Raw genomic sequence first — 259,453 nt, 5'->3', positions numbered from 1 at the left:
ATAACACATCAATTCGTATTTAAAAGAGAGACAGAAAGACTAAGATGTACGGTAGTTATGTGGCAACTAGAGGAACCTTGGGCAATTATCTGTAATTCTGCTGACCTCAATGGAGCAGTATTGATCTTCCATATCTTTAGAGGAAGTGCAAGAACTATTTGGAGACAGAAGAGAGTTTCTCCAGTCTATTTTCTCTTCCCTTGTCTTGCTCCCTCCACCAGCACTATGTGCTACTCCCAACCCCAACCCCATCCAGCACATTGACTAACAAAGGGATGCCATGGGAATGCAATGATGCTGAATGTATGACTTTAGGCCCAGCTTTGAACTGAAGCTGCATCTTTTTACAGCAGGCCTGGAGTTGGTTCCTTGAGTCTGTAATGAACAATGGCCATATGCACATACAGACACCATGGCCATCTGTAGGGATTGAACCTAGAACCTTCAGCACCACAGGCCTCTATAATAGCAGCCAGTAGAGTCAATGCATGCTGACTTCTCCCATCTGATGACATGAGCACCTTTAGCTGTGAGATAGTAAAAGGCCAGGCCCAGGAGCCACGATCACACGCTCCGGACTAATGTAATCCCCACTAGGGTTAGCCATGCCCAATGAACACATTTTTAAACATGATTTTCCTTGTCCACACTAAGGACAAAATTGTGTTTAACATCATGCTAGCTAGTATGTTTTCTAACATGCCTTTTCGCAGCACAGACAAAGGCTAAAGGTCCAGTGCTCTAGACTTTGTGTTAAAAACTGGATAACCCAAATCACCCACCAGAGCACATTGGCAGTGTCAGTCCTTGTAAGGAAATATCTACATCAGCTGCATCCCCAGACAGCAGCAGCCACGTCCTGGAAACCTCAAGAAGTTTTTGTTTAGTTTTTAGAGGGATGGAAAATTCCTCCAAATCTCTGGCAAATTCCAGTACCTGGACTATCCTCCTCATCACCTTTTCAGCAATATAATTCACAGTGGATCAGTTATAATAACAATATTCAGCACTTTTCAACTACAAAATGCCGTAAAATACTAATTACTTAGTCTTCACCCTTATTAAGGTAAGTGTGATTAACTTCATTTTATAGACAGGGAAACCAAAGTGCGGATGGATACCATGTCTTGTCCAAGGCCACTGCAAGAATAACTGTCAGAGCTGGGACGGCTGCTGCTTCAAATGCTGAAGTCTTTTGCCTTCATTTGAGGTCCTCTTGTGCTTTTTACAGTGAGTCCTATATTTTAAATATCATTTCAATCATTTCCATCATGCAGTATTTCTGGAGGACCCAGGGTCTCTCTTGGTAGAGGCCATGCTCCAAATAGGTCATTTATCTCCTTTGATATTATTAATTTGGGGCAATAAAAAGAATAGAGAATTGTAATGTAACTCATCTCTTTGTCTCAGTGCCTCTTAATAGGCATATGCATCACATAACACAATAGCACAGACAGTACAAAAGTCCAGTTATTTGGTGTTGCAAACGAATAATTCAGTTAGAATTTCAGATGACAACATAAAGGCAGTGATTGTCAAGCAAAGCTTTCAATTTAGCATGGTTCTCTGAGGAGGGACAGAACAAGATTGCTCAGTGCTCTCTGATAATGTAGAGGAGAAGTTTTAAATACACTGCGTAAAAAAACCTACCATTTTCCTCCTTCTATAGCTCCTTTCACACGAGGGACTAGATCCTGGGTTGGTAGAAATCGGCATATCTATAAGTCATTAGAGTTATTCTGATTTACACTATCTGGCCCAAAGCACGTCACAAAAAACCTCCAAATCTTTCTCACAATCTAGCACCATACAGAAGTGTTACCATTCAATCTAAATAGGACTGTGTTTAAACACCACACATTGCAACCTGAACATTGCACCATTGCTTTAGTGCACTGGGGCCAGATAGCAGAACTGACCAGAAACAAACTATAGAGAAAAGTGAAATTAATAAATCTCCCTAAGCAGGGCTGCAGGTGTGTGTTCCATTGTGCCCTAGGTTCTCTTGTTATTGATCATGCTCAGGAGGAGTGAAGCCATACAATCCTCATTGGAGGAGTGGACTGTTAGCGGTTCCCCTACAGTGCCCAGGCCCAAGAAGTGCTCCCTGCTAAATTCCACAGGAGGAAATTTTCAGTTTGCTTTAACACCAGCTTATACTGCGAAAGGTGTAATTTCGCCTTTTCGTAACTACACAAATTGTGCTTTTGTAGTGTTATATTCCCTCCTACTGCTTTATCGTCAGTTGTCAAAACAGCCAACGACTGTCCATATAGTATCCATATGCAGCAATGTCATAAACTATTAATTTTTAGCAGATTGGTTAAAAAATAAAACAACAAGCAATTGTAGAAGAGCATGTGTGAAAACATGGCTTGCTGAGGAAATGATTTCAGATGAATTGGAATAGCTGAGGCATGTGTCAATTTACCTGATTAGCAGGAGGCAAAATTTTCCCTCTCACTGTCCAGTAACCTCTTTTGCAATGCTGTAATCTCCAAAGAGAGCTATTTGTTCTAAAACCTTTAGTCCACTGGCCTCTTGTGTACTAAGCCGCCTCCAGACTTTGTCTAGCAGCTGGATTTACAAATTATGGCCCTTATACATTCATATCAGACAAAGTAAGGCTTCTTACACAGCACCTGATTAAGTTCATTTATTGAGGGTTTTGGGCCCCAGTGAATATAGCATTTTGGGAAATCATCCAAAATCCATCACTCCTGTATTCATCTACCTCTGGAGGATTAGCCTAAGAAAGTTTTTTTGCTGAATCATTTGACCCGTTACAACTGACAGCAATAAAACAGAACAGTCCAATTATTTGGATTGACTTCTTCAACCCTCACTGAGAGCCTTTAAAACGCTGCAGATATGCAACAAGTACATAGCAGGTCACGCTCTGCCCTCTGTTACATCCCGTAGCTTATAGAGAGCAGAACTTGATCTATGCTGGGCAGCTGAAGGTGGAGGTTCAGGTTTTGATGGTGCCCAAGTGTATTTTTTTGTTTGTTGGTTTTGTTTTTTATCATCACTCAATTTTTTTTTTAAAAAGTCAGAATCTTTTCTTGTAGAAACAGCTCTCGCCACAGCAATTCACACCTTGGTGGGCTCTACATTGGGTTTCTCTAATGCTCTTTACCTGGGCTACTTTGAAAACCACTCATGGATTGCAAATAATCAAAGAAAGCACAGCTGTGCGAGGGCCTTCTCCCAGGAGAGTCACTGAGGACTGTGCTGTGTGACCTGCACCATCTGCTTATTCTTTAGCAACCCTGCTTGAGGGTTTTGCTTGTAGCATTCAGAGCCTTAAATATCACTTCTGTGTGCTTCTGGGACCACCTGTTTCCTTATTTTCCATCACAGTAGGACTGAAACGGTCAACTTTCCTCCAAGGTATAATCCTGAAAGTTTGGGCAGCAGGGCCTGTGACTGAAATTTTCTTTTCTTTGATCTATTCCAAAGATCAGATGTGGCATCCAGAGAGCAGAATCTCAAGCCTTCCTTTCCTTTTCAAGTGGATGTGGTCTGGTGGGTCTGTATTTATTGCAGGTGGTGGAGGGATGTTGAGGTTTTTTTTTCTTTTCCTATTTGTTCCACTCTGCGGTTTATTTAGTACATGTTGCCCTTTTATAAATATTCAATCAGTTTTATCCCTGGTGAAGTGAACCTGAAATCAATGGAGTTGCACCAGGAATAAAATTGGCTCCATTTCTTGTATGATATATATGAGTGATGATTCTGGCTACCACAATTAAGCATGAAAACTGTTTGCCAGAACATAATTTAAGTGCCCGAATAGGCTCAATAAAGCCATATTGTACTTTGTGAAATGTGTTGTCCTCCCTTCAGTTTTTGTGAGGGACATTGTTTACATATATTTGGATTTAAGTAGGTAAAATTAAGATCAGGATAGTTACATACAGAAAGAGCAAGTGAACAAGCAGTGGTTATTGGGCTCCTTATCTTTACTCGGACCTACATCCTTCTGACACAGGAGGAAAATAAATTTCAGTTGAAAATGATAAATAGGCACTGTAGAGAAGTTCTTATTTTCCAGTGTCATGAACTCTCATAATGGGATAAGTGTTACATAATAATCTAGACATCTAAACATCCTACTGTAGATCATGTAGCAATAACTTGGATGTTTTAGACTCTGCCTGTGTCAACATGGAAAAATAACTCTAATATGGCTGTGGAACAGAAAGTTCTCCTTTTTCTAATATTCTGTTCTTATTTCCATAAGCAAAACTTTTGGCAACACTTTTATAAGATCTGCTTCTTTGCAATATTTGCAATTCAGCCTATGATTTTTGGTTAATTTTTTTTTCCATTGGAGAACCAGCTTACGGAAATTACTTGCACTTGGTTTTCTTGCATAAAGATGTCTAGACCAGGATGTAGTGTTGAGTTTATAAGGAACAGCTGTTGGGGGTTTATGCTCTTGGCTCTATGGACACTCTCTTAAAACTCTTAGGGCAGCGTGCTGGAAGAGGTATGCTGGCTGCAACACGATCTCTTAGGGGAAGCCAGCTGCCTCCTAGTCTCCCCACACAGTCACAGCGCTACTGAGCCCACGTACACACTTTCTGTCAGCTGCAGACATTGTGCTGCTTCGTGCTATGACATGGAATGCGAGAGGCCAGTATGCTTGCATCACCGCTATCTGCTTGCATGTTTTTCTCATTTGGAAAGCAGCATTTATGGAAGCATCCCTCTCCAGATGTACTGGTGTCTGAGTAATTGTGTTATGAGAGCCTCAAAAAATGCAGGCTTGGCTTATTTTGAATAGTTCTATATAACTTCTGTGACCAAACCTTGGCAGAGAGGCCTGCTGTGGTGTCACATGTTTACTGCCAAGGTTAAAAAGCAGGTACCACATAAAACTTTTCTTTCCTAATTTACAAAGCAAATGACTTACAATGCGCACTGGGCACCTAACCCCGTTTTATAAGTTCAATTAGCTTTCAGCTCCTTATGCTAGCTGTACAGCTTTCAGTTTGGACAGAAATCAGACCAGTTTGTGCTGCTCTTGTTTCCAGTCAGTTTAATTTGTCAGGTTTTCAGTTATCTAAGGTCTTTATATGACTTCTGTTACCATAGCATCTGAGTGCCTCACAACATGCCCGCAAGGTGGGGCATACTATTCTCCCCATTTTACAGATGGGGATCTGAGACACAGGGAGACTTTGGTCACACAGGAAGTCTGTGGGAGACCAGGGAATTGAACCCAGGTCTCCCAAGTCACAGCCATATGTCCTAATAGACCACATTGCCTCTCTGAGAGCAGAACCCAGGATTCCTGATTCCCAGGCCAATGTTCTAACCAGGCACACTAGCATAATACTGCACTGTTTATCACTGTCTTTTCAACTTGCTCTTCTCTAATAGCTAACTAGCTAATTCTCTAATTGCTGACACAGCAAGATATATGCTAAACTTTAGGCAGGTGAATATTCCCACTGAAGTCAACAGGAATACTCACCTGCTAAAGTTAATCACATGCTTAAATACTTTGCTGAGCTGGGGCCTTAGAGAGCAAAGATTTAAATTAGGAGGGTTAGATTATTTCCCTCCTTATTTAGTTAATCTCCTTCATATTGGACAAGATGGTTAGGTCGAAGAAACTATTCCAGTTGTACTTATTGGAAAACTGGACTTCAGTTTAATATTACTTACTACTACTAGTTATTCTCACCATTGGTTGCTGCATGCAACAAAAAATGGTGAAAATAACTAGTGGTCTTGCCTTACTGGATTCCTGGGTTGTCTTTTTTCTAACACAAGATTCAATATTGATTGCACATTTTTAATCATTTACTATACAAAGCTGCTTCAGCCTGACACAATGGGTGAAATTAACCTCTGTGTACAGAGCCAGCACAAGGCCCATGCACCACTTAATTCCCTAGGGCTTAAATGGGACTTCAGCGATGCCCAGGCTTTGTCTGGGCCTTCTGCACAGGAATGAATTTCATTGTGTGGGCATAAAAAGCTTCTTAAGTCCCCCTGCAATAAAAATGCAATGTAGGATGTAAATGGCGAATATGCCACCTTCTGGCCACCAAGGGAAGTGCTAAGATTTGATTTGTAACGTCTACACATCAAATCTTAGGCCTGGTCTACACTAGAGAGTTTTGTTGACAAAAGTCAGTTTGTGTCGACAAAACAGTCCTGGTATACACAGTACAATGATCCTTTTGTCGACAAAACTGCCCCGTTTTGTCGACAAAATAAAACCACTTTAACGAGAGGCATAGAGCTTTTTGTGACAAACTTAGCGACGAATCGTCAATGTAGATACTGTTGTATGTTTTTGTCGCAGTAATTGGCCTCCGGAAATGTCCCACAATGCCTATCCGATTCCTGACCACTCTGGACATCTGTCTGCACTCCGCTGCTCTGCAGCCACCCGCCCCTCCCTTTTGACAGTCGCGGTAAGTTTGAAATTGTTATTCCACTTTCTGGTGTCTTTGTGCCACGGGGCCGGGGCCGGGGCCAGCTCCACACAGAGTTGCATGAATGTGGCTTTGCACAGTCGAAAATTCTGTAGCCACTGCTCGTCATCCCAGACCTGCAGAACAATGCGATCCCACCACTCAGTGCTTGCCTCACACGTCCAGAAGCGGCAGTTCACCATGTGCAGATGCTCCGTGAATGACAACAGTAATGCGGGGCTGTTTGTCTTCATGTCACTCAGCAAGTCAGGCTTCTCAGATTCCTGTTCCAATTCAGAGCTCATGATATACTGCGCGACCAGCCGTGATGTGTTCAGAACTCTGAAAGCAACAGTGGAGAGTAGTGCAGGATCCATCTTTTCAGATAGAGACGGCAGGCATACAATAAGGGCGGGGAGCCATTGAAAAAATGGCATGAGTCGCTGCCAGCAACGCAATGAGTGACAGCATGGAAACGCAATGCACCATGGGACATTGAGCCAGCATCCATGCTGCTCCACGCTCCTCTCCCCCATCCCAGAATTCCTAGCTGCAGAAACTGCTGAGTTGCACGGTGGGATAGCTGCCCACGATGCACTGCTCTCACTGTCGATGCTACAGCACCACGTGTGGACACATTTTGGCGACAAAATGAGTGCTGTGTGGATGGGCACGAGTGCTGTAATTATAGTGCTTTTTTATCACCAAGAAATCTACCATCGACAAAACTTTCTAGTGTAGACAAGGACTTAGTGTTTCTCTTAGTTGGTTTTGGGGAGGTTGGGAGGGGACGTGTGTGTGTGTTGGAGGGGCGGGGGTAACTCATGCTTTTCAGTTTATCAGAAGGCATTACCGATTCAGAGATTCATGGAGACCGTGAGATCATCTAGCCTGACCTCTGTCCTATCTATCACAGGCCATTACATTTTATCCAGTTATCCCTGTATTGAGCACAATAACTTGAGTCTGACAAAAGCATAACTTGTGTTTGGCTAAAGCTTGTCTTCCAGAAAGGCATCCAGTCTTGAGTCAAAGAGATCAAAAGAAGAAGAATTCACCATATCCCTGAGTAATTTATTCCAATGACTAATCACCCTCATTGCTAAAAAAATTGTGCCTGATTCCTAGTTTGAATTTGCCTGGCTTCCGCTTCCAGCCATTGGTTCTTGTTACGCCTTTCTCTCCGAGATTAAAGAGCCCTTTGCTACCTGGTATTTTCTCTGCATGAAGATACTTATACACTGTAATCAAGTCACCTCTCAATCTTCTCTTTGATATGCTAAACAGATTGAGCTCTTTAAGTCTCCACGGTAAGACATTTTCCCCAGCCTTCAAATCATTTTTGTGGGACTTTTCTGCACTCTCTCTAATTTTTTTAACATCCTTTTAAAAATGGGGACACCAGAAGTATCCTCAGCATTCCCATATCAGTCTCACCAATGCCATTCTCTGCAGCATGGGGCACGGGGCACTTGCTAGTGGATTCTCTGTACCTTGAAGTCTTTAAATCATTATTTTAGGACTTCAATAACTCAGTCTTAGGTTAGGAGTCTATTACAGGAGAGGTTGGGTGAAGTTCTCTGGCCTGCGTTGTGCAGGAGGTCAGACTAGATGATCATAATGTTCCTTCTGACCTTATAGACTATGGGTCTATAGTCTATGAGTCTATATATCGAGGTAAAATCACCTCTACTCGCTACCCCCCTATTTATATATCCAAGGATTGCATTACCCCTTTTTGCCACCGCAGTGCACTGGAAACATGATTGTGCAGTCTGTTTCTGGAAATGGCTAGATTCCCCTTGCATCATTAACAACATTCTTACAAAATGTATCATAAATGGCTATACATACACAAGAGCTATTGGTTCAGCAAAACTGAACCACAGCGCCACTTTGATTTTCAGAAACATTGATTGCCTTTCTCAGTACTTTACACTTAGTGCTGCTTTTTAGGGCTAGACCGCGCAAGCCTTACTCATGCAATCAATACCTCACAAGCCTGAACTTGAGCTCCATGTAAGGCCTGATCCAAAGCCCACTGAAGTCAGCAGAAGCCCTGTATCATTCCAGAGAGGCAAAGGCCTCGTCCTGTTGCCAAGCATGTGACACAGAGAGTCTAAACCATAACTGGATCTAGAAGTGCTTCTAGAATGGTTTATACACCAATGAGACAAGAGCAACTTCATGGACCACCTGGGAGAGCTCTGAGAATCAACAGTGGTCCGTGTCCCATTGTTTAAGAACCACTTGGCTAAAAGATTGATACCCACTTTAAAAATGAATCCTGTACACATCTTCCCCATCAAACATAAACCCGTGCTTGTTATCTGTAATAAAATACTTAGCTGAACTGATACAATTTCATGCATAAAATATGAAAAGAAATCTAAATATTCTCCAAAATAGAACTCTCTTATGTCTTTTCTCTCAACAGGAAAATCATGCTTACCTTTCAAAAGCAGGCCTTTTCAACAAGCGGAAGAAGCAGATACTTTACAGACACATTTTACAACGACATTTTCCCTTTTTTATTTCCTGTCACACCAATGTGTTATGTGTACTTGCCCCTTCCAATGAATCTGTTTTTAAATTATCAGGCAGTCTGCCAAAAAATTAGAGTGCTTCTTTTCGAAAGAATGGAGATGACTCACCTCCACTTTCCTTTGAGTCATCTCAGAATTGTGTTAAAATCCGAGCCAAATACAATAATTCTGATAAAACAGTAGAACACTTTTGAAATTCCAAAGCCAACACAGTGTCCCTGCTTAGCTAAAGTTCAGAGACTAAGGCCTAGTTTACACTGACCAGGAAATTTGGCTGCAGTCAACAGGAGATATGCAAGGTACATAGAGTAGCTTGCATATTTCCAGTCAACTTCCTAACTTCTACTTACCACAGCGTCTTCATTTCGCTACGCCGATGGGAAATGCGCTCCCGTTGGCGCAGCGTTACTCTTTTTCCAAGGGTGGATTTATTAAATCGATTTCTGGAATGATTGAGCGGATCTTCACTTCTGCTCAATCAATCCCGAAGAATCGATCTGACAGCGGCAAGTCAGTGAAGACATACCCAAAGGAACAGATTTAACAGATAATGTGTCTGGTTTCCCTAGTGCAAACGCCAGATGTGTGAGTTCTGCTAAATTTCTGGAACTCTTCATGAATAAGGTGAGAAAATATTTCAAGTGTTCCTGAGGGACTAACTTAGCATTTACTGCAACACACTGTTAATTAACTTTTTTTTTTTTTTAGACAGTGGAACCCTATTTATCTTATTGGAGCAGGGGTGTTGGATTTATTAGGCAGGCAGGGAAGTTTTTGCACATAGGTGCGGTGTATTGGAAGACACAGCTTGTTCTGATAACTTGGATAAGTGAACTCCTATTGAATAATTTCCATTTCCTGCTAGCACTAGAACACCACGAAGGGTACAAAACCGAGGCTATGCTGTGGAGGCCTGTGCACTCCTTAGATCCATGTCTGTCTTCCTAGCTCACTCCATCCACAACTGCATTTAGGTGGCCTATGAGAATTCAAAATTCACTTCACTGACAGGAAAGGCTGACATGCTAGAGGCCTGCAGAAGGGGATTACATAGTCAGGAAGGAAGAAAGGTCCAGTGGTTTGGGTGCTAGCCTGAGCCATGAGAGGCTCAAATCTAATTCCTGCTCTGCCACAATCCCTGTGTGACCTTGGGCAAGTCACTTTGTTTCCCTGTGCTTCAGTTCCCCATCTGTAAAATGGGGATGATAGCATTGTCCTGCCTCCCAGGGGTGCTATTAAAAGAGTGAGGAGCTCAGGTACTATGGTAATGGGGCCATATAAGTACCTCAGAAAGATAGGGATGCATACCCAAATGTGTGGGTTTCTCAGTACCAAGCCAGGGTCAGTCATCTCCTCTTGCATCTGCCTAGTCAGTACTTCTAAGGGGCTACGGTATGAAGTACATCTAAGGGACTACTGTATGAAGTACATCTGTATGAAGTTGTTGTCTTCCTCACTGTCAGATACCAAAAAAGCTAGTGCTTATCATGTCTGCTTACTTTAAAAATTCAGTGCCGGAGAAAAAAAAATATTTCAGCATCTTTGCTTTGCTTTGCTTGTTGGTTCATTGGTGGCTTTCTTTCCCTTTGAACAGTTGTTCTCAACCCAGGGTATGCATACCCCTGGGGGAACTCATCTAGATCAGTGTTTCTCAACCTATTGGTCTTGAGCCCCAGAGGGGTCGCGGGAAGGGTTTAGGGAGGTCACAAGTGCAGGGCCAGCATTAGAGAGTGGCAAGCAGAGCAATTGCTTGGGGCCCCACACCACAGGGGCCCTGCAAAACTTACATGCCTCATCCCTGGGTGGCAGGACTTGGGCTTCAGACTCCTGAAAAGGGTACAGTAGTCTGGAGAGGTTGAGAACCCCTGCCTTAGGGTACATCTACACTGAAATAAAAGATCCGTGGCATAGCTGCAGCTGGCCTAGGTAAGCTGACTTGGGGTCGCGGGACTTGAACTGCGGGGCTAAAAATTGCAGTGTAGACATTCGGGCTGGGTCTGGAGCCTGGGCTCTGGGACCCTCCCCCTCGCAGGATCCTAGAGCTCTGGTTTGAGCTTTATATTTATAAAATATATCTGTTCATATTCTTTACTACCACCACTAGATGGACCCAAACTCTGCTACAAACTGATGACTTCAGTACATGTGTTTTCACCTTAAAAATTCAGGTCTTCAGGTTTGTTTCATAAAGAACAATATCTCTAGATGGTTTCTAAGGAGAGAGGAGTTTTGTGCTTTAATAGAGACTTGGTAATTCAGACTTCAGAACCATCCCGTGTCTCATTGAAACAATTACAATGTACGTAGCCAAGTTTAATGTGTAGCAACCTCATATGCAACCAGGAGAGAAAAACCTTTATCATCTGACACAGCAGGGAAAACACGGCAAGTTGTTTTATGAAGGAACCTTTTCAAAGAACCAAACATTATAAATACAGGTCATTAATTGAGAAAGGTCATACAGTTTTTAAGCAGGCAATAATTAGCTTTAGGTCTAAAGATATATGGAACTAAATATAAATGGAGCTAATAGTCGTACGATAATCATCTTCTGCTGTAGTGTCAATAGAGAGACAAAGCTATTGTGATGCCAGTGCTTTTGTACAACAGCATTATTTCCATTGTGCAAATTGCATTTCCCTTATTTCTGGAATGACTAGCCAAACAGAAATCTGTTTACTACAGTGCAGTGGAGCGGTAGTTTCCCTTTGAGGCTGTAAACCAATAAACCAAGATTTCCATGTTTGGTTAAAACATATAAACAATATTAGTCCTTGACTTTGGGGGAAAATACTAAAAATCACAGGGGACTCAAGTTTTCCGACAAGTTAAAAACTCAACAAAACAATGGCAGCTAGTTAAAAAAAACAAAACCCAAAGGTGTTCAAGGGGGATAGATCAAGTAGAAAACTCTGTTTAGTGTCATCTAGCCAATATCCAGCTTTAGATAGGGATGGTGGAAAGCAATAACTGATTTTCCAAGATAGGTAGCAATAGGCTAGGAGCAATTGCTATGAATTTGGAGAGGATATGCTGTATTTTTCATACATAACAAAGAGTCTGAATCCCTGCTTTCAGTCTTTTCCTATTGAGCTGTGACCGGTATCTCCGTACTGCATGCCCTGAACTGGAGAGCAGAAATGATCCCTAAACCTGTGTGTTTATAAAGCTAGTGATAAACAGCTATGATACCGGTAAAAAGCTATAAGCAGCCAATCTATTTACAACGTGGGACAATCATTGTCAATAACTCTGCTATAAATGTCAACATCTGACACTGTGTCAATAGCCTTTTATGTGAGGATAATGCACTTTCTTAGGTAAAGGCTACTATAAAGAATAGTTTGCTATCAGGCATTGTGTTGTTACAATTACCTTTTCTTTCCCCCCATCCTATTATATATAGGGTCAATCGTTTTGATGGATGAAGTTACTGTCGTTGAGTGAGATTATTGTACTGTCGCTGAATAGCTGCATTTGGGCTTGTTTAGACCAGTGTTTCCCAGACACTGGGCAGGCTCTGACCTCTAAGGGATGCAGAAGCTAGTCTAGGGAAAATGGGAGGGGGAAAAATTGCTGCTTCTTGCAAATTCATTTATATTGAGGACTCAGCAAAAGAACATTTAATAGATGTTTCTCGCTTTTGATGAGTCTTAAGCAAAGCTGACCCAGCATGAGAGGCTCATCAGCACACTCTGGCCCCTTTTCCAATGGTCTATAAAAATGTACTATATTAAAAAAAAAATCCTTAAGGAAAATACCTTCCCCAGCACCAAAGCCCCAATACGTGGGTCTTAATCAAAGGTATATAAAGCTCTTCCGTTCACCTAAACAAGTTATTCCTCAAAATGCTGATTTATTTTTAAGCAGCAGTGTGCAGCACTTATTCATGAATATAGTAACGGTTGAATCGCTCAAATTCATTTGACAGAAGTTCCGATATAGGATTTTATTTCCATTTATGATTAACCTAAAAGTGGTTAATAAAAATACAATTGCTCCCCAGCCATATGGATTCCAGCTTGTATTAAACATTCCAATGGCAGTGTATGCTTATATTAAAATGAAATGAATAACAAGAGAAGGTTTTAACCACTTCAAACTCATCCACAAAGCTCCCAGTAGGACTGTGCAATTGGAACTCATAAAATGAACTCGCAATAAAATAGGACAGCCTAGGAAAAGATGTGTGTACTTTTTTAATGAGGATATTAACCAAATAAAAGAATTAGAAGTTTGCCAATATCTAAACCAGTTATCATCTGAACCAGTTTTAGAAATCAAAGTGCCACAATCGAGTTTAGCAGGCAATGTGCACATAAATTATTCAGCATTTTAAAATCTAAAAATCAATGCTTTACGCTGGGTAATCCAGTTTAATGCAACAACCAGAAGGCCAATTTATGAGTGATTTCAGATTAAGTTTCCCCACAAAACCACAGAAGTGAAATTACTATATGGAACAAGAATAGTCAGCCTGTGCTTTTTCCATGTTACTCACATTTACACCATTTTCTAGAATACATGTTTGGCTGACGAATTACACTGTGGCTTAAGAAGGCTGGCTACAACATAACCCTCCCTTCTCACACCGTATAATTAATGAGGAGCTCTATATAAAATGCTGACATAAGTCCTTTAAAAGATTCCTACTCACTGAACTAGTAGGACCAGGACTGCTTGAATCCCCACATATCTGGCTATCATTTCTAACTGTTAGTGGCATGAACAGCAAATGGGGGGAGCCTAATATGCAGTGTCTGCTAACTATAACCTCACAGTTTACTGACGGCAGCATCACTGTGCCTATCTGCAACCAATATAAATACTAGTAATAAATAAACAGACAATAATAGATCAGAAACTCATCCGTATTCTCTATAATATTGAGCATCCTATCAGCGCTTAAATAATTAAAACTTTACACTTTACAGAGTGCCATTTGTCCATTGATTTCAAAGCACTTTGTAGGGTGTGGGTATATATTCCAACTGACAGGTAGGGAAACTGCAGCACAGAGAGGTTAACAATGTCCATGGTGACTGAGTTACTGGCAGAATATAGTCCTGGGTTTTATTCCCCTAACTTCTGCTTTAACCACTGACTGGATGCCCGCTTAGTAAAGCTAGCAAGAAGGTAGCATGTTAACACTAACTATATAATCTCCCTTAAAGTATACCATATGTTTGTGATTAGGAAGACGAATGCTCCAGAGGAATCCATGGTAGTACTAGTCGTTACAATGTTCCTTGGTACATCAAGACTGAGATTTTTAATGGAACCTAAGGGAGCTAGACTCGCTCTTCTTGTAGAATTTCAATGGCAGATGGGTCCCGATCTTCCCAGGGCTCCTTTGAAAATCCACACCTAAGTTTCTATGCTGGTTTCCCAATAAAAACCTGGAATTGTGGGTCAGATCCTTGGAGACAGACTGATTCACACCATTTGAAGATCTGGCCCATAGAGCTCATATCTAGAGTGACACCCAAAAATATAAAGCACGCATTAAACCATTTTAGAAATGGAGACTGGCATGTTTTGGAAAAATCATTTTTTGACGTAGCCATTAATCCATGTTCTAATTAGTATTCCAAGGCAAAACAAAATAAGTGGATTTTTAAAAATAGTATACAGCTACAGATCTACATAGATACAAATCTACTTTGCAGTGCTTGGTGCAAGGATCTGAACATGGATTGATTCCTTCTAGCCAGTGGGTGTATGTCAAAAGCACCCATAATCCCCTTAAGGCAGTGATTATGCAGGCTCTGGGCAAGGCCCTGATCTTATACCATTCCCTTCTTTCTAAACTGTCCTTATCTCCAAAGTAATCCCAAAGTACCACCTCTTTATTTTAAAAGCTTCTGATACTCTTCACTGGGTCTGAGAGATGTCCCAAAAGCATCACCACACATTCAACTCCCTTACCCAAGGCTGTCATCTTCGCAAAGACTCAACTGGTCTAAAGCAAGACTCAGCTGGCTTCTATATGAGATACAGCCATGTACTAATAGCTAAACCATCCCTTATAGGGTTACATTTTCAAGACCTTATGGAGGACTGTGTGCATATAAATCCCAGAAGGCAATAACAGTCTGTGTGCAGCGTTCCAGTTAACGTTATCAAATACATCCTAGATGCATATTTCGATTTAGTCTTTGTTGGAGACATTGCAGCTTGTGTCTCATAAAATGGGTAAGTCACAATGGTCTGAGAGCTACTGCCTCATTTGCAGATGTTTTTCTCAAGGGAAATGTTACCTTCTTGGCACAACACTACTTTATCTCAAGGAGCATTTACCTAATGCATTCCCGTGTTTTAACTAGGCTGATGTGCTTTTTAAGATACGACAAAGTAAAGTTTCCTATGGCAATTCTTCAAGAAGAGGAGGGTGTTTTTACAGGAGAAGAGTCTTTTGTTGTCAATCTAAACTGCAAAGAATTGTGTCAGCATCCAACACCAGATATTTTGTCACTCAGACAAACTCAGACAAGAGCAATGGGCACAGAAAAGGAGCCACTTGACATGGCAAAGAAAGAAAACAATTTTTTTTCAGTGTGCAGCTCTTGCACAAAATGAGTCAGTAGGCCTTACAGAACAGAAAACAGAAGTTGCCATAGAAACTTGCATGCCTTACATTAAAGAGAAGGAAAAATGTAGGCCAATATTTCTGCTTAGCTGGCTCCCATTCTTGGCTTGCTCTTCAGCTTGCCTGGATTCTGGAGCAACATGAGGTGCATCTATTTTTTTCCAATACAGAAACACCCTTGCCCCCACCTTCCCAGGAAAACTGCTGCTGCTGCTCTGCACACACATCAGCTGAGCCAGTGCTAAGAAACTGTTGCTGGGTTACTACGAATCAGGAATCAACGTTGTTTCCTGCAGCAGGTTAAGTGCATCTAATGGAACGCTTGGGAATGTATTATTAACAGTAGGGTGATGAGTATGCCACTACATGAGTGGTTTTAAGCCTTCAGCAAACAGCATTCTTTCATATTATTCACAATGAACCGGGAAAAAAGGATTGAAAGAAATAAGCAGAGTTTTGGATTTCAAATGTAATATTTACACTACAGTATTCCAGTCAGCTTCTTATTTAAAATAAACTTTTCCTTTTCTCAGTTTACCTCAGTTTTCTCATCTGTGAAATGAAGACATTACTTAGTTCCCCCTTTAGTGGGATGGTGTGAAGTGTTTGTAAAGCCCTCTGAGATGCTCAGATGGAAAGTACTATACAAAGTATATAAATAGAGACCAATAGCCTGAACCTTTCGTCTTCGCTAAGTCACATATGTTTTTTATTCAAAGATTTGCAGTAGGTAATACTAGAACTTGTAATTACAAGCCTGGCTATGTACTCTGCAACTTCAATGGGTTTGGATCAGGTCTGTAATTCTGAAAGCCTGTGCAATATGTGGTTGAAAACAGGCACAGATCTATCCCTTTACAGTTGCTGATGATTGCCTGGAAAGAAAAAATGCTTTTAACAGTTTAATGTAAATGATGATTGCAGAACTGTTATTTATTTTTGCACTCAAGGAACATGTTATTGTTACTTCTTCCTTTTAATTATGTGGACAGGGCAATCTATTTAATTCCTTTCTTACTGATTCACTTAAGAACTGAGCAAATGCAGAAGAGCCTACTAAATATTCAGTAGGCTGTTTTGTTTTTACTGAATCCTAAGTCAAAACAAGCCAACAAAAGAAGAAACCCCTTTTTTTTCCTGCCATTCCTGCCTGGGCTAGTTTATGTTTTCCTTGTAAGAAAGGAATTCTAGCATAAATATTTGCTCTGAAAATATGTATCCCAGTCTTTATCTAGCTAGTAGAAACCACTGATCTTTCCAAAATACCAAATTCAAAGAAATTCAGTTAGAAATATGCAAAAGTCACTGTTTTTATCTATTTTGAGCATAGAGCACTTTAAAATAACAGGCTGTGCAGTTTTTACCCATCTCACATGATGTATGTTAATGAATAAAATACACTATTTACAGGAGCAGGTCAAGATATCTGACAACTACAGAAGCCAACATTTCCAGAACAAAATCTTGATAAAGCTGATATCTAGAAAATATCATAGAATCATAGAAGCATAGAAGATGAGGGTTGAAAAGGACCTCAGGAGGTCATCTAATCCACCCCTTGCTCAAAGCAGGACCAACCCCAATTAAACCATCCCAGCCAGGGCTTTGTCACACCGAGCCTTAAAAACCTCTAAGGATGGAGATTCCACCACCTCCCTAGGTAACCCATTCCAATGCTTCACCACCCTCCTAGTGAAAAACTTTTTCCTAATATCCAACCTAGACCTCCCTCACTGCAACTTGAGACCATTGCTCCTAGTTCTGTCATCTGCCACCACTGAGAACAGCCTAGCTCCATCCTCTCTGGAACCCCTTTTCAGCTAGTTAAAGGCTGCTATCAACTCCCCCCTCACTCTTCTCTTCTGCAGACTAAATCAGCCCAGTTCCCTGAGCCTCTCCTCATAGGTCATGTGCCCCAGCCCTCTAATCATTTTTGTTGTTCTTCGCTGGACTATTTCCAATTTGTCCACATCCTTTCTGTTGTGGGGGGCCCAAAACTGAACACAGTACTCCAGATGTGGCCTCACTAGTGTCGAATAGAGGGGAAATAATCACTTCCCTCGATCTGCTGGCAAAGCTCCCATTAATGCAGCCCAATATGCCGTTAGTCTTCTTGGCAACAAGGAAACACTGCTGAGTCATATCCAGCTTCTTGTCCACTGTAACCCCCAGGTCCTTTTCTGCAGAACTGCTGCCTAGCCAGTCAGTCCCCAGTCTGTAGCTGTGCATGGGATTCTTCCTGTCTATTTCTGTGTCTCTCTGCTTGTCTCTCCCTACACCTCTATTCAAGCAATACCCAGCAAAGCCCTCCACTCACATCACTCCTGAGTGGCCTTGGGTATGCCTTTGTTTTGAATGGAGACTGCTGTTCTATCATAAAGGAACTTAACTGCTGCAGCTGTCTTAAGTGAAGGGCAGTGGTTATATCCACGTGTTTAACCCAACCTATAAGGACAGCACTCCATGGAAGTATTTCAGTTGGTACTACAGTACCTATGAAGTGGAGTCATTCAAGTCTCACACATAGTGCAACACTGCATATCTTGTAAAATCAGCTATTGCATTCGCCCAGTTTTACATGGTCCATGTATCTAAAAATCAGAGACCCGTTGAGTTAAGACAAACATGTTTAAAGACTAAAGAGCCAGCCGAAGCAAAAGGAACTATACTTCCCCTTTGTGCTACTAGCTCATTGTTGTCCATGACTCTATGCACGCCTGCCTCTCTCTGTCCCTTCTACTTGCTCATGGTAAGGGAATAACTGGCATTTACTACCACTCTCATACCCATGTAGGCACCCAAGATCTGGGGTGCTGTAATGGGAGTCTTATTTCCCTCCTCCCTGCATAGCTCCATAGGGCTAGTCACGATCTACCCCATGTTGAATAACCAACTTTCTCCAAATTCCCTTCAGACATTGTCTCATAAATAAATGCTTTCTTTGGCTAATAATCAATAACAACAACAACAACACTTAGCTCTTACATAGCCACTTTTCATCAGCAGAATTCACAGAGCTTTATAAAAGATGAGCACTTTGGTAACAACATTTAAAAGAAAATGGCCAAAAACAATGTAAAAGGTATAAAGCAAGGGGAAGCATTACTATTTCATAACAGATCATATTGTCCAGCACGGCTCAGTTTAAATGCTTTAATGTGCATGGTAAAAATATTGTTTAACTGAATTCAATAGACTCTTGAAAACATATGATCAACTGCATAATTTAAAAATTTGCATGTCTTTAATTAACTAATCAAGATCTTGACAGTTAGAGATACAGGTTGCTGACAATAACACCTTTCCCTTCAAAAGGTTTTGCAGGGGGAGAGAACATCTTAATCTGTAAATGTTATTTGAGCTATGATATGACTGTTACATTCAATATGATTTTCAAATCCCACTAGTTAAACATAGTTTAATGCAATTATCTGCTGATTGTGAATCAAGAAATATCCATAAAAGACAGTTTCCTGATAGACTTGTACTTCAAAACATTCCTGTGGATTAAGTTATCTTTTTGTTGCTCAATAATCAGAAGCAAAAAAAATAAAAAAAGACAAAACTAGTTCTTTTTTTTTTTTTTTTAAATGCTATCAATCTGTTATGGTACAAGGCCCAGATACTACATTAGAAACTTTTCCTGGTATACTAACGGTGTTTAGAGTATGATTTTTATGACATTTTTTTACTGGCAAAAGCCTTAGTGTAAATGCTGTTATGCTAGCAAAAGAGTGCTTTTGCTGGCATTCTTTATTTTGTTCAGGAACTGGTATACGCTATGGTGGCAAAAGTACTCTTTTACCAGTATAAGGTTTGGCTATACTTAAGAACATAAGAAGGCCATACTGGGTCAGACCAATGGTCCATCTAGTCCCATATCTTGTCTTCTGACAGTGACCAATGCCAGGTGCGTCAGAGGGAATGAACAGAACAGATAATCATCAAGTGTTACTAGGAGAGTTTGCTGGTATAGCTACACAGGTATAGCTACACTAGCAAACCTTTCTCTAGTATAGACAAGGCCTCAGACCTGAGATCAATTCTTGGCTCTGCCGTGTGACCCTGGGCAAGTCACTTCAGACACTTCCCCTCTCTCTGTCTTTGTTTCCCCTGCCACCTTTTGATTTTCTTGTCTATTTAGGTTGTGAGCTCTTCAGGCAGGAACTGTCTCTTGCTACGGATTTGGACGTTGCCCAGAACAATGAGGCCCCAACCTTGGTTGCGGCCTCCAAGTGCTCCTGTAATGCAAGTAATTCACAATAATTGTACTTCAAGCACCTGCTTTTGGGTGGGTGGAGCGAGAGGGGAGGAAAACCAATCACAGTTGCTAGAATTAAAGACATGAAAGGAACCTGTTTGTACCCTCTGTTGAACAGGGTTTAGCAAAAGTAAAATGACACTAAAGAGAAAGTTGCCAGTGCATTCATAGGGGACGCAAGAGTCTAATTCTGTCTGCTATTCTGCTTGATTTGATATGTAGGACACCTCCCTCCGGGAAGGAAAAAGTAATTCAATGAAGAACAACCCCCGCCCCCCCTATTTTAGGATAAAAGGGTCTTAAATCCACAAGAAGATATCCTGGGACCATGTTAAAATCTAGCAGCTGTTTACAGACATTTTTTCAAGCTTGGGGTTTTTTATTCAAATTCAAAAGTCGAAGAACACATTTCTCCCTGTGTGTGTTGTACTATTAAATAATTCTCAAATGGCAAAAAGGTTTTATTAATTAAGCGTAGATGGGGGACCAGCTAAAATGCAGCATAAAATAAGCATGTTACAATGCAACCGTCTTCACAGGCTATAGCACTGCCAATTCCCCTCCCTCCTGTTCTGTGTAATACAGCAGCTATTTCAGCGCCTGAACTCTGTAAATAGGGACAATATGTCACTTGTGTCAAAACTATACCAATTACATCATGTTTTTCTGGTGGTTGTCGTGGCTTTCTGATAGACAAATGCCTATGATTACACTGAGCCTGCTAGTCACACTGCAGTTAAGAGTTTACGTGAATGTAAAGCTATGTTTGTATCTACCTGCATGACAGCTACCACTGAAACAGCTAACATGAATTAGCTAAAGGTCTTTCGACCTAAAAATGTCATATTAAATTAAATGTTAAATGTTATATTAAATGTTAATATTAAGTTAAACGAAATTAAAACAAATAAAACAAAACTACTTTTGTAGGATTGGGCCCGTATTATGCTGAAATGCCCCTTTTCAAAATAAAAATGATATCTTGCATTTTATAAAGTAATGCTACACCTTTAACAATACGAAAATCTTCAGAATTACATGTTAAAAAATCATTAAATCAGATGAGAAGCAAATCATTGTGTATTATCCTAAAAACAAACCCATCGTATGACCTACACCACAGTTCAGCAAGGTGCTTTAACACATGCTTAACTCTAAGCATAGCTAGCTGTCCTTCTGAAGACAGCGGGACCACTTATGTACCTAAAGTTAAGCATGTAGTCACGTGTTCTTACTGGCCTAGTGTACGGGGGGAAGCTGTACATATGTACATCTTCATTTATCAAGGCTTTTGACATAGTCCCACATGACATTCTCAGAGCAAACGAGGGAAATGTGATCTATATGAAATTACTATAAGGTGGGTGTAAAACTGGTTGAAAAACCATACTTAAAGAGTAATTCTCAGTGGTTCGCTGTCAAATTCGGAGGATGTATCTAGCAGGGTCTCCCGAGGGCTCAGCTCTGGGTCCATTACTAGCCAATATTTTCATTAATGACTTGTATAACGGAGTCGAGAATATGCTTATAAAATTTGTGGATGACACCAAGCCGGGAGGGTTTACAAGCACTTTGGAGGACGGTATTATTCTTGAGAAACTGGAGAATTGGTCTTAAATCAACAAGATGAAATTAATAAAGACAAGTGCAAAGTAATACACTTAGGAAGAACAAATCAAAGCACAACAGCAAAATGGGGGATAACTGGCTAGGCAGCACTACTGCAGAAAAGGATCTGGAAGTTATAGAGGATCACAAATTTAATATGAACTATGCAGTTGCGAAAAAGACTCATCCTGAGGTGTGTTAAGAGGAATGTCACATGTAACACGTGAAAGATAACTGTTCTGCTACTCAGCTCTAATAAGACCTCAGCTGGAGTACTGTGTCCAGTTCTGGATGCCATACTTTAAGAAAGATGTGGACAAATTGGAGAGTCCAGAGGAGTGCAACAAAAATGATAACAGGTTTAGAAAATCTGACCTATGACGATTAGTTAAAAAAAACCTGGGCATGTTTAGTTTTGAGAAAAGACGACTGAACGGAGATCTGATAACAGACTTCAAATATGTTAAGGGCTGTCTGAAAGAGGATGGTGAGCACTTATTCTCCATGTCCACTGAAGGCAGGACAAGAAATAATCGGCTTAATCTGCAGCAGTGGAAATTCAGGTTAGATATTAGGAAAACCTTTCTAACTATAAGGATAAGTAAGCACTGGAACAGATATCCAAGGAAGGTTGTGGAATACTGAGGTCCCTTTCAGTTCTACAGTTCTATGATTCTGCAATTCTATGTTTTTCTGGAGCAGGGCTTTATTGCTCTACTTCTTTCCACCATTTTCTCAGAAAGAAATAAAAAAACATCTGAAAACCCAATGGGGAAAATAACTAGCGTTATTCAAGTAAACGTACCAAATTTATGTTCATACCGGGTATAAAGATCCATCCTTCTAACATAAAGACTTAAAATGTTACCCTTTGTACTGGAGCTATGAGAGTTATCTCACTAACAGGAAGAGGGACAATTTGTTAGTGTTCAAAAATTTAGCTCTTAGAATATAGGAATAATGCCAAAGAGAAAGAAAAAAAAAACCATCGGTAGGATGCTAAATGAGAGAAAGAACTGACACTTGTACTTTACACATTTATCCCAATCTTTTGTAAAAATGCCGCGATCTTCTGAGACTTGTAAACTTGTTTTTCAGTAAAGGAACCCTAATGGCAGAAATGTGCATCCTTCATGTTAATGAAGGAAAGATTATTCCAAATGCTATTTTTCTTTTATATCAACTGCCATCTAAAAATATCTTGTTTTAGAAAAGTCTCCAAGTTTGACATGAATAGCTATAATTTTCCTTAAGGCTATTGACTTCAATAGCACTACTCACATGAGTAAAATTATTCACAAACTGAAGTCAATACACGATTGGATTTATAGACCATTTAGGATGAGCAGACACTAATAATCTTTCCACCATCTAATGAATGCTTTCAAAGTTACTAATCTGCTGTGTTAGCAAAGTAGACATTATGGGAACATTACAGATTGATGTTGTGTGGCAGAGTAGAGGGTGACAAGCCCCTCGGTGCCTCTGCCACCCCCAACCCAGCTGCTTGGGCTGGGGCAAAGTGGGCCAGTGGGGCCCTAGATTGCAAAGGAGAAAGCAACAGCTGAGTGCGCTGATTAGAGCAAGCCAGAACCTTGCCTAATGAGGTAAGGGGGAACAGCTGTCTCCCTAGCTGGAGGGGATATATAAACCAGCTAGGGAGGCATCATAGAGAGGCATGGCCAGGCAGGCAGGCACCAACCAACCCACCCACCCACCCTGATACTCAGTTTGCTTCCTGGCCAGAGAGGATGAGCAGCCCAAAGCCTCAGGGCCTGGTGTAAGAGTGGGGATTTTACACATTCACTGTAAATAAATGAGCACGGGTGATTGCCCCAGGTTACGCCTGCGAGTCCTTGTGTTCCGGAGAGACCACCCAGAGGACCCAGAAAGGCAGGCGGCTAAGAGTGGCCACCACAATGGAAGAGACCCTTAAATGGCTCGTAACGACAGTGCAGGAAATGCAGCAGTCCCACCAGGCGGAACGACAGGCACTGATGACCTGGCAGGCCAACCAGCAGTGGAGACTCCAGGATTTCATCAAAGAGCAGGCAGTCGCCTAGCAGCAAATGCTCCAACATATGGCGAGTCTAGCAAGCGGGGATGGTGCCTGAACAGCGGCGGGCTGAGGACTGTGTAAGATGGGCCCGACGGACGATCCCGATGTGTTGTTGGGGACTTTTGAGAGGGTGGCTATGGTGCCTGGCTGGGAGAGGGTGACCTAGGCCCTGCACCTCGCCCCGAATTTGGGACACAAGGCCCAAGCCGCCTATCTGGTATTGGGAGAGGCCCAAGTTAGAGTCTACGAGGTGGTGAAAGCCGCCATACTGGACCGGGTTGGACTCTCCGCGGAGCGGTATCGCCAGAAGTTTTGGATGGCCAGGTGGACTGAGAGCCTGCGGCCCCAGGCATTAGCCCAGAGGTTAATGGACTGGGCCACCCGGTGGTTGAGGCCAGCCACCCAGATGGTGGAAGAAATACTGGACACACTGATCTTGGAACAATTCCTACAAAGCCTGCTGGAAACTGTCTGCTTCTGGGTCCAATAGCGTCAGCCGGGCTGAGTAGCAGAGGCGGTTTGGCTGATGGAGGAATATGTAGAGGCTGAGGCACCCAGGAGGGCAAGTAAGCCTGCCAAGGGTGCAGGATCAGGGGGGAGACCTCTGGAACCCACACCCAAGAAGGGGCCTAAACCGGGGGAAGGCAGAGGCCGGGAACTGACCTCTGTCATAAGAAACAGGACTGCCCCGAGATGGAGTGCGGACTGGCAGACTTCTGTGGGTGGCAGAAGGCGGGGGGGCCAAAAGTACGGCTGTTGGCCACAAATTGAACTCAGTGGGACAAATCAATTGAGACTTTATGCTTGTGCCTAAGTGTTTGTAGGATAGAGGTTTGATGCAAAACCTATTTCTTTGACTTAGCTTTTCCTTAGCATTGCCATTCCACAGCAAGCCATTTGAACACAATAGTCCTTTTGACTTCACTGAAACTTCTCATATGGTACATGCATAAATTCTTCTTCAAGCACATCACCATCTGCACACAAAACAAATAAACCCCTCCCTCCCTCAGAGAAGGGAATCACACTTCTCTGACAGGCTGGAAAGAAGAAAAAAAAAGGGATGGTTATTGTTTTGAACAATCAGAAGGAGCCATATAAGAGCCAGAGACAGAAAGAGAAATATAATGGTTTTCACACTGGAGTCCTTCAGATACCATTATAGGTAACATATACAAACACTATTCTCCAGAAAGGTTGTGGGGGGAGGAAAGAAAAAGTCAAGGAAGATAATATTTAAATATTCCAAAATAAATGTAAGATCCTTGGCATCAGTGCCAGTGATGTTATCCTCTGCTAATACTACAAGTAACTGGGGGGGAGGGAATCCACCATACATCATGGATTTTTTTTTTTTTACAGAAAAAGTTTGTGATACTTACTGTTACCAGAATCTTGATATTGTACAAACAATTTTTTTTCACATTTCTAATATGCAGCCTTCAGATGGCTTCAAGCTTGAAAAACAAAAACACCCCAATCAAGATCATATTTTCAATGAACAATTGTGGAAAGCACCTCTCACTGGAAAGAGCTAACGTATTCAGAACTGCCCATTTTAATCTGCTTGCACAAATGCATTGGTCTCCCACCATGGCTAATTTTACAGTAGCAATAAGGCTAATGAAGATGGTGTGATTAACCTCCAATGATCACACTGGAAGGATTAAATAACTACCTAAATTGAAATAATCATTTTGCAAGGAAGTGATTTATCCCTCACTAGCCACACTGAGTACAAATGCCTAATGCATCACGTGAGGTGAAAGGAAATTGCCAGTGATCCAGAGAGCTGGTTCTTGGCAGAGGCACACAAAAAAGACTAGATGGTCCTGGGTGCACTGTGCAAGGAGGGTGATGGACACCCGCTGGGAAGATGCAGGGACTACCACTGCACAGTGAGTGAGCGTGGAATGTATGCACTGCCCAAACATACAATAGATTGTGTATGTGTGTGATGTGCATACAGACTTATCCATGGGAAGGGGATGAATACAACAGCTAGTAAAAGGTCACATGCGTTGCTCAAGCTCTAAAGGTCAGACTGTATAAAAGAGACTGTGTGGAGATGAGAAGTGGATAATAATCTAAGAACTGTAAGAAAGGACAAAGATGCTCAAGTAGCAACGTTTGAGGGTATAGCCAATCTGGCTAAAGATGACAGTGTAGAACCTGGATCTTAATATAAGGAGAGGAAATGGATTCTTGTGTAGTGCAGGTATGGAAAGTTAATATCCATGTTTAAATAATGGTTCATTTGTGATGAACAACAAAAGCCAGGAACATCTGTGACTTTGCAATATTCTTGGGTCACAGAAGGGGAGCATTGCCTCAGTTAAACCTACGGGCTGGGTTTTTAACGCAGTGCAGAGGATTTAGCTACACATCTTCTATTAAAGTTTTAAAAAAAGTATTAGTCAATTGAGCACGTAGTTCAAAGCAACATACCAAAGAGGCTACGTCTAAAATTATCTACACAAAGTTGCTATGATCAGCCCAGACTAGGCAATCGCTATTATAATTTGTATTACAGTAGCCTTGCAGGCCCCAACTGAGATCAGTCTCTGTGCTAGGCACTGTCCAAACACATTGTAAACTCTTGTTGGCAAGGACTGTCTTTTAATCTTATACAAGACAGACAAAAGAAGTATTATTATTCCAATTTCACAGCTGCACAGAGGGCATAAGAGACATACAGAGATGAAGGAACTTGGCCAAGGTTACCCATGAATCTGAGGAGTCAGGAATTGAACCCATATATTGTGAGTCTTACTCCACTGCCTTAACTGCAAGACCATGTTTTTTCTATGATAAACCACAGCATGCAAAGTACAGACATTGACATTTGCATTTAGTATGTTGGATTTAACTATCATTTTCTAGCAAGCACGACATCCTTATAAATGATAAAAATTAATAGGAAATGTTTCATAATGATATGAAGTGTGCCAGGCTAAAGCTTTTGATGGTTTTAATAACCTTAAATCTGAATTTCCCCCACTTAAATTCTAGGGTTGAAAGCTCAATTAATTTTGAACTACAACTCTGTCTATCATCTCAACAACATGTGGCAGAGAAAGAATCCATGCGAGACAAATGGTTATTTTTTGGTGTCTGCTGCTGCCTACTGACAGGTGTGCTGTCCTAAATAATTAGCTTTCAAAAAGGGATCCCCTTAACCTTTTTTCTGAAACTGGTTAGTGATCTCAGTTTTCCTTCGCTGAGCTCTTGACAGCTCATGTACTCACATCTGTTATTGTTTGGTAGTTTGATTCCAAGAACACAAATCACTTCAAGGATTGGCATCAAATTTATTCAGGCTTGTGATGCAGATCAAAACCCATCTGTTTGCTAATCAAAAGCCATATTTTTAATCACAGTACAATACTGGTGTCAGCAATTTCATCACATAGACTTTCTCTTTCTGCTCTAACCAATAATAGATGGCTCTCTTCATCTGAGCTGCATCTCTCTGAATTATACTTTTATAATGCAGCAAGCACCATGATATCCAGGCACCCATATGTAACCGTTAACCCATTTGTTTGGGTTGCGGTACCCCAGCTGGCGTTTTTCACCTGTAGGCTCTAATCCTGCAATGAGCTTTTTGTTGCCAACGTTTTTTCCACCTGATCAATAACCCTGAACTGATGAATTAACCCACGTTATGAACCATGTAACAATAGCAACTAGAACACAAGGAACTTTTTGATACCTTCAGACTCAGTTATTCCCTCTTTATGCTCAGGATCTAATCAAAATATCCACAATCAAGATGATCAATCCATTGATCTATCTATTACAGGCTGGCAACCCCAGCTTTTATTAAGGTTGTCTGATACTTCCCATTATAGACAGTTAAAGTTTGGCAAGTTGCAAGTGACTGACAACAGGTTCTTATAATGGAAGTGTTGGACAACTTTAATAATAGGCACGGCTGCTTATGATGGTATTTCAGGGTTTTTTTCAGTTTCCTTTTTTAAAAACCTAGGAAATCACACACAAAACCCTACGTTAAGAGAATATTATTGAGGTTGTAAAATCAAGTCCTCAGAAGATAGGAAATGTGAGAATTAAGGCTCAATTCAGCGTCCTTGTGCACAAACATTATGATGCAGTCTTTAATTACATGATCACGTATTTTTTCCACAGGACACTTGCATCACTTAGTAATAAGGGCAATCTGATCTGGGATGAATCAGGGTTGTGCAGTGAAAGACTCTTGTCTGGAGAACTCCTGCTTTGTTCGTTGCAGAAGCTGGAAGATGTGTAGTGAATGAAGGAGGTGACTGTAGGAAGAGAAAGGAGGGTCTCATAGTTAAAGCAGTTGAATCGTTCCATGGGGAATTGGATTTTATCCTACCCATGCCATAGAGTTCCAGTGTGATACTAGGAAAGTCACTGAAATCAAATTTTTCAGACGTAGTCACTACTTTCAGAGGTAGTCACTAATTCTTTTATTGATGCCTGGCTTGAGACCCGAAGGTCTGATATGCAGAAGTGCTGAGCATTCACACCTGCAACTGAAGTTAACAGGAGCTGTGCTTCGAACATATCATGTGCTATATGATACTATGTGCTCTGAGAAATCAGGTCCTAGGCATCTCCATCAGGAATCCAAAATCAGTAATGACTTTTGACCTTAATCTCTCTGTGCCACAATTCCCCATCTGTAAAATGGGAATATAGTACCTCTGTTATCTCACTGGGGCGGTGTGAAAATAAACCCATTAATAATTGTGAAGCACTCAGATACTACAGTGATGAATGCCACAAGAAAGCCCATGAGTAAAGTAATTCTGTCTTTGGAGCAGGTTTTGAATAGTGTGTAATAAGTAAAGAACGGGGCACCTATTGAACAATGAGGAGACAGCAAAATATTGAATAGTTGCTCTTTCCAGGAGCACCATCTATTCTGTGCACTGAATGAGGCAGGGATCCTCTGGGAAAAAATATGTGATCATATAATTAAGACTGTCTCATATTGAATATACACAAGGGGATTGAAATGAAGTTGCACAGGCAACCTTAATGCTGGCATTTCCTAGGTTTTAATTGCTTCACTTTGCAACTGCATCAATGTTTTTTTGTGTAGCTTTTGTGTGTGTGATATTATTTATATTAAAGGTACACATAAGGGACTTGACTGAAAGTTCATTAAAGCCAATGGAAAGACACCCATTGACTTCAGTGACTTTTGGATCAGGCTTCTAAATGCTTCCTTTGCCCAGCCAAAGTGGGTGCGGGGGAGAGAGGAGATCAAGAGTAACCTGGAAAGGATCTGTGTTTTGTGTGTATGTGTTTTCTTTCCACAATCTCCAGTATGCAATCACATATTTTACACCTCAAGATCGAATGATCTAGAATGAGGAATAATATATATATATCATCCAAGGAAAGAGTGGGAACCAAGGTACAATAAGAGGTTGTTTCTAAATCAACAATAGTTCAATAGTTCATGTGTCTAAAGGCTGCATTTGCAGAAGGGACAAATATAGGCCAAATTCTCTGCTAGCGTAATGCGATGGAAGTTACACCAGCAAAGAACTGGGCCCACAGCCTGTGTCTGGCAAAAGTGTACTTATGGGTACTTGCTGGATCAAAGCTTCTCCCCTTTCCATCTAAGAGGATGCACAGGGCCCATTGACACAGGTATTTTATTTTGCAGAGGATAATTAGAGAGCAGAAGGTTATGATCAGCATTATGTTCTATGCTCTTGGTGACCTCTGTACAATATGTTTATGAAAGACATCATCACTGATCACTCAGGACAGCAATGGAGTAAGAAATACTCCCCAAAATGACTTGGAGGTACAGTTTTACCTCTTATGCTTACCACTTGTTCTGGACTGACTCAGCAGCCACATAAATCCTTTCACTTAGAGGAATGTTATCCTCGTATTATTCTACAAGTAAAATACCCAGCAAAATGACCAGCTATTGTAAGAAGATTTTTATTTTTCCTTAAGAGTAAGTCTACACTGCAAACAAAGACCCGTGGCAGTGCGTCTCAGAGCCCAAGGCAGCTGATTCTGGCTCAAGGGATTGTGCTAGAGGGATAAAACTAGCAGTGTAGACATTTGGGCTCAGACTCGACCTCCGCTTCTGAAACCCACCCCACCCCACAAGGGTTCAGAGTCCAGGCTGAGACTCACTGCCATGGGTCTTTCTTTGCAGTGTGGATATACCCATAGATAAGTTTCAGCCCCAGTATTTTAACAAAAGTGCTCCCCTTATATAATAAATATCCAACATATTGGGAAATAACATTGTAACTAGAAAATATGAAACCCTGGTGGAGTCGTAAAGAACTGGACATTTATATGGAAGATAAGGGTATCTAGAGTTATGATAGTAAAGATTATTTTAAAAGAAAATAAAGAGAGATTTGGAAGGGACATAAACTCTCAAGCTTCAGGGCATGAGCCAGCCACTAACTCATGGGGCATTAAGAAGAAAATTTCCCATGGGCAAGTTATTCATAACTACCTTCTGCAGGATTTCCTGCACTTTGCCCTGAAGCACCTGGTACTGGCTGTTGTTAGAGATAGAATACTGGACTAGATGGACCACAGGTCTGATGTATGATCCAGTATGGCAATTCCTATATTCTCAACCACTTCCAATATGATGCTAAAATACCTCAAGAGGCAAAGACAGCCTGATTGAGCAAACTAATAGTTGAAGTTTCCATATGGTTTCTCTGAATGCTCCCCCTGGACTGAACTCCCTCCCGGCCACCATCTTGCCCAACAAGATGATAAAGCTGATCCTGATTTCTGAGAGAGAGCGAGCATTCTTCATTCACTTCACCCTCGGTCTGATGCACAATAAACACTTAATGGAGGAACAACAACTCACTAGGAACTTTGAGCCAGCCCAAGTATGTAGTGATGAAATTATTCCCTTATCTCAAGGAGACCACTGGTTTGGGGAATAACCTCAATTCAACAGCCAAGTTGAAGAAGAAATCTCCTCTGTAAAAGGCTAAGGATGAAGATAAGGTAATTCCAGTACCATATGGCTATTGGTGCATGTAAGTACACTCTTTAAATAGAAAGCGACTTAGAATTTCCTCAGATGATTGCTGGAAACACTGTACTGGTGGCCTCGCACCTAAAAAGCCTTTGACACAAAATCATGGGGTCACATTGGGTCTTGAACAGGATTGCCTTAACAGAACTGTTGGGAACCTCAAAGTAGAGCAAACAATACCTTTACACTTTTCCTGAGGAAGGCGGCAGATGAAATCTATAGAGCATAGATGAAGAATATACAGTGGAAGTATCAGAAAAGTTTGCCAATTAATTGTCTCCTGTAACTGTGAGCTCAGAATCCAGTTCAGGGGAGATGAGAGAGAATTAGAAGTTCCAAGATGCTGAGCCTAGGAAGGACAGATAGAATTTGTGGATTCTGATGGGGGAAGTCAGGGGAGAAACGTGTGGGTTTGAATTTGACACAGGGAGAATGTCTTGCTGTAAGTGCATCCATGACAAGGAATCCAGATGGAATCCCTGGTCTGAGTTTATGGGGTCACACAGTATGAGGTGATTCAGAAGAGCTGCCAAATGAGGGGTAGCAGTCTGCATTGCAAGGACACTCATCAGTGCTAATAGTCAGGTGGGGGGAAAGTACTAATCTTATGACGCTACCACATCAAACTGTGAAACTGGCTGTTGCTTAATCTTGGCAGGGAGAAGCTGCATTGTATCGAGGTCAGACTTGGAAAGGGTATCTAAAAATGTCCCGCTCAGATGGACTACTGCATCCAAGTGGACTAGACTGATGAAGCTTGTTCAAAGGAAATGGGCCCAGAGAGCATGTTAGGAGTCAAAGTTACGCGGGTGAAAGAGCTGTTAGCGCTGCATTCTTTTCCTAGCTACTTGAGAATATGGATGAAAGAAATGGCAGGTGATGTGATGCCAATGGTAGAACTACAGCAGGAATCACTGTGGTTTTAGCTCTTCCACCTTCCCATGCAAACAAGAATAGCAGAGCTGCAGAAGTTACATTGCACAACAGAACACAGACTGGGAATGCAAACAGGAAGAAGAGTCAGTGGGTCTCAGGAATCTGAGGGCAGAAAAGTTTACTTAGTCACTGGTTGTAGCTGTACAACGGAAGGTAAGACAAATTAGCCCACCAGTTTCTTAGATCAACTCTATTTTATCCCCAAAACGGCAAATCCCAGCAAATGTATTCTAGATTTACATTGCCCTGTGTGATGGATTAGTGTATGTCTGTATGTCTCTGCAGCAAACTACAAACTCCATTTTGTTTTGTGAACACCATCTTGACTGCAAAACTGCACTCTCTTGTCACTGTTGTCGTTTTACCTCCACCATGGACTGGGATTCCTGGAGGCATTGGCTGAGGCTGATCAATGCAGAGCAGTCAAGTCCTTAAACCAGGGGGTCTCCCCTATTCAAATGGAAACACTCTGGGACAATGAGTTAGCTAACACCTAAGGAAACCTCTTCTTCCACGTGAGCTGGTAATGGATCACATGACAAGGGACTTGAAGTCAATGAGCATGGTCAGCTGACAAAGGGGACTGCAGCTTTATACAAAGGAGTCTCTCTCCTCAGCCATTTTAGGGAGGCAGAGAGAGGGGAGTAACCCAGAACCAAAAGAAGGCAAGGCTGAGTAGCAGAAGAAGGAGAAGAGGAGAATCCTGGACCTCCTGAACAGACATGGGTGGGGAGGGAAGGGGTGTAAACACTGAGGCAGGGATTTCCATACAGGTCTTTGTTGTCTTCCACAGATCTGTACATCTCTTGTGCTGCCTACGAGCAAAGTGTGCATGAGTTTAGAAATTACTTCACAGAGTCTGTGTGGTTCTATTGTCATGTAGCCCCATAGAGGGAAACAGTAAACCCAGAGGGTCCACCGTCAGGGGAACTCTGAGCATACATCAGCTACTGAGGGAGCTTGAAAGAGCTGGTGCTGGTTTCAGGGCCTTGGCAATCGGTCTTCAGTGTCCCCACTGCCAAGAGGAGGGGTCAGACGTGAGCCTAGAGCTCGAGAGAGAGACACACTCCAGGCTTGGGTCCAGTCCAGCAGCCTGGTGAGTGCCCACTGAGGGGAGCTCACCCAGGATGCTAACACACTGTTCAGTCCAGTCCATTGCTCTCTTTGGGAGCAATACAACACGGTTGCAGCAGATGTTTCTGCAGTGAAACCTTCCCTATGTAAACATATACTAATGGCAAATGTTAAGGGAAAGGTTATGTGTGTGGGATGAGATGAAAGAGGGTCTTGGAAATTCCAAGATAAAGCACAATGAGGTTAGGATTCCTTTGGAAATGCTTGCATTTTTCATATGGTAAATTTTCTGCATAGATATCAAGCTCATGCAATACCCAGCTACACTAAAATAATCTAAATAACATACAAAGGAAGAATTCACCATATGCTGAAAACCATGTTCTTCAAGATTTGTGCCTTATGTTTCTTAAAACTATAAAACGTCAGCTGAGGTACTGCCACATGATCTAGGGTATTTTTTAAAATAAAGATACTGATGATTGTTAGCCTGATGTTTGAAAAAAGCCATTGTTTCATTAATTATATGACAAATGGGTCATGTGTATGACTGGGTAAAAGATTAATGTGCTGCCAATTGGGAGATGCAGTGATGTGATCATTTTTTGCATGGGTGGAAGTGAGGGAGCTTTCTGGAGCAAGCTCATTTGTCCTGTCTGCTTAAAAAACAAAACAACACTACTGTGAACTTTCTTTCTAAAAGAAGAGTTGGTAAAAGCGGCAGGCCAGAAAACTGATGGGAAAGACAGATGTACAGAGTATTTGCTGCAGGAAAATATCTTGGCTTACAAGATTTGACATCTTTCCCCAAATGGATCAGACTAAATATATTCTTCTAACTAAACTCATGTACAGTTGCATAGCAGAGAGTATCATACTTCAGATATGGTTTTCCTAGTGTTTTCCTTGGCTTCTGTTTAAATTCTCTTTGTGGCTTATCACACAAGAGAGTTCGGAACTGAAAAATAATTAAGCAACCAAGAAATCAAACAAGACCCAGCCAATTTGATAAATGCATGTGGAACTGAGAGGCTGGATTAATTGAAGAGTGAACTGATCAAAAAGCAAAGCTAAAATTTGTTGTGATGGTATTCAGATTGTAAGAAATCACAGTCATTCAGATGTTCAAGAGAAAAATCAGTATAAAGAGTAACTGGAGTACTATCTTAATATTCTATACAGTACAAAATGAGAAAGCGGGGAAATGCTGCAGTATACAGACTGGAGAAATAAATTACGTGAATAATATAGTTTTGTTAGAGTATTTTTATGGAGTAAAACCAGAGTTCAAATTCAAAAGTCAAAAACTAACTTCAGAGTATATCAAACCACAATAAAATGTAGCACAATTCTGTATAGTTTACAATCTGTCGTCAGGAAAGATCCAGGATGGGAAATATTTCTAGTCCAGACTGAAGTCTATTTGCTCCATATGGAGGAACTTAGCAGAGGTTAGAACCAGAAATCATGAGGCCATGCAGTCTTTTATGCAGTCTCTCACCCAAATCAACTTATATTTGGGACTGCAAACATTTAATATCGGTAGATGCATATCAGGGTCTCTTAAGGTAGGTCTACACTGCAGCTGGAAGCATGCTTCCTAGCCCAGGCAGACAGATTTGGGCTAGCTCTGCTCAAACTAGCACACGACAAAGCAGTATGGATGCTGCATCACGGGCTAGCCAGCCGCTTGAGCTCAGATCCAGGCGATCAGGCAGGCTTGGACTCTGGTGGCTAGCTCATACCACAACAACCATACTGCTAAAAAGCTAACATGAGGCTGTCTACCCACACCAGAAGGCATGCTCCCTGCTGCCGTGTAGACAAACCTGCAATCAAAAGCATCACTTACAAGCTCTTATGGTGAAAGTGAAGTAGTCTACAACCATCACCCAAATAAATAAGTGGATTAGTAAGTACCATGCTGTATGCTTATGTCAATTCCCCATTACAGGGAAATTTGTTGTTTTTGTCAGAATCCTGACCAATCAGTGTTCTACTCAGTGGATAAGTTAACCCTTAAGAGAACAGTAGGAATTAACCTTTCTAAAAGTGGATCAATTGTAAGTCCAAACTCTTTTTTTCAGGAGAGTACATTAGAAATAGCTAACCGCTACATAGCTTCTGCATCCTTGACATTTATGCCGAATAATATAAAAATTCAATTAAACAAAAGAATTCTTGTAAAACAGTTGGTAGCCAACATTCTGTTGCCAATATAATTTTAGTACAAGAGTATTTGCCAGTGTCCTATTAACTAAAGTACCAAAACACTGGGTATTTCTAAACTACAATCCGAGGTGTGATGGCTGGCAACACACACTAGTCACCTAAGTACAAACCCAGGATCCCAGGTGGGCTTGTACTGGCCCCATGATGTCATGGCATCACTGTTATCTTATTCAAGCTAACTAGATCAAAGCTAGTTTGGGTATGTCTACACATACTGCAGTCACATCGCTGACTGCAGTGCAGACCTACTGATAGACAAAAATAAGTTGAACTGGATATACATTTGTAGAAACTGTGAAGGACTCCAATTTATTTTCATAGCTGTCCGTTACATCAGAGCTATGCTCAATCATGTGCACATGGCAAGCAAGTGACATTTATTTAAGGATTAACTCTATTGACTGAGCCTAAAGAAGAATAAGACTCTGATGTTTCAGAGACAATTTTCAGATTGGAGCGTAACACCAGGCAGCAGCAAGACAATACCACATGCTTACTTTTGTGTCAATTACACACATACAATGTACAAAAAAAAGTATAAACTATAGTTTGAAAAAGCCAAGTACTAAGAACCTACTTCAAGCAGAGATGTGGACAGGAATACGTTGTTTGAAAGTATTTCTTGCTGCATAACTGCCAGTGGGGTATATGAGGTGTGTCAGTTCGGTCCTGATCCTGCAATTTACTGCATGCAGGTGCACTGCTGTGTCTATATGGAGCCTCACTGAAGACAGTACAGCTCCGCAGGAATGCAGTGTATTGCAGGATTGGACCACAGGGTGAATTCTTGTCCCTATTAAACTAAGTGGGAGTTTTGCTATTGACTTCAGTGGGGCCAGGATTTCACCGTAGTTTTCCTTGATTCAACCAATAAAAATCTAGTTTGTTATTTAAACATATATAGAAATGCCTATGAAATGTACAAGCTGGTTAACCTATAATCACCACATTAGGACTGCAAAATAAATGTATTTAATTTGTTCAGTGTTGACAGACTAATAAATTGTTCCATGGCATAATATTCATAGTAACAGATGAACCGTGCTAAAAGGGACATCTTCAAGCACACACAGACCAAAATATAGTGAGTGCATTTTTAACAGTAACTAACAAAAATAATAAAAATACCAATGATTCTATGGATGAAAAGAATAAGTCAACAAAAATATTAGTTTGGATAGATATAGTCCCCAGCAGGGTTACAATTTACAAGCCAAACACTGCAGCATTGTGCTAACTCATAAGAACCAGAAAGTGAAACTGACTAAAAACATAAGTGAAAGGACTCCTTTCAGTTTCACTGCCCAAGATAAAGTGCAAATCAGAAAAGTAAAACAGATTCAGTGGTGCCAACTCCAGCTGTTCAAAAATCATGAGTGAGGATGCAAATAATCATGAGACAAGTTTTAAAAGGATGAAAGCATTTAAAAATAATAAACATGGGGTTCTTTTTATTTGCCTTCTGGTCTTTGAGCCTTCTGGGTCATGTTTTCATGTATTTATCTGCAACCATGAGGGCTGGAAAGTTTTAGATTCTCACATGCCTTCAGGAGCTAAGAAAAATACCAAATATCACAAGACTCAAAATAAAATCATGAGAGTTGGCAATAATTAAATATTTTTAAAGTATTTGAGTTTTGATATAAATAAAGGTCATAGCAGAAACAAACATAAGGAGTTACAGAGTAATGATTTGTCTTGGTACAGAAGCTCATAAAAGCCGAAGATAATAGGGAAAAAGCTTGTTGCTCAAAGAGATCATGTATTATGGTGAAAGTCATGAATTTTCTACCTGGGAACGAGTTAGCTTTAATGTATAATGTTTAGTGTACAGTAGGACAGAAACAACTATGCAACCAAGTAAAAATGACATTTCCTTTCTGAATGTCTCATAAATCTGTAGATATAATAGATTAAGATTTTCTAAAGTGAAGAGTGGATAATTTCAAAATTATTGTAAAGGCAGCTGACTAATGCATGAATGGAAGCATTGCAGCTGTGGGTTGGCCATTTCATACCAATGTGATGCATAGAACCGTAAGGGCTCTTTGTTTTCAGTTTAACAAACAAAACTCATTCAAACGATCAGGCTGAGATTCTTTGGTCTGTTAACCCCACTTAGCTGCAAAAAAAAAAAAAAAAGTCCTTAAATAGCCAGTGGAGAACTCCCCTTGTGCAGTAGATATCCACTGGTGTAAAGTTGGCAGAGATACAGCTGCCTCCCTCATCCCTGGTGTATAGGAAGATGGCATGTTAGGTCATTCTGGGATAGGTGTGGAGCAGGGCTAAATTGTAGTCCACGTGGAGTTCAGAAGCAGTTGAGACACTGCCCCTTAGATCTTAGGCGCCATGGCTTATTTACTAACAAACCCGTTGTATGTCTGTCCAAAATCACTGCTAAAAAAGCCTCAATAATCCACTGTCAAAGTTATTTTTTTTTCTTTTTATGTTAATGAATGTGTCAGGTGGAGCCAGGAATAAGGCCAGTGCCATGAAGAAGTAAAGACAGTCGTTCTGATCAATGAGGCAATAGGTAGTCTTACCATAAATGCATCTGATACATTTTGATTTTAAAAAAAAGAAGCCAATGAATATTTTAAGCAGATAAAGTTGCTCTTGAAAAATAATTCTAGTAGAAAAATAACACTGTGGCATGCATCCTGACTCCTGTCATGGCTTAATTCATAATTCCTCCACGTTGAACAATTACTCATATTTCACCTTTCCTGTCCCTGCGGTTTTTAATTCTCTCCAAAAAGTAATGTTATCTTTTCTGTTCAATTACATTTTAACCACTCTATCAGATCAAACGTATGGACTCTTGTCTGAGTCTCCCTTACTCAGCTTTTACTTCATGAACAGAAGAGCTACATTCCAAGGTCACAAATGATTGATTAATCTTGACCTGTGAACCTTGAAAGTGTTAAGTCTTACTATAAATGTATTACTGTACATAGCAAAGTGAAACATACTATGTACCTAAGAAAAATAATTAACTGCATTTTCCTGACTTGACTCTTTGGTTGCTAATTAAGCACCTAATACAAGATCGGTTCTCTGTGGATATATATTACATGCAAATAAAAATAGCAGAATCATTTGACCCTTCAAGAATATGTGCTGCATATATTTGCTTTCCAGGTTTTGCACAATAGGTGGGTTCCCTTTTAAATCTTCAGGTCCCTCATTGCTCATAACATGCGATGCTCAGGATGCTAAAAGAACAGCCTGGCTTTGTGAAGGGAGCACTGTTTGTGAATGTGACCATTTAAAATATCTGATGATAAATCTGGTGATATTTGATTAAAATTACATCACAGATTAGGATGGGTGTAAGCAGAGTGAAATGAGTTGGGGAGAAAAACGTATAAGTGGAGACTAACAAACGCAAGATAAGTGAGATGGCAAACAACAAGTTAATGTAAAGAAATTAACTAAGAAGAAGGCTTGGGGGAAAAATATTTCCCATTCCCTTCAAATGGTAGTACATGAAGGTTAACTTCTTAAAAGAGAAAATAACTTTTTATTTAGGTCCACTAATCTGGACTGCTGAAACACCCAATACGCTCAAAGAATATCTAGTCCAAAGAGTGGGGTGAAAGTCTGTTGGGAACTTTTTTGTGTGTGGACACAATGTATATTACGGGCATGCTAAAGAAACACACAGTGGTTGGCATGTCAAATTTCTTCAGTGTATTTGTGCAGGGCCCATTACGATAGTTTCATTAGTACAACTCCAATGATTTCAACAGAATTACTCTGGTCTACAGGAAAGGAAAATTGGGCCCATTGTTTCAAAGAAACATTTGAAGAAAGTGTGATAGTAATGTAATTACAATTTGCCAACATACAGTACAATCAACAAAAGGCTGCATTTACAAATACATCATTCTTATTCTGAAATAGAACCCTCAGTTTGCACACAACTTGTACTCTGTACATTTATTAAGTAGCAAGGAAATTTTGCCACAATGCCTGGATTACTCAACCAGGTGTTATAACAGTTAACTTGTTTATTTTTTAAGTTAATCAAACAACAGAAGGCAGTCAAGTTGGAATAAATATGCAAGGTACTTCTTGGAATTAGAACCAGGACTGGAAACATTTTCTACCTGTGACAATGCAATTAGTTATGCCAGTGTTTCTCAATTGGGGTTCCGTGGAACCCTGGGGTTCCATGGGAACACTGTTAGGGTTCCACGAGCAGCTGTTCTCCGCGCCGCCAATCAGCTGTTCGCTGCCGCCGAGAGCAGCTGTTCTCCACGCCGCCGAAAAAGGGAAGATGTCCTGGATTTTCCGGCGGAGGTTATCCAGTGTAAGTGTAATTTAAGTGTAATTTAATTGAGAAATGCTGACCTTTGCTTATTTCGACATTTGAAGACTGTTAAGAGTTTGGGGGGTTCCGCAATCATTTATGGAGTTCAAAAGGGTTCCGTGGCCAAATTTAATTGAGAAACACTGAGTTATGTTATACAGACATTGTGAAACTCTTCTCCATAACATACTGAAATAAACTATGTTCTGACACTAAACACGATATTCCCTGAAGCTCTAGGACCTGGCATGAATAAACACATGAAAAACCTATTTTTAACTGCAAATCATTCATTTCTGAAGTATTGGCGGACACATGAAGTACTACTGTCTAAAATTAGATGTGTTCACATGGGAAGCAACCATTCATTCTATCAGGTTATTTTTGTGTTTGGTATCAGAAGACCGCTTCTGATGGGATACAGTATAGCTTTTGTTCCAGATTTTTTTGAAATAGCTTGTATAGTAGCTGGAACACAATATTACTATTATGCGTATATCTAGGAAGAATTGCTTCTGTAACTATGGGTGGGCCTAATGATAATATAATATTTCCTCACACATACACAGTCAGGTAGGTTCTGTGTATAAGGCATCATTAAGGTTACCTCAAATTTACAGCAGATTGTAGGAAACAACCCTAAAATCATCTCTACAGAGTGGATATAGTGTGGCAACAGGATTCCCTAATAGTTGCTTAAGCCTGATCCTACATCAGCAATTTATAAACAGAATAAACACTACATTACCAGCAAACATGCTACAGACCGCTGTGGTAATCATTGGTTGCAATGATAGCTTTAATTTCAGTCTTATTGCCTGAGGCCAGCCACTTCTATAATAAACAACTATCCTCACCAAGCACATGCTCTCGTCAAACACCATTTCACATATCACAGTGAAATTAACATACATTGTTTTTTGCCCTTTACTTCTCGCCACTATTACGATACTGTCCTGTTACTGCTCCGGGGCGTATTCTTTTGGTATAATTTACTTCTTATTGGGTTTGTTGTATTTTGGTGTGACCTTTTACATTTTAAATCAATTCTTTATTGGCAATTCCCACCATATCTACATCATTCTTGTAGCCCTTAGAGTACCTACATAATTTGCAGGATATAGCAGCTTTCTGGTAATATTCAACTATCTACATTGGGCTTATATAAGAGATACTAGCACCATAGTATCTGGCATGTATACTTTCCCTACCATATCTAGGATTTCACTCTATTTGAACTTAAATAGGCATATTTCTGCAGTAGTTATGGGAATTTAGCTACACCATTTCCATCATGACTGGCATTGCATAGTTTAACATACACTGTCCCCGATACGCTAATTAGAAAATGTAACTAATTCTTAATTCAGTTCTTGACACTTTACTTCATAAATAACTATCCTGAAAACAATCAGGACTCAGAAGATAAATGGGCTAGAACGTAAATTGCTGTAAATTAGTGTAGCACCATTAACTTCAATGGAGCTAGGCTGATTTACACCAGCTGAGCATCTGACCCAACTATATCTATTCCATACCTGCTCTTATAAATTCTGCTTTGAGAGAAATGGTTTCCTGTCATTCCATGGCCCCATCACTTCAGCCTTAGGTAGTTCATTAGTATTCTTCACTTTAGCTAACCACAATGTACATATTTTTAAAAACATTCATTTGTGTGCTCAAAGCCTTTTAAAGTAATATTCAGTATGACCTATCCGTATAGGCAGAGCTGGCTAATTACAAGTTCAGTGGCTACTATACTCTGCTTAGAAGCTATACGAAGTTTTGCATTGTCATGCATTTAAACCACGTGGAAATCTGTAGGCATCTGAGTGAATCAAATTTGCTGCCAAGGAAATCTAAAAGGAAGCAATTGTATGCTGCTGTAAACATCTCCTCCTTTAGTTACTGTGGGAGCAGATCTTAGAATTTCACTCGTATATTTCCAAAGGAATAAATGCAAAGCTGACAACTTTGTACCAGTCACAAAATCTTGCAATGATCATATTATATATTTCAGCACAAACTAAATCTGCTCTACATGACAGGCTTATGCCCTATTCGGATGCTCCAGGTGAAATGACTGCCGCTATTTTAGGGATTAGGCTGATTAGCCACTGGATGTCACTGTTAGTCTAAACACACAAAACCAGAATTGTATTTGTTTGGCATTAGAAAATATTTAAAGATGACAGGATGACTCTGAACCCCACTGCATGCAATGATTAGAAATATGGCTTTCAGATACTGGAAGAACATTGAACATCACATTTTCTGTCTGAACATGTGTTATCTGCTGTGACAAGAAACGCCTACATTAATATTCTTCTTCTTTAAATCTGTTTATTTGTGAATTTGATAGCAGTTTGATTTATAGATTCATAAATTATAAGGTCAGAAGGGACCACTGTGCTCATCTTGTCTAACCTGCTGTATAACACTGGCCACAGGCTAGATATACAATCTGTTTTGTTGATGGTGAGATTAATCTCCTGTGTCATGTGTTGTTCTGGGTGGAACTCAAATTCATGCTCTCCCCCAGATCCTGAACTATACTAGTCATGCAGCAGCTGTGATGATGCTATTTCTAAGTTAGAGACCATAAGTATTTCCGTCCCTTAAGCTGGTGTGGCTCTCTGTCTCCCTCTAGTGGCTGGATCACATAGAAAGGTGTATGAGTTGGGTACAAGGTTGAGATTGGTCTTTTAGCTCAGGCTCATGCTTTTTAGATCTAGATACCAAGGTTTGATCCCCAGTGCTGACCACTCACCTAGAAGCATCACAATATACCAGAATTATAGAAGTACAAGGAAGAAACAAAATGTTGTAAATCAAGAGCTGCAAAGAAACATTGCCCAGTTAAGAGAAAGGGGAAGAAAAGAGTTTAAACAGGCTTTATAGTTTATCTCCAAAGGTCTCAATGTATCCAAAATATCAAAGCAAAGAATGAAAAAAGTGAATAAAACAGTATGCCTCTTTGTAGGGTTATCAGCCAATAGGCCTGGTTTTCCAATGTCTTGCCCCTTTTGCAGTAATTTACGGCTGTGCAAAGTGGCTGCAGAATGCTATCCAATCAGAATGGTAGCCTTTTACCCCTACTTGTGTAAGTATAAATGACCACACAGGTTGTGGGGCAGGGGAGAATCAGGCCCAATGGGCATAAATAGTAAGAGAAAATGAAAAAAGAGAATCAGCTAAAAACCAGAACAAGAATCCTAAAAATTAAGAACTTTCAATCTTGCGTTTTAAAAAGTCAGTTTCAGCAAGGACTCATCTACGTTACAAGAAACAGGGAAGTACAAATACTCTGGGCAAAACTGGAAGTCTGCTAGGCAGCCCACAAGTCCTTTCTGTCCAATGATGAGGACATTATCTTATAACAGTGAAGCAAGCAGTGGCTATTAGCCAGTTTGCCTAAAACGGGGACTTTCATTCCTTGGGGAAAATTTTAAAGCGCTGCTCACAGAGACTGAACCCACTCTTCACCGAGCAAGTAACTCTCAAATGCCCCACAACGGCAATATAACTGGCTGGTGGCAAACGTGTATCTGGAAGTCTGATGCCTTGGCGTAAAATAGAGCCAATATTTGTCCATGGGAAGAAGACAAAATAAGACAACCCCTAAAAACCGAAAAGACAAATCAGCTCCTGGAAGTTAAAAATATGATTAATCCAAAGTCATGAATTATACTTTGGAGTCCTTATGCATATTGGGGAGCATTTACTCTAGTAAACCCCATTGATTTCAGTAGGATTACTCATGTGGGTGTGAGAGTAGGCATGCCGGAATCTGGCCCAGCAACATTATTTTAAGACAGACATCTAAAGAGCCACAAAAATAGTTGCTATGAACTGGTCAAAAATTTGGCATTCGCTCACTTTACAAAAATAATTATTTTAACCATGGCTTCCCTGTGTACAAAAAGACTGGGGATTATTTTGGGGATGACCTACCTCACTGATCTTTATCATTACTATTTTCTGTATCTCCTTCAGATACCTGCATTTTTCACTTCCAAGCTGCACGGCTGCTACTTCTTTAGCAAAACCAGAAACAACTTTAATTATTCATATTGCCATAGCAATCACAGGATTCAACAGTGACACTAACTAGTTTGCCCATTTCTTGGTTCTATAACATTGGCTAAAGAGGAAGATATAGTAACAACAATGAAACAACTCATTTCTAATATATACATTAAGTCCTGTTTTGAGGATCTCGCCATTTACAGAAAATTGCATCAAAAAATGAAAACACTAGACCTGATTCCTACCTCTGTAAATCAGGAGTAGGTCCACTGCAGCCGATGGAACTCCACAGGTATAAAACAGGTAGGTGTAAATGAGAGAAGAATGAGGCCCATTTTCTAGAGGATATGAAGCCCCACGAGAATATTTGAAATTATACAGTAATCATAAAGCAGAAGCATAATTTTTCAAAACACTATTTACATTTCAAATACAGAAACACTTGCTTGTCCAATGAATATCATACAAAACATATTCATCAGAACAAAGACAAACTCCTGTAAAATAGCGCATCTAAAAGCAAATCTCAGCCAGGGTGAAAGAAATGCTACTGCAAGGTCACCTTTAGGACTTCAATTTAGTGATATATTGTGTCTCAGAATTGCCACTATGACAACCAGCTTTCTGTCCGTTCAATTTGCTCCATGGTGGATGGCCACCGATTGCAGTTCAGTGCCTCTCATGCTCCAGGAGAGAATGCGTATCAAACAGATCTTCTGCTGCAGCCAAGTGTGGATCGATTAATCCATGCTTAACTGCAGAAGTGCTCGATGTGCACTCACGACTGAAGTGCAAGGGAATTTGACTGCAGCTGGCAGTCGGCTAGGACAAGTAGCGGGGAGCCATAGAGATATCAATACATGAAGGAGAAGAAGGAAAGTACAGATGCCTCCATACTTAATGACTTCCCAGACCAAAATGTTTCACCTGCAGCAGGGGAAATAAAAATCAATATGACAGGAAGGTCTCCAAAGGAAATACTTTTCTTAGGAAATCTGGAAAAGCTTTTCTTCCAGGATTTAGTTTCTCTTTAACTGCATTATGTTGTAAAGCCAAATTTTACACTAGAGCTGAATAAATTATGACTACAGAGTCTCTTTGATACTCAGAATTACTTTACTGAAAAAGGATAGCCAATTTGTTTTACAATAATTTCAGATAATTAGACTATAGTGGGCCCAACTGTATAATCCTTACTTAGATGTAATCAATGGCCATGATGTTAAGGGCTTGTCCGCACACAAAGGCTGTACTGCTTTAATTAGACTCCTATAATTAAAGCTGTACAACCCCTTCCTCTCCCCCCAGTGTGGATGCAGTAATACTGGTATAAAGGTTTTTATACCAGTACAGCTTATCCCGGTGTGGGAAGGAGAATAAGCCGTACCCCAGTATAAGGCAGTATAACTGCATCCATCCAAGGGGTTGTACTGGTATAACTATTTCTGTAAAAATCATGCCTCTCACTGATATAGCAGTACCAAATCTGTGTATAGCGCAGGCCTAAAATGACAGCAGTGCTGAAATTTTGCTCCATCTGAACCTGAGCGAGAAACGGATTGAGTGCCAGTAGGTGTTGGCGCAGAATGGCATCTTCTGGTCGTGGCACAGCACCTCAGGAACAACAGCTGGACAGACAGAAGTTCAAGCGAAAGGCTCTGCAGCGTTGGGCTTGCTGGCCTCCTCCCGCTGCAGCTCTGGGACTTTGAAGTGTTCCAAACAACAACTTTCAGTGCAGAGCAAAATGGCACATGGCCTGCAGCACTCTGTCCAGCGATAGGGAATCTCTTGATGTGTCACGAGCTCTCTAAGAACAGCCTGCGAAACAGAGAGATGTTCTCTTACCACAAAAAGAGAGTGAAAGCACTGTGGCTTCCTGATTGGACAAGCCTTGGAGAGTAGCTACAATTTTTACTTGCCAAGGAAAGCAAAAAAAGGAGGGGGGGGGGGGGGAAGAAAGGCAAGACTGTCATTTTGGGAATATGTTTATTCAGCCCCTGAATAGGGCGCTTTTCATTTGACTTAGCCAGCTAAATCCTATACACAGGAACTTGCTCCCCATTGAGACTCTACATGTCCCTTTGAAGAAAAGGTGAGTCTGAGTCTTCAGTAATTCCACTGAATCATAGGAGGCGAGGGTTGGAAGGGACCTCCGGAGGTCATCTAGTCCAACCCCCTGCTCTAAGCAGGAGGTATGTGGTTTACTGATGCAGGGTGCTATAAAGAGAATCATGTCACAAGACCCAAGGGTAGATCCTCAAATGGTATAAACTGTTGCAGCTCCACTAAAGTCAATGGAGTGGTGACAAGTGATACCAGCTGAGGAACTGCCCTCTCTGGGGTCTCACGTCAGATGGGCTAGGAGCTCAGGAGCGTTCTACGGCTGTCTCACTGTGTGGCCTAGGACAGTGTCAACCAGGGGTGCGTGTACCCTTGGAAGTACGCAGAGGTCTTCCGGGGCTACATCAACCCATCTAGATATTTGCCTAGTTTTACCATAGGCTACATAAAGAGCACTAGTGAAGTCAGGATGAACTAAAATTTCATACAGACCATGACTTGTTTATACTGCTCTATAGACTAGATCAGCGGTTCTCAAACTGTGGGTGAGTTTGTTTTAATGGGGTCACCAGGGCCAGTGTTGGACTCGCTGAGGCCCAGGGCAGAAAGCTGAAGCTCAAGCCCCATTGCGCGGGGTTGAAGCCAAAGCCCGAGTTTTTAAGTGAGGGGAAGCTTGGGGTATGCAAGACAAATCAGACTCTTGAAAGGGGCACGGTAGTCTGGAAAGGTTCAGAACCACTGGCCTAGGACAAGTCACACAGACCAAAATTTTCTAAAGTGTCTTAGTGTGGATGCCTCAATTTTCAGATGCCCAGTTTTGGACACCTGAGGTCTAATAACAGATGTAGTACGCACTTGCACTCCAGTTGAAGCCAATGGGAACCATACGTGCTCTGCACTGCTCAGTATCAGGCCACGGATATGTAAAGCTGGACACCCAAAAAGGTAAGCACCCGAATTAAGAATCCACTCTTGAAAATGTTAACCTCCTACACTCTCTACTGCAATTTTCTCACCTGTAAAATGGGGATAATGCTTACCTACCTCACAGAGGAAAATAATTAGTGGTGAGGCTTAATGAATGTTTGCACCATACTTTGAAGAGATACAATTGCTGCATATTAGATGTTAAACATTCAGTGGCAAAAGATACACACAAACAATCCAAGACAAAAATTACAAACTCCCGAAGAGTTCCTAAGCACCTAAGTGAAGCCCCATAAGTAATAACCTATTTACCTCACTGAAGGGTTTACAGGCAAGGGACACTCATCTCCTCCTTGCTAACCCTCCTCATGAAAAGAATTCCTAGGCTTGACTGAGAAGATGACAAGCTTCGATGCCAACGAAAATGTCACAAGGCAGCAATTTAAGGCTCTGGATCAGGTAACTGAGAAGAGGCAAAAGCTTCTTGCTCATTCTGCAACACATTTTTCCCCTGGCTAGAGGACGTGGTTGCATTTCTGAATGGTCACAATGAATAGCTGACAGCCCCACATATCATGTTACCAACATGACAGGTGAAATCCTGGCTCCACTCAATTCAGTGGCAAAACTCCCATTGACTTCAGTGGGGCCAAAATTAAAGCAAAAGCTATTGGAATGGTACCTTCTATAATAAGGAGAAAGTGTGTCAGAGGTACAGAAAACACCTAGGAGAGTGGGTTTGTACACAGAGAGTTAATAGTAACAAAAAGCTGAAAACTAAAAATCAGAAAAGCTAGTAGCCTAAATTTTCAAAAATGGCGAGTGATTTTGGATGTCTCCATTTTGGGTGCCCCACCTGACGTACCTTAAAAAGGTCTGATTATTTGAGGGTGGCACTTTATGAAAATCAGTCCTTTTTAATGTGTCTTAATTTGGACATCCAAAATTTGAGGGATCCAAAATTCTAGTCACTTTAAAAAAATGTAGATCAGGCTTCATAATGAATGGTTATCCCCTTCTTCTCCAAAAGGCCATAAAATTAGATGGTGCTTTAAGTATCTTTTTGGCTCCAAAAAATGGTAGAGCTGTTGCACACTCTCATGACAGGTAGGAATAAAATTAACCTTAACTGCAAACAAACCTAAAAAGTAATTTAGAATTGAAACACCCTTGCTTTAGTTTAATAGGTAGCAGCATGATTTGGCTATGAGTTCAATCCCAAGGGATTTTTCTGCGAGATTCAGTTCCTAGCAGGCTTTGCAAAAATCCTCTCTTTAGGGTTTTTTTTGAAAAATTATACTGGCTACAGAGTATTTCACATCCCGCAAAAATTAAATGTTTTGTTCATGTTTGTCCTTTGTTTGCTCTATTTTGGTTTGTGCAGTTTCCTCTCTTTTGAACAAAAATAATGATTGGTCCATCTATAATACATAGCTGTCAATATGCAGTACATACATGCATACATAGGATATATTGCTAAATTTAAGGGCCTGATTCCCCACTACCTTGGACCTTGTATAATCATTTATACCTTTTCAAGGTGGGTGTAAAACACAGCACCGGCCTGATCTGGGAGCATTTATACTCACTTTGTAGTCACTTTGCACTTAAATGACTACACAAGGTGCAAGACACTGGAGGGTCAGGCCCTTAATATCATTTCAGTGAAGTATTCCTTTTGATGTTGACCTACCACACTCATCCAGACAAGTTTATCTGCTCAGACTGTTTAAAAACTGGGTATTTAGATGCCAAATAAGCGAACTCAGGCAGCTTGTCCTTGCACTTGTTTCACTGATTTATTAAAGGCCATCCTAAATTGGAACAGTTTGTAAAGAATACAGGGAACGATAAGCAACATGTATTAATCTGTGGCTAAGCATAGTAATTTAAATCAAGAGACAAGATTAAGATACTTGGAGCCAGAACCTCAGCTAGAGTGCACTGGTATAGCTCCCTGGACTGCAACGTCGCTAAGATGATTTATATCAGCTGAGGAAGTGGCCTTTGACTTATACATACAATGCTCATAAAAGGTCAAATCAGAATACTGTATTTTACATCTAAAAAAAACTTAGCCAGCTATCCACACCGAGGCATCCAGGGTCAAATTCGTCACTGTTCAATGCTAATGGAAATGAGAGATTGATAGCACTGTCTATAGCCGGGAACCGTAAGGTCAAGTGATGTGCAAGCTTCCTCACTTCCACATCAACCCACAACCCAGCCCTGTTAGTCCAATGCTGGGCTTCTTCTGAGCACTGACAGCTAATGGTGGTTTTATAAGGTGTCCACCAGGGGACAAAAGTGAAACCACCAACCACATTTCACTGCGAGCTAACTTCATTTTCAACCCAGTTCTTGATGGATGAAAAGATAAATACATTAATCAGCTGAGCTAGGGACTCAGGAAAATCGCCCCATAACCTACAATACAAGCCGAGACAGGCATCTCAAAACTGATACTTGATTATTTGTTAATTCACAGACAGAAGATAAAGCCTCACTGTAAATAGACATGTTTAAATATTATTTCTTAATAGAGTGCATAACTATGGATCCCGATTTACATGTAAATCAAAAGGCAAGGTATTTATACAGGTTTATAGTTTTCCACCAAAGTTTCCCAACTGCTTAGACATCTTGCCAGCACCTCTTTGTACGTCAAATCTGAAATAAAACTAAGCTAAGCTAAACTACATGCTGCAGATGCAATGGGCATGATTCTCAGCTGGTGTAAATCAGCTGTCATTACAGCTATGCCCATTTACATTAACTGAGAATCTGTCCCTATATTTGCTATAAACCTAGCAAACATACCACACAATAACAAGCCTGTTAAGCTTCCATTTTCAGGTGCTTTTCAGTAGTAATGCCTAAAGGTGGCATGCTCACAAAACAATCCTGCTAGAAACAAGACAAGATAGAGATGGAAAAAGGCCTGTTAGATCATCCAGTCTGTGTCCCAATATGCAGTAGAAATAAATGCAAAATGCTTTTAGTGTTTTGGGTTTGCTGTCAGCACGTGGAAGAGTTTCTCCATTATGCTCCGCTTGATCCTCTGCCCGATTTCTTCAGAAAGGCTGTGTGCTAGTAAGAGGGGAGGCAGCATGTCTGGAGGTTAGGACACAGGCATGGGAATCAGGAGACTCATAGACTTTAAGGTCAGAAGGGACCAGTATGATCATCTAGTCTGACATCTTGCACAACACAGGCCACAGAACTTCACCCACCCACTCCTGTAATAGACACCTGACCTATGACTGAAGTCCTCAAAACATGGTTTAAAGACTTCAAGGTACAGGGAATCCACAAGCAAGTGACCCATGCCCCATGCTACACAGGAAGGCGGAGATTAGACTGGTGTTCTAATCTTGGCTGTGTCACTGGTTCTCTTGACAACCTTAGGTTACTTAACTCTTCTGTGCCCTTTTTTGCATACCTCTCAGAGAGGTCAATTATATTTGCCTTGTCACATAGAGTTTATGAGGACTAATTAATTACATTAAGTATTATGATATTTCCTATTAATGTTATGGCAGGGCCCTTTTGTGTTAGGTGCTGTATTGGAAGACTCTGTTCTTACCCTAGTTTACAATCAAACAATGTGCTTGTAATATGCTGCAAATACAAATTCAGCTTCTGATGGTAATTTGATGTTTTACGTACCTATTAGCTTAATTACTGCTCTTGATCGCTTCCCATCTTCCCCACCGCACCCTAGGCTTTCCCCAACCACCCCGATGTTCTAATCCCCACCCAGCCCTTTAACCCACCCCATGGTTCGATCCACTTCCACAACCCCTCACAAAGTCCCCTCTACACATTTTTCTTCTCCATTTTGTCATCACTGCTGACAAATCCAATCTCTTTCTGGTCACTCAAGATCATAATATTGGGGGGTTTCTTCCTTTTCCTTCTCCCCTGACATCCAGTTTTTCAACAAAATCTTGCTACTTCTCCCCCTCTCAGGAAAGCACAATAAATCAGCCAGTCTCTATTGTCACTGGTTTCCCTTCTTCGCCCTACCTTAATCTGCTGTCATTATCCATGTTTGGATGACTTTGTAGGCCCCAATCCTGCAAGTGGCTCTATGCAGGCAGAAACATGCACTTGAATGGAAAAGCCGATGATGTGCTGTGCAAACACAGGTGTCCTGAACAGATGCAACTGCAAGGTCAAAGCCTTATCCTGCAAGCTCTTTGGGGCAAAGACTGTTATCTTTTGTGAAGCACCATGCACCAGAGGCGTAGCTAGAACTGATTTATTGGCAAGGCCTGTGGTTGACATGGGTGGGCAGAAGCCTTGTGCTTAAAATCTGATTGCGTGGGCCTGCTTTCAACGTGGCCCACCCATAGCTACGCCACTGCCATGCACACCTACCCCCTACTTATATATGAGTCGGTAACTGGTCTACTTCTCAGGTGTGTTGCGAGGATTCATTAGTTAATGTTTGCAAAGATGCAAAGTGCTATTCAGGTACAAAATATTATTAATTATTATGATTATTGTTCCCTCAGAGGGGTGTCGTGAGAATCACTTATTTAATGCTAGCAAAGCACTTTGAAGCTGAAAAGTGTTATACAGGCACTATTATAAATAATATTTGCCCTACCCATCTCAGTAGCAACATCATATATAGTTAGGTTGAAAGCACTTCTTGAAGTGAAACCAGCTGGGTCAGTTACACTTTCTGTTCACAGTTAGTTACCCTTTGTGGGTCTCCTGTAGTCTCTGGGTTTCCAGCTCTGCAGGGCAAGATTTAAATTAAATCTTTCTTGTTATTTTTTTTAATCATGAAACTATTTCTATTCATTCCACGCTTTGTAATCCTTTCCCACCCTTCCCTTTTTCCCATTTTAAAAAGCAAAGCTAAATGTTGGGTCAAAAACTCCTTGCCAGCCTCCCTTTTAATCAGCCTTGTGGCATATTGGGAAACGGATCATCTGGTTCCACTTCATTATTATGGGGGAGAGTAATTTTACAGACAGGCTTCAAGCACCTAAATACCTAGAGCCACTTTCTAATCTGTAATGGACATGGGTATAGGCAGGCAAGCAATTTTTCATTTCCTTGGGGCAACATTGCTTATGGTGACTGGCAGGGGCTTTCTGAATTTCATAAGGCTTTTTATTAACACACTGCCAGAGATCTATAGCAGCACCCGCTGTGTTAGTGATCAAATTGTGTGCAATGGCATGTCTATCATTGAAGGTAATGGGTATGCTGCTGTCAGGGGGCAACGGATGGGTTGATGTGAGCAGAAATTTCACATTACTGGCTACACCTCTGGTAATGCTTGAGGTTTAACGTGCACCTAAAAATATGTCTACATTAGCTTGAACACTGAGGTATCGCTGGTGGAAGTCCCTGTGCTCAAGGCAAACAGCTGCTTTTTGCCCCCAAAAGCTCTTGTCACCCTGATCTTGAGGAGAGGATAAGCAGCCTCAACTCCCATAGTCTTCGCAGGCATCATTCACCACCTTGAAAGATCAGGTCCACAAACCTAATCACAACTGCTTTCCATCTGGGTCTGGGGTCCGGTTCTGTGAGACCCTTGACCCAACTGATTTAGAAGGTGCATTGTTTGTACATTGTCAGCTGATTTTGATCCAATTTGTCTTTTGTATATTGTTTGTCAGGTGAAGAGCCTGTCTAGATCTCTGAGAATCAAGATGAGCAAATGGAAACACTCTCTCCATAGGTGTTCAGGTACCACAATGATAAGCCTGGCATAAATAATAACTATTGAGACTGATTAGCTAAATATATCTCCAACTCAGATTATTTAAATTGCAAAGGATACCCAACAGCCTGGGAAACTGTGTGGACCTTTGTGCTTTGAAATTGATGAAGCTCAATTTTCTTTCTGGTTAACTGATTTAATCAATGGATATTCCTAATATTATATTAATAAACTCACATCGGTAAACTGACGTCTATCCCCAAACTGGGGGAGACATTTAAAAACAGCCAAACTAAAAAAAAAAGAAGTAACAAAGCCCTCAAAATTAGGGTTGGCCAGAAAACAAAAATCCTGCTTTGCAAAAAAATGTGTGGTTTTGACACTGGTTTCTGTTCTGATGAGAACAAAACCAAGGGCCACTTCCCTCCACTTTTGACCAGAAATTCTATTCTGGACCTAAGACAGCTTCCTGAGCAAACTTCAGTCAAAACGGATACATTCCCATGTCAATTTCATGTTTTGACAAATTGGCATTTTCTGACGAATAAACATGTAGTGGAAAAGTTCCTGACCAGTTCTACTCGAACTATAAAGGACAAAAGAGAAAAGCAGCATTTTTGGTTGAGAGGGATGGCCCCATCTGGAGCACAAAAAAATCGATTATCTGAACACTGTTTTGAAAATGGCCCAGCCGACCAAGGGTTGAAGATGCTTTGCCTGGTAAGTGTGCATCAGCTAGGGTGTGTTCAATCTATTTTAAAAATCTGTTTTCAAGAGGACTTAATCCTGTGAGGCGCTGAGTGTCTTCTGAGAGGGGCAGGGCACCCTCATCTTTGCAGATGCACACAGTGCACGAAACCCACCTGTACTATATACAGGTTCAACTTAACAGTTCTTTTTTAGTGCATATGGTGCTCAAGGGTACCCTGTCTCAGGGGGTCTGTATCCTACAACTGCAGGGAACACGAGCGACTATGTCATAGATCTTTTCCCATCTCTAAGGTATGTTATACAAAAAAGAATCCCTCTCCCCGCCTCTCAAGCACACCAAAAAGCCAATCAGAGAGTGAGAAGGCAGAGTTGAACCACCCTGGGCACTTGGGAGTTGAACAGAGGACAGTGTATGGTGAGATATTTGATCTTTTCTAGGCCCTGCCCCCAAGTGGCTTGACTTTCTTTGAAAAAGCTGCATAGTGTTTGCAAGACACAAGTTATCACTCTTTGATGCAGGCACTTTGTTACACACAGTGCAGCGGAGAGGCACGGGTTGGGTGGTATCTTGACCGCAGAGAGGCAACATAACCAGAGGAGCTTTAACAACACAGGCATGCAAGCGAGACAAGAAACCACACCTTCTTGTGATCCTTTGAAAGGGATCAAATGGGTAGCGGTACCGCAGACGCGCCTCCTGGCAGAATTGTTGCTATCATCACAGCTGTGCTACAGAGAGGGGGAGGAAAGAGGATGATGCAAGCTCAGCAATCACCAGACTGCGTCCTTTCGTAAGCAGCATGCGTGGCCAAGAGAGAGAGGCAAGCACGGATGTGCGGATGCAGCCAGTAGTCTGAGAGAGAAGTCTGACTGCAGAGCCAAGAGTGACATAGCGCACAGCATTTGCATCTGCTTGTTAACCCTGCCTAAACAAGAGCCATATTTTGCTGCTTACTCTCAGGAGGTTATACCAGAGACTATAGGGCAGGATATAACAGTCAATATTGATACTTGGTCACTTATCTTCAAAGCCCATTAAAAAGAGTAATTAGATCTCACAACATTCCTGTAAAGTACAAGATTAAGTATAATTAGCCCCATTTTACATATGGGGAAACTGAGGCAGAGAAGCTGAGGGACTTACCCAAGGTCACAGAGGGTATCAAAGTCAGACCCAGAATTCGAATTAATCAGTTAATATCCTGTCCTCCAGAGGTCTCAGGAGGCTTTGTGAACATTAATGAATTATGCGTCAACACATACCTGTGAGGTTGGCAAGTATTGTTATTCCTGTTTTACAGCTGGTGAAACTGAGGCACAGAGGTATTAAGTGACTTGACCGGTTCTCAGATTAACGCTCTGGGAGAACCAGAAACACCGCTCTCTTTCTCAGTGGTCAGACCAGTTTCCCACACCTCTCTCTCATTAGGACATACGTCCATAATATTTATTCAATTGCCTTTTATATACATTTCTTTATGTAAAAAAAAAAAAGTAATCAGATGCAACGTACTTAACACCTATCTCCCAGAATGGACTTTTAAATGTTCGTAACTTTCTAGCTCCATATCCTAGCAGTCTCGAGACCCGCATAGAATCCTGGCCCTAGTTCTCAAGTGGAGTCTTGCATTCATGTCAGTGGCGGCAGCAGTTTTTCAAAAGGATTTTGTACAACCGAACAGAGTTTTGAAGTCTTGCCAGATGATTCCTGAGTTGCTCACAAGTCACTGGCTACTGCATTTCAAATGGAGCTGCTCTATCTCGGAGGCTATATATAGATGCTTCCCTCTAAACCGTTATCTCACTTTTGGCCAGTCAGATTGCTTCATTCACAAATGTTTGACTCTCAGCCTCAAGCTGCTAAGATGGGACATTCTGCTTTGAGACACTGACACTGCTTTGGAGAAGGCTGGATTTCTAAATAAATCCTTTCTTTTCCTCTCTCTCTTTAACTGATACAGGCTGTACCCTGCTCCTATTTCAGTCAATGGGAGGTTTGACACAGACTTTAACTGGCAAAGTATCAGGCCCTTCAGAGTATAGCTACACAGCAAAAAATAGCCTGCAGCAAGCCTCAGAGCCTGGGTCAACTGACTCAGGCTTGCAGAGCTCCTGCTATGGGGCTAAAAATAGCAGCGTAAACATTCTGGCTTGGGTTGGAACCAGGGTGACCAGATGTCCTGATTTTATAGGGACAGTCCCGATATTTGCGGCTTTTTCTTATATAGGTGCCTGTTACCCCCCCGTCCCGATTTTTCACACTTACTAGCTGGTCACCCTAGACATGCCCTCAGTGACCTTTATGTAATTAAGGCCATACACTATAGCCTTTGAAGTCAATAGGAGTCGTTCCATTGGCTTTAATGGGTGTTGAATCAGGCCCCAAAAGCAGATTCTTGTTTATAACTGTGCCTTTGTGCAAAAACCACTCACGAGACAGGTCCACTCTTTGCTACCAAATATTTCAGGTGCAGTCAGGTAGAATTCACCTGCTCTGCTGCTTGGGGTACCAGCTACCTGCTAACATCCCATTGGTTTTTTTCATCTCTGGGGTAATACTGCACACCATTCAGAAGTGAAATGAGTCTGGTAGTTTGTTTGTAGACCAGACAGACCCAGTCTGGCACAAATTCTGAGGGACAGGTTCCTAAGAAGAGGAAAAGACAGAAAGGAGAGACAGAGAGAAAGTTGGAGGCAATAAGAAAAGGAAATGAGAGTTGGAGAATCACAGAAGGGGGCTTTACAGGAGAATTAAAGGCTGGGGGACAAAAAAGACATGATATTGGAAGCATCACAGGAGTTCTGGGGGGCTGCTTTCTCCTTGTTTTGTAGCTGGCTTTCTATTTGGCTTTGAACCAGTGGCATTGTTAATTGGATCCTGAGTGATGGAGCTGGCCACCTGGCATTCTGTCTGGCTCTTGGCTGACGGATCAACTAATCTGGCAGGCTAAGTGGGGAACTGGCCACCTGGCTAATAAATGGGCTTCAGAATATTTGACTAGCTAACTGTCAACCTGATAAGACATTTCTTTATTGTTGATACTGACAGCAGACACTCTCTTTTGCTCTCACTCACTCTCACCCTAGTCTGTGTTCCTAAGAAAATATCCTGGCCCAATCCCTCCCCCTCCTTTCTTTCCTCTGTCTGCCACCACGGATAAAGGCAGATTCTTTCCTTAATTGCTAAATGAGACTAAAGTCAGCTTCTCTCCCTTCCCCTCCAATTTCCTTAGCTTCTTCCAAGCTCCCTTCCCCCATCATCTACCCGCCTGCCTCTGACCTAAGTTCCTCAGCACTCCAAATGACTATTTATTTCCCTTGGAGTGGTTGATAGCAGTTCATGAATGCTGTAGCTCACTGAATATTTCTTTTGAATGTAAGAGGCTTGATTCTGTCCTCATGCCTATATAAATCAGTAATAACTCCATCAAAGCCAGCGGAGTTAGAACAGTATGAAACGGGTGTAAGTGAGATCAGATTCAGGCCCAGAAACATGTTCCTCCACTGCTTTGTACCTGGTGTCATGCCTTCCTCTGTGAAATGGAAGTGTGAAATGGCACCATTCTGATTCGGTAGCATTTTACATTCATTTTGCACAGATGTAAATGACTCCACAAGGGTCAATGCAGTGGAGAATCAGACTCAAAGCACACAAGCATGGGTCAGTAAGACTGCTGCAGTATATTGCCAGCCCAACCGAGGTGATCCAAAGTCATGAGGCTGCAGAAAAATCCTGAATGTTCTTTTACTACTACTACTAATAATAATAATAAATGTAGAGGAGTTTTTTTTTGTTTGCCTTCTGTTTTCTGAAGTGATAGGCTACATCAAATAGGGCGAGACACAATATAATCAGAAGAGTTGGCAATTCTGGGTTCTATTCCCAACTCTGCCATTGACTCATTTTATGGCTTTGTACAAGTCACTTAAAATCTCTTTTCTTCAGTTTCCTCTTCTATAGAATGGGAATAATACTTCACAAGGAATGTTGTTAGAATCTGTTAATTAATGTTTATAAATGGCTTTGGGACTCTTGGATGAAACACACTATACAAGTCCTGAGTACAATGATCATTATTATATTCTAGGCAATGCTTGGTATTCTACCAGTGACATAAGCAATTGCAATGTTCTCCATCTCATCTCCTAAGACAGACATCATTTCCAACAAGTAATCAGCAATTATGATGTGGCAAAAAGCTACAGGTCAGAGTCAGCCCAGGTTTGCTCTGACTTTCACATGTGTAAACTCAGACAAAACAGTTTTCCCTACGGGAAAAGTCTACAATGGAGAGTCAGGTTGCACTGCCAGAAAACTGTTGAAACCTCCCCTCTGCAAGGCTGGTGGGGGCGTCTCAGAGAAAATGGGCATAGCACAAAGGGAAGAGGGCCCGGCAAGGGCAGCCACAGGGTGCTGTGATTCAGCACATCCCGTCAGCCACTGGTAGGGCTTGTATGAATCTAGAGGCAGAAATCCAAGTTACTGTCATCTGCAGAATACTCTGAGTAACAGCAACAAGAGCTACACCTCCTATCCTCCCTTGTAAATCAGGAGGATTAGCTGGCAAAGGGAGGGATAAGTTACACCTCTCTGTCTGGTGATTCTGTCATGGAGATCTTCTCCATGGTGCAAAGCCCACCTTTCTCAATACCTCCCTTAACAGCTTATTGCCAGATTGGAAACTATTTAGGGCCTTCCAGTGATCACTTCCAAAGCTCACTGAAATCAGTGGTAATGTCCAGATCAGGCCCTCCGTGAGTATGTTAGGACATACCAGGATTTGACCATTAACTACAACTCACATAAAAACAATACAGGAGCCCCAGTCATACAGCTTGTTTTTCTATTTACCATACTTAATTAGGTATTCTCACATCTGTTATAACACAGCACCCTGAACAACTTAAATAATGAATGACTGACAGCTCTCTATTCACCGTCCCTTATTTTTTAAATTAAAGAGACGTAACCTCCAATTTTTTTTAATTGATCGAAGGTAATGGATCTGAATTCTCCTTTACACTATACGCCACTGTAAAGGGGCCTTATGAAGTGAGTGTAAATTACACCCATTACACCAAAGAGAGGCGTAAAGCAGTTTTAGAGTAAAAGAGAATCAGGCCCAAATGGACTAGATCCTCAACAGGCGTAAATCAGCATAGCTCAACTGAAATCAGTAGAGCTCTGTCATTTTAGCCCAGCTGAGGATCTGGCCCATATATTTGCATTGGAAAGAATTAACTTGTTTCTGGAATATTTAACATGCACTGTAAGTTTCCCACCATGCATTGCAGTTCAGGTTTTTTTTTAATCCTTTACACTGCAAGTGATTTTTTTCCAATTACAAGTAGTGTTATGATGAGGTTTTGTGGTATTTTAAATTCTGCCTAGTAATATAATTAATAGCTAATATCAAGCTTTTATGTTCATTAACATGGGTTTGAAAATAATGTACTTTGTTAATTGCAATCTTTGTACAAAAATTAAATCACTGATTGAAATATATAGGGGCAAATTCACATCTGGTGTAACTTCATTAATATTAACCAGAGATTAATTTGCTTCTTATAACTTCTGCTCCCATTGAAGGGAATGGAAGACTTTCCATTTCCATACCAGGCTGTACAGAGAAACTGTGTTTTCTAGGGGGCCAGATTCTCAGCTGGTATAAATGGTACATCTCAGTTGAAGTCAATCAAGCTATGCTGATTTACCCCAGTGAGGATTTTTGCTCTATACACAGTGTTATTGTCTTTTGATTTTACAAAAAGTGAAAACTACTAAAAAGCAATATATTGCACATCTAAGTAATTCACCTCAAACAACTATAGCACTTGGGAAATTTTCACTGAGGGCTAGCTTAGCAACGAAAACATATTATTATCTCAAAAATGTATGTTGAAAAATAGCATATTGGATTAGCAGATGTGGTTAATCTTGAGCCGTCTCTTTTCATATAAGAAAGAAATTAAGAAACTTGGTCCAATTTTCTGGATATTTATAAAATAATAGAATCATGGTGCTGGAAGGGACCTTGAGATATCAATGAGTCTATCCCCTTGCACTGAGCAACCCCAAATATACCTAGACCATCCCTGAGAGGTGTTTGTCTAACCTTTTCTTAAAAATCTCCAGTGACAGGGATTCCACAATCTTCCTTGGTAACCTATTCCAGTACTTAACTATCCTTACGGTTAGAATGTTTTTCCTAATATCTAATCTAACTCTTCCTTGCTGCAGACTAAGCTGATTACTTCTTTTCCTACCTTCAGTAGACTTGCAGAACAATTGATCACCAGAGCCAACAGGCCAACATATCTGAAGACTGTTATCAGTTTGTTATGACTAGTTCAATTAATGGAAATACTCTGTGTGTGTGTGTGTGTGTGTGTGTGAAAATTATTATTTAATATTTATATATGTATTTCACATTATTTTACTGAATGCATATATTATAAGAAAGAAAGAAAATTAATTCCATTGGTGATTTGTCATTTTAAAGTCTCCTTTTTACTCTTGTCCTGGATGCTCATTTCATAGGCACAGTATCAAAGTCATGGATAGCACAACAGTGGCTAAGGTGAAAAACAAATGCTTTCACTCACTCACAGTATACCTAAGTTCAAGTTAGATTTCAGAAGCAGACATTTAAATAAAGTGCTTTTTACGAAGTACAGTAGCTGTGTTAGCTTCCAAGTCCCTACGCTTCTCTGGAATTAGCCTACTTATCCTTTGTAGCTTTTTGTCACTTATCTTAATAGAGCTATAATTATAGGAAGATTCTTTTTCTAGTTCAAAGGTAGGAGAAACTATTTTAAGTAATCTTTCATAAAAAGAGCCATCCATATTAAATTAGTAAAGAGATGCCTTCCCATTTAAAAATGTCCTCATTTCAGTCAAATGTCTGATTTTCTTTGATCTACACTTGCGACAGTAACAGGAAATATTATCCTATCAGGCCAAATTAATGCTTGTTGTAATGTCACTGAAGTAAAAAAGTTACACCAACACTGAATTGTGTCTATTATGGGCCAGATCCTGAACCTCCTCTTGCATCACAAAAGAACTGTAAAGCTGGAGGATCCAACCCACATAAGATTGCATACAGCAGATATAGTCCCTATGCTTCAGAAATTCCAAACTTCTGAAATGGGCCCTTGGGACCTATGATCAATTGGTCATAAGTAGGAGGAGCTCTGATGCTGCTCTAATTTTTCTTGGGAACTGGCTCAATCCCTAGCCAGCTCTGCGGTTGGAGGTTCATAAAGCTCCATCCCCTGGTCTTGCACTTAATGCAGTGTTGACAGACTGGAATATGTAGGCCTTGACATTTAATGAGTAGGCAGAATGAATACAATTGACACCCTCAGCACAACATGCACCTTGCAGAATTTGCTACAAATGTTCCCTTCATAGGGGAGCGATTCAAGGATCTGCAGCTGAGTCAGGGAATCCACACTGATCTCAAGGATCTGATAGAAATGGACCTTCCAGCCACACAAAGGGGCCCCGTTCCAATCTGGCAACAGGATTCCCCCAAGCAGCCATACTACCACTGGCCATTCCAGCCACACCTGCATTGTATGTCCCATGCCACAAGGAGGGGACTGTGTGGCATAGGAGTTAATTTTGCTCCTATCAGTATTAACTACTGCTATTTTTTCTGATGGTATTTCCACAGATTTCAGAAAGAAACACACTGCGTAGTGTGGCTGCTCTGGGTCTTATCCTCTTATCCCAGAGTTCGTGGAGCCCTGATTGATCAGAGTTGACTCTAGAGAAGCTCCTGCAGAATACTGAGAAGCAGGAAGCATGCTTATGTGGCTCCACTGACCCCGTTTGGCTGGTTTTGGGGCTTTACAGTCTTGTTTGACTTTAATTTTGCTCCCTTTATGCCTCACGGCTTAGTGGAGCATAGGAATTTTAATTTTTTTTGAAAAACCACTGATTTTATTTAATTCTCTCTTTCAGGTTCCAAAAACGCTATCCATCGCTCTTGTGTGCTGTGTGACTCTATATCTCCCAGAAACTGAACTGAACAAGCTATTAGGTAACAGCTCATTGGCACAGAGATCCTTCCAGTGCATTCAGCTGGCTCCGCTGTTTTTGCGAGGCGAGTGCTTTCTATTTTTCTGACTGGTGATGCATCCCCACAGCAAGGATCCACATTATTTTTTAATCTTCAACTGGTAAAGGGCTGCTGAACAAGTACAATTGTCATTTCCAAGCATGACACTTAGCGCTAGTGGTGTTTTATTTCCTCCATCTTACATGTCGCTGGGATTCTTGTTGCTTTTATCTAAACAGGATTTGAAGGTTCCCTATTGTGGACAATGATGGTAGCAACTCTGGGGCAAGGAGTGGGGAGGGGGGATTAAAAATATCAACAGTTAGAACTATTTCAGTAGTGTGTACAAACTGTTCTCTGCTGCTAGTAATGAGTCTGAGAGGTGAGGAGCACTTGCAATTTTCATTGGCGTCAGTGAGAGCTGTGGACACTCAGCCTCTTTTAGGATCAGACCCAATATTGCCCCTTCTGCCCTTTATTACTGTCTCTCTTCACAGCCTAGTAGTGGCTTCGCGTCTCTGGTATTCTCTGGCAGTCACTGAGCCAGAAGCACGCACACACAAAATTGTGGATCACTTTAAGAGGTTGTTTTCATTTAACTGGCCTAGTGGTACAAAAATAGATCTATGCACTATAATAGATACAGTATGTGTAAGTAATGACAGATAATGCTATCAAGGTCTTTTCCTAGAATATAGGGATTAAAGCACCTCATTAAATGTACAGGATTCTACCTAACATAAGGTAGTACTACTTCAGGACAACTATTTAAGATAGACAGAAGACATTATGCTCTGTGAGAACTAGGATGATCCCTGAATGTCCTTTTCTCCACCCTCAGATTTTTGTCATCCCTTTAGACCAGTGCGTAGATATTAAAGAAGCAGGCACTATAGAAAAACCTAAAATAGATTAGATTTGATTTCCAAGTACCAAACAAACCACAGAGGAGATAAACATAATTAACTTGGGGTGTGGAAGGACTAACTCATAGGGAAAGATTCCATGAGTTAAGCATGTTTAACCTTGAAAAAAGATGATCTGTATCAAGTACCTAAGGGGACAAATGTGAGGATCTAGTGGGTAACATGCTTTAATGGATTGAAAAGAGCTTTCAGCCAGAAACGCCTGAATATCAGGCTGGTTTTTTTTTTCCCCTTGATAATTTGTTTTCAGGCAGCTCAGACTTCAAATCTGGTTGTCCAACAAGAAAAAAATGGTCCTCCTAGTTTTGAGGGTGTGATCTCATTCTCGCAAATGAAATCTTGTTAGTCTAACACTAGAGGAATGACTCAAAAAATATGGGTGGTGGTTGTTATGGAAAAAAGAATGGGGCAATTATGTACCTAGCAAATTAGACAGAGCACAAAAAGATATTTAGACATTCGGTTACCATTTATTCAATGCTCAAAAAGTATATTTGCCTGCAAAAAATCCAGCTCACCATTCTAATTTTTTTGACTATTAACATTTGATAGACATGCCAGATTTGTTAAAGATGTGTAATCAGAGAACTCACTCAATGTAATAAAATCACTATAAATGACATGTCAGTGATAGTGTAAAGATGCTCACTCTGCAGTACAGTAATACCCCTATTAAACAGAGAGATCTGGTTGTATTATGGTTTAACGTTTCTCTAAACAAAAGCTCACTGTTGTAATTATTATTGTATTGTCTCTGACGTTTATGTAGCTCGGATTTATACACCTGTTAAAACTTCCTAAATAAAGACATAGTTTAAAATAAAAAGAAATCGTATTGTTGGGATTGTGTAAAGGCATTTCTCTGCATTCAGTTTTGGACTGTTACATTAGGATTTATCACTTAGGGCCCAATGCTTGTCACGTTAAAGTCAATGGCAAAACTGACATTGTCTTCAGTGGTGTAGGGTTGGGCCCTTTGAAAGTCAAATTATTTCTCACACATAGCAAGCCAAGGCTGTAAGGGAAAAACAGATTTCACTTTTATAGCTGGGGTTTTTTTTAAACTAGCACTCTCTGGCCTGTCTGGTATCTTGTCTGAAACTCGAGGGCCGATGGCTAATGGCAATTATGTGCATTCATGCTTCAGAGATAGGCTCTTAGAATGGGATTTAAGAGATGCGTACGTCTTATGTTGGCCTCCTGCACAGAGCCTATTGTGGACCTATTACAGCTGCAAGTAGGTATGTGCCTAGCTTCCTGCATATGTTGCTCCTCACTTATGGTACTAGTCATGCTGGTCATAATTAAATTTCTTACTAGGTGCCTTGTTTTCAAACTAGTTTTCCCTAGAGGTGTTTCTTGAACTTCTGTCAATTAGTCACTTCTCATAAACATAACTTCTTTAAAGTAAAGTTTCCAACTCTATCCAAAATGGAAGATATATCTTTCAATTGGGCTCCACATCATTTGTTTGATGAGTTCTCTATATTCCTCTACTCAATGTCACAAATCCATAAAATAATTGGATCATACATCCAGAATCCTAAGCAATATCTATATCGAGAGAAATGACTTTGCAACTGAAGAGATGATACACTCTCTTCATATTTACATAATTCTCATTCTCTGATTTGTCAGGCTCTACCTCTTGGGTTGTTTTGTTTTTTTCTAACACCTGTATAAAAGGGAAAACTATTTCTTAAAACAAAGAAAGAACAGCGCAGCTCAATAAATACTACATTTTAGAAGTGTACTATACATTGGATGCCTTAGATCAATACATTTTACATCAATAAATCCTATACTTTGTAAACCCCATCACAAAGCTCAGGAAAGATTTTGTATTGTCTTGTGCTGTAAAATGTCAAAAATGATTTAATTTATTATAATTTAATATAGCTTTCATAGAGCCTGTTTAATGAAAAAGCTGCCATACAAGATAAAGAAGTGACTACAGATAACATAATGAAGCCTGAAAATGGGGACAGAGAAAATTCTCCAAGCTAAATGGAATCCCACTGGTATTCTGTAAATGAACCCAGGAGTAGTTGATTCCCATTTCTGAAGAATTATTAAACTTGCCTCTCAATCAGACATTTCTAAATAAGGACTCTCTTTACTTATTATAACAATTTCCAACTAAAGATCTCAATACGCTTTTACAAACAGTGATGAATTAAGCATCATCACAATGCCACTGTCATTTTTATAATTTCAGTGTCAAATTTTGTTCCTAGTTATAGTTGTGCATCAGCACTGAACAAACCATAAGGAGTATCCGTGTTAAGAACAGCGAGAGTCTTGTGGCACCTTAAAGACTAACACATTTATTTGGGCAAAAGCTTTTGGGGCAGAAACCCACTTCGTCGGATGCAAGTGTTAAGTATGGGGTTAGAATTCCAGTGTTCATGTTAAAGTCATGTTAAAGTCCTACTATTAAAAAAAATTGAAGTAGAGACCAATTAGTTAATGGCTCAGTCTATCACAGTTGACGTCAATGAGAGTTTTGTCACTGATTTCTAAAAGAACTTTTCAACACTTTGTTAATAAATATATTTTTTCTGTGATTCTGTCCATGAAAGTATGGAAACAAATGTGCTTTTATAATCATGAACTAATGATTTAAGCCTTTTTACAGGGGAGGAAAGTGAGGTACAAACAGGTTAAAAGACTTGCCAAAAGTAACACAGTGAATCATTAGCAGACTGAGGCATCGAACCCATGATCACATTTGTCACACTATTTCACATTTTAATTACTAGATAGTACTCCCAAACTTGAATATCTGATCCTGCATTCCCATTCTCTGGTGGTATTCAACAAGGTTGCTCCCTCTTCTGATTGTTATTTAAGTAACAGAAGTTTTGGGTTGAGTGAGGAGGAATTAGAATGAGGTTATTTTATTGCCACAATCATTGCCATAATCTCTGCCCTTGAACTATAAAATCCATGAGGAACAGTGGGTTTTACCACATCTGTAAATATAAAATATATGTCAATCACTAGAGAAGGTCTAAAGTGCCTTTTCTGTCCATTTAAAGTGCTAGACTATAAAGCAACATACCAGGGGAGTCAACTACTCTCTTTCTTCACAATGCCACTCAAGTTATGAGCTCATTTTCAATAAAGTCTCAGATGATTTATGTAGCTAGGAAAACACTCCTTTATCTAGTTTCTCACATTCAAAAGAATGTAATAGCAAGAATTATTTCTTTGTTTTTTCTCCCCCAATTTGCTCTTCTATAAGACTTTTTTATGTGTTAAATCTAATGCTGGGAAAATGTATCTGGAAGATGAAAGAATTACAATAAACATAAGCTAGTAATTCCCCCTGTTGCCTTAGGAGAAACATTTCTCTAATAGACTTTAAGATTTTTTATCTCTATCTCTGTCTCTCCCAGGCAGCCAACTTTAGTTTCCTCCATATCCTTTTTTTATTTGTAATAAGTCCCCATTCCCATTGCTGTTATCATTCTGACGGTAAATTATTGAGACCAGCGATTTCTCATCCCCACTGACTTTTTACTCCATAGATTTTCTGCAAAAACAATGGCTTAAAGCACTCAGACTCTTTTCCTTCCTTTACAACTTTCAGTTCATTTGATTAAAAAGTGCCTACAATGACTGCTGGAGTCTCAGAGAGGCATCCTTTCGGTACATGTTTTTGGCAATTCTATATTAATTAGAACTGTTCTCCAGAGACTCAAACACCAGTGAAAAAGGCTACAGAAGCTTACTACTGTTCATTGGATACACTACAAAGAATGGCCAATCTCCACCAAAGCATATAATTTGTAGGTAGTATGATATTCAAATAGCAGCAGAGCTAATCATCATTTTAATTTTCAGGAAGCTTAATTTTAAGGAGGTGCCAAATGTATAATTTCATTAGGGTGTGTGTGTATTTGTGCATGGATTGTGCTTTGTATGCTCCTATGTTTGTGAATCATACCATAGTGTGAATCACCTAGCTCTTGGCAGACAAGACAGCAACCTTCAATATTCCTATAGATCTTGATTAGAAGGAAGAATAGCCTAATCTGAACCATTTTTTAAAAAGCTGACAACAACCCTCTGTCACACAGAAGAGAAGTGAACACTTACTGCATATTTTAAACAACTGTAACAGCTGCTAGGCAGGCCCATAACACTCAGGTCAGAAGTAGAAGAGAACTATATAAATTTCTAGGAGGACTATATTCAGGGGTATTTAGATCTGTAGCTTTAGTTCAGGTCCATTTCTTTTTAAAAGTATTCAAAATCTTTTTAAAAGTGATATATCAGCATAATATTTACAATACTGTTTTCCAAGGAAATAGTTCCAAAAATGCTATCCTTGATTTTCTATAAAATTTTGCAGATATTTAATATTTTAATTGACTATCAATATTTTACAGTTAGGAGTGAGTGCATTTGTTAAATAACAATAGATTACGTTCAAGGTGAGGAAAAGGGCATTAGTTTTCTCTTCATTCTCAGGCAATAAATATTTGTATTTGAGAAAACTGGGAGATAAAAAGGCTAGAAATTGCCACTCAGGTAAGCTACTCACTCACCAGACTCCATGAAGATCTTTGCATCTGTAACATGAATATCCTCTGTTACATTACTAATGACTTCAGTTGTAAAGATCACCTTCCTTTGGGGTAAGAAGCAATTCAGTCTTTATGTCAGTTACACTCTGTGTTGCTTCTGAGCAGAATAAGAAAGACAGTTATGTCAAGGATATATATAGCAATTTTGAAAAGTTGATTATTGTCTACAGGTCTTCTATATCCACTGGTTGCAGTATAGTTTAACTTTATGCAACATTGTCCCATAAATAAAAATTATTTCTACATGAACAAAATATCATTGCCTGTTTTACTAGCAAAACCTCAGATTATTGAATTGCATTTATTTATTTTTTATTTTTTCCCATTTCATTCAGATAGGGCATTGGAACTAAGTTAATCAGTTTCATTTCTGGTCAGTTTATCTTTCTGGTTCTCCTGCACTAGCATAATGTTGTTCTAGTTGGGTTCACAACACCACAGTGAATGGCTGGAAGATTGTAATCTCTTCAGGGCAGGGACCGTGTCCATCTCTGTGTTAGTAGAGTGTCTAGCACAGCAGCCCTCACGTTAAAACATGATTGCTAGTAGCCAGGTCCTGGCAAGCCTCCAATAACAAATCACTGTGTATGTTGAAAGTCTATTGGAGGAAAGAATATTTCAGTTTGACAGCAGATTTCAGATTCCTAAGAAAAGATCATGAAAATTATGAAAAATAACGTAACTATTAATATCAGAATAAATGTAATGTATTGGAATTGAAAAGCAAGTATTTTTTTAAACTGAAACTATCCTTTTCTGGAAACTGAAGCATTTTCATTTTCATTTCACCTGCATTGTTTTATTACTTCTAGGAAAGGAACCCATTGAAAGTTAATTTACAAGGGGGTCTGGATGGCAGCAGCTGCAATACACACACATTACAAGTTATAGTAATGAGCAATGCAAGTTAAAGAATGAAAAAATATGCAACAGATCTGCTGTGTTTTTAAATTATGTCTTAGACTCAGCAACACATTTCCATTCATATATTCAACAGAAAAGTGTATCTAAGACTTCTTTTAAACCCGGACCCATTAAAGGGAAAACCACTGTGACCAAAGATAAACACTAGAATATGAAAAGGATCTCTTAAAAAACAAAGGGGAGAGATGACAAAAAAACCCAAAACAAAACCAAAAGGCGCTTCAGTCCAAATCTGGGATAACTATGAATTAAGAATGCTGTGATGTTAGCCTGTGCTTTCCCCTCCCTTAATACTATTACCTTATGCCAACATGCTTTAGATCATTTGCCTCCAAAACGTTTTACTCCCATACTAAGTGTTACGTTAGCTTCTTTCTTATGACAAACAATTAATGATGCATCCTTACATCACTGTTTATAACAATCTAGTCAAACTGCTTTGTTTCACCTCTTTCTGACGAGCATGAATTATAATTATGTGGTTAAATGTGTAGGTGTGATTGAAAAAATGTCACCAAAACACAAAGAAGACTTGTAGATTGTTTTCTAACTTTTATTCAGAAAACTCAGATGATGTTTATCTTCACTTGTCATGTGATCAGAGATAACCCCAGGATTAAGGAATTATCTATCCAGACAATGGGTGTCTGATTTTTAAACAAGCTAACTCCACAACTGAGTGATTTTATAACGCAAATCAGGTACCTGTGCCCACAAATGACCTTAATTAGCCATTTGAGACTACGATTACCTAATTTACATGTACATCCATAGTATTTGCATGCCCAAATTACCAGCATAATTGCACACATATTTTACAAGCAGAACTGAATGCTTAACTAGTTTAAAAACCATGTGCATGCGTATGTATGTGGCTTTACTGTACTTTTTATTAACAGAGCTTTGCATGACACTGATAGTGTTAACTTCATTTTAAAAACTAAAAAGCGTGAAGATGGTAGGAATAATTTTGGAAATATGCAATGGAAGATTTTTATTTATGTATTGGAATTATAGACTGTATATGACACTAATCAAACACTGCAGTTTTGTCACAAATGAATGCAATTATCTCCTCACAGTGGAGTTTGTTACAGCATTGCTTTAAAATGGGAAGATAAGAACTTCTAATGGATTGTGCCTTAATGTATGGAAATAAATGAAAGTACATGCAAACCTGAAATCTACTTTTTTCTGTTGGAGGATATTGGCAGGCGTGTTATTGAAGGGAATGTTTAAATATAAGACACATTGTTTTTGTCATGATAGTTTTATAACAGGTCTGGTAGTCCAATGAAAAATATTTTACCTACTAAATTGATTTAGCCGTCCCAAATGTCAGTTGAAAGTTCATGATTTCATATCAGTCAAGTGCTGTTCAGCTGGCCCAAGTGACAGGGTTCATGAGGATTTCTAATTGGTAAGAGAGGATAGATATTTACTTCTTGCAACTAAGTTGAGCACCAATTTCCTCAGCAAAATCAGAGATAGCAGCAAAATTGTATGGCTGAAACAGACAACTTGATTTTACTGAGGCTATTACTCTGAGATAAGTACACAAGCTCTTAAATTAGGAAAGCAGAAAGACAAGATGCATACAAACATTACATAAGTCTGGATGCTGATGTACTATGACATAACATGCAAAATAAGCACAATTGGCTCCAAGTATACCCCATCATAGGTCACACCCACAGATAGCAGAAATGTTAAATGAGCACTTTTATTCATTTTAGATCTTCTATGCCCCCACCTTTCCCCTCAGTTTTTGAAAAAATTGTATTTTGGCCTCATATTCACTGACAGTTCTCTTTTAAGCACAATTGAAAGAGAACTTCCACCAGCAACTTACTTAAATGGTATATAGTGTGTCATGCTGGGATTTTAGTTCCTTATAAGAACTATAGCTAGCTGTCTGAATAGTACTAAGTGAATTTCTTAATAGATGGAAATAAATCTCCACAGTTTAAACTTTGTCAAGGACACTGTGTTTGATTCTAGGTCTCACAGTGTCACCAAAAACAAAAAACTTACAACCTTTGTAGGAATGGCATTCCACAGTATTGGTACCAAAGGAGGTTGTACTTTGCAATGCAGCAGAAATGAGTCTAACACATCACTGAAGTACAAAGGAGACAACAGCTGAATGGTGACTCACCCTATGAGCCAGATTTACAGATGCTAGATAAAGCTGTACTTCAAAGGTGAGCAGCAAAGTTTATATGAAGTCCTCTGCCAGTGCAAGACCAATAAAATAGGACTGATAAGCTAATGAAACACTATTTGTAGCTGGGCCTTTGTCCTTAAGCTCTAAAGAGAATCTGCAGCTTCTGAATCACCATGGGATCAAAAAAAAAAAATACAAAAATCGGAAGATCCTAGCCACAAAATGCAAGCTGTTCAATCAAGGCAAAGAAAGAAAGAAATTCACTCGTTTGCATGAGCCATTTATGACTTGACAAGGGCTCAGTAGCCTTCGCTATAACCACTCTGGGATAAATAGAGGCTATGAAATGTTTGTACCAAAATGCAAAACATCTTGAAAGTAATGTGATTGCATATTCTTTATGAACTTGAAAATGGGCTGACTTCAGTCAAAAATTCCAGTAGGTTGGGTGAAGACTTTGCACAAGATGGGGTCCATTTGCCAGGTCCTCAATGGTAGAACTCATTCCTCTTCTTAGACTGCTAGACCCCAGATTTGCCAATCCTCCATTGTGCTACAAGACTCATTGAGTACTGTGGGTTAGCAACAAGACTATCATCCATCTTTTACATTTCATTTTCCCATGCTTTTTAATTATGGGCAACAATTGTTTCCCTAGAACATCTCTTCCTTAATAGGTGGGATGTAATGGTTTTGTGGTAAAGTGATGCTCTTGTTTTCAGGAAGGCCACTCTTAATATCTTTAAAATATTCATAAATATTATCTGTTGAAAAACCTTTGTCTCTCTAACTGCCACACAGTGTCCTGCTTGCAAGCATATGTTACTCACTGCTGCTGACACAGGCCAGAATATCCCTTACTGGAGGAGACTCAGCAGCAAAACAGAGAATGGCAAATGCTGCCTCCTCTGGCTGATGAATGGCAGATATGGGCCTCGAAGTGAGATGAAAATGTCACCCGACCCACTTCGGTATGGTGAAACGACACACATAAGGCAGAGAGTCTGCACAGAAATGCCTACCTGGACCTGCTCTAAGAGATTAATACTCACCTAGCTCTAAGTAAGGTATAAATTCTGGTGACACATATTGTCATAACTAGCTGTCCATATACATACACAGGGAAAATTAAGTTCTAGCAACGGCTCACCATTCAATTTAATGAGTCAATGGGCATGTCCACCTGTGTCATTATCTCTCTCACCATCATATATCACATAAAGTTAGGATTTCCTCATCTTCTCACTCACCAGTAAATAGTGGCTTCTCTTATGGTTTAAAGCAGGGCTTATTCCTAAAGCTGTGCAAAATTCCCCATTGAATAGGTTTTTTGCACAGAATTTAATGTAAAAGGCTCTTGTAATATGTTTTGCAGGAATTCACAACCCTTGGAATTAGTTTCAAAATCACAACTGCTACACAGGTGTGATCCCTGTGGAAACAGTTTAATGCAGAATCAGTGAAAATAGGCATTCAGAATCAGTCCCAGCTTGGCAGTTGTTACCTCAGGATATGAGCCAGACAGCTTCTTGTTACACTGCCTCTGCCTCCCCAGACAAAAATTGTGCCACTCTGGTCATCCAAGTTGACTCCTGCCAAGCAGCCAAACTGGCCACTTGCTCAAAGGTGTGGAAGAAGGCCTCACAGTCGTCTTGTAGTTCCAACTTCACCAACCTAGCACCAGCCAACCTGAGCTACCCTCTCCAGGATCAACAAAACTCCCTGGAGCCCACTTTTCAATGTACTTCAGGTACCTCTTTTGTTGCTGGCATTGGGCCTCCTCTGATTTTGTCCATCCTGGAGAAGTACAGGGGTCTGTTACTGTTGTGCCACCAACAGGCAGGCAATCTCCTCCATCCTGTTTCTTCTCAGTAAAAAAAAAAGCAAGAGAGGGTTCCCCCCAGACAAACCTTGCCAGCTATCACGTCTGGTACTGCTGTTTCTGTAGCTGCTTTTGTTTTCTCTTCAGCTGCCTCTATTTTCTCACAGTTCCAGGGGTCAAGTGCCTTCCCTCATTCTCCATCACATTTAGGTCGCTGGCTTGTCTCCCCAGCCCAGAAGGATTGATGCCATGTCCAAAGTCTGGGTCAGATTCTTTTTCTCATGGCTTCATTCATTGGTGACACCAACAATCTCCAGCAAAACCCCAGAATAAACAGTTCAGCATAAATCCAACAGCTAAACCCAGTTCTTTCTCTTGACTCAGCAGCTTCCTATCAGAGCCTCCCTACTCCCCGCAGCTCTCTGCCCCAACTAAGCCACTTGCTGGCTTTTATAATCACCTGATCCTTAGTTGATCAGCCTCACCTGGAAGGTAGCTGATGTATTGCAAATGAAGCTAGGTCCAGCTCCCCTTAAAGGGCCAGACACCCTGTGACAGTATGTGTAGTAATGACCCTTAATAGATTTTTAATATCCCTTTTACAGGCACAGAGAGTTTAAGAAATTTCCTCAAATTCAAACAGAATCAGTGATAGAAGCCAGAACAGAACCCAGAGGTCTTGAGTTCCAGCCCACTTTTCTAACCAATGCCATCTTTGCCTAAGTTCTAAACAATATTTCTGACATAAATAATCTCTGAGTTTCTATGAGCCAAACCAAGAATGTTTATTGGAGACCTGTAGGTACTTCCAAACTCTGCTTAAACACAAATGTGGGGAAAGAGCTAAAATGACTAGTACAAGAGGCTTCAAATTATACAGAATTGATTTCTTTAGCAAGAATAGAATTTTCCCAAACCTCCATCTACTGATTCAGCATTTCTAATGTAAATAATTTACTCATAAAAGAGGGCACCAAACTGGTGTGAGACCAAGGTCAATAAAGGCAAAATGTGGTAACACTCACTTAGGCTACGTTTACACTGATGGCGGCAAAATCGACGCCGCCAGATCGATCTTTCAGGATCGATTGAGTGGTCAGTGAGACCCGCTCAATCGATCAGAAAGTCAACTGAGTAAGGCCACCCCCTCAAGTAGCGTAGCGCTGAGTCGACGGGAACACTGTTCCCGTCAGCTCAGCGCAGTGTGAACAGCGTGCAGAAGGGAAGCTGAGCAGTCGACGTCAATTACGCAAACTACACAGATTAGTTTGCATAACTCCCGTCGACTGCCACCGAATCGCGCGATCAGTGTGAACCAGCCCTTAGGGACTTGAGTAGGTACAGTGGAACATTTGAAGCCAACATCTTCTACAGCAACAAATATTTTAGCCATTGTATTTTGTTGCATACACAGCTGCTTTGTCATGCACATACATAAACTAGTACAATAACCACCCCTAGCTTTTGTTCATACAAAACAATTAGTACATCTACCTAAAGAACCAGTGGAAGGCATTTTTAACATGCAAGGTTACTTTTGTTATTCAACAAAATGAGTACCTATACATATGTTTGTACATACAGTATATGTTCCCTCAGATCTTCTGGTAGATCTAAAACTAGTTTGCCACAATAATTTAAAATATATATAAAAATAAACCCACAGTGTAACATATAAGGCTAGACATGTCCAGAAAGACAGAAAACACAATGACGAAAGGCTCATTCTGAAGCATGGCTATGTAATCTGTAAACATTTACTTTAGGAATAGTATGAAGGCAAACCACGACGGGGGGGCAAATCACAACATTTAGATCTTGATACCAACTCAGAGTTTGAAGGTATCTTGATCTGAGATTATGTTTTGGCCCATTATTAAAATACAATTGTAAGCACCAAACAAAAGGTTTTAATCTAGCAAAATTAGGTGGTGGTTTGATTTGGGAGTTTGGTTCCGCCCAAAATGAAACAATGAAAATTACAAGGAAGGTAAATCAGAGTTAGTATCTTAGTAAAACATTACTCACAGAGAAGTGTGATTTATGATTAGAACACATGACTGAAAGTCAGGAGATGTCCAACTCTGCCGCTGACTTTTACCTTGGGAAAGTCACAATCTTTCTATGTCTCAGATTCCCCATCTGTAAAGTGGGGATAACAATATCTATCTCATAAGGGTTTTCTGAGGTTTAATCCATGTTTGTGAAATGCTTCGAGATTCTTAGATAAAAGTGTAAAATATTATTGGAAAAGAATTTGATATATGGTTATCATTTTCAAAAATTCCAAACCAGCTTCATCATTTTAATTCCCATATTCTTTTCATACAAAACTGAATCTATATATTTTTGATTTACAGCATTAGTTCTAATCCTAAATTTCAATCTCTCTTTCCTCAAAATGCCTGAACATAGGTTGCAATTAATGTAATGGGCAGATCTGATTTAACAATGAACTTAAGTGCGGGTCATAGCAAATAGGATACTGCCACTGGGAAAAAAAAAAACCTCCATTTTGTTGGCGATACTCTGAAGTTCAGCCCAAAGAGACTGGTTTGATCATTAAAACACTGTTAGAAAAAGTCTTTATGGTTTGTAAAATGGAACTAACATTGTACTCTGTAGGCACCTGTGCCACATGGCAGTTTTTAAAGTAATATTGAAATGCATCCCTACAGTGTGCCTGTACTTTAAATAATCAAGGAAAGGCTATTAATGTTTTCCTACAAAATAGCTGTTTTATATATATATATATATGCATGCAGCATTTCCAGAGAATCCCTTCTCTTACAGGCTTGTGGTTTAAATTCTGTTTACTGTCTTACTTTGTATTTAAAAAATGATTTTTTTTTTTTACTGTGTAATGTTAACCACAAAGTGGAATTCCAATTAGTCTCTCCTGGTATATTCCTGTTACTAGTCTTTCTTACTGAATACACTTGCTGGGACAACAATCCTTCCAGGCAAGCCTGATTGCATCAGTTCTTCGTATTATTAACATGATTATATCACTCTCTGGACAGCAGGGAGACCTAGGGTAAGTCTATACTGACAGCGGCAAAGTCGCCGCCGTCAGATCAACCTATCTGGATCGATTGAGCGGTCAGTGAAGATCCGCTCAATCAATCCAGAAGTCGACGCTGGTAAACCACCCCCTCAAGTGGCGTAGCGCTGCGTCGACGGGATGCAGTGAAGACACCACGCAGAAGGGAAGCAGAGTAGTCGACGGAAGTTACGCAAGCTACTCTGCGTAGTTTGTGTAATTCCCATCGACTGCCGCCGAATCACCAGGTCCCTGTAGACCAGGGCTTAGTATGTTACTGAGAGGCCATTAATGGATTATAATCCAATATAATAGAGTAGGAGCCATTTGTCACAGGAAGGCAGGTGTTTAGCTAATTGTGACCAAGCCCGCTGAATTTGACACACTTGAACTTCTAGTTTAATATCAGTGTGGATCTGTTAAGGGTTTTCATAGGAATGTAAACCTAGATAGTGCTTTAAAGAAAGCTAACTCCAGTTTCTTTAGTTGGCCATTCTAAAAGACCATACAGGATGAAAAAAATGGTTCTTATGATATCATGAGTGTCACAAACAATGTCACTTTTAGAGAGATGTGAAGGACAAATCTAGGAGACAGGAATGCCTAAAATTCCACAGTCCATTCCTTGGCTCTTGTGATAACTCTTTTTATGACCATGATCAAATCACTTAGGCTCAGATCCCCAAAGGTATTTAGGCTCCTAACTTCAGTGAATCTTTTGAGGATCTGGGCCTATGCAACTTGTAAGAGGCCTGTCCTTATACCACTAGTCAGCATTCTGGAGAATCTGAGCCAATGACCCTTAGACCCATAATAGACATTAAGATTTAATTAGAATATTTAAATATGAAAACATGATACTAGATAATGGTCAGTATTTTAAAAGGTTAAAATGAGATAATACCCAATGTCTCAGAGTTTACAGTGTGACTTTTTCATTGGAAATGAAAAAATATTGGGAAATTTTGCCCCACAACAAGTTCTCTTTGTTGGCTAGTCTCTGGAATACCATTCACCTGTGTCTCTAGAGAGAACTACTTGGAATGGAAAAGGGAGGTATGATTGGACGGGAAGATATCAAACTAAATGTTTCCATGAAAATATATTGTTTTCTTAGTATGATGCTCAGATATCATGGTAATAGGAATAATAATAAAAACAGTAAAGAGAGAGAGGAGGAGGAAGAAGAAGTGGTAGTACAGTTGTAGGGCCAAATTCAGCTCTAGGTGTTATTAGTAGGTGTAACTTCACTGTCGTCAGGAGTGGAGTTGCATCAGTTTATATCAAGTCTGACCTGGGCCTGCATCGTCTAGATTTGTGGGCAAATGCTTTCTTTAAAATACAGGATGCACAGTACTTCACAGATGCTGCCACAATTGACCCGCTATAATGTAGTTGCAGTGGAAATCCAGGCTCAGGTAGAACAGCAATCTCATGTAGCTTAGGCTCAAAATGTAAGTTTAGTTACAGTGAAAATGTTTTACAAAAATTAATATACACTGAATATTTTAATACATTAAAAATAAAAACAAACAATGCAGATATTTTCTTTCTGCATTTCATTCACTCTTTGAAACCCAAACTTTGCAGCATCTTGCTAGTGCATGAGAATATGAAAGTGAAAGTGACTAAAAGCAAAAGAAAGCAAAAGCAAAAGAAACTTCCTTTTTTACATTCATCTAGTAGTCAAAGGTGCCTTAAAATAGGTGTAAATTACATTTGCACCCACTTCAATACATTTTTACAATGCCAGTACACTGTAAAGGGACCTTAGTATAAATTAGAATCAAGTCAAAAAAAGACTGATCGGTTTTCACTGCTCAAGATGACTGAAATGCAACAAGTCAATAGTGTAAATAGTAAAAATATAACAAAAAATGGATGCCAGGAGATTTAGACTAATTAAATTGGACTAAAAGCCTTTCAGTGTTATAACTAACAGAAGTAAGGAAATTTGTTTGGATACATTATTTTTAACTGAGAGTGCCCTTTTCCACATTGAACTCAATATACTTTAACAATATGCCCCAATCCTGCAATTAGATCCACACAGAGCTCCATGGTTGTCAGTGGGGTTCCACATGGCAGCAGGGGTATGCCTTCAGGGAGCTCTTTGGAAGAATGGAGCCTTAGTTGTAGTTTTTAAAGTTTTGTTTTATCCCATGAGTGCTTTAGTTTTGAGCAAATGAGTGACTCATACCAGAGACCTGAGCTAAACACAGCAGCAAGCACTAATTAAACTCCGCTTTGCTTTTGCACCTCAAACCTGACCTGCAATGTGCCTGCTATCTTGGATCTCCTGAATACAAGGATTGCCAGTTATGCAAAACTGTAATAATACAATGCACTTTTATGATTAACAGAAATAGAGAACAGGATCAGATTCACAAAACTGCTTTCTCTTTTAGTCAAGATTAGAATTATTTTATCTCCTTAATACAAAACTGTATATTAACCATCCTACCATTTAGCTCGCTGTTAAGTCTAGTATTCATAGCTTTATGCTTTTGGTATGTTGTGGATCCCTAGAAGTACCTTTAGAAATGGTTATCACATCAGCCATTCTGGGTGTAAAGTACAAAGGGCCTTCAGAACTTAAAGGGTCTCTCAATTTGCAATCTACTCAATTAAAAAAAAAAAAAAGTTTACAGAAACTTCCTATTCTACACTTGCCGCAGGTGATCCTGATATGTTTGCAGTCTTACAATCACATTTCCCTTTTTTTTTTTTTTTTTTTGTATTTTGTTTTCTTTTTCCTATGGCTATGTGAAAGACCAAACAAGTGAAAGAGGGAAGTGACTAACTGATTATACAGTGGGAAAACATGAAATTGACTATGCACAAAGTACTGTCAAATGCCCATAGTAAACAAACTGAAAAACCAGAGAGGTGGGTTTTTTTTTCTAATTTCAGTTACTTGTGTCATAATCTTGTATTCTACTTGTAATAATACCGGGTAAAAATATTAAAACAGAAGTGTGATTGTGAAAATGGCAGTGTGCCTTTACTTCTCTTAAAATTTATAATTTACAGCTAATATTACATGGAAAAATAATATTTATTTATTTCCTGGGCACCAAACATTTACAAAACTTTATAGATTAAATTCAGGCCTGGTATAAAATGGACATGACTATGGAGTTATGCCTGTCAACACAAGGGGTGACTTTAGCTCTATATAACATATCCTGTAATTAACAAGGATCTTTCTGCTTTTCACTTGATGTATTATAAGCAAGCGGTTGCACTGGTTCTATTACCAGCTCATCTCCTTGTCATTTACCCCACACATGTCCCCAAGATATGTTGTTAAGCAGCCATGCTAGAGTCAGTTGTCACTGACACTCACAGAAGTCAGTGAAATCAATGGGGATTGCATGGGCGTAACTGAGGGCAGACTTTGGCTGTTGATGTTTAAGACCTGAGAAAGGTGTATTGTAAAGGTGCAGAGAGGGAACTGGGAACTTAGCTTTCATGGGTTATAGACCCATGTCTGCTACTTACTTGCAGTAAATTAGTGGACCAGTCACACAGTCTCTCTGTGCCTCAGTTTACATCCATGAAACATAGCTATTTAACACTCACCTATTTCACAGGCACATAGGAAGACTTAATTAACTAGATTTTGTAAAGGGCTTTGAGGTGTTTCGATGAAAGACGCTATTTAAGTGTCAAGTGTTATTACTGAAGGAGACAAGGTAAGTGAGATAATATCTCCTATTGAATCAACTTCTGTTGGTGAAAGGGACAAGCTTTTTACCTTCACAGAGCTCTTTCTCAGATCTGGAGAAGTGACCAAGCTAAATACAAGGTGAGATAGATTGTCTACCAACAGAAGTTGGTCCAATAAAAGATATTACCTCACCTACTTTGTCTCTCTCATGTCCTGGGACCAACACAGCTACAATAACACTGCAGACAAGTATTATTACTGTCTCTCATTGCTCTAGGGTGGTATGAGTGTATCTCATTCTCAGCAGGATGTGCTGAGACTTGCCAAGTCCCTAGATCTCAAATCAAAATGAGGTAAGGTCATGAATGTTGTTCATGCTTCTTTCAGAGCTAGTGACCTTAGGTCCTGCGGCAAGCTCACTTGTTAAATATACTGCTGTTTCAGTAGCAGATTCCACACAAGCCAGAATTAACACACCATGCAAATCCATGTCCTTGTGGTGAGACCAAATGTGACATTCACCAGAAAGGAACAGTGATGGCTTAGCTTTAGGGTCTTTTTTCTTGGTAGTTCCAAGAACTACTTGGTAGCTATCGCCAATGAGCCTGACATTCCTAACACGTGAAGCTGCTGCCATATCTCCTTGCAAACTTATGTCTAGCTGACTATTCACTACCACTCCTTGATTTCTTTCTGTATTATTGTTTCCCAGGTTTCTCCCATCCATTTAATGTATGTTTCAAATTATTTTTCTCCATAAGTATTAGCAATTTGTACTATTTAAGATGTATTTTCCATGGTGGATTTTATTATGTTACCCTCTTCCCATGTTTCTACCCTCTTCAGGTCCCTTTTTAATATTTGTCTCTTCACCAGTATTTGCAACTCTTCTCAGTTAAGTATCATTTGCAAATATTAAAATGATTTTAACTACATATTCCAGGTCATTAATTAAAATGTTAACAAAAAATAACAACATTGAACCTCAAACTGATCCATGCAATATCGCACTGGAACCCTCCCCACAACTTAAAACAATACTATTTATCATTACCTTGTGTTTATTGTCCTTGAACCAGTATTCAGTCTACAGGGTTCACATTCAGTCCAATTTGAATACATCTTTCAAATAAGATTTTGTGAGAGTTTGCCTGATTTTCTATCCCTTGGGAAGTATACATGAGTGCACAGAAATTTGATAGTCACATGCAAACTCCATGACACCAATGCTCTGAAATCTGCACTAGCTATCTCTCAGATTCAAAGTGAAATATAAGGTACTGATTTTGACCTAGAAAGTCCTAAATGACCTAGGATTTTCCTACCTGAGATACTGCCTCTCTTTACGTACATGGTGCTGCAGTTGAGATCAGTAGAGGCATCTGAACCGGAGCCCCTCAATATAAAAAGGAGACAGCTTCTGATAAAGCATTCTCCAGGACCTCTCAGCATAGGAATACACTCTACTTTTTTGTCTAAAATAGCCCAACTCTGTTGCTCTTCCAGGCATGCTGCAAAACCCATGTCTTTGAGGGGGCATTTGGCAGAGCTGAGGGTGACTGAATGGTCATGTGAGGAATGGAAGGTCTGATCCATAATATACAGGCAGACTAATAATTGTAATATAGTGAGCCAGGCTCATTTAACCTTTCTAATTATGTTCATGTTGTATTTATAATTAATGTCAAGGGTGCCTAGCGTTTCAGCTAGGCGTTCTTTTATGCTGAATTTCAATCCAAATAAATAAGTAAACACAAATAAATGCATGGGTGCATGGCTGGATGCAAATCCATCCAGTTACACATGCACCCAAACTGGGATTTTGCACACGCATCTCTGGCAGTCTGTTTGAAAATAGGCACTTAACTAGAGACCGGAGAGCAGTTGTTTTTTGATATGTGCGAGATGGTGTTGAGGGTGGGCATGGCAGGGAACAGTTGTGTGGTAGGACACAAGATAGTCCTCACAAACTGATGAGTCTATCTCTTTTGTGTAGGGCCGAGGACGGGAGTTTTGTGGGGCTGGGAGTTGGATAGGCTGAGAAATGGAGTATGTGGCGTGGAGAGTGAAGGAGATGGGGATGGAGGCTGGTAGGAAGGAGGTTTGGTGAGTCTGGGAGTGAAAGTTGTTTGGGGCTGATGGATGCTGGAGATGGGGTCCGTGCTGCTGGAAGAGGGGGATGCTGGAGAATGGGGTGGGCAGGGAATGCTGGGAGATTGCAGGGGGGGCTGGCAGTGGGGGATGCTGGGCTGTGTGGGGCTGACGGGGGGGATGCTGGAGGATGGAGCGTGTACAGCTGGGAATGGGTTGGCTGGGGGCTGGGGTGTGTGGGGCTGGCAGGCAGCAGGTGCTGTGGGAAGGGGTGTGGTGGGCCTCACAGAGAACACTACTGGGGGGGGCGTTGGTGGGGGGCCTGGCAGGGAGCGGATCCTGGAGTGTGTGGGGCGAGACGTGGGGGATGGGGCGTGTGGGGGGAGACACTGGGGACTTGCGGCGGGAGACGCTCGCGCGATGGAGCTGCGCGCGGGGCATGCCGGGAGAACAGAGCAGGCTGGGCGCGCGGGGCATGCCGGGACGCAAGCTTCGGCTTTAGCTCCCCAAGATGGGCTCTGGGCTCCTGTCCCCGCCCTCCCTTCTGCACATGCGCAGTGGGTGCGGCGGCGGGCCGAGCTGCTCCCTCCTTTCCCTCCCTCCCTCCTGGTGGCCGGGGCGCTACTGACAGACCGAGAAGCCGGAGCGGCGGCGAGAGCGGGCCGGAGTCTGGCGAGACCCCTCCCTCCTCCCCCCCGCACCCCCCACCAGCCCCCCCGCAGCGCCAGCCACCTCCCCCACCCACTCCACAGGGCCCGGCGCCGGTGAATGGGAGCGACGGGCGGCACCGGCCTCAGGGACCGAGGAGACGCGGCGGCAGCGGCGGCGCGGGTAAGGCCGTGTCCAGGAGGGGCCCCTTCTCCGCCCGTAGCAGGGGTCTGTCCCCCCTCCTGCCCCCCCAATCCGCGAGCGGCGGCGCGAGCCAGGCCCTGTGGTCGGTGCTCCTCTCTCCTCCCCTGCCCCCTCCCTCCTTCTCTCCAGCTCGCTCTCAAAATGGCCGCCGCGCCCGTTGGTGGTGGGTGGGGGGGGGGGCAGGGCGAAGGGGGAGCTCCCATCCCTCTCTCCGCAGCACGGGGGCGGGGGCAGACCCCCCCCCCTCCATCCTTCCCTGGGGCTTAGTGACTTAACAGGGAAACAGGGTCGGGTGGGCCAGACCAGGGGGTGGGGGGAGAGGTGTTCCCCCTTCTGGGTGGGCTCCTGCCCTCCCCCCCCCGGGGTTTCTTCCCTTCCCCCCCCCACTTCAGACTTCTAGTTCTCCCCTTGCCCATATGACTTAGCAAGAAACCAGCGAGAAGACGCACCCGATGGGCTGGACAGGAGACTGATAGGAGGAAAAAAAAAAACCAGGGCGAGGAGGGGTGTGTGTGATGTATGGGTTCCTGATTCCACCCTCCCACCCCCCGAAAATCCCTTAGAGGGTCTAGTTTTGTTCCTCCTCTTGTGCCCTTTGAGGAACTGGATTAGGAGGGTGGCCCAGATCTTCAGAACCAGCTGCAGCACTAACAACAAAACCCGGGTTGCTTAATAGAGGGGAGAGCCTTTTATTTTAGGAGTCAGTTTCACACCCTCCCCCATCTCCCTGCAGTGATTTTTGTAAGAAAGGAAAAAAAAAAAACATTGGATGGTAAGAGGTGGGTCAGACCTTCAGAACCAGCTGCAGCAGACGTGGGGGATGGAGGTGTAACCTAACCTCTCCTTTTTGGGGGTCAAACCTCTATCTAGTACTTAGGCTTTTAGGACAAAAATAGGTGTTTGGTTGAAAGGGTGGGACTCTAAGTAGGTGTAAACCTACTGGAAAGAGATCTTTCCTGCTGCTACTGGTTTTTGTGCAGGATGGAGTTTATATGCAGACAGCCTTTTTGGGGAGGGGATTGGGAGTGGTGGCTTCTCCCTTACCTTCATAAAAAGTTGGGGTAGCTCAGTTTTGTGGATGTTAAATTTGTGTGTGTAGGGTGGAGGGGAGAATATACTCAGCCTTTGATACAATAATAATGTGATACCCCCACCTTCTGCCACTCCTGCAATAGTAGCTGTGGTAAAAATTCTCTACTGATAGTGCTGCAGCAGGGCTTGGCTGTTGCAGGTCAAATCAATTCATAATGAATTACCTAACCTGGGTGGTGGTGGGTTACTGAAGCTATATTAAAAGCCTTCATTGAACTGTTTGACTGCATAATAAACATAAGTGATATGTTTAGGCTTATTAATCTGACTGAATGATTGCGGGGGGGGGGGGGGGGTAGGAGGGAGCTCTTCTGGGTGTATGTTATGACAAAATGTTACTTATAAATTTTAGTTTTGAGGTGGTGAGAAGAATCTGCATTCACAATGATTTATCATTTATGAAATGATTGTGCAGCATTCAATCGGCTTTCAGAAGAGGGAGGGTCTCCTACCAAAATGTATCATTTGCTTTGTAAAGTGACTCTGGAAAACAGAAAAATATATTAAGGATCTGAACAAAGAAAATAAATAGGTATTTAACAAAAGGTTTTGTTGCTGATATCTAGTTTGTTTTCAGGGCTATTGTTTTTGTGTTTTCTTTTGATTTGACCATGTTTATGGATGCTGTGTGCAGCCATTGAGCAGAGAAGAGACTGGGTGGAGTAAGGAGGCAGAAGCTGCGAAATGGCTAGATTACCCTTTCATAGCATTTTTGTCTTTGCGTTTTGTTGGGGTGGGGGAATGCTAACTGCTGTAACAAGGAAGTCTCTTCTTTAGGGAAGAGTCTAGTGGTGCAGGAACCTTCTGAAATGAAACATCTAGTATTCTGTTTTGTAGCTTATTTTTCTGCAGGATGGATATTGATTTGTCTGGCAGTAAAAAGTGACCAGTCACTGTTGCAAAGCAAGGATTTTTTTGTCTGATTATCTTTCATATGTTGACTTTGATTTTTCACTTGTTAACTTAATTTCATATAAATAAGTATAAACTAAGGATTATCATTTTTAAAGGATATTGTTTATACATAAGGTGAACTGAAATAATATATGCTGAATTCCTATATTGTGTGCCAGTCTTACATAGAAGTTATAAGAATGAGGCCACAACATAAAATGATATATTTCCCTACTCTCTCCAGTGCCCCAGCAGGGTAATTTTATAAGGTGCAGGACTTGAAGGTGGGTGATGCAGTTATGTGAAGTGATGTGTAAGGATTTTTAAAGCTTTTGTACAAAGGTACAAAGGTGTTGCTTTGTATAGCATTCTCATTCTACTAAAACCTTCTGCATCATGGGTAATATTGGTGCTTGGGTTTAAAGATGAATAGAAAAAGCTTTAGAACAAAGGGTTTGGGGAACATCCTAGGGATCAACTGGTAGACATTTAGGAAGGGCTAGAAATACTTATTTTTCTAATGAGGGGGGAAGCTGTGTTCTCACCCAAACCAAATCTAGTCTTGACCATAGAAAGTATAACATTGAACTTAAGGTGATTTTCTGATAAATTGTCTGAATTATTTTTTGTGTGTGGTGCCTGTCTATTTTTTTTCTGAGGTTTAGTCTCTGGTATTAGATGGATATAGACTTGACTTATTTAGTTATGTTAATTTGGCAAATATCTCTTACGGGGCATTTGTTTTAAAAGATAAATTTGATTTGCTAGAGACACTGGTGTTATGGGAAGGGTTTATGCTCAGGAACAAAACATCTGTCCTGTAAGATGTCTCCAGGATAAGAAGAATGCTAAATCTAGCAGAATGCTTTCCTTCTTGTAACTTTGGTTGACTTTCCTTCTTGGAAAGATGAGATGCATCATCTTGAATGTTTTTAGTACAGGAATAACCTGTTAATTTTCTATCCTCTGAAGGAAGTAGCAGCTAATACTAACTTTTATAGCTCTATTCAGGGTCTCTCCTGCCTACAAATCTGACATAATTTCTTCCTACACTGCTTCCTGTGCTCCACCCAACCTTCTTTTGAAAATGCTCAGGTTTTTTTTTTTTTTGGTCTACTCTTAACTTTGTGCCTTCTTCCATGCTACTCTTTACACCTGGAACAGCCATTCAAGGAATATTTGCTGAATGCCTTGCCTCACTTTCAAATCTCTTTTTCCTCAAGGCTTATGCATGCTATCTTACATCCAGCTGTACTGTGCATTTGTATTTTTTTGAACCCGGGACCTTGGCTTGTTTTGTCAGTAGTTATTTTTACTATTGTAAAATGTTATGCATGTCGATGGTCCTTGAATACATTTATGTAAGTTCATAGCAAAAAGTTGGATATTTAAATTCTTATTTGAGAAGTTTTTATTAGACATGAACTGAAGTGGTCTGAATTATCCTGTTAAAAGAAGTAATAGCCTTTGCATAGTAGAAGCTGATTGCAAATGTAAGTATGATGCAATAGTTTAGCTCTACTATAACTTCGGTGTAGAAAACTGGTTTGACCAAAGCCAAAGGAGACTGTTTCTATGAAGGTGGATGATTTTCTACAAACTGTTTGTATCAGAAGAGACCCAAACCTATTCTGATTTGAAAATTTGGTTCCTTTAAATTAAAAACAGCTTGTTATTGCCCCTGCAAACTTTCCATGTAGTTAAATCTCCTCCTACTATTGATGGTATTTTTGTTTTTTGTAGTTATTTTGGGACCCAATCCTGCTCCTAACAGGTGCACTCCATTGGCTCATTGCAGCTTAGAATATATTGGTATTTCCATAGGTATTTTCTCCTTTCTCAAGTGTTAGAGGCCTGTGTGTTTGGAAGAACACGTTCTGGTTCTGGCTCTAAGTGTTAGGATGAAGCAGTGGCATCTATAAAGTCTGCAATCTTTATCAAAAGGCTAATTTTGAGCTTCATAGTAATTCCTCACCTATCTTGTTTTAGAATGAAGAGTAACAGAAAGCTTAAAAAAAATTTCAGGAGACAAGTACCTCTTGTGATTAAAATACTTTAAAGTGGCTCTTGGTATAATAATTAAAAGTAGATCCCAGCACAGTGGGAATCCTAGTCCCAATTGGGGCCTTTGGGTGTTATGATAATATAAATATTTACTAGTCTCTAATGTTGCTTTATCTGTCCTACAGTCTTATTACACCTCAAATTTGAAACGGGTAAACTTTGAGACTGGCTTATGGAGGGCACAAGAATAGTAAAGTGTTCAAGAATCTGTCATTACATGTAAATTAGACATCTGAAGGAGTCTCGTCACTGAAATTCACGGAAGAAAAACATGGTGTCAGAACATTTTAAGTCTAAGCTGACCAAAGCTATTCTTCAAAGAAAAAAGCTACTACTCAGGGGGAGCATGTACAGGGTCATCTTTCAGATGGTATAGTTCAGAATAGAATCTTGATTTAAAAAAAAAAACAACTTAACCCCCCTCTCCCCCCCCCCCCCCAAAAAAAAACAAAAAACAAAAAAAACCGCTTAATACATCCATTAGACCACATGGCCTCTCTGACCAGATTGAGTCCAATCTCTGTGTTAACCAAAGGCATTATCCTCATTACATTTGATTTTAAGTGTGTTGGGACCTGCTGATGACTACTGTGTAATGCAGAGTACTTTTAGCAGCCGTACTTCTCACCTGGAGTCAGTAGGAGGCACTGATTCTGAGGCATTGTAGCGTAGCAAGTTAGATTACAATTCTGTTCCACATTCAGTGTATAGTCTTCAGTCTGGCATGCAGTTTGCAGTAATCTGTACTGCACATGCCATGAGTGACTAATTTAGCTGTGTAGGAAAGGGATTTATCAACACTTATCAGATGCGGTAAGACTCTGCTGGACCCATTACCGTATTGACCACTGGTACCTCTCTAGCTTAACCTGGTGAATTGTACATCCTACGTAGCTAAAAATTTAAACATTTTATGAGGAAAAAATGGAAGGTGTTGGGTTTTTTCAAAGTCTTGTCTTTTAAACTGTTAAAGTTACTAGCTAGCAATTATATAGTTACCTTTTCCATCTTTTACAAAACCCAAGTGCATAGAAGCAAAAATGATTAGTAAAAGTTATATAATAAATCTTGTACTCATGGAGTAGGAAACACTTCCTTTTAAAATATAAAGGAAACATTAGTTCTGACCCAAGCAAAAATGCTATTTCATCAGCAATCTCAAAATATAAATATAACACAATCTTCGTGAAAAAAATATATATGTAAATTAATGTCACACTAAGCAGTGTCAAAGGCAGCTCAGATGTAATTTGCCTAAAAATCCACATTATGCATTCATTATTCATTTAAATAATTTAAATTATTTTAAAATGCTTCACAAATTGTCCATTGACACATATTTTAAGTTTCCCACTTAATAGTATTGCTTCTAAGAAATTGTTCATGTACAAAGATCATAACCAAAATCCAGCAATTAATAGCTGTTAAGGGTGGTTATGATTAAATATGTATATATTTAATAAGAAAGTTATGTGGAAGATTCTTTCATGGCTGTTGTCTTCTTTGATTTTAAGTTCTTGAACTTGGTGAATGACTAATTACTAGTCTGTAACCACCTTTTTAAAAAAAAAATCAAATTAAGTCTTTTGCTTCTGGAATGGAGTTAGACCTAGTTGTTCGACATGTCCTGATCGTTGACACTTCCTATCAGTGTGTCTGCAGTCACATCAATCTTTAGTTGTGGTTTTGTCAGATTTTCTATGTGAAATAGCACTGTCTGAGTTCTTGGATAGACCTTCAGGAATAAAAACATGCTGTAGGAAGGGTTGTTGGTGACTAAGTTAGCGCGTCTCTCTTTGAGTTACTGGTTAAAGGTAGTGACTTTATAGTACTATGGGACATAATGCTTTCTCTGAGACATAAAACAAAGGTCTTTAAAACTTGCATGATCTTGTGAGAAGAAAGGTATTAGCTCCTATTGTGCTGGGCAAAACTATATTGACTCGATTTAATTAGATAAGTCATTCTTTACTCTCCAAGACTGGCTTATTTTCTCTTCAGAGGTAGCTCAATTTTAGGTATTAGATACATGTAAGATAGTATGATAGAGAAGTTTAACACAGTAAACAAAATCAATGAATTTACCCAGCTTGCCATAGTTTCAAGCTTTCATTTAGAGGTATACCACTCTTTTTAAAGTAACTAGGTGGTGGTTCAGCTTGCCCTACTTATATTACACTTGGTCCACTTGCCTTTTAAGTGGAAGAGAAATCAATTCCTCTTAAACAAATTGACTTGTTTCTTTAGATGCCTGAATGTTTGCATATAGTTAGAAATAGTATGGTTTCATTAATTTAGGCATGATTTTCTAAAAGCAGAAGGTGCATTTATTAACAGTGAAATAATTTTCCCTAATTTACCTAAACTAGAGGTGGGCATAATGCTGTAGAGCTGGGGGAAGGATGACTATCAGAAATGTGTTTGATTCAGTGTGTCATCTTGGAAAATGAAGATGGCAGAATAAAAATTTGATCATTTATACACTGACCTTTAATTGAAAAAAACAAACCATTTAGAGTATTATAGTGATGGCTGGCACTTTCCCTAACTAAATTTGATGTCTGTACTCTTATGCATAATATTTCCTAGATTAATAGGAATTAGATACACATTTCTCTTGCCCAATGACAGGGAAATACATCTTTGTTTTCTTTTTATTCTCTCCTTTATCTTCCCCAGCCATTTTAGTGATATTCACCATATTTCGTATGTTTGAAGCCAAGGCATGGCTGGGGAGCAGTACCATGTTCTGATCAGAGTGGAATGGGGGGGAAACAATTCTTTCTCGCCTTAGAGAAAGTCTGGCCCTGTGAAGTATTGCCCAGGGACTTCAATATTTTGAAGTTCTGTTGCTTCTGATACATTAAGATAGACACTCATATTGAAATTGAGGCTAGAACTTCACTCTGTGAATGACAAAGAACATTTGAAAAATCCAGAACATGTCAAATTGAATGTTTATCAATTTGCAACTTAATTTTACACTAACATAGACTTAAAGGCAAGAAGGGACAATCGATGATGATCTAGTCTGATCTCCTGCACATCACAAGCTACAGAACCTTACCTATCCACTCCTGTAATAGATCCATGACTTCAGTAACTCAGCCTGAGGTTCTCAAATCTTAATTTAAAGATTTAAAGTTATAGATAATCCACCATATACTGTAGTTGAAACCAGCAAGTGACCCATGCCTCACAGCAGAGGAAAATGGAAAAACCCCCCAGGATCTTGGCCAATGTGACCTGGGGAAACATTTCTTTCTGACCCCAAATATGACAATCAATTAGATCCTGAGCGTGTGGGCAAGACTTGCCAGCTAGACACCTTAGGAAAGAATTCTCTGTAGTAACTCTGAGCTCTCCCCATCTAGTGGTCCATCTCTAGCTGTTGGATATATTTGCTAATAACAGTTGCAGATGGCCCATATGACATTGTGGGCATCTCATTATGCCGTCCACATCGTAAACATCTTAAAACAATCTCTTTTTAGCTCCAGTCTTAAAACAACTTTAGGTTTGCTCCACTGACTCCCCTTGAAAGGCTGTCTCAGAACTTCACTTATCTGGTGACTAGAAACCTTTGTATAATTTCAAGCCTATGGCCAGTTTATGTTCATTTGTTCTTGTGCCAGCGTTGGCCCTTAATTTAAATAATTCTTCTGCCTCCCTGGTTTTTATCCGTCTAATGTATTTATAGGGAGCAATTGTATCTCCCCTCGTTCTTCGTTTTGTTAGGCTAAACAAATCATGCTCCTCAAGTTTCCTTTCGTAAGGTAAGTTCTCCATTCCTGTGATCATCCTTGTAGACCTTTTCTGTACCTGTTGCAGTTTGAATTCATTTTTCTTAACATGGAAGACCAGAACTGCACACGGTATTCCAAATGAGATCTCACAAGTGCCTGACATAATGGTAATAACGCTTCCCTGTCTCTACTGGAAATACCTCACCTGGTGCACCCTAGGACTGCATTAGCTTTTTTCGCGGCCACATCACCTTCAATCATTTCCTTAATCTGACTCGTGTGTTCCATTGAAGTAGTTCTCTGGATCTACTACAGACAAATTTAAAGTTACAGGTCCACTACTGGATGCTGCAAGAAATGAAATAGAGAAAAACTATGTGATAAAATAATAAACATTGAAAGTGAATGCAAGATGGCTGGCCAACATAAGTTATGGCACCACAGAGGAAAAAAGGTTTTTTCTCAATGCTATTAACTCTTTGAAAAGAAAACTGAAACATGTTCAAGCTCCTGAGGATGCTGGTTTAAAATGTGGTATGATAAGGAAACCTTTGCCATTTGGTCAGACAATAGAAATGAAGACAAGAATTTATTGGGTGCAGTCATCTTAAATGTCTGAGTAGTTGAGGGACACTACTTTTAACAGTCTCAGAGCCAACTGTGGAAGATGGAAACTCTTCCACAATCTATGGTTGACCATAAAAAAACAAGGATTGATGCCTCAGCTTCCCAGTAACACTTAGTGGAATTCATAAAGATTGATACAGATATAAAGACAATTAAAAATGTTAGTTTAAACTTGTAACTATTGCCAGGAGGAGTTTGATGAAAACATAGCACATGCCTTATAAAAAGGCCTCTACAGGGAGGCATTAAGCTTAAAAAAAATTGTTTTAGATATTAGAGGGGCATGACAAGTTACAGGCTGGTTGCAGTCTGAGAAGTCTCTGTTGATATGATTAACAAAGAACCACATAGGCAAAACTGGAGAAAACTACAGAAAAGCTGTAGATCCTTTCTGTCAATGTCCAACAAAGCTGCTAATAAATTACAAGATTATAGACTGAATCTAGAGCAGGAAGAAGATGAAATATTCTTGAGGGAATATAATCAGGAGCTTGTTCCTTTTCTAGTGTTTAAAATTAAAGATCTGGGTTTCTAATTTCAAATCTGTTTCTGAAGGAAGCTGTCAGACTTTGTTCCATTGAAATCAGTGGAAAGGTGAGGATCAAAAATGGTAGAATACAGAAGTAAATTCAGAATCTTTTGTCAAAACTTAAGGTACCCACTTTTGCGCAAGCAAGCACTTTTCTTAGCACGTTTGGTTTGGTCAGTACTTCATAATAGGCTTGTTGCTGAAAGGACAAATATCAATGCAATATTGCAAATATATCCAAGCACGGGTAAAGTCCAGAGGCCTTGATAGTGTGAGATATGCACCTGAATGTTAGTTGTAAATCTGAATTTACTTTAGAAAAAGTAGTTTGGGAGACAGTTTTGTTAGGGAATTGCAAGTGTTTTATTTTGGACATTGTGCATCTCTTTATTGTTCAAAGAACATGCCTTACAAAATGAATGGCACAACGTTTTCTTGTTTTCTGAAAGCTTAGTGTACACTCTTACTAGCTTATTTATTTTTTTTAAGGAAAACTGTTTTTTCTCCAACCTGAAAAAAAAAAACAACCAGGTTCTAATTCCTTGAAATATGAATGGTGTTATTGGTTTAACCAATTTCATTTCTTTATCTTGGGGCAATAACAAACATGCACCAGTGCAATGTTAAATTGATTTTGGATTAAATAAACTGGCTTGTTCTGAAACAAAATTTGGTATGTTAGTCCTCTTACTCGATTGATTTTAATTATAAAAGGATTTCTTCCCAGCAAACCCTTGTGTAATAGGTTACCTAGACATTTTGCTTTAAATAATTGTTCATGTGAACCATATTTTTAAAATAAGTCTGAATTATGTTTCGGCCTAGTCATCTGAGATTAGTACGGATACTTCTCAAAAGTTAGTTACGTGGAGGGGATTTGTAAATGTTGTGCATGTGCTTTTTCTCTAACTTCTTAACCAGTTGTGTACCAAGATAGCTTGGATAAAGGAAAGTTAGTCCACTTCATAAATGAGTTCCCATTTTTTCCAATGTTAGTTTCATCCCTGCATGCTTAGCAGGTAGGTCCTACCATGGAAGACATTTTAGGATTACTGTGTGTTGGGTCATGTCTACTTTGTAGATAATGCTATGATTAAAATATTGATCTAGCAAAGTAGAGGGGAGGGAACTAAAAATGTTTTTAATCACGTTCCTGAACTGTACTACAGCTGTGGTTGCAGGATTGTAGTATGATATAGGAATATGATTAAATATAGCTCAGTTTCTGTGTCTACTCAAAGATTCAGTGGTATTTTAACCAGGTGTCCTGGCATAGTAACTTTTGCATGATAGATAAAATCTTAGTATGTTGACTAGTTTGTTCACTGGCTTTTTGTGATATAAATAAGAACAAAAGGATTAGAGGTTTACATTTTATCCTCTTTATATATCCTTGCAATTTCTTCCCAGTAGATGGAGACAAATGTCTTTAAGCTTCTTTTTGAGTCACATTGTTTTCACTAGATACGGATGTTAGTTCACTGGTGTTTTTCTGGACTAGTTCCATGGCTAGCTGGTCCTCTCCCTTCCTTAAATGGTGTGCTGTCTCCAAAATCTCTTTTTAAAAAACTTGTTTTAGAGAGACTGAGCCTATTTTGTTGTTACACCCTTAGAGTTCTCCAGTTCAAAGCAGTGTTTTTGTTTGTATATGTTACAACAGCCATTGAAGTTAGGCTAGATCCAATGAATTGTCCATCTGACACACGTCTCCCAAATAAATTTTGTAATTATTTCTTTGAAGCTGCCTGGGAATGACTATTTTCTTAATGTATTTGGAAAGAGTCATGTTAAGTGCCCCAAGAACCCTCTGTGTATCTGTAATTCACCAGCAGTGCAGCTCTGCATATAACAGTAGTTTAGTCTTTGGTAGTTCTTAAAAGGATGCTATTAACTTGAAATCTATTCAGTAGATTTGGTTTCTATCTACTCAGTCCCTCTGCCAGTGCTTGTGTTTTAACACCATTTTTAAGGCACTTTCCTTTCAGTGAGTTTTTGAAAACTTGTGGAAAGAGAGAGTGCTGACTAGATGGCAGCACTGTCAAAAGTATAAAGTAAACAAACAGGAACAAAAAATTAGAGAATTCTTCCAGTCAGAGTAGCCTGGGTGGGTGTAATTGTAATAGTAAATAAGAATTCAGACAGAAGTGACTTTTAAATTCTGTCCCTTTGATAGGCAAATTAATATATCTTTTTAATATTGAAAAACTACTCCGTCTTACACAGTTACAGTGGTTGTTGGATCCTAAATTGGTTGCCAGTTACAACTTAAATTCAAAACTACATTTAAGGAATCCCCATGTCTTTAATTTACTTTTGATTCTGCATGAACATCTTTTATCCATACTACTCTCTTCATAATGTCACACAGACACTTAGTATAATCCTGTTTCTGAAAAAATCCTTCTAATTGAAGAGATGGGACTAAAACTTCCTATCTACTGATAATTGCTGGTCCCTCACATTCCAAGGCAGGTATGGAATGTCATTTTACTGTTTTATAAGTGCCTAGTCTGATACTGCTTTTTGTGGTGATTGGACAACTTTTTGATGGCCTTTAAAGTAACCACTGGTTTTTGGACTACTGAAATCCTCTGATTTTAGTCTTGGCTCTTCACCCATCCTCGGATTTTTAATATTAAAATAGTGAAAAGATAATGTGGCATAATAGATCTAGTAACAAATTAATCCTGTAGGCCAGGCTTACATATGGTATACTGAATATAAAATAGGGATTAACCCTTCAGTTTGTATGCAACTATATTGATAACTACAGCTGAATGTTTTGGAAGAGGTTGTTTTCTTCAAATGTGTAACTTGTGTTAGAATAATCATGAAAATGAAAAAAGTTTTGAGGAAACTACATTTTTTTCCTGAATATTTTAGGACAAATTGATTTTAAAATCAGGATTTCAAGACTCACTTTTTGAAAAAGGCTTTAACTGTTCCACCTGTCCCTTCATGGGATATTTCTGAGCTTGTTTCTCTCTTAAAACAGGTTCTAAATTTTCACTGATGCCGTTTACTATTGTTACCTTCAGACTTTCTTAAGTTGTACAGCAGTACAGTGAAAGTAACTTCTTTCCACTGTATTGAAAAATTACAAAGAGTTAGGAAGCCTGATAGAAGAATGGGGTTGCCTTCAAATAGCAGCCAGTAAGCTGCTGCTTCCAGAAGTTGGAATGAGTTAAGAGTCTTCATATTTGTCAGGGGGTACAAAGATGTCACCCCCTAGCTGGATCTTGGACTAAAAGTCTAGTATATGTCACTGCCTTCTTCCATAATGCTGCTGGGGACTTCCTTGATGTTGATGGGGGCTCCACTTTTCATAATTACTTGAGCCACTGAGCTTGTTCTTTTGGCTAGTAAGTAGATAGGAGAAGCTGGTAAGACTTAGTTTTTAATAATTGTATAAAAAATCCTGCCTTTTTTTGCAGTGGGATGCTTCCCCATGACACTTTTTAAAAATGTCTACTTACTACAGTACACACATGCACATTGGCCTTGTCTTCATTACAGCTTTTTACTGTCATTTTTATAAACAGTTAGGTCACCTATAACTTATAGATAATTAAGGTGGTTTATCCACACAGCAGCTTTTGTTGTCAGAACTGAGTATGCGTCAGCACTTGCAGTTTGAGGAATGCATTTTAGGAAAATCCTGGCAACTATTTTCTTGCTAAGGTTGCCTAGAAGACATGCACACAGAACTGTATTGTTGATACGTGGGATAATGTGCTCTGGGGTGTCACAGTACATAGGCTGATGTGAAGGAAGACCAGTTAAATTGGTTATGCATACATGGTTATAGGATCCTGGCCATGCTGTTGAAAAGTGTATTGAACTGGTTATAGGAATGCAACCATCTGGCAGGAATGAAATGCTGTTAACTGTCACAGATAGTAACAGCCTCTAACTATGTGATGTGTTTATAACTTGTACTTGACTCTAGTTGTTCTAGTAACTAATTATAAACTTAAATTTGAAGCATAGTTAGGGGCTTATGCTTAGAATTGAAAATAGATTGGTCCCAAAGTACTGTCTACCTTTATATGTCCAAGACCAAATCTCCTATATTTCTGTAGGAAACCTGTTTCTTAGTGTCAGTGAGAGTTGATTTGGCCTTGAATGCTGATTTGCTACTTACTCTATTTGCTACCTTGCTTTTAGAGCCAAACACGTTAGATGCTTTAATTTGGATGCAGTTAATTAAAGTACGTCAGCTTTGAAGAGGTAATCTTTATGATCTTAACACACAATAAACTAATGCAGTTTTTTTTAGTGTTTGTCACTGCATACTAGTGGTATGAAGCCCTATTAGGAAGTATTTCTTCTTCAGGTTCTCAACACTACTAACATTTTCTGCTAAACAAAGATAGAGGGCTAGGAACTGTTTGCTCAATAGACCTCTTCCAACAAAATAGTTTGAATGTAGCTCTTTAGCATAGTGTATCCCTGTGCATGGATCCATTTCAAACATGAATGCTTAAACTTCCCTTCATCATAACCAGTTACGCAACACAGAATAAGTATAACTTGTTTAAAATATTTTAGAATGGTGAAATACAAAATATTCTTGTTCCAGAAAAGAATTTTTTTTTTGGTAGGGAGAAATTTTAAATCCTCATGAAAATGAAGGTTAAAAAGTAAAACAGATGTGCAAGTTTCTGTTTGTCTGATAATGCAGGACAGGATGGCACTTGGTTTTTTAAGATGATGGGCGTGTTTAAAAAACGTAGGATGGTCTAGAAGATTGGAATTACTGGGATGTTACACTATAGGCTACCCTGGGTGGGTTTTTTTAAATGTGCCCACTACCGTAAGAAAAACCAAGTACCATTCTGTTTTGCATCATCAGACAGACACTGAAACTTGCACACCAGTTCTTCATTTATAGTCCAATAAGGAGACATTAAAAAGACTGGAACGTTTCCGCTTTGAAAAGAGACAACTAAGGGGGAATATGATAGAGGTCTATAAAACCTTGAATGTGTGGTGAAAGTGAATATGGTCTGGTTATTTACTCCTTTACATAACACAAGAACTAAGGGTCACCCAATGAAATTAATAGGCAGAAGGTTTAAAACAAACAAAAGGAAGTACTTCACACAACGCACAATCAACCTGTGGAACTCTTTTTGAGAAGATGTCATGAAGGCCAAAACTATAACAGGGTTTAAAAAAAGAACTAGGTAAGTTCATGGAGGATAGATCCATCAGTGGCTATTAGCCGGGATAGGCAGGGATGCAAAACCATGCTCTGTGTCCCTAGCCTCTGTGTGCCAGAAATTGGGAATAGATGGCAAGTGATGGATCCCTTGATTGCCTGTTCTGTTCATTCCCTCTGAAGCACCAGATATTGGCCATTGTTGGAAGACAGGATACTGGGTTAGACGGACCATTGGTCTGACACACTATGGCTGTTCTTATGTTCTTAGACTTCTACCAATTCTTTTGAATTATTTGATGGACTGGATGAAATCACTGAGACCATCAGTTCTTTGGAATTACATACTGGGCTGGACAGATTTACTGAAACCACCAAACTCACATGCTGAACAAAGTTAGATTCCAGTCAAGACTGACTACTCCTAATCTAATAAAACATTTTCTCAATGAAACTGCTTCAGTAAATTGTATATTTAGAAACCTAAACTTCCCGACTGACAATCACAAAGTGAAAACACTTAAAACCTCTGAAGATCAGGAAGGAATACACTCAGTGACCATATCAGCTAGTTGGTAATAAAAGGCTTTTTAAATAAAACCTTTATACTTTCATATTCCTTGTATTTAATATCATTTTTAATGTTCCCTTGCCCGCTTGAACGTAAACGTTGGCAGCAATATACAAATATTAAGAACTAAATGTTCCCAGTTGTGTGCCTCTCACTTCTATTTTCACTTGTTGTCCCCTTAGCTTGTCCCTTGCACATCTCTACTTTTTGTTCTCACCACCACCACCACTGCCACACCTCCCCCTTTCTCAGAGCCTCTGCACTGATTCATATGCGATGCTGTCTTATAAGGGAGGAGGTGAAGTAGTAAATTGTTCTCTCCTGTGGCAAGTCTAGGGTATAGGAGTATCATAAACATGATCCTCCACTTCATTTAGGTTGAGGGAATTATAAGGTAAGGTTTTCACTGTGTGTGCTTTCTCATCTGCCGTAGCAAATACTAACAAATTTCTGTATGTTGCATATCATATGCAACATACACATTTAAGGCCAAATCCTACAGTTTTTACTCAGGCAAAAGTTCCACTGAACACAATGTACTTTTTCTTTGAGTAAACTGTCTGTAGCTATATATATTTTGATAACTATTTTATCCTGCACATAGATAACACTTTAATAATCCAGTGCTGCAGCTGTAGTCAAAGGTTAGACAGTTCACTAAGATTACTGGTTATGGGTGTATAGTAATGGTAAAAGAAATGACTTAGCATATTTTCCTTGTTTTTATCTATTTCACTTTTAACCTATCCTACTGTGGCTGGATATTGAGGGGGTTGGCATGAGCTGTAGTATCCATGCAATATCTATTCACAATTAGTGATCTAAGGATTGGATCCCATTGATTGCAGAAATAATACTTTGGTTAAGACTGAGATGCTTGTCAAATTACTCTGTCTTCAGCTACTCCTCTGTGGATGGGAGAATCACCTTTAGATTGAAGTTTCTCTCTTTAGGTAAATTGGGCAATTTTTGGCTTTCTTTTATGCCAACCTTCACTTACCTGATTCTCAGCAAAGACTAATTTCTTTGGTATGTTTGTACTTCCATTTGATTTCAGTTATAAGCATACATTTATTCTGCTGTTTAAACTCAAAATGTGCTAGATGCTTTGATAGATGAAATGTGGTGCAAATGTGGTTGCAAATAGCTTGCAAACAATGTAAATTGTGGTTGGCTGGCTTATGAACAGGGAAGACTATCGTAGGAACTTTAATTCTGAGCAACTTATTTGCTCTGATGTCTTATCTGTCCAGATGGATGAATAGGTAACCTTCTCCGGAGACAGAAGAAACCCTCATATTAGTTTAATGAATAACATCCTTTATTTTAGATTCTTTATTTAAAAAAAAAATCTTTATGAAACATTCCAGCTTCTTTTGGACCAAGTGTGTATGAAATCCCTCATGGAAGTAAGTGGAGAGGGAATCTGTTTGCTGTTCTAGATCTATAACTCTCCAGACAATCCAAGCATGTGGAATTTAATGCTTTTTTCCAAAATTACTGCGTAGTAATCTAGGTAGAATGCCTTTTTCTTTTCTTTTCCTGTAATAGGTAGAAGCAAGAACACAACTATTTGCTATCACTGTACTTTAGAAATCCAGCAAGCTTCCTTCTCCTCATTGGTCTATTCTCAAAATTTGGTCTATCTAGGAGCCAAGTTTGACTATTGGTTGAGTTATGGTACTTAATGTTCATAAGAAGTAGGGATGGAAATCCTTACTTACAAACTGAATGTGATTTCTGTTGACTAAAGGTGTAGTTTTGTTTGCATGCTCTTGGATCCAGGGGAACTTACCTGGATTTTGTTTCTTGGGTTTTCTTTGACTGTACACTGCATAGTTCTCTCCATGAAAGGTACAACCAAATATAGCTGAATCTGCCTCCTGTGGTGTTTGGTGCACTTCTTTGGTGGTTTGTGGTGTGTTTCAAGTTTCCAAGAAGATTCCTGTAAAGTACGGTTTCCAGTCTTCCAAGAATTAAAGATTAATCTTTAATTAAAGATTGTCATGTGATGAAACCTCCAGGAATATGTTCAACCAAAATAGGTAACCCTACTCTAAAGACTACTTACTAAGTCATTGTTTGGAAAGATTCTAGCCATGTGGTGTCAGGATTGCATCTGTGGTGGATTTAACACAAAGTCTTCAAACTCTTTACGACTCTTTCAGAGTAACACAAACTCTTTCAGACTGCCTTTAAAACTGTAAAGTTCAGGCAAACTAGATTGCCTCGGGGAGGGGGAGGGGGGGAATGTTCTGGTATACCAGATCTCTGAAGTTTCTTCTAGTTTACTAGTAGGTCCAAAATCAGTAATACCTTGACAGTGACTAGCCATAACTACTAGAGAGTATGTGAAGTAGAATTAAATCCAATGAGTACCGATCACCTTTAAGGTGGGGATCAGGGGTCTCTAGGCACTACCACAGTAAAAAATTAAGAGTTGGAGGCTGCCTTGTGCTGTGTGTTCTTGAGGAATCTGATCCTCTGAAAGTCATATGGCTGAGTTGCAGCCAACTTCAGAAGGAGCATAGGAATTCCACATATACTCAATTAATGTGGTGAAGACAAGTTGATTGAACTTTATTTCTCTATAAATAAAAAGGTGGGAAGCACTGTAGCAGATTCTGAGAATTCAGGCATCTAGCAAATTGGTAGCATAGTCTAGGGCAGGAGTTGAGGGGAAAAATTCCTCAACATCTATTTGTGTAAGAATTAATCTTAGTTGTTTGGATGAAGAGTGCCTGCAAGGCCCCTTACATTGGTCCTCTACCTATCCAAAGCATTTACCTGTTCAATTAATGTTGCCACATATTTATTGCCCTACCAGTAAATTATCATTAATCCTCTACAGATCTGTTCTAAACCTTTGAGTAAAATCTCTTCTGATGCACACTAAGAGATTTGGGCATACTCAATTAAGTTGGGCTGTTATCTGTCTTACCTTCAATAAATTATGGGTTTCTGCTCCAATATACAAATTCTGGGTTCTCTTAGTGCCCCATTAATTAGTGAGGCCTCTGCTTTCCCCTTCTCCCTATTAAACGAATTCTTGGCTCTTCTCTCTGTAATATAAACACAGGAGCTGCTCTGCTACCTATGTTTGCAGGGGAAGGCCCTCTGCCACCCAATTACTCCTTCTCAACATATGCTGCTTTGCTTTTTCTTTCTTTTCTCTGCTTGCTTGCTTTCCTTTGGAAAAGAATTTTCTTCCCATCGTCTCCTAGAAAAAAAACAAGAGGCTCTAGGGCCATTCTGTTTCTCCTTTTCCCTACAGGGAAGGATCTAGTCGCTCTCCACCTTTCCTCAGCCTGGTTGACTGTTCTCTATAAATAGCCCCATCTCAGTGCACCCCTCAGTCTGCTGTAATGAGAGCCTAATTTGTGTGGTTTTTTTTACACTGCTTTTGAAAGGTTGTACTTCAGCATGTTCATCACTCCTCAGTCCTGTACCTGTAGCAGGCTGACACTGTTGTATTGCTTGTTCATTCTTTTTATCTTGCAGAAATGTTTGGACAAAGTCTTTAAATTTTTTATTGTAAGACATGCCCTATGGTAATATGAAGAATAGAGATGTCAGAGGAATCTCCTGTAGAAGAGAGCAACAAGGGGCAGCAAGAAAGGTGATATCTAAATTGTGTGCTTGCTCACTCTTACTCAGCCCTGGCCTACGCTTTAAATATAAATTGATATAGCTATGGCGACCTAACCCCTGCTGTAGATGCAGCTAGGTTGATGAAAGAATGTCCTTTGACCTAGCTGCCATCGCTTGGGGAGGTGGTTCCTACAGAGACTGAGATGTCACTTTGGGTTGCATCTGCACTATGGGATTATGCTGGCATAGCTACAGTCCCTGTAGTTTAGACTTGGCCTCAGTCTCACTCTCCTGATGGGCCTTCTAATTGAGCTGCTGTTTGGAGAAGTTTTTCTTGAAGTTCTTCTTGAAGATCTTTGTCCAGAAGACAAAGCTGTCCATATCTTCAGAGCAAGGCATGATTGGCGGGAGGCAGTTAGTTAAGAGCAAGTCTGTCACATTTTATTCTTTGGTTTCCATTCAGTTGTATAGAGTGGGAAATAGGGAAGCTTTACTCTATTTCATCTGTGCTCTGTTGTATGTACACTTGTTGGTCTGTGGGAGTCGCATCAATTATTGCTAGCCATTTGATACACTTATTACTTCAAGATCAGAATGTCATTTCCGGGTATCTGTTTGCTTCTTCACAGAATTACCAGCTTAAACTGAGAAAGTGAGGCTGTGTGTATGATCAATAGGAGAAACAAACCCTGTCTCATTTTGGGGTGAGGGAAGGAATTTTTCCTGTTTATAGGCTAGTGTCTTTCAGTTGGTCTTTATTTAGGTATTTAGTTTGATCCTTTAACTCTTAAATTGATCAGCAGGTACAGTATTAGATCTTATCTCTGTAGGAAAATTGTTCATAGGATTATCCAGGTAACACTAAAAACATATCCCTGCACTTAAAAATAAATTAAAAAAAAAAAGCTAACTGGACCTGCATATAGCAGCATTCTCTGCTGCCTTTGGTATGTATCCTACAATATTTCACACCAAAATAGTGTAACATTTTTTGTAAACTGCTGTTAGTCAGTGCTCTGAGCAGGTACAGGTGTGGTTTTTTAAAAACTTTCTTGTAACTTGACTTTTGGTTCAGTACTTGGTACACACTAAACCCTGATTTAACAATCCGACAACTTCTTACCCAGAAAATTTAAGGATTAAGTAATATTTATCCTGTATTTTCAGTTTTTACACTTAAAATGTAGAACTTGATCACAGAAATTTAACTTGTAATGTCTGAATATGGCCACCTCTATACCTTTATCTACAGACATGACAAAGTGAGCAAAATAACAGGAATACTTCATAATATAAGCGTTCTAACTAATTTAGCTACATATTTTTCTACAAAGTAGTAACACTCTCGGCTCTGTTACAGGATTTTTCCTAAAAACCTCAAGGGATTTATTGGCTCACAATACTGAGTCTTTCTGAGTTACCTGCATTAATGACTTAATAGCAAAAAGAGAAACTTCATAACACACAGTACATTAATACTCTTCCTTGCATATTTCCAAACTTGAAATCTTTGTTGCTTCAAGAGGACAATAATTTAACTAAGTCAACAACAAAAGACCACCTAACTTCACTGGATACAGTAATGCTATTTGGCATTACTTATTTGCTTGTAATCTTACTTTTAAACACTTGGGCAAAAGCAAGAACAAAACTGTTTGAAAGATTAGCTGTTTGTACTCTGGGAGATGCCCTGGAAAAAGACAATTTTGTTTAACATCTGAGATAAGACTGCTTATGATAAACTGTCCAGGAATCTTCTTTTTTTGCAGAATAAAAAATACTTAAGGAGGCAGTGTAGTCTTAAATTTAGTCCATGAATTGAGAATGCTGGGTTCTAGACGGGCCATTGACTTCCTGTGACCTTTGACTTGTCAATTAGTCCTGGTCTCAGCTTAGCCATTTGTAAAGGACACCTCATGCTGATGTTAGAGGTATATAGCTTTCTTCTAATAAACTGAGTTGAGGGTATCTTGCAAAGCTAACCTATTCCCATCTCCCAAATACGGTAGAATTCTCTGACATGTATCCTGCTGAAGCAGTGCTAGTGCTCACTCCCCTGTGAAAAGTGAGTGCTTAATTAGCCACACTGTTGACCTCTTGATTTTATTTATTGTAATAGCATATCACCAGTAGTTTGGTTTGTGATATGCTATTTCCAGAGGAAAAGTGTCTGTTTTAAGCCATGCCAGCAGTGTGTGACTGTTGCCCTGCTCATACACTTTCCTGACTATACATATATGTATAGTCAGGAAAATTCTGGGCAGCTATCCCACTGCTTCAGCTGCTTGTATCAGAGGTAAAGGAAAGGACTGTGGATGTTTCACACTTATGTGGTGGTCAGATGCACATAGACCAGGGAGGTAGAACTGGTTTGCGTAATTACACAAATAGTTAAATGGTCTTACTAAGCAGCGGAAGAAATGTTGGAAACATGTGCTGCCTCACAATGTAGCTCTTCTCATGAGTTGGGTTCCACACAGATAGGAGTAAATGACTTTGCATGTGGACATAATCAATATGGGATCAACCATTTGTTTAATCAGGTTTGAAACTAAAATAGTCTATTGCATAGACAGATCCATTAGTGCTAGAGCTGTCTGTTTTAGTATTTAAATAGCAGCTAATAGGCCATGGATAACTCTATCTAGAAAAAATCCTGCTTATTTATATTGGATGTTTGTTCTTTATAGTCAAGGAAGACAAATATATATTTGCATGAAAAGGGATCTTCTTTCAGAAAAGATCTGGTTAGTCTATTGCAGTTTAATCTCTTGTTTGCAACATAATATCAAGTTTACTCTGATAACAGGATTGTCTTCTGATAAGGAATAAATAACAGGTGAATTTTCTAAGATCCTATTCATAAGCATGAACTTAATGAGGAAAGAGGAATATATTTTGGTTTTCATAAGGTGCCTGCAGCCTTTTAATGAAGTGGAAAGCTGGATTTTCCTCAGCTGTTTGATTGTCAAATTTGATAGTTCCTTCATTCATTTGTGAGAAATGGCACTTTTTGCACAGCATAATATTTAATAGCCACACTGTCTATAATAATGCCTAAAACAGAAATAAGTCAAAACCCCATTCTTACAAGAACTTATCTTACTACTCAATAAATCATGCTTTACATCTTGCATGTGTGGTTTCACTGTTAGTGTGTATCTGGCATTTGCATAGGTGAACTGGCATTGGCTCCAGTTTCTTCACATAAAGAGGAATCCCAGAATCTATTAGCAAAGACCGATACCAGAGATATGAGGACTCAAAACCAGCATGCACTATCTCTGCTGACAGAACATTGGTTGAACTCTACCCATTCTAATGAACTAGGGATTTTACATGTCTCTTGGGTGGTAATATTACTGAAAAATGTGAAACTGATGGAAAAGCATTGGCGCTATTTGGCATAGATAAAATGGGCGTAGAAGTTCCAAAATCTTGAATGCTAAGTATGGTTATTGGGCTCTAACAGTATTCTGTTACCAGTTAGACAGCTATATTTGTAGAGAGAAGAGGAGTTTCATCTTGTTGATAACTCAGTCCAGGCAAATGGAATTATTAAAACCAGAGTCCTAGATTCTTAAATCCTGCAAGAGGTCTAAACAGATTAAGTAGATAATTATTCATAGATTAATGTGTGTTTAACTCCTTTTGGTTGGAGTGAATGATGTTGTTAAACACATTTTTACCCCAGACCAGATGTGAAACTCATTTTGGTGCAAGCCCCCTATGACCTTACTCTTGCATACTACATTATATCAGCAGCATCTCACTGTTAAGCACATTGTAGGGCTAAGCTGTCTCCAGTTTGAGTCCTTATTCTTTGACTGTAACTTGTGGCTGAAACATTATCATATTTCTTGTATAGTGTAACGTCTTGTGAATTGACTTTCACAATTAAGAAAGATGTGCAAAAAACCTTACCTAAAATTGTGATGGTTCAAAATCTATATTCAATATATATTCAGTGGAATTACTGGGAGGTTTCAAAACTGATATCAAGGGGTTGGAGTTCTTAGATATGCTAGTGCTTGTTCCTTATATGTGACATAACTTCAGTTTAGAAAGAACAGAATCTCTTTATGAATTTTTCAGGAAGTGTATGCACCCCCACAAGACCATTTTGGCCAAACAGCCTACAAATCTAAAGCCCTGTCTATAAATTTCATTTTAATGCCATTTGGCTCAGCCTGTGTGGAATTATCATAAGGTTTTGCAACTGGATTAAAATCCATGTCCTTGTCCAGGTAAACCTAGACTTCTGGCTTAGTATAGAGAGGGCCTAACTTAATAGTCAGCTAGCTGGCCTAGATATGCATAGGGCCTTTGGAGTCCATGACATGGGTGGAATGATCACATGTCATCACCGCACACTGTCTGACTTTCGCAAAGCAGTATAGAAAGAGGTAAGAAATGGACCAGAGCGTTGAGGAATTGCCCATCACTCCATAGCACTTACCACACTGGTGGGAGGTGCATGTAGGTGGAAAGGAAGTGTTATCAGAGCTACAAAAATCATGTGTTTGATATTACATTAAACGTGTGTGGTAGAACTGTATCAAAAGAGGCTTCTAAAACAGTAAATATTGTAATGATCACATTCCATTAAAAAAGTGTGTAACATATTTCACTAGATTTTTGTTTAAAAATAACTTTACTCTTTAGTTTTGGTATTAATGGCACTAGGTGCAATTTGTTTGCTTTCCACGCATATCTTTTTTACTAGCCATTGCTGAATCTGACAAGCAAATCAGATGCTGACTTTGAAAGACACCCTTCTTTGCTGTGAAGTTCCCTTGTGAAAAATTGAATTGTGGCCTGCTAGTAGCTTCCTCCTAAACAGTGAATCACATCAACTAGTGTGACAGAAAAACAGAGTTATAATTCCTGGATGTAAAATTATAAGTCTGACAAAATATTGGGTCATGACTTTATTATTCAAGGAGTTAGTAGTATTTGTGCAATATATTGAAATACCCCCTATGAATACAGGGACTACTTACTGCATTTTACTTTATATTAATTCAGATTCTAGGTTTACACTTAAATTGTATGGGTATGTGGAGAAAACCTTTTGTAATATAGACTCCGCATGGATTTGAAATGCTGAATTAAATAGGTCTGCATCAGGTAACCTCAAGTTTTTTGCTAGGTTGAGTGAATTTTGAAAGTTTATATTTTCTCTTCATATATAATCTAGCATTTAGTGCTCCAGACAGTGGTGTTATCCTCATTATTTGAAGTTTAGGTTGTTGAGCTTCTTGGCAGCCAGCTGTAGGAGTTGCAGGTGGAGTCTGATTTCTGTAGCCAGTTGAATGGGTACATCATCAGCTTGTCAGTAATTTTTTTTATGCCTTTAGTATGACTGGTAACAATACTAGTGTATTTCAGAAACAAGTGGATTCTTTCATTGTGAACAGTGCTTGTATTCATATTTAGAATACTTTGTTTTGGAGTCTTCAACTAGAGTGTTATAAACTAGATACGTGTCTAAACCTTTACTCTTAAACCCAAAGAGCCATTGCAATGCAGACCGGTGGTTTGGAATGCCCAAAAGTCTGGCAGCATTGCCCACAAGAAGGTACCTTTCTAAGTCCATTCAAGGGTCAATGGGTTTGTATTACATATCCCCTCCCTTAACTTGAATCCCCCTTTTTCTGTTTGGTTATTGTGGATGGGGTCAAACTTAAACTAAATTGTCCATCTTGTTTATTGACATTGTAAGCTGGTTAGGGCAAGAATATTCTAATGCTGCATGTACAATGTCTAGCACAGAGGAGCCAACTGAGAGAAGAGCACCTGCACTCTGCCATAAAACAAATAACTTGTAGCCTAGACTTATTTAAAAGCACCTCTTGCCCATGTCCACAATGGCTAGCCAAATGCTGTCAAGCGTATGTTAACAGCTGAACATTAAGCGCTGTTCCTAAATCTAGCTTTTGAGGATGTAGACTAAAGTATGTGTGGGAAAGCATTGAGTTTAGTGTATAAAAGAACACGCTCTGCTTTGAACAGACTTCCTACCTACATTCTGGATTAAACTGTTTTATTAAATATACATATTCTGAGTGCAAAGTAAAGTGAGCACAGAAGTATGGTAATATTTTTATTTTAACATTTTACCCTATTCCTAAAAAAAATCACATACTTGTTTGGTCAGTCTACCTTGTTCTTCAGGGGACTGAGTAAATGGTGTAGGGTAGAGATGCTTGTCAAGTGTGCAAAAAATAGGCAGTGATGCAATGTCCTGGCTTGCTCATAATGACATTGCTGTTTACACTACAGAACCTGGAGCATGGAAAACCATTGGAACTGCAGAGGCAGCTGTGTTAGTGATTTAGGCGACAACTCCTTTTCCTAATCTGATTGCCATCCAGTAAAAATAGTCCGCACATTTAGGATATTGAAATTCCAATACTGTATAGGATAAGGTTAAGTGGTGAAAAGCAAAACTTGTGCCAGGACTTGTCCTACCATTGTAAAGATTTAGATTTTGAAGATCATGTTGAGAAGAAATTTGAAAATACTGGCATAGGTGACTAGTTACTGTGTGCAAGACCCACCTCAGTACAATTAAGGCAACATACTTAAGGTAACCCAAACACCAAGAATTATACTAACTTGGTGAGATTTTAAGTCTTCCATTTTAAAACTCGTGGGCTGGGTCGAGACTTAGCACTAATACTTACCTTTTTTAAGGTATGGCTAGCAGATGATTAGTTCATGTTACAGTGGAAATTCTAGTGAACTTTTTTCGGATGGTGTATTAGGAAGAGGAATTTGCTACTGTGTTGTATAAATGCATAATAGTTTACTCACGTAGTGCATGGCCTAAATATTCAGGCCATAAACATTCCAAAGGTGCCACTTGGGAGTAAATTCTTTCATAAAAGAAAATAAATCACCTAATTTAATCTTACAAATAAGCATCATGACAGGCTTAAAATCTCGTTAGTAATTTTTTTAATGCTGTAGGTTTTGTCCTAAAGTGTGCCATGCTTATTGAATGCAGTCAGTAACTTTGTAGCTTTAATTCAATGGCACTTTGCCTTAAAGTCCATCCTTGAACTTGGGAGAAACTGGCAATGCCAAAACGGTTCAGATCATTAGCGCTATGCTGTGCCAGGTGTTGCAAATGGAAATGGACTAAAGTAATTGGAAACCTTCACAATGTGATGTGGAGATGTACATCAATAGAGTTATGGAGACTGCCGTGAGAACAGGATAAAAGGAAAAGTAACTAAAAACCAAAGGAGACTGCTCTAGTCTATTCAGAGCTGTCCTTTGAGAGGTGGAGAAACCCTGCCAGGGTGTAAGTTAGAAAAATTAATGGGGGAAGAATATAGTAGTTTGCACACAAACTTGTCCCTTTTTCATTATCTATCTTCGGGTAACCATTCCAGCTTGGGTATATAGATGTTCATGTGACTCCAAAACAGCTTCGAACGGCTTCTTATTATATTTTTCTTTTTTTTCCCCCCCTTCTAGGTGGAATGAACCATCCCTGTTGAATGCCTCCAGATTTCCTGTCAGATTTCACGTGTGGAGAGAGATTTTCCTTTTTGTGGCAGACTGAATTGTGGTCCCAGGATTCACAAGGTTTTTTATTCTTGAGGAGACAGACACAGCTGAATCACGTTAACCTGACATCACATCCGCAATGGTGCTGTCACAGAGGCAACGAGATGAACTGTAAGTATTTTACTTTTGCTATTTTAAATACTTAATCTTTGCTTACGCTTGGTTCTTATTTCATCAGACTTCCAAAGAAACACTTATCTTTCTCTTCCAGCTTGATTCCATGAAATGGCTCTTCACGTATTTGTTCTACTTCAGTTAAGTTTCTGTGAATTACCTTTTATGATCTGTCTGCTAGTGTAAGCAAAGTACAGATGTACAAAAGAACTTGCTGGTATAAACTTGGGTGTTTAAGAATAGGAGTTCAGGAATGGTGGGCTGAAGGGTGGCTAGAGGAGGGAAAACAACAAATTATTTTGAAACATAGTTAGTTTTAAACTATTAGACTTAGTATAGTATGAGGCTGAAACTGGGAATTTTGGTTTTGGCATAGGAATGACTTGTTGAAAATAGATGTCTGTTCAAAGTACATAAGAATAAAATATTGAAGTTGAGAGGTTTAAATTATTTGCTCTGTATTTTGTCTGTGATGCCTAGCAAGCATGCTTACATTCTGCAGGACCATTGTAAATAGAGTAAAAACAATATGCGAGTGTGAGGGAGGGGAAATACAACACGTACAATGCAAGTAAAATGATAAAGGTGTAGTTATGCCAAGTCTCTTTAGTTTTCAGGCATAAAATAAATCATCCCCTTCTTGCAATGTGACCCTCACCCACCTGCTTCATCACTGATGTCAACAATAAATAACCTACTTTCTAATCTCCACAATCACTCTTAGCCTTTGTCCCCCGACAATGTGAAAGAGAGAGCACGTGTGAGTGTTAATCATGCAGAAATTAAAACAAAATGAGCCCATCAGAAGAGTTTCTCCATGTTCCTTGTTTTAATGGGGTGGAATAAAAAGGAAGGAAGGTGTCTTGGGCAGATGCTGGTGCATCTTCTGCTGCTCTACCACCATCCTGGCCTGGTATGGATCTAGTCAGCAGGGTTCCTATTGGTCCAGAGGAGGCATCTGCCCCTGGGAGTGTTGGAGCAGTTTACTCCTGCCTCCTTGTGTCCTCTTCTAAAATGAAAGTTCTACTTAAAAAGATAAGATTAATATGGTGTAGTTCAGTTTGGGGGGTTGGCAATTGTCACATGATAAACTACAAATGGTCTTCTGTGCATACTCTTCTGCTTGTGCGCTTTAGCAGTAAATTACGATGGGATGTTTTAAATGGTGGTTGCATGCAGGAGTTGGTTTGGTTTAGCACAATGCCCCAACAGTCTAAAGTGCTTAAATGGCTCATGAATGCATTGGCCTGAACTACTCCCCTTATAAAAAGGGAAGGGAGTAGTTGGAGGAATTTGCCTTGTGTTTTTTATTTTATTTTTTTAAAGTGCTGTAAAAGAATGAAAACAACATTGGGAGTCAGGAACCTAGCATTCTTATCCTGACTCTTCTGATATCTTGCTGCCTGATCTTAGGCAAGTCACTTCACTTTTCTTCAGTTTCACCCTCTAAACTGGTGGTGATAGCTATCTGCCTCAGTGTCAGCACATTCCTTTAATATAAAAATAAATAGTATTCACATGCCATTTCTTCCTGTCTTTCTTTACTAAAGTAATTTAAGTGAGGCAAAACCCTGATGCACTAAAACAGCATATTAAATTAAAAATGTTTATGAAGGGTTATGCAGGTATTTAGAGCATTGTTTATGAAAGGGCTGGGGATAAGTGAGGCGGGAAAGGGTTGCTGAACATCTCTAGAATTAAAATATTGTCTGTGGTTAGAAGCCAGAACTTCAAGGAACAAATAAATGAACAGGAATGTGGGGATACTGAGACATTCTGAGTGAATAATTAGGAGTTGACGAGGCACTTGGGACTCCTTTAGAGGAGAGATGGCCTGAAAAGGTCATAGAGAGGTGAGAGGATCCCTATGCCTGCATATAGGGAGTAGGAAATATTGGAGAGTGCTTGATGCTTCTCTTTGAATACAGGCAGTGGGTTGATGCCTAGAATGAGGTTTCTAAAGGAAGAGAGGAATGTATAACCACAAGAAGTGAGGGTGTGATGAGGGATTATAGAGAATGAGCAGAGATGGGGAATTCAGAAGAGCTGGGGAAGAACCTGGAGATGTCCAAAGGGCCTGTAATTTATAAGGGAAGGCAGTTAAAAGAAATCTTGATATGTGCCTTATTGTGTTGGTGGCAAATGACAAATGTGTGCACAAGAGCAGGAGAGAGAGGATTCTTATTAAAAAGTTTGTCTTCCATGGTAATATTTTAAGTGAAAGTCTTGTGAGAAGTATTTTGGGGGCCCTTCTTCATTTATTTATTTATTTTTAATTTTTTGGGGGGGGAAGAACCTTGTTTAGGCCTGTTAATAGGTGAGGGCTGAAACATTTTTTATTTTTAGGAATTGCTGTTTCACTTAAGGAAAAAATATTTAGTGCTTAAAAAGCACTTTGAAATAATGACTATCCACATGTTAAAAGAAGACTTAGTGATGTGAAATGTTTTTTGAAAGCTCTTTAATTCAGCTAGAGGAATTAGTACCATACATTCCTACTTTGAAAGTTTTTGTAAAGACTTGTTACTAGACAAATGCCGTCCTCCAATTTTTTTGGACTTTTGTGAGAAATAAATGTTGGTAGATAGCATAATGATGATAAAACTTAGTTAAAAAGATTCTTATTCCCAAAATGAATTAAGCTTGCTACTGTTGGTATTTCTTAGTGATGCACCATGGAGTGTAGCACGTTCCACTCCAAGCTGATTCGGTACACCGTACTATAGCATTTGTCTACTGCTGTTTCTCTATTAGCCTACCCCAGGGAGATAATATTGATGATTTCAGTAACTTGCCTTGGTGGAGATTTAAAAGCCAGTATATCAACACTGAAAAGGACGGGATCTTAACCTTCATGGAAACAATGACTGTCTTCAGTCGGTCAGTGCTGGGCTTCTGAACTACAGATACATTGTTTAAAGTCTTAATTGTCCCACTCCTCTAACCATAACCAAGTAGTCCTCTAGGATTTTTTGAACTTTAAAGTTGGTACATATTACTGGACACATTTATTTCATGTATGTCTTCAGAAGTGTGTGTGCTTTGTTGTTGGATACAAGTTTTCACTATTCACCATTGAAGCCAGTATAGTTTTGGAAGAGCAAGCTTTATTCTGAAGTAAAACTTCCTTAGTTTTCTTCCAGTTTTTTAAGTGTTGGAAGGTGACCAGAAAACACAGCCTGGTTGTCTGATGGTACAAGGTTGAGCTCTGTAGTAGTGTTGGCAGTTAGCACGAATCTTTATTTGTCAACTGCACAAATTATTTACCCTCTTTATAAATCATAGTTCTACTGTAAAGTAGTGCTGGTTGACAGGAATAAAACTTCCACTGTGGTGTCCCATGGATGTGAATATAGTTTTCTCTCGTTTCATATCAGTGATGGACTTTGCACAATGTGTTGTCTAGTAAGCTGTAAAACAGTATACTGTTGCAGGCCTTCAGACTAGGCCACAAGAGAACCTCTAATTGACATAGTTTTAGTTTGAACAATTGATTTCTTTTCACTATGAAAAGATTCTGACAACAAATTTTAGGATCTGTGAATTTTAAAAGGAATTGGCTTTACCCTCTTTTCAGTGGAGAAACCTATTCAGTGTATATACATATTGTATTAGACATAAAATTGCCAGGCTTATCTCTGGCCCAGTACCTCTTTGGCAAGAAGTGGTAGGATGAAGACAGGAGAGGTTGAGGTTGCAAGTGACTTCTCATTTAAGATTTTTAAAGTTAAATGTGGGGCAACATTTGTGGTCTTATTGTTTCAGAAAAAAAATCTGGAATCCGAGTAAAGCCTTGAAATATTTTAAATGCCTTTTCATTTCTTTAATGAACAAAAAATGCCATCTTAACAAGTATGAGCAGCTTTACAATAACACAGTATGCGCTGAAGGAAACTGTCTGAGCCAGTATGAAATCCAGCTTGACGCTCAGATCCTAGTTTGTTTTTTCCACAGTACCAGCCTTGAAAACGCAATCTTTTTGTTTGTAAACTGGGTACATTGGGTTTGAAATCATTTGAGTTAAACATGCAACCTCACAGCCACTAAGTTACTTGCTTCTCATGATATTGGCCTTATTTATTGTCCTGGATGTTTTTGCATAAGATAACCTTGTTTTTAAGAGAAACAAATAAAACCATAACACATTCTCATCCTGTGGGTGAAGGGAATATAGCACACAGTGATAAATGAATCTTCAAGTTTGTATGCCCAGGTACTCACAGTGAGTGTAACATGCTATCATTTCCTTCATAAATTATAGTAGGGGGGAAAAGCAGTAAAATCAAGAATAAAGGTTGGGTTGCCTTTTGGGTTTCTTTCCTGGCATCAAAAAGTCCCTGCCTCTTGTGAATAAATGTCCTAAGCTTTTTATGTTCTAAAATGATCTAATCTAGACACTTTGTCCTCCTGAAGCCCTTCATTTAGAAGGAACCAGACCTGAAAATTAAATCCCTCTTAAAGAGAAATTAATTAAAATAAACTGTTGCCACAATAAGACCAGTTTTAAGGTGTCAGCTAATTTTGTTAAAATTAAATGCATTGAAATGTTTAGAAATAAAGTAATTTATTTTCAGTCTGAGTTATTTTTTAAAAAATAACTCATTCTATTTATTTTCTAAAACATTAAACCCTTGTCCATATCTACTGTATTGTCTGATGTGTAGTAAGGTAAAGTTGTCATTCTTAAGTTTGTATTTTCCTGAGGTGGTCTTATAGGCCCTGACTACAATGCATTCAAAACATGAAGTCAAGTGTTTTTAAACATGTCTTTTACTAGGTTTCTGTTAGTTATACCATGTAAGAATAAGAACACTTTTTTTTCCAATCTGCAGTGAAGAGGCATGAATGAAACTTACTGTGTGTGAAGGAGGCATATGAGGGCATCCCTTTTATTTTAGAAATTCTTTTGGTAATTCTTTTGTACATAATGATAAACCTTTTTAGTTACCGCTAAGTCACTTGCAATCTTTGTAAGAAAGAATTGAAGGTTGGAAACTTTGTCTACTAAAGTATGTTAACTTACCTGCAATTTGAAGATATTTACGTACTCTGGTGGCAAATGTATGTAGGAATTACTTACCAATTAGAAACTTAGAATACATTGTATTATTCTGTAAAACTAAAAGTTGGGACATGTTCACTTGAGAAAATTGTACTGTTTAACCTAAGATATGAATTTAAACCAACTTACTTAAACAGCACAAATCCCTGTGCACATTTATTTAGATTTATCTTAAATTTGTTTCCAAAAATCTACTTGATTTAAACCAAAAGCCACTCTTACTACATTGCAGCTTTTATGTAGGTAAACCCTGCGTTTTCATCTTTAGAGGGATAATGAGTATTAAAATAGCGAGCAAAAGCTTCCTTTATCGTAATAACTTGTCTATTAAATACTTAATTTTTTAATTACAGCAAGTTTGCTAGAATTCAAAACTACATACTAAATATGCATTTTTGTTTTACTGGTCATGTTTTGATGTGATAACTTTGTATGCCGCGTTTGCTTTTAAAATTGGTTTGAAGGTTTTAGTCATGCTAGCAGATGCTGTCTTTATACACTGAAGAACAAGGCTTACCTTTATTGGTTACAATTTGAAAACCTGTATGCACATGTTCTGTTTGGTTTTTCAGTAATGTTCAGAACTGTGGCTAAGATAAGAATGTTTTACTGTTAAGTTTTTTTCGTTTGTCTAGAAATCGAGCAATAGCAGATTATCTTCGATCCAATGGCTATGAAGAGGCATATTCAGTTTTTAAAAAGGAAGCTGAATTAGATGTGGTGAGTTGAAACAAGATTATTCATAAAGTTTTTGTTCTGTAAAACGTTATATAGGTTCTGTAGCAGGCATTACTTTTGAACATCTTCTGTTAAACAGTACCCGTTAGCTCTTGCAATGTGGAAATGGATATGAGACCAGTTCATACACAAGCTTAATGCAATGATCACTTTAAAACACAGTAAATGTTCCCTCTGTATTGGTATAGTCTCAACTCCATAACTTGAAGTTTCTTTGGCAAAGTTTCCCCCTTTTTTTACCCTCTATTCCTGACACTGGTGTATTGTTCTTTAGGCCTGTTGTCCACCTGCCTGTCACCCTTCACACCAGAGCAGCCTGCTTTTCTGTGGTATTATAGGGCTTTGAGTTCCTCCAGGATGAAAGGTGCTATAGCAATATAAAATAAACATTTTGGGGTTTTTGGTATTAAAATAAATGTTCAGGAGAATGCATTTCATTTTCTGAGACGACATAATATTCTTTCAGTATTCTGATCATGGTGGTCTTCTGAACCTCGCTGTATTGTTTTAACTCCACTGGAAAAATGAATCCATTTCCTTGGTTACTCAATTCTTATACTGAACTTTCTCTAGATATAGGATGAATCAGAGCCCCTCCTAAAATGCTTAAGGATTCCAGCTGGAGAAAGGAATACAAATTCTTCAGTTTTCTAGTTTAATATTATGAAAACAGACTCTTAGTCTCACCATGGTTAAGGTTGAAACTAAAGATCACTTTTGACCCACCTGGCTTTGTCAAAACTAACTCTATCCACATCAAGTTTGGCAGGAAGTTTTAAGACGGAGGGGAAACCTTTGGGAATGCATGAAGTAAATAGGCTGAGTTATTTGTGTCAGATGGAGAAAATGAGGGGATTGTCATACTTCCAGAAATATCCTTTTGTATGAATTCTAAAAATGACTAGAACTAAAAATCTTTTGGCCTCTTCCCGTCTGTACTGGGAAGGGGATTATGGACCCCATGCTAAGGCAGAGACAAGAAGAGAGCTGGAGCAGTACTGGTCTGGGAAAGCTCCGCCCATCAGGTACTGCTGAGCATGTTCTGGGGAAAAGTCCAGTATAAAGGGAGCTCCAGCAGTCCAGTGGGGAGGGGAAGAGAATGCATTTGCTGGAGGAGCATGGTGCTTCAGTGGTAGAAAAAGCCCATGCTAAGGAGGTCTACCTGTCTCTTCAGTTTTGTTTCATTTGTTGGCATTTCTATGGTACTTGTTTCCATAGTAACTGGTCAGTGAAACTTAAACTGAATTAAATTCAAATTCAAAATAAATTCAAATTAAAAAACTTGGATTGCATATGTGCAATGACTTTTGACCAAACACACATGCCAATTTTTTACTATTCCAAACCATATGAAGAAAAAAAATCCCTCATCTTTGTTTTACCTCTAGGAGATGTCTCTAAAATGGACAAGTATCCCTTGTTTTGGATTGAGAATCTGTACTGAAATTAATGTTATGCACATATATGTAAGATTAATCAGGAGAAGATTGGAGTTGACTATGAGCAGGTTGTTTGTAAATGTGCTTTCCACCTACCTCTGAAAATATCTCTCAGGATAGCAAGCAAATTATATGTAAATTAGCATTTCTCTTAAATTTTGGATTATTCATCCTATTTTCCAAAATACTCATTTGAGGTGTGTTACTTGATTTCCCTAAACTGTATTCAATGTCTAAGTAATAAATCAGTAGTATCATACATTTTATAATTAAAAACCGTAATAACATTCACTTATCAAACTTATCCATCAACCTAATTAAGCCTTTCCCCCTGGAAGGTTAAAAAGACCTAAATATGCTAGGCAATTTGGTTATTTGATTGTCTTAAGGGAGATCTAAGAAAATCCAGTTATATTAAAGTTCCACATGTCTTTCTCATAAGAAAATGTGGATTAGATGGGAGACTTTTTAAAATGGCTAAAAAGGGCTAGCAACATCTAACCTAGTAATGGGTTCAGTGAGTGGTAAGGAGTTAAGCAGAGCCCTCTTAATGCCCGCCGAGGCAATGGTTTCTGGTTCCAATACTGATTCATTACAAATAACTCTAGTTCTAAGCAACACTACTGGATTAAAAGAGCACTCCACCATGGTCTCTGACCTATATAGCACATTTGGCTAGAAGCTCTGAAGTCTTGCTTCTCCCTGTGTTTGTCCACAGTCTGTAATCTTCCTCCAGTTGAAAACATCATTTCAGTATGGCAGTTTTTTCTCCAGACCCAGAGAGAGAAGCGACATAACCTGTAATATAGCCAGGATGCCCTTGTCTGCTTGCCTTTTTTGCCCCTCCTGACATCTGGATTGTTTCTTTCTCTCTTCCCCTCACACGTAGCGGGAGGATTAGGATTCCCTGTGTTTGCCTCCTTTCCTCACATTCTTGATGTTTACTAGGGAAGATAGTTATCTCACTCTAGTGGTGGAATCATTTGTTCATTGTTGCAGCTCCTTGACTGAGCCCCTGAGCCATAAAAGGGGGGAAGAGCTTAGGGAAAAATCCGCCAGCATTCAAGCTTTGTTAAAGCTCCAGAAGCAGCAACTGTAACCTTCGGTTCCTCTCCCATGCCCCCAAGCCTTGTTCATCAGAGCATATGTAGTAAGCGCCTATTCCCCACCCCACCTGCATCTTGAGCTCATTAAATGAACAACCTCATGGCGTCTGTCTCTGAAAACTTAGTAGGGAAAAAAAGGGTTTCTTGGTACTCAGCAGCTGGCTATAATTGAGGTTTCAAAGAGTTCAGAGTTATCTAGTTTGTCAGAAGAGGAAAGGGAATTTGCTGATGGCATGGCCCCTCCTATACCCAAAAAACCAACCGTTCCACAGATTCCTTTAAACTTTGGTTAGACTCCAGAACTGCTCGATGCAAAAGGCATGCACAGATCTTCAAGGCCAGCCATGATTTATGGGATTTGCTTTTAGGATTGATCCTGTGCATTGCTCTGCTTCAGACCTTTGCCATCAAAGTAGTGCCCTGATATGTGAGACTCATGATAATTTCAAAAAGAACTATAGCCTGGTACTAAATGATGATGCAGCCAGGTTTGTCACAACATACTGCTCTGGTGCCACCTTCAGGAGCTAGAACAGAGTATTTGTAGAGAATCCTCCTAGTCTAAACTGCAATTTCTTTATCCATGGCTTGATTTCTTGAATGACTTTGTTTTGGTTAGGGTAACTTTTTTCCCCCTCTCCTAACCAGTATCTTTGCAATTCACAGGGCGCCTTAGTTTCAGGCATAGATATCTTGATTTCTAAATCAAATAGCGTCTTACTGTAACTTCCTTTAAAAGGAATAAGCTCCTTTTGAGGACACTGAGACTTTGAAAGGACAGTACCTTACCAGTATACAGCAGACTTTACTTCTCCTTTCCTTTTTCCTGATGCAGAGACCAGCAAGAATATAGAACATATGGCTGATTCCAGGTTTCTATCTGTAGATCCTATAGCTCTAAGGGATCTAGTTAAACTCATCCTGTGGCAAACTCTGAGCATATGAGATATTGACCTGGTATCCAATCTTTATTGGGGTGTAAAAGGGAGGCTTGTTAGCTTTCATCAGTGGGAAAGCTTCATTAACAACCTGAGTTTTCCACCTTCAGCTAGTTGTTGGGATGGGGGTCTAATTATATACAACCCCTCCTGGAACATTTTGTCCCTTAGGAAAAAATGGAGAGCTGATAGCAACTGATTAGCAGTTCACAGAACACTTCTGCTGTACAAAAACTATCAGATGGCAAGCATCAACTCTATAACTGGAGCAGTGGAACTTAGAAATTTCTATTAATGTCTGCATACTCAATACATACCTACATACTCCTATTTCCTGTCAGAAGTTTCTCTCTAGTTTACTTTTTTCTCCAGCCATTTCCAGTTTCTAGCCTTCCTCCTTTGGGCTGATACCTGCTCTCTTCCAAATATCTCGTATTAATAGGTAACCTGTCATAAGTTCTCCATCTTCTGTTTGGACAGCTGCTTTGTCTGAGACCCATCCCTTGCAGCCAGAGAAGCAGTACAGGAATCTGCTGTACCATATTAGAGATTCTCAGTTACAGCAAACAAAATAACTTCAGCTCAGTATCAATAACTTTGTTCAACATCCAGTTCTATCTCTGTATTGATAGAACCATTTTCCTGGCGACTTAGAATACTTAAGTTGAAGTTAGCATTTCAGAAGCTCCAAGTTATGACTTCTCACAGAACTAATGTACTGAGCAAGAACATGCTCTAGATCTCAAAAGCTATTGGAACTCCAAGGGTTTGAGAGTCATCCTCAACCTATATAAGATTGTTCCAGAGATGATAGGACTCTGTAGTAGTCATCTTGTAAGGATGGTCTTTTGCAAGACTCCTGAAAGTCAGACCATCACCATAGATGTCAGGCTGCATGGTGGGGTGTGATACATCCAGATGGAGTATCTTAAGACCAGTCCATAAGTAAGTGAGACGAAACCCTTCCCAATTAGGATGGACACTCTGGCAATGGTGTATTTTGTGTTCTTAAAAGAAAGGGACAAGAAGTCTTGCCAAAGAAGCTGGATTTCTCATAGTGGGCAAAATTCTCAGGGGTCAAACTGTAGTGGCATCTGGAGGCATGATTTGAGACAGGAAGCTGTTATCCTTTCTGAATTTACTGGGTAAGATCACGGATTTAGAAAACTCAACATCTGGAATAGGAAATATGAGAGTTTCTCATCTACTTGCAGTAGACATAATGAAACTTCACACTTCAATTTCAGATTATTTCCACTGAGAAAAAGTTGGAGAAGGGTTCACTCTTTGCAGGGAAATGCCTAGGGTTGGAGAAAATAAATGGGAAGAAAAAGGTCTATTTTTGTGCCCAGTTAGTGGTTGGTTGGTTGGTTTTTGTTTAAGGGTAAGGATCCCCAAATGGACAGGACAAGAAGTAATGGGTTTAAATTACAGCAAGGGAGATTTAGGTTAGATCATAGGAAAAACTTACTAATTGTAAGGGTAGTTAAGCACTGGAACAAATTACTTAGGGAGGTTGTGCAGTCTGTCATTGGAAGCTTTAAGAACAGGTTAGACAAACACTTGTCATGGATGGTCTAGATAAAACTTACTCCTGCCTGAATACAGGGGACTGGACTAGTTGACCTATCAAGGTCCCTTCCAAACATACATTTCCATGATGTGAGCAGTCAGTCCTTGGGATGAATCTCAAGGAGACCTCGGATGTAGCAGTGCTCTTACACTATTCAGATCTTTAGGAATCTTTAAGAATCAATGTTCTCAGTGTATCCCTGTTTTAAGAGAAGGAACACTAATGAGCCACTATGAACACTACAAAGACTTAAAATTGCCTTAAAGAGTCTTGAAATACCTTGTTACTCATAGTGAAATTGAGAGAGGCTTTAAATCTTTCTGCTTCAGCCATATGGATTGAGAGCTACTTGAAATGCCTACAATTATTCCATCACTATTTGGGTGGAATCACATGATTGGTGTGGTGTGTAAAGGCCTTTAAACTAAGATGCAGTTGTATTAATCAGTTAAAAATAAGAAACCACCATAGCCTATATATGCAAGCGTGCCTTCTGGCAGCTTGCTGTAAATTTTTAAGCAGTGCAGCAGATGTCTCAAGTTAGCTGATTATGCTTTCAGATATAATGGTAGCACATTTCCTTGGTTGTACATACATACAGATCCATCAGTTTTTGATTGTCTGATCAGAGGATATCAAAAGGTTAGGTAACTACAAAAACCTAATTATCACTAGGTCGCACTTACTCTCCAGTCCACACAATCAACACATCCCTTTCTATCTTTCCTGTTCTAATTGGTGGGGGTTGGTAGGAAAGATAATCAGACAAATAATTATAGTTTCTCAGCTATTCATTGTATGCTCAGTTGAGAGGCTCTCCTCATGAGCCCTAAAAGTAGTGGGGGGTTTTAACAGCCAGAATACAATAATGTGGATGACCTGAGGGGTTGTGTTTGTGGATTTGAATCACAGAAAATCTTTCTTTGGCTAAACATCACTGTTACTTTGTAGCCAAAGTATTTGTGGTATCGGTTTTAAAATAAAATAAATCACGATGTCCATATGGTGACTGAGTTAAGTTGATTAAAAATCAACTGATTCCTTTTCTTTTCTCCCACAAATTACTTAATGTGAATGTTTAGATGCTCTTGAATGTATTATGGCATGTTATGGCTGGTCTCTTAACTACATTATAACAACTTCTTGAATTTCCGTTTCAGAATGAAGAGCTAGATAAGAAGTATGCTGGACTTTTGGAGAAGAAATGGACATCTGTTATAAGATTACAAAAGAAGGTAAATGGGGAAATTTGAGTTTTTCATATTATACAATTGTACAATGAGTAATCTATTTTTAAAAGCAAATTATTAACAATATTCAATAGACTGAAATTGAAGAGAAACTCATATGTATTCAGAGGAAGTGTGGGCTTGTTCTCCAAAAAGTAACCGTATCCAACATGTGACATACTTAGCCTTGAAATGTGGCTTCTATTATCACTTCATCTCCAGCAAAAATATTTTTAACTCTTTTCCTATAGTGGCTTCTCTGACTTCATCTCATGACTCTGCTTCATCTCATAGATTTCTGATGCACTGTGTGAAGATGGTGGGAAAGAAAGAGTGCCCAAAGGCTTTTTGGAAATGCAAAAGATGAATAGTTGTCTCCAAAAAGCTTGCTTAGGTGGGAGAAAGGCAAAAGCTGTGCTGCTAGTCCTTTTTTTTTTTTTTGGCTCTTCAGTTGCAGTGAAGCCATTAGTTCTAATTAAGGTGAAGATTTTTGTCATGGTTATTTTTAGTAAAAGTCATGGACAGGTCACGGGTTTCTGTGCATTTTTGTATATTGCCCATGGGTTTTTACTGAAAATAACTGATAGGTCCCGGGCAATACACACACTCTCAGAAGCCCGTGACCTGTCTGTGACAAAATAGTGGGGGGTGGGGGGACTGAGAGCCCTAGCCCCACTGCGGGAGGAAGAGGGTCCAACAATCGCTACCAGCCTGGTCCCTCTGGTGCTGGGGCTCCGAGCTCTCCCTTGGTGGCAGGAGGCTCTGGGGCTATCCTGTTGCCTGATCCCTGATGCCTGTGTCAGTTCAGAGCTGGGGGGCCGTTGCTGGCAGTGGCTCAGAGCTGCGGACCCTCTGTGGCAGTTGAGTGCTCTGGAACCCTTGCCGCCTGTGGTGGCCGAGAGCCCCCAGGTCTCTGCAGCCCCCAGAAGCTGACGGCTTCAGCCCCATTTCCCCAGGGCATGGGGCGGAAGCTGAAGAGGATAATTTCACAGAGGTCTCTGGAGTCACGGAATCTGTGACAGGTTTGCAGCCTTAGTTCTGATCCAATAGTTTAGACTATTAGAGTAAGTGGTTCTAGTGCAAACATGCTTTTGGTACATGTGCACAATAGGGCATCCATGGGCATCTAGTGTATTAAAAGCATCAAAAATACCATGTTAGCAGCAGACAGTACCAACTTTAGGGGTTAACATTGTAGGATTTTACTGAGCTTTTAATATTCTTTGTCCTTGAATGCATGCACACTCTATCTGTAAATCCCAGGATTGTCTTTGACTAATTGTCCTTGGGCTATGTGAAGATTTTCTATAGTAAAATTACCTGTCGATAGTTTGCCAAAAGATGGTTCACAAAATTTAATAACTTGAAGTTACTTCCAATCAGTTTGAAGTAGTGAACTTCCCTATATGGTAGAGCTGAATGACTTTGCATGATAGTCCCCTTCCCATGTAAAACCTCTGGGGAAACATTTTGGGTTCAAATCAAGTATTACTCAGATTCCTTTACAAGGAAACTTGTTTCATTGTATTTTAGGAATGGCCAGAGCTACTGGAGGTCAGCAACTTGCTCTCCACCTAAGAGAGAAGCAAAATATTATATATCCAAAGCCACTCAGAAAGTTTAACTTTTTAATAATGACCCATGCAGATTAGTTAGATATTGCTGTAGAAGATGGTAGAGAAAATTGATCTTTTTTTAAATCCCATAAATCTCAGGTTATGGAACTAGAATCTAAGCTAAATGAAGCAAAGGAAGAATTCACATCAGGTGGACCTCTTGGTCAGAAACGAGACCCTAAAGAATGGATCCCTCGTCCTCCAGAGAAGTATGCATTGAGTGGACATAGGAGTCCTGTCACACGAGTAATTTTCCATCCAGTTTTCAGTGTTATGGTCTCTGCTTCAGAGGATGCTACAATAAAGGTAAATGTTTGCTACAGAAACTTATGATGGGCTAAGCAAATCATTTTGAGATAGTGAAGGATATGTGCCCCCTATACACATGCATTCTTGATTCAAGGTTTATCTACTTCATAGCATCCCTATAACTTTAATATTGATCATAGTCTGTGTGGTGATATTCAGATTTTAGTCTGCTGGCCCAAGTGATGCCTTCAAGTCGTCTTTGGGGGTTTCTCTTGGGTCAGAAGAAACATTTGGAAGCTGTCGAGACCCCAAGTATGGATTTAGGTACTGGGCAGAATATTAAGGTATAAACACTCTTGAAGAAGGAGAGTAGTCAAAGATTAAGGAAGATGTCGGATATAGAAGTGTGTGGTTGGGTTAAGAGTATGAGATGTTGAGAAAGATAGAGAAAAGACCATCTCAGAAGGTTCATCGAAGAATGATTTTTTTGCAGGCTACGTTTAAATGAACCCTGAACTTTAAGGCTCCCTCTCTCCCCTACTGCTTTTTAGTGTAGAAGGATTGATATCTTTTACTTCATATGTAATACTCACGTAGCCACCAATTGATGTTTTCAGCATACGTTCTCCTAAAAAAATTTGTGGGAAACGGAAGATAGCATGTGTGTGTGGAAAGGTTTAGTCTTCCAGTACTTCTAATATGATTTTTATTAAGATCTTCGTAGCCCTTGCTGCAGATGGTAATGCCCCATATGACTCTCTTGTGGTAGGCGGGTGATTTGTCCATTTGGCGTCCTAATTGTAAAAAAATATTTGTGTAACTGATTTATTCATGGAATGAAAACATACGCTTCCACTTGGCTACAAGCCCAGAGGACTATCTCCTTGAGTATTTGCTAGGGGATTAATTTAACTTATGCATGAATCAAGACTACCCTGGAGCTGATGCTGCTTTGGAAATGGATGAAAGAGTCCTACTGACTTAGACAGCTTAGGTAACAAATACAAAGAAATACTGAGCAACCTCTGGTGATGCAGGATACAACAAAGATTAAATTGAAACCATTTTGCATTGAGTTTAACCAACTATCATGACATTTTTGGAGTAACCGCATGTGGATTCTGCTCACGATGTCCATGTGCCCCAGCACATGAGTTTGGAATGTTTTCACCAGCAGAGTGTCTAGGGGTTGTGTATGCCCCTTGCATGCCCTCACAACATCCAATCCCCAGCTGCCACTCAGTTCCTTTGAACCACCTTAGGCAGTGAGTCAGAACAGCATAGTATCCTTCTGTAGTAATCTTGTTACTTAGTAATTAGTTTGGTAGGTATCTAGTTACTTGTAGGTGTACTTGTTACTGTTTCCTTTAGCTTATTAACAGTAGGTCAGCCAAAAAAAAAAAAAGCACAAGATTCCAGTTTATAGCAGAACCTAGATTTCCAGGCTCCAAGACATGCTGCTCTTGCAGGAGGTGGCAGATGGGGGCAGGATTATTTCTCTAACAAGGTCAGCTAAAACTGTTAACAAAGGCATGTATGAATACCATTTAAATGTTACTGGGAAATATAAATTTTTGTTTCATTAAACTCATATCCTTCACTTTCTTCACCAGCTAAGAAGAAATTTAGCTGGTGCGTGCTGTTCTTTAATTCAAACTAGTGCCATCTGTCACTTTTCTAAACTGGCATTATCACTTGTGTTAAGACATTCAGTAATGGTGGAGAGCTAGATAAGTGCAAAGCATGTTTTTGTAGGTCCAGCATAAATCATGGCTATTCTTAATTTTGTGTTGCAGCCTTAGAAACCAGGTCAGATCAGAAATTAAGCCTTACAATATCTGTGACCACAGTCACCTCTCATTTTACTTGTAGTATTAAATAAGGCTAATGATTTTAAAATCAGATGTTTTCACGCTTCTAAATATTATAAAATGAAACTCTTAATTTAGTTGATCTTCAACTAGATTGTGATGAGGCCAGTGTCATTAAAGAAATTAACGTCTGTAGTAGCTTGTTTCTTTCAGAGTGAAGTAGCTTTATTATGTTCATGATTAGAGTGTTGACAAGTAATAGTGTGAATACTCCATTTTCACCTCTTAATTAGATCAGTTATTTACCACAAATGTTTCATATTTCTATTGACCTGTGTCCTTACTGATGCAAGATTCTATTTATTGAATATTACATTTTGGAAGTGACCTCAGATCATCTTCCCTAACCTGACCGAGTTGCTGCATATTTCAGAGTTCATACCGTGGGGAAAGTGTTGACCATATGATAAACAGCCCCCAATAATTATTGGAGGCACATAAATGCTTAGAAAAGGGGCATGGTATAAGAACACTGGCAAGGGTTTGAGAAAGTGGGATGAAAAAGGGGGAAGGAGAAAAGGACTTGGCATATATATTTATGGACTGCTCTACCTAATTGGAATTTTACTAGCCACATGATCTCTTATCTTACCAAAAATTTTTTTTTTTTTTTTATGCTGCGTCCTTAAAAAGCCATGAAACTTTTCCTGCTCATGTTGTAGAGGTGTGACCGTTTGCATTAATTTATTTGAAATCTGGGAAGTGCGCCTATTCTTTAAATATAACTTAAAAAGTAATTAAACCATATTTAGTGCACTTATTTTCCTCCACTGCTTGGCTTTTCTAGGGCAGTCTCTTTGTCTCCTGCTCAAGTTAATTATTGAACAAGGTGCCAGACTGGCCTGCCAAGTGCAAATGTAAGGCTGGAGAACATGAAGAGTGATAGGCTGGTGTTAACAAATTTTCTGTTCACTTGTCAGGTCTGGGATTATGAGACAGGCGATTTTGAACGAACCCTTAAGGGACATACAGACTCTGTGCAGGATATTTCTTTTGACCACAGTGGCAAACTCTTGGCCTCCTGTTCTGCTGATATGACCATTAAACTATGGGATTTCCAGGGTTTTGATTGCATCAGAACCATGCATGGTAAGGAGACTGATTTAGTGATCTATAAAATGAAGATAAATCAATTTAATTATTTTTAATCCAGCAAACTGCTGATGTGAGAAGGGATATAAAATCAAAATACTAGAAGTTATCTTTAACCCTTTGAGTGCCTTGTACGCAACTGTATTCTGCCCCATCACTAATTGTAAATGCATCTGTAATCTGCTCTGTATGAGATGGTACTAGAAATAAAACATCTGTAGTGGTAGTTCAATGAAATGGAGATGGATGGCTTTAGTACTTGCTATTTCCAGAGCTTGATAGATGGGACCATCCCAAAAGAGAATGGGGTATAAAATATTTGTACAGCTTGGTACATGTGGGAAGAATAAAAGTGTTTTTTTTTTTTGCTGTTTTGCTTGTATACTAAATCTGTTTTTTATGGGAATCTCTTGCTCCACATTTTCTTGTTTTGCATTAACATGCTCCCTGTTCTAGGCCTATAAATTGTGTATGTAAATTGTGGGTTCCTTGTACAATGGTGAATGAACACTTGCCCAGTCTCAGAATTTGAGTCCCTGGCATGGCTCACTAAATTCAAAGATAAAAAGGCACATGTGTGAGGTTAATTGATTGTGGGTGTGGGGAATATAAAGGCCACCCCTGCGGTTTTTAGGAAGTTCAGAACAATTCTGGTTTGGATTACACTTTGTATTTTTTTAATCCTCTGACATTTAAGGACTCTTGCATGTGAACGTGATTTTTTAAGTATTCATATTCTGCTGCTTCATATCAAGATAATCCTCTATTTTGTGATATTGTTGTTAGTTGTATTAGAAATGAATGATCAGCAGTAGATAATCTTTTTTAAGAAACAAAGTTTATATGCAAAAGTATGCTGAAGAACAAAAGAAGAGAAAGTGTTAACTGCCCAGAGTCTTCAGTGAAGCATCTGCTGCTCTTTAAGCACCACTGAGTCATTCAGCAGTAGGTGAATGCGGCCTGTTCACCTTAAGTGGGCCACGGAGAGTACATGTCACTGTCTTTTTTTTTTTTTTCTTTGCTATGCTAATGATCCTTGGTTACTGCAGTGTTTCAGCACCTTGATACATATATCCCACCTGTAGGGTGTTATATTTGTTCATAAACTATATTCTGTGAGTTATAACATGGGTATGGATGAAATGGCTTCACTGTACACTTTGCAATTTCATTTTGTTTCAACTTTTTCTTTGTTTCCTTTTTAAAATGACCATTTAAATGGATATCACTTTGATGAAGCAGTATGAAGTACAGAAAGTATACGAAAAAGTAGCATCCTCTTATCCTTTTGATGTACATTATTATTGTCCACTGAAGTGGTTAATTTTTTTAGTGGGAGTTTAAAAAGTAAATCTTGCAGAATTTAAGCCTGTTTCAGTTGGTGTTCATGTTTTATTCGTAAATATCTGGTATTCAAAAGATTATGTAGTTGCCACTAAAACCTCCTTGTTAGTAGCATATAGCTTTTCGGGAATACTAGAATTTCATATTTACATAGGAGGTTGCTTAAATTAATTCCTTTAAACTGCTGCCCTGAGATTATTCAAATGGTACCCAAAGCATTAGAAATATTAACTTCTGCCCCAACACCTTAACTAGAGGCAGTATTCTTTCTTTCTTTAGTTATTTTGCATTTATCTTAAGTGTTTAATTACCTCTGCATGAATGAACAAATGTAAATTGTTGATATGGTCAAAGTTTTTTTTATTGGACTTGTCAAAACAATACATAAAGCTTTTCTGGATGAGATTTGTGTTAAAATTATTTCAGCAGAATTTACTAGTACTTTCCATTATTAATGTATTGAAATATTTCTTGTCTGGAAAATGTTGCCTTCCCAAAACACATTCACTAAACCCTTGAGATACCTGGAGGTACTTTGTCAGATAGATGGTGTAAATGAAGCCAAGAGGTGAAACTACATATCCAAGGTCACAGTGAACCTGGAAGAGCAGGGATCAGAATGGACTTTTTTCTGACTCCATCCTGATTCCATTCCTAGACCATCAGTTATGTGGGTCTCAATAGTACAGTTGTTGTACTAAAACTAATACCTAGAATGAGGCACTCTTGAAAGGTTTGATCTGATAATTGTGTTAAGTCCCTGAATGAGGATTGTCATTCACTTCTTGTTCTTGCTCATTTGGTGAAGACTTGAGTTATTTTCCTTCAAAGTTTTCTTTCCAAGAAACATGGTGTTTGTGTCTTGCAGAATTTGTAAACAATGGCTACCCTGTAATGCACACCAAATGTGTATGTAGAAGTAATTACAAAAGGGAGTGAGGCTAATGTTTTAACACTTGGTTTAATGCCCTAACGCTGCTATCCAGAAACTCTTTACATGGTACTGCAGATGCATTGAAATCTTACTTAGCTCATAAAATACCCCCATAAGCTTATGTATTAAGATTCTCCCATAAAATATGTAGTACACTGTAGTTTAATTTCTCAAGAGCATTGAGTATTGGATTGCTCATGCATTGTAATGCAGTGTGTCAGAGCACCACTTAATACAAGCTTGATTTGTTTTTAGGTCATGATCATAATGTTTCTTCAGTAGCCATCATGCCCAATGGAGATCACATAGTCTCTGCCTCAAGGGATAAAACTATCAAAATGTGGGAAGTTCAAACAGGGTAAGTATAGTTCTGGTTAAAAAGCATCCATACCAAAAAGAAATACTGTATACCCTTTGTAAAAAGTGTACCATATACCCCTCGAATGTCATGCCAGCATACCCTTTGAATTGTATGCCTTGGGACTGACTGCCATGGGATGTGTTCTTAAGTGACTGACTGGGCCCCAAAGTTCCAGTAATCACATCTCTCTCCCTATCCGTATGCTTTAAACTCATAAAATGAAATATTTCTATATTCTCTTTAAATCTCTCCAGATGTGTTTTTAAAAAAAGCCTAGTATTTTAACCAGATTACTTTAATTTTCTCAGCACTAGTTTTTCTCTAGGCCTACTGTTTTACTACTTTTATATTTCTTTCCTTCCTATCTGCTTATTTTAGTTGCTTTTTTTCCTCTAATCTAGTGACCTTTCTATCCATGAATTTTAAACTCTTCTAGAGCCTTTTCCATTTTGCTTAGCCAGCATGTTGATATTTCAATAGAACAGTAGCCCATCTTATAGTCATAGCCACTTTGGCAATAGACCCAGTGTCCCTAAACCAAAAAAAACCATGTACACCAGATTTTTATAGCAACATGCTTGGACTGATTCATAACTTGCCTTTATGTTTGATAGTTACTGTGTGAAGACTTTCACGGGGCACAGAGAATGGGTGCGCATGGTGCGACCTAATCAGGATGGCACCCTGATTGCCAGCTGTTCTAATGACCAGACAGTGCGTGTTTGGGTGGTAGCAACAAAGGAATGCAAAGCTGAGCTCAGAGAACATGAGCATGTGGTAGAATGCATTTCTTGGGCTCCTGAGAGCTCCTACTCCACCATATCGGAAGCTACAGGATCCGAGGTAAGCATAAAAGAGAGTACAACTCTTTCCTTATGGTCAATGCAAATACAATACAAAGACAACTGTCTAAAGGTTTTGGAGTATTAAAAGTAAATGCCTAATCTAGTAAACCTTTCTTATAACATTTGGGTGCAGAGGATATATGAAAACACATTGGGATGTTGTTCCTATCAGTGCCACTTCCTGAGCTCCCCGGTTCTAGTGCCATTTCCATCAAACTTTCTTTGTAAATTCAGGAGCTGTCTGTGAACTTGCTATCAGAAGGTCAAGGTGGTGGCAAGTTCCTTTTGCTTTTGTGGAGAAAGGTGAGCTGCTCAGCTTTTAAGAAGGTCTATTGCCCAACCTGCAAGGGATATGAAAAGAGAGGGTACATTTTCGTAGTTAATGCAATTCCTTTCATCACTTAGAGGGCATTCAAGAAGTGGTAGGGAAATTGGAATGAAAAAGCAAGCTGCCCACTAAAAAACTGTGGGGACTTCCTTTTGAGGAACTTTGACTTGAATGTCCTGGTACACAAGAGATTCTCACTTTTTTCCCCATATGCCCAAAGTCTATATTTTAGAAGCAAATCTTCAGTAAGAAAGGTTTGTTCAGAGTTTGTACAAACCACTTTTAAGGGTGACCTAAAATGTGACGGTCCAGCTACTGCATGGAAGAGATCATTGATGGTGGCTGTTAGAAGTTCCTTTTTATTTAGGTGAAATAAAGGAAGCCGTATACAAATGTAAGCTATATAGCAGCTTGTCAAAATGACAAGTTTGGACAAATGATGTCACTCAAGCTGATTTTATTCACTTCTTAAAAACATTTAATATCATAATTTTTTAAGTAAATTCCAAATGTTAACTGGTTTCCTCCTGCCATGGTACTTATCTAAAGCAATGTTCTCTCCTGCCCTCTTGTGGATTGTCAAGCAGAATGTATGTAGGTAATCTAGCTTTGAAAAAGAAGCAAGCCAATGTATTAGGACTGAAATGTCTTTCAACTGTGCAGCTAATAACCAAAACTTGCATTGATATTTGGGACTGGTACTAATGAAAATAAATGCACACCGAGTAAGAGTTTCCCAAGAGTATTACTTCCCTATATTCCGAATCTTCAAATTAATGAATTGAGAGTATGTCTTGATGGTCTAATTGTTCCCTTTAAACATGTTTGGAGTTCCCTTGTGGTGTTTAATTATTGCACTCCTACTGGAGTTAGATCTGAGGAAGCATCAGGCTATATCCACCAGTATGTTAAATGAGAAGGCCCAATCTTTCTTACTTTGAGAAAGGACTCCATTATTCAGTCTCCTAAATGAAAACTTTGTTTGGGTTGTTAGGGAGGGAAACTTTCAGGTCTGTTTTTTGCTGCATACAACAATTCAATGCTTGTGCTTTTTCCTATTAAGTTTAGTAACAAACTCCTGATCACTTTTGTTTTAACCATGTCAGACAACAATCCAGTTTCCATTTAATTAGAAATATCACTTAAATGGGGGTTTAATTTGAAAGGTCTCTGCATATTTTTCTTGCATAATTTAAGTTTGTTTGTTTCCATAGACTAAGAAGAGTGGTAAGCCTGGGCCTTTCCTGCTGTCTGGATCCAGAGACAAGACCATTAAGATGTGGGACATTAGCACTGGCATGTGCCTTATGACACTTGTAAGTTGTGTTTTTTCTGTACTGCAGACATAATATTACTTTAGTCGGTAACAGAATGAAATGATCTTAAATGTGAATTTGGAACTTATAAGCCACCTCTCCTTTTAAAAGCTTCTGTGATGCTAGATTCAATTAAATAAATTATTAAAACAAAATACACAACATAATAGCATCGGTATTTGGATTTTGTTAGGATCATTAAGAAGTAAAATACAATATTGTTGGTGGAAGAAGCATAGATTCTGGAGTACTATTGTATGGTTATGTGACATCGGGAATATTGGTTCACTTCATGAAACTGTACGCTTAACGTTTTGTCTAAATTCTGCCCTACATAAACGTCTCTTGTGGTCCAGCAAATTCAAAAGTGAAATCAAGTGATTTGCTGTGTTTAGGCTGCTGATGCAAACACGTGTTATCAAGGCTGGGATGAAAATTGGTAAAAATATCTGACACTGAACATACTAATGCTGCTGTTTTGTTGTTTCCTGGGACGGACAAGAAATGTTGGATGGGTTTTAAGAAAATAGACTAGCATTCTGGAAGGAAGAAATAGCGTTATTCCATATTGACATCTTCACAGTTGAAATACTTTAAAGCAGGTCTAGAGAAAATGTAAGAACTTTCTTATGTCTGCTTGTTCATAAGGTGGGCCATGATAACTGGGTACGTGGCGTTCTGTTCCATTCTGGAGGGAAATTTATTTTGAGCTGTGCTGATGACAAGACCCTACGTGTCTGGGACTACAAGAACAAACGATGTATGAAAACTCTTAATGCGCACGAACACTTTGTTACCTCTTTGGGTATGTATTGTTCTCTGCTTACTGCGGAACACAGAACCAAAGCTACCAACTTTCTGCACTTTCACTCTTTGCATTCTAGGCACAGAACTATCCACCCTGAAGACTTAAATACAGTACTCAAAGGAATAACAGTAATAAAGTGTGCTTTACATGGAAGGCCTTTTGGCACACACCTGAGCTGCTTCTGTAGTTGCAGTTCATGCACTGTTCACAAAGCTGTGCTCCCATCAGTGATGCACATTTATTCCAAAAGCCTATTTAATTTTAAGGTACCTCAGCGATATGGTATTACAGGGAGAAAATCTGGTAGAAAAGATGTGTCCTATTCCAGATTTTTGTAGGATTAGTTAGTTATATTTAAAACAAACCCGTATGTATGCTCAGTCTTTCACTGGTTCAGATGGCTCTTAGGCTGATGGTTGACAACAAGTTCCATTTGATGACCATTCACTTATGTAGTATCATACCAGTTTTTAGTGGATAATGATCCCATCAGAAACCACCCCTCTCACTGATTGAGTTTCAGCAAACAAGCCAGAGAGTGGTGTACATATTATAGTGAGTCTCCATGCCACTTCTGTTCCCTTCAAATCAGGGTTGAAGCAGGTTAGTGAAGTACTGTGGGGAATTACTTCAGCCACCTGTGCTGTCTGTCCTACACATGAAAAACTTTAACTTGCAATGTCATCAGTCTGAAACGTTTTACCAGTGGTGTGGGGGTGGCAATTGTGTGTACAGTGTATTAAAAATAGCTGTTCTTTTAAATACTTTACTTTGTGTGCATATGTGCTCTTGTTTCCTGCTAATTAGCATTAGCTCTTGGATCTTTTTCCCAAAAAAAGTTAAAATACTATCCAGACAAGAACACAATAGTGGCTGGATTTATCATAGTCTCTTATCTCTAGTTCTGGTGTGTTTTTTCTGTAGTCTTTGGAATTTTTTTGTTTCTTTTTCTAAACCCCCTCTGTCAAGGTAGTGATGGGCCTGAAACTTAGGCCATTAAATATTTGTGTTAATTGTGATAAACACTTGAGGTCAGGCTTTCTGTATGCCCAGGGGTTTTACTGCTAATTCAGGAGTAAGTCAATAGGGAAGTAAAGAAAAGGTGAGGGTTAGATACATTCAAGTTGTAAATGTTAGATGAATTTGAAATCTACAGCACCCACTTTTTAAAGATTTACTACTGTTTCTTAATTGTTCAGTGATGAAGTCTTCAGCTAGTCCTCCCAATACACTTTTTTGTCCATCAGTTGACCTTACCAGAAGTTGATTAGAGGGTTTATAATGCCTCTTCTCTGATTCCCATGAAAAGCAGTCCTCCCTTTTTTAAGCCTGTGAAACACACACACATCCATTCCTGGTCAGTACTAAAACTGTCTACTCCAGGAATAAAAACGTATGTGCTGATGTCTGAACTCAAACATTTTGATCAGTATGAAGTTACTTAACTGTGTTTTCAATTTGTAGCCAAAGGGCATGAGAGCAGAGCGTACTTCCATTTGATAGCAATGTGACTACTTAGTACACTTTATTATGCTACAATCTTCATATAACCATACATTTACACAACTTCCTAAAAAAAATAGAGTAAGACATTTTTCCTGCGCCACAGAATTTATCTAAATGTTAATAAGAGCCATACCTTTCAATATGAAAGGGGAGAGTTTTTTTCCTTGAGGGAATTGAGAGAACAATGCTGGTGTTCTCTCATCTCAACAGCCACTGGGTGGGGAGTGCTCATAGATTCAGAACATAGTTCCCTGTAGCAGAACTCCAGAAGATTTGCACCTTTTTTAGAATATGTAGAGTATGCTTTTTGGTTGAAATTCTGTTGCAAGACCCTCTAACTTCGTGTTTCCGGTAACAGTTTAACACTTGCAGTGATAATTCTGACTACCATCATCACTCTAGGGAACACTGCTTAGGCTTATTATGGTTTTGTGTTGCAGTAGTGGTCAGGAGCCCCAGTGATGAACCCTGATTCTGTTGGGTTTGTACAGTGCCTAGCATAACAAAAGATGTCCTGTACCCCAAAGAGCTCTCTCTCTCCTTGACCTTTATAGCATTATTATGCCTTTTTGGGGAGGGGGAGGTATTTTTGACGGGAGGGAAACGCTATAAATTGCTGCATTCATTTATTGAGTTTCTCTTTCTCACAGATTTCCACAAGACAGCACCATATGTGGTTACTGGCAGTGTAGATCAAACAGTAAAAGTGTGGGAATGCCGTTGATTGAAGTCACATTTGACCGACCCCCTTTTCCTTTGGATGCACTCAGATACCATGGTTATCCATTGAGCTCTGTTTAAATAAATATTGTCCTTTCATGTAAATTATTCTGGATGTAGATTGAGCTTATTAAATGTTACACACAAAGTATTCATGCATGGTGAATCCAAATTGTATACTGTAAATTTACATACGTTGTCTAGAAGTACCATAGGTTTAAGAACATGGGCTGGCATTGGTCACATCAGACCTAAGAAGGCAGAAGTTGGATAACTGAAATAGGGCACTTAACTGAATAGCTGACAGTGTCGTTCTGTGTTGGATAATTATACCTGTTTTTCTTTCTACTGTCTGTTGGTGCCTGACTTGGTGACCTCATTTGAGAGAAGTTTTGTAGGGCTCTTTCAGAAATGTGTATCATATAACATCACTTAAGTGTGCTTAATAAATCTTCTCTAAAGATACTAGATAATAAGGTTGCAATTCAGAATCTTCTGAACCTTATATGTAATTAATGGGAATTAATTAAACTTGGGAATATATGTCATGACACATTCGCCAACTCAATAGAACACATTTGTTTTGGCCTCCAGTCTCGCAAAGGGTGGTGTATTTATATAAACAAATTAACTTCTAAATCTGAAATAAGAGAACACATCTTAGTAGCAGCTGATCTGATATATTTTATTTGGTCATTCAGTGGTTAAGCTATACTGTAAAACTTTAAGCTTAATGTTTTTCATGCTAGACATACTTTCAAGAAGAGTCCTCCTTCTTAGTAGAACTTAATGATCTAATTTTCATCTAGAGCTTAATCTCCCCAGTGAATACATTGTGGTACCAACTTACTGTTTGGTTTTGACATGGCTTATTAGGAAAGTGCAATGCCCAGTACACAATATCAAAGTACATATCCTCCCCCCCATATTATAAGTGGGGGGAGGAGGACTGAAGAATCCCTGTGTATTACCCCAAGCCCTTCTGAAACTGTGAGGTAATATAACACACAACAAGATTTAACATAGCTTGCATCAAAATTTACTGTGGTCTGTTTTGAGAAATTAGGGTACAGTATTCAAATTCTTTAAATAAAGCACTGAAATGGATCTGATTGTAGAGTGGTGGACTCCATTACAGATTTTGATACAAGCGTCTACAAATAATTTTCACATTTATAGCCTTCTAATGAGCTGCCCAAATGTGGGAATGATACTATCAAGTAAACGTTAAAAACCAAACAAAATCTTAGTTTGACTTGATTAGTATATCCATTTCAGGTAGAAATTTTAATTTGCAAATCCCTAAAATTACATATTTTGATCTGAAATGAATGAAAATATCCAATTAATATTTTAATCAGCATTTTTGTGACAAATTCCATTGTAGATAATTAAGAATTCCATTACTTATCTAACCAAGTCTTTTTAAAAATCCAGTTTAAAATTTGCAATCTAATGAAGTACCAGTCTGACATTTTAATAGGTGAATTTATTCTGTGCATTGTTTTATTCATTTTGTTTACATGGCTTTTAAAACCTGTCCCTTTTTAAAGAATGATTCAGTGGAAAGCATTGGATTGGAGGATATACATAAACTAAGAAAAATGGTGAGTGGTTAGATAATTCCCTACAGTCACACACAGGGTCCATAAAACCACCAGGAGTTGGATTCTGATATTGGTTCCTTGCATAAACATGCCTCTGGCGGAGGGGAGGAAACTTGAGTGTTAATGTGTGTTAATGAGTGTTTGGAAGGCAGATGAAGATGGAGGCTAATTCCTTAAATCTAGTGGTTTATATCATACAGGATAATGTTTTCTACAGTAAAAAATACACAAATTTGAAGTTATTTTTGCTTAAGCTGTTTCGACTGGAATAACTTGCTGCTATTTATTTGTCCTGTTTTGAGGTGGTGCATTTTAAAATTCCTTTATACATCTGCAACTGTACAGTAGTACTGCATTTTAATTCCTGATAGGATCTAGCAACTTCAGTTATTTAAGGGTAAAATAAACCACACACATGTACATAATTCATAAACATTGATTAAAGGTACCTATTATGTGGAAGTTGTGCACTGCAATTCTTTCCCTGTAGCATGCAATGATTTACAGGGACAAAGAGGAACTAAAGTTTTGTAAGCAGCATTTTATTTACTTGAGAAAGTGAAACATCCTGCTGAGTACTTAAACTTACAAGAACTCAATTTGCAATTGTCTCCTTTAATAAGCAGTGAATAATCTCAGGGATGGTCCTAAAATGGATCAAAAGTTAAAGCCCTGTTTTTAGACAAAAAAAGTGAAAGCTACAACACAGGAGTTGGATTTATAAGGGTTTCCGGCAGTGTAGACTCTTGATATTACACTGTTGATCTTTTTCATGGTTTTCAATGTTTTCTGTCAGCTGTCTAATCCTGTGCCTTTCCTGTGATAAGTACAATGATGAGGTTACTGGTTTGGATTGTAAAAGGAATTTAGTGGAGTGTTTAGAGATTCACTGCTTTGTCACTTTCCTTACTAAAATTGGCGTTATTTAAAATCAAACCCGTAGTCCTACATTCCCAAATAGACAAATATGGATTCTTTGTTCAAACGAATGAGAACAGACAGACATTCCAGTGCCACTCTAACTTTCTGTGCCCAGGAAATCCTAGATGCATTCTTGAAAGTGCAAAATTCATTGTGGTTTAGACATAATCTGAAAGTTGATGTTTTATAGCCTCTTGCACTTTAGAAGATTAAAAAGCCGTCCTGCTTTTGTGTATGGTGTGACCAATGATGTGCCCAGGGCACTAATTAAAAAGAAAAAAAAACAAAACAAAACTAGTTGCTAGCAAGTTGTCCAGGGGCTGTGGAGCACTGTAGTGGTTTTGAAAGCTCTGGCTATAGACTCACCAAGCCCAGTCTACTTACATTGTCAGTACCCTGCTTCTTCTGTTTGCCTCCTTCTGTTTTTGTGAACTGCCTGGTAATATCACTCTTAAATAGCTTTTATGTGGGGACAAAAGCTATTTAAAAGACAAAATATATATTTTTTGTTGACCGTGGTGGCTTGATAATCCTTTAACAATTTGAAGAAAAAAAATTGCTGAATGGAATGAAGGAAAAAGGCACTTAGATTGACTCATTCTCTGTCCAGCTGTACATAAAGTCCAGTGTATTACAAAGAAAACTAGTTACTTCAAAGAAACATCTCCATTAGTGGAGAAAAACTACATGTAAAAATGGTAGGGAAAAACACTTGAGGGATGGAGGAGGGTGAGCTGGATTTACAAGTCACGACTGGATTTAACTGGCCTTTTTATCTTTCCACTGTGTCATGTAAGTAGCTGCTTTCTTGTCCTACCTATCCTTCAGGCTTCCCCAAGTTCATTCTGAAGATAAGTTAGTGAAATATTCAAGTTTAGAATTTGATCCTGACATTGACATGAAGGCAAACATCAATTTTTTTCATAAGAACAATGTAGAGGTTGCAGTTGGAGAAAACAGTTCCCAAGCTGTAGGAGTTAACTGAAGATATTGACACAATAATTAAAAAAAAAAAAAAAAAATCAGTAAAGGAATGTATATAATACTGCTCTGTGTTTTACAGTAAGATTTGTTGCTCTCAGACTGTGTAAAACAAAATTTATTCATGTTTTCTGCATATTAAAAAAATCTTATTGTACCAATTGGTAAACTATTAAATGCATATAAAACTAGATGTGGTTTTTGTTTCCTTGAATGCAAGAATTAAAACCTTTTTTGGATAAAAGCTGTAGGTTCACCCTTCAGATTTTACTCCACACTTTTTTTAAAATTAACTTTTTAAATCCATTCCAACCAGAAGTGTGTAAATATTTCAAGTTGATTAGTATGTTCTAAGTTCATTAACTGAATATGTACATGAGAATCTTGGGTCTAAGTGATGCAAACTGAAAATTGACTGACTAGTTCAAGGGAGACAAGGTGGGTGAGGTAATGTATTCAACTAGACCAACTTTTCTGTTGGTGAGAGAGACAAGCTCAACAGAAGTTGATCCAATGAAAGATAGATACTACCTCACCTACCTGGTCTCTCTAATATCCTGGGACTGACATGGTCAGAACAACACTGCGTAGTGAAAGGGAAGCTGTCTAGAATCTTATTTCCCATTATTTTTAGTTTCTTTGCCTCCTAATTTTGTCCTTTCGTATTAAACAAGCATCTGTTCATACAGTGTTTTTAATGGAGCACTTCCTTATTAGTCTTCAGCCTTTGTGATGGTATCAGCACAGCTTGGCTTAAGGTTTGTTGAAATGTCCTTCATGATAGTTCTGTAGCAACAGTACAGAGATATTGCAGTGGCATCTCTCAGCAGTGCTTGCTTGTTGTCTGAGATGAATTTTTGTCTTTGATTTGTCTTGTCAAGAGGACAGTTCCCTTCCACAGATACCAATTTCAAGAGTAGCTGCTTAATTAATGCACCACTCATCCTGGGCTAGGAAGCTCAAACTGAGAAACAGCTTTGTTAGAGAGGACCCAGTGCGGAGAGCTTCTTGCAGAGCAGGACGCTGCGATGTTTAACATACACAAAATGGTAAATGAGTAAGACCCGATTCATTGAAAGAGAAACAATGTGAATCTTTTCAGGCTTGATACGTGCTACATAGGAAACGGCTATTTATACCAAAGTCCAGCCTTCTACAGTGGGAAGAGAGGCTCTGATTGCTATTTCATTGAGAACATCATGCTGCTACTGTTTTCAACACTTCTGAAGTTGAGGATAAACTACAAATGTATCGTTCCACGTGGCTAGAAAGGAAGCTTTTTCCTGTACCAAATCGCACCTCAATCAAGATAGCTTGGCGTTGCTTATTTTGGATTGCTTTTTTAAGAAAAGCATAGTCATGTAAGTGGGGATTTTTCTAGTCCCTAACTGGACAAAGACTAGGTGGTGGTTTACACAGTTCAACTGTAACTTACACTGAATTCTAGGTAGCCATGTAACAGTTTATTGAATACATTGGTCAACTGTATGTTCTCTGCAGTGGAAATGGTCAATAACTGGTGACTGCAAGATCATAATCTAGGAATTTAGTGTAAATCAAAAGAAAATCTATCCTTTGAAATACGGTGGCCTGCTTGATCTCTTCCATAGCATTACATTGTTCATGTTTCATTGTCAGAGTGAGTCGGTATGCAATTTATAATCAATCTTCATCCTAATTTCCTTAGAGTGATTTTGTTTTGAAGAGTAGCTGCTTTCTCACGATTACAAAGAATGTTTCAAAAAGTTGATAGATGCCGGTTATGAGGACCAGCCTCCTACTTACGTATTTTTCTAAATCAGTTTATCGTAGGAGCTGTTAATCTGTGAAGATTATTCCTGGTTTTCCTCTAGCTCAACTTTCTATCACAGTGAAGACTTTGCCTAGGAGTTGCCTATATATATATATATATATATATATATATATATATATATATATATATATATATATATATATATATATATATATATAATGCATGCGCACACACACAATGGGTCAGATGAGGCTTCTTTATTAAAATAATAAATAAAAATTCCAGTTTCCACACAGGTACTCTTCATGTGCTTTAATTGAAGGACTTGGGTATTGCTGTATAGGTTGCTACTTACCTGGCTTTTGTTTCAAATCTGTTTTGAGTTGCATGAAGAGGGCCTATCAGTGGCTGTAGCTGACGCATCCATGTTTGTGTATGTAAAGAAATGTGCTTTGTTTTTGTACTAGAATGAAATTAAAGCCATATAGAAGGTCACAGTGTTTGTAACTTAATAGCAACTGCAGAATTTAGAGTAAATGCAATAATGAAAGGAAAAGCTTCAGTTGAGGAGAGGGAGTGGGAAGATACAATTGGACTCTGGCAACCTACTGTAAAGGTCCGTTCATGCAATGTTTAGTGGCTACTGTACTACACTGAATGATCGCTCTTAAACACTCAGCAATTGCCATTACAGTATGGCCAGTTCTAGCACTTGGTGTGTTTTCTTGAAGGCACAGCCCCAGGCATCAGATTCTGTGAGGAAAATTTGAGCTTTGATTTTATAAATTTCTAGCCTTTGTGGTTGCTGAGAGAAGCTTGAAAATATGACCCCACTGCACCATAAACAGAAAGACAAAGAAAGAAAGAACCCAAACTTCTTCTTTTTACAATTCTCATGATCCTTTGCAGGTCTGACTCACGACTTTTGAATATTTGGGGTTGGTGACGCTGTGTATTTTGTCTAGAATCCTCTCTCTAGATCGCGGCCTCTACCAGGTGCTTGAGGAGAGTTTAAGAAATGCTGCTTACAGATGATTAGAGAGTAACTTGCCCATGGGGGAAGTGTTTTCTAATCCCCTCCGTTTGTGGGTGGTTTATGTGCCCGTTCTGTGAGGTACGGTCTACATGAGTTGCCATTCAGCTTCAATGACCACTGCCGCCGCCTCCTCTTGCGAGGCAGAGAGGAGGACTGGATTTACTTTGTCCATACTTATTTTTTTGTCAAGTCCTTTCCTAAACTTAGGAGGCAAGGTTGGAAGAGCTGGGCATGTTTAGTTTAGAGGAGAGAAAGCTGAGGGCGGGGGGAGGCCACCTTCAGATCTGAAAGGTGGTGGTAGAGGGTGGTGATCAATTGTTCTCCACGTCCGCTGAAGGTAGCACAAGAAGTAATGGGCGTAGTTGGCAGCAAAGGAAATTTTAGGTTCATTTTGCTAACTGGAAGGCCAGTTAAGCATGGGAACATGTTACCGAGGGAGACTGGAATCCCGTGGTGCTGGTGTCAGAATAGGTTAGACACCTGTCAGGGATAGTCTAGGTATACCTGCCTCAGTGCAAGGGGATGGGCTAGATGACCTCTTGAGGGCCCTTCCAGCCCTATATGTCTGTCCCCTCTGCTCTATGTTCAGCGGAAAGTGTCTCCAGCCCTTGCTGTCTAATGTCGTAATGGTAGATAACGCGAGTGATTTTTGACGCTGCTAAAAGGTATTGTTTCCATTGTTTCATTCTCCGAATAAACAAGTACAACCTGGTAGCAGAACAAGATGACTTGCCAGCATGGTGTGGAGGGGGTTTTCCAAATTGTCCAGCAATGTGTGCAGCATGTTGCAACTTCTGGATCCTTCGCCTGCTTTGACAAAGAATTCAGCAGAATGAGTCAGATTTTTTTTCATGTTTCACTTATTGTCTGGCTGTACTAATGGTGTACCTGGCGCCTGGGACAGCACAGAGGTGTCTGGCTTAGACACATAGGAGGACGTGAAAGAATTTAATTCTGCTGAGGGCTCCTGCCTTCCCAGCCATTCTAGGCAGCAGGTCAAACAAGAAAAAGCCTCTTGTAATTTTAAACATGTCACTTACACGTGGGGGGTGGGAGACAAGGACCTTTCACAGCCTGCCCCATGACTTACATGTGAAATCTACATGTTTGACTTTCCACCTCCCCCTTTCTTGATGGATAACTTAGCTCTACTTTGAATGCCTTATTGAAGAAAAACTTGACAATTTTCTGTTAAAGTGGAGGGGTAAACTATCAGCCTGCCTGAATATTCCAGTGGAGGTGAGGTTTTCAGGCTTCTCGCTCCTGTGTAGTGTGTTGAGTATTAATTCTCTGCTTTGGGGTTTAGTGTTGAAGTCAGAGGAACCTGTCCTTATTTCAATTGCAGGGGAGGTTGGTTGGATTCTACTCTCAACACCGTAGAGGTTAAAATAGGGGCATTTCTGCTCTATTAAAAGGTAGAGTTGCAGCTAATTATGTATCATTGCAGAATATTTGACACTAACTCAAATCCTGGAAATTCCTCTGGGAAAGGAAGCAGTGAGGATAAAAATAGGTCTCTCTCTCTTTTGTGTACTTATCAGGAATAATTTCCTCCTGCTGCTGCTTTTGCCAGCTTTCTCTGTTCCCCCTCTTCTCCCTCCCCAAATAGTTCCAACAGTCTGCATGAAAAGTGACATTGTCGTCCTCTTGCTGCTCTGACTAGTAAATGGATGATGTTAGTATCGTTCATGGTCCTACAAATAATGCATGTACTGCTGCCTGCGCTGTGAGCCCCAATGGGGTGACAGGAGTCTGGAGTTGCGTCTGAGCAGTTTAATCACAACTGAGCTTCAAATGGATAGAGGGGAACATTAGCAGGGCCAGGTCACTCATTCTTTACATGATGAACACCACCAGAAGCAGTTGACATAAGTGGAGAGGAAGGATGGTGCCTGGGTAGGGTGTAAGGTTGGGATTTTGGACCCCTGCCTTCAGTGCCTTGCTGTGCCTAAACTCCCCACCTGGGGCAAGTCAGAAAGGGCTTGTCTTTGCTGCAGTGTTGTTCAGGGTAGTTGTGCCTGACAGCAACAGAGTTCTCTGGGCCTTGGCTCCCACTCTGTAACAGCCATGTTCCAGCTCGCAGGGGGTGGAGAGAGAAAAAGCATTAGAGGGGGAAATGGGGGGGGGGGGGCCAGATCCTGTTTTTTAAAAGTAGCTTTTCCTGCTAGACCTGTAGGAAGCAAAATGCTTTAGCAAAGCTCTGGGGAAATTCAGGGGCAAACTTTGTGAGTGGGTGGTACACAGATGGCTGTATGAAGCAAGATAACAGAGGGTTGTATTTCAATCAAGGTGGGGGGCAGGGAAAAATCAATCATGAAAAGCAGCAGCTCATCAACCGCTGGGCAGAGAGTGGGGGGTGCTGCTTCAGTGCAAGATCTCATCCAGAATTTAAGCCATAGATAAATTCATCTGCTGATGCTCCCAGAGGAGGGAGGCCCAGATTTCATTTAAAATCTCCCAGCATGAGCTGTTCATTTTGCTCCAGACTCTTCAGTTTTGAACAGTTACTTTCATATGCACCAATGAGGGCAAAGGTGGTTCTGTCCCTGCACATCCCCTACCCCCAAGAATGAACAAACCACATGTAACCAAGATCAGTGTGTGGTTCACACGCAGGAAGTTTTTCAATTCCACTTCTAAACTGTTGGGTGGGGCAGAACTTGGTCCTGGTAGTTTAATCTTATAGATCAATGGCTGCAGCTGTTTTACCCTGCTGTGTGGGGGGCAAAAAAAAGTAGGTGGTTCTCTGCTCTTAAACCTATTCTTCTCTTTGGAGTTCTAGAATTTTTTTTGCCCATTTCCTCCTCCTCATCTCACTAGCCCTCCAAAATGAGCATCTTTGTTTCACCCTAGGCAGCAGTGACAGCAGCTGCTGCAATTAGACTAATGAGAATGGATTCTTCTGTCTGTCTGATTGAACGCAGTCAAAACCACTTGGGGTTTGGTATTGAATCAGGTGTTACACAGCAGAACCCGACTTATTGCATCTTTCCAAACCCACATTCGTGTCTTCCTCGCTTAACCTAAGCCGCTGCTGGTTGCTCTTGCCTGTTTTTGAAGCAAGGCTAGGCTCAGTTGATGTAATACACACTTTGTTTGCCCCCCACTTTTCCAAATCCTAGCTGAAAGACATTTGATGGTGGGCCCGAGGAAATGCAAAACATTGCTACTTGCCCCGTGCATGTATTCAAAGTATTAACTAGACTGTAGCTTGAGCTGAAGAATTGTAACAGTTTAAAAAAGGAACCCCCCAGGCAAAGCCAGCGAGTGATGCAATGTGTTTGTCTGGGCCCCTCTTCCAGCAGAGCAAAGAGGGGTGGGAAGCTGGCTTTTAGGCTCGCTCTGGGCTGCAGTTGGACTAGTCTAGACACCAGTGCTTCAACCCTGACCGGGCGAGAAAACAGAACGGATTGCAAAACAACTGCTCAAAAGTGTTTTAAAAGACGGAGTCTTTTAAACAGGAAAAAAAGCTGAAGGAGTCACTTTTTGAAAGTGAGGGGGAAGGAAAAGCCACCAAGCGACTGCAGCCTCAACAAGATTATTAGGAAAGACTGACCAGTTTTAAGACCCCTCCTCCTCCCCCTTTAAACTGTTCTAGTATTAGCTACTCCTGGAGCTGGCCCCAGCAGCGTTCTACCAAGCAGCAAGGCACAGGGCTTGAATTCCTTTTCTGTAGTGTTTTGAGAAAGACGGGCACCACCCACCACTGCCTTGTGGAAGTCAGGGAGGACTAACCAGAGGAAGGTGGGGTGGGGGTTACTTGGTGCCAGTTCATCTAGATTGAGTAGCTCGAAAAGAAAATCCTGGTCCCTGGCCCTCTGTGGACATTTGGATAGCGAACAAGCCAAGCAGGAGCTGTTGGGGATTGATCTTCTGTATCTACGTCTCATCTCTCCCAATCCTACCTACCAGGATGCGGGTGCAAAATCCACACAGCAGGGCGTTAGTTTGTTTTGAGTTTCATTAGAAACACCCAGCCAGGGGGAAAACGTGCCAACCGCCCCAAGTGAAGAGAGACATGTAAGGAGTTAATGGGGAATTAAACCCACTGGCAAAATGAGTTCGCACCTGAAAATCTTAACTGAGGGGGAGAGACTGATCCCATTGAAGTTCAGTGGGTGTTTAACTTTGTGTGCTAATTAACATTGGGGTTTTCAGAAGAGCTTGAGTGCGTCTTAACCCACCTAGGAGTGGGTCCAGTACACTTCTCACTCCCTTTACAGGCGTGGGAAGTAGAACAAAGCAGCCTCGTCTGTTAAACAAACCCCTGCACTCAGCTTTGATTCAACACCCAAAAAAATCCAGTTCTTAGTAAAGTACTTTGCACATTCGTATTTTATTTAAAAGATTTAATTACTGGACTAGCGCTGGAAGACATTTACCAACACCCTTGTGTGAAAGAGGCCGTGTAGTCAGTTATTTCTTCAGTTTTTTTTCCAGAGGGAGCATGTTCTTTTAGATCAACGATGCCTCCTGCTTTGTGCCTCCTCCAGGTAGGTCGATGTAGGCAGCTCTCCTCCCCCTCCCCCCCAACAACAGTTACAAATACCCAGTAACGCAGGACAGGACACCAAGGGTACAGAGCACAGCCATAGCACTTGTTTTCCCAGACGGTCATTAAAAGCAATGCAACTTAGCACAGTCCGATGGCTGCCGCAGAGCCTGGACTCCTTGGGCAGCGTGCTACGGGTTTGGACTAGCAAATCGTATCTCACTGTAGGTCTTCATTTACTTGGAAAAGGACATTCAACTCTGTCGGCATACCATAGCCTGCAGGGGATACAACCTATTTGCCTTGTGACTGCACCAGCAGGAAGCATGCTATATTTATTTAAGGGGGGACAGGGACAAGCCAGGGGGGAAAAAAATCAATATTCATTTGTGGCATCTGCCATTTCCGTAACATCCATTGCCTGCAATGGAAGCTCTGCTGGGAGCAAGCTCACTCCAGCATGCCAAAGAAAAAAAGGAGCCAGACATCCAGCGGGGTGAGCGCTAGGGGGGGTTTAATATTTTTTCCACCCAGAGCGAAAGTTGCCTAGTAATTTTAGGCTGTGGAAAGCCATGATTCAAAGCTGTATAAATTTGCTGATTACCTTAAAATTAAAAGATGATCAACTTTTGTATTAAAGCAGCTTCTGTAAGAAGGCATTCCTCCCCTTCCTCAAGCTATTCCCAGAGAGGCACTGTTTCCCCTGGTGTGAATTTATACATTCCACGTTAATGCCAACACGGATCGAGTACAGGCACTGGGATTTTCCATTGTAAATGGACTAATTATAGGGACTTTTAAACCCTTACTCTTTGGATGCAGTTTCCTAAGTTACTCAGCCTCAAGCAGAGGGCACAAGCGACAGGACCATGTACACCTCCTGAAATCAGAATATGAACGTTATGAAAATCCCACAGCCGCTCTCAACTGCCAACAACAACAAAAGGCTACCAGCCCCAAATGGCTCTATCCTAACGTAGAAAAAAGCAGTACATCTCCCTTCACGCTTTACAGGTTGAAATCATTCAGACAGAAACAAATATGGCTGCGGCCCCCCGTCCCCTTTAGGCGAGCAAGTAAAACACCACTACGAGTTGGCTTGGAATCCAGGTTTCGAGATAGAACTGAGCAATGGGATGGTTTGGTTTTTTTTTTGCAAAAGTGTCCTTAGTCAACATAAAAATGACCTGAGAAATGTCACACCGCCCCACAATTCATTTGGAATTCATATCTATGTACAAAGTAGAAATGGACTGATGATACACACAGGCGCGCGCGCACACACACACACACACACCGACGTGACAGCCACTGGCTGCGCGCACCTAGGAGGTTGTCCCGTATGCTGCTGCATCCTGGCCGCCTTCCCCCTTCGTGTGGCAGACACGAGCGCAGTCTGACAGATTAGATTTCTCAAATTAGTTCTTTGCATTGTGTATTAATTGTACCAGTGCAATAACATTGTCAAAAAAAAAAAAGGAGAAGCTGCCCCAGGGGAGTCCAAGACCCTGGGTCAGATTCAGAAAAAGGGGAGGGTTTAAATTTTTTTTTAAAGTGAAGTACACTTTAAGCAGAGCTCTGTGGCGGGAGGACCTCGGCGGGAGGCGTGCTCAGCTCAGCCGCGCTCTCCTCACAGTCTTTGTCTTCTGCTTCCAGCTGTTCGCTGCCCTTCATGGCCTCCTGGAGCTGCTGGCGTCGCTGCACCTCTGCTTTGAGGTTCTCCAAGTCTTTTTGGCTAGGGAGGGAAGCAGAAAGGGCGGCCGGTATTACAGTGGCTTCAGGAAGGTGAGACCAGGAGGGTGAGCATTCCAGGGGACGGGGGGCGTAAGGTAGGAAATCCACGGGGATGTCCACCCTCCTCCAGCATCTCATTACAACAGCGGCCCTCTGGCTAAGCAGGGACCTGCACGGGACCTGCCAAATGCCGCTGACCTGCAGGATGATCCACTCCACTCCACGCTGGCGAGGGAATGCTTTAGCTAGGTCCCATCGCTGCTCCCCCATGGTTTTTATCTTCAGGGGGCGGGGTGAGAGCATGTGTATTCTCTTCCTCGTACCGGCTGCTCCTCGTTCTTTCCCTGACCCCGAGGCTGTGATGTCCCCCACAGATGGTTTACAGGACGGGGGTTTCTAGATGTCACGCTGCCCGGAAAGCACAGGCACTAGCGGACGCCCTGGCTTAGCAGAGTGCAGTTCTCACCCTGGCTGCTCCACCCCAGCGCCTCTGTGCGAGGGGGTCGTACATCCTCCGGGATTTGCCAGCGGCTCTTTCTCCTAGCGCCGGGACTGGGAGAGTTTCTTCACTCGCTGAGCAGCGAGCGGAGCACAAAGGCGAACGTGGAAAGGTTGGGAAGGGATTTAAGTCTCCCGTGCCTCTCTGCACTGATCTGTGTACTTCCCCCCTGGACTGCTCCTAGAGTGCCCCAACTCAACCCTTCCCAGCTCTCAACCGGCCCAGCATTTCGCTCCCACCTAACTGCCGCTCCCGTGACTGCTTGCGCACTTCTCTGCTGGTCTTCTACCAAACCACTCGTCTCACTGGGAAGCTTGAGTTATTCATCAAAGCCAGGACGCTACCGTCACTTTGTTTGTCCCAGCCCTGACCCTGGCACTAAGGACAAGCACTGATCCTGCTTCAAAAGGCCCCCACTCCAGTTCTGCCTTGAACTGGACCGGAAAGAAACCCACCTTCATTGCCTTGCAGGTGACCCGCTTCGGCCAGGAAGCACAAGGTGTAGGATCCTCCTTAGCTTGCCGAGCCACCAGCCGTGAAAGTCATTTAGTAGCCATGGCTTAAATCAGCCCAATGCTCATTTAGAAGAGTTTCCTCTCTGTTTCAGTCCTCTACCTACTGAACGGCCATCCGCTCTCCCGTCCCCACCAGCTGTCCCTTCCCAAAAGAGACCGGGACTGTGTTCCCCCAGGCAGAGGTCACTGGTAGCATCACAAGATCAGAAGCCTACGCAGCACGGCTTACGCCTTTGCAGCCTTCCTCCACCCAAGATCTTAGCGTTGCTAAGGACTGCTCTTCCTGGCTGTGTCCCATCCGAACTATGGCCGCTGGTCAGCAGTGGCTGTCTCTGCCATCCCCAAGAGGCAGACTCAGGGATTTGAAGGGCTAGCGTCTGTGGGCATTCAGCAATACCTTGAGGCCACTGCACGACACTCAGCCGTGATTCGTTTAAAGAAGAGACGCGCTTAGTGTTGACTTGGTGCCTTTTGCTAAATGCAGTAAAAAACCCACAAGAAAACCCAACCCAGCACCCGCCCCACAATTCTTTGTGGCTCCCCCCAACTGACCAAAAAAGAGTCCATCCTGAGTCTGAGCTCAATACAAATGGAAGTGTCGGATTAATAATCCCTTGGGAAAAGGGGTTTATAGGGGCAATCTGATTGTATCTGAAATAGCCACGCAGTGGGGCCCTGGTATGGGGAAAAGACCAGATAAAAGGCATTCAGCAAACGTGTATCACTCTACCTTAGTGGAATGAAGAGAATTCCATTGATGATGTTCAGCTGCTCCAGAACGCTGGACATACTGGGAGCTGTGAACTAGGATTTAAAAAAAAAATCCAGTCATTTTTAAGCCCCCCTAAAGAGCACAGAGACCTCCAGAGAGACCTCAGCATTTACTCACACTAGCTAATACTGCCTTATACCACTTGTTATACCTTATGCCTAATACCACTCCTAGGGGTGCTAAAGGATAAGTCAGGTATTCCTATGTACGTTTGTACAGCACCTAGCGCAACGCGGCCCATTTTAGTTGGTCCTCAAGCACCACTGTAATAAACATGATTAATACAGCTGTGCTGGAGGCCTATGTAGACAGGAGAGATGGGAGACAGAGCAGGCCCATGCCAAAGGCTAAGAGGACTGAATAGCTACATCAATTCTGGGACAAATGACATGAGCCAAGTTTGACTGATTTGGGCTTTTTGATGTCAGGTAATAAGGAGAGAGCCCTTCCCTCCGAAGGTGACAGCAGGGGGCAGGATTAATCTTGGCCTGAGCGCGTCACCTAATGCAAGCTGCGGACATAATCTTGCTCAAGAGATTTCATGTTAATCTCTCCGGTTCTGTAGCTGGAAAGGGGGTGAGGAGGGGGAGCCCCCAGGGAGCTGGAATGTGCAGAGCTGCGGCTGGTGCTACTCGTGCATTCCTCCCGTTCACAGGGGTTCGGCGCCTTACAGAAGCAGTGGGGGGGAGGAAGCCAGGAAGCCAGCAGCGAAGCAGCTTCTGCACAGCCAGGTCCAAACAGCACTCGCCAGGTTTGCTTTTCCCCAGCGCAGCGGGATGTCACCACTGCCCCAAGGTGCAGATACGGGCAGGCGCATCAGGCGTGAATTCCTGCAGCGCCGCTGGCTGGCAGGTCCCTGCCATGACACGACGTAACGCCCTCCAGCCTCCCGTCAGCCCAGCTCGGCCAACGCAGTTACACTAAGCGTTTATTCACACGGTGCGCGCTTTCCCCGGCTTTCAAAACGCTTTCCAAAGAACAAATGCCAGCATTCCCGTTTTACAGAGGAAAGGGAGGGGGAGTGACTCGCCTGCAGTCACAGGGAAGCAGTGGCAGAGGCAGCATTACAAATAAGGTGCGGCAGGCGCCTAGCCTCATAACCCAGCGAGCGGCTGATTCTTTCGTACTGATTTTTCCAGCTAGGGCTCACCACGCTGCAGGGCAATCACCAAACCTCCTAAACTGAGGGGCGAGCAGAACCCAGCAGCATCCAGGTTCCCAGGCCTTTCTTGCAGCTACCTGACCCTGAAACCTCCGGAAAAATTCAAAGCCAAGAGCATCTGTGTCCCATCGGGGCATGCCCTAGTGTTACAAAGAAAGGTTTCTAAGGGTCCATTTGAAAAAGGCACCCTCAGTGTCAGGTGCTCTCTCTCTCTGGCCCATTTCTGCATGCCCATAGACCAAGACACCTGGGTTTCCCTTGGGTGGGGGGGCCAAAGGAAGTCTTAAGTAGGATGTCATGGGTAAGGAATCCAGAGCAGAACACTGCTGAGCAGGCGGGGTTTTTAAATACCAGGTTGCTCTGAGTCACTTCTGTTTTGGTAGCTCCTACCTGCCAAAGAAACCCCGTGCGTGTAAATGGGGAATGCCAGTAGCGCAGGTAATATCTCCCAAACCAGTCGACACAAAGTTCACCCATTGTATTCAACTGTTATTGCAGCAAACAGAAGTCTTTGTCTTTAAGCCAAATATGCAGATGGCCCCTAATGCATGCAAGTTACCTTAAGTGGCATAAAGTTAGCGTTGGATCCATTCTTGTAGATCTCATTCATTGTGCGTTGAAGAGCCACGGCTTGCTGAGTCAGGTATTTCAAGTACTCAGAGCTTTCTTTGGTCTTTTCGTGATGTTCTCCAAGCTGGTCAGAAATTAAAAAAGAAGAGAAAGTTGTATCACAAACCCCAAACTCTGCCTGAATCGTAGCATCTAACTGGTTTCACCTACTGAAACCCCACTGGGACTGGATTTTGTCTCACTGCAGAACTAGTGCGGATGACCTGGTATAACATGCGACACTGCCTGCAGGCAGCTTCTTATCAAAACGGTGTGCTTGCATCAAGCAGGGGCATGTTTGCTCTCAGGTTTTATAGATGTTTCCTCCACCAGGCTGTGCATTTTGTCAGTGAGAGAGAGCTGAATCAATCGCCTAGCTTGTTTGTCAGACAGGTTTGCCTGAACATGTTGGCAGGTGTGCAGCGTCTCAGTGAGTTCTGCAATCAAGAGAGGCTACCCCCACAGGACTGGCATGTGTCTTAGATTTGAAAGGTCGATTAACGAGAGTAAGTCACGGGCTCTGGATCTTGTCCCTGCTTTCTTATCCGATCTTTAGTTGTCTGCAGCAGCGAGGAAGCCTGCAGATGCTTCACACAGACTGAACGTCCAGTGACTGGGCACCACAAGAATTGCCGAGTGACAGCGCCACTGAGGTTATAAGTCAAATGGGAGACCTTGTGGCAAAGTCTAGCTTTCCAAATGTGGCAAGACCATCACCCCCTAACAGGCTAGGAGGAGTTCTCCCCAGGTGAGAAGATGCATGACAGTGTCAGCACAGAACCATGTGCTTTACACCGCAAAGCCACGGGGCGCAAGTGAAGCAAACGCATGCCACTGACCTGATTTTTGTAGATCGTGTAGCCTTCCTTTTCATGCTGTAGAGCGGATCGGAATTCGGCTTTACTCTCGTACACGCGGGCTACCAAGTGATGGCTGCAATGGAAAGGAAGATATGCAGAGCTAGATTTAATGAATGCACGGTCAATCCAGGGAGAAAACATTCTGCGGTGCTGCAGAGAGGCGTATGCAATGCTCGGTGCTAAGCACACAAGAACGGCCATACTGGGTCAGACCAATGGTCCATCTAGCCCAGCATCCTGTCTTCTGACAGAGGCCAATGCCAGGTGCTTCAAAGGGAATGAACAGAACAGGGCGACCATCCATCCCTGGTCATCTTGGCTAATAGCATACCTCAGTGCCACCTTCAGGGACTTGGAGCTGTGATACTTGGAGTTGATTGCCAGAGCATTCTCCAGGAATCGCAGGGACAGGTCATATTCCATAACTCCGTGAAGCACCAAGCCAATGTTGTTCTAAGGGCAACCACCACACACAGGTCAGAGAACAAGAGGTGACTCCTGACCAAGCCTTTAGAGCTAAAGACACAGACGTTTGGGGGCCTGTCTCCATTTTACAGTGGCAGTGGGGAAGCAACGACGTGAAAGAACAGAGGCTTGTACACAGCTGGGCAGGGACAGAACTCGACAGGCCACAGGTGGGGCCCGACACCTGATGTAACGAGGTACAGGTAGGCTAAGTGACTTGCCCAGGGTCACACAGGAAGTCTATGGCAGAGCTGGAAACTGAACCCAGATCTCCTGAGTCCTGCCTTAGCCACAAGATCACCCCTCCTCTCTACACAACTACTGTCTATGCATCTGCAAACTTGTTCCTTCCCCCAGAATGGGAAGGTATGTGCAATAATGCAGATTGGGAGGGACGGAGTGGCATTGCCTATTCACGGGATTAAAATAAACGAACAAGCTTCATGGAGCCTAGAGAAGGAGTTCACTCGAAAGGATCACTTACGTCTAAGAGTGCCATTTCTGGGTGATCCTCTCCAAATACCAACAGCATGAGGTAGCGTGCGCGGTACAGTAAGTTTAATGCTGTGGAGAGTTGGCTGTTTGCAAAGCAATACAAAGCAAGATGCATCTACAATACAAGAACCATTCAAGTGTTAAAACTGGCATCACATCCTCAGTCCACATAAACCAGTCTCCCTCCCACCCCTTTTGCTTGGGGCATGAGAAAAGTTCTGCCTTTAAGGCTGAAGATAATTCAGGCTATAAGCTGGAGAAACAGTTACTAATCTACTAGTCAACTTAAAACAGCACTGATGTGTTGTGTAAGACACGGTTGTGTTTATATGCATGTCAGTATCTCCTAGTAGTTTCAGAAGATATTTCAAAGTTGATCTGCACATATAATATCCCAGCTGCTACACAGAATTTTACAAAACCAGAGGGAGGTGGGAGGCACAAAAAATAAATAAAAACATCTGGCAAACCAGAGCAAAAGTGTCTCATACACAGCAAGACAAATACAAGTCAGAAAACACAAGACTCCTGCATTATTTTATGGTTGAGCTATTCATTTACAAAATCATAAGACCTGGTGACCATTTAAACATGAGCAGTTGAAAGATCAGATTTTTGGAGCGACGCTTTGAATACGCCCTTCTGCAGAATGCCAGGGCAACATTGACACGGATTGGTTAGTTGGGAGAATCCATTTCAAATCTCTCTCTTCCCGTTATTGCTATAAATGGATTTTTTTTTTTTTGCATATAAAGCCAGTTTAAGGGTCTGCTTTTCAGGATTTCACTTTTAACTCAGACGATTCAACGACGCTCTGAGCTAACAGACTCACTTTTCACACATCTTGTGCCTAGTAATAAGACGCCTAAAGAAAAGAAATGCCCCCAAGAAAGCATGCAGTACGGGGAGAACAGGTTTATCAAGAGACTATTTTACAAAGCTAAGGAGGCTGCAGCTGTTTTGCAAATGTGGGCATAAAATTAAAGTCACACAGACACCAGGTGCAAACGCTACCTGCCTTTTTCTCTCCTTATACTTACATATTCTTGGATTGTGTTGGGGTGCTCAATGCCCAGGACCCTCTCACTCATTAGCACTGCTTTCTGTTGATTACTTAAGGCCTACAAAAGAATGACAAACAGGGCCAAGTAGTAAATCATGAGGCACAAATTTCGAGAGACACTTGGGCGCGAACAGAAGAAGGTGGTGTCTCTCTCTCAGGAAAAGAGGAAGTGGAGGGTGCCCAGCTACAGTTTCCATTGATTTTTTTGGACTTCAGCAACACAAATGCCTTCCAGAGACCAACAGCCGCAAGGAGAAATCTGGGTGAGCTGTGCACAGCTAGTTTTGGCTCCTGGTAGACCCAGATTTAATTTCCCTGGGGAGTCAGAGGATATGTTTTTCTCTGTTCCTGGGTGCACGCTGATAGCAAGCACCTATCTCTACATTTCCTTATGGCCAAAGGCGGTTCATCCCAGCACTTCCCAGCCCAAGTAAGCCAGCAGGGAGGTCCTTGCTGGGGAGGATGACACGTGCTCTGGGTACCAGATAAAACAGCCTTCATAGGAGACCAGGAGGAACCAAGGACCTCCAGCTAGGAATGTGGGTAAGGTAAGAGTCCAAGTGGGCTTCTCATCAGGATCCCCACCTGTAGAGTGGTGAGAGCTAGAGAGAGCGCTGGGCACATGGGAAAAAGCCCTTGGGCTAGCTAGCTAAGATGAAGGGCCATGAAGGGAGAAAGGGTAAATCCAGTGATTTTGTTTCCTTAAATAAAATGTAACGCTCAGATCCTGCTTTCCCAAGAAGCTAATGAACCCTTAAAGCACCTTTATGCGGTAGGGAAACAGGTGATGTACCCATTCCAGAGACAGGAAAACAGACAGATTTAAATGGCAAGAGGTGAGCCTGGATCAAGTAGATTTCTCATTCTGCCATTCTCACTGGAGACATTAATCTAAATGCCCAAAGGACTACAATAGGGTGGGAGGGGGATAAAACAGTTCCCGATACCCAAGCAGCCCATTTCTCAGGGAAGCGGCAGTGGGGGTTCAGTATACCTCTGAGTAGTCTCCCATGATATAGTTGAGGCGAGCCAGCAGCCGAAGGCAGGCACAGATTTCCACGTGCATAGCACCGTACACATTGTTAAACAAGTTTAAGGCTTCGTTGATGAGTTCACAGCCCTCCTTCAAGAAACCTAAAAAGCCCATAGGAAATTAGTTCTTATTAAGTGTTAACCTGGGACCTCGATTTCATTTTCCTGTAACTATGTAGCAGAGAGAAGGCCGGGGAACGCTATGGGAATTTCCTTTGCTGAATCCCTAGGCTACTATGTTACCCATTAGCAATGGGAAATCCTAACGCCACAGGAAGAACCAGCATCATCCGTAAAGAGAGCACCAGGACGCGGGAGGTCTGGATAACTTATGGAAGTAGCAATGGGACATAGAGTTCTCTACATCTAAGACAGTAGCTTATGTGATTCTGCCTTTTCCTTATTTTTGGTAAAATCTCTCTGAGATGAGAGAAATTTTAGACATTCATTCAACCATCTAATCATGATCTGGGTCTTGTGAACCCATGCTGGATTTAAGAGATCCAACAGCTGTTTAATGTCTGTGTGGAATCAGAGGCAGGTCTCACTCCACTTCCTACAGCGCCACTGTCCATCGCTGGTCCCTCGCTGGTAGTTTCAACTGAGGGACTGCTTTTTGACTGGGCCTGGAGACTGTCTCACCCTCTCACATCTAGAGGGTGTCCTCCTAGAACACAGTGAAGGCCCTAGGCTTGACACAGGGTAGCCGGCCTGCCTGCACTACGGTTAGAGAAGGTCAGTGCACAAAGCGGCTTCCGTAAGCACCAGCATGAAGGGAAAAAGGAGGTGGCATGTTCTAGCAGTACCTTGTTGGACCTTTGCTTGCCCGCTCTGGAAGAAGTGGAAAGCATCTGAAGCTTTGGGGTTGACATGCTTCACTATAGGGAAGATGTTGAGAATATCCTCTTCTGTGAAGGTGGGTTTGTGCCTGGTATCGAAGTTATACTCTTTCAACAGGATCTGAAGGAACCAAAAAAAACCAAACAAAGCCAACAATTTTCAGATACTTTCCTCCTTTTGTGAGGATCCCTCAAAAGGGCTTCATCAACATCTGGGGCAAATGTAACCCTCGGTGACGCGCGTGTGACCCCACTGAAGTCCGCAAGGGGTTGCCTGGATGTAACTGAAGACAGAATCAGGCCTCCAGGTAAGCTGTGTAACCAGCTGTGCAAATAGCCCCGTTTCCCATTTGGGCCACACGGAGGCACAGAGAGGTGAAGTCATTTGCCCATGGTCACCCAGCGTGTTAGAGGCTAGGCTAGGAACAGAATCCGGCAGTCCTCTGTCCTACCAACAAAATGACACTGCTGTCGATACTTCAGAGTCCAATTCCACCCGTCCAAACAAAGTCAGCCCAACAACTTTTGATGCTAGGTCGCAGACAGACAGACAGACATTTACTTAGGACTCCACAGCAAGGCGGTAAAGTCTGGTCATGCTCCTGCTACGACCTGTCCTGAGAGAAATGCTGGTCTGCCCACTTCCATCCTCCCCCTCTCTCCATGGGTCTTTACAGACACATGCGCGCACGCAGTGCCAGAGGTGTGCCTAGCGCTTTACAGACAGACAAAGAGACACGTCCCTGCCACAAGGGAGCACAGACTGAAACACAGCAAAGGTGACAGAGGGTAAGCTGAAGGCACCAGGCAACAGGGAGAATCACAGTCTGCAGAAGAGAAGAAGGAGGGGGGATTTGATAGCAGCCTTTAACTCCCTGAAAGGGGGTTCCAGAGAGGATGGAGCTAGGCTGTTCTTGGTGGTTGCAGATGACAGAACTAGGAGCAACGGTCTCAAGTTGCAGGGGGGGAGGTCTAGGTTGGATATTAGGAAAAAGTTTTTCACTAGGAGGGTGGTGAAGCACTGGAATGGGTTACCTAGGGAGGTGGTGGAATCTCCATCCTTAGAGGTTTTTAAGGCCCGGCTTAACAAAGCCCTGGCTGGGATAATTAAGTTGGGGTTGGTCCTGCTTTGAGCAGGGGTTGGACTAGATACCTCCTGAGGTCCCTTCCAACCCTCATCTTCTACGATTCTAGGAATCCCGAGAAGTGTTAACACACATGGTTAGCTGCCCTTTAGATTGTGTTTTTAAATTGGTTTACGCACCAAGATGTGGGGACAGGGCCTTGAAAAACAGCCAGGGTGGAGGTTAGCAATAGAAGGCCTATATTAAACCCCTGCAGTGAACTGATCCCTCTTTTGCTGTAGCAGCACGTTGGAGATGCTGAGGCTAGGGTCATGCCAGTCCTTGCGTTATAACCCCTGATGCTCAGGGATGAACAGCCTATGATAAGATGCCATCTGAGCTCAATCTTGGCATAAAACCTAAAAAACTGGAGCCATTTGTTTTCAGTAAGAAGGACAGCATAGTCCTGCTTTGTCAGGCAGATGTTTAGCTTATTCCCCCTAAGAGCAGTGATTTCACTTTGTATTATGTGGGACCACTGAGACAGGACTAGACACAGGAATTACCAGACTGGAGCAGACCAATCTTCTTATACGTAGCATGGTTATCCTTAATGGAACTAATACAAATCCCTTTGTAAGGCTAGTATTAGCATTTCAGCTCTAAATCCATGGGAGGAGTGAAGGGCGAGGGGTAGGAATCATCTTTTGAAAGACCTTGTGATGGCATCAACATATACATCATTTTAGTGAACTTCCTCCACTACAGAAAGTGACTGAAGGCAAGAAAGAGGGAGGATTTGGCTCTCACCTGGATTCCAGTTTTGAGGGAGATTTCACGTAGGAGGGTGATTTTCTGGAGGTTACATACCTCCACTGCTTGGTCAACATTCTCACTGCAAAAGAGTCAGGTGAGAGCTCAGGGGAAGTTTACACTCAAGAGTATATCCACCTAGGGAGTGTTTGAAGCACTCCTCCCCGTACAGTTAGGAGGTCATCAATTAAGAAGGTACAATGAAACAATCTCAGCAAGCAAGGAGCTTTCCTGCTGAAGCCCCAGAGTGCTGGGTCTATCCACACTAGTTTACTTCAGTCCTACATGCATCTTTTTCCTTCCCCCACTTTAAGTGTTAGCCACAGGGCTGCTTGAGTCAACCTGTTCCTTATTTTTGGTAAAAATCTTGTTTCTCTGATCTCAGTGAGAGAACTGTGAGTTCAACTAGCTAATTAGGATTTAAATCATGTGTGGGGGGGTGGTTGTTTTGAAAAACGTAACGTCAGTCATGGGTTTTATTCCTCTTACATCACCGACAACCGCTTCATTTCAGAATCTAGCGAAGAGCTGTCCTTGTTATTAGGAACATCCATAGACTTCACTCCTGTCTAAGGCATGGCCATTAAGTATCTAGTCTCCTCTCTGCCTCTGCTCATCTCGTGCTGGATTCTTGACCCCACTCCTATCCTTTGCCCTACCTCCTCCACAGCTTGGGCAGAATCAGCCTTCCTGGACATCTCTGATCTCATTTTAAATGTCCACCTGTAATTCTAGTTCAGCTCCCTCCCCTACATCTGCCTCTTTCCATCTGCTACTTAAGCTTTTTAAAAGTCTGATTCCAACTCTTCCGGGATTTTATAAGCAATACAGGCACCAATCGCAATAAAGCTACTGACATTGGGGGAGAGAGAGAAATCAGGCACAAGGAGAAGGAGAGAAAGGAAATTGTTCTACTTACCATTCGAGATTAAAATCAAAGTAGTTCTTTGCCTCGGAACAAATGTTCTTCCAAAACTCCTGAGGGGTCATGCTGGCCCAGGCAGTGTTATCAGCATTTCCAAGGTTCCGGTTTTTCCTTTTCTTATTCTTCTTCTTGGAGACCAGCTCATCAGCAGGGAGATGGGCAATTGGATTCGGGAAGGAGCTTAGAAAGCAATTGAGGAAGTGACTGATGGCTGCCGATAAGCCGGACAGCTCCACACCCTGTAGCAAGACACTGAAGTCAGTTGCAGGGCCCTTTTCCATGTTACTTATGCATCCATCTGACCCAACTCTATTGGAAATCCAGGCCCCTCCTTCCTGCAGATATCATCGTGGTGCCCAACAGAGGCGGAGGGAAGGTTTGCAAGGACAGCGTGTCTCCGAGCCACGGAACAAGCACGCACGAAGCAAAAAGTCATTCCCAATTTCTGTAAAACTTCATTCCCTCCAACCCCAGCCCTTTGAACCATTATTTGGGATCTGGAGACTCTAATGTGGAATGCTTATGACACAGATTTTATTGCTTCTCGCATAAAGCCAAATGCATTGTTGCATGTCCAAGAGTTCATGTAACAAACAAGCATCTCAGGAGGTCAAAATTACGACTGTTTGCTTAAGTGGAGAAAGCAATTTACAGGCAAGACAAGCCGTGATTTCACTCTTAAAAGCCTTCAGTGTAATCAGTGAGATTCTGGGGCAGAAAAGCATGAATGATCAGCCTCTAGGAGTGCTTCTTTCGAGTGGAAACTTGTTTTCCCTTATACCCAGGTCTGTACCTATATTAGGCCTAATGAGAGGTACTTCCAGTTGCTAGGCAACATCCATGAATTACCTAATGAGAAACAAATTTAAAACAGCTTCTATTTCTGAAAAGCCATTAACGAGGACACCACACGGCATGACTTTAGACAGCTGCTCGTACCTGAAGGTATGTCTTGAAGATGTGTTTGGCGGATCGAGTGATCAATTCGCTGATTCCAATTTTCTGCCCAAAGGAATAAAGAGCAGGGACTAAAAAAGTCAGTCAATAGAGGGGAACAAAACCAAAACCAAACAAAAACCACCACCATACACTTTGCTTTCAGCTGTATTTTGGTCAATATTGACAAAGGGCCCAATTCTGCAATCGTTACTACTGTGGAGTTGTACCATGCTCTGCAAATTATTTTGACTGTAAACTCATTGGGGGAAAAGGGGAAGGACCCTTTTTTCAGGATGGGAGGGTAGCACGTAAAGCCCCAGTTAAGGATCGGGGCTTTCAAGAACTACTACGTTCTAATGGGACATCCCTGGAGCAAAGTACTCACTACTCAATGGGAGCCCGGGCGGCAGAATCAGGTCCCAACACAACAACCTGACCCATCGCAAGTAACATTCTTCCCATTCAATCCAGGCTCCTCTGGACTTTCGGGGCCCTGTGTGGCCTGAAAAATGCATGCTCTCTTGGACCAATCAGCAATGCCTTTCACCCCAAAGTGCTTTACAGACCCCCAGGGCATCTATCCTCCCGAACCACAATTAAAACAGTTAGAAACTTGGGAGTAAAACCTTCCACCCGCCCATCAAGGGCTTTTTTGGTTTGGTTTTAAAGGCTGGTTGTTTATTTTCACACGGAGGTTGACGGAACGCATTTAGCCGAGTTGGAATCTGGCCAGGTCCCATTATCCCAGCGGCAGCTTAAGTGACAAGCTGCAATGAAACCCAATGCTTACATAGATGTGATCCAGCTGTGCGCGGGCAGGGGTCTTGGCGATGAAATCAACTACTTTGCCTAGGTAGCGCATGTTGATGCCCCGCTGGTGCATGGCCTCGGCTAATGTAGCGCCGTCCATTGGGAGCACGGTGTGATCAAGGCAGTCTTTCACCTGCAGAGCACATGGAGCTTAGGTCTGGACAGACTTTTGGCCACAGAAGGGCCCTTAAGGAAAACCCCTCGTTGAAATCTGGGCCAGCGAGAGCTCACGGGTGCTGGAGCCCCCAGCCAGAATGGGGGCACTTAGAGCCGGGTGCTCAAAAGTGCCCAGCACCCGTTAGCTAGCATTGTCCCTAGTGGGAGCTACTGGGTGCTGAGCCTTTCTGGCCTCTACGGACGTTACAGGAACCCCTTTCTCAGACTGCGCTCTATGTTTCAGACAGAGCAACGATCTGTTTTTGGGGGGCAGAGGAAGAGGGGTCTAGCGTGCGGGGCCCTGATCCCTGACTGGGGCGCCTAGAAACCACTGCCCCCAACAGGGTTTTCAGAAGCTCCATCTGACAAGCGTCCTCCCTTCCTCTGCCAGGAATCCAGGCACAGACCGGGCACGCCCGTGGCTGGAGGAGCACGGTTGTGTCAGGCAGGGTTAGGCAAATGCACCCGGCCAGGAGCTGCTTACCCAACCACCTGCAAGCATGAACCCATGAATGAAGGAACAGGGAGAAACAAGGGCTAGTTCGTTCCTTCGGTAGACAGGAGGGGAGACCGCAATTCCCGGGCTCTCTACAAATCACTAGGGATGGGACGACAACAACAACAACAAAAAGAGGTGGTGCGGGGGGTGATTTGGGATTCTAGTGATGGCAAATGGAAGTTGTGAAGTACAGCGGATGATGTAAATGTGTCCCCTTGATTTTTAAACAGTTATGCAGGCTCCCTTCACATATTAAGAACGGGTGGGAAGTGTGTACACAGCAGTTCTATACAAGTCTGTCACCTAGTTCGCCCACACATACACAGTTCTGCAGTATTTTTTTTATCACTAATTAGGCTGCTCACTGTAGACTAAGTATTTTACAAAGAAAAAGAATTGAGCCTGTGGCGCCCCCCCTCCCCGTTCTGATTCTGGTATAAAGGCGGGGTGATTTTTGTTCAAATATTTTTGTTTGTTTGAAGATTCGAGTTTTGAGTCTCGAAGGTTACGCTGAATACTGACCCAGTGGAATTATGACACCAGAAGCGTGTGAAAGCCAAGCAATTGATACAGGAAGAGATTGATCATTCATTGATTATTTCCCTCTTAGTCAACTCCAGCGACTAATGAGGTACTTTGGAGAAGAGAGAGCTTTAAAGATTCACTTCAATGATAGCATGATTGCACACCACACAGACAAGTATTTGCCCTCTGCAGCTCCTGCACCCCCACAAAAAATGCCACCAGGAAACAGCAGACCTGTCATTCCTGATATTTCTTACATTAAAAATCAGAAAAAGAAACCTTAAAAAAAAATAACCCCTCCACAGGCTTTTCATTTTTATCAAAAAGAAAAGGCACAAGCCTAGTTTGTCGTCGTTTTTGTTGGGTTGTGAATTTTTTTTAAGTCACCTTCAAAGCATGCAGGGTCAGTGTGAGGTGACTGCAGACTGTATGGTCACTGTTGCATTTTTGAGATTACAGTGTATTTTCCAGTGCATCTTAGCATTGCATTTACATAGCTTTCTCTCTACTGCATTTAGTGTATGTTCAGCTTTGAACAGAAGTTCTTGTCTGCAGACATGACATGGTCTGAGTTTAATCCATTCCAAGGAAGCAATGCCCTGCACTGGTGGAATAATGATTGGGTGATTCGATAGGTCTGTTCCATTTGCAATTTCCATGATACTATAACTGAAAGAAGATTATTTCACAGCGTCAGAAGAGGGTAGTAGGGTGAAGCTTACGGTGGGAGGAATTTAAACTATACATAAGGAATATATTTGACAGTAAGGGCAATTGACGGCATTCCAAGAGAATCTAGTCACTAGCAGATTCAAAACTTAATTACACAGTAAGATATCCAGGATGCCAAGGATCAGACTGGGTGACTCACGTGGCTTTTTCTGGACATATGGCATTTAGTGGCTCCATCCCTTACTAAAGATTTATAAATAATGTTGATCAAGTTCTTTGTTCATTGGCCCATTTTTCCTTCGAAAGAACGGGCTGCAAAAGAGAAAACCCCTCTTCTCTTTGCACCACCAGAGATGTTTACACTGTTCATTGTACTGCACAACTTCCGTTTGCCAGCACTAGAATCAAAGTGTTAAGAGGAGAAATAATTGCACAGCTGCGCTGGCTGGCCAGCTCGGAGGCAAGATTTTATGGCGGATATCAGCCCGACCACCAATTCCTTACCAAGCCTGGGATTTGGCATGAAAGTAAGAAAGCAGCAGCATCCTTTAATAGCTGCTTCTGATCCTGCACTTCTTCTTTGCTGGACTCCGGGAAACGAACACCTAGGAAGGAAATTGAAGATCTGAGAAAAGGAAGGACAGAAAAAACCCTAAATCACAAAATATATGTACAAGAGCAGGTGGCAATAAATGGAAGTGCTTTCGCCCTTTCCTGCTTTAAAGACGCTCCTTAAGACCTATCTATTCTGTGGAGCATGTCAGCTAGAAGAACCATGACCCATGCGGCCTTTGTTCAGGCTGCTTTGCTCTGTTCTGTACCCACTCATTCTTTTAGAATGGAAACCTTAAAGACAAGAGCCCTGTCTTTGTCTGGCACGCTGTACCAATTCCAAAGCGCTGTGCACACTTACAGGGCTAAAATGAAGAGTCAGTGAAACGAGAGGGGGCATGTCTTGTCAGAAGGACTGACAAATTCTGCCAGCACTAGTAGCTCCTTCAGCTCTTCCATCTGATGGATCCTGGTTAAAATAACCTCCTTTAAGCTGCCACCCCATGCAGAGTCAGCAGCAGCCTTGACTTCCCCATCAGCATTAAAAAGGTGCTTGTGTATTTCAGCTGAACACTCCTTCTACTGCATTTATACCCAGGTGAAGATATAGGGTCAAATTCTGCCTTTGACTGTGATGCGCAGCTCCTGTTTCAGGCAATGGGAACAGGACACCCTGCCCCCCAAAAGAGAACATAGCACTCAGGAAGAGTATACAGCAGCTAAACTCTGATTTGGTCCCCAATAGACACGCACAAGGATCTGGACTCGTATGAATGTGCTGCGATCGGCTCACAACCATTCGTTTGTGATCTGCTAGAACCACCGCCTTCCCGCACTGGGGAGAATCAAATAGTGGCCATGTGACATTCCCCCCACAATTGTTTACATGGAAAATATTAGGATAGCGTTTAATGTGTTTTTTTCCCTCTTTTATTCATGTGGTCTAGCAGCTGGGGTGATGGAAAGCCAGCCCCAGGCACCCTGCCAGCATTCTTCAGACCACCAGCAAGTGTTTTGTGGACTACTGGTGGGAGACAACTCAACGTCTGCTTGGTAGCTCAAACGTGGCAAACGACTACATCGCATCTTTCTGCGCAGCAGCGTGGAGAACTCTGCACCACGCCCTGTGCCTGTCAGCGAGAGACGAAAGAGATTCCAGGCTGCTCTACACAGAACGGTTTCCAAGCCATCTCTCTGCGCCCCTACCTGGCGAGAAGATATCCGGGTTAAACCGAATGTCAAACGAGGTGTTGCTGATGGAGCCCACGGCTTTGCAGGCATTTTGAATCACCTCTCTGCTTTTGGGATCCACTGGAGAAGGAAGGAGACAGACAGACTTGGTAAAGTAACACAGATTCCAAAGGCAGCCAACAGTGGAGATTAAAGAAAGAGACAAGTTTAATTATTGAGGAGCGATGTTGCTGCTCGGCTCTGCCAAATGCTCTGTAAAGCATTTGGCAGTGCAATGTTTTTTGGGTATAGATAGAGAGCACAAAACCCAGACAAGAGCACAGAGTACGGGAGGGAAAGTGCATCTCTCCACTGCAACAAAACAAAAACACTGGGACTTTGTCGGCGGCACGATTCCCATTGATTTTGGATGGGATCCAGGTGCCTCTCCCCCTCAGCCCCATTGACAATACCAGTCTAAGTGCACAATAGCATGGCAAAGATATTCCTAATGAAAGCTACAGTATTCTCAGTATGCAGTGTTGGGAAACACCTGTTCCATCTTGTATTTAGCTGTGACATTCTGAGCACCCTTCCCAGACCCAATGAGGAGCTCTGGGCAGCTCAGAAGCCTGTCTCTCTCACCAACCGAAGTTGGTCCAATATAAGATATTATCTCGCTCATATTCTCAGTGGCATGGTCTAGGGGGCTGCAGACAGGAGACTCGCACATTCTAATCCCAGCACTGACATGGTCTCATGGTGTTTAAGGGGCGGTGGGAACACTCACCTAATCCCTGCCCAGGCATACCACAAGGGTTAATTTTATTAGCGCGTGAACAGTGCCATGTAAATACTCAAGTGCTAGTACTGGGGAAGGCAAGACACTCCAGTCTGAGGGATGGCATGTGGTCATTTATTGTCCCCCACCAACTTGAAGCCATTCTGATTAGTGATCCAATCCAAAAGTTACTGAGAGAAGTCTGGGCCATTTCTGGTGCATGGGGAGGGGTGGGTACCTGTTCTGTCATCAGATGCAATGGTCTCTGCGAGCTCTTTAACCTGATCTAATCCGTTCACGTTCTCCTCCATTTTACAGTCGTCTAATTCAGATTTCTCACTTCCCCCCGTTCCGTTCTCTGGGGAGGCCCCGTTTTCCAGCACGCTGGAGTTCTCCTGCTTGCTGGCCTTCTGCTGCATCAGCTGCAGAGCAGCCAGTTTCATGAATAAGAGATATCTACAGGAGGGGAAAGAAGAGATCTAACTGAACACAGCAGTCAGCGAAATAACCACAGATGAGCAAGACAACCAGGCTCTGCGATCACACAAAAGACTTGCCCTTTCTCTAACCGGCATCAGATCAGTGGCTAAAGACTGACTATCAGAAACCCGTCTGCAAGAGCACGCCAGAGTCCACTTCTCAGCTACCAGAGCAATACGACACCTGACCACAGACAGGACACTGGCCCTCTGCTCAGCTGCATTAACGACTGGCCTTACGGAGGCTGCATTTTTCGTTGGTCATCATTAACTGGGAAATTAACTCCCCACAGTCGGTACATTGCTTCCTGGTGGGAACCCCCTTTGCCTCCAGATTCTGATATCACAAAGTCCAGTAGCAGCACTTCCCCAAGACCCTACCAGACGGGGTTTTACCTACTTTACACGGGGCAATGACTGGCAGGACCTCGATCAGGCCTGTAACAGAGCAGTTCAGGGGAACACCTCGCTGTAGCAGGAAGTGGTGCACCTCAGCACCGAAGCTGCGTCTCAGCACAGCAACAGGGCGAGGGCTGCCCTAGCAGAGTGGAATCTAGATTCTGGCCACATGTGGTCACTGAACACCACACTGACGCCGACGTGTTAACCTCAGTGCCGCACGGCCACTCAGGTGGTTCCCAACCTCTTGCAGTTGCAACAGGGTCTGGTGCTCGTTTGTTTCCTCACCTAAACAGAAAGCTACATCAAGCAGCTGCTGCTTTCCACCCTGGAGGCTGCAGTGATCCCTGCATGTACATAACCCTTTCCTGCCTCCAAGGGGCTCCGGGAGTGTCTAAAGTGCTCGGAGATCCTTGGAAGATTGGTGTTACAGGAGCCGCATCATTCTGATCACCCTGATACTGAATGTGCAGAGAAAGAACTGGAGATTAAAAGCCGGATGTCCTTCCCTGGCTCCCCAGAACCCTTTCGGAAGCCCCCGTTTTAATCTCTCACTAGTTAAGTTTTTATAACTGCCCGTGCGGGACCAGGGGGATAAAGGGAAGAAAACATTAGCTGCACAAGAATGGAAGTTTTGCTGAGACGCTGCCGCCTGCAGGTCCTGCGGCGTCTCCGGAACAATCCAGCATGCGTTCTGGCCTCTGTCAACGTCACCCCGGAGGGCGGGGTGGGACAGAAAGTCTGCTCAGCTCACCTGTGCTCCACAAAGGCATCAACCAGCTCCTGCCTGAGGCAACAAAGCTTGTGTCTGTGCTGCTTGGGGAAGCCCATTTTCTGACATTCTTCCGGCATCTCCTCCCCTGGGATAGGCAAAAAGTTCAGGTCGGGGGGGAAGGTGCGGAGCAGGTCAAGGATGTAGTGGCGTCCGTCGTTGCCAATGATGCCCTTGCACTCCACGGACGAGCACAGCTCCACCTCCTCGTTCTTGTCGTTCAGAACTTTGTGCTTCTGGATCTTAAGGGGCCTGCTGGTTTTCTCCAGCAGCTCCAGGTACTTGGGGTGTGAGACCACCGTCTTGCCAAAGTCTATCGACCCGTATATGACGCTCTGCTCCTGCTCCCGTTCCAAGATCCCCGGGATAATGGACTGTGCCGTTACCCTGTAACCTCTGTAATCCACCACCACGGTCCCCAGCGTGTACAGCCCCTCCACGTCCACCGCGTTATAGGTCCGCACCCCGTTGAGGTCGTTGGTGGGGGCCACGTAGGCGGCGACGTCTCCCCCGAAGTCCTTGTAGTGGTCGCGGACGTCAAAGCCCAGGCTGAAGAAAATGTTGTTCCAGATGAACATCTGCATCTTGGTCTCCTCACTGGGATTGATGGCCATGACATTGCCGTCGATGACGGCCATGGCTCCTCTGGTAGCGGCTGCAGTGAAGTCGCTGTGAACCTGAGCATGGAAGGGAAGCATGAAGGCAGTCATGAGAGAGAGCTGGGTAAAGAGACAAGGCTCCCCGCTGCCCCTGTCGTCCCAGCACCTGCTCGCTCATCTCCTCGGCCACCACCTCACGATTACCCACGGCAAACAGGCCGGTTTCCACCCTCGCAAAGTCTGGCTGATACTTCAAACTAAATACCTTACGGACCGGGCCCAGTTTCTTCGGCTTCAGTTTGGCCGCTTGGGTGCTACGGTGGGAAACTACCTGACCCACGGGACTAGGTCAGGCGCTAATCCCTGACCCGCCCTGTCAAAAGAAGTTCGGGCGGCATACAGCAGCCGCTGCGCCTGGCAGGGAGGAGCCTGTGTCGCGGCTGGCAGGGCAGGGAGATCAGGTCTCTCCCAGCAGCTTGGGAGATGGAGAAAAAGATGAAGACAAAGCTCCTGGTCCTCATCTCAGAAGCCTCTAGCAAAGCATCTGGGTTTATAAAGATTAAACCAACATACCCGAGTGAAGCGCTCAGTCAACCCAGGGTGGGGCTCTAACTGGACTGGGAATGGATTACCTACAACGTGTGTCTAATCCCCCTGCCCCAAGATTACCTTGAAAATGGCCCGTTCTCTCAGCAGCCTCTCTGGCAGGTTCTTGCGCGGTAGCTCGCGTGTGGTTTGCAACTCCTCGTTCCAGTCTCTGGTCTGAAAGGGGCAAGCCACAGGTGAGACAGGGCAGGGGGCAGGTTGGCGGTTATCGTTTATGTGCTAGTTTGCATCCCCCACTCCAGATTAGACAGACAAACGAAGTCAGAGCGGCATGGCATTTAAGAAGAAATTCAAACAGCAGCAGCGGCAAAACGCTCACAACTGAAGTTCATTTAAACTGCAAGTTGTGATAGGTCTCGCATTGCTCCGGATACACAGTGCAGCTTAGGGGATTTCACAGGAATGGGATGCTGAATTAATTAGCCAGCGTCCTGAGATTTAGTTACATTACAAATGGGCAGAGAATCAAAATTTTGCAACTCTAACGAACTTCCAACATTCTTCGGACCAGAGCCGTCAATCGTAAATCTAACACCTGACGGCTGTGTCAGGAGAAGCACTCAGAGCTACTTTTGAGGGAGAACTAGCCAGTCATTCAGGTCCTGATCTGCAGAGAGTTCTGCAGAAGTCTAATTTTGTGCACTGAAAGTAGTTTTGCTGACGTCAGTGGGATTACTCACAGTTGAGTAAAGCTGAACATGGGTATAAATCTTTGCAAGATCAGGGCCTGAACCTTTGGGGAAGAAAAACCACACGTGCTGCAAAAGATACTTCTCAAACGATGTCCAGGTGCAAGCAAAGTTATGATCTGAGCTGCAAAATAATTCTACTCAGGTGGCAGAACAGGAGGCAAATTTCGTGGCTGGAGAAGGCAGCTAGATTGTCAGGAGCCCTGGCTCTGAGACACCCCTGGCACAAGACACTTGGCAGCTGTGTGTCTCAATCCCGCCAACCGCAAGATGAGGATATTCATTCTCCCCACCTCACACGGATGCCGGGAGGTTGTAACTCCTTGGTAAGCAATTTTCAGTTCTCTTTATGCAAGGCAGTAAGAGTATGATCGTCATCATCAACAGTAATACAGAGTGCAGCTAGATCTACCTGTCCAGGGATGTGCTCTTCGTAACCCAGCCTCGAAGTATAAGCATCTTCTGCCCTCACGCAGTCCATGGCGTGCTCTGCCTGCGGGGCCGTCCAACTGTACACCTGGAAGGGGGTGGCTATCCTTTCAAAGGGGTGTCTCTGAACCCTAGGCAGGAGTTCACAGCTATCAGATTATTTCCACTGAAGGAAGCTTTAGATTTGGAGAACACAACAAGAATTCTCCTCCTCCCCAACAAAAGCTCATGAACAAGAACCGACATCAGCCAGCCAGTCCTACAAAGGGAACACAACCAGCTCGGCAGTTATAAGAAATGTCATCTGATCTATATCAGTGCTCAGAATTGGCCATTTCCTTAAAAACTGGCTTAAAGCCCAACGGCAACCTGGAGAATAAACCGGGCTTTGGTACATTTAATTCAGTCTTTTTCTTGGAACCAAGATAGCTTTTGTGTGGAGGAAATTCTCCAGTCCCCCCGACACACACGCCTCCCCACCATCTTACAGCTGTGATAATTCAAGCTAGTTCTGTATGTCAGAGCTAGGATTTTGCTCGTGCTAAGCCTTGGCCCATATGGATTGTGTTCTAAAATAGAGCATATTCACCAGTGAAGCGAAAAAGCGAGGCTCACCTAATGGCCTTTTGTGTAGCTTCTCTGCTCTCAGCAGGTGTCAGAATCCCATCTGTACTCATTTCTGGCTCAACAGGCTAACCATTTCTTAAATGGCCAGATAGTCACAGTGGTGGGTTTCAGGCCACGGCTAATTTCTAGCCTTCGTATAGTGTCACTTTCATCTACTTAATGAGACCAGATGCTGGATTTTTGAAAGCCATACAATTGTGCCTGTCAATTTATATCCTGCAGAGTCCAGGCAGTTCATTAAGTGGACTCTCCAAAGAATGGCAGGTTTTGTTTGGGAGCAGAGTAAGTGGGTCCCTGTAGCAAGTACAGGGGGTATAAAACAATCAGCGAGTGTAATAATAAAAAATAAAAGTTAGACAATTACAGGAAATTCACACGTGTGTGTGTTTGCAGGTTTGTAATGGACAGGGGAGGAGTTATTTTAAACAAAATCACCGTGTGATACTTTTCCTCCTATTCTACCGGTTTTAGTCTTATTTCTTTATGCCAGTGCAAGAACACCTACTGATTAGGGCAATCAAGGACTGTTACAGAGCTCAGCGGCACATTATATTAACTCTTTGGTGACTGGGTAGGCATGCCAATTATAAGAAGGTATCTGTTCCAGGTCACGCAAACAACTGCAGATTCTGGAGGGCATTTGTTCCTCCTGTCCCACTCTTACTGGAGGTTAAGCTCCCAAGGAAAAAAGAAAAGGCGTCTCTTTCCCATCCATTCCTGGGAACCCAACCCTGTACACAAGCACGGACATTAGGTTTCTGATCAGTGCCGTGACAAGAAATGTAGAAGTTCCAGCCACAATGCACATCACATGGAAAAATTATTCCCCTCTTGATTTACGAACCACCCATTTGTGCTAATATGTTTACATGCTCTCAGGGAGAATTGTCTAATGGTTTCAGGAAAAACTATCAAGGGGGATGAGGTGTCAGGACTCCTGGGTTCCACGCACCGCTCTGTCAGTGACTTGCTGAGTAACCCAGGGCAAATCACTTTCTGAATGAAGCAGAGAATGTTGCAGTCAACACCTGGCTTTATGAGACAGACAGCACCATCCAATCCCCTTGACAGCCAGCCAAATATCTGAGTCTCACACCGTGCAATTTAACCAATTGGAACACCCAAGGCAACTAAACATGGAAATACTGCTGCTACCGTTTCTTCTGCAGCGTTGAGAAGTTTTTTTTGAAGGTCGGGCTGATCTGGTTAAGGAGTTCCACCAGGGAATGACTGAGAAAACTGGGATTGGCAGGTTTAGGATTGAAATTGTATGCTGTCGACCTGTAAAGAGAAAGAAGCTCTTGTTATGTCAGAGATAAAAATAGCACACTCTTGTCAAGATAAGGCAGCAGCATTTCGGCAGCTTTTAATTTACACAATGTATGAAATGGCTCAACATGAAGGAAAAAAACCCACAGGATTTGCAAAATAGAGACCTTTATGACATATTCTCTACCCAGTCGGATAGGCTGTAACAGGCTCCTTTGAGAACCAGAAAGTCCCTCCACTTAAAAACACAATCAGCATTCTTCAGCCCACATCCTGACAGATGGGGCAGCAAATCTTGCCTGGAATCTTGCCACTATCAGATTCTAATGGGGTTATGTTGTCTCTTCCAGCTTGAAGAGTGGATTTCACAGGGCAGAGCTTCTCCAGTGTTTTGATCATATGGATCACTGGTCTCAGTAGCTCTCCCTCCCTCTGAAGGGCAACAGGACACAGACACGCTCAACTTTTATGTTCTCTTCCTTAGCAAAGGGTTTTTTGTTCTAGTTTTGACTGCAATTTTTTCCATGAATCATGATCTTACAATCTTCCAACCCATCAGTTACGTTCGCCAAGGAGATGAGCTAGCCTTGCAAAATTCTGCTCACCTACAGCAAGTACAACCCAATCAGAATATTACTATATTTATTATTTGCATTAACGTAGCACTTAGGAGCCCGAGTCACGGCTCTCATTATTTAACACCATCTACAGTCATGGTAAAGGGTGGGCAAATAGAATCCACGTGTGGGCCGGTGAACTGCTAGATTTTGCAAGGCTGGGGTCAAACATACGTTTCAGGGCATAAGATGACCACCACAGGGGTCAGGAAGGAATTGCCTCCCATTTCAAACAGCACTGCACAATTAGCTTGGAGCAGAATAGGAAGTGTTACCTTCTTCTAACGCGCCAGGCAGTTGTCTACTGCTGAGGAAGGATACCAGGCTTGACCCAATAGGCACTGCCATACTGGACTGAGCTAGGATCTTGCATAAATGCTGAATTATATTAGGTTACTCACTACCAAGACGAAGACACACTTCATTTTAAGGAATGCAAACTATCTTGGGGAGAGGACGAGTGTCTTGTTTACTCACTGATTCAGGTAAAATCCTCTGGTGGAGGCAGTGATACTAACGTGTCGATCTTCCACAGTGATGACGCACAGATACATGAGGTCCCCGTGCATTTTCCGGTTGCCAGGTGGGGGGTTCCAGCCACTCATGGTCAAGACTTTTAGGCACTGCAAAGGCTGAGAAGCACACAGCACGAGCCCTTCCATCAGTCCTGATACCCCATCTCAAAACACACTTCACGTGGTTAGAATGCACACACTTCCACACGCAAGTTCGATCACGGACACAGACACCCATCGGCAGACACCCCTCCCTGGTCCCAGGACCGGTGCTTGCCAAGTTATCGGTGCTGAAAGTACAGGCAAACTAAGCACTTGGCAAGCCTTTCCCACGTGATAATTTACATCTCACACCCACGCATCAGAGCGCAGCTCTGTAGCCCCAGCTGAAGACCAGTCCCTCCATGGCGTTAGACAGCACAAGGCATGGATTTCTTGACGCAACGGTTTTCAAAACAGCAGCTGCTAAAGCCGCGCTGGAATGCAAGGGGGAAGGTTTGGGAAGCACCAGTGTAACTAGACTAAAGCGATTTGAAATCCCAGTCTCCTAGAATTCGCATGGGGTAGAAACAAAAGCTCTGCCTCCCACCCCACGCCTTTCAAGAAGACGGGTCGCTGCTGTAAAGCAGTTCGTGTGCAAAACACTGGACCTTAAACTTTATGCCTTTGGCCTAGCAGTGTTAGTTCTTCAGGCACTGATCCAGGGCAAGTCCCAAAGTTCACTTCAGTACAACCACCAATCCCCGACCGTGTCCCTTCCAGGGGGGTCCGGACAGCCACCTTCAAAGACGCAAAACAACTCTACCTTCCAGTCTCTGTTCTGGGGCTGGAGGGCACAGAGGGGTCTCTCCTTGCCACTAGGCAGGATATGTTCAGGGGGGGTGCAGTCAATTTGTTCCATCTCAGTGCCTTTCTTCTTCCGTTTTCCACTGTCTAAACAAACAGACAGACAGATCAGGGCTGAAACAGTGACTGCCTGGCAGCGTGCAGTGCAGCATCTTCCACATGGGATTCTTTTCCTTGCCTCCCCCTCCAGGATCGACCCCCTCGGTTCGGTCTCTCAGAACTACACTTTAGCTGCCCCAACCGTGTAAACAACCGGCAGCTCCCCCCCCTTCCACCCTGCCATTAGCACGAGAGCAGGAGGTGGTTTTTATTACGCATTCAGTTTGCAAAGTGGCCTAAAGGAGTTAAGACGTTTAACTCCTGTTGAAAGTCGTCTTGAGCACCGCTGAAAGGATCTTTGAAAGGTTACCTCTGCCTTCTAAGCTGCTGTGTCCAGAAATAATATCATCTACCTTTCCGATGCGCTTCTCAACACAGAAAACATCCCAGCATGAATATAATTAGGTCTGGACAGATTAGATTTTAATCGGGAAACATCCATTTCACCCCACGCACTGTAACCATCAGAACAATATTTCCAGCAATAATAATAAAAATTTACAGACAGGCAAAGAAAGAAAAATGATGCTTTAGAGCCCATTAGAATCTGATTTAAGGATATATACTTCGTGTATTTTGACATAGGATGGTGACCATTTGTGTTTAAACCAGGAAACGCATGGTCGGGACGCCACATCCTGGATCCCCACTGCCTGACAATGATTTAGATCAGGAAGGCGTGTTGAGAAATGCTCAGAATTTTACCCCAGGCCCCATTGATACAGGGCTTCCATTCATTAAACCAAGAGCTTTAACCGAGCGAGCAGTCAGCGTGGTGGCACGGCTGCATTTTCTACTGCACCGGAGGGGTTTGTCACACCAGGGGAGCCTTTTGTGCCATACCTCCTAGGTCTCCTTCAGTGAAGACGCTCAGGAAGGAGAGTGAATTGCAGTCCACGCCATTGAAAGCATCTGACGGGTCAAGGCTCTTCAGAAGGTCCCGAATGTGACGCACGTGTATCCTGGCTTCCCGCACCGTGTAGGGCTCTGATCATCAGAAGGGAGAGACAGAGTCTCAGAATCACAACAGTTTACTCCCTTAACACCCACTGTGGCTATCAACGGTCTTTACACACACGCAGGGCTAACGTCCAGGGAGTTCAGCCAGGGATTCATTTCACGCACTTCGTTTCACAGCCGTTCTCCTGCCTAAGTCGCTCGTCCTTACTGAGGAACTTGTTAAAAGCACGAAGAGCAACCGGCAAATCACCATCAACTGGCTTGATGGTGCAGCGTAACAAGGCACCTCTGTCTGTGTGTAGGTCTCACACACTGCCCTATGTAACCCGTAAGCTTTCTGTGCTAGAAAGAGGCATCCAGGAACCTTTCTTGGGAAGCAAATAAAGTCCACGAGCCTAAACTCCAAGGACCAGGTTCTTTAAAAGATGACACCGCATGGAATTAGACTCCCCACTGTTCTGCCGGCGTGTTCTGCTCTAGGTAGAGGGGGGCAGCCATTACGTGACATTTTCCCCTGGATACCTGGTGTATTTGGCTGAAGCTCACTGGACACAGATGTACCCCCAACTGTGCAGTGGCTGTCCTCCCCCGGCCTGCTTGCTTTACATTATCAACCTCACCTTTCGTGGATGCTACCTGGGAGTCCGTGGTCTGCAGGTTACCTAGCCCTTCACCTGCAGGCTAATGATGCAAACCCAGCCCAGACTGGTGGCGACACAGAGTTACTCCCACCCCGGTGAATGCTCAGTGGCCTGCATGAAATAAGTTCAATCTCAGTCCAGTCCCCAGCCATGGAGAGAGGTCACATTGCAAGAACCACCTCCACAACTGACATTCCTGTGGCCTGTCACCAGAGGGGCCTAGGAGTGAACGGGCCCTGGAGACTCAGCTACCCTCTGAACATGGGGATTGGTCCTGACAAGGGAGGACTAAAGGCTAGGAGGCAGCAGTGGTTGGTGGAGGCCCCCCCCACATCTCCAGAGATGTCAGTCCAGGACCTTGCCCTCACTGGCACCAAGTCCGTAGGAAGACAATCCAGAGGTTTAATTTTTCTATCACTCAAACTATTCCCCTGGCCCCAAGCGTATAGGACGTGCCTTCAACTACTTTCAGCACCGACCCCTCCTGCAGCCCTTCAATGGTTTTCAGCTCAGCAAAGTTATCCAGGACGTTCCCATCCAGCTGCAGAGAGAAGCAGGTCCGGTGGCAGGTGTCCTCTCTGTCCATCAGCACTTGGTGGATCTCCTGCACCATCTCTTGGGGAGAGACCTTATTGAAAAAAACAAACAACAACAACACACAAGTTACACTCTCAGCTCCACCTTCCTCCTGTCCCTGTGCCCAAACCGCATCCGGAAAGGACATGACGGCTAGACGGGGGTTAGACGTGTCTCTGCCACTCTCGTTACCAATGCAGCATGCCAGCAAGTTATTAGATTTTTGCATTTCAAGGGATGTCTCCACAGGGAGTGCGGACACGGAGCACTGCTTTGTAGCAGGCGTGGTCTCTCCACAGCCTGCCCCTTTGTGGTGCAGGCGGTGATGGCGTTAGCACACTTGTGGGCCCTCTGCACTCTCAGGAGTTTGGGGAGATAGGATTTAATCCTCCCTGTATGCTCTCTTGGACTTGGTGGAGGGGGGAAAAACATTCCCCCATTGCTCTGCTTCTCCTCTAACCCCCCAAAGATATCAGCCAATGAGGTTCTGATGCATGGAACCACGCAGCGGTGCACATAGGATACTGGGCATCTATGGCTAGATAGCAGTGAAGGAACGGAAAAGAGTAGACAAGGGAATATTCCAACAATATTAAGCCGGGGGGGGGGGGGGGGGGGGGCAGATTTTTAAGGATGTAAGTGGCAAAATGGAGAATTGGGAACAGATGCTCTTTCCCCATCTAATCCGCTTTGCCTACACAACAATGTGCTATGCATGTACAGCCCACACTGCATCTTGGGGGAGATTCAGTCTTCAAGCATGCAGCTCCAGCAACAGAAAAAGCCGTCTTGATTCGCATGGCTAGCCTGCCGAGGCTCCTCTCGAACCCTTCTGCCACGTTTCAAACGTCATTTAGGCCATTCTTGAGCTCTGCAAACCCAGGATGGTTTACATAAGCTGCATAGCCGGCTATTATTAGCCTATTCAAACCAACAGACAAAAGGAATTAAAGGAAAAAGGAGCCATGCTCAGATTCATTTGGTTCTGCTGGGGAGATCATTAACTGGTCACGGGTCGTTACAGTTTTCCCTTCATTTAGAGGCTCAGGCACCTCCAGAAAAAACTTTTCCTAGGCTGTTTTCAGTCAAGCATCGTGCCAAAGTGTAACGGCGGCCACGCACCTCACAGCCCACCCTGATCTGCTTGGACACACATTTGTCCACGGATCACACGCTGGCAGATTCATCAAAACTCTCGTAACAAAGATGAGCTTCTGTAATTCCTCTGTCCTTCAAGCCAGAAGCAGGAACTCACCTTCATTTGTGCACGCAGCCTACCACCTTCCCAGAAGTATCTACCCAGAATCCTAGGGAAACGAGCAGCTTGCCCTCTCGAGACCCAAAACCAAAGAAGTTATGGATTTTCATCCCTCTCCGGGGTGTGGGGGACCTGCAGTGAGGCTACCCGTCAATAGGGACCGGCCCACTTTCCACAACCTCCTTGGCACTTTGCTGGAGCAAGGCCGAGGAGCCTCCTCCACCTCACAGCAGCTCTTCCCTTCTCATCCAGCCAGGAAAGGCAGCCCGGCTCTGACAGCTAGAACAGCCGGCTGTTCAACCCAACAAGCTCAGCCTGACTGTGCCGCCCGTGATCTCACGTTGCCTCTACAAGCTCAGGACCTTGGATTTTTAACCTGGGATCCCGCTGTGCATGGCTGGAAACACAGCAACACTGGACAAGAGCAGATGGGAGAGAACACGCATGTGTGAACGGAGAGGGGGGAAGAAGGCGAGGACGAGGAACTCTTGGGCTGCCCCACCAGACGACACAAAAGCCACTGCTCACACCGACAGGGGTGGAAGGTGCGGTCGTAGGAAGGCACCAGGTACTAGAAGGAAAGGCACACTGCTGTAGGCATTCTAGGACATACGGCCACATCTCCCCAACTCCACTGGCTTCCTGTTTGTTTCAGGATCCAGTGCACATTACCCTCCTTCTTGTCAACGGAGCCTCCACAGGCTTGCCCCAGCCAGCCTCCAAGACTGCTTCTCCCTTTGCTTGTCCAGCCTCCTTTCTTTCCCTTTACCTCGTCTCAGCAGCTCTGTGTCACTCGCCTCAGGCAAGATTTGAAAAGGGAGCAGGCAAACAGCCAGCCAGAGAGAGAAAGGAGTCTTTGTGGCCATGAGATGCTAGCTAAGGGTCATTATTAAATGTAACTGCCTTCCTGCAAGTGCAGCTCTGCCAAAACACAGCTGGCCCGTCAGTCAGCTGTTCTTTCCCCTTCACTGTTTGGGAGGGAAGGTGGGATGTGCGTGTATCTACCTCAAAGGCTGCTGGTTAGCTTTTGCCATGCAATGTGTGGCGATGTAGCTAGATCTCAAGTTCTAATCCCAGCCCTGACACGGCTTCCCTAGGGCAAGCGATTGAATGTCTCTCTTGCTCCCTCCTCCCCTCATACCTAGGGATAATGTCGTACCTACCTTCCTCCCTCACACAGGAGTGCTGAGAGGATTAAGTAGTCGGCGTTCGTAACAGTGCTTTGAAGATCAGTTTTCCAGGTGTCATGCTATAATGCAGGCATAAATGATTACCACGCATGCCAGCAAGTGGCAGCCAATCAAGGCGCAGGCACCTTTTCCAGTCTGTCTTTCCAGCCGTCTTTCTCTCCCATTCTCCCCTTAACTAGTTCTGAACCAGCTGTTGTCACCGCAGCTCCTGAAGACGCACTCACCTGCAGGGAAAAGGGTTCTATCCCCGGCGCGCAGATCTTGACGGTGAAGCCGGTGTCCTGTATGACGATAACTTCCTGGTCGTTCCCATCTTCCCCTGGGTCAGCCTCCTCGTGCCCGTTCTGCCTGCTCTCTTCCTGGAGGGGCTTGTGCGAGTCGTCCCCGTTCATTAAAGCCATTGCAGACGGGCGTTCTAGTCACAATGTGGGAGAGAGGGAAACAGAGATTTAGCTGGGGCCCAAACAATGAAGCTAGTCCTCCTGGTTTGCTTAACATGCCAGCGTACCACACGCTGGGGACCTCCACTTCAAAGATGTAAACAATCGGTGGTTTAAAAAAAAGTCCAAGTCACTAAATTCCCCCCCCCCCCCCCCCCCGTTCAATTGGTGTTTAAGAGACCTAAGCGTGCCATGCCTTACCTCTTGTGTAAGCAGCACCCTTTCGCTTGCCCGAGGGGTGCACATCTCCCAAAAAGGACAGAATCGGTAGGGGAAAACGAAACGGGCAGACTGGCTCAGCATAGAACACATTCACTTCAATTTTGAGAACCTTCTTAATTAAAGGAGATGGGTGTGTGGCGCTTTGTGGCCCGAGGGCAGCGGTAACCCGTGCACCAACAAGTTACATGGGTTTTTACATACCTTCCCTTGCTCTCTTGTTCAAGGGGGGGAGGGAGGGAGGGGAGAGGAAAGGGCCGTTGTGTGGCTAACCGGCATGTCACATGGAGCCCAGCTACTTCACAGAAACACAAAACAGCTCCCACGCCCGGGTGTGTCAGGCATCTCTCTACATTTTAAAAAATGCTTCGCAGGTGTCTTGCAGTACGGGGAGAGGAGCTTTGCCCAAGTGCTGCTTCAAGAAAAACACTTCAGTTGCCACGTTAAAAATGAAATAACGTGTTGTTTTGCAGTTCTTCCATACTCACTAGGGTGCTGTTGCATGGACACAGCAAGATTTTCTTATTCAATGAAAATCAACAAGATACAGAAGCTGTTGGCAGCGTGATAATGGCAGTGATCATCTGTTCAAGATCTATACTGCGGTGGACCTGTCTCCTAAAGTCATATGAAATCCCTATGGCTCAATAATTTAAATGAGACTGAGCAGAACACTGGGGAACGTGCTATCAGGAGAAGCTGTCATGAAGGAAGGGCTGGCCTGGCCTATCTAATAATAGAGATGGTTGGAACCTTCTACACCAAATTTTATTTCGTCAAAATACACTGTTTCCTCCAAGCTGAAAGTTTTTGCAAGTTGCACAGAAGTCTCAGTAAAGTTTTCATCAGGACAGTTTAAGGCGAGACACACTCACTTTGTAGCCTTGTGGCTAAGAACAGTGGCCTTGGATGTGTGAGACCCGAGTACTAGTCCTGCTCTGCTGGATTCAGAGTGACCTGGGATGAAAAATAATTCTGTTCCGGTGCTCTCCCTACCACGACACAGACAGACCCCCTTCCCACATCAAAAAGTGCCTTTCTTGCAAAAAAAAGTTCATAAGTTTTTTTTCTTTGTTCCAATACAGAACTAACAGGTCTTTTACATTTCTATTGCTTCGAGGGAGGTTTCTGTCTCATCCCCAGCTGCACTTCTGGGTACAGGGCAGCATTCACCTAAACTCCTTTAGCATGCTGCTCCATTTTTGTAGATGATTCAGGTGAACACAAGCATTGTGACCCAAATACACATCCGTGAGAATCAGCCAAAGCACCAACTCCTTCTGCAGCCCCAAGGTGGTCATGTAATCCCTGTGTCTCTCACTTTCACCATCTGGAGAACGGGGATAAAAATATTGACGTGCCTGCCTCTTGAAGGTGTTAAGTAACTAACGCCAGCAAAGCACTGAGCGTTCCCTTCCGTATGATTACTGTTCTGGTATTATGGCCCTGGATGAAGATCATTAATAATTTATTGGCCTCCTATCTGCAGGTGACTGTCCAGGCCGAATTACAACAGGGAGAAGGTGCGAGAAATCTGACAGGAAACAATGTCTCCCTGTCCAATGGGACTGGGTAAACAGCAGAGCTGCTTTAACAGCCTCTGGGGCCATCAGCAGTGGCTGCACGGACGCTAATGTTTAGTGTCCCTCTGTTCATGTCTCCCGTGCGTGCCGTGGAGTTCTCTGACAAACACATGAGCAGAGCAGACCAAAGGCCCCACCATGATTCTAGCAAGCCCAAGCCATGCTGGGAAAGAGGAACAGACGCTCTGCCAAGCAAAGGGGCCCTGAGAGGCCGTGTCTTTGAAAAGCACATCCCCAGAGCCCTGGGGAGAGGTTCTCTTTGTTACACCTATACAGCAGGTGCTGCCGGAGCTCCTGTCAGACAACCTGCTGCACATGGGGATGAGGGTTACCTGGACATGCTACCTCTGGGGTGACAGCACTAGCCCTCCCCTCCCACACGCCCCAGAAGTCAGGCTCCGGCTGGACCCTGCCTGGGTGCAAAAGGAGGGGGACGTGTAAGTGGGGAGGTGGGGTTTAGTCCGAAGCGTGCCACGATGGGCATCATGCACAACAGGGGAACGTTCACTCGGGGCAGCAGCTGGGGGTCACCAGACGTACCAACGTGTCTTTATGCTCTTCCACCCAGCAGCCATCCTGAAACTCTCGCTTGCAGCCCCGGCCAACCATATGGACTGAGTGCAGCAGGCCCGGCTCCATCCCCTCGCACCAGGATCCCACTGATGCTATAATCAACCCAACACTTGCTGCTCTGTGCGTGCCTACCTCCCACTAGCCCCGCCGAGGAGCTGTGTGCGAGGAGGCATCCCACCCAAGCGGACCCACCCAAGATGCCTCGTTTGGACAGAACGGCCACTCCTGCACCACAGTCCACAGACAGGAACACGGCCAACTGGCATTCTCCAACATTGCCACCTTTTTTCCACAGCTACAAAGGCGGGAAACAAGTCAAATGTAAACACTTCTAAGTTCCCGGCAAGTCAGTGAAGTTCCCCCTAAGAAGCAAGTGGAAATTAACTGACGGGCACAGAGGTGGGCAGTTCTATAGACAGGCAGGCCATCCATTTTCCTGCTAGGTTTTTTTTGCTAAAGCAGCATGGGCTAACAAAGGCTGAAAGCCAGGACGACCCTGGCTTCAAGCGTAAACTGAGCAACACCTACTGGTCATGCATAAGTGCTATAAACACCCATCGACTCACGCCAACCCGGCCACTCAACAGGGTCAAAGCAGATATTGCACACAAGCTTTTCTAAATAAATCCAGGGCTATGCTTCTCTTTACTACTTTTCTGGGCTGTAAAGCTTTCGAACTATTGGAGTGAGCAGCATTTTTGATGGACTGCTTCCTAGCAGAGCTCTCCACATCAACCACCATCATGCAATATAGCACAATATAGCCCCCACTGGCCATCAGGAAAGGATATGAATTGGTAAAGCTGTGGGGTGGAGAGGAGCAGCAAAGAAGTGACAGCTTAATGCCTACCCGCACCAGATGATCCAGCTCTTGCCAGGACCGTCTCAAGTTTGGGAGCAAGAAATTAATCCTGCACCAAAGGAGAGAGACTGCCTAGCAGATTAACCCAATAGTTTTGGTCTCTTTTGGGAAAAGAAAGATTGTTTTTCCAATCAAGCAAGGGTTTTCAGGACATTGCTGTTTCCAGGAAAGTTGTTGCTTTTGTTGAAACCACAACTTGCAGCACTGCAGGGGTAAGCATTGCATGCTCTGCAGTGATTCCCAAAGCATAGCAGAGCTTCGCATGGAAGTTTCGCCTAACCACTTTTAAAAGTGGCCCAGGGCCCATTTTCACTGCTGCTCTGTAGAACCAGAGAGAAAGGGAGAGTACCAACCAGAAAAAAAAAAAGCTGCCTTGTCTCTTGGCATTTTCCACAGAGAAATGCTTGAGGTAAACAAACTGCACAAAGAGGGAAAGGAAAACAATTTTACAATTTTCACCTTCAATAAATTTAAGATTGTTAGTAACAAAAGGAATTTTTTTTGGTAAAGCAAAGCTTTTTTCTTTGATGGCATGCCGTTTTATTTTATAATTGTCAGTCCAAACCTGGAACCGATGTGTTGCCCTATTATATCAATGGATACACTCAAATTTCTTCAAAATGACAAAACATCTTTGGGCATCTCTCCTGTGTTTTTTATGTTTTAATTTACAAACGAACGTGTCTGTAGGATTGAGCCCCTACTCTGCACCAGAAAGTACAAAAGAAAACATTGTTAAAATCAGGTATGGTAATTTACTGAATCAAGTCTGGGAACGGGTTGTGGTCTTTTCAGAAACCTTAGCTCGGCGACTCCTTTCTGTTTAGCGACCCTGATCTTATCACTATAAACAGCAACATGGACATTCATTCTGTTTCTACATTAAACCTCTAACACGGCTTTGTAGTCATAACTGTAAGTTTTAATCTCCAGGTTCTTCTATAATTTAAAGTGATAGTACACACATACAGTAAGAATCCTCTGGGTCTGAGCCCTCCCTCCCAAGCTCTTCTAAAGTTACTCAACTATGCTTTCTTTGGACAGACACTTCAGCTGTGACTAAGTATTCTCGAACATTGGTTCACATCACAATCCTCATCTGTGTTCAGGTCCTGCTGACCCCTATGCTGAAAAAACAAGCAAACCAAAATATTATGGTGAAAACCAACTCTTCAGAGGGAATAGAGAAACCTGTAGTACTTGATCGAATTACATGTCACACCTGGCGTGAGAGTTTAAGTAGAAGAATTAGTTTCTATCTACTCACACGGACAAACAAACAAAAAACACTGAGACACAAGACACCGTATTTTGATTACCTCTATTTTTGCTGAGCCCAGAGGTGAGCTAGCACCTCACAAAAACAATTCGCTCAAGGTCCTTGCCAAGTGTAATTTTCATATCTGAATTTGAATACTACTGCCTGTCAGCCAGAGAGGTAGTGGAACACCAAAAATGTAGTTCCCTGTCCTATTTGAATGTTATGGAAGTATCAAACAGCTACATCAGTGGTTTTCAACCAGGGGTCTGCAGACTATGTCTAAGATTTCCAAAGGGATCTGCACTTCCATTTGAAATGTTTTAGGGGTCTGCAACCGAAAAAAGGTTGCAAACCACTGAGCTGAGTCATTCTGTTACTTAAAGAGACAACAATGCCTTTTAATAGAAACACTTTTTGCTGAGGAATTCATCCTCAGGCCTAAGACATAATGGCATAAATGCTGCCACAAGTTAACCCGCTGGGAAGTTACATTTCAAACCGAAGAAAAAAACGACACTGTCAAAATAAAGTGGGTTTTTTTTGTTTTTAGAATCCCCTTATCTGCACTTAGCAACACTAGCAGCATGCTGTTAAAGATGAGGAATTAAAAGCCTACTTTGTTCCTACTCAGCTTAAGCATGAGCCTATCACCATTGTGATTCCAGGTCCGTTTTGAGGATACAAACATGTCTTCACATTCTGAGCTAGGCTTCCAAACGCCAAACACTTGTCTTGTTTTTAAGCATGTCTGCCGACTGAAAATGCACATTTGGCACAAAGATCAAAACAAATAAGAACCCCATCACACTAAAAGCTTTCCCACCATCTTACTAGATGAACCCAAGACAACATTCAGGACCAAAATTCAATGGTGTTACACTGCTGTAAATATGAAGTGAGAGAGAAGAAGTCCATGCAGTTCCTGCAGAGTTACAGGGACAGAGAAGAGCAGAACCTGGGTGGAAACAGAAGCCTGACTGGATTATCACTTAGATCCCAGATTTAAGTGACTAATATTTAGATTTAAACCACGCTAGGGCCAGTTTTCAGAAAGAAGCGAAATGGGAAAAAGATATAACAAACCTGTTCTCCAAAGCATTTCCACTCGGAACATAAACCAGCATGCCTGCATAACTCCTTGGCACTGTTTGGGTAGAATTCTGCAACAAGGTGCTCTCATCTGGCCTAAGTTTTATATAAATACATTATGTTTAAAGACTGGCATTATAACAGCACGCACAAGTGTGCTACTGCAACGTCTCACTCTGTTTTATCGCTAGGGATATTGCCGCTTGAAGGAACAAGAAACGCAAATCAGATCCCATACCGAGTTCCAAGAGCAGATCACACTAACTCGGCTCCCAGGGTTTATGACATCACACCAGAACCCTCCACTAAGTGATTAAGCTTGAGGTTCACCGACTTCACTTACCTATTTTACATACCAGGTGGGATCTACTGAAAGAGATCTAAACTGTGAAGCTATCCAACACCACCAGTGGAGACTCCTTAGCCATGCTGCCCTGGCCTACTGGCTTATCCTCTGATCGTTCAACCAGTTTAAGCACTGGGCATATGGAGAAGAAGGGGGAGGAGGAGCAGTATCTTGCCCCAGTCTAGAGAGCAACTTCGTTCACAATGGCGCAGATAGCCCTGCCCACCCCTGGTCTGGCTCCACTAAGGGTGCCAAAAACTTCCAGAGCTGTTTTTTCTTCTGGTCCCCCCCCCCTTCCCCTGGCCTGTGCAATACTGTAAACAGCCCCTTGTAATCCAGCTCTGTCCTTCAAGCAGCACAATCATCTTGGGAGATGCCTAAACTGGGGCTGGATTTGCCAAAGAATAAAAGGAATATCAGACTAAATACCTTAGTACCTTTAGTACCCAGAAGTTTGCCCACACTCTGATATAACCACACATCTTGTGACACCATGTATGCACAGGTAATAGCCACATGACAGTCTGCAGAATCAAATGAAAGACTATTTATCATGCACCTTTCACAACCTCAAGGGCACCATCCTCCCCCCCACCGCTTTGAACATTCTAGATCTTTAAAATAAAAATAAAAGGGGAAAAACTTCCACAGACACATTTATTCCCCCCACCCTCCCAACCATGGAACTTCACCCTGGAAGTTACAATGGCCCAAGGTTAGGGTTCCATTCTGCTTTACCCATCAGATCACGCTACTTCTCTGCAAACGAGGAAAAATTAAAGTGAGCTTGTAATCTTCACATCGCATATACACACATGCAACAAAACAAAAGGTGTTCACATTAACTCTCCCATACTGCACGTAAGTATGTATTGTGCCTCAGTAATATAGAATAAATAGGACCAACCAGTTCTGCGTGTCGAAGTTAGTGTTACAGTACTTATGCAGTTCCTGATCTGTGTATATGTGCATAAAGCTAACACTGCATTAGCTTACTCTTTTAAAGAGCCGGGGGAGGGAGGAGAATGCAACAACAAACACTAGTTGGTTGCACAATGCAAAAGCACACTTGGATTTTAAAAATCAGCCACCCTGATTTTTCAACATCCTGTATCTAAATATAGTTCTGCACAAATTTGTAATTTTTGCACATTACCATAGTGCTGCACTTATGAAAGAGACTCGTTGCACATATAAAACCTCTTTAAAAAGATCACAACCTTGCAATTTCATACAGCAACTATTCCTTACTGTGCTCTAGTCACTTGTGAAGTCAGGTTTAGATTGCAGTGATTGAGTTCTGTGCACAAAGAAAGCTTGCTTTCATAAGATGGAAATAAAAAAAAAAAAAGCTTTTGTGCAAATCTCTCTCTCACACACACACACACACACACACACACACACACACACACACACACAGAGAGAGAGAGAGAGAGAGAGAGAGAGAGAGAGCGCGGCTGAGAGAACCATGGGCTATTTCAGCCCAAGAGGAAAAGTTTTGAGATAGTTAAGTGAGTGAACACAGAGTCTGTATGGAAATTTGCTCCTTCCCAGCATATACCTCCCCCACCCGGAAGAATAAAAAGTCACACCACCAAGCACCTAAAAAACAAAGCTTCCTTTTCCTCCTCCTCTTCTTCTGCTTTGATGGCAGCATGGTTGCGTCAAGATCAGGACCAAGGTTTAACTCGCCATCTAGGCCGACTGCAGGATCGGTCAGTAAGTAACAAGTGCTTTTATCCTGGATCATACGTGTAGTCTCGTCTGTGATGAGCGCCGACAAGACCATCTTTTGGACATTCTGTCTTTCCTCAGCCGTTAGAGGCAGATTAGATTCGGGGGTTTCAAGTGTTTCACAGCTCCCCAAGTTAGGAACATTAGTTCTGTGTTTTAATTGGGCCCCCAGGTCTGCTAAAGACGGTTCTTCCAAATTTGAGGCTTTTCCCCTCTCAGAGACGTCTTGGTTTTGCTGCCAATCTCCTCTGTCACCTGGTACAACAGGCTCTTTCTGGTTGCATGATTTAGAGTCTAGGCCCTTGTCCTCAAATTTCCCACAACTCTGGCAGGCCTCAAGTGATTGAGAATGATTTAACAGTGTAGCTGATCCCCTCTCAAGGTCGACAGGAAGGACAACCAGCGCAGAAGATGCCTGCGCCTGCTTTAGTAAGCCAGCAACAGTAACACTGAGTTTCGAGCAGCTGTTTTCACAGGCCTTCACTGTTTCTTTGCTGCCCTTCTCCTTGGGAAAGTCTTGGCGACATTCCGGCTGGTTTTGCAGACATTCATTCGATGCATTACTGAGAATAATGTCTGGGTAGGGTGCTGCGCACCTGCAAGCTTCCGAGACGTCTGACTTCATTTGAACAGGGAGAGAGACATCAGACGATGCAGTGCAACTAACTGGAGATTTGGGTAAGAGAGGGGCCCTCTCAGAAGAATTAAAGCTGTGCGCCTGGAAAATTAGATCCGTGATGTGTCTGCAACAGTTTGCAAAGATACTGTTTCCCATGATTACAGGTTATATAGATAACAAAAGGACCAAACCGGAGAAATTAATTTTGTTTGCAGTCTCTTTGTTTGTACACATACATTAAAGTATAGAGCAAAGACAGATCTCACACAGTCTGCAGTTTGGACTTGTTAACGCTGTCACATAGCTAGGTCACCAGAATTTTTACTTGAACCCCATGAGACAAAAAGCACAAGACTAATAATTTAAATTGTCAGCACGCAGAAAAAGTCAGGGAACAAAGGAAGTATTCTCTTAAACACTCAACCGTTTCTTCCGTTCTAATATCTTAAGCAGATTTAAACCTTAGATTCACGGTAGTGGGAGTTCTCTCCAAGATCCTTCCAGTGACCTTCATCTTCCAAACATCTTTGCATCTGTCTCCAAAATAGCAAGCTGCAGAATGCCAGGACATCCACTAAGTAAAACAGAAGTTCGCCAAAGCTGAAGACTTCCTCCTTCCCTCGCTATCCCAGAGACAGAAAAGAAAAAAATCAAAGTTCTTCAAAGTCACTAAGAGAGAGTGGATACTAGCTTGATTGGTAGAGCCCAAAAGTTAGTTAAAAATAGAGTGCCGATAGCAGGATCTGCACTGATGCAGTATGGGATGATGTTACAGCATTTCAGCTCTGCCAAGTTTATAAACAAATGGGATGCATTGAATTACAAAACAAGACTAGTTACTATGGCATGCCTAGGCTTATGCAGAGCCATCCATACTAAACAGACTGGCATAAAAGGGATTGTGGGGAGTGAAGTAGGTATCAGAGTTGCCAAATGAGTTTTCTGGCCCCACAAAACGCCTGTTTCAAACTAACTTAAGGAATCCCCCAGTAACTTTGCAGGAGGTGTAGGTTACAGATTTTCACCTTGCAACGAGCACTAAAAACCTACCATTTCAACAGGCTACACTACAAATCAAAGCTGCCACATAAGAGTATTGAAAGAACAAAAAAGTAAGCCACATATCCCCACCCAATCCCCTTGCTTTCTTCCTATCCCATATACCAGCTCAGCATGGCTTTTAAGGATTCATCTTGTACCTTCAGCACCACTAAGGTGTGGGCACATATGCCCCATTAAAGTGTCCAGTAAGCTTTTCATTATATTATTTGCTTCTGTGGTGTTACCTGGCAGTTATGTCCCTTTGGAGACACAGCCTCTAATGAAAGATACTTTGGGAAGACATTTTTCAAGGAAGAATATCACAAAGTCATGTTCCAAGAAAGATACTCATTCTGAACCATATACATAACAGAAGAATAATTTCTCTTAAGAAAATCTTAGGAAGTTAGATCCAACCATCAGAGCAGAATTTTATACTCCAGCCAATGCCCTGCCAAAGAGAAATGGAACTAAGAGGTTGAAAAAACAGGCTGAAAGCTCTTTATACAAAATTAAACCCCAGATTAGCTTCTATTGTTCTTTTATTTCTCCTTTTTAAAAGAGCAGAACAAAAATCTCTGCCACTGAAAGTCATTCTAGTTCCAGATCCAGTCAAGGCAGTTAAGATTTCCTTTTTTTAGGACTTGTGTCTCATTGCCGCTTTTATGAGAAGCAGTGAGGGCCTAAAGCAAACCCTTAATCCTGAGTCGTCCCATCAATCTTCAGGATCTACTGCCAAGTTTGAAATGTTAAAGTACGTCTACATCTTCCGACTAATGTCTCTTTCAAAAGCATCAGAAAACAGGGCAGCAGACACACTGACAGCTTCAACTCCCCCCCTTTCTAAATAGAAGCACAACTTGTACATGCTCCAGACTTCAGTTTAAAAACCTATGAGCCCATGTGGGTGTTTATGTAAAAGATAACCTCCTAGAAGAGACCCTCCTGGTACAGACTCATTCTATTTTAAAATGGCTTTGCTAACTGCAAATTTAAATGTAATTCTAGTTACCAAAATCTGTACATTCACCAAGTTTATCATTTTACTTCTACACAACGTGTACATAGTTCCAAACTGGTAATAAAGAGCCAAGCAGAAACCCAATTTAAGCAGATGCAACTACCATGTTCATCAATAGCAGCTGGATCTACTTATTCCATGGGAGAATCTTGGCCAAACTGTTAGCTCAAACCGAACAAGTTACATTTAAGCTATTCGTACAACACACTCTAAGACCCTCTTTAGGGACATTAAGTTCTGCCTACAGGACTGTGTTGGGCAAACACCATCTGGGAAGAGAAGTCGTTTCTTCCACTGATAAGAGATCTCTCTCTGTTTCAGACAAGTCACCTAACACTGCCTCAGTTCATACCAAGGTAAGTGTAACTAGGAGAGTAACATAAGGTTGGTGTTATAGCGTGTGAAGGCTGATATTTGTGGAGGAAGAAGCAAGTTTAATAGGGACCCTCAAAAGCTTATGCCATCTTCAAAGGAGGATCAATTATTTCCTTAAGATTCTATCCAGAGAGGCAGGATGTCATGGGAACTGTCCCCCTTCACTCCATCGGGGGCACCTATAATCACTAGGTTCCAACTTTCCAAATTAATTTCCATTGCCTCTTCCGATGCAACCAACATGTTTTCCTGAGTAAGCGCCCTAAGCAAATGTGTTGGAGCTGTCCCCTAAATAAATCCATGTTTGTTTTAAACCACCTGCAGTTACCAGAAGGGTTACAAGTATCACAGTTAGTTTCCAGAGGCGTTTTGGGCACACAGACTGGTGACATGTGAAGTTCCTTCACTCTCTCTAGTTTGCAGCTGATGAAGAGAGTTCGTCAGCCTCACAGAAAAAGCTATGTCCTTTCCAGTTTAAACAGGCGGTAAAACCTGAGATGGCAAGTGCTGAGTTGGGAGTCTCTTCTGAGGGCACTACATACAAGAATACAGATTTAAGTGGGGAAACTTCTTCACTCTTTTAAAGAGAGTGGAATCACACCACAATATGATTAGTTAGGCCCAACCATGCTCCATTTAAGCCACGTTTAACAAAAGAGTTGTTCTAATGCAGGTAGAAGTTTGCACCTTTTAGGCTTTTTCATGGATACTGGAATAATATTTTTGCTGTAGTTGCCCCTCCAGGCCATACTCATTTGTCCTGTGTCAATCCTGATGGCTCAGAGGGCTCTTTCCTGCAGCAACTGAAATGCTTTCTAAGGTTTGGACTTAGCATCTCTGTTCCCCCACCTGCACTGGCCACGTCTGGGAGTTACAGATCAACCAATTTCTAACATGGTTTGGCTGGCCAAAACTTTTTTAAAAACTTGGATCTTCCATTGGCTGGCCAAAAGGCTTGTCTGCAAAGGTAAACAGTTCACATATTGCTCCCAAACTCTGTTTAAAGGCCAGAGCCTAAGACAAAGTGCAAAGTTCAAAAAAATATATATCAGCAACTACAGGGGATTGTGTCTTGACTTCCCAAATTAAGGGGGCGGGGGAAAAAAACCCAAGACTGATGATAAGGGCACCTGGAACCCGGAACAGGGATAATTTTTACACTGGTTTGGTTTTCTGCAGTTAAAAAGACACTATAAAAGGGCATTTGATTTTTAGACAGGCCCTTAACCTAAAAGCATTAGTAACAGATAAGGAATTTTGTTTTAAACGGACCGCTCCTTTAAAATCTTTCTTCTGAAAAGAAAGGGCAAGGGGAAGGGAGAAGACAGAAATATAGTAGCAAAGATTTCAAAACACAGGAGCAGAGATTTCACTTTTCCTGAAAGCTGGAATGACGTTTATTCAAATGAATGTAGCTCTGCCCTAGGGTGAAGAGTTTGTTGCAGGGACTAAAGGTCTGTATGCCACTTACTAAAAGCCAAAGGCAGATTAATCAATTATTCTAGTTAAGAGCAGTTTTAAAAAAAAGTTACAACAGAACACAAAGCTCATCCATTTGTAAGAGCTGCCACATGGCCTATACAGTAAAGCTTATTTAACTAAAGTGCTCATGTGCTTACTGAGATGAGAAAAAGTTCTTTTACTATTATTTATGCAGTGCCTAACTAAGTGTCATGCAGGACAAATGGAAGACCTGTATACTGCTCCAATGATCCTACAATCTAACCTGAGCCATGACACAACTGAGGGGCTGGAGGGAGATGAAGCATGAAGGAACAGGGAGGATGAGAGTTGCCATAATGACTGGTTACTTTACATGCCCATCTTGATTATTCTGGGAAATTAAAAAAACAAACAAACAAACCTTCCCTACCTTCCCCCAAGTGCTCATTGCTTCCCCCTGCCTTTTTTTTTAGGCCTCATAAAAAAAAAAAGTGAATCTTTAGAGCCTTGTCTACATCAGAGGATTGTAACAAACAATTTCCACCCAGGTTAACACTAAGTTTTAGATGCAATAGTGAGGATTACTTTATAAAATTCCCTCGTGTAGAGGCTGCCGAAGGTCTCTGCAGAGAGACTTGTCAAACACTAACGTCGGCAAACAGGCGTGTAGAGACAGTGGTGTTTGAAAGTTGATCTGCTTCCAAAAACAAAGCCAGTCACGGATTTCAGTGCTGAAGGAGTGATGTCGTTCGTTTTATTGTTTGTGCTCCATCCAAATCCTACACTCTCCACTGGCGGTTCTTACTTTTCACATACAAATAAATATGCAGGATGGAACTTCAGGCCTTTAAATAACTCCTCAAAATAACGGACCGCCTAGATAGACCAACTAAACATGTGACAAGAAAGTAAATGGAGCCTCCAAAGTTGCCATCTGAATACCTTCCACATCTACTATCACTCACTTGCAGAGAACCTAAGACAGCAGTACTCTACAATGTAAAGACCAGCCCCTTTCGAAGCACTTGCTTTAAAAACTTCCCCGGTCAAGTGACAGACAGCGATAGCAGATCCTTAGATTAAAAAGCTGTCTCTTGACCTTGTTACTGTTGTACGACTGCACTTGCATCTCAACAGCTGTTTTCTCACAAGTGCCTGTTCAAATCAAAGGCGCAACAAGATGTATCTGGAACGTACGGCTGAACTAGAAGAGAGGCAACAAGAAAAGCCAGGCTCCGAGAGGCACCAGAAGAAGCAGGGGTGAACTGCATTCCTTTGCACTGACTGGATGTATTATTAAATCTGTACCTGAGACATGCTCGGATCTGAAGCAGTGACAGCAGTAAGAACGCTAGTAATCCAGGAAACGCATTATCATCATCTCCTGACTTTGTATAGGTTAACTAAACATAAGAGTTAACTATCCTATACTTGTCCTTGCTGAAAAATATTAAATGAATAAAGAGTGCAAGGAGTTTAAAAGAAAGGCAATCTTCATGTAAAAGAAAGAAAAGGTTGCATTTCATCAGCTACAAGTAAACGCCGAGCTCAGCAGGTACAAAATTACACCTAGCTTCTACACAATACTGGCAGAACTCCTTCAAACAAAGTAATGTTTCAATTATTGATGTAACATTAATAAGAAATACACAGGAATTGTCACACTGGAATGAAATGTTGATCTATCATCTCATGTGAGCAGAAGCCTGGAAGCCAGGAACTATGAAATTTTAATGACAGCTCTCAGACTCCTTCTGTGGCTGTGCATAAGTTATTTAACCTCTCAGTTTCCTCCCTGGTGATTATACCTCCCTACCTCACAGTGATGTTGGAAGGATTCACTAAGTAGTATAGGTCAACTGCTTTTAACCCAGAAAGCATACAGTTTTTTCTCTCTTGCCTTTGGTCTACACCTGATGCTTTAGAAGGAAGTGAAAGTCCCTCAAAATGCACCTAGCCAATCGTACATTACTGTAACATGGAGAGGATTTTTTTCCTCCCAACCCCAGCTAGCAATCTATCAGTTAATGCCCTGAAGCACAAGATTATGCACTGTAAGTTTTTAACTAAGTTAGTGGAACTGCAAACATGTCATCCATTTAAAAAAAAAAAAAAAAAAAAAAAAAGGAAAAAAATGTGCTCAACATGACATTCCTGCACCCTTGAATTACTTCCAGTCCACTCAGTCACCTAAAACAGATGAACTTTGGCTTAGGTAGACGCGTCAACAGTTTACTACTACGTAACAATTTTTAAAAAGAGCCAGCCAACTCACATATAGGTGCAAACTTTTCTCTCACTTAGATGTAGGTCTTCCCCAATGTGTATTGCAGTCACCCTTCTCTGTGTGTGCGTGTTAAGACGATCAGGGAAGGAATTGCGTTTGGGATCAACATTCCGGTTTATACACTTATCTGCTCAACACTCTTTAAAAAACAAATCTGAGCACCTTTCAAATTAAGATTCAAGTTTTAAAAAATGAGATGCATGTTTTTAATGTGTCTTTAGTCCTCGTGAAGGATGCCCTATTGACAGCCCTAGAGTTGAAGCCCTCTAGTTATCCACAGAACAGGACAGCAGCATTGCAAGCTTCCCCAGAGTGCACCCCTATGGTTGAGCCCCCTCTGCTAAGGCTGACAATGAGGGTAGTAACTCTAACATCTGCCTATTAAGAAATGGATTAAAGTCAGCCACTCACAGATCGCTGAGCAGCTTGATCAGACGGTAACTTTTGCTCACTATCAACCTGAACTGGATTTAAATTAGAGACCTATAGACAAATGGCTCATCATCCTCATTACCCACTTCCTTGAGCCACCCAGGCTCCCTAGTTTAATGTTGCAGGATGGCCAGATGATAATCAGCTAAACGTGCAATGTTCAGTCAAAGACTCTCATGTCTTTTGTTGGGGGGGAGGGAGAGGGGAATATTCTGCATATTATTTCAAATTCTCCTAATTTGGCCACTCAAATTTTGAAATGAATGACCCTCCTTGAATATTTTCTGACATCTCTTAAAAATGCTCAGGCTTAGTTTCTACAATGATGTCAGTCTCTCACCATTAACATAATATCCAGAAACACCGGCACCAACGAAATATAATTTGCATGTTTATATTATATACAACATACCTGGAATGAGTTTAGTGGCCTCAGGACAATTCCCTTTGAACAAGCAACCCCATCAACCACCACTACAACTGGCACTAAGTGATAGATAACAGACAACAGTGCCTAACATAGGACTAAGCCCCAGGGTTCTAAAACTCAGGCCAACTCCCATTAGAACATCAATGGGAGTCTGCCCAAGTAAGGACATCAAGATTTCTCCAAAAAATAAACATCCATTTAATCTGAATACCTTATGCAAAGGCAAAATTCATGCCAATTTCTAGGCATTCAGTACCTGTGTTGTCGATTCATTAGGTAAGTAATTATACACATTACATGGCTCTATACTTTGTGTAGTGTAAACATTAAATTGCACACGAGCAACACTTGGGAAGATCAGAAATTTAATCCCCTAAAAAATACAATGACCAAAGACAAAATGTGAGTCTATGATTACGGTAAAGTTTTGCACTATAGTTTAAACCACATTAATGGGAAGATGTTCAGTGGCAACTTTTTCAAGTGACCTCCTCCTCCCACAGCAGCCATTACAGAATACACTCTTCTTTCACACAGAACTGCAGTCGGCACATTATTTCGGCACGCTGAAACAATCCGGGACTTGATATTTGATACAACGATGTCAAATCCACCATAAGGTTGTGGAGAAGAGATTTGGGGAGGGGAAAAAAAGTGGTGAAATCTAGATTTACAATATCAAAGAACGATACAGAGGAGGGAATCTTGGAAAATACAAATCTCTGTGTGTGGTGGTTTTGCAATCGCAATCACGCCAGCAGAGACACCGTAATCATCATTATCTGTGTTACAACAGCAACTGGAATCAGGGCCCTATTGTGCTAAGCTCTTACTGGGTGTTTGCACAGAGAATTCACTATCTAGACAGACCAGGGTTGAGAGGGAAAGTGACTTGCCCCAGATCCCACAGCAGGTGAAGGGCAGGGTTGGAAACAGACCTGAAACCAGGGGACACTGCTCCCCTCCCCCCCCCATGTAAGACACTTCGTCTCTCGCCTCTTGTACCCTCCCCACCTGAGCTCCTCGCAGAGGAATAACGCTCACACCCCCGTGAGATGTGTCTCCCTCGCAGGGGCCGGACCCACAGCAAGGTCACCCCGCCAGTCAGTGTCAGAGCTGGGAATAATGCAGCAGTCCCCTCCTCCACCTGCTGCAGCAGGCTCGCTGCTCAGCTCTGGCCCTCCCCACCTCTCCCTGGAGCCCAGAAGGGGAAAGCCCCCGGGGCACTAAACACCCAGCCCCCAGGCGAGCGGGGGGATCGATCCCACACATCCCCCCCGCAGCAGCAGCAGGCAGAGCCGCTGTCTCTTTAAATCCCTGCCAGCGGCTCAGGCCGGGAGGGAGCGCGTGGAACTTCGGGGTCGCTACATTCGCTCAAGCCACGGTGGGTGGAACCTTTACTCTGGGCTGGGAGCTACCACGTGTGCGCGCGAGGGGGGAGGGAGGGATCCCCTCCACCACTGTCCTGAGCGCTCCATATCAGACTCCCCCCCCCCCCCGCCAGCGTGGTTCCTCCCCCTTCCCAACTCCCCAGTATTCCTTCCTTCCCATCCCAAGCCCGGAGCAGACCAACGTGCAAGACAAGGGGGGAGGAAGAGGAGACGGAGAGTTCCCTGCCTCTGGGCAGGGGTATTCAGCAGTCCGTCCGTCCCCCTTCCCGTGGTTAACGACCCTGCCCCAGAGGAGGATGGGCAGACCTGCGGACGCGGTGGACACACCCACCACCAGCGAAGGTCTCATCACCGCCCCCCCCCCTCGCGGCCGGTTGCACAGTGGTACCTTCCACTGAAGGTGACCTTCATTCATTGGCGTTAGGACAGAGGCGAGGAAGCGGCAGGACGCAGGATTGGCTGCCGCTGGGAGGGACGCAGGCGCCGCGCGCTGCCCCCCCAGTCCCCGCCCACTTGCCCCACTTCTGGCTGCAGAGCACGGGCCAGCCCGCAGCCCCCCGGCCTCTCCCCGCCCAGCACAGCCCTGCTCGCCCGCCGCTCCCCAGGAGGGCCAAAGCCAACCCCCCCCCCCAACTCCCGCCGCCCTCCAGCCCAGCACCCCGTGCGCCGAAGGGTACAGGGAGGGGAGGCGGTCGTGTCACGCACAGCCCCTCCAGAGCCGGCCGTGTTCCCTTGGCCCACGTTGGTGCAGATATGGAGGAAGGAAGATCCCCAGAGTTGGGGGGGGGGGGTTAAAGAAACAGTCAGCGATGTGAATTGAATATGAAGAGGTGTACTCAGGCCATGCAAAAGGCTTTGCCTCCACTTCTTGCGGGGTGGCGGGGTGCAAAGAGAAGGGTGAAGGTTAAAGAATTTAAACCAAGCAAGCAAAACCTCTCCCTGCCACTGACAATCAGAGGAGGAGGCGGCAGCAGCAATGAAATAATCTGGGCCGGTAAGAAGCAGAAGTCTATTGGTTCCAGTCACGCCTTTCCTAACCATCCCTAGGCCTCTTCTTTGGGAGGGCTGGATGCCGGGTAGACTAGGGCATTAAGTGTATATAAACTATTTTGGTTTTTAAGGTTTTTTAATTTTGGCTTTCTTACAAAAAAATCTTTCAGGCCCTCTTTATCACAGGTTCTCCTCTGCTTGCCTGTCCTTTAGAATGCTCCCGCGCAGATCCTAAACTTTCTAGGCTTATGGGAAAACCGCTGGGAAATCCCAGGGATGTTTATTGTGGGTTTTAACAGCTTGGTTGCAGGGCAGCGGTTTGGAAATTAGCAGAAGTCTCCTTTATTCAACAGGCCAGTCATTGGAATTAAATAGGTATTAGAATGAAAGTTTAATCTTTAAAATCCCTTCCCCTCTGGATTGCTCAGCTTTCACTCTTGGCTCCTGACATATCACTATTCATCTAGTTTATACAGTGGTCAAGTCTAGGCTGCACCTGAATTTCTCATGTGAAGAACCAACCAAGATTAAAAATATTTCAGGGCTTCTTTATACATCTAGAGCAGCAACAAAGGGGCATAAGCCTTTTAAAAATGTGGTGTTCTCTCAATTTTCTTCAGAACTCCCCCGTGTTCCTCATTCGCTCCAGGATCCCCCTCTAAATTTTGACAGAAAATAAACACTGAAGACTTTTCTGTACAGCTTTAACTCAGCTGGGGTGGCCAGATCAAGAGTATTAAGGCCAAGAACAGGAGAGGCTAAGTCCAACCCTTTTCTAATACCCCCTCCTTTGAAAGCCGTCCTGCACTCTTGGAGTCCATTCTCTCCTATGTATATTGGAACCTCCCAGAGAAGAGACAATCTCCCCAAATAGCATAAGCATAGCAAAGGAGGTGAGGGGAGATAAGAAAAAAGACTCCTTAGCCACCCCCAGATCTCAGCCCCTTCCCTCCAGGAAGACCCCTCCATACAGGAAACTCACACAGCAACAGAGGCGGGTCCCCCTCCCTACAGTCCTGGCTCCACCAGAACGTGTTTCTAACAATAAGGGGCGGGGGGGGGGTCCTCTCTGTGCAACATTGCTGAGAAAAGCAATCCCCCCAGTACAGCTGGCCCCACTGACAGCCACTTTCCTACAGCCCTCAGTGCAACAGGAGAGGCACTTACAGCACACAGAGAGGTACCTCACACACACACAGGCGGGGGGCGGGGTCACAAGACACCCTCCTACTGTACCCCCAGTGAATCAGCCACTATGCAGCCCCTCCCCCAACAGTACAGCGGGTCCCACCAGGCAGCTTCCTCCCTGAGTAAGTGGGGCGTCCTCCCCCCCAACACACGGGGCTGTGCACAGCACAGAGGAGCGTTCCCAACCCAACCCATGGAGCTGTCCTGGGCTGCACACTCGGGAATCTCCTCCCCCACTTCCTGCATTAAGAGAGGGCTGCACGTGGGGGGGGAGTCCCCAGTGGGGAGCCCCTTTCCCCCGATACGCGCCGGGGGAAGGCAATAGGGGCGGGCTTCCCCCAGCAAAAGGGGAGTAGCTCGTTACCTCCCTGCTTGCGCAACTCCCTTCCCCCCGCCCACTGCTAGGGCTTCCCTCCTCCTCCTTATGCAACCTTCTCTCCCCCCCCCCCCACGGTACCCGAGAGGCGCTGTCTTGGGGGAGGGGGGCCTCCCCCCTTCTGCAGCCCCCGCCCCCAACAGGAGGCCTCCCTCCTTTTACAGCCCCCCAACCCAAGAGGAGCTGCCTCCCCCCCATGTGCAGCCCCCTCCCGGCACCCGACGCGGGGGGTCCTGCTTCCTCGTGCAGCACCCGAGAGGCGAGGCCTTATGGGGGGGGTCTCCCCCCCCTTGTGCAGCCCCCTCCCCCAACTCCCAAGAGTAGAGGCCTTATGGGGGCTCCCCCCTTGTGCAGCCCCCCTGCCCCCAACAGCCACGAGGGGCGCGTGGGAAGTGTGTGGTGGGGTGCGCCCCCCTTTCTCACCGGGGCTCCCGGAGCGCGGCTCGTTCTCTGGCTGCCGCTTGCTGCTGCTGCTGCCTCCTAGGAGTCCCGGCTCCGGCTGCGGCTCCTCGCTCTGGGCAGCGGCCGGCACCGCCGCCGGCGGCATCTCGTCCGCTTTAATGACCATGGCCGGCTGCTGCTGCTGCTGCTGCTGCCGCCGCCGCGCGCGCTGCCCGTCCCGGACTCCGTGCCCTGCCGCTGCCGCTGGAAGGACAGAGCCAGTCACAGCCCCACGTGGTGCGCGCTCACCTCGGCCACCCCGACCTCTGACACGCCGCTGACTGGTAGGGCGCGGCAGCAGGGACAAACCTCCCCGCCGCCTTCCGAAAACGCCTTAAAGGCACAGGCGCCTGTTAAAGGAAAACCTGCGCGCGCTGGGCCCACAGTCTGTCTGTCTGTCTATCTATCTGCCAATCCCTATACGCTCTCTGTCTGGCTGGCGTCCTACTGTCTCTCCGTTCAAATCAGGGTGCCCAGACAGCAAGGGTGAATAGCCCCAAAAATCAGGACTGTGCCTGCAATCGGGACAGCTGATCAGCCCAATACAAACTGTATTCTGATGTACTGTATTGCAAAGCACTGCGTCTGGCTCAGACAGAGAGCACGCCTGCAATATTTCAGCCCGACAGGCAAACATTTGTCAGAGTTATAAAGCACAGGGAATGGACAGTGGTGATAATGGAAAGTTTGTACCAATTGAAGCGGGGCCGTGATTCGACTCTGGCAATAATATCAAGAAACCGTGTGTTGTCTGGAGCAATTAACATGGGGCCAGAATCCCAAATGATGGAGGCTGGCATTTTCAAATCTGAGGCACCCGAATCTTTATTTAATTTGGGCAGCTAAACAAAGTGGCCTGGTCTCTAAAAATGCCGAGCGCCTCTTGACTGCTGAAAATCAGGCCGGGATGCCTAAATATGGATTTAAGCATCTAACTTCAGGCACTCAAGTTTGAACACTTTGGTTTAAGTATATATAGGACACTGTCTTGCACCCACTGAAATCAATAGCAAAAATTTTATTCACTTCAATAAGAGCCAGATCTAGCCCATGGTATATATAATAATATATGACATTATGCAGTCCATATACTTCTGTATGCATAGCTATAAATATATACATAGTTTGTAAGACAGTAGTGTACAGATTAGAATGACTGGGGACAGGTTATTCGCAGTAAAGGTCATTTGACTCTGGAATTTGCCTGCTCCCCGTCGTCTGAAACAGCCTGAGTTTGCTGACCTTCATGCCATATGCTGCAAGGTCATCTTTGTGCTCAGGCTTTTTTTGGAGGAGGTGGGTTGAACTGTGAAAATGTTAATTGTTTGTGGCTTGGGAGATGGCTGTTGCCAATCACTAATATCTATGTTATGTTTCATAGCAACTTCTCTGTTTTTCTGAGAGTTTGCTGTTAAAGGGCTACATTCTGGTCCCTTCTTGCTGATTTAATAGCACCATGACTTCATGAATAGCCCCTACTTGCCTCAGTGGGACTGCTCGTGAAGTAACTTGGCACTCTTCAACATGAGTAAGGGTATCAGAATCTGGCCTGAAAGTAGTAGTTTTCAGCAAACTATCACTGTCTCCATTATCATTCTCCTTGCAAATTCTACCCCACAAAAGTGTATTCCTCAGCTTTAGGCTTGTCTGCACACAGAAGTTGTTCTGATTGTACTAACGGTGTGATCCCCCCAAGGTGTAAAGCTACACCCTGTGTAAAACCAAGTTTAAACCAATGTCAGTGGCCACATGCAAACTTGGACCGGTTTAACTAAATCAATGCAATGTTACACCTTTAATTAAACCAGTGCAATTCCGAGTGTAGATCTTTATGGAGAGAGTAATACCTGTGACCCGAAGTGATATGTGGACAGCAGAAAGGAAGGATTTTTTTCGGTGGACACCATTGGTGAATTATACTTGAATTGTAAGATCTTTGGGGCAGGAATTGTCTATTTGTTCTCTGTTTGTACAGCACCTAACGCAATGGGGTCCTGGTCCATGAAAGGCAAAGCTGTGGGCCATGGTAGGACGTAAGCCAGGGATGCAGCACAGGGTCTGAACCCATATACCTTATCTGCTTCATACAGGGTCCCTGTGGACAGAGGGTGGGCCTGGGCTCCTGTAGGGTGGTGGTGTGAAGACCCCGGAGCTAAGGACTGGAAGGCTCACAAAGCCTAAAGTTGGGTGGAAGTTCTGGTGTGATGCTACTAGGCTGTTGGTGGGTTGGTTTACCCCAAAAGGGGTAGGACTATAAGTGACCTGGCTGGGGGGTTGAGTAGCAGGAAGTGGCAGACTACTGAAGGGCTGGAGCAGCTGTTGGTAGGGGTGGCCGAAGGGCTGCTATGCCATGCCCAGCACAGAGGGAGGTGTGCCCCCGGTGAGAAGACTTTTCCACACAGCCACTGTAATTACGGTGGAAGGGGGAATGCGAGGGGTGCATCGTTTGGTTTTGATGTGATGCCCTGGGTGGACTGGTTCGTTTTGTTTTGTTTTTTATTTAAAAAATAATGTTGTGTGAGTAGGAACCGAATGGATGACAGCTCAGGGGAGTTTGTAGGGAAGTCAGAAACGGAGCAGGAGCAGAGGAACACGTATCTTTGAAAGTTTAATTTTATTATATAAATTGTTCTAAAAACCTGATGGAAAATGCCTTTAGCGTCACACCAAGGGCCACATTCTAAACCCTGACCGTGCTGGGTGGTCGCCTTAGGTCCTTGCTGACGCTACAGATAAGACGATATTAAGTGGAGTCAGGTTGTGACGTATTCACCTGCACAGCTGCACCTAACATGGTTAAGCCCGTCTACACAGCACTATCTCTTCCAGCACAACCTTATCTGCCTCTCCACCGCCTCTACCTTGATGCACAATGGTGTTCATGCCTGTGCAGTCTGAGGAAATCTGGGAGGCTATCCTCAACTGCCACCACAACTGGTGGCAGTGTTAGGGGACCATGGGTACTTTTCACATGGTCTGGCGAAGTATGGAAAGTTGTGTGCGACAGAGCTCTGGGAGGTTGGAGGACTGGCTAACACAGTTAGGTGCTCCTCTTTACAGGGACAGGAGAACCCTGGTAAAGCTTGGTTATCAGACGCCCAGGGCATGGGTATGTGATTCCGGTTGTGTGAACTTACCATGAGCTGGAGTGGCAAAGGGGTGCATCTGGCTGCACATCGGGAGGTGACATCTGGTCAGGATGACTCCAGAGCAGTAGCGGGCACATGGGCTGACCCAGGTGTGCCCAGTGCAGTGTGGGATAGCAGTGGTGTGGTAGAAAGCGAGAGCCTGAGACAGGAGGCCTGGTATAACAGGCCTGGATGCAGGACCCTGACGGTTGTCAGTCAGTCAGGGCAGGCGTGCTAGTGTGAGTTCCTCTCTGGACACCGTCTCAGCTTCTGCAGCTAGCTGACTCGATAGACCTCGTTAAGCATGACCCATAAATTACCACAGACTCGGATAAGTGCTGAAGGCGCTCGGCCAGGTTTATTGCAAGCGAAGCACGGGGATAGCGCCCCATAGGTGCTACAGGTACACTAGGGCAGGTGTGCTCGGTGCAATGGGCTGGCTCAGTTGACGACGGGACTTTCCGTTAGCCCCTCGGCCGGAAAAAGATACTCCTGCTAGGATCCCTTTCTTATACCCTGATACAAACAAGTTTCACACTGCATCTCTGATGCCGATGATTGTTCTATACCTTGCTTCCAAATCAAGCACAACATTTTCATCCATCATCCTGTCTCTTCTGTCTTAAGGTCAGGGTGTCTCTGTACTATCTCTCATGACTGTGTTTATGCACCTCTGTATCTTGGCCTGTTCTGCCTCCCTAGACTGTATTTCTGTTTGGGGAGCATTGGTACGGTCTCCCAGGCTTGTGTTTCTCCAATCACCATGTATTGGGGAAATTAGGACGACTAGTGCTTTAACAATACATTAACAATGCTGTATTTCTGCCAAGTTCCTGTATCAGTCAGTGACTTGTAAGCTGGCGAGCAGTTGCTGTTTCCTAAAGCCAGACTTTGGTTCAGGTCTTAGATCTTGTATCCAGGCCCATTATACCAGGCCTTATGTCTCAGGCTCTCACTTTCTACTACAGATGAGAGGAATGCCAGAAGCAGAACAGCTCACTTGAAATGAGGATGCATCCACCCGAACCTTACTCTGGGCTACCTCTTTCTGAAAGAGTTAATCCACTTCCAAAGCAGATCGATTAACACAGATTTAGATGCCAGGTAATCTGCAAAAAGAGCGTTCGTGTGTGCACACAAGGCAGCTTATCCCGAAAATATGAAAGTTAATCCAAAATAACTTTCCTGTAGAGACAAGCCCTGAGTACCACTTTGCTCACAACTGGGATTGAAATGTGATACGCCCAAACAACCAGGAATCCCAGATTAGCCTGTTGTGCATCCATGTGAACTGTATATGAGGCCAGCCATATTACAAACCGGCTACCATACCAGTAAAATATCTGTAGCACAGACAGGATCAGAGTTCCCATCTACATTACACATCCAAAGGTGTCAGGGACCCAGTGACATTATAATAGTCCCTCAGCATGGTTAAAGCATGCTTCCATTTTTAAAAACAATGAGCTCTCTCTTGAGATGCGCTGAGCACCTCTTACAAGAGTTAAAGGTGCAGTGTAACCCGCTGTTACGTGTCTTGCTGTCTGCCTGGTCTGCAGGTGTTCTAGACCTCTTGTAGGCGCCAGGTAAAGGAGTTGATCCTTTAGTTCACGCTATCGAGACCTGTGCTTTGTCTCTGTAGACCCCAGATTCAGTCCCTGCCCATGATCAAGGTGCTGGGCACCTCATGGGATGTGTCCTCAAATAACTAGCTAATGTTGGCACTCTGGGCTGTCTTTAAAAACGTTTGAGATGGACAGATCACTAGCATCCCGTTGAAGAGCTTTTCTGTCCCATTTGTTCATAGGCTGCTATTTCATTTCGGTGCGGGCACTCCTGAGTTCCTTTCCCCGATGAGCAGGTCTGGAGGCAGAAAAGACAAATCCATGTAGATCTGAGTCCTTTATTAAGAAAAAGGCATATTACAATGACATCTAAAGTACCAGTTCATATTGTAGTTTGTGGGTACATTTTGAAAAGCACTGGGTTAAAAAGCACAGCCAGCAACAACGTTCCCCATTGCCCCCTCGTTCTCTGTGAATAATGATGTCGTTAATAAACGGAACATTCAGATAGAACGGTATCAGACCTTTGGCTTCTGTCCCATTTTAATGGTTTCCCATAGCAAGACATATAAGCCGCACAAATGACTGTGCAATTCAGCCTCTGTGCAGGATCTCTCTCTCTCATCTCTCTCTCAGAAGGGTGACTTCAGTAGAGCTATGCTGGCCTACACCGGCTGAGGATCTGCTCCAGTTAGCCTTTATTCATGCAAGTAGCCCCATTACTTTCAGTCTGGACTTCATTAGGAGCACTTGGGTGAATGGGATTCCTCAGGTGAGTAAGTGTTGCATGATCCATCCTACCCACCTGCGTTTTCTTGAAGCATCAGAGCAAAGATGGGGATTAATTCTGCAAGGTGCGGAGTAATTCCTGGGCGGTGCAGAGCACCCTCAGCTCCCATTGATTTGGAACTGAGGCAGCTCAGTTGTTCCTCAAAGGACAGATCTGGCTGTTAGAGAGGGCTTCTTTTCCCAAACATGCAAAAATTTCTGGGGTGTCCACGTCCTAATGCTGCTTTGGTTTTGTTATCATTGTAATGATAATAAAGGGAAAGTGCATCTTTTAAAAAATATTGCATCAGTAACATTTATTGAAAAGGACAGGAGGAGCCTTAGTGATGTTCAATAAGTATTTTTACACAGATTTCACTTTTCTTCTAGACATGAACGTGCAACTTGAGCGTCCCATGTCTCTCAGGAGTGGATTAAGGTAGGATTTACTAGATCAAGTGATTTTTGTCTCCTGAAGTTCCAGGGCAATTTCATGGAGTTTTCTCTACGCCTGCTTCTGGGTTTGGTTTCCTGGCAGCATTCCCCTTTCTACTGGGAATGCAGTTTTGGGGTCCTAGGTCTGTTTGGAGTGGTGTGGGGTACTCGCCTCTGCTTTGGTAGAGTGTCTCCAGGCAGCACATCAAAGCCCTGGGATTCTCTAAGCTGACATGCAGTTAGTGCCTTTCCAGTGTCAGCCGAAAGGGCAGCTCATGCAGAGCGGGAAGAAAAGAACAAACTTGGCAATTGGGAGCAAAGGTCGAAGAGGACAGGTTCTCACTAGTGTGGCAAAGCGGCGCTTTTATCTTCATGCTTTTATACAGTACATCAGGCCTACGAGATCTTTAATGGGCCTTTAGAAACACAGGTACTTTTGATACAAGCACGTAGCAAAAATCACGGCTGGGCCTTCTCTCGGTTACCCAGCCTGGGTCCCAGCCATGAAAGCGAAATCACAACACGCCGACGTTATCCAGCGTGGGTGAAGCAACCTAAGGAAATCCCTCCCACCCTGCCTCCCCGTGGGACTTGGTAGTCAGGCTTCATGGCAGCACAAGCAGAGACCGTGGCAAGAACAGACTTGCACTGAGGAGACGGCATCATTATTACAGTGAGATTTGTTGGAGCAGCCTGCACTGGATCAAGCAAGAAGCACAATCTAGGGTGGTCAGTGACAGGACGAGGAGTCAGTAGAGTCCTCCTGGTTTCCAATTTGATTAAATGACTGACTCTCTTGGGCCAGGCACTCAGTGTCCTTGTGCTTCCAGTCTGCCTACCAGGACCCAGCTGCAAAACAGCCACTGCGTCACATTTCAGCTTTCCCGAGAAACTAGCTTTCGCTCCCCAAAAGCCATACAGGTGCCTGTTTGCTGGGCACATCTGCTGCACCTTCGTTTGGCTTTGTTTTTAACGTGACGGTTTCCAACGAGCCGTTGAGCTTGTCAGAGGCAAAAGTCCCATTGACGCTAATGGGAGTTCTGAGACTGATGGCTGGATATGCTAGCAGTGTGCAGAAGGAGGGACCCTAAGCATAATTTTTTCGGGCCCAGTACAAACTTGTAACATGGGCCCCTCCCACACACATACCACAATCCCTCATCCCATACATACAATCTCATGAGCCATGAAAAAAAGTTTGAATTCTGCAATTACTATTACATCTTCTACATTTCTGAAAAATGCCCCCCCCCCCCCTTTGCTATTTTTGTTTCTATAAATATCCTCAGGCATGATCTACAATTTAGCCTCAATTTTTTCCTCATGGTAATGGGGGTTGCAGCCCACAGGGCCTCCGGGCCCCGGTAAAGTGTATCCTTTCCCCCCCCGCCCAGGTGGGTGCCATGACCCTAAGTAAACCCCAGTTGCCCACACTTGACCACCTTCCATGCCAGCTAAGCCTTCTGTCATATGGGGAATTTAGGCCAGTGAAGGCAGGCCGCGTCTACTTTCACCCTGCCACTGGGTTTCTAACAAGGCGAAGGGCAGTTTTAATTCCTGCTGGAACTCCTTTGGAGCGTTGCTGGTGGGGAATGGCGAATGAGATCAGACTCTAGCTACACAACTTTCCTGGCCAACATTCCCTTCCCCTCTTTTTTTTTTTTTTTAGCTGTGCTGGCCACATAGACATAAAAGAAGTTGCTGCTGGCAATGGACTTTCTGCCAGGGCCACTGATGTAGATCCTGGAGTGACTCTGGCCCATCCTCAGGAAAAGCGAGTAGGTAGAATGACACTTTATTACCAGTCTCTTGTATGCTGGAGTCACTGCGCACTCCTAACAAGTTTTTGCTCCTTTTAGCCCCGTAGAGCCAATGCAGCTCTGGGCGAGTCACCTAGGTTCTATTCTGCCTCATGCATGGCCAGCAGAACTGTTGGTTAAATTGCAATCTTTGCTGCTGCTGTCGTGAGAGGCAGAAAGAGCACAGCCTGAATTTTCAGGGGCTAGGCCTGTGCGCGTGGTGGCGCGACCCTTGTAAAGTGAGCAGATTGGGAAGTAAAACCCTGAATCCATTGGAGTCAGTGGCCCAACCCAGTGGAGTCAGGATTTCACCATTGATATACGTCACTGAGGGAGTGTGCAACTTCACAAGATCACTGTCCTGAAGAACATACACACAGACTTAAACTTGGAGGGGAATGTTATGCCAAATGCATGGGGCTTATGCAAAGCCCAGCAGCATCACTTGACCAATTCAGAGACGATGGCTTTTTAAATATTTATGCTGGTGGGGGAAATTTCCCTACCAACTTGCCTAGGTAAAAACATAAGAGAAGTCTTCAGTGAATCAGTGACTGAAACCATCTGCATTTTACTTCAGGCAGCATGGCCAGATTCCAGACATGTTCTGAGACACAGGAACAATAACAGCAAGCAATGTAACTACATCCTCTCCCTAGCCCAGCCCAGCTGCTAGGTTACAATTCAGCTGGTGTGATCCTAGGGTATGACGTTGCTCATTTGCAGAAAGCATTATGTATTAAAAACTCAAAAGCAAAACAAAAGCCCGTTAGGCCATTGTATGATTCTAGAACAAAAGCTACAGTTTAAAAAGGAAAGGAAAGGACTATTAGGCTGTAGATAGAAAGTTCCCAGCACATGTATATACCAGACATCCATTTAACAACAATGTGTTATTGCTATGCGACCATTTTCAATCTAGTTGGGAAGCTCTACAAGTTAACATTAAATTGATTATACAAAGCATGTAGATTTTTATTCTTACACTCCCTGATATGTGCCTGTACATATATAGATATACAGTATAGATATAAGCTATGTTTATCCTGTCTGACTCACAGGGAGTCCAGGAAAGTGCTAGATATATGCACTGTACAAATCTCCTTTTTTAATAGATATCTTACATTCTGATAGTTAATTTACACTCAGACACTAGAGAGTCTATAAACACGCTCACCCATCAACAGTAGTTAGAAAACACGTGTATTTCATTAGGTGTGTGTTAATTCTTTGGACTCTTTGTGTCTTACATTACGCTTCAGATTAAAAAGTAGGACCACTGACTCTTTCATTTTTGATCATTTATATAAATACAAAGATTAAAAAACCATAGATTTTTTTCAACATATCTGCTTCAATCATAGTGTTTTCTCTTTAAAATTAAATATATATTTATATATAGCCTTCCCACAAAAGCACATCAATGAATAAAAAGGCCAATAACAAAGTTTAGGGGCTGATCCTGCAAGCTCTCAGGCAAAAATGCCCACATAAAGGGCTGCAGGGTCTGCCCCTTACAACTAACTTCAAACTACATTATTAATAAAAGGGCAAATCCTGATGTCCTCACTCAGGGCTAGATGGGAATATCCTTAATCATGGCAAGTGGTATCTTACCCACCTGCGTGGGTACTACAGTCTAGTCCTCGGTTTTTAACATAGATGAAACCCTTAGTGATGTCAGTGGGAGCATTGCCAGAGGCATGAGTGAGTGAACTCTGAGTAGGGGCGTCAGGATTTAGCTCCTAGGAATAGAAAGTGCTCCATTTAGCTCCTCTGTCTTGTCTATGGCTCATCAAAAAATACTGGGGCTTGCGCCTCCTCTCAGTTGCACTGGTGCAAATCCGAAGTGAAGCCAGTGACATCAATGGGGTTACAGTGGTGTAAGCAAAGTCAGGAATAGGCCCTATATTACATGCGGGTTATTGTTTTGGCTAATGGAATGTATACCCTCCCCCTGCCACCTCCCTGTAATCTTTGATCAGGATTTTGCAAGGTTGCAAGGTTGCAGTGTTACCTGCCAGGGAGGCATATGAGTAGCTTCCATGCAGGGCGAAATGGAAGATGTGGGCAGGAGGCAGGGCAGGGGAAGAATGGTTAAATTTAGCTGGAAATGAAGTAACCTCCTTGAATGAGCCTATAGTTATCGGTAAAGCAAGAAGGCTTCTACAGCTCCGATAGAATTGTTTCATTTACATACCAGCCACTGAGAAACAGATGATTGGTAGGAAATGATTTACAAAAGAGAACTATTTTTTTTATACTGGTCTGCTACAATCTCTGCATCAATGATTTTGTTATAAAAATGTAACTACGTCTGCCCATTAGGATTGGCCAGCAATGAAAAGAGAAGCTGTGCAAATCACAACTAAAATAAAGCCCAACTAAGAGAGTGCACAGTGAATTTATTAGCTACTCTGGAATTCACCGCCACCCGCACACACACAAAGAAAGAAATGTTCTCAGCTGAACCTCTGGGAACCTGAGAGACATAACCGTTTACAAAGGCGAGGTTCAAATCTTAATCAAGTCGAAGGGATACTGCATTTCCACCGGTATATTTGCACAACGCAATGCAAATTGCTTATTGCTTTCACTGTTCTCCCTCAAATTGTGTCATCAAAGCAGGATAGTAAACAGTCTGTGCGCTCCATATGGTAGAAATCTTATTACTTTGCTTTGCCAGCAGAGGGCCTTTTCCTTTTAACCGTTTTTAATAGAAACAGACAACAGGAAATCTCACTATAGCATTATAGGACAACTGGATCCATAAAGTAGGTGTTTCTTACGGAGTGCATGTTTTTCTCTTGTTAATAACTTAGACGTTTAGCATAAATACTCCTGATTTTTCCGCAGAACCTCTTTGCCTGGGCTTCCGAGGCCGTTTTAGCCACAAGGCGTTAAGAAGTTTTACGCACAAGAGAAGCACGTCCAGCAAACTACGCGTCACGGTGGCCATGATCACACTTGTGCTGATGAAACACCATTGTTGGGGCCGGATCCTCAGCTGATGTCAAGTGATGTAGCTCCGCTGAAGCTGCATCGGTTTTATCCCAGCGAGGGACGAGGCCCTGGATTTCTAACTGAAGCTGCTGGCGTGGGTTTTTTCCCCCCCTTTTCATTCAAACAAATTGATGTGGTACAAGCTCAGGGCAGTAGCTGAGCTGGCCTCTCAGCTCAGTAATACACGGATCACTTAGAGCGGGAGCCACAAAAGTACTTGAGTGCCTACGCCTTGGGGTGGGCTCACTGCAACCCACAAAACTCCCACCGCATCCGGTAGGCTCCTGAATTCACTCAATGCCTCGGTGCTTCTGTTTCTGCTTCTCTGCTCCCGGGCTGCTGCCTCCCCTCAGGGGTTCTCAAACTTTTTTTTTTCGGGGACCCCCTTTGAAAATGTTTCAGGCTATGATGACCCCCCCACAAAAAAGTGACAACCCCCCATGCCGTCCCACCTTACCTCTGCGCTGCTACTGGGGGCGGCGCTGCCTTCAGAGCACCCGGCCAGCAGCCGCTACTCACCGGCCATGCAGCTCTGAAGGGCTCTGGCTGTCAGCCAGGCACGGGGCTCACAGCCACGGCATGTGTGGGGGCTGACAGCTCACAAACCCCTGTAATAACCTCGCGATCCCTTGAGGAGTCCCGACCCCCAGTTTGAGAACCCCTGCGGGTGCCTATCTCCCACCAAGCCCCAGAGCGATCTGCGAACCAGGGGAAGAGAGGCGTTCTTCCACCTGGGTTCCCTGCAGGGCCTGAGCCGGGAGATTAACTTCTGGGCTATAGAGACAGTCCCTGTGTCTGGCCCAATGGCTGTTTTAGGCTTTGCAATACCTAAGTTCTTCTGCAGGCCCCACTCCTCCCACCCGCATGGCAGGGTGAGCGTTAGCACACCTTGAAACACACAGTTACAGCACGGCTAGTGCAATGAATAGGAGGAGATAATTGCCCTGGATTATTTCCCCCTTCCTCACACCCCCACCTAAGCCTCATTTTATTCCTTTGCCAGGTGTAAACGCACATCATGGGTTGTCACTAATTCCCACCGCTCCCCGACACCTACAGGTGCTAAGCAGTAGCAGAGCAGTAATTAGAAAACGTAGGGGAAGACGACCTTGAAGAGGGGGCAAGATTCACACCGGATGCCCTGTTCCCTCCAGCAAGTGCAGCTGTCAGGAGAAATAACTGGCCCCGATAGTTTTGCTGGCCGAAGAAACGGCTGTGCCCGGTGTAATGATTACAGCGAGCGCTTGCTGCACAAAGACAGCTCTGAATAGCAGTGGAGTGGGATCTACACCGATAGTCTGTTACAGCGGTGCAGTCAGTCAGAAGAAGGCGTCTAGTGAACTCTGTCTCTCAAACAGAAGGCAGCTAGCAATCTAGGAAAGGGCCCTGAAAGTGCCTTGATCACTGTACTGGTCCTGCCCTTTTGCGGTGTGACTGCAGCGTGGGCTGGCCGATCCACACTCCTTTTCACCTCGCCCGCCCGACTAAAAAGAGCAGTGAAGACGTAGCGGTATAGGCTCCAGCACGGGTTATCAGTGCAAGTACACACCCGGTGGCCCGGGCGGGCTTGTGCCGTCTGCCCTGAAGCCCGTGGCCACAGCAACCACCCTGCTATTTTTTAGCTGCGTTAGCTAGATTAAAGCTAGCGTTGCTAGTCCAGCCCCTGCTGCAATCACATCTCTGATTACAGCGGAGGCGTACCCGAAGAGGTACAGCAGCTCTGTATCTTTTCCCTACATCCTTCTGTTTCTTGCTTTGGAAATGATCAGACACGTAGGGACAGATTTTCAGAGGTATTCTGGTGCCTAAAAGTGCAGATAGGGACATTGCGTGATATTCAAAAGCAGGTATCTGTCTGGGAAATCAAGGGGAGTCAGGTGCTTAACGAGCTTAGACACTTTTGAAAATCACACTACGGACCTATCTACATCTTCAGGCGCCAGATACCTTTGTAAATCTGAGCCTTAGGAGTTAATGGACAAACCAGTCCTGTGCTATAGAGAGGTCTGCACAGATGATGCCATGGCATTTCGTACCGGTTTCAAAACTGTGTTAAATAAAACAGGTCAAGAACACATGGTCAAGTCCACTTTGGATATAAGTTCCTCGCCCTCTTAAGGAATATCCCATATAGGGCAAGGAAAGGGGATAATAAGATTTAAAGGAACAGAGTATCTTCTCTTTCAAAGAAAAGGTACCAAAACTGCAATTTTCTGCCTCAAAAGTATAAATCTTATACTCTGAATTTTATTTTTATAATTCAAATCGTTATGCTAGTAATTGTTACCTAGAAACTGATAAAAATGTTTTATATAATATATAACTATTGCCCTACAAAAATTGTACGCGTATCACATGCATGAGCACTACATGGGTGACCTCAAATTAGAGGTAAATAGGACTGATTAAGGAGGGCTAGATTTTCTAAAAGGTTCCAAGCTGGCTTTCAAAAAATGGAGACTGCATTATTTTCTTATGGGCACCTATATTCACATGCAAATTGAGTAGCTAGCTGGACACGCGGGGTGAAATCGTGGCCCTAATGAGGTCAATGGCAAAATTTCCATTGACTTTAATAGGTCTGGCATTTTAGCCCTGGTTACTAGATATTCACACATGCATACACAAACAGCTGTGCCTGCCAAAAAAAAAAAAAAAAGTGCCCAGTTTTGGTGGATTGTGTTTGCTAATGTGTCCCTAAATATTAAACCAGCAAGTGACTGATTTGCTGTTTGTAATATTTAACCCACTAACTTAGCTACACTTCCTGTAGCCAATAGAAAGCAGGATGTAGGGAAAAAAAGGCTAATTGGTTGGAACAGATGGTCAAAACCACACGGGTCAAACTTTTGTTCTCAGTTACTGCAGAGTAACAGAGGATCCTGCAAATTGCTAAGTGCCTCCTGAAAGGTGCTGAGCATCCTCAACTTCCACTGAAGTCCTAAAAGCAGAACTCAATTTGTCCAGGTCTTCACAATCATTTTTCCTTCCCCTTATTATTACGCAATTTGCAGGATGGTAAGACACATCACAGATTTGGGAGCTGTATGGTGGCGACTAAAGCCTTCATCTGAGTCGTTTGTTTTGTTTTGAAGCTAGGTAGTGTTGAACTGTTGGCGCTACCTCTTTGAGGTGACACACCTGAGGACACTAATGAACAGTACTAGAGATTCAGTGGGGTCCAAGGAAAACGCCATATGGGGTCAGTGAACAAACAAGGAGGCTCTAGCTCCTGAAGGGTCTTGGGACTCAAGAAGGGAGCACAGAAGGTCCACAGGGTAGAGCAGGCGCCTCGGCAGGTCTGCAGTTGATGAAGCAGAAGAGTCAGAGGGACCATGGAAGATGGCAATAATTTCTGGAAAGACCAAGAAAAAAATCAGCCCATCTCTCACCTCTTCAACAAAAGGACATTTTTAGACTCTTTTGTTCTAGTTATCTCTTGCTGCTTCTTTTTCCCTATTCACATTTTCATAGCCCAACAAAACTAGCCAACCAAAAGGTGCTTCTGAATTTCACTTTGAAAATATAGCTTGTAAATAGATAGAAGACCTATAGTACAACAGCAACAGATGCTCCAGGACATGTGTTACTGGACAGCTTCTCTGGTGGGACTCCACTCACAGCTTTATGCCCCCCCGGGGATACAAACAGCTCAGCAGTGCAACACCCACTGGTGCATCTTAGTGTGCTTCACCAAGCATAACCGTCATGGGCATAAGAACTCTTCAAGGGTGTGACCCAGAGCCCACTGAATCAATGGAAAGACTCCTACGGACTCCAACGATCTTCGCGAGGATAATGATGTAGTTAGGGCATTATTAGGGCTGGGACGCAGAAGCCCTGGGTTCCATTTCTGACTCAGCTATACACGTCTCATGTAAACTTGGACAAGTCTCTTGATCTACCCTGTACCTGGGTTCTCTGTCTGTTAAATGGGGATAATAATAGCACTTCCATACCTCCCTGGGCTGTTCTGAGGATACAATCCATTAATGACTGTAAGGTGCTCAGATCCCATGGTATTGAGGACCAGGTAAGTACCTAGCTAGAAAGATAACAGCCCCAAAGGAGACAAATTTGTGGTTTCCTTCTAATTTCCTTTCAGAATCACTGCAGAGACAAGGGGCTGGCTCTGCCACAAAATATTTCCAATGTCTGAGATCTCGTCCTGAAGCAGCTCATTGCTAATTTGGTTACTTAGTCTTCCGAACAGGACTTCAGTGGGAAACTATTGCATGATTAGTAACTTGCTAATCCTGGTGTCTAAGCAGCAGTAGTGAGAGACCATGATTACTAGTGAGCTCTGCCTGGGATGTGGAGTAACTAGGACACCTTTGGAAAACCTGCTGTAATAACATGCAAAACAAAAGTATTGTCCAAGGTTGTCAAAAATGACTAGTGATTTTGGGTGCCCAGCCTGAGACACCTTAAAGGGGCCTGATTTTCAAGATATCTCATGCTGGGCACCCAAAAATAGTGGTGCCCAAAATCAATGGTCGTGTTTCAAAATCTTGTCCATTAAGTTTTGCATAATTATTAAAAAGGAGGAATTTGGGTGAAAATATGAATTTCAACATTGTTCAATGACTATTTCAGGCCAGATGGGCTTGGCCATGCTGTTTCTGCAGATGACTTAAAAATCCCTCCTAGACGAACTTGACCGATTGTCATTCAACCGCCTACATTCTCCAGAACTTGAAATACCTTATATTAGACATTGTGGGCCAAATTCATCCCGGTGCCAACTCCCGTGATGTCATGAAGTTAGAGCCAAGGATGACTTTGGCTCATCCTGACAATTGCCCCGTTCACCATCAGTGAACGGCTGTATGTGCAATTCTGCCATTTATCTCCCCCTTGCGTCTTCGTGCCCATGAAAAGAAGAACAATTTTATCCAGAAGGAACAATGACTACAATAACAGTAAGAGATTTTAGTCTCAGAAATCTTGATTTTTAAGAAAGGGAAGCTCTAGATAATTGCTAATAACCGTTCCCTCCGCGCTCAAACCTTCTCTCCACGGTCCACATCTGGGCCCATCTTCTCTTGGAATCAACTCCAGAACAACGTTCAAAACGCCCTCCGAGCTGCTGGCCCTCCCACTCCCCTGCCCCACCGTCCCTTGGGAGAAGACAGCCATTCCATGGTCATCCTGAATGGAGATTTTAGATGAGTCAGATGGTTTCTCGCTCCTTGAGGAGAAGGAAAGGAGTGTGTGGTTTGGGAATCCAGGCTGAACACATTTCCTCCCCCCCTCCCAGTATATTATTTCTTGATGGGACGGAGGGGAAGAAATCTTTGTAGGCCCCCGTCTCTGTTTTGGTATAGCCAGACTCATTCACTGCATGTAGCAGTCACACTGTTCCTCTTTCTTTGCTTTTACTCCAGGCCTTTCGAATTCCTGTTGCTGGATCCATGCTGTTTGCCTTTCTCGCTCTTCGAGGGCTTGGGTTGGGCTGACGGCCTGATGCTCCTACCTTCCGCTTGTTCCTGGGAATTAATCCAGGAGGGCCTCGGCTGATTGCAGCTTGCAGCGGCACCGTCGCTCGGCTCAGTCCCTGCTTTGCTAAGGGCCTGGGGTTTGGGCTCAGATTTCTGACGGTGGGGGGCGTGGTGCCTTTTAGTGTATAAAAAAAGTGCTGGATCGGGCATGGGGTCTGTCTCTTCGATGCTCATCCTCTCCCTCTGGAAGGAGTCCTTGACGGCCCCCTTGCTATAGGAGCAGTCGGTCACGAGCCTCCGAACGTGAGACTTGTGGATTCGTTTTTTGGGCCTTATCTCACTGGAAGGCTGCGTGGGGAATGGTTTGTCCGGAGGCCTGTCAGAGGGGGGCCGGCCACCCTGCCGGGAATCATGCAGTTTCTGCTTGGTGGCGTGCAGCTGGAAGGAGAGATAAGCAGCAGCCTCTGTCTGCTTCTGCAGCTCCGTGTTCAAGATAGTCACCCGGTGGCTCCTTCTCTTCAGCTCCTCAAGGAATTTCCTCTCTTTCTTCCTGAGGTTACATCTCAATGCAGCCACTAGCGTCTCCTTATGTCTGAGCTCCTTCCTCAGCTCCAGATTATCCTTCTCCTTCTCATTCAGTTGGGCTTCCATGATCTTGCATTTCTCCTCCAGGTCCCGATCAATGTCATCTAAGGAGGACAAGACAATAATCAGTGATCAAAGTGATGCCATCAGGTGTGCAGTGAAATGAATTAGAAGGGTGGGGAAGGGTTGGACAGAATTGCTCAGGGGATAAGGTGGCGTCTTGCCACTCTTCATGTAGGCTGCATCCAAATTGAGGGATATTAAAAAAAAAAATTATGCAGGAAACTGAAAATGCTGAGTCCCATTCCTTTAATGCAAAAAACTATTTTTATAACCTCAGTTTTATGATTCTATATTCTATATGTTAATAATTTTCAACGATAAAAGTAAAGGGACACTAAACTTCCATGGAAGATAGATAACTCTGGCACTAAAGTAATAACATGTCCCTTGAAATGAGGACTTTGCCCCTGACCCCTAATTTAAATGTAATCTTGACCCAAACCCAGTATCTGTTTTCTGTCTCTACTGTTCTCACTTAAATGTATCATATACAGAAGTGAAGCCAGAACCTTCAGTCTGGTGATTGTATCTTATGAAGCAAGCCTGCTTGATATGCTGAATAGAGTGATATCTTATGAATGGGAGACATTATTCTTTGGCTATACAAGTCAATCCTGCATTAGTGTGTTCTCCGTGCTGGCCTCGGAGCTGAGCCCTGAAGTGGAGTTTATAGGTGGAGAAAAGAAGAGAAAAAAAAATACTGCAAAACAATCCGCTAAATTTATTAGCAGGTGTCATTGACCTCTTTCCAGATACTACACAACCCAATTAGAGAGAATGGAGGATGTTAATCCAGGATTACAGAGGAGCTAGGAGCATGGTTCACTGAGAACCTATGGAGGGAGGGGGGAAATGTGTGTGTGTGTGTGTGTGTATCTAGAGAGAGATGGAGAAACAGCTCTCCATATCACTACAAACCTTCATGCTTCAAGCCAACTACTAAGTGCGGTTAGGAAGACTCTTCCTCTCTGGGCAGTTTATCCCATACTTGTCCATTATTGAGATTCCTCCACCTTCTTTTGAAGCATCTGGTTCGGGGGCACAGTCAGAACGAGGCACCCTGATTATCTGGACCATCCATCTGATCCTTTATGGAAATTCCTCGGGTTCAATCAACCTTTTACTGACACAGTGTTTGGTAGTTGTTGTTTTGGGGTTTTTTTTTTTGGCATTCAGGGCTATTTTCCATGGTCTTAGGAAGGAACTGAAGATTCCCCTCTATCCTCTTATTTAGGGGGATGGGATTTTCAAATGTGCCTATGGGAGCTAGAGGCCTAACTCTGAATAGGATTTTGGTACCTAAATCCTTTAGGTTCCTCTGAAAATCCCAGCCATGGTGAATACAGCTGATTTTGACACGCACACAGACCCTTGTGGAACAGTCTTGTTTGGTTTTGTTTTGTTTTGGTCATCACCCTTGCAATATATCAGGCTGACTCTCCACGCTCTTGCATTCATTTTAGGCTAGTACGTCCAGTGAAGTCGAATGAGTTACATGGCTGCAAAGAAGAGGAAGTCAGATCGCCACTGATAAAGATTAATAAAAAGGGCAGGATATTAAAGAAGAGCGGGAGCGAGATCTTTGTCATAACCAACACACAGCAGCTGCTAAAAAATATTAATGGTGTCTACCCGTTGTCAGGCTAGAGACATGTTCACAATCTCTAACAGAGGTGATGACGTAATGGTCCTTTGTCTGAACTCGTCTTCAGTTACATTAATGATGGAGGGGGGAAAAAAGAGCCCTGGAGTATAAACAGATTGTGAGTCAGTTTCTGCTCATGGGGGTTGGACGGGTGCAATGGAAGGCAGAAATTAACCCACCCTCCGTAAACTCAGAGCCCTGATATTTTAAGGTTCTCCCGGTACCCGCGTATCCTTCTGAGCAGCGAACATTTGCAGTGGAAGCTGATAGCAAAGATGAATTATGTCCCTGGTAATTCGGTAGCAGCACTCGGATTTTTTTTTTCTTGGCTGTTCTAGTCACAACATGAAGGGCCCTGTATCATTTTTCAAAGTGTAAGCAAGAGGGATGATAATCCGCTCCGGGGTTGATCTGAGTGAACATAGTGGGGAGCATCCTCTGCACGTCTGATGTTGGCTCTTGCAGGTTTTTCATTTGCACTTTCTGCTCGTGACAAGGCCCAGGTAAACACCAGGCAGAATCCAGCTCTCTCCTTTCTCACCTCCACCCTCAAACAGGACTCCAGCACTGCCCCAGATTGCAGTGGACGCCAGACGTTCCCAAAAGCAGATGCTGCTGCTCTGAGGTTCACACCCAAAATTTGCCTCCTAAACCAATTTCACATCCATCCCGACTGGCCGCCTGCCAGTGAATTTGCCACACCTAAGTCAGCTCCTTTATTGATTCAAGCCAAATAGGCTTACCGGGAGGGCACGCCTTGCAGCCTCAAACCTACCATCCTCCTGTCTGACAAGGCAATAACCTGAATTGCCATTTCCGAAAATGGAGGAATGGGGGAAGGGAAAAGGGTGGTTTAAGGCAGGACCTGCATAAACTTACTTTTGCAGCTTGCTACATTTGCGGATGCAGAAGGCATCAGTTCCCACCCCCTGCCTCCCTGCATAAATGATCAAGCTCCATAATAAGCTGTTCAGGCTTTCAGAGACCTTGCTTGGCTCCGCCACATGACCTTGGACCCAGACTCACCTTTCGGCTGGCTCGTCTCTTTAGATTGTAACATGTTTAGGGCAGGGTCTGTCTTTGTTATCTAGCACCTGGCACAATAAACCTGTTTGGTTGGGGCCTCTATGTTCTATCATAATACAAATAATAATTAAGATCCAGACCTGGGGTAAGAGGGTGTGAGAAATCAGTAGATAGGGATTCACCGTGCAGGGCTGGCTGGAACAGCCTGCAGGCCTGGTCCTAGGGAGTTGTGAGAGCTGTGCCTACATATCAGTGCCCCCATGGTAGCCAAAATGGCTAATACAGGAGTGGGGGCAATAGAGTAACTAGGAAAGCACGTGGCAGGGTTGAGAGGAGCAGCAGGAGCCTCCTGGGGAAGACAATGGCACGAGGGGCTAAATTGGATGACCAGATAGCAAGCGTGAAAAATTGGGGTACAGGAGAACCTCAGAGTTACGAACTGACTGGTCAACCAGACACCTCATTTGGAACTGGAAGTGTGCAATCAGGGAGCAGCAGAGACAAAAAAAAGAAGAATAAATACAGTCCGGTGCTGTGCTAAACAGAAACTACTAACAATAAAGGGAAAACAGCATTTTTCTTCTGCAAGTTTCAAAGCTGTAATAAGTCAATGTTCAGTTGTAAACTTTTGAAGGAACCACCCGAATGTTTTTCGTTCAGAGCTAAGAACATTTCCGAGTTATGAACAAGCTCCATTCCCGAGGTGTTCATAACTCTGAGGTTCTACTGTACGTTTTTTGGGGGGCCGGAGGGGGACGACAGTATAATCACCTATATAAGACAAAGCTCCTAATATCGGCACGGTCCTGGTAATATTGGGATGTCTGGTCATCCTAGGTCTAAGAAACTGATGCCTCCACCTAGGGACCTAGGTGATCATCTCACTTCCTCCAAAAATGTACAAGGCTGGCGCTGGTGGGCCGGCAGCTCTGTGTGAGAGGATGATCAGGTACTCGGGTGGGGGAAGAAAACAGTCTGTCTAGGGGATGTTAGGCTGGGAGGAAGAGTCTGTCCAGGAGAGGGGGACAGACAGAGTTTTGGTGGGTCTGGGCCCCGACTAAGCCTTAGCATTAGATGGGAAGATTGTCTGCCTTTAATCCACCTCTGTATCTTTCTGACCCCTGCTTCACCCTGCCTTGGCCGTCTGTTATTCATTTTGCTGGCTTTACTCAGTTAAATCCCTTTTGCTGCCAGCTGGCTTTCCCCCGATAGCTTGTGTTCTGTAATCTAGCCTGACATCGCTCTGTGACGGAAGCAGACGCGTCCCTTCACCCTACCTCCCAAAGTTTCAAGTGGCTAAAGCGGAAGGCAGTCGGGCTCCGCAAATCCCCGGGGAGCCATTCCACTGTAGCCGCTGGCCCCAGCTCCTCACCACGCCATGTGCAGCCCCCGCTTTCCGGATCAGCCCGCCCCGGGTTAGCATCCCTCCCCATCTCTGAGCTCCCCTCAAGCCAAAGAGCATACCCAGGAGCTGCTATGGTACGCACTGGGCAGAACCTGGCTACCACTGAATACGGGAAATGTGCCGCTTCAACCAGGGCACAGGGTTTGGGGATCAAAGCAGGACGGTCTGACAAAACCCGGGGCTGTTGGGAGGTGTACCCCACCCTCCTTTGCCCCCACCCTCGCTTTAGGTACCGTCAAGTCGTTGCACAATCCCTTTATTAAGGATGACAAGAACAGACATGGAGCTGCTCACTCACCACACCAACACACAACAGATGCTCACTCATCTCTATGCCTGTGAGAGATCAAAGTAAACAGCCAGTGTGGCGTGCAGAGATTTGCTCAACTAGCCCGTTTCCATTCAGATTCTCTCCCCTCGCCTCCCATCCGGTCTAGGCCTGATCGCTGCCACGGTGCATTGTAACCCCAGGACCGACGACCCCCAGCGGAAGTGACTGGATCTCTCAGCATGGCGAACATCTGCTGAGCACTGTGGCATGCCATCTGTTACCAGGGCCGTTTTAAGACCTTCGTAGGCCCTAGGCACACTTGCCTTCGTAGGCCCCCCCGACTGAAATAACTACTTTGATGTTAAGCTATTAATAAATAGTTTTTAAAATAAAAAAAAATATATATATATAAAAACTTTTTTCGTAGGCCCTGAAAGTTTCGTAGGCCCTAGGCACTGTGTGTATCGTGCCTAATGGATAATACAGCCCTGTCTGTTATGCATGCAGTCAGCATTTCTCTTTGTAGCTGTTTGCTCACTGCAGTCACCTCTGGTTAATAATGCTTAGCCTGTTTGCCTTCTTTCTGTTCCTGTCAGAAACTGACTGGCAGAGGCTGAACTGCTGACGGGCCTTTTAAAACAGAGATGCTGGATCTAGCAGCCAGCTTCTCAGCAGCTCCCACCCCAATATTCCCTTCCCACACTTCGTCCCGATGACTGACGGCTTTGCTGCCTGTCCTTCTCTGAGTCATGTCAGAACTGGCTGAAAAGCATCGCCCGGCTTTAAAAACATAACGTGGAAGTCTGTGAAGCGTGTGGTCTAGCAGACTCAGAACGCCTCCATTCCAGGCCCACAATAGGATAGGTAGATCTGGCCCTTTTGTGGCTGTGGCCCCGTCATCTTGTCCTCTCTGTATTTCATTTTTCCAGCCCCATGGATGGGGACAGTGACGTGGTGTATTGAAAACTTAAAATGACAAGCAACTCCTGGTCCTGCTTGCAGGCTAGAGGGCTCCATAGGGAAGTTAGTCTGGAGAGAGCGTCTTTGTCTTAGGGAGCAGCCTGCTTTCTCTCTCTCTGCTTTTAGTTTTTGTGGGCTACGTTTCAGGATTTTAAGAAATAAAGTAGCATTACATTGCAACCTCCCAGCAAGAGTATTTGATGTTTTCATCTAATTTCTCCGTTCGTATGCCATGATTATAACATGCCGCTTACTCAGCCGGCTCACAGAGGTGCTGTAATGAGGCTTCATTAGTTAATGTCTGTAAAGCAATTTGGATAATACTTTACATTTCTATAATCCCTTCTGCCTGATGGTTTTAAAACATTAATGAATGATGCCACACAGCACCCCAGGCAGGGGAATTATCGCTATTTTACAGCTGAGGAAACTGAGGGACAGAGATGAAGCGATTGCCCAAGGTCATTAGGAAGTCTGTGGTGGAATCAAGAATATATCTCAGTTTTTTTGACTCCCACCTAACCAAAGGACCATCTTTCCTTTGCAAAAGTAAACCAGTATGTCTGTTTTTATTGTGCATACATAAGTCCATTGTTAGGAAAAGGTCTTACTTCTACACTTAGCATCACGTCAGAGTACAAGAAAGGTAAGAGATATTCAAAGACGTGAGTGCTCTTCTGTAGTGTATTAAGTGTGGGTAGGTCCTGCAAGGATCAGAGTTGTGGTTTGGTTTTGACGGGTATCCTGAAGTTCATATGCTCACCTGAACCTCTTGGCTCTACAAAACTGAGAGGGAAAGTTCCTAAGAACAAGCTGTCCTGTGAGTTATCCTGTCATTCCTGCTTGTGGTAGGTTCAGCAATTTCAGCACTTCTGCGGCTTGTGAGAACCTGACCCGGGGAGAAAAACTGGCCAGTTCATTGAGGTGCCTAAATAGGTACTGATGTTTTTGGAAACAACAACCTACCATCACCATCACCCACCAGATTTGTTTTGCCTGGGGTTTCATTTGTATTTAGGAGGCTGGTTCCATGGTTTGCTCTTTCATCTATACTGGTTCCCCTCTCGTGAACGGAGTAAGGCCCTCATCATAATGATAAATGATGTAGAAAACGGTGTGTCTGTGAAATGCCATGAAACATTGCAGCATCAAATAAATGATCCAAGGTCTCCCAGCGCCTTGGAACGTATGGAGCTGCAGTTTCAGTTTAGGCTCATCTCAGATACTAGCAATCACTCATGTTTTGAATGCGAAGGTAGCCACACAATTCCAAATACCAAACAAGCTTCAAAGCTTGAAATGGTCTTTTCTTTCCCCCCTTATGAATTTGTTGCTCAGGAAACTAACTAAAGCTGGGCATAAGTGCAAGGAATTGCTGGGCAAACCTCCTTCCCCCAGCTCTGCCCGTGTAACTTGCTCCTGACCTGAAAAGCCCCACTGTTCCAGTCCTAGGCCTCTCTTGAACAGGGATTGCAGACCACATGGTGGGGTAGAACACCCAGCCTATTTTCACCTGCGGCGGGATTGGGATTTGAACCCAGGCTCTCCAGAGGGGAAAGATTTGTATTAACCCCCAGTGCATCAGCCAGCCCTGGACAAAATTATCATGTGACTGTTTTCTTTACAGCACTGAACAGTCTTTTTACTGGTTCCCTGCTTGACAGAGGCGGCATTAAGGGAAGATTTGATAATTAGCAGTTGCCTACGCGATCCGGTATTCACAGGGGGAGCTACGGTACAGCACAGTTTGAACTCCCACTAATAAAAGCAACAGCCATTATCCCGAGCTCCATTCCTTAAGCAACCTTTGTGCTGGAAGATCCCAAAGCCAGGTACAGACTGAGGGCTGGATTCACCCCCCCGGGGGCTGGGACACCAATATTCACTGCCTTTCCCGCCAGGGGCAGCTGCCCTAGTGGAGACTGGGAGGGGAGTCCTTTCAGGGGAAGGTTGCTCTGTATGACCCCGGCCAGTGGGGGGGTTCCTGGAAGGTTTGTTAAATCAATGCATCTCCTCAGTGCTTAAACCCCGCCCACTCTCCGTCTGGTTTGCCCATTTTGTAGGTTGTTCTGACTGTCTCCAGGCTATGGATGGGTGTGGTGCTGCATGTGCCCCTCCCCACCTCTAGGCAAACTTTCTGCCGCTGGAGACCCAGAACCTGGGTTCTGCTTTCAAAATGCAGAGCAACCAAGGGAGTGAATTTGGCCATAAAGAGAGCAATCATCTACCGCTTAGAAGCAGTCGCTTCTGGTGTTGCACTTGTACATGCAGCAACTGTGGACACAATGTACACACACAGCAGTGCACACGGGTGGTTTTTGTGGCCCCCGAAGATCCAGCATTCAGTGTAATATCGGCGGCAAAAGGCTGTAACCCTGCTAATGGGAGATCACGATTGCAGAAATCGGAAACGAAAAGGAAAAGAAACAAAAAGCAACTTGCGGGTCCTTCACCCTCCCTCCTTAACTGCAAACTTGGCATCGACACAACAGACGATCCTGAGACAAAACAGGTCTGCCTGAGGCCCACAGCCACAGAGAATTGCCCCATAGCTGACAATGAAAAATAGCCAGCATAAAGTTTTTTGTAGGCACGATAATAACTCATTACGGAGCACGGTGACGTTTTCCCCTTCTCAGCAATACTGCAGCTGGCATTTGCAAAGCTGAAAGGGTCAAATGCTGCAGGGTTTATTCAGGGAGATTTTACTTGGTTTTCTATAATGGGCTTCTAGTGAAAGGGGAACTTGCAAACATAGGTACTTTGTAATAGGATACAGACTATTTGGCGAGAGATCCTCAGCTAACGCCATTGGATCGGGCCTTTGCATCGACATCATCAGTTCAAGTCCCCTCCCGGTCTGAATCTGAATGTTTCCTGCAGGGTCAGACATCAAGTAAGGCTTGAACCAGTCCCTGCCATAGAACCAGAGGGTTGGAAGGGACCACAAGGGGTCATCTAATCTAACCCTCTGCCAAGATGCAGGATTTGTTGTGTCTAAACCATCCATGACAGATGGCTACCCAGCCTCCTTTTGAAAACCTCCGGCGAAGGAGCTTCCACAACCTTCCATCTTTGTCTGTCACACTGTTTGTCGGAATGGCTACCTTTGTGTTTCAGTAACTTAACTTGTTTACTAGGTTAGGTTGTTGGCCGATCGCTCAACCCCCAACCTGGAGGACTGATTTTCAGCTGGTGGCTACCCTTTGACCTGGCCCTCCCAGGGGTTAAAACTCCCACCAGCATAGCTCTTCCATGGTCATTGGAATACACCAGCCTCCCCCTGCACCCAGGGGTCGTGCCTAGGGAAGGCCTCTCAGGTCAGAAGCCATCCAAATTGTTACCCTCTAGTGGCTGTTTGGTGGGTCTCAGTCCCTTTCCCAGTGAACAAGTGTCCACCTCACTAAACCGGCCCCGCCGTTCACACGGGTTGGCCCCTGTTGACCGCCTCAGCTGAGAGATTGTGGTGGGCCATGGAGTCTAAACAGCCTCTCCCATCTCACTGGCAGGTCTGGGCTCAGACGCGTGGCCAAGAGCGTGGGCACTGGATAAAGGGTTTCAATGTCCATTGTCCTCAAGTTGGTCCTCAGCATGCAGACAGCAGCTGGAGGAAGGGGAGAAGGTTCATCACGAAAACGGAGGATTATCAGCTCCTGGCGCAAAGCTGACAGCACATTGCTGAGGCTGAGATGTCACGGCATTGACCAGGTGAAGAAAAGATGGCTTCGTGGTTAAGACACTGGCCTGGAAACCAAGACAGGCTGGCGTCAGGCTCCAGCTGTTCCACAGGTAACCCTGGCGGAGTCAATTAATTGGTCTGTGCCGCACGTCCCCATCTGTGAAATGGAGAGAACGATCTTTCTTACGCCCGTTTAAACGATAAGATCTTTGCGGGAGGGACTGTCTCTTAGTGTATCTATGCCCAGCCCCTAGCACAACAGGGCCCTGGCCCCTTAGCACTACAGAAATACCACGATAAATAATATACCCTCGTGATATGGCGTAAGTGGTGAACAGACCACTGTGCAACCTTCTGTGCAGGGGCGAATTTCACCCTGATTTTAATAGAGCGCCTTGAACTCGACTGTAAATTAGAGATAAGCTTGAAGAACTCTCTGGATCCAGACAGCCTAAAACCTGGAGGAAGTTCAGATTCAGATCCAGCTCTGTGGCCTGAGCCCATTGCTGTCTACTACCATTTCTGTGCCAGAGAGCGCACTCTGTGACTGCATAAAGGCAGGGAGGGCGGCAGTCCTGTAGCCTCAGGCTTTCTTCCTTTTGTTCTGTTGGTGCAATGCAGGCATCTGTTCTACATCTCTTTTGCTGCCCTCATTTACCATTCCACCTGTCTCCAGACTGGCCTTTCACTCATCTGCCAAACAGTTTTCACGCACCGCTCCTCTTCCACTTCGGGAGATGCCATCTTTGAATCCCTTTGTTCCGTTTAACTTGCTGCGTTGTACACTCTTCAGATGACACGGACGCCTACTGCAGAGAGCCCATTGGAAAAGCAGCACTTCTGGTGTCTTTGCTGCTAGCACACGTATTTTTAGTGCTGGACTGGCCGGGCTGGAAATGGATGTCCTCCATCCTCCTGTTACAGACTGGAAAGCAGTAGTGTCAGCTTGCCCTGCTAACGTGCCTCAGGTCTAGCTAAAGGGAGACAAGCTCATTCTCTTCATGCTCTGCGGTCTTTGGCTTCTCAGCTGCATCTGCTACTCAGGAACTGCCTCTGAAACGTCGTCTGCCCTCTCACAGAACCTCAACCCTGCTGCAGAAACAGACCTGTGCAAAACCCAGGCATAATTCCTGGGAACGAAAGCTGTTATCCGCCTTGTGAAGGACGTGGCTCAAAGTCAGCTCCGGCTGCTTGCAGTTGCACCAAGTCCCATGCAAGCTTCCTGGGAAGGGAAACGATTCTTTCGAGGAGTGTGCATGGATTTCTTGCATTGCTTGGTTAGCATGGGAATCTCGCTAGCAAGCACTTACAAAGGTCCCTGCTCATGTTAGATTTGCCCTCTAGAACCCTGGAGACTCTGGAGGCAGGCACCGAGTTCCCCCAGACCAGGGGCTATTCATCCAGGGTCTATGCCAGCAGAGCCACCAAGGCAGAAGGCCCAGCGGGAGTGAGGGGAGAAGGCTGTGGTGGCAGAATCTGCCTGCTGCCGTCAGCCTCTGCAGGGCTTTGCAGGTGCTGCTGACTCAAGATAGTGAACTGCCAGGGCAGCCCTGAGATTCCCTGATTAGGCTGCTCCATTTGCAGTCACGAAGGGGTGGGTGTGAAAGTATGGAGCTATCCTCCCCCCAGAGGAACCTTTGGGGAGGGCACCGGTGGGAACACCACCCCTCGTGAGGGAAGGGTGGATTCTTGCAGGGCGCAGGAGACCTTGATGGTTGTACCTCCAAGCACCAGCTGATTGGATCTGGCCTACCAAGAGAAGTCTCTTGTAGCCAATGGCCATGGGCTCTGGAGAGTAAGTGCCAGCTAGTAGAAATGTAGCGTTTTCCATTGTGGTAGGGCAAGCTGGACCCTGCTCCTGTCTGCACAGTGATCTTTGAGTTACAGCTTGGAAGGACGGAGCTGATCAACCTTCCAGGCTGCACGGCCCAGAGGTGCCCTAACGTACAGCCGGCTATAGCTGTACTGCGAAGTACTCCAACCACTCCCCCTCCCCGGCAGGCATGGACCGTGGCAACATAAAATGAATTTAAAGACATCCAGTGCAGCTTACATGTGAGACAAGGCCTGAGTGTCCACCTGCCCTGCCTCTTGGTTGCTCACCCTCCCCGATCCCTGGCAGATTTTCCTGGAAGCCCCAGAAAGCAACCAGTTTCTTGGGAAACTGGCCGGTTGTTGAAGGGCTACCTCTCAGTCTGTGCTTGTAAACATGCACGGGCTTGTTTAAATTGTTCGTAATCAATATTGGCCTTTTATGATCCGCTTTATGGCATCATCTCTTAAGTGTCTGCTGTGGAGAAAAATGCTTTATAATGAGATATTAAGGGAGGCAGTTGCATCTGGTAATTATTACGTAAATGGCATTTGAAGAGCAATTATTTGATGGCATCTTAATTTAGGTTGTTGCCCCATAAATACAGTGAACACGATCTTGCTGCTCAGACGCAGCTGAAGTGCTGGATGGCAGGAACAGCTGTGTGGGTGGTACTCATGGAAATGAGGTGCCCTATGTGGGCACATTTGGTGAATCAGCCACCCTGCTCCCGTCTGCCCAGTGTCAGGTATTTGAGCACCCGGGAGTCATTCAGGTGTGATACGGGAGCTCCTTCAGTACTGCTTTGCAAGGAGGGCGTGCGTCATCTGCTGAGCCTGGGCCTGGATTGCTCTGGCACTCAACTACCAGCTACTGATGGGAGCGGTTGGCTCCTAGCAGCTTTGTTCCTCCCACTGCGAGACTGAAACTTGGGAGAAGGCACCGGGAGAGTGAAGGGGCTGGGTTTATACAGCCTACGGCTTCAAGGAGCAACCGTCCTGGTGAAGATGAAAGGTCTTTACACTCTGCAGTTGAGAGGCACGAGGAGAATTAGCATCCTGGGACCGCAAAGCTGGGGGTGGGACTTGCACCCACCTCCCAGCAAACCTGGGAAGTTCCGAGACGCAGCTAAACTTTGCAACTGGGGCCCAGCTCGGAAAACCGGCCCTGCCTGATCTCCATGGATACTGAGTCCTTCCATGGAGGTTGATGGGAGCTAAGGTCCCTCAGCACCTTGCAGGATCAGTCCCTTAGAAAGGGAAGCCTATCCTATGTGCATGTCAGCACTTCCTAATGTGTGTGGCCATCCGTACCCGGGAGGGGCCTGTTTTCCAGAGGTGCTGAGCAAACACAACACCCCTTCAGGAATCAGATCCTAAGCTCTCATGGGTGTCAGCCAGCATCCGCCTACCTTCTCTTCAGTTTTGTGGGCTCCCATTCACTGAGAATTGCAGGCCGCTCCAAAGCCCCGTATGGCAACATGTATGCTTTTTCTCGCAGCAGCGAGCACCCAAGGGGGGGCTGGAATTGCCTCAGCACTCTAGGGGGTTGGTGTAATAGCAGTTAATGGGAGTGGGACAAGGGGGCCCAGCAGAGAAGCTCATCAGTAAGATGAGGAGGAGGTAGCAGACCCCTAAATTAGCAGTACCAGGTGCCACTGGTGCCTATAACTGATTCGCATCACACTGGGCTTAGACAGTCCCTGCCTTTCAGAGACCAGAGAGTAACAATACAGTGCTTTCCATCCACAGATTTTCAACGCGCTTCCCAAGGATGGGCCAAGTTTCATTATCCCCATTTTACAGAAGGGGAAAACTGCGGCTCAGGGAGGTCAAATGATTTTGCCCCAGGTCACGGAGCGGATCAGAGTCGAGAGCAGAACCCAGCTCCCCCGACTCCCAGCCCTGTGCTCCATTCACAGGAAGAAGCCTGGTTCTCGCAGGGCCGTTACTGCTGTTGCAGGCTGAAAGGGAAAAAGAGCTGGCGGCGTGTGGGATTTTGTGGGTGATGCAGTTTCGCTCAGGGTGAGCTCAGGGCACGGCAAGCGCCTTTGAAATCAGCCAGTCGCATCAGCCGGATAGTCCCTCTGCATTCCATTCACCCTCCGATTCCTGCTCCAGCCCGCGCCCAGAACTCTGCCCAACGCTGGCACCTCGCCTTTGGCCAGGAGGCAGGGCGAGGGCCGCGGCCTCATGCCAAAGCCAGTGTCACTCCACCACATCAGGGCTGACTTGCTGCCGGTGATAAAGATCAGTGCACCCCCCTTCCGACTCCACGTTTCCCAATCCCCCTTCCGTCTTTCCCTTCTTCTCCTCCTTACCTATCACATCTTCCTTCCCGCCCCCCTCCCCTTTCCATCTCCCTCTCTGCCATGCCCTTCCTCCTCCTCTTCCTGACTCCCCATCACGCCTTCCTTCCCTCCCTTCCCCCTCTTCCCCATGTCCAATGTACCAAAACCCTGCCCCGATTCATGCCCTGGGCCGCCACACCGACTCCCAGGCAGGATTTAGCCCACTGGGCTTCCTCTCAGTGAGCCTCTGTGGCAGAGACTTTCTCCTTAGCGTAGGCGCAACGTGCCTCAGTTGGCACGTGGCCAGGCTTCTCCACCGAATGTGGTCTGCAGGCTGGATCATTCGCTTCCCCGGTTCGGGCCGGGTACTGACGGGGACTGCGGCGTGAAACAGTGATGCCCTCACTCAGGTACAGGCAGGTGTGATGCCTGGGCTGCTGTCTGAATAGAGGCTCACCTGCTAACTCGCTTTGCCTGGCTGTTCAGCCCAGCACAACACTGTGCAATTAACTGAGCCCGGCACTGAAAACAGTGCCAAGGACCGAGAGCCTCCAGATTTCCCTGGAGCATGTCTGTGTCTCTTATCTCCTGTGGTTCTGATGGGAAGGGCTCTGGCCCCACCCTGCTGCAGAGCTGGCCGGAGACCACGAATGGGAAGGCACAAAGTTTGGGACTGGGTCCAAAGCCCGCGCCAAGGCATCTCTAAGAACACACTCCGGTTTCATCCTCCAAGGGATAAAAGGAGTTAAGCGTGCTCACACAGTGACCCCTGCTGGTCAGATGGTGTCGGAGAGCTAGGCAGACTCCCTGACCCATTGCACTGAGTGGATGTCAAGAGAGGGGCTATTCAAGAGGAGAAGAAAGGAGTCAGAAAGGCGGAGGGATGGAGGCCAACAAGATCAGGACAAATATACATGGAAAGTCTTTCCTTAGAGTGGGATTCAAGAGCCTGAAATCAGGTCCTTCCCTTTCTTTATACAGTAGAAAAGTACAGCTGCGGTAGGACTTTTTGTCTGAGCTTCTCATGGGCTTCTGTCCGTCTGATCTGGTTTTTATCTTATCTGTCTGTCTGCCTGTCTGGGCTGCCTGCCTATGTTTCTTGTGTCAGGCATGCAGTCTGTCTGCTGCCTACCACACTTCACCCTGGAACCCGCTCTCCAGCAGGTCACATTGTCACCACTGCCTGATGCTTTATGCAGGGTAGACAGAAAAAACAAAACAGAAACCAAAGCCAAGGGAGATAACTACCCTGAATGTTCGTCCAGAGGAGACCTTTGGAGATGAGAGTGGAGTTTGTTCTTTGTGACTTGGCTTTTCCGCTACCAACAAGGGATCTCTGCAGTGGTGGTTTTTAGTCGACTGGAATTGGACCGAGACCCAGCAATCTCATTTCACACAGCCCACTCAACATCCACCTGACAGACTTTCGAGTCCCTCCTGGCCTCAGGGTGCATTCAGACCAGCAACCCACATTCTGCACTCTCTGACCAGGCCTCCCCATCAGCCTGGAAGCGAGTCTGCTGCACAGTCCCAGCGGTGCGAGGAGGGTAGATAAGCAGATGAAGACATGATGTGTGTGTGTGTGTGTGAGAATAGTTGCATTTATTCCATCTGCACCAAGATAAAAAGGCTACAACAAAAGAACAATATCAAGAGGAGGAGAGGAACGAAGAGCTACTTGCTGATAAAAAGACAACACAGTCGAAACTCAAGACTTTACTGAGAGAGGCTGCTTCTGCATGTCACGCGCATTCCCCAGTTGTCTCTGAATCCTTTGACTGGCAGCCCTCCCACTGCCCAGAATCAGAAAGTAAATTCCTAGAGTGGGTGAGCCAGTTCTAAACCAGTTATTTATTCCCTTGGAAATCAAGCAGAAGAAATTATTCCAACTTTAGTCAGAGCTTGGATCCAGTTCTCGGCACTTCTGTATTTCTGCGGAGACGTTTATCGTAGCTCTTTGTCAATATTAACTGGAGGAAGGCAAATATTGTTATATGTATTTTACTCAGGGGTAAACGGACGTGTGGAGGGATGGACTAAGGGCTTAACCCTGGACCAGTGAAATCAATAGGAGTTTGGTCATCGGGTTTCAAGAGGCCATGGATCAGGGTCTGAGGCCAGAATTTTCAAAAGAGGTCAGCACACTGGGAACACATAGGGTACTGCTAAGGTCTTTGGGAAATCTGGGCGAAAGTTGCACAGTGTAAGCTGTGGGTGCTAGACACTTTTGAAATTTCTGGTCCTTATTTAGGTGCCTATATGGAAGATGAGTGCTTATGAAAACCCGCCTTCAATTGTGGGTGCTGATCACTTGAAAATTTGGCCCTGAGCTCTTTGGAAAATTTGCCCCCACATGACTTGCCCCAGCTAGCGTAGTAATTCAGTAGTAGACCCAGAAGTGGGAACAGAAGCCAGGAATCCTTCCTAGTGCCCAGTTCACTGTTCCGATCACTGGACAGCGCTTCCTATTTTAAGAGGGTTTATTAAGACTGAAACATCCTTCAGCAGTAAACATGTGACGGAATTATTTTATGTGTATGGATGGAGACCTAGAAGGCTTCTTGTCAGAGCCCTTGGGCAAGCGACAATGCCATTCCAACTCCACCTGCGCAGATGATTCATCTCAACTCCAAGGATTTGCTGCATGTGCTGTGGTTTGGAATAGTAATTATGTGAACATTGAACCAAGAGAACTGCAATCCTCAGGGAGCCAGGATGGCTCAAGGGAACAGTAATGCGCTATGAAACTCTTCATGGATAACTTAGCAGCTCATCTTCAGCCCAGGTGGGCCGTGACTGGAGCTGGTTGACATTTTTCACACAAAGGGTTTTTTTTTGGCTCAAAAAATGGCCTGTTTGGGAAAACGAACGATTTTGCGAAAACCTGTCCATGTTATTGACATTTTCTGGTTTTCCAGAAATTTCCCATGATATCTTTTATTGACATTTTTATCAAGATCATTTGTAAGTAAATGTGGTTTTCAGGAAAGGAAACGTTTTGATAACCATGCAAAACAACCGATTTCGATAAAATAGCCATTAAAAATGTTCACTGGAAATATTGCAAACCTGGCTCTGTTTTGAACAAAATTAGAAGTAACCTTGACATTTTGAAATGAAATTTGTTTTTCTTTTTTTTGACCAGCTCTAATCAGGTCTGATTGGTTGATGGCCTGCGTGGGTTTCACAGACCATTCCATGTGGACAGGTGTCTACATTACAAAATTATCCTCCTAAAAAAGCAGTTAGCTGTCTCAGCAGCGAAGCCAAACCAACACATGACTAGATAAATCCTATATACATACAATCTTCTGGGGATCTGGATCTACAGCCCTGACCCTATAGCTCCAACACTATATGCCTCTACACACTGAATTGAAAGATCACACCCTTAGCTTGTAGGAGTAACAGATCCTTTATTCTCTTTGTAGACCAACGGCTAGAGAGAAACCCTTAATACTCACAAAGTTGATATATTAGACTCTAACCCCTAAAACTAGTCCCTCCAGGTTAGGGTTGAATCCAGTTGTGCGGTGGTGTGTGAATGCTTGAAGTGTTCCTTCGTACATCAGCCTTGTTGTTTTTGGCCCACCTGTCAAATCCCAAACCACAATGATGATCTCATGAAAAAGCTTTTTATCTTACCTTGCTGGTGCGTTTCCAATTCCTTTGTCTCAAGGTCATGGGTCAGATCTAGAAGACAAATCAAACAGCCATTCAAAGGAAAATGTAGCATTCTGGCAAGCTCTGTTCTTTGCATTTACTTGTCATCAGGTTTATGCTTTAAAAAGTGGGTTGCTGGATTGCTTGTAATTTATAATGGTTCTTGATGGTGTCTCTTACACTGAGCCCAAAACATCATGACAAATGTTTATGTCTCAGAGAATTCAGTGACATGCTGGTGTGGAAATACATAATTCTTGTTAGATGGAGAGTATTAGTATATTATTAAGCAGCCATGTGAATTTTACATGCTGAATGACAAGTCTCCCCCACGTGTAACCAACATAATAATTACATATGCTGCCCCATCGGCTGCAGCATCGAAGCACCCTGTCATGTAAATGCCTTTTTTAAAAACAGAATCGCTGGAGCATTCAATTGAATCATTTTAGATGCTTTAAGCCAGGACAAAGAGCAGAGCAGTGACGTGAAAATAGGGCCGAGTGTAAATTGCCTTCTGAAGTCTCTCGTCATTTACTCTGACCGAATCTTTCTGGCTGGCTGTCTGTCTCTGTGCATATTCTGCAAGCAGAGCCCTCTTGTCTCCCTCTGTCATAAGGATATTTTCAGCACTCTTCTGGCATTGTCCAGCTTTTTAAACCTGCCCCCCAATAGCTTGGATAGTGTATGCAACATCTACTAGAGAGTTAAGCATCAAAGTTCTCAGCCAGTGGGCTTTCATTCTGATGATGAGACATCTGTAAGTGAATATCCATATGTAATGGTCACCATCATGAACTTGAGACCCCCAGCACTAAAAATATAACCCTCTGCTCCTGGAGCTTACGGAGGAAGGCCTTGATCCTCAAAGGTATTTAGGCACCTCACTCCTTTAGCTGGTAGTTGTAATAGACCCATACCCACTGGAAGGGGATGTGAAACACACAATGAGCCGTGGATTACACTTGCTAGGGCTGTGATGGACGAGTTCTGAACTGGTCTCTGAAATGCAGAGATCTCTCCTGTTTGTGTCGTTGAATTAAACTCTCTTCACAAAGCAGCTGCTAACCAGTTTGCCCCTGGCCTCTTACCCTTTGCTCTAAAAACAACATACACATCCTTGACCCGTGCTCCTGGCTTATCTTTCATATCATAAAGAGAGAGAACTATAATGAACATGGTACGGTTTTTTATGTTTATGTTACTAAAATCCCAGGATTGAATATAGGAAAGATCGTTTTCAATCACAGGAGGCTGCAAGCAATGTTTTAATATTCAGTGCTGAATTCTGCCACTCAGGGCTGCATGCTACAGACATTATGATAATCATCTAACAGTTATCTGTGGAACCGAGCCTTGACCCTGCTTGCGCTCAGACTGACGGGAGCAGGATCCGGCCCATTACATGACACTGATATATAACAGTAAACTCAAGAGGTGAATAAAAGCCTCTGGGAGTTTGTTTCACTGCATTTTTAAATGACTGGGCACACGGAGCTTATATCAGATCCATTCCTTTGTGCTGATAATGTGCTGGTACCAACCACACTGGCACTCTACAGAGGGTAGTGTGTGAGCGCAGGGGTGTGTGTAAATTTGAGTGCAATGAAGGCGGGTCGTTCGGTGGGGCGGATGGGGCAACAAGTGGGTCCAATCCTGTTCTTTACAATAGGCTGCAGAGGTAGAAGTGGAGTCGGAAGCAGAGGAAGCTGGCTAGGAAGCTGGGACCCTATTCAGTTCTCTTTTTAGCAGATCAATGTCAAATGCTGGTCACTTTAAAGCTGTTGGGAATTTTGGCATTGTCTCCTTTGGGATGAGACTTCGGCTCGCCCTTTAGAAGGGAAGTGATGAATCCTAGTCGCTTTCCCTCTCTCCCCTTGGAAAAGGGAGGCAGGCAGGCAGCTCGCGGTGCTGATCAGTTTCCCTTTGGCCGCAGGCTGCGTCTGCCCAAGTCTGGGAACGCTCAGACCGGTTGCTGGAGGGCTGGCAGGCTGAACTGCACCACCACCTTAGGGCCCAGCCCTGCAAACTGCTGAGCGCGTCCTGAAAGGCACTGAATGATCTCGATGCCTTGTTGAGGTTAGTAGGAGATGAGGACGCTCAGCACATTGCAGGTGGGATCCAGGATCAGGCTATCTAATTGTCTGGCATACCAAAGTGAATCTATTGACCGGCCTGCATCCAGCCTGCGGGACAGGAGTTTCACAGAGCTTCGTGCCTATGATTTGCAGGCCTGATTCTCCTGTCATTTATACCTGTTTTACACTGGTGTAGCGCCAATACCTCCTAAAGAGCTACTCCTGATTGATACTGGAGGTAAGGATATGTCTACACTGGAATCTGAGGTGTGCCTGCATCTTGGGTGGATGCACCCGTGTAGACGCAGCACCACAGGCCTAAGCAACACGGATAGGTATCCGGCGTGCTTGCATAATACACAGCTCTGCCACAAATTTCCTGCATGACCTTGAGCCAGTCACTTAATCTTCCTGGCCCAGAGCCTCAAAGGTATTGAGGCTTCTGACTTTCATGGAAACCTTTGAGACTCTGGGCCAGAAAGATTAAGTGACTGGCTCAAGGTCATGCAGGAAGTTTGTGGCAGAGCTGTGTATTGACACCAGCTCTCCTGAGTTCTAAACACAGACAGCATCCCGCCGCTTAATAGGATTAATATCCCTCTGATTCCTTTTATCCATTGGCCCCAATGCCATGCCTTCCAGCAGTCTTCGTTTCCACCCCCCTCCCATCCCAGTTGAAGGGCAGTTTGCCCCAGGCCCCTAGGTGAGAGGGCCCCCAAACTAAGTGGCATCGCAAGCATGAGCTTAAATGCTTTGACCACCCCCCACAGGACTGAAAGGGGTTAAGGTGGCCAGGCAGGCCAATTAACTGCACAGACTGCACCTGGAGGAAGATCCAGGGAGCAGCTGACTAATTAGAAGCAGGTTCAGCTGTGCAGGCCCAGGCAGGGCCTGTCTAAAGCCAGGTAGCTGGTAACAGTGGGGGCCTGGTGGGAAAGGCTGCAGGAAGGTAGCAGTCATTCTGTGGGAAGAGGACTTTGGTGCTGGTACCCCTCCCCCGCGAGAGAAGGGGAACTGGGTCTGGTAGGAAGTGGTCCAGTGAGGGCTGAGAGAGCAAAGCCTGGACCTCCTGTGCTGAGGGTCTGTGGAGAGGACCCTGGAGTAGTGGGCTGGCCTGGACTGGACTCCCCTACCAGCCTCTGAGGTGGTGAGAGGACTTTGGTACCCTGGAAGGAGGGGACGCTGAGTGACCCGGCTGGAGGACTGAGTCCCGAGGAGGCTGTTATGGTTCCTGGCGTGAGAGAGGCGATGCAGGCCAGAGGGGGAGAGAGAGACGGCAACGGTATGCAAACTGCAGAAGGGGGTATTGACCTCAAGAGTGAATTCCCAGAGCCACCAGCAGGAGGTGCCAGACCAATGGTGAGTGGTATGCTTGGTGGTGGTCCCATTTCCCAGTCTGTGGTATGGGGATAATCACAATTCCTGTCTGCTCTCCTTGGGGTTTGCCAACTGTGGAAAGTTTTACTGCTGTAATGATTAATAATAATTCCCCCCCATAGTCTGGACAGTTTTAATACTCCTCTCAAGGGGCTTGTATAACTTGTTCCAGTTCAGGCAGCACAACAAGGCGGCACCTGTAACATGGCCATCTGTCCCTTTAAGGGCTAGTGAGCCTTGTTCGGTTAGCCCGGCCGTGCTGCACCTATGCCCCTAGGTAGGTGCTGGAGGTGGGATTCTTGAGCAGAGGAAGGCCCAGCAATTGAGAGCTGACTGGGAGGCAAGTGGCCCGTTGGCTCCTATGTGGCCGCCAGAAGCCTGAGTGAGGGCCAGGGGCTGTCTGAAGACTGGGGGATTCCCAGATCCCTTTGCAGAAGAGTGGGCCTGGACTGGAGGGTTGTATGGGATCAGAGCCTGCGGTGGGTGTTGAGACAGGCTGTTGCAACTAGGGCCTTGACTGGAAGAAAAGCGGCTGGGTGCTGGACTGAAGACCCCTTTGTTTTGTGGGTCTGTTGGACTCTGTCTAATGCTGTCGGTTATCCCAGAAGGGGTGGGCTGCTTTCAAGTGGCTTGGCTGGAGGGCCATGGCACCCCTATGGCTGGAGGAGTCAAGAGATTGTTGTGGGGAAACCCAGCTGGAGTGGGGCAGTGCTAGGTTTTGCTGTGAGGGGGTGTTCCGAGATGGTGAGTGTTGTTGTAACAGCACCTTCATGCTGGTATGAATGTGTCCATGCTAAGGGTTGTACTGGCATAACTATAGTGGTAAAAATCACACCCGCCCCCTAATTGTCCGTGGAACTTCTCTGGTGTGGTCTTTAGTCTGTCTGGCCTATTAGACAGTCCCTGCCCAATGAGCTTACTATCAATGTACAGCACCTAGCACAATGAGGCTCTAGTTTCACTTGGCGCTGCCAGGTGCCACTGTGCTACAAATAATCATTATTGTATTGGAGAGGTTACGACTGTGTAGTCACAATGTGAATGACTCAAACGTTGCAGGAAAACATCAAGCATGTTGAAGATAATACTGGGTTTTTGTTTTTAATTATCATGCAGCATAAGCATTTGTCGTTAAAATGAGGGGGTGTGTTTGCGTGCGCACAAAACAAGCCCAAACCATTTGGCTCGGAGACTTTCAGAGCTTGCCAAACAGTTAAATAGCCTGTAGCAATGAGAAAATGTTGATCAAGATGCCTTGGGGGAACTAGGAAACCAAGAGGATGTTCTGTAGCTTGTCTGCATGGTGCACTGGCTGGGGTGTAGGCGCTAGTCTGCACTAGCGGGCGTGCACTAACTGGTGTGCACTGACAGTTCCCTAGTGTGTGTGAACCTAGTCTGGTTTGAAGTAGGGGTCTCTTCACGTGCCATAGGGAGCTTGCAGCGCGCACCAGCAGGGTCTACATGGGCCACTTAGTGCGCTACAGCGGGGTGTGAAATTCTACTGCGCACCAGCATGTCCCACGCGAACACATCCTGTAGATGCGCCCTTCGTCTAATGCGTAGGACCTCCTGTACTTACAGCTTGTTGGTATTTATGGTTAAGGAGACTTTTATGCAGAAGTGCTGTGATCAAGTCAGTCCCCCCCAGAAATATGTGCCATTACTCTTCCATGGGGAGAGTTTTCTTCCTTGCTTGCTTTATCTGACTGTCCTTTGTTCCCCCGCACAGACAGATGTAGCACCAGCTGGATGAACTATTTGTTACTGTTTCATAGATGAGGTTGAGATGAGACCCATAGGATTTTGCTCTGTTACACCAGTGTAAACACAGAAATACACGACTTAAATCCACAGGATTACACCGATGCAAGTGAGAGCAGAATCTGGCCAGTTGTGTCTCTGGCTGTCAGTATACGACACTGGTGGGAGGCTTACAAATGCTCTCTAAGCATTGCTGTGTGTTTGAGAGTGATGTTGAGTTCTGTCAGTCGCAGGACACTTGTTCTGCTCTTGTTCTAGCCACTGGCTGTTGTCTGCCGGAAGTGTGCGGCTGTCTCTCGCCCTGATTCTTAGCGAACACTTTTACAAAACCGTCCAACAGCGTTCCTGGAAGTCGCAGATTAGAGTGCAGGGAGTGAGAGCTTTTAATGTGCCCACACAGAGTGCCCCGCTGAAATCCAGGCCTCACTGTGCACTGGAACAAAAATAACCTCTCCTCTTTTAGTATGCTTTTGCCCCCAAGTGCCACTGTTATAAAGAGGCTGCGAACAGCCGGGGAGGAGTATTCCTTCGGTGGCGGGCTGCTGTCAGGGTCCTAGGCCGTCAGCAAACTCTAGCTGGGGGGGTCAGTAGTTCATGCTGTGATGCTGATTCTGGGCTGAGAAGCAGCCCATAGACTGCATCAGGAGGCTGCTGTAAATTAGAACAGCCACCGGCTGCCCTGATCTGTGCAGAGGGCGGCAGCAGGCCCGGATTCCAGGCAGCGTGAAAAGTGTCTTAAAACCCCCACTCCGCCCACCTGGATTGAGCTTTCTGTGCTGCATCTCCTGAAAGCATAGACCCAACTCTGACGTCACCTCTGTCTCTGCAGCCAGAACATCCTTTACTTAGGGCCGGCTCCCAATAGTCTGACTCTAATAGTGCTGTGAGCAATTGTATTCCAATGCTTTCCAAATATCACAGCACTGCAGGCATTTTATCCTGTACCGTGACTGACACCCAGCCATCCCAGGTTTATTTTTAATGTAATGCCTCCTGCTTTTCTGGTCTCAAAAAAGACTTTTTTAAATTTTTTTATTTTAAGGGACGCATCTCTCCATTAATTCTTTCTGTCCTGGGCTTTTAAAGATACTGTGTGTTTTTTGTCTACCCATAACTCAAAGAACCCCTTGCACTTCCATCCACATGGGTGCTAATCAGCACATCAGGTACTCTGCGACTATTTCTGCTGATGTTTTGCTTTTGGATCTGTTACCCATGTGCCGTTCAGGATGATGGGATGGTCTCTTCCCCCCTCACATGGAGGCATTCACAGCAACACACGCCGGATAGGAAACCGATCACCATTTGGGTGTGTGTGGGGGTGTGTGCGGGGAATGTAATTTCTTTCCTTAGCGGATATTACGTGAATGCCATGGAGTCATGATGGTTATGTGCAGGCCAAACTTTCGAAAGTGGCCACTGATTTTGGATGCTCCGTTCAAGAAAGAGATGAGAAAATTATGTGAAAATCCCCTGCATGCACAGTCAGGACTTGTTACAGAGATGGCCCCAAAACAAATCTCCACATCCAAATGCCTCTCGACCTTGTGGGGATTTGGAATTAGAACCTGGCTCCAGACCTGGATTTTTTTCCAACTCTTAGATATTTACATGCCCTCCGTTACCTTAGGTGAGGTGAGGCACTCAGGCACTGTATGAGGTGGGGCAGTGCTATTCCCCTTCTGTAAAAGAGGGATAACTGAGGCAGACTAAATTACATGCCAGAGATCACACAGGAAGTCTGTGGTGGAACAGAAATAAACCCAAGTCTCTCAAACCCTTAGCCGGCTCCCTAATCATCCTTCCTTTCTTTTCTACCTGGTTTTTGTGTGCGTGTGTGCGCGTCTGAGCCAAATTTTGATGCTCAAGCTCATTGCTAGGTTACTTTAACCTTCCATGCCAAGTCCTGGGTGTAAGGGGGAGGAAGTTCCCCTCTGAAAGCTGCTTTGGAGAAAGGAAGGCTCTCCAGAACCATTGTCTTAAAGGGGGGCCTTGGTCCCATGACTTCTCTGGCTCCTTTGAATCCACCCATGTGTTGCTCTTCCATCTCAAAGGGCCTGGAGCCATCAAACCTTTGAGGGCCTCTAAGCAGATTCTACTTCTCAGATACATCCAATGGAGCTGGGGTTTCATGTCAGGCAAGTCCTTGATCTTCCTTCCCAGCTAGCCAGCCCCGTCCCAGCAGACAGGCAATGGACAGCATCTCCTCTTCCTCACGTCTGTGTCTGGGCCTTCCTCAGTCTGGAGGCCCAAATCCCAGGCATCCTACCTTCATTTGCCCCTGCCCACTCCCCTCCATCCAGCTCCTTTAAAGTGCTGTGACACCCCAGCGTAGCAGAATCTGAAGTGCACCAGCCACGCAGTGTCAGTACGTGGTGAGCCCTGTACTTGTCTGCATGGCAGCTGTTAGTCTTGCGGGCCATGTCTTGAGCCCCAAAAACGGGCACAGGAATTCGATTTGGGCACAGCATGGCTGCAGCATGGGGGTGTGAGCTAGGGGAGCCTAGTGGGCGTGGTTGAAATGCCAAGTGATCGGCCCTGCTTCAAATCCCTACATCCAGTAGCTTCTGACAGGGAGTGGGTCAGCGGGGCAGAGACTGGGGGGTGGGGAGGCATCTAGTGCTCTGAGCACAGGAACAAGAGCCAGGCGCTCCTAATTCCCTCTCCTGGCTCTGGCCCTTTCTCCGTGGAAAGGGCACTTAACCTCTCTTAGTTTCTCCCCTATGCAAAATGAGGGACAACCATGCCTACATCACAGGGCTGTAGAATTCATGTTTGGGGGCGTAAAGAGCACGGCAGAAGAGCGAAGTATTATCACTACAAAAAGCAAAACCAGAATCCAGGGCAGCTGCTGGCAACTCTCCCGGATCTTGTCTCCTTGCACATTTCTGCTCCCTGCAAACAAGGTGTCTGCTTCATTCCATTGCGCTACAGCTCTGTCTTCAGTCAGTGTAATCAGGGCAGCCCCAGAGGTGGTTACAAAGGGAGGCCGTGATGGTAGGTTAGCAGCGAAGACAGTGTTGCAAGATGGAGAATGAAAATTGGTGCTGGCCGCCTTTGAACAAAGATCTGTTTTTAATTTCTAGGAAAAACATGGGTGTGTGTTAATGTACATGTGCATTCATGTCTATCACTACATACACATGCTCACGCGTGAGTGCATGGGCGGATGCCTGCGTTTGCAGGTATACATAGTTACGCTGGGGGGGTGTGCGCGCGCGCAATGTATACTTGTGTGTGCATGTTGTTCCAGAAGCTCTGTAGATGTTAACAGATCAAGTGCCAGTAGATGGCGCTCCAGAACATGCAGCATCATTCCTGGGCTTTGTAGGAACGATGAAACTTGGTGCTATTGTGGAGGGCAAATGGGAGTTTGTTACACTGGTCCTTGACGTATTCAGAATCGCTGATCCCAAGATTCAGAACTCATGAGGCCCCCAAAATCATGAGATTGGCTTAAAAATTAGACTTGCATTCTACATTCTGGGTTTTTACTTTGCTTTCCAGTGTTGGAGGCTCTAGAGATCACTTTTCCCCTCCGTATCTACCTTTCTTTAAAATTAAAGCTGAGATTCTCCGGTTTTCACCTGACTCCAGGAGCTGGGGCTTTAAGAAAGCTCCACATGTCAGGAGGTTCACAATGGACAAATTGCGTGAATGTACCCATGTGCGTGGTCACACTTGTGTTCTGCTGTATGTGCACATGCTCCTTGCTGCACGTCTGACTCTTCCCCCACGCCACATTCTTAGCCCTATATCAGTTTGGTGGCAGCCCTCCTCCCCTATCCAAGGAGGGTTTGTTGCCTTTCCCTCTGGAGTCCCTCAGTGCCTGTCTGACCCTTGGGCGGAGGTGTTGAGTTTTTGGGGTCGGAGGACAGACTTTAAGCCATGATAGAAAGACAGGTAAAAATGACGGGTCTAATTCTACTTACGGGTCATGTCCGAAATGCCATAAGTCATTTTCCCCAACTGGCTGCCAGGAAAATCATTAATATCTAGCTGTATTTGTGCATGCTTGTATGTGTGTATCAAAATGAGGGCTTCAATCTTGTTGTAATGAAACACCTCAGTAAGTTTGTTGGAAGCTTAAAATTTTTTTCAGAAACATCAATTTCCCAGGAAATTCTGATCTTTTTTTAAAATTCAGCACCAAAGGAAACTTTGAAATGTCAGCATTTCCTGCTGTTGAAACTTGGATTTTCCATACCAGTTCTAGAGAGTAGCTCCATTGACTTTAGTGGGTCTACTTGGGTGCATAAAATCATGCATGTGTTTCAATGTTTGCAGGATCAGGACCTAAGTTTAGCAGCCCCGGTCCCAGATCAGGATGACGTTCTCAACTAGATAGGCATGGACTTTTTATGTGGACAGAGCAAACCAGGAAGAAACCCATCACTTGGGAATGAATCTGCTTGGTGAGAGATCATAGGAAAATTTCAGCCCACGACAGTTACTCCAGACTAAATGTGCAGCTTCTCGCTTCCATGAATCACAGTTTAAAAACGACACTGGTCAGTCATTTTCTCTCTCAGATCTTTTAGGGATGATCATATACATTACAAAAATGACTCACCTAAACATCACTTGTTTTTCCATTTTCCTAGCCTTGGGTTACTAACACAATTTTACTAAAAATGTGGACGGAGGGGAGGGGGAGATTTTTGCCTCTAACAGTTTGCTTTTAACCCACAAACCTTTACAAATTATCTTTCAGGTTAAGTATCATGCAACCACAAAACCTAAAGCAGCTGCAAAGCTAAAGGTGGGGAGGGGAAATAACAAATTCAGTTCAATTTTTTTCCAAAAATTGAGTTTAAATGGTTAATCTTTGTCCTAGATTTTTCTTTTAATCTGCTTTCATTTGACTCTAATCTCCCCACTAGCACACCACATTAGACATTGCTACACTCCAGAAACTAATCACTTGGCTTGATTCCCCCCCCCCAGCCCAAGGCCTCTGTGCTTTTGTCTTTTTAAGAGCAAATCTGTAGTGAGACTGTACAAGTAATGAAGAACCTACTGTAATTTCTGGAAACCATGTGTGCTCTGCCCCATTGGAGATCGATATCGAGGGCTTTATTTTTCTACAGCTAAAATGGGATACTGAGGATATTTAAAACTGCAGCAGAGTCTCTGGTGGCTATATTTTAATACAAGACGCTTCTCTCCCTGGCTTGGAGTGAATTTAGGTCTCAAAGTTTGATATACATAATGGGGGCCTTAATCCTGCATTGAAACTGTGTGTGTGTGTGTGTGTGTGTGTGTGTGTGTGTGTGTGTGTGAGAGAGGAAAAAAAAAACCCTAGGAAGAGCTGTCCTGCATAAGTGGGCGAGGGGTTTTTATATGAGAGTAGGTTCAACTAATCTGAGTAAAGGCTGCAGGACCAGGCCTTAGCATTGCTAGTGGATCTTTTGAGCTAGTCCCTCTGGATCTGCACTGCCACAAAACCGACTTTCCATGCAGGTGAAATTTATTGATGGTCTGGTAAGAGGTGGGGTGAGCACAGTGCAACTCGGGGCTTTTCATTTGCGATGCACTGGGCTGGAAGGCACATGGATGGCGTAAGCGATACATGTGGTACAGTCTCTCCATGGAAAGGAGAACTAGCAACACCACTCATGTAATGTCAGGCCTTCACTTCCCTTCCTTCTCCCCTCAGCAAAAGGAGTGTTCTAAGCAGGACTGGCATCTGCTGCAGAGGAACCTCGAATGCCTCACTTTCTTTGTATGTGTGACCTACATTTTCTTTAAAACAAAACACACCCTCTCTCTCTCTTCAGCATTAACTTCCTCCAAGTCTTGGAAATGCTTTTTATACACTGGTAAGAGATCACATGCAAGACACAGGCAAGCACTAATCTCCCTTCCTCTCTCTCCTGAGACCAAATCACAGCATCTTTCACTTTGCTAGAGCAAAGATTGATTAAAGGGGGCTCCGAGTGAAGGCTGAATTGTCTCCCTAGTTCAGAGGACCCAATTCTCTCCAGGATACAAACACCTTGCATTGACTTCAGTGGTTCTCTCACCCCCCTCATGGGAGAACAGGGTCATGGACCATTGTATACCACTACATGATATATATCATTTAAGGGCCCCAAATGTTTTAAAAGCCTAAAATCCTTCCCCACTGGTGCTTCTTCTTTTACTTTGGATTCCTTCATCGAACTGTGAAATAGGATGGCTCATGGACAACATTCAGGCTTGGCAGTGAGTTCAAGCAGAACAACAACCTGGGAGGGAGATGAGCTAGGTGATCAGACAATAGAAACTCCAAGCACTTGCACACCAGAGCAGCTTAGCTTGTGACTTTCTAATTTGTAAATCTCTGCTGCCCTTGAATCCCTGGTTTGAGTAAACTGCCTTTACACTTGACAAAATTGCACTTTGCTACATCCAACTGTATCCCTGGTTAGTTTAGGAGGTTTGGATTGATTCCTTCCCGTGGCTGTGTCAAAGGGAAATGAATACCCTTTTGCTCCCTAGCACTGATCTTTCCTGACCACGCTGAATTTGAACGGGAAAGATCTCGGATTCACTGTTTTGTTTGGTTAATTTCAACTTGCTTGGTGTAAACCAGCCACTAGTAAGGCAGCTGTTTATACATGGCCATTTCTCAAGATGATCCAGATTGTCAAACAAGGATCCATTCCAACCTGGAATCCAGCCGCTACCTGTCAATGTTCTCTTTTCCTTGAGAATTAGAGACTGCTTATTTTATCTCATTGAAGTGTGGGTGGGTGCGGTTAAGACTGTAGAAGGTGGGAAATCAGGTGAAAGTGTTTTAGATGCTGTTATTTCAGAAATATGGGGCCTGATGCTGGTGTGCACCAGTGTGAGTGCAGAAGTTACTCCACTGAGGACCATGAAAAGGGAGTGTAAAATACCACTGCATCAGCATGGGAGCCCTTTACACACTCTGTGCCCTAGTGTAAATGGGGACGCAATGTGCAGGGCAATGGCGAACCAGGCTCCAGTGGCATTATATCCATGTAGAACAAGCAGGAAGCCTGACTCTAGCCCAGCCGTCTCTTGGTGGCTGTTGCACGGTGAGGCGAGGTGTCTTGCCCAAAGGACTGAAAATAAAACTCAGGGCCAGAAACAGCTTGTGATATTTGGGGGTCTCAATTTTTTTGTGGGGGGGCCCAACTGGAGAAGCTTTACGAGGGCTGGTTTTCAGAAAGTGCTGAGCATTTTCCCTCTGAAATTCTTTACCGTGGCTCAAACTGAGCACCCAAAAAATAGAGGGACCCAAAAATCACTGGTCACTTTAAAATAGCTTCCTTCAGATTTCCCTACTCTGCACTTGATCCCATTGCTAACCCTTCAAGCCGCCACCTCAGGCCCTCTTGCTGAAATTCAGGAAGCCTGGTTCCTATGCAAGCTTTCTCTTCGCAGCAGATCATCTAGCGAGAGGCTCATGTGAATTACTGGCAAAAGATTTAAGTTGATCTTCCAGTCACTGGAAAGGAAAAATAGTCAGAACTAATCCATTTCTATTTCTGATGTTTATGCTGCCCAAATGAAAACGGGGGTAGGAGGGAAGTCAGTTCTCTAATATGCACGATTCATTCCAATAAACGAATCACGGTAGGACTGTTAACAGCATTTATCTTCCGCTAAAACCTGGTACCGTAAACATTGGGTTGGGTGCGGGAGACTTCTGAACTGACCTGGGGAATGTGGCTCGGTTGAGGTGGCTTATTGGCTGCAATATTTATTTAGTTGAGAGGCGCTATCCTCCCCCTATTAATAGCATCCAAACAATGGTAGAAGCCAGAGTGTGATTCCAGCTGAATTTGCTGGCCGGGAGCTCTGAGGATTGGAATTCTTCCGTTTTTTGAGGTTTCCTTCCCTTTTCCCCCTCGGTTTTGGAAGGATCACTCCCTTTGGTAAACAGCTACGCAGGAATGCCACTCTGCTGATACTTACTTGGAACAGTGTACCAGTATTCTACTAAATGTGACATGTTAGTTACACCATAGTATTGGTATAAGGGAAACTGATCCTTTTGTTTAAAAGGGGAAATTTGATGCCTTATGTAAATGCAAAATAGCTGCTTATATTACAACCCCAATTGGTTTCAAATTCTAAAACCAAATTAACCTTTATAAATAAAGTGAATGCTATTTGCCAGTGGTAGTTTGACCTGCAATTCAAGCTTCAGCAGATTTTACTTGTCTTTAACTCGCTGCTTAACTTTGCTCCCATATCCTAGTCTGCTGTGAACTTGCACTCGTCTTCCTTCCAAAGGTTTCGTGCTTAAAGCTGTGAAAAGGAGAATGCGGTTCCTGGAATCTATTCCCAGCTTTCCCAGTGACTTGCCTGGATGGCTGGGGTGGGGAGAGAACGCCACTGGAAAGGCGGGTGGTCCAGAATGAATCATCCTCTGGGCCACCTGAGATTACCTGCTGGCACAGGGCTGGTGTAGTTATGCAGGCAAATCTCACGCTGTGGTTACATGTGGAAGGAGCTCAATAGATGTATGTATGTGGGGGAGGGAAGCTTAATCTGCAGCATGTTTGACAGGCTGTACAAAGAGCTCCTGCTGATCTCTGATTCATTACTTCACAGGAGGGAGCAGTGGCCTTTAAGGACTTTTCCTGATGAGTCACTATTCGTAACCCTGTTGCAACATTTTCTCAATATTGGCATGAAAAGTTCTTTCGGGTGAGAGGGTCGTTGTCAGAAATGACCAGCAAATGGGGACATTGATTGCAAGCTGGAATTGGTGCCATATGTTGTTGGGAGCTCTCTACATACAGGGACCCATGTCTAGAATTCCTCTGGAATCTGAAGTTAGGATTAAGGCAAAAAACTGGCCATTCTGAGGATAATGCTGGGAAATGGGAATATTTTGCTAAAGTATCAGTGTCTTTTAGAACAGACACAATACGATATGGTTCACCGCCCCCCCATTGCTAGCCTCATACTGAGAGATAAAGGACAGCATTCAAATATTACATCAGGCCCAGCCCTGGATGATTGTGACCAAAAGTTGCTGTTGTCTTATGTCACAGGTGCCCCTGATACCTGTCCACTGGGAACTAGCCTGAGACAAGTATCTTCCTCACTAAAACTAGCATTATCAATGGTCTTCCTTTTTGGAAATCTCATCAAAGAAATTAAGAATTAAATGGATCAGGTACCCATCCAGAACAAAGGTTAAGCACACTGGTGTGTGGAATCGTACATTGCTTCTGCCTACACTGGACCTAATGTACACACCTTGTGTACATGTCTATGGTTTTTGAGGTGCACTTAACACTAAGGTGTTGGACACAGGATAAATAGAGGACCGGTACCAGGGATACAAAAGTCTTATGGTTCGCTCCTCATCTAGCAAAAATCAGCCTAGCTCTGTTGAAACCAATGGAAAGCCACTGATTTTATACCAGCTGTTCATCTGGTGAAATGGTACTATCCTTAGATTATAGATCATTTCTTCCCAACCATTTCTATCTTTACTAAGTATGTGATGGGGTCATTGAAGCTAGTGGCTATTTCAAAGCCTCCAAACCTGACTTACGCACAAGAAATCTAACTCTTTCCTCTCCTGGCTGGAAGTACTGCATTTGGGTCTATTTTAAAAAAAAAAAAAAAAAAACCACAAAAGCATGAAAGGGATGGAGGAAGGAAATAGATTTTTATCACTGCAGACTCGTCTTGGTTTCCTTGAAGTCAGTGCGAGAAGGGAGCTGAATTAGTCATTGCTGAATTATTGATGAAAGATACTGTACAAGTTCGAACAAACTTCAGCAATGGGAAGGAGTTAAGTGAATCATTTTGTTAGCTGAAAAGTAATATCTTAAGAGGCTTTATGAAGAGCAAATATCCATCTAGACCTGCCCATTGCCTGCCATGGACGATGAGAGGATTTTAAAGTGTAACTCTCATTTTCCTGCATCTCACAGCCTCAGGTGGCTCCCCAGTTAGTACATGCTGAAGCTGTGGGCCTGCCACCCTTAGCTTCATGTCTAAGCTCTGTCGAGCTGGAGATAAGGTCCTGGGCAGTTCTTCTCCCAGGGTGCTTAAGCATTCCACAGAAGCGTCTCTTCGGATATGTGGCCTGTGGGGCTCCTAACATTGCAGGTCTGAAGCTCCCTGGGACTGGCCTCTGAAACCCCCAAATCTCGGGATGCTTCAAGTATCCCATATCTTTAAAGAATTACTAAGGGCCTGATTCTGCAACTTCATGTTTGGAACTCTTGCTGCATTCATGAACCCTAGAAATCAGATTGGTTTTCCTGGGTTCAACAACAACTAATTAATGCAATCAAAGATCAAGCCCTGGTGTGATCTAGTCCACTCCCTTATCAGATCCAGATTGCCCCTCCAGTATATTTGATAAGTGGTGATTTGAGATCCTAAATAAGCTGTTTCCTATTTTGTAGCTCAAACAAAAGTTCTGGCCTAGAGCCAAAGATATTGGGTATGGGTCTTTGCCCTGTGTTATGCAGGAGGTCAGGCTAGATCTAATGAGTAGTACTATATAAAAGGTAGGCATTACTAATTTCGATGTTGTAAAAGTAGTTTATGCCTCTGGCTAGCATTTAAAAATGAGCCCTTGCTTTGTGTCACTTGCACAATTGTAACATTAAACAAACAAACAAAAAATCCTAGGCAACAAAAACTCTGAAACTTATGGAAATGGTGGGAGGCCACTTTGCAGAAGGAAAAAACTGCAGCTTGTACTGTGATGGCTGGTTCATGCCAAGGAAAGATTCTCAGGTGAGCAATATGGGAAAGCAGTATATTTATGCACCCATCCAGCATCTTGGCATAAAGCAGCAAAACAAGAGGGCTGCTGATGCTGCATGTCACTGAGCTGCTCTGGACTTGTGATGTGGTTGGGAGAATTGATTTCATATTTCCTCATGGCAAAAAGAAAGAGGACCCTCTTTCCTGTAGCTCTGAAGGAGACTTTGGTATGATCTCATCCCTATTCTCAATTAAGCCCAGTCTTTTTCCTGTCCTTTCGCATGCTGGAGAGAGAATGAACTATTTTTGCATCTCAATCAATAAACGAGAGGCAAAATACCTCTGAAGGCTCAGATAACTGAAGGAAGAGGCAGGATTGTCTTTCTAATTAATGCCTCCCTCCCCGCCCCCACCAAAGACAAGTGAATTTGCTGCACGACTAATGCAGTATAGCTAATGTGAGATACAGCTATTGTGAGTCAAACATGAAGCAGTGGTGGAACATTGCAAAAAGCTTCTCTCAAGAAGCACATTGTGATTTGCTGTAGAATTAAAACAAAGGGTAGCTTAGCAATGATGGGCTGTAAGCACAAACACCTGTTTTACCTTGGGCTCTGCCAGCTGAATGTCAGAGTGAAAAATGCCCATGGCCTGTATGTATTGCAGCCAAGGTAGCATTGTCACCCACCCTGAGACAAATGATTTGTAGTGGCTATTATTCAAACTGGATTCGGGGGGGGGGGGGTCGTCGTCATAAGCCTGGTTAGGGTTATAGGAGTGTGTCCGTGAAATAGAAACAGTGCCGACAGTGTGAGATTCGGGAGTAAGGACACTCATGGTATGTCTGCGCTGCAATAAGACGCCCAGGGCTGGCCTGGGTCAGCTGACTTGAGCTCGCAGGGTTCAGGCTATAGGGCTGGAAAACTGCAGTTCAAACGTTCTGACTCGGGCCGGAGCCTGGGCTTGGACCCTCCTCTCCCCCCAACCCTTGTGGGTCTATTGAGTAGCATCTTACTCCATGGACCATCCCCTTGTCTGCAGTGGTACTGTGAGTAAAGCGGACAGCACTGGGTGCCCAGCAGACAGTTAAACAAAACCAAGGACTAGATTTTTTGCTTTAAGGCACAGCCATGGTAAGCAAAGGCAAGCCTTTTGTCAGGAGTAGCCCCGGGAAATACTGTGCCTCCGACACTGCTTTGGGAATGTCTACACCAGAGTTGGAGCTGTAACTTCCAGCTCAGGTTGCACTGCATGTATGACTTTGATTCCGCTAGCACACTAAATATAGCAGTGTCACTGGGGCCGTATAGGCTGCAGGAGGGGCTGGCCATCCCAAGTATGCACCTCCGGTTTCAGACAGCATTGCACTCTGTGCAGTGAGCTGTGGGTACGCAGCTATTTTTAGTGCACTGGCTCAGTCAGAGCCGGTGTGGGTATGTCTACCTGAGCTGGAAACTTAGCCTCCGGCTGCATTGTACATGTACCCTTAGGAAAATGCTTTCCCCTCAGAACAAGGAGACGAGCAAGCTACTCCTGTCCCTGCAGAGGCGCTGCTTTGTTCCTCTTTGCTGCTGGACAGTAACCAGCAGATGCCGAGCCAAGGCTCCGCCCACTCCCCAGCCCCTTAGCTCCACCCACTCTCAATTCACTGGTTCACTGCAAGGAATGGCCAGAGGGCAGGGGGTGTGCTCCACAGATGACTGGAAGCTACAGTTTTGGTAGGTCTCATTTGCCTGAGCAGGGGGCGTGGTGGAGCCTTGTCCCCTTTTATAAGCCTGTTTGTGTCCCCTGCTTGTTTAGATAATTTAGCCTGGAGATTGCAAAGCAGCACTTAGCCCTTCTGTCCATCGCACCGTGTAACAAAAAGATGCATTTCCTGAAACACTGCAAGGCTTTCTTGGTTGGTAGAAAAGGAGGCCAGCTGTGGAGTTTGGTTCTGGATTGTGAAATGGATTGGAAATTCCCCAGTCTTTTGGTGGGGGGATGAGGTGGGTTGTGGGTTTTGGATCTTGCATTTCTATTGGGTAATTATAGTACGACACTTCTCCTTGCTCCATGGCTTCTAAACCTTAGTGTATCTTCTCCTTCAGGAAATTCATAAATTCCTGCTTGGCTGCCCAGGGAAAATCCATTTATGTCTTTTGCCCTTTACACAGTAGTAGTCCTATGAAGAAACCACACTGGCACAGTGGGGCCCAGATAACATGTTACTAAACATACAGAAACATTCAGGGCCTAGTTATGCATATACACGACTGCTCTAGCTGATTTCTAAACCCTAGAACACAGTGCGCACCACTAGAAGGTTCACAAGTATTTAAAGGAACAACTACCCAATGCCTCTACACCCTACTGGGAGCTGACCTCACACTTGAGTGTACGTGACTTGCATGTCTGGCACCTATTTCATGGGAGGATGTAGGTAGGTGTCCTCAGCTAGTCATGTCATCAAGAACTCACCTGTGCAGTGCTTTTGCAAGCGAAGAATCTCGAGGTGCAAGTCATGGAGCAGTTCCGTCTGTTCCTTCTTCAGGAAGGTGATGTGTCGCTGCACGCTCTGGATCTGGTGCTCCAGGGACACCGTCTCCATCGCAGCAAAATTAACAGACCCAGCCTGGAGGGAGTAGGTGGTTCATGATCAGACATGCAGCCGTGTACTGGACTGGTGATTCAGTCATGGAGGTGAAAATTATCTCTGCTGCTTTTGCAAGAGACGTTTGAAAAGGGAGTCTAAGGTTGCTTGAGAGGGACGGGGGCTCAGCTGCTCATAATTTTTCTTTTCCCCACATAAGGGATTCAGAGGAACCCCAATTACCAAGGTAGATTCTCCAGGGCATTTTACTTATGACCCCACCCCCCACGTTGCCATAGTGCTTCACACATACGAACGGATTGGGCAGAGACATTTTATTTCCATTGTGTAGAGGGGGCACTGAGGTACAGAGAGATGAAGCAGCTTTCCCAGGGGCACTCACAGGCTCTGAGGTAGGGCAGGCAATCTAGGCCTGATGAACCATGTTGGGGGGGTCAACTGATGTCAGATGATGCAATGTTTTTTTTCAGTTTCATTTTTAGAAATGAGGAAACTACACACACCCAACAATCCTGGAAGAACATTAAGGTTGCCAAGTCCAGTATTAAAATGTTCGGAGATGCTAGAGTTGCCTAGTTAGGAAATGCCTGTGCAAACTGAATTCAGATCCCTTGTGTATATGCCTTATTACAGTCTTTAACTGCATGATTGCATTCTTTTTCCATAAGACTTCTTCCTCATTAAGGGCACAAAGTTCAGTGCTCACTGAATGAGCAGCTATTCAATATTTTGTGTTATCCTCCCTATTTGATGCCTATCCCAGGCCTTATTTACTACCCACTATTCAAACCGTGCTCTGAAGACAGACCTCCATTTCCTCCTTGGGTTTTGATGGCTCTCCTCAGTGTTGTATCAGCGTGCATCAGAAACATGAACGAATGTCACAGCAACCTGAGAGCTTAGGGGTAGTATTCCTATTTTACAGGTGGGGAAACTGAGGCATAGAGTAAGGTCAAACGTATCGGCCAAGTTTGCTGCCCAATTTGAGACAGCACCTGATTTTCAGAACATGCAGCATTAGACAGCGCTTCATATGTTCAAAGCACAGCTCCCATTGGAGTCATTTGCAGCTGCAAATGCTCAGCATTTCCACAAATCAGAGCCCAAGGTCTCAAGTCAGGCACTGAATGAGGCAGGGGTCCTGTGGGGGGAACAGCATGAACATTTATTTAAAGACTGCATCATACATATGCAAAGGAGGCTGAATTATGGTTGCACAGGGACCTTATTTCTGGCATTGTTAACTTTTGAATGCTTGACTTTGCTGTGTGTGTGTAATATTATATACAATGTTGAGATGGTGAAAACTGTTAAGGAATAATGTACTTGCAGGCAAATTGTGCTCTTACTGCTATACACTGGAGTTATGCCACTGATTGACACTTACACCAGCATATCTGAGAGCAGAATTTCACCCTTAGTATAGGGAAGTTCCTACAGTGGTGCTTAGAAGCAGTCCCCAATGAAATAGTAAACCAGAGACCATCTTTATCTCAGGGTCTCCAGTGGAAAGGTTGTTAGTAGAGAGCACTCTGCAGTAAATGTCTTCATTCCTTTAGAGAGAGAGAGACTTGAAACCAAGCTCAGATTTGTACCGCTTGGCTTGGAAGCTGAACTCTGATCTGTATCCACCTTCTGCAGCTGGTCCCTATAAAATCTATAATGTCTTGATCCAGACACAGCAAACCGTGGGGAACTGTTTGTCTCTGGATTCTGAGCTGCGACTTGCCGCTCCGCCCTGTTTCTAGGCCATCCTGACGTATCACAATGATCTGAGGGTTTTTGTGAATCCGCTTCTTTGTCCTTCCTGGAGCTAAAGGGCATGATAATACTTTGATAGTGTGCAGCTTTTCATAGGGCTGGGGCCTACAGTGAAGCAGCTTCTCTCAGACGCACAGCAGCAACAGGGACGAAGACTCTGAAATAGTCTCCTGAGAAAAGCAGGGGAAGCTCCATGGTTTGGGACATTTTAAAAAAGACTGGCTGCGGCTCCAGAATCACATTGTAAGTCTGAAGAATTGTATCAATGGGCTGTGAACACCCTGCTCTTTCTAAAGCCGTCATGAGTTCCCCAAGGATCAAAACTAAGTTAGGACCTTGGTGTTATTTCTAGGAAGGCAAGTCCAAAGGCACCATGCTCCTCCAACCCCTCTAATGTTATGATGGGGGGCACTGGTTCAGTACTGATACCCTTCCCCTTGAGGGTATTACTTACTGAATCTCATCACTATTTCATGCAGCGCCTGAGTCTTTTCCTTGGAGGTCTCCTATCCTAGTACTGCCCTGGCCTGAGCTTGTTTGGTTTCTGGAACAGCGGCAGATACATAGCAGCATTTTCTGCATATAAAATATTTTCTTTCCCATACATCTTACAGTGCTGCTTTAAAAGCAGATACCCTGGAGCCAGGTTAATTGGTGAATGGAGTTATGTCTGGGATAAATTCACCCCTGAGTGGCATTACACCAAGGTGAATTTGGCCCAGCAGTTAACATTTGATGAGCTACATACTCTGAAACCATAACCACAGCAAAAGAGCTAATGCATGAAAAATACAATATGCTCCGTCTCACCCAATCAGTGTTACGGGGCAAGGAGATTCGTGCTCTCTTATAGAGGAAGAACCATCTTTGCTGGTAATTCACATGACGGACAAGTGGTGATGTCAACTGTTTCCCGGAGGCTGAGCCCCTGGAGTTTAGGGAGTTCATCACTACATGTAAATGCTTTCTGTAACAGCGCAGCGTTAGTCTGCCTACCTATGCCACTGCACAGCTGAGATAAAAATAAACCTCGGAAAGAATCCTTAATCCTGGGAAACCCCATCACATGTGGATGCGACAGCCATCATTTTTCCATGCATCAAACCCAGAGGGTGGGGGAAACAATTTTATCTATAGCAAACCATGTTGATGATTTGGAAGACTTTTGCCAGCAAGCACAAAGGATGGAGTGCATCATTCTGTCAGTTAGAAGCTATTCCTATTTCATTTCCCTCTACATCTGATTTTGTCTTTTGCCAGAACGGTTTCATAATTAAACGAGCGCTTTAGATTATGCTGACAGCCCATAGATCTTTACTTTTTGTGCATTTTAACTTAATTCTGCAGCATTCTCTTTCCCCCCTCCCCCCACCTCCCAATCAAACAAACTTGATTACTGGAATAAAACCTTGGCAAACACCAATTTCAATATGATCTTGTTCTACACTTCTAAATTTGTGAGAGCCTTAAAATCAGAATGTTCAAAATGCGAATATTTTACTGGGTGAATCAGGCACTAAAGCTAAGTTAATAGCAGTTTATTTTTTTGCCATACTTACAGGTGCTACTATTGTTGTGATCATTTGCTGATAACCAGTCATTAGAGTGGACTTTTCTAATACTTTGCATTGTGTAGCACTTTTTCTTCACTGAACTTTTACAGATGTAGCCATGCAACACCCCAGGAAATGGGTAAGTGGCTTTAGCCCCAGTTTACAGGGAAGGGAATTCAGTAACAGAGAGGTGAAGTGACTTGTCTGTCACATGGCTGGAAAGTCCTGACATTCAGACTTTGCTCTGACTTCTAGATCTTAGCTCCTTGGTGAGATTTGTTTTAAGGATTTTTTTTTTGATGGCTAAGATCATACCACCATTGAGATTGTACCCTCCATAAATGGTTCAGGAATGCACTCAAAGCTCATGAGTTGTAAACACACATAGATAGAAAAGGCCTGATCCTCACTTACATGAAGGCCATTTTATGCAACTCTGGCGAGTATAATTTATACCCGCTTTAAGGTCCCTTTTACACAAGGAGTGATGATGTAAACTAACATCAAGCCCAAGTACTCCTTTCCTATTTACTCCTGTATGTCTGGATAGCCCATGTAGAGATGCCATAGGGGTTCTTGGCTCCCCCAGGAAGGCATTTAGTCCAAGTCTCAATCTAGTCCTTAAATTCTGGCATGCTTTCAAATCTATCTAATAAAAAAATCCCATTCTAGATTTGATTTCCCCATTAGTCCTATTTTTCTGTGTGGCAGCAATGTAATTTCTTAATCCTATTCATTAGTTTTCTCCAGTTAAATCCATCCCTATGCAGAATATTTAGGCTGGGAATAAAATCATTAGTATTTTCATCCTATTCAAAATACAGCCCTGGCAGCTGGTGATCTATTAGTCTCTAATCTGGGGTCCTTTCTTTACCATTGACAACATGACTAAAATGTGCAAAGTTTAAAGCCTAGTGGCATACAACCACTTCAGCTGAGTTAGCACTTCCTTTTCATTGGCTATCTTATAGTTAGCATTCAAGGAAAATGTGTTATTTGATAGGGAGATTTTTTTTGTTTTGTTTTATGGCTGTATGTTTGTTACAGTACTGACAGAATCCATCACTTAATTGCTTCTGTGATTTTTAAAATGGGTTTGCTCATAAATTCTCAATTTACCCAGCTTTTCTATTGTTCAGGCATGATGGGACATTGCAAATGCAAATCATACTGCAGCAAAGGGCAAATTCTGCTTTCACTTACCCTGGTGTTAATCTACACTAATTCCACTGCCTATGGATTTAGAAGTGTAACCAAGATCAGAATTTGGCCTAAAATTAATATCCGATTCATAAAAGTGAAATTTATCAGGGTTTTGAACAGTCTCTCAAGGGAAGCTGTGGGACTCACATCTCTGGAAACCTCTGTAACAGGCTGGACAGAGGGGTGTGTGTGTGTGCGTGCGCGCTACAGTGCTATTTACAAGCACTTTGTCCTGTTTACATTAAATGTCTCTAGTAAGATTGGTTGAAAATCTTCCATTGAACCTTTTTTCCAGTGGGGAAAATCCTTTTTCTTTCCCCTAAAATGTGGGGGGGGGGAGTGCATAAAAATCCCTGTAACATTTCCTCAGTAAAAATTAAAGCAAAGGAGAATGATTTTGTTTTTCAAAAATGTTAAGGAAAAAAATCACCATTTTCTAACTAGTTCTAGCTTCCTGTGATGGCTCCCTCCACTTCCCTTGTGAAATGGTTCTCCAGCCCCTTGTATAGATACAGCAGGAATTTTGCCTGAGAAAGTATTGCAAGCTTTGCTCAGAGTCCTTCAGAAGCCTGAGGGCTCTCCTCTGACTTACACTAGTGAGTAAATACCCTCCAATCGGGAATGGACTGGGGCTCAGGAGACCTGGGCTCTACAACTGGCTCTGCTGCTGGGTAACCTTGGGTGAATCACTTCACAGCTGTGCCTCAGTTACCCCATGTGTCACATGCGGATAAAGTGCTTTGAGAACTACTGATGCAAAGCCCTCTGTAAGAGTGAACTGCATTCAGTTCAGTAATTCATGGTTACTGTCTACAACACCAGTGTGACGTTAGAATCAAGTCCTAAGGCATTTAAACATATTAGACACATCGTGCTCCTTTGACTGGCCCAGTGGTTGACCTAGTTCATGTAGGTGAAGCTACAGCAAAGCAGTCTGTGAGATTTCCCAGGGCAGTTGGGTGCCCGACTCCCATGTGAGCTTTTGGAAATCTCCCCCTTACGCATGTGCTCCACTTCATGGGGTGACTCACCTGCTGAAAGTAAAGCACATGCTTCAGTGCCTCGCTGAATGGATGCCTCCCAGAGGGACTTCAGAACATCTAGGGAGCTGCTAGCTCACCAGGGGGCAGGTGTGTGGAATTGCTGTGAACACTAATGAGAATGGCACGATCGTGTTACAACAGACGCCTAGTTGTGGTCATAGAAACACCATGACCTCCTGGTAAAGAGACACAGTCTCAAGATGCTGCCTCAAAGGGCAGACGGGAGAGAAGCCAGAGATGGCAATTCCATTATCTTCTAGATTAGCTGGTGGAGGAGAGTCCTTCATACCAGGGTTGAGATGCAAGGATCAGGGTGAGGAGGACACCACCTATGGTGCCACCACCAAGTTTTCTCAAAGCTGCCTTTGTCACCTTTCCCAGGAGCTAAATCCACTCTTCAAACGAAAACGTTTGAAAGAAATCTTCTATTCCCCTTATATTTATTAGGCTTCTATGTATTCTGAGAAACCATGAAAGGGCCGATGACCATTACTAACACTGTAATTCAATCTCACGGTTTCAATAACATTAATAAACTGCTCAAGTGTTTTATTATTGGAACCCTATGACTGAATTACTGCCTTATCGTGGCAATCTGCCCATCCATTAACCTACCTGGATTGCTTAAGAATTTTTAAATCTGATTCTCGGTGATTTGTTTCCTTTTTTCTTTGTCTTTACAATAAAGTAAAGAGAGTGCAACAATTCATTGAGCATTTAATTCAATGAATATAAGTGGACAGTCACTTCACATAAGATTTAACAACCGTACCATGTTGAAAGATGAGGAACTATGTGCAGGTTATCGTCTCGAATTCCTGATGCTAGTTTCTTTTCCTATTGGTCGAGGAATAGCTGATTTATAATGCTTTACACTTCTGTAGCATCTTCCATTCGATTATCTCAAAGCCCTTCACTTTGAGGACCTCAGAGTGCTTTACAAACGCTAATGAACTCCTAGCAACCTTGTGGAATCGAAGTACCCGTATCCATGTTCTACAGGTGCAATGCTGAAGCACCGAGAGGTTAAGGGTCGATTTACAGAGATTCCGAGCATCAGCACTTCCTTCCCATTGACTGTTGTTGAGGTGGTGGGTGTACAACAGCTATAAAAGTTCAGCACTGAGAGCTGGATCCATTGCCCATCAAAGTCAACAGGAGGCCTCCCATTCAGTTCAGTGGGCAGCAGATCAGGCCCTATGTGGTTTACTCGGGGAATCTTTTTGGCAGAGCTAGGAAGCGAAACAAGGTCTCTCGGCAAGGGTCATGTGCCAAGCTTGGTCCGACCCTTCTCCATTGTTTTGAAGTGTTTACACTGAGACCAGATGCCTTTCTAAAGTGCTCTGATTCAACCCCAAGCTACTGGGCTTGATCCAGGAATTCCTGGATGAAGATCTAGGGTCTCTGTTCCACAGGGGTCAGACTAGATCACAATGGGGATAAATACCGTGGAGGGAGAAGAATTATTGAAGCTAAGTGCCATGGTGGACGCAAGAACAAATGGCTATAAACTGGCCAACAAATTTAGGCTTGAAATTAGGCAAAAGTTTCTAACCATCAGCGTGATGTTCAGGAACGCTGGGGGAGACCTAACTGGCTTCAAAACTGAACTTCATAAGTTTATGGAAGGGATAGTTGATGAAATTGCCTCCAATGGTCTGTAGCCAATTTGTGACTGCTAGTAGCCAATCTCTCCAGTGGCAGCTGGTGGGGATTCTAGACGGGGAGGGCTCCGAGTTACTACAGAGAATTCTTTCCCAGGTGTCTGGCTGTGGGTCTTGCCCGCATGCAGCTCTGATTGGCAGAAACCCCGGAGGTTTTTGCCTTCCTCTGCAGCATGGGGCCCGGGTCGCTTGCAGGTTTAAACTAGTGTAAAGGGTGTAGTCTCTGACTTGGTCTTTAAACCATGATTTGAGGACTTCAGTAACTCAGCCAGGGTTTAGGGGTCTATTTCAGGAGTGGGTGGGTGAGGTTCTGTGGTCTGTGCTGTGCAGGAGATCCGACTAGATGGTCATAATGGTCCCTTCGGACTTTAAAGTCTGAGACTTCTCAGGCCTTAAAAATCTCTGTACCAATAACAAAGGGTACTTTCCATGTACATGTTAATTACATGCAAAATCTCTGATTTACTGACCAATATTAGCAAAGGTTTATTTTGAGACCATTTTAAGCTCTGGGCAGAAGCCTGTTCTCAACTAAACCGAATTATTCTGAAGAGGTTCAGAACTAGTAGATGAACTCCTCATGTTGACTACTTGCCATGCAACGTAAACTCTGCTGCTCAAATTAGTGGTCCAGCCAGGATTCTTGTTACTGCCACAAACTATTGGGCCTCAATCCTGCAAAGGGAACCTGGCAGAGGGTTAAAGATATAACCGCATTTATGCATGGATCTCTTTGCTGGGTTGGACCTTTAGTCATAATCACTTTATTTTAAACAATCAGCCTATCTAGGTCCAACCTGTCTGATATCTAGCTTTCCTTTTAAAATAGTACAAAAATGGCTCAGAGTGCCTCCCCTCCCACTCACCCAAGCAACGTTCCTTTTTCTCCAGATGCTCAACTTCAAGCTAAGGGGAGAGATTATTTAGGTGTCTAAAGATGCAGATCAGCACCGAGTGTAATTTTCAAAAGTGCTTACCTAAGTTAGGTGCCTAGCTTCCTTTGATTTCAAAACGAGTTAAGTGCCTAGACTGCTAGTGAAACTTTTTCAAAAGCACTTGTCTGCATCACTGAGCGCCTTTTGAAAATCTCCTTCAAATACCACTGGAAGTCAAAGGAAGGTGGGTGCCTCCCTCCTTCTATGAAATTCTCAGCCTTAATATGCGTAGAAAACAAGTCCTTATTGTGCCTCTTTAATGTAATATTACACTGAAATATCTACCCCTTTCCATACAGAGAATGTAGAACTAGGTTCTCCTTTGTGACAGTATATGCAATAGAAACGCACTATTGGCTTTTCAGGAGAGCTCTGAGTTATGTAGAGTAACAGTTCTAGCAAAATTTTGGAATAAAATCCAAGAAAAACTGATGTTCTCTTTGGCTTGGAAATGCTTTGCATCTCTTGGGAGAAACCCACACATTTATTTGGCCATAAGCTTTTGTGGGCAGAAACCCACTTAGTCAGAAGTGGGTTTCTGAAGTCAGAAGTGGGTTTCTGGCCATGAAAACTTAAATAAATTTGTTAGTTTTTAAGGTGCCACAGACTTCCTCGTTAATCTGTTTTCAGCAAAACAACACGCAAGGCCCTGATTATTTAGGTGCTTAAAGATGACTTTAGTTACCTAATCTTAGGCATGCTCTCAATTGCACTGTCTGATCGGCCTTCAGTTTTAGCTCGGAATAAGGGATCATTGGAGGGTGATGCACTTATTCCTCCAAAAGAGGTGCTTTTATAAAGCCATGTTCTTGGAAATCTGGGCATTTTTAAAGTTAAATAATAGATGAAGGAGAAACGTCGTCGTCATCCCTTCGGATGCATGTAGATATAGGAACTGGGTTTCAGTTTATATTGATTATACTTAAAAAGAGGAACCTTTCCCTCCACCATCCTGTATCTAAACAAGAAGGAATCTGGGGCACTGGACAGGATAGTAATGAAGACAAGGAGGGATTTTATAGAGGGGAAAGAAGAGGTAGAACCTTTTCACTTCAGTGTTGCAGATCCATATGCAGCTCATGTAGGCACTGATTAAAAGTTCGTACCATTGGGTGGCTCTTCAGTAGCCTTCATGAAATGAGGTTGGGTGGTGTCTGTTCAGTTCCCATTGGATTAGTAAAGCTGGGTTCTCATCAAACGCATTTTAGATTAGGGACCTTTCAGTGAGTTAATGTGCATATTATGGGCCAAATTCTTATTGATGCTAAGGGCCTTTTTTACATCTGCTCTGGTTTTAAGAACCTCTTGCCCTGCCAGAGCAGATGTAAAGGGTCCTTCGTGTCCATAAGAACTTGGCCCATAATATCCACACTAACAAGTAGTAACCATGTTAATATTTTTGCATTCTTCGATTTTCAAAGCTCTTTGCAAAAAGGCTCCTGAGTTGGCACTCATTAGCACTCTTGTTGGACCCAGAATTCAATGGGCATGGAGAATACGCACTACTTTTGTCCCTAGAAATGACCCTTCCTAGGCAGTGCTGAGGGACATGCCAGAGCCATGTGGACGAAGTCTGCCTGTTGCAACTCATGCTACACACAACTCCACCCATGTGCCTGACCTGGAAGGAGCTCGCACTGCACAGCTTCTTTAGGGAAGCCGAGCACTCTAATCTGGCATGTTTCACCCGCACTAACAATAAAACCATTATAAAAGCGGGTCAGTTCATTTTAGGGTTGGCCTCATGGTTAAGGCATTGGATTGGGTCTCAGACATGGGTTCCGTTCCCAGCTCAGCTATAGGCTGCCTTTGTGACCTTGGGCAAGTCACTTAATCTCTGTATCTCATTTTCCCCATCTGTAAAGTGGTGATAATACTGCCTTTCTTTCACCCTTTGTCGTGTCACTTTAAACTGTAAACTCTTGGGGGCTGGCATTGTCTTACTGTATGTATGTACAGCACCTAGCACAAGGCCCTGAGCTGTATCTGCCTCTGGGTGCTACTGTAATACTCGATTACTTTGGTTGAACTGTTACTAATTTAATAATCATCCTGTGTTTTTAAACGTAGATGAAATGATCAATGCAATTCCTAATCTTCTACTGGATGGCTTTCTCTGTATCATCAGCTTGTCTAAGGGTAAGTCTACACTTCAAGATAGATATGATTAAGCCTCACACTACTAGTGCAAAGTAGGTATTAGCCTCCCTGTCCTTACTTTCCCCAAAAGGAAAATGAAGATAAGTGAGTTCCTAAGGTCCCCCAGGCAGAGGCAAAGCCAGGACCAGAAACCGGAGGCAAAATCCTGCCCCCAGTGCAGTCAATTGTAAAACCCTCATTGACTTCAATGGAGCCAGGATGTCACCTAAAGATTCCTATGGGCTAGTCTCATTATCTGCTTCTCTATTTAAAGCTTAAATTGGGGGTAAATGTGAATGGAAACTTACTGTTTCCTATCAATTATTTAAACGCTGCTCCTGCCGTAATAGCCAACCGCTAATGCCTTTTATTTCACGGGCTAAGTTCAACATAGAAGGCCAACTTCTGTTCGCTGGGGTGTCACTCAGTTACCGGGTGTTCACGTTCGTGTTGCTGGAAGCAGGTTTGGGGCTACGGTCAGCATTGCACAGAGATCATACTAGTACGTGTGATGGCTGTAGCCTGATCCTGCACTCACTGAGCGGGAAGGAAGCCGACCCATCTGCCCCTCAGCCTGCAGTTGGGCACCTTGTAAAAGGGCATCAAGGAGGGCTCCAGGCAACTCGGGGAGGAAAAGTTTGCCCTGGGTTCCACAAGACCACTTCACCGCTGGAGCTCTGTAACCCACCTGCATATCCTCGGGGGGAGATGCTACTGCTGTTGGCCCTGGATGGAAAGCTACAGGGGGGGGGGAGCTCTTCAATTCCTGCAGGCAAGGTCTGCACCTTGCACTGACTTTATTTAAAGCCCTCCCTCAGCTGGAGAGCACAGGGGAATACTGCAGGTGGGGCAGAGAGAAAAGGGGGTTTATAAAGGCTTTGTAGTAACCCAGCCTGGGCAGGGCAGTGAGTACCACCACCCCGTCTTTAAACAGCTGGGATTCACCCTCCCCCCTGCTCTGGGTGCAGCATCCTAGCCCCGGTGAAATTGCCCTGCAGGGCTGTGGGGCATCGTGTTTAAGGAGTGGAGCTGGTGCCAGGCTCACTGAACAGGAGCCATTACACTTTAGAGGTGGGTGTTTGTTTTAATTCTGGTGCCTGCATTTAACCAGGCAGCAAAGGCCCTTCCACCCCTCACCCCCAAAGTAGAGGACAGATCTGAGCAGCGGGCACAATCGTCCTGGACTGAGCCTCCCCCTTCTGGCAGCTGATCCAGCCCCCCTCAGCGAGGGAGAGCGAGCCCAGCAGTTCCTATGCAAGCAGCCCCCACCTCCCCCCTGAGCCCTTCCTGGCTCCCCTCCCCTCGCCCGGAGCAGCCCCCCCCCCCCGGCCCTGCGCCATGCACGGCTCTCTGCTTACCTGCGGGCACAGGGGCGGCTGCAGGCGGTCATCCAGGGAGGGGGCGGGGGTGCATCCCTGCTGCACAAGGGCAACGCTGGTGGGCGGCGGGGAGCGGAGGCTCAGAAAAGCCACGGCCCCCTCCCCTCATCCCCCCCCCCCCCCCCAACAAACCCCTGAGCTGGGGGGTGCAATGCAATGCAACCCCCCCTTCCCTCCGCCCTAGATCTCCTCCTGCAGATCCTCCTCCGAAGTTGCAGCCTCCATGGCCGAGCTGTGCCCCGGTGCCCGGCGCAGCTGAGACGGGAGGAGGGGGGGGGGCCCCCGGGCTCCAGGGAGCCGAACCCAGCGCGCTAAGGCGTAAACACACAGCAATGTGACCGGAACTGGGGAGCCCGGGCGGCGGCGGGGGCAGGCGGGCGGGGAGGGCTCGGCTTACAACATCCGAGGGAGGAAAGCGTGCCCGGGGCGCGGGAGGGGAGGATGCTGACACAGCCCTGGCGGGGGGGGCTTCTTATCCTACCCCCCCGCTTCTTATCCGCCTCCTTCCCCCCCTCCCCCATCCCGGCCCGCCTGGGCTGCAGCTCTCCTATGGGGCCCAGAGCGGGCCCGGCCCGGCTCGGATCGGCTCGGAACCGACGAGAGCCGGCCGGCCCGTTCCGGCCCCGGCCCAGATGTGCAGGCGCGGCAGAAGCCCGGCTGGGGGGCGCCCAGCTGTGGGCGGCCCCGGCGGGCGCTGTCCGAGGTGCTGAATGTCCCGGGTGCTCGCCGCGTGACCTGTCCCCGCCGGGGCTGGGGTGGTTGGTTGGTTTTTCTGGAAGCTGCTCGGGACTTAGATCTTGCCTCCCCCGCCCCCGAAAATAGCCCCCCCAGCTGGTGGGGTTTGTGGCTGGGACGTGAGGCTGCTGCCCCCAGTTGTCTTCTCCCCCCCCCCCACACACACCCCTTGGGAAGTGGCCGTGCACCCGTGTCACTGTTCAGGATCCTCTACCTTGTTCCCAGCAAGCCGGGCACACTAGAAGGATTTAAAATGTCTGGGTGGGAAGGGCGAGGGGGGGAGGGGGAATAGGGTGACCGTGTCCCTGTGGGTTCCTCTCGCCTCGCCTCACCTCCTGGAGAGGGTTGGAGAACTAAGAAAAAACCAAAAGTTTAGTGGAAAAACGGAGGGGCGGAGGTGTGGGAAATTGTGTGACTGTCTAGAGAATCGCTTACCCCTCAGTCTGGGCCACGCTCTACTGTGTGTGAGAGAGAGGGAGCTGGTCTTTTATGCTTGGAACGGATGTGTGTGTCGTTTAGAATATAGATCTGATCTGTTATAAAACCACATGCACATGAATATATAGACATCGTCTATATCACACACATGCTAGGCCAGATCCTCTGCTGGTGTAAATCGCTGCAGATCCAGTGACGTCAGTTAAGCCAGGCATAGTCACGTCAGCTGAAGATCTGGCCCACTGAGACTATTCAGCCAGGAAAAGTGTTCCGAAGCACCACAAAAACTCAACCCTTCCCAATGACCTTCTTAAGGGAAAGGCCCGATAAAATAGAGAAGTTTTGTGGCAGGCCCAAAGGCCAGCGAGCTTGATATGTTAGAAAACC

At 43.3% G+C, this 259,453-nt stretch overlaps 3 protein-coding genes and 3 long non-coding RNA genes across 10 annotated transcripts; 3 read left to right on the top strand and 3 right to left on the bottom strand.

Moving 5' to 3' along the window:
- The first annotated feature begins 1,121 nt into the window (after positions 1-1,121).
- LOC137146444 (uncharacterized) lies at positions 1,122-9,028 on the top strand. 2 transcript variants are annotated; one of them, XR_010917942.1, is made up of 3 exons: positions 1,122-1,230; positions 6,326-6,437; positions 8,875-9,028. It is a non-coding gene; the product is annotated as an uncharacterized lncRNA (long non-coding RNA). The 2 variants fall into 2 exon arrangements; XR_010917941.1 differs by lacking the exon at positions 1,122-1,230 and adding an exon at positions 3,290-3,393.
- A 58,865-nt stretch (positions 9,029-67,893) lies between these two features.
- LOC137146443 (uncharacterized) lies at positions 67,894-71,418 on the bottom strand. Its single transcript, XR_010917940.1, has 2 exons — positions 70,693-71,418; positions 67,894-68,434 (listed from the first exon to the last, which is right to left on the bottom strand). It is a non-coding gene; the product is annotated as an uncharacterized lncRNA (long non-coding RNA).
- Positions 71,419-80,359: 8,941 nt separating this feature from the next.
- On the top strand, positions 80,360-135,417 carry PAFAH1B1 (platelet activating factor acetylhydrolase 1b regulatory subunit 1). Of its 2 annotated transcripts, XM_067538017.1 has the most exons (12): positions 80,360-80,648; positions 106,436-106,639; positions 106,740-106,782; positions 112,340-112,424; positions 118,659-118,733; positions 120,443-120,649; positions 123,384-123,552; positions 126,089-126,191; positions 126,809-127,037; positions 128,582-128,683; positions 129,332-129,488; positions 131,648-135,417. In XM_067538017.1, the coding sequence occupies exons 3-12, from the start codon at positions 106,754-106,756 to the stop codon at positions 131,719-131,721; spliced, it is 1,230 nt and encodes a 409-aa protein (XP_067394118.1). In that variant the 5' UTR covers positions 80,360-80,648; positions 106,436-106,639; positions 106,740-106,753; the 3' UTR covers positions 131,722-135,417. The 2 variants fall into 2 exon arrangements, with proteins under 2 accessions (XP_067394118.1, XP_067394117.1); XM_067538016.1 differs by lacking the exon at positions 106,740-106,782.
- Positions 135,418-142,823: 7,406 nt separating this feature from the next.
- Positions 142,824-194,433, bottom strand: CLUH (clustered mitochondria homolog). Of its 3 annotated transcripts, none has more exons than XM_067538014.1 (26): positions 194,153-194,433; positions 174,254-174,444; positions 171,462-171,633; positions 170,248-170,391; positions 169,265-169,392; positions 168,422-168,576; positions 167,214-167,339; positions 165,415-165,562; positions 164,377-164,469; positions 163,091-163,785; positions 161,697-161,914; positions 160,714-160,818; positions 159,460-159,560; positions 157,084-157,236; positions 156,294-156,356; positions 155,349-155,593; positions 154,427-154,511; positions 152,520-152,673; positions 151,676-151,815; positions 150,659-150,739; positions 149,608-149,733; positions 148,990-149,111; positions 148,638-148,731; positions 147,749-147,883; positions 145,986-146,059; positions 142,824-144,242 (listed from the first exon to the last, which is right to left on the bottom strand). In XM_067538014.1, the coding sequence occupies exons 1-26, from the start codon at positions 194,295-194,297 to the stop codon at positions 144,074-144,076; spliced, it is 4,062 nt and encodes a 1,353-aa protein (XP_067394115.1). In that variant the 5' UTR covers positions 194,298-194,433; the 3' UTR covers positions 142,824-144,073. The 3 variants fall into 3 exon arrangements, with proteins under 3 accessions (XP_067394115.1, XP_067394114.1, XP_067394116.1); XM_067538013.1 differs by lacking the exon at positions 194,153-194,433 and adding an exon at positions 182,005-183,400; XM_067538015.1 differs by lacking the exons at positions 174,254-174,444; positions 194,153-194,433 and having other exon boundaries at positions 171,485-171,570.
- Positions 194,434-210,246: 15,813 nt separating this feature from the next.
- On the bottom strand, positions 210,247-246,228 carry CCDC92B (coiled-coil domain containing 92B). The gene is made up of 3 exons (XM_067537702.1): positions 246,084-246,228; positions 227,692-227,739; positions 210,247-210,998 (listed from the first exon to the last, which is right to left on the bottom strand). Exons 1-3 carry the CDS (start codon positions 246,211-246,213, stop codon positions 210,247-210,249), a joined length of 930 nt encoding a protein of 309 aa, XP_067393803.1. The 5' UTR covers positions 246,214-246,228.
- On the top strand, positions 230,696-238,049 carry LOC137146441 (uncharacterized). Its single transcript, XR_010917939.1, has 2 exons — positions 230,696-231,146; positions 237,213-238,049. It is a non-coding gene; the product is annotated as an uncharacterized lncRNA (long non-coding RNA).
- Positions 246,229-259,453: the final 13,225 nt, after the last annotated feature.

The sequence above is a fragment of the Emydura macquarii genome, unplaced genomic scaffold (assembly GCF_026122565.2).
Source record: "Emydura macquarii macquarii isolate MOO-44397 ecotype Brisbane River unplaced genomic scaffold, CSIRO-AGI_Emac_v2 contig_450, whole genome shotgun sequence".
NCBI lineage: Eukaryota > Metazoa > Chordata > Testudines > Chelidae > Emydura > Emydura macquarii.
The sequence above is the reverse complement of the archived record's forward strand: the minus strand, read 5'-3'. Positions and strand labels throughout refer to the sequence as shown.

Coding starts and splice junctions, on each gene's coding strand:
- PAFAH1B1 (XM_067538016.1), top strand. CDS start 106,608: ATGGTGCTGTCACAGAGGCAACGAGATGAACT. Junction 126,192..126,808: donor ATGTGGGAAGTTCAAACAGG/GTAAGTATAGTT, acceptor TATGTTTGATAG/TTACTGTGTGAAGACTTTCA. Junction 127,038..128,581: donor CGGAAGCTACAGGATCCGAG/GTAAGCATAAAA, acceptor TTGTTTCCATAG/ACTAAGAAGAGTGGTAAGCC.
- CLUH (XM_067538013.1), bottom strand. CDS start 182,911: ATGGGAAACAGTATCTTTGCAAACTGTTGCAGACACATCACGGATCTA. Junction 171,634..174,253: donor TAGAACCCTTTTCCCTGCAG/GTGAGTGCGTCT, acceptor TTTTTCAATAAG/GTCTCTCCCCAAGAGATGGT. Junction 159,561..160,713: donor CCCGGATATCTTCTCGCCAG/GTAGGGGCGCAG, acceptor TTTCCTTCCTAG/GTGTTCGTTTCCCGGAGTCC.
- CCDC92B (XM_067537702.1), bottom strand. CDS start 246,213: ATGGAGACGGTGTCCCTGGAGCACCAGATCCAGAGCGTGCAGCGACAC. Junction 227,740..246,083: donor CTTGCAAAAGCACTGCACAG/GTGAGTTCTTGA, acceptor TTTGTCTTCTAG/ATCTGACCCATGACCTTGAG. Junction 210,999..227,691: donor ATTGGAAACGCACCAGCAAG/GTAAGATAAAAA, acceptor TGTCCTCCTTAG/ATGACATTGATCGGGACCTG.